At 43.7% G+C, this 288,358-nt stretch overlaps 5 protein-coding genes and 1 long non-coding RNA gene across 11 annotated transcripts; 4 read left to right on the forward strand and 2 right to left on the reverse strand.

Moving 5' to 3' along the window:
* Positions 1 to 13,185: 13,185 nt before the first annotated feature.
* On the reverse strand, positions 13,186 to 26,699 carry CD3E (CD3 epsilon subunit of T-cell receptor complex). 2 transcript variants are annotated; one of them, XM_083163134.1, is made up of 6 exons: positions 26,452 to 26,699; positions 23,256 to 23,276; positions 22,246 to 22,452; positions 16,522 to 16,686; positions 16,274 to 16,317; positions 13,186 to 13,524 (listed from the first exon to the last, which is right to left on the reverse strand). In XM_083163134.1, exons 1-6 carry the CDS (start codon positions 26,498 to 26,500, stop codon positions 13,468 to 13,470), a joined length of 543 nt encoding a protein of 180 aa, XP_083019260.1. In that variant the 5' UTR covers positions 26,501 to 26,699; the 3' UTR covers positions 13,186 to 13,467. The 2 variants fall into 2 exon arrangements, with proteins under 2 accessions (XP_083019260.1, XP_083019259.1); XM_083163133.1 differs by having other exon boundaries at positions 13,188 to 13,524; positions 16,274 to 16,320; positions 26,452 to 26,698.
* A 12,391-nt stretch (positions 26,700 to 39,090) lies between these two features.
* LOC146042862 (myelin protein zero-like protein 2) lies at positions 39,091 to 72,052 on the forward strand. Its single transcript, XM_083163132.1, has 6 exons — positions 39,091 to 39,233; positions 44,908 to 45,062; positions 53,814 to 54,024; positions 55,500 to 55,641; positions 69,874 to 69,963; positions 71,216 to 72,052. The coding sequence occupies exons 1-5, from the start codon at positions 39,179 to 39,181 to the stop codon at positions 69,920 to 69,922; spliced, it is 612 nt and encodes a 203-aa protein (XP_083019258.1). The 5' UTR covers positions 39,091 to 39,178; the 3' UTR covers positions 69,923 to 69,963; positions 71,216 to 72,052.
* On the reverse strand, positions 68,123 to 174,867 carry LOC146042865 (uncharacterized). The gene is made up of 3 exons (XR_014464042.1): positions 174,593 to 174,867; positions 69,599 to 69,805; positions 68,123 to 68,988 (listed from the first exon to the last, which is right to left on the reverse strand). It is a non-coding gene; the product is annotated as an uncharacterized LOC146042865 (long non-coding RNA).
* On the forward strand, positions 84,694 to 99,823 carry LOC146042859 (myelin protein zero-like protein 3). 2 transcript variants are annotated; one of them, XM_083163126.1, is made up of 7 exons: positions 84,694 to 84,862; positions 85,157 to 85,248; positions 90,911 to 91,077; positions 92,701 to 92,914; positions 93,751 to 93,913; positions 96,102 to 96,201; positions 97,197 to 99,823. In XM_083163126.1, exons 2-7 carry the CDS (start codon positions 85,191 to 85,193, stop codon positions 97,212 to 97,214), a joined length of 720 nt encoding a protein of 239 aa, XP_083019252.1. In that variant the 5' UTR covers positions 84,694 to 84,862; positions 85,157 to 85,190; the 3' UTR covers positions 97,215 to 99,823. The 2 variants fall into 2 exon arrangements, with proteins under 2 accessions (XP_083019252.1, XP_083019251.1); XM_083163125.1 differs by lacking the exon at positions 84,694 to 84,862 and having other exon boundaries at positions 84,883 to 85,248.
* SCN2B (sodium voltage-gated channel beta subunit 2) lies at positions 129,032 to 167,031 on the forward strand. Of its 2 annotated transcripts, none has more exons than XM_083163128.1 (5): positions 129,032 to 129,252; positions 134,832 to 134,995; positions 146,970 to 147,180; positions 150,937 to 151,173; positions 164,798 to 167,031. In XM_083163128.1, exons 1-4 carry the CDS (start codon positions 129,186 to 129,188, stop codon positions 151,146 to 151,148), a joined length of 654 nt encoding a protein of 217 aa, XP_083019254.1. In that variant the 5' UTR covers positions 129,032 to 129,185; the 3' UTR covers positions 151,149 to 151,173; positions 164,798 to 167,031. The 2 variants fall into 2 exon arrangements, with proteins under 2 accessions (XP_083019254.1, XP_083019253.1); XM_083163127.1 differs by having other exon boundaries at positions 129,034 to 129,252; positions 150,937 to 151,133.
* Positions 174,776 to 227,430, forward strand: SCN4B (sodium voltage-gated channel beta subunit 4). 3 transcript variants are annotated; one of them, XM_083163130.1, is made up of 6 exons: positions 174,776 to 174,918; positions 175,578 to 175,728; positions 214,894 to 215,075; positions 220,663 to 220,906; positions 222,227 to 222,356; positions 226,696 to 227,430. In XM_083163130.1, the coding sequence occupies exons 2-6, from the start codon at positions 175,638 to 175,640 to the stop codon at positions 226,778 to 226,780; spliced, it is 732 nt and encodes a 243-aa protein (XP_083019256.1). In that variant the 5' UTR covers positions 174,776 to 174,918; positions 175,578 to 175,637; the 3' UTR covers positions 226,781 to 227,430. The 3 variants fall into 3 exon arrangements, with proteins under 3 accessions (XP_083019256.1, XP_083019257.1, XP_083019255.1); XM_083163131.1 differs by lacking the exon at positions 174,776 to 174,918 and adding an exon at positions 175,286 to 175,503; XM_083163129.1 differs by lacking the exon at positions 174,776 to 174,918 and adding an exon at positions 175,290 to 175,475 and having other exon boundaries at positions 226,696 to 227,429.
* Positions 227,431 to 288,358: the final 60,928 nt, after the last annotated feature.

Here is a 288,358-nt window from a genome sequence, read left to right on the forward strand (position 1 = left end):
TGTCACAGGCACCCCCTGGACCCAACACTACAAGATCTGGAATTACACAGTTTGAGGACTTGAGCCTGTCAGGCCCGGCATTCTGGGGTCTGCTCCGGTTCCAGGTTTTACCCATTCCCCCCCAAATGGCTGTGGCACAACCTTAATATATACATTAGAAACAAATGTAAAACCTGTTTGGTTTCTCCATCAGACTCACCGACAATTGAATGCCATAGTACGACCAAGTCGCAGATCTGTACTGCATATGAGCAATATGGATCCGACACATGCGCAAGGTACCAAACATCTGTACCTTGCTACATGCATCACTACAACGTCAGGGCAGGAATCAGGCCCAGTATGCTGAGTCCCAAACACACTAGAGCAGGGGTGGCCAAACCAGTCCTCGAGATCTACCAACGGTCCATGTTTTCCAGGTTACCTGGCTGGTGCACAGCTGTAGTCATTACTACTGTAACTGTCACATTTTAAAACCTGCTGCATTCATTCCTACTATAGACCCACAGGTTGCCTGGTAAACATGCACCGTTGGTAGATCTTGAGGACAGGTCTGGCCACCACTGCACTAGACGATAGCGATATCATCTGTGGGTCCCGATATTCAGTGCCAGATTAAGGTCTAAATGGGCCTGCAGCTGAAAATGATCAAGGGCCTATTATGCGCAATAATAGGGGTTGTGGCCAGCACCAAATAATGTGGGGGGCGTGACCAGTGTTCTGGTTGGGTGGTCTGCTCATGGGTGTGTCTCTAGTTGTATATATATACATGTGTGTGTGTGTGTGTGTGTGTGTGTGTGTGTGTGTGTGCTGGAAAAGGCAGGGGGCTGGCATTGGAAATATGAAAAGGGTTTAGTATAGGGTGGAAAATGGCAAAGAGGTTGGCATGTGCAAGGGCCTGGCACAGAAAATAGGGAATATAGAAGCTGCAGATATACTTACCTTCCAGTGGCGGCTGCAGACTTTGAGCTTCAGTGCCGACCATGTATCGCCAGCACTGAGGGCATCGGACGATAAATATATGCATACTCCCTCCAGCCAAAGAATGCAATTGCATATAATATATATATACATATATATATATATATATATATATATACTGTATTTCACTATGGGGCTGATTCGGAGCTGGAGCCTTTGCGTCACATTTTGCAGCTGTAACGCTTTATCTAAATCAACACATTTGCTGGCATATGCAAATTAGCAACACTTGCTGGATGTGTGTAGGTGTGCGACTAGCAGCGCGTGAGCCAGGGTTGTGTCACACACACATCACACACACACACATGTTCTGTTATTATACAGGGTTTTATTGTACATTGGTTATAAATAGATTGATACTGATATCTATCTAATAGATAGATAGAAAGATAGATATGTACAATATTTACAATATTTACAAATATACAAATATACACGTATACATATATACAGAAATGTACAAAGCCGTCCTCCTCACACTACCGGCCTGCAGTAGTGGAGATGTGCAGCCAGATTACAATATAGGCTACAATACAGGACAGCATAGAAAAGTCATTGGGGTAAATGTCCGGGGACTCTGACTCCCAGTCTTCATGCCGAGTGCCAGCCGCTACTCAGACAATGCAGGACAGCATATAAAAGTCATTGGGGTAAATGTCCGGGGACTCCGACTCCCAGTCTTCATGCCGAGTGCCAGCCGCTACTCAGACAATGCAGGACAGCATATAAAAGTCATTGGGGTAAATGTCCGGGGACTCCGACTCCCAGTCTTCATGCCGAGTGCCAGGCGCTACTCAGACAATGCAGGACAGCATATAAAAGTCATTGGGGTCAATGTCCGGGGACTCCGACTCCCAGTCTTCATGTCGAGTGCCAGGCGCTACTCAGACAGTGCAGGACAGCATATAAAAGTCATTGGGATAAATGTCCGGGGACTCCAACTCCCAGTCTTCATGCCGAGTGCCAGGCGCTACTCAGACAATACGCAATAGCATATAAAAGTCATTGGGGTAAATGGCAGCGGACTCCGACTCCCAGTCTTCATGCCCAGTGCCATGCACTATTCCGCCACTCCTTGGGCCAATACAATCTCCTCCTCCTCCTCAGCCACAACCTCCTCAGCAGATTCCTCAGGCTCCTCCTCTTCATCAATGGGGGACAGAATAGGTGTAAACCCATAAGCCTTGAGCCTTCGGTTTCGTCTGCGGCTAAATGCCGGTCGGGACAAAAGGACCTCCAGAACAAATGCTGCCTGATCGTTGTCAAGCAGATTCCGGGCACTCGCAGGTTTAGCGCTCTGCACGTCTCGGTCACAACATTTGCCTAAGCAGCAGCCCATCTTCACAGAGAACGTCTTCCACCATCCAGTTCTCAGGAAGCATTGAGCCTCAAGCCAAACAGCTCAGATCATGTGACCAGTAATGCGCTGTGACATCATCCCTCTGTGACATCATCAGCATCTATTATATGCAGTGGGTGGCTCCAGAGGTGATGGCTGCAGCACAGTCTAATGTCTAACTAGGGAAACCTCACCAACTGCCACCAACCTTCCTTCCTACACTGACTCACTGGCAGTTGGTGTGGCTCCCCTCCATGTATCTTGGACTGTGCTGCAGCCCCTCCTCTGGGGCCATCACTGGTTATATGTGATCTGGCTTGATACCCAGAGATTGTAATAAAAATAACTGTCCCCCAATAGTTATCGCCCAGCAATGACCAGTGACAGGATCAGCACCATTACTCAGTGTTAACTTGTCTACAATCACTTATCAATCTGCCCCCCTTGTATCGAAGTAACTAACACACGCCAAATCCCACAGCGATGCTAAACGTATCCACGTGGTACGGTAAAAATATTAAACATATAAACATTGTATTTTAGGCAATCTGATTTATCGAAGAAAAAACAAGAAAACAACATCAGCAACAAGTAGAATAAAAGACAGAACCGGTCACACGTGCAGGAAAGCGAGACCTGAGTAATTCAGGGGGAATTGGCTGGTAGCACGCAATAACCACTGCTTTACCTAATACAATTGGCAGGGCCGGATTTGTGCCTAGGCCTGTGAGGCACCGGCCTCAGGGTGGCACCAATTAAGGGCGGCGTGCAGGCTGACATTCTGTTAAATGGCAGAGCGGGTGGGCAGCGGCGAGTGACGAGCTCAGCCGCCCCAGACATGAATTATCATATGTCGGCGGCAGCGCCGCTCGTCACCCGCCACTGCCCACCCACTCTGCCATGCACATTACATCACCGCTTAGTGGCTGGATCAGACGGTCCCCCTGCGCGTTCAGAAATGGCTCAGGCTCACTGCTGCCGGCTCCCGCCCATTGGCTACTCTACACACACACACACAGTCTATTGGCTGCTGTGTATCCAGCAGCTGAGCTGAGCAGCGCGCAGATCCTCCCTGCGCTCAGTTAGTCACAGTGTGTGAGCCGGAGAGAGACTGACGAAGACACTGTGCTAATCACTGTACTAATAAGTGCCTCCCTCCCTCCGGGTCCTCCGTACAGTGAACAGTCCAGAGTGCTTAAAAAAATATTAAGGTGGGCTACAGTTACATTTTAATGAAATATATAAATAACAATGTATATACATATATGATTACATTAAAATAGGGGGGGGGGGAAGGGGCACAAAAATGTTGTGCCTAGGGGCGGCCTGACCCATAAATTCGCCCCTGACAATTGGGATGTAGCAACAGCATTTACGGATGTATATAACACATAGTAAGAGTGGGAAGTTAGGCAGGGAAAGAAGATGGAATAGGGATAGGGGGAAGGGAGTTATGGTTGCCCCATATTTACTAAGACGGATTAGGGGGAGTGATGCAGAGTGTTAAGCATACTCCGATGTGTCCTTGTATCCCAGCCGGTCACGCCAAGTTGTGCTAAAGGCTGAAGATGCCAGGTTGGAAGTGGATGTAACGTCTTCCATGATCACACAGAGGTCCGTCCTCTGGAAGCACTGTGAGATACGGTGTTTGGCACATGTCAGCGGATCCCCGCACCCGCTGCATTCAGGAGGTGTTGGAGTAAGGACTTATTAAAATGTCAGATGGGCGCATCCATTAAATTGAGAATCTAGGACATAAACATAACTTTTTATTGAAACAATAAATATGACAAAATATAAGACACAAAATGACAATGAGAAAAACATCAGGGATAAATAACAGCGTGATATTGCTTAGAAATGCACAAGTGTAATAGGACAGGAGAATTACGCACAATGAAATCACTTGGACGGAATCGGTACATCTGTCAGGACGGAATCGGTACATCTGTCAAACCACACTTAGGTCTACAGTCATTAGGTCGACCCCACTAGGTCGACTGGCAGGAAGGTCGACCTAACTTAAGGTCGACATTGGCCAAGGTCGACATGACTTAAGGTCGACTTTGCATAAAGGTCGACATGAGGAAGGTCGACTGGTCATAAGGTCGACATGTGTTTTTCACTGTTTTTTTACCCGAATGTCGACACAGTCGACATGGACACAGTTGGCAATGAGAATCGGACCCTCGCATCGCTCGCTTCGCTCACAATGCTTTGGGCACGGTGGCTCGCTTCGCTCGCCACAGCTTTAATAACCTCCTCCACGCCCTAGTGGATGGTAGGGCATGAAATACCGCCTGTCGGCACATGTCGGCTCAAAAAACAGTGAAAAACCCATGTCGACCTTATGACCAGTCGACCTTCCTCATGTCGACCTTTATGCAAATTCGACCTTAAGTCATGTCGACCTTGGCCAATGCCGACCTTAAGTCAGGTTGACCTTCCTGCCAGTCGACCTAGTGGGGTCGACCTAATGACTGTAGACCTAAGTTAATTCTAATAGATGACCGCTTCCCCTCAGGACATGGGATCAGTATAGGGTACTTGTGTATTTTGGCGGCGCCCCCGATGTCCGTCGTACGACGAACAGATCGCATCGCATCGTATGCCATGCACCCGATGGCATGCGATGCGATGCGACGCGATTTTGACCCCCTATACGACCAAAAATCGTATAAGCACCCTAAAGGGTGCTTTTGAGCACCCAAATGGGTGCTAACAATGTTAAATGCACCCCCACGCCACCCCCCACTATAAACGTGAACCCGAAGCGTGGCGAGCGTAGCGAGCCCGCGAGGGGCGGCGGTACGCGTCCTACGACCTTTTCATACCCCACTATCCACGTCGGCGTGGAGTTGAGAATAGAATAGTGTGGCGAGCGCAGCGAGCCACCGAGCCCGAAGCGTGGCGAGCGCAGCGAGCCCCGCGAGGGGACGCGGATACCTTCACAGTTATACGCGTCCCCTCGCGGGCTTCACAGGTGTCCGTGGCGACGCGTTTACCTGTGAAGCCCGCGAGGGGACGCGTTTACCTGTGAAGGTATCCGCGTCCCCTCGCGGGGCTCGGTGGCTCGGTGGCTCGCTGCGCTCGCCACACTATTCTATTCTCAACTCCACGCCGACGTGGATAGTGGGGGTATGAAAAGGTCGTAGGACGCGTACCGCCGCCCCTCGCGGGCTCGCTGCGCTCGCCACGCTTCGGGTTCACGTTTATAGTGGGGGGTGGCGTGGGGGTGCATTTAACATTGTAAGCACCCATTTGGGTGCTTAACATAGTATAAGCACCCATTAGGGTGCTTATACAATGTTTAATCGCATCGCATCGCATCCTATGGCATCGTATGCCATGTACAATGGCATACAATTTCAAAATTGTATGCCATCGTGCACTATCGTACGATATCGCGTCGCATCGCATACCATCGTATGTGTTATGGTATGCGATGCGATGGGCGCCGCCAAAATACACAAGTACCCAGTATAGTTCCTGTTCCTCCATCTGCTACTAGAGCGGGTGCGGAATATGGCAGATCCGGGTGGCCTGGTGCTCATATGCCAAGACTGAGATCACTGTGTGATACATGACGTACAAGCTATTTTCTGTGACCATTGTGTAGCTGTTGTGCTGTTATCCAGACCTTCCCTTCCCTTCCCTTACTGCTTTTTCAAATGTACTAAGTCCTGGACGCCAGGGTTCCAAAATGGAGGGTAATGCCAGCATAAGCTGGCAACACCCTATAGAAGAATATGGGATTCTTTCCTAGCTGATCTGGGCATCTGTCCCCCCTGGGCGCACAGTCCACAGCTCCAGCTCACTGGAGCCGGGACCACTGGCCCAGCAGAGGCAGGGAGAGAACTGATGTTGACATCGGGCCCATTAACTCCTTGGGCCCAGGTGCACTGCACCGGCTGCACTGGCAGTAGTTCCGCCCCTGTGTCCCCCCACTCTATGTACAGTATTTGTCCCCCCTCCTCTCTGTGCCCAGCATCTGTCCCCCTTTCTCTATGCCTAGCATCTGTCTTCCTCCTCCTCTATGCCCAGCATCTGTGTCCCCCTCTCAATGCCCAGCATCTGTCCCCCCTCCTCTCTATGCCCAGCATGTGTCCCCCTCTCTATGCCCAGCATCTGTCCCCCCTCCTCTCTATGCCCAGTATCTGTCGCATACCTCCCAACTTTGGCCGGTAAGAAGGCGGGACGCTACTGCTGCGCGCCGAAGGTGCGCCAAAATTTTCATTAGTAAATGTTGACCTTTTCCATGTCAACATATTGCCTGTCGATCTTTAAACTCTGTCGACCATTTCCATGTCAACCTTTAAACCCTGTCGACCTTTTGACTGTCGACCATATGACTGTCTATCATGAGTCAGTCTATGATCAGTCCGGATACAGTCTGATAGCCATGGAGCTGTGTGCTACTGCGTCACCTACTTGCAGCGCCACCTACTTGCAGCGCCACCTACTTGCAGCTCTGCAGCATGTCATTCACTCCCTGCGTTCTCTTCAGTGGAGGCAAAAAAAAAATACCTGTCAGTTGGCTCGATTGATCTCCAGGTAAGAGGGCCTTTTCAGAGAGGTGGGCCTGGGTATACGTACCCCCAGAATCATCCCCCACCCCTTAATCCGGCTCTGATGTCACATTGTCAGAATCACAATATTAGGGTTGGCAAGGATATTGGCGGGATTGAACCCGACAGGGAAAAAATCATAATAATAGCCTCAATAGGAAGAGACACAAACACACTGGCCTCATACTGCTTCCCTCGCACTCTCCCTTCACCTTGCACACTTCCTTGCCCTGTGCTCTATCACACTGACACACTCCCTCCCCCTGCTGCCTGCGCTCTATCACATTGACGCACTCTATTACCCTGCGCTCTATCACACTAACACACTTCCTCCCCCTGCAGCCTGCGCTCTATCACATTGACGCCCTACCTCACCCTGCAGCCTGCGCTCTATCACACTGACGCACTCCCTCCCCCTGCAGCCTGCGCTCTATCACACTGATGCCCTACCTCACCCAGCAGCCAGCGCTCTATCACACTGATGCCCTACCTCACCCTGCAGCCTGTGCTCTATCACATTGACGCACTCCCTCATTCTGCTCTCTATCACACTGGCGCACTCCCTCCTCCTGCAACCTGCCTTCCAGCTTTGCCCGGTGGTATCTCTGGTTCCTGGGGGGGGGCTAGCAACGCGGGGCTGGGCTCGTTGGAAAGCTCCAGTCCTCATCTACAAAATGGGCAGATTAGGAGAGTGGTCCTGGAGCTGCAGCTCCATTAGGCCCATTGTTAGTCCGGCCCGGCCGATATTGTGCATACCCACTGAATCATATCGTATAGAATATCATTATGTGATGTCACCGGGACCCACTGAACATGAGGGTGGTTTGGCTATGTAGCAGAACATCGTCAAACATTGTTAACATGGCGCAGGAGCTTACATCATTAACAACATTCATAGAGTACACACTAGACGATATTGTGAAAGATATCACATAGAAGCCACTTTCATAGCAATATCTCACACAGTATCCTGTAGTGTGTATGTTGTATGGAGTCTGTGAGTATGTCCGCCCCACACCGCAGGATGGTGGGGGAAAGTAGGAGATATAGAAGTTGGCTGAGTGCTGATGGAATTGCACAGAGAGGTGGGATAGTAGGGAAGGGTGCCGGACGGGGTCCCGACAGGCATTGACCCAACGTCGGGATCCCGACTGTCAAAACACTGACAGCAGCGTTCCCGACGGCCGTCGGCTATTTTCCCTCGGGGGGGGACCACGACCCCCCATAGAGGGAGAATAGAATTGGTGGCTCACATAGCGAGCCACTGTGCCCGCCGCGTAGCGAGCACAGCGAGCCCGCAAGGGGCTTTGTTGCGCTCGCCATGCTGTCTGGGTCCGGCCAGTCAGGATCCCGATGTCGAGATAATGACTGTCGGGATCCTGACTGTCGGGCCCCTATACCACACCCAGTAAGGAATGCAGAGAACAGGAGAAGGAAATGGTGGCTGCAGGGCAGGACAGATGACACATGATTCTGCAACTTCATCCTCTGTAGCAAAGTGAGCTGGGAATCCGCAGATGTCTGTCACCTGGCCATAGGATGATTGTTCATTCCGCTGATCTCTACCAACCTGGCCGGAAGATTGCTGCCTCCGTGAACTGAAAATCCTCATCCTGTCCATTGATCTCCATCATCGTGGCTGGGAGGTTCTGCCCGCTGATCTCTAGCACCATGGCCGACAGTGTCTGTGAGTCTCCGAAACACTGCTATCTGCTGGCAGAGAGTGAAACTACTGTACATCTCTTTCTCACACATGCACAAACACAGAAGGTAGCAGACTAGCTTACTAGTGGGCGTACTAATATATATATATATATATATATATATATATATATATATATATACAGATGGAGCGCTGGCAGTGGATTCAGCAGCCGTCAGCCCCCGCCATCCGCTGGAAGGGGACGCGCGTGCACAAGGCGTGCATGCGTCCCCTTACAACGGAGCTCCCCGCCGGTCCCCACTGCCCGATCCCACCTCCCCGCCCCCCCCCCCCAACCCTGCCCGTCTCCCTGAAGCGGAAATGGGCTGGGTTCGCGTCCCCTGCCGAAACAAAACTGGGATGCGTGTCAGATGGATGAAATCCTCTGTATGAAAATCCACGGCATGAAATGGATTCGGTATGAAATCCCGACGGTTGAAATCCTGGCAGGGTCAAAATCCCGAATGGGTCATAATACCGACAAGGACAAAATCCCGACATTTAAAATCCCGACAGGGTCAAAATACCGACATATAGAATGTACAGGTGAAACAGTCAACATGACTTTCCGTCGACAGGTCGCGACACAGTCAACATGGACACAGTTGGAAGTGAACCGCAGCCCCTCGCATAACTCGCTTCACTCGCAATGCTTCGGGCACGGTGCCTCACTGCGCTCGGCACACTGTTTTATTCTCCCACCACACCCTAGTCGATGGTAGGGCATGAAATACCACCTGTCGGCACATGTCGGGTCAAAAAACAGTGAAAAAACCCATGTCGACCTTGCGACCTGTCGACGGGAAGTCATGTTGACTGTTTCACCTGTACATTCTATATGTCGGTATTTTGACCCTGTCGGGATTTTAAATGTCGGGATTTTGTCCTTATCGGGATTTTAAATGTCGGGATTTTGTCCTTGTCGGATTATGACCCATTCGGGATTTTGACCCTGTCGGGATTTTGACCATCGGGATTTTGACTGCATCCCTATGAAATCCTCGGTCCCTTCGGGTGCAAACAGGAATCTATAAGAAAAGTCATAGTGGGTGCTTCATAGTTGAAGGGAATATAGAGTGTAAGCTCCACTGGGGCAGGGACTGATGTGAGTGTTCATATATTCTCTGTATAGCTCTGGGGAATATGTGTGTGCTGTATATAAATAACTGGTAATAATAATAAATAAATAATAATAATAATAATAATAATGGTGCAGAAACGTTATTTTCTTAAAAATAACATGTCAACTTTCAGCAGCTGCATAAGATGAGACCTGTACCCAGTTATCCAGCGCTGTGGGCTAGTACCATAGTTGCCTACCCTCCTGCATTCTGCAGGAGACTCCCTGAAATACCAGCAATCTCCCTCTCTCCCTCATTAGTCTAGCAATCTCCCTCATGTCACCTAGCCCACATTACACTGTTACATTTTGGGGGGAAAAAGGAATGAGAGATAGATTCATTTACATCAAATCATCAGCACCATTTCCCAGCACTTTACCAAGTATAGTAGCTCTTACTAACTGCTTTGGGGCTCATCTACATTTGGATCTAAGTCATGTTACAAGATTCCTCTCAGATGTAGCAGTACACACCCATGCTTCTAACTGCCACCACGATCACAATCTCTTTTCACAATCTCTCCATATATTGAACTAGACACATGACATGTCTCCTCAATGGGACGCCTTGCAAATTCTACTACCAACTATAATCTCCCTGAAACTCGTTTTCAAATGTAGGCAAGTATGACTAGAACCACATGATATACAAATATACAGCATAAATTACCTGCTAATTACAGCTGTACCATCAGTATGCAGAAGACCATGGGACCTCACACCGTGACACTGGCCCCAAACTGCCGCCACCCATCGGGACACACTGTGATCCAGAGGTAGTAAGCCGGGTCAAACAATTGCACAAAGCAAGCCACGCCCTATGCATCAGACTTCACCCCAATAAACGTAGGGTCATTTATGCTATATATCATGTGATTCTAGCCCACAGTGCTGGATTTTATGTGGCTGTTGAAGATGACTAGTTTTTAAGAATAAACATTTCTTCACTATCGAGCACCTTTTCTGCCTTTTCATCTAGACATACAGAGGCGGAACTAGGGGCCAACTGCTGCCCTTGTCACCCTCTTACATACCTGACAACTTTTTGAAGGGGGAGATCGGGACTCCCACGCGGCGAAGCCGTGCGCGCTCCCGGAAAAAGGTGTGTGACCTTTTTAAAAGGGGGCGTGGCCTCACGGGATGACACGTCCTCTGGCTGCAACCCCGTTTTCCGCCGCTGAATAGACGCTGTGCGCATGCGCACAGCGTCTATTCTTGCAAGGCTGGGGGGACTCCCAACTGCCCCCCCCCCCCACTGCGGGACAATGACGGAATATCAGGACGTTCCCGTGGTAAGCGGAACAGTTGGGAGGTATGCTCTTCCTGTCACCCTCTTCCAGTTTTCCCCTGTCACCAACGGCCTGATTAGAAATTGTTCCATGTTGTGATCACATTTTATTTTATACTGCTTTCACATTGCAGAAATGGGTAATGACACGGTATTCTTAAATGGGACTTTAAAACGGGTCTGAGCCTTGAGACCTTTCACATTGCAGGTGAAAACCCTTTTAAAAATAATTTAATACCATTCAAACATTCAACCCGTTTAACCCCCAAGGGACACGTTTCAAGCCATTGAAATAGAGCTGTTCAAACTGCCAAAAAACGGCTTTAAAACGTGTAGGACTCTGCTTTTTAACCGTGTTGAAATACCGGTTAACTTTAACCGGTAAATCAACTCTGGCACTTTCACATTGCAGCCTTAAACGTTTTAAAATAGAAAAAAAACGTCAATATACCGTTTTAAAAGTGCGATGTGAAAGGGGTATTATATTGCTGGACGGAACAATATTATTGTTATTTATATGTTGCCACAAGGGATCATTAGCCCCCAATTACCGTATGAATAAGCAAAAGAGGAAACAGTTACTTACTCTGTGGAGCCATGATGACACAAGTATGAGGCCCTGTCCTCCCCACCCGGCCCTCCTTCACATTTGGCCATGCCTCCTAGCTCCCTGCAGCAATGTAGAGAAGACAAAGCAAGTTTGATCACCACCAGGTGATAAAGGCGCTAGGGGGGTGGGTTGTTTTGTGGGCTGCTCACACAGAGGGGAGGTTCAATCCCCCGGTATAGTGATTAAAGAAAAAAAGAGAAGGAGGATGTGTGGAGCGCTCAAAAACATTTTTTGCCAAATTAATTGTATTAAAAATTAATAAATAAATTTGATCAATTGGGTATAACAAAATATAAATTCATTTAATTATCACAACCGATAAAGATAATAATAATAAAAAGCATAATAAAAACAATTAATGCACATAAAAGTATTACATATAGCATAGTTATATTGCACTTATGAGAGATCTTCTAGGGCATACAGTAAAACACTTGTTGGTAATAACTGGGTAATGGATACTTAAGTGAGTCCCGCTTGTTCCAAGGTGTCGCTCTCCTCTTGTTGAGGGTTTGTAGTCCCCACGTAGGAAGGTGATATGGGGGAGGGAGGGTGGATGGGTGGGTGAGAGGGGTCCGGATTCAGCTGGTACTTGTGGGTGTCCAATTTGTTCCTGCTGGAGACCTTGATCTTTAATTCCACTGGTGGGCAAGATGGAAATACCTCACTTCACGGAAAAGGCTCCAGAAATTAGCAGGTGGTGGGTTACCCGTTTTTGTACATCCAGTTTGGGGGTGCCGGCAGTAATATTGGTGGGTCCGTGGGGGGACAAGAGGAGTAGCTGGTTCAAGGTGAGTAGTAGAGGGGTATCCAGAGTCCAAACAAGGGTTAAACCAGACGCGTTTCGTTGTACTGGGACAACTTTCTCAAAGGTAAGTACAACGAAACTATGATCTTTCTGCATGCAGGAAAGATCATAGGCCATCGTTAATGATTCGCGGGTACGCGCATCGTTAACGATGCATGGAACGATTTGATTGATTGGTCGTTCCAATCGATCGGAAACGCCCACATTGGGCTTCAAATTGTTCCATGTGTACCCAGCTTTAGACAATACCATCAGTAACACCATGGAAATATACACCACCAGCCATATGGCAGGAGCACATGTTTGATCTGAGTATGGCCTCCAAAGTGAACAACTGAATAGGGATAACCGTTGACATGGGAAGATAAACTGATTCGGGGAGGGGCCAGTGATGTCTGGAGGTGGAACCAGAGTCTCTACTTCGACTCCACTGCTCCCATGTGCAGTGCAAACAGCTCCAACCTGGGAATAATCAGTGCCACAGTGGAAAAGCATCAGCTCTGGGCTTGACCTGGTTTGGAATTGTGTACAGCTTATGATGCAATTCCCTTCTTGGGCATCCCCTATGTTGACCATTGTATACAGATATGTGTGTGATTTCAGAGAGGATCAGCCTTCCACTAAAAAGACATTAAACATAGAAACATAGAATTTGACGGCAGATAAGAACCACTTGGCCCAGCTAGTCTGCCCCTTTTTTAAACATGTTACCTCAAACCATATTAAATTAACTTTCATTCTGCTAACCTCACTAAAGATAGATTCATTTTCTATCCTGCTGTCGGAATCTTTTACACGATTGCTTGTATTAGATCCTTGGGCTTCAGATCCTTAAACCATGACACAGCTTTATTACAGTGACAAATGACAATTGTCCTTCATTCTACATAAGAGCCTTGAATACAAACATTTATTTAACTGTTTATATAATACAGCTCGGTAACACACAGTCTATGAAATACATTTTTAATAATATAGACTTTAGCTGCTCTTTAAACACCTTCATTGGTGTAATTATATATATAGACTTAGTAAATGTGGGTCCAGTTGGTTATTTAAACGTTTGGTTCAATCCATCGTACAATTCCCTTCTTCCTCTCTGAATTGGCTGTAACGAAAATCACAACAAAACAAACAATAATTAATGTCAGCTGTATGTTATACATGATTCGTTATAATTACTGGTCTAGTTGTCATCAATCGTGGCTATAAATTCTGGGCCACAACTAAAAGGTTAGAAGCATAAATTATCGGGATAAGGGTATAAGGTCGACTGAAGGTCAACAACTGAAATAGGTCGACATGGGTAAGTTCGACAGGGTCGGAAGATCGATGCGAGGGGACGCAGTATACTTAGACAGTGTCCATGTTGACTATTTCGACATTTGGGACAAAAAATGATAATCAAAACTCATGTCGACATTTTGACTGTCGACCTTCCCATTATCCACCTAATGCTTTTGTCAACCTTCCAACACTGTCGACCTTACCCATGTTGACCTATTTCAGGTGTCGACCTTCAGTGGTTGAACTAAATTGGGTCATCCCAATGACCCATACCCAAATCACCAGTGTAATTGGCAAAACCTGTGGCACCGTAATCTTAGCTGCCCACCATAAAGCTCCTATCTTCTCTCATTCTCATTTATGTAAAAAAATATATATATTTTTTAATATGACCAATGTCATGTCCATATTTGCCTATTCACGTAGAATGGCCGTGTGTTGCGCTCCGACCCGCCCAGAAAAATGGGTAAATGTTCCGGAACCTGCCGCCACCTGCCTGCCTGCAACCGCTCCACTTTCAAGCGCTGACACAATTTGTGCTGAATCACATTATTGTGTTGCCACCCTTTTTCACAGTGCCAGTAATTACATTAGAGGGGGATTACCATTGTACAGTATGTCCCTAATGACCCAACAAGAGAAGCAGACAGCACCCTAACAACAGCAGCAATCCTGTGCAGCTCTCTGGTTATTTTTTTGGTGAACGTTTATTTTGATAAACAATTAAAATGTTCCAACAATGAGACAATGAGCCTTATTAACAGTCAGGATGAAATGCAATTTTGGGGGGTCTCAAGTTGCTACGGTTGATGTGTATAAAGTAAATATTTTTTTTATTTTTTATAAAAACCGGTGTCCTTGTATTCTTTATCTTAAATTTGTTGGAGTATTTCTGATAATAGATTAATATTTTTCAGGGAATTGTATTGTCGGATTCTCCAACCTTGTATTGAGTGATTTTTAATAAAAATAAAATCTATTATCAGAAATACTCCAACAAATTTAAGACAAAGAATACAAGGACACCGTTTTTTATTAAAAATTTAATTGTTTTATTTACTTTATACACATCATTGAGATATTTCACATACTTGACAGTTTTTAATAATACTCAATAAAATTTTTGAAATTTTAACACAAATTAATAAACATAATTTTTTCACTTCCCTCTGTGCGCCAATAAAAAAGACATTCTTTTCTGTCCTCCCTATTTTGTATCCTTCTCATCGCTGACCACACTACCCTGCCAGCAGTGCAGTCTGCAGTGCCCTCGAGGGGGAGGGGGGCAGCTACTTTTTACCCGGGCCCAGGTCTGATGGAGGAGCCAGGGTCCTGGCCCCATCCCCCACTGCAGAGAGCTGGGCAGCGGGAGTAGAGATGACAGGCTGCCACAGCACAGCCTCTCTCCCCAGCTCAGCACATGCTGCTCAGTGTCGCGTGCTGAGCGGAAGAGAGAGACACCTGCTGCAGCAGCAGCCTGTCCACTCTCTCTCCCTGCGCGGGTGTCCCTGGAGGTCGGCTGCCCGCACATGGCCTGCACTCCTCGCAATTTTTTTAAAATTTTTACAGGGGTGTGGCCTCCCATTTGCCACGGCCCTCCTTTTGGCCACACACCTTTTACCCGGGGCCTGGCGGTGTTTTCAGCGGCCCTGTCGGTCTGTAGCCAATAGGCTACAATGGGCTACCGCCATCTCAGAATGTCGGTACCCCTGGGACATGATGTAATGCTGCCCGATATTTTTATTTGGCTGTGAGCAGTGCAGGAGGGATCAGATTCCCACTGGGGTCCCTCCTAGATACATTTGGGGATACTTCATATTTGCGACTAACCCCCGCAAAATGGGTGTTTTCGGGCAATTAGACACAATTATTATATGATAACTTGGCCCCATAGCTGCCTGAAGGGACCTGACCCTGGTGTAAGGGTTAGGGTGGTAGTGATGACTGTAAATTGGTTAAAGGTAAAAAAAACCTCCCATTTAATCAAATGCATGAAACTGTAGGAGCAGCGATTAAACAGACACTTTTCATGGCAAGGAACCCTCATTTCCATATATACATAAATTATAATTAAGGCTCAGATGGGTGTAGGAGAAGCCTGCATTTATATTTGCAGATGAGACTGACTGAAAATGGGTCACAAAGATGCGACTTTAAAAAAAATACCAATTGCACTCGCGCTACCTTCTCACCAAATAAGGTCAAATGTGTCCATAAAACTCCCTAGGTCAGTAGTAGCCAACCCTAGCCCTCGAGAGCTACCAACAGTTCACATTTTCCAGACAACCTAGCTGCTGCACAGCTGCACTCATTAATCACGGACACATTTTAAAAGATACACAGATGGAGCTAATTAGCTCTCTTGTGATTCTGTGAGGAGACCTGCAAAACATGCACTGTTGGTAGCTCTCGAGGACTAGGGTTGGCTACCCCAGCCCTAGGTCATGGCGGCTGTTTGACATACGGTATGTTTGGACGTCACTTAATATGTTACATTATGTTATTGTACAGATATAGCCTCGCTCTCTTACTGGCTTTGTAACAGAACACCCTCAGAAAACTATTATTACCTCATAATCGGGATTAGGAACAGGTGGCGGAACTTCTTTTTTGCCTGTTGAAGAAAAAAAAGATGGTTGAAAGCGGCAAGGCATCAGTTGTGGATGTGCCTATCCCATCTTCTCAGAAATGACATTAGCCAGGATTAGTCATGTAAGCTTAAGCGCTTGTGCAGTATATCTCATGTTTTCCCAGCTAGCATGTCCCCTTGTCTTTATAGATTAGACTTTATGCGTGCTAGGCCTTTTCCCCATGCTACCTTTTTTTTTATGTCCTCCGTTTCCAAATCCCACTTCTCTGGAGCGTCCAGATCGTCTCCTGCAGCCATAGTAGATGATGAAAGACACACCAATTGTGACCAGGCAGTCAACAATAAGGACAATGGCCACCATAGTAAAAGAGACGTCTGTGCAGGTTTCACACACTGTAGGATACAGCAGAAGGGAACTCAACTGAGGTTACACAAAAAGGGTTAATTTCTTCAGTGATAATCAGTTACAAGGAATAAGGGCCCCACTACGGGTCGTGATAACTAGGCCCCACTACCGGCAGTGATAACTAGGCACAACTACCGGCAGTAATAACTAGGCCCCACTACCGGCAATGATATCTAGACCCCACTACTGGCAGTGATAACTAGGCCTAACTACCAGCAGTGATAACTAGACCCCACTACCGGTAGTGATAACTAGGCCCCACGACCGGCAAAGATAACTAGGCCCCACTACCGGCAGTGATAACTAGGCCCTACTACTGGCAGTGATAACTAGGGCCCACTACCGGCAGTGATAACTAGTCCCCACTACCGGCAATGATAACTAGGCCCCACTGCCGGCAATGATAACTAGGCCCCACTGTCGGCAATGATAACTAGGCCCCACTACCGGCAGTGATAACTAGTCCCCACTACCGGCAATGATAACTAGGCCCCACTACCGGCAATGATAACTAGGCCCCACTACCGGCAGTGATAACTAGGCCCCACTACCGGCAATGATAACTGGGCCCCACTACTGGCAGTGATAACTAGGCCCCACTACAGGCAATGATAACTGGACCCCACTACCGGCAGTGATAACTAGACCCCACTACCGGCAGTGATAGCTAGGCCCCACTACCGGCAGTGATAACTAGGCCCAACTACTGGCAGTGATAACTAGGCCCCACTACAGGCAATGATAACTAGACCCCACTACTGGCCGTGATAACTAGACCCCACTTCCGGCAGTGATAGCTAGGCCCCACTACCGGCAGTGATAACTAGGCCCAACTACTGGCAGTGATATCTAGGCCCCACTACCCGCAGTGATAACTAGGCCCAACTACCAGCAGTGATAACTAGACCCCACTACCGGTAGTGATAACTAGGCCCCACTACCGGCAAAGATAACTAGGCCCCACTACCGGCAGTGATAACTAGGCCCTACTACTGGCAGTGATAACTAGTCCCCACTACCGGCAAAGATAACTAGGCCCCACTACCGGCAGTGATAACTGGGCCCAACTACCGGCAGTGATAACTAGGCCCCTCTACCGGAAATGATAACTAGACCCCACTACCGGCAGTAATAACTGGGCCCAACTACTGGCAGTGATAACTGGGCCCAACTACTGGCAGTAATAACTGGGCCCAACTACTGGCAGTGATAACTGGGCCCAACTACTGGCAGTAATAACTGGGCCCAACTACTGGCAGTGATAACTGGGCCCAACTACCGGCAGTGATAACTAGGCCCCTCTACCGGAAATGATAACTAGACCCCACTACTGGCAGTGATAACTGGGCCCAACTACTGGCAGTGATAACTGGGCCCAACTACAGGCAATGATAACTAGACCCCACTACCGGCAGTGATAACTAGGCCCCACTACCGGCAGTGATAACTAGGCCCAACTACCGGCAGTGATAACTAGGCCCCACTACCGGCAGTGATAACTAGTCCCCACTACCGGCAATGATAACTAGGCCCCACTACCGGCAATGATAACTAGGCCCCACTACCGGCAGTGATAACTAGGCCCTACTACTGGCAGTGATAACTGGGCCCAACTACTGGCAGTGATAACTGGGCCCAACTACTGGCAGTGATAACTAGGCCCCACTACAGGCAATGATAACTAGACCCCACTACTGGCCGTGATAACTAGTCCCCACTTCCGGCAGTGATAGCTAGGCCCCACTACCGGCAGTGATAACTAGGCCCAACTACTGGCAGTGATAACTAGGCCCCACTACCCGCAGTGATAACTAGGCCCCACTACCGGCAGTGATAACTAGGCCCCACTACCGGCAGTGATAACTAGTCCCCACTACCGGCAATGATAACTAGGCCCCACTACCGGCAATAATAACTAGGCCCCACTACCGGCAATGATAACTAGGCCCCACTACCGGCAGTGATAACTAGGCCCCACTACAGGCAATGATAACTAGACCCCACTACTGGCCGTGATAACTAGACCCCACTACTGGCCGTGATAACTAGACCCCACTTCCGGCAGTGATAGCTAGGCCCCACTACCGGCAGTGATAACTAGGCCCAACTACTGGCAGTGATATCTAGGCCCCACTACCCGCAGTGATAACTAGGCCCCACTACCGGCAATGATAACTAGGCCCAACTACCAGCAGTGATAACTAGACCCCACTACCGGTAGTGATAACTAGGCCCCACTACCGGCAGAGATAACTAGGCCCCACTACCGGCAGTGATAACTAGGCCCTACTACTGGCAGTGATAACTAGTCCCCACTACCGGCAAAGATAACTAGGCCCCACTACCGGCAATGATAACTAGGCCCCACTACCGGCAGTGATAACTGGGCCCAACTACCGGCAGTGATAACTAGGCCCCTCTACCGGAAATGATAACTAGACCCCACTACCGGCAGTAATAACTGGGCCCAACTACTGGCAGTGATAACTGGGCCCAACTACTGGCAGTGATAACTGGGCCCAACTACTGGCAGTGATAACTAGTCCCCACTACCGGCAATGATAACTAGGCCCCACTACCGGCAGTGATAACTGGGCCCAACTACCGGCAGTGATAACTAGGCCCCTCTACCGGAAATGATAACTAGGCCCCACTACCGGTAGTGATAACTAGGCCCCACTACCGGCAAAGATAACTAGGCCCCACTACCGGCAGTGATAACTAGGCCCTACTACTGGCAGTGATAACTAGTCCCCACTACCGGCAATGATAACTAGGCCCCACTACCGGCAATGATAACTAGGCCCCACTACCGGCAGTGATAACTGGGCCCAACTACCGGCAGTGATAACTAGGCCCCTCTACCGGAAATGATAACTAGACCCCACTACCGGCAGTAATAACTAGGCCCTACTACTGGCAGTGATAACTGGGCCCAACTACTGGCAGTGATAACTAGGCCCCTCTACCGGAAATGATAACTAGACCCCACTACCGGCAATGATAACTCGGCCCCACTACCGGCAGTGATAACTAGGCCCCTTTCACTAGGAATAATGGGGCCAATTAATTTGATACATTTGCTGCTAAAACTGTTCACATTCTCCATAAGTTTCCATAAACTTCCCACAGGGTCATTTTCCCTTCACAAATAATAGGATCTGCTCCCTGGTCTGTTGGGAAATGATCCATTCACTTATATAAACATCATACTATTTTTTTTATTTAATCTTTGTTTTAATTTGTTTTATTTTTAATATAAATAAAAAAGGTATTTCTTTACTACTATTATAATTTATGTTTTGTTTTGGGGAGTCGGGTGGGGTGGCGGGTGGGGGGTTGGTGGTTAACAATTAGCCATTTGAGGGGTACTGTAAATAGATTATAGAGCTTCTGTACTTATGAAGCCTAAAACCAAAAACATGATATTACATGAGGGTTACAGGCACACCACTGATTTAGTAGCAACTTTTTTGATCCGGACACAAAGGTGTCGGCAAAGTTAGGCGGGGGGATGGTTTAGAGAGGCAGTGGTAGGCGAGAAACAGGCTGAAGGGGGAGATGGGCTGTATGGGGTGAGACAGGTTCGGGGGCAGTTGCGCTGTGGAGGTGAGACCAAGTACGGGCGGGGAGAGGGTGTCGCACTGCGGAGGGATACCACCGATAGCCTGGCAAAATGCGTAGTACGGTTTACTTGTGGAACTAAGGATTATCTGTGATGTACCTGTATTAGGCATCTGATTCCTGAAAACACCATTTCATTCAAGATTTTAAGCAGTAGAAATCAGAGGTGTACTGGAAATCTGTGATCTTGCGGAATGGAGGTCCTTTCTACAGTAAGTATGATTAAAATATTGGTTGTTCTGACTTTTTGCAGTAGACTCTACAGATGCTTTGAGAAATTTAATTGAAATAAGTTCTAGTAACAGGGCTGTTGAGAGTGGCACGAGGTGGGACCCATTACTAGGGATGGCCATCGATGATTTGAAATCATCGATGGTTTATGGCCGATGTCGAATACTTTTGCCATCGATGGGGGAGAACCAGATGGTTTCCCTCCATCGATGGAACAGCAAATCAATGTTTAGCTGTTTTTTTTTTTAAGTGCCGGGACACGGAGCATAGCTCCGCCCCCTGACACCCGCAAAGCCCCGCCCCCGTGTTTTTATTGGCCCACAGGCCAATCAATCAAACACAATGGATGACCATCGATATGTAAAAATATCAATGGTCATCCATTACATAGTTTAGCACTATCGATGGCCTGTTGTAGAATTGCCATTGATGGCAACCATCGATGGCAATAGCAACGATGGCCATCCCTACCAATTACTAGATTGGAGGCATGGTCAAATGCGGAGTCATGGCCACACTGCATAGAATTCTCTCTTGGCGAGATGTACTAAGCCAGTTGTAGCCAACCCTAGCCCTCGAGAGCTACCAAAAGGTCACATTTTCCAGACAACCTAGCTGCTGCACAGCTGCACTCATTAATCACTGACACATTTTTAAAGATACACAGATGGAGCTAATTAGCTCCACGTGATTCTGTGAGGAGACCTGCAAAACATGCACTTTTGGAAGCTCTCGAGGACTAGGGTTGGCTACCCCAGTACTAAGCCTTGAAAAGTGATAAAATAGGGAATGATAAACCAACAACCAATGAGCTCCTCATATTTCAAACACAGCCTGTGACATGGCAGGTAGGAGCTGATTGGCTGGTGGTTTATCACTCTCCATTTTGTCACTTTTCAAGCTTAGTACATCTTGCCCAGAAACACCAAACAGTGACTTTTGCTCCACCTCTCAAGATGACTTGGGCCCCCAGATAAGCCCAGGCACATATAATCTGTATCTACCCCACCCCTGACTAGTATTAGCTGTATGCATTGATAAAAAGTATTCAGCCTAATATTGGGGCAGATGTATCAACCAGCGTTAAGTGCAAAAAGGCACTTAACGTCGGTTAACTGGGGGGGGATTACGTTTATCCTAATGTAATACTAGCGCACCTAACGTGCGCTAGTGACAGCCCGCCGAGTTACGCTCGGCGGGGCTCTCCCAGCAATCCCCCCCAGGGATTAACGGCCGGGGCGATGTATTAACAGCCTTCAAGGCGTTAATTCGCCCCGGCCGCTTAGCCAGCTCAGGGCTAGCGTTGTCCTATCCCCCACTATGGGGACAACGCTAGCCCTGCATCTGGCTTGGGCTGCGCTGGAGATCTCGCGGTTTTAGCGAGATCTCGCACATGCCCAGAAAGCCGGCCGGGAAGGGGGGGGGACGGCGAGTGCTCATGTGCGGGGCGGCGAGGGAGATGATAAGGAGAGCCGTTCATGCTGGGGATAACGGCTCTCCTTATCAGCTGGGATGGGGTTAATACATCTGCCTATAACGTTTGCCTGCTTCTCCACGTTATGCTGGCGAAGCGGGACTCGTTATTTGCCAAACGTTATAGGCAGATTAATACATCTGCCCCATTGTGAGTTAAAGGACTCTTACTCAATTATATAAATGGCAGACTAATAGGTTCTCTTGCTGCTCCTTACCATAGGCATGCAGGTAGAAGTATGTATTATTACAGCTATATAATCCATTATTTGATGAAGAATAAGAATTCAGGGCATGTTCTTCTTGCAGTTCACTTATCGCTAGATCTCCTTTTTTCAGAGTTGTCTTTCCTTCTTTAGGACAGGTGATCACGACTGATAGTCCGGAGATATGAACCTTGTATTTGTAATCCTGATATGACTGTACTATAACACAAGGAGAAGGGGAGAGTGGTCATAAAGGCAGAGAGAAGAGAGGTACATATCACAGAGTGGGAAGGGCATTTAGCAAGATTACCCTAATCAATTTTGAGTGCGACATTTGTACATCTGTGTGTGATTAAGGGGGTGATTCTTTACTGATCGGAAGGGGGTGGCTTCGGCCCAGATCCAATGGTTGGGGGTTACCAGCACACTCGCCGGCCCCTCATTGCAGGGAGGGACGGCCGGGCAGGCCGATGGCTGCCGGAGGCGGGCAGCTGATGTCACAGGACGTCAGCACCCGCCCCCTCTTCGGTGGACACCGAAGGAAATCAAAGTAATTTCAGACTGATTTTATTTCCGAAGGCAGGAGAAATCATTCAATGGTCGGCGACAAGTGGAGGGGATGTGTTAGCGAAGTGTTAACTACGGAGGGTTACTATGCTGACGTAACCCCACAGAAGCCTATGGGCTCCTCTACTCAGCGCTGCTGTGTGAGGGATCCGGCACGGATCCTCACACCATGCCCCACAGCTGCCAGTGTCTCTGCGCATTCACAGAGGGACTTCCAGGTAAGAAACCCTGAAGTCCAGGCAGCGGTGGGGATCGCAAAGGGCAGCTCTAATTGGGAGAGCTGCCTTTTGCGGTGCTCATAGCATATGTCAGTACATCGTGATGATGGGCAGCGAGATGTACCGCCAGTGCTTGGTACATCTTGCGTACTGTATATAAGTGCACCTTATTGACAAATTAATAGGAAATGGAAAAGAAACTCTGAGATTGGGAGAAATTCATCATGGAAGACTTACCTGTCTCTGCAGATAACAGATCTGGAAAAAAAAAAAGACAAAAGACGTAAAATTTCTAACTACATTCAATGACGCAATAACAGCTGAAAGGACCTGGAGATGTGAACGGCAATACTGTGATTGTGTCATTCTATGAATAAAGCATTTCTCAAAATCTTGAACTAAGGCCTAAGTACATAAGGTAATAGACTGTGAGTGTGCAAATAACAAGTCACCTACCACTCATACGCCCACAGACAGAGTGTGAAAGCGCTCATGAACGGATCAGGCCTTCCATTAAATTGGAGTTTATAGGAGGCAATGGGACGCGCCATGTTAACACAGGGATCTTATGCATCATGTTGGAAAGTCATGAGAGTGTCATGGGCATGTAGGCCACATGAAGTGCATGTAGACATTTTGCATCTGGCGCGGAGTCCGTGTAAGTAGGCGCATGAACACAGAAGGATCAAGCGGTATGTAAAACATTTCTATTTATTTATGTCCAGAATAATTTTGAGTTTTTTCTGACATCTGTTTATATCAGTGTTTTTCAACTACTGTGCCGTGGCACACTAGTGTGCCTTGAGCTGTTCTCAAGTGTACCCCCAGATCTAGAGATGCCCAAACCAGTTTACAACCACCACCAGTTCAACTGTTATTTACTGGTCTCTTCTTTTCATGTAAAGGGCCAATGTATTTTATTTTTGTTACCTGTGAGGACCAGTGTGATTGTTTTTTATATGGGGCCAATAAGTTTTTTTTTTTCCTGTGGGGTCAGTATGTTTTGTCCTGTGGGGATCTCATGGTGTGCCTTCACAATTTTGAAATCTTATTTAGTGTGGCACAAGGTAAAAAGGTTGAAAAGCACTGGTCTATATACTCATGTGTTAGCATTGGATCAGTCAAGTATATTTGTATCAAAATGTACTAATAACATTGCCATTCTTATACAAGCAGATATATATATATGAAAGGGAATGGTTCAGGTGGGAAAAAAATACCAAGCTACAACTCTGAAATGTCTCTCCTGTTATTAAGAGACACACAAGAAAACTCAAGAACAAAGGGAAGATCAGAGTGCGCTCAAATCGTACCACCTAGCATTCATAAACATAAAAGATGATCAAACAATCATCGATTTTCAGTGGTGAGTTTGTGAAGTTCAGCAATAAGACGAAGACTTCGTTCAAACAGGTATTTTCTTTATTAAAAGAAGCCCAACGCGTTTCGTCAACACAACTTCATCAGGGGCCATGCAAAGTAGAGATTCAGATATAAGGATTTACAATCAAGGGGTATTCTTTATACCAAACCTATGTGTTGGAGTTCACTAACGGGTGGTGAGGACAGACTCACTGAGGTGAGGCTAACTTCACTCCGAACGAGTGAATAAAGGCCGTACTAATAAGGTTCACGCTTAAATGTAGAACCACCCTATTGAGAAGCCGCTTTGGATATGAATTCCAGCAGAATGTTGGAGTAACCCATAAATACAAGATATATGCTCATGTGCAGAACTACACCATTCAGTGGTTTCAAAGATTTTCTAACCCAGCGATACAAGCAGGGGGAAGATCACCCACAATCAAGATCAGACAGCTCTCTCCTTGAAGGTAGAAATATATTTGTTTGTAATAAATATTTTGATTTAACATTATTTATGCAGATATTTGAATTGTTCCTCCTGGAAAGGCCCTAGCACCCCTACATGTGTGTTTTAATATCACTGACCTTTTTTTAAAGTTACAATACAAAATTTAAGTAAGTAAACTCTGAAATACTGTCATTTACATGCCCAAAAAGCCAACATCCGCCAGGGAAACATTCATTAAAAAGGGCAGATGAGTTCAAACTAATTTTATCATTTATTTTACTCCTCTTCTTATTTTGCAAAAAATTGGTTATGGATGATGCTCTGTGACCCCACAAATGAGATTAATTAATAGGCGCTAATGCTAAAAAATTATATATGTACAAGTTATAATACCACGATGATGCAAAATAGTTAATAATATTTGGATTATTGCAGTGATTCCCAATAGGTTTTTTTTCCGTATCATGGCTCCCTAGAGTATCAGAACATTTTTGATGGAACCCCGAGGTCAAAAGTTTCTTATTGAGTACTTTAGAAAAAATATTAAATTAAGTAAATTGTGTATATATGTCATCCTTAGGGTTAGTTATGTGATAAGGGACAGAATTTGCATCTGTTTGTCCACATATTTTATGACTGGAAGTCACAAGCACTAGTTTTGCCTATTACAGTGGCCATAGATAATTTTAATAAATATAAATCATACTGTACTTTATGTATTGCTGATAGTTAATATTATGTCACTAATATAGGCCTTTTAAGTTTATGAGTCATTGGACCATCATCATAGTGTCCGTGAGTCTCTGAAAAACTGCCATCTGCTGGCAGAGATTGAAACTACATCTCTTTCTCACACATGCACAAACACAGAAGGTAGCAGACTAGCTTTCGAAGCTTTTGCTTCGAGCAGGCTTACTAGTATTGAAATATTTGTCTGATCAATATTCTGTAACAAAATCCTTTATCATACACATTTGTAAATGTTCCTGTTCTAAAATGATATTTTGTTCTGAAATGACTGGATCCCAACTGTTATTTTTGTTTATTTAAATTAGTGTTTAAGTATCTGTTGATTAATTAGAAACAGTTCTAGTTAACCTTTCATTATCGCGGGATTGTGCAAAGTAGTCCAGAGTTTTTTTTTTATTCTATGCAAAAGAAAAATATATTTCTTATAGAAGCTGCGGATGTTAAATTCAGTTTTATAACTTCTAATGAGATGGTATATTAAATATTACTATGCTATATATGCGTATTATCCTGGCAGTAAGAAAACTACAAACTACATTTGTATATACAAATACAGCACTCACTACAACAAACTAACTCACCTTAACATTTAAATAATCAATTAAATAGATAATGGGGTTTTAGTTCATGAATTGATCAATGCATTTAAGCATGCCCATCGCCAAGGGACCCCATTTCACACACATATATATATATATATATATATCACAAAAGATGCCACTAAACTGATCGCCTGTCTTACACATTTAAATTGGGTCTATTACATGTACACATCTGTGTCTATGACATATATAAATATTGACAACGTAGTTATGTATTCTAGACCTCGACAAGTCACTCCATGTTATATACTCAATGTTATATACTCACCAAAAAGCTGCCCAGCCACCAGAAAAGACAGCAGGATCTGTGGCTTCATTGTCTACAAGCAAAAATGTTGTCCTAACAAAACTTTTTTTTCCAACCTATAGTAATAATTTCTTTGGTCCTATATCTTCTGTACAAGTCGCTGTTAATTTCTCATCATTTTCTACTTTCTGTTTGATCAACTGAATCTGTTTGATGTGTCTGCCTCCTTGTCTCCTACTTTCCTTTCTAACTTTTCTCTTTCTCTCTCACCCCCCCAGCCCCCTCTCGATCTGTCGCTGCATAAGTTACATTGCCAGGGGGTGTCACCTGCTTTTCACAACAGCGACAAAGTTCTCACAAGTGCGCAGAAGTAAACCACACAGTTCCAACCACATTTTCCGATCTCATTTTTGAAAATAGGTCTTTCCGATCAGAAAGAAACATGAACGCTGCATAAACAACTTCAATAATGCTTTAAGGGATTTTTGCCTTTACTTGTTCAATTATCTCACTATGGGGCCTAGTTAGCAACACCCCTCGGTAATGTTGTTTTCTGTTACTATCACAAAAATCTTCTTTGCTATAAAAAAAAACCTGTCACGGCTCAATTAAGGGTCCGATAGGCCTGGGGGAAATGATCCCGTGCTTATTGTCAAGGGTACAGCTGTTTGTGGACACCGACGAGGCTAGAGTACAGGCAGTGGCATGACTATTAATTGGGCAGCCCCCTCAAGTAAAATAAAGCTCACCGCCCCGTAAAATAAAGCCGCCACCCTCCTACTCCAACCCCCAACCCTGCCTTACCCCGCTGTTTACCCCTCTGCTCACGGCACCGCCGGGACCCGCAGATCTAGTTGTCTGTGGTCCCGGCTCTCCTCCTGGCTGGTTCCTGCTAATGAAAATGATCCTCACAAAATGGCTGCCCCTAACAGCAGACCATTTTTGAGGATGCTAGAGGAGGCCGCCTCCTCCTCTAGCGTCCTCAAAAAGTGTTTGCTGTAAGGGGGCGGACATTTTGTGTGGGCTATTTTTGATTAACAGGAGCCTGCCAGGAGGAGAGTCGGGCCGCAGACAAGTAGATCTGTGGGTCCTGGTGGCGGCAAGCAGAGGAGTAAGGTTGGTCCCGAGCCCTGGCAGCAGTGCAGCGCATCGATAGCCCCACAGGCCCCCATCGCCCACACTTACTCACTTACTTACTGCGGGGTCAACGGGGCTATTGTTACACCACTGAGTACAGGGCCCTGACTAAAGACAACAAAGATAAATGTAGTAGGTTTAATAACAGGTTTATTCATACAACAAATCAGTAATAAACATACTGTAGGTGGAACAGTCAATTAGACCACTTTAATAATGCAATAACAATACACTTGGGAGGATTCAGGCCAGACACCAAGTGCTCTTTAACAATGGTGGTGTCTGAGAGAATGCAGGTCAGCCACTTCATACATAAAGAGTACCTTGTATAATGCAGCGAAGACTGAAACTGTTATGCAGAGAAGGACACCATGATTGACCGATGAGCAGCGCTGGAGAAACCAGGACACCGGGATTGACGATGAGCAAAGCTGGAGACACCAGGACACCGTGATTGACCGATGAGCAGAGCTGGAGACACCAGGACACCGGGATTGACCGATGAGCAGAGCTGGAGACACCAGGACACCGGGATTGACCGATGAGCAGAGCTGTAGACAGCAAGACACCAGGATTGACCGATGAGCAGAGTTGGAGACACCAGGACACCGGGATGGACCAAAGAGCAGAGCTGGAGTCAACAGGACACCAGGATTGACCGATGAGAAGAGCTGGAGACAGCAGGACACCGGCATTGACCTATGAGCAGAACTGGAGATAGCAGGACACCGGGATTGACCTATGAGCAGAGCTAGAGATAGCAGGACACCGGGATTTACCAATGAGCAGAGCTGGAGATAGCAGGACACCGGGATTAATCGAAGAGCAACTCAGAATAGCCAGGGAAGCCAAATGGTGCAAAATACCAGGGCTGAACCAGACCTGGTTACACCGGAATGATCCATTCATTAGCAGCAGGACAGCTACTCCGGATAGCCAGGGAAGCCAGGCAGTGCTACAGCTGGAATAAGGAGTCTTTGGTAACCAGGAGCAGGTTTAGCAGACTGCTAGCTGGGTTGGTACAACAAAGCACTGGCAATTCCATAGTGCTTGGAAACTGAATCTAGCACTATAGAATCGCCAGTGCTTTGTTGGCAATTAGATGATTGGCCATGGTGATTGGTTAACAGTGGAGTGGGTTTGGAATGGATTGGATCCAAAGCAGTCAGCTGTTCCAAACTAACATGACTGCGCCCAGTGTTAGTAATGAAGGGAAACACCAGAGTGTGCAAACATGAGGATGCTGTAATGAGACACTGGAGACACAGAAAAAGATGACATGCGCCACCACGCCCGGCGCAGATAGGTGAGAGCCCTGTTTTGTGACAACTATTATAAGATGCAGAGAAGCTGTAAGCATTGTTGTGTGGGTGTGGCAAGTAATATGTGGGTGTGGCCAGTGACATGCAGGTGTGGCCAGTGTCACATGGGCGTGTTTACCCCTACTATCAGCCGGTGTTTACATAAAAGTAGAACATTTTTATAATTTGGTGAGGAAAACAGATAAACATCTAAATACTTACAGATTTTGACAGTCAGTGTGGCCAGGTGGGCATCACCATGCTGATTTATGTGGCTACATTACCACAATAGTTTTACTGAAGACAGCCTACAGATTACTCTCTTTGCCCGCTTGTCCAAACCTGGAAGTAAAGTGATAGTGTTGGCATCCTATCAGAGCCAGTATCGCTGCCTACCTATCAGAGCCCATATCCCTGCCATCCTATCAGAACCAGTATCTCTGCCATCCTATCAGATCCTGTATCCCTGCCATCCTATCAGAGCCTGTATCCCTTCCATCTTATCAGAGCCCGTATCCTTGCAAAAAAAATTGATACATTGCCCTGATGAATATGAATTGATACCAAATGAAACTTATTAGCAGAGGCTGAAAGGTGGAGCCACAATGTCTAGAGCAAATGTATGCCAAATATCAGTTTTACACCCCCTCCCACCATGGACAGCAGCATGACCCACCTGGAAGCTCTCCTGGAGGGATAAAAGTAAAAATAAGTTAGCCAGTAAGTGATGAGTCACTATAAAATCACCCTGTAAATTGATTAATTTGTTTTGTTTCCAAGGACTAATACAGACAGACAGACAGAGGGCGCTGCTGCACCTGGAATAAACACTGGTCCTCTCCAGAGGTTCCTAACTCCAGTCCTCAAATACCTTCAGCAGGTCATGTTTTGTAGACATCTTTAATTGTGCACAAGTGAGCTAATTTATTTTTCTGGGTCAGTAAAGGTGTCCATACACTTAAGCAAGGTATCGCATGACTCCCTTGCAGCAGAATCGCATGCAATATTTTGTATGCAATCCTTTTGCATAGGATATAACACATGCACGGGCTGCAGGATCCGCCAAATCCTTAGTGCAGCTGGTACTTGTTTCCTAGCACGGCCACCCCGATTTGCATCGGGGTGGTCGTGTCGGAAAAATTGCGTCGGTCGCATCGCATGCGACCAAATCGCATGCGATGCGACCGACGCGATCGACCCGATTTGTACATTGAATCAAATGTGAATAGGGTCCCTGGGACCCTATTTTACATTGGATTCAATGTAAAATATTCCCGAGACCCCCAATTTTACACCCTCAATGCCACCCCACGATTGACGCCAACCCGAAGCGTGGCGAGCGCAGCGAGCCCGCGAGGGGCGGCGGTGCGCGTCCTCTGACCTTTTTATACCCCTACTATCCACGTCGGCGTGGAGTTGAGAATATAAAGTGTGGCGAGCGCGAGCCACCGAGCCCGAAGCGTGGCGAGCGGACGCGTATAACTTCACATGTATACGCGTCCCCTCGCGGGGCTCGCCACACTTTATATTCTCAACTCCACGCCGACGTGGATAGTAGGGGTATGAAAAGGTCGGAGGACGCGGGCTCGCTGCGCTCGCCACGCTTCGGGTTGGCGTCAATCGTGGAGTGACGACGGGGCCATATACAATGTGAAATGGGTCATATTGGCCCATTTCACATTGTTTCCTATGTGAGATGGACTTAATCAAGTCCAACTCATCTTGTGCCATTATAATGGCACAAGACCGACGCGATGCTCCCGATTTCAATGTTATAAATATTTTAACATTGAAGCCTATGGCAAAATCGTGGGCATCGCGTCGGTCGCTTTGGGGGGCCATGTTAATGCACGCGACCGACGCGATGCCCCCGATTTTGCCTTTGCCGGCAAAATGGACCTGATTTCAATGGAAATCGGGTCCATCGCGGGCATCGTGTACCTTAACTTTAAGGTACACGATGCCCGCTATTGTGGTGGTTCTAGGAAACAAGTACCGTGCAGCTCATGCGCTCTTCATCTCCGATACGTTGCACAATGGACTGAGCATCGGGTCAGAATAGAAGGTTAGGCACATGCGATCCATCACACTAATGTATGGGCACCTTATGGTTTTCTTGGCAGAAATCTTTGGTAAACTATATAATTCATGCAAGTCCGACCTCCGATTTGGACCCTCCTCCCGTCGGCAGGGAACAGGGGTCACATGCGATACATTACAAATGAAAAGACCGCATGTATACCTTCCTACCTTCCCGAGTGGATCGCTTGGGATCGGATGGCCATACACTGCTGAGATACATCGCAGTAGTGTATGGCCAGCTTAAGGAGGTCATTCAGTACATCCTCATCTTTGCACCACCACTTACACTAAGGAATCATTGATCATTCGCCACGCTTCAGGCTTGGTGGCTTGCGCCGATCCGCTTTACTAAAGGTAATAGATGGTGGCGTGGACACAGGAGGGTAGCATGGACTCAGTTTCCTCGCCGGAACTCCTTATGTAGTGTGGGACAATGGGAAATATAGCGGCTAACGCAACTGGCGTAGCGGTGGCCGCAAAGATGAGGAAGCAATGGTCATTCCGATCAGCAAACTAAACCATACATTCGCACGGGGGTTCGATACTTGCATAGTCTCCGTGGCACTTGCAAAGAGGGGGCACCTGGCTTCCGGGGGACAGTGGCTGACATAACCAGACGTCAGCTGCCCGCCCAGTTCTCGGAGCAGAACTCCGCAGATCTAAATCAGCAGAGACTGACTTAGATTTGCGAGCACTATAAAAATCATTTGATGGTTGGCAACCATAGAATGATTTTGGCCCGCACGCTAGCCTGCGAATGGATGTTTATGCAAAACATCCATTTGCAGTGCAGCAGGGGCGGGCATTCACACACCCGACAGGTGGCGTTACAAGGCTCGCTAAGCGGCAAACTAACGCTGCTTAGCAAGCCTATGAGAATGACCTCCTAAGTGTATGGGGCCTTAAAGTGATCAAATTAGTGATCCCATAGGTACCATGCGAGGGGATGTATGAGAACACATGCCCTTGCATATGGGAGAGAAATCATTCAATGGTCTCCGACAGGGGGTCTGCACATGGGCAAATATGCGCATGCACTGACCCCCCCCCCCCCCCCACCACCATCGGAACAGGGCTGAATTCTGCCATGTGATCAGAGATATACCCTGTGTTCCCCTATAAATACATTATAAGCAGCACAGTTGGGGTAATGGTTAGCATCACTGCCTCACAGTACTGAGTTCTGGGGTTGTATTCTGACCATGGCCCTGTGTGGAGTTTGTATATTCTCCCCATAATTGCCTGGGTTTCCTCTGAGTACTCTAGAGAGCGATGGTGTGTGTGTGAGAAAAAAGTGCTGCAGAATGCGCGCACTATATAAATAAGATAATAAATAATTATTAATAAATATTAGCAAGCTTAACAGTCGTGACCCCAGATTGAATACCCCCCTTGTGTGTACTGCACCCATAGTATACTATCAGAAGGTACGTGTGTGATTGTTCGGCCTCCATGCAGCGTTATACAAGCTGCGCATTAAAAAAAATAAAATAAAAAGTGTTGCTCTTTTTTATTGTTTGTTTGCACACCAATCCACCATACCAGGGGCGGATTGGGAATTAAAACCAGCCCGGGAAATATCTTGAGGCAGCCTTAATGGGGGGGGGGGGGGGGGGGGGGGGGGTTGTTGCGCGCCTGACGCGCGCCCAGTTTTTGGGGGCGTGGTCTATCAATATGGGGGTGTGGCCTATTTCAACGAGGTCACACCCAATTTTTGCCGCTGTGAGGGCATGGCTAGTGGCTCTCTGAGCTGCTGGCTATGTCCCCAGCCCCTCAGGCTGCAGAATAGGCGCATGCGTACAGTGTTTATTCTGCAGCCTGTAGGGCTGGGGAGACAGAGACAGGGGGGGGGGGGGGTTTGACAGGGGGTCTCCCAGCACAGTAGAGTGGCAGGGTGGAAGAGGATGCAGGGAGGGAGGGGGGGGGGGATGGAGGGTGGCGTAGAATGCTGGGAGGGGAGATGCAGAATGGCTGAGAACGAAGGGAGTGAGGACTTACACAGGTTGGCACAGGACGCAGAGTGTGAGGGGGGCATGGTGGCACAGGATGAAGGGTAGAAGGGGGAATGCAGAGTGGCAGGGGATGCAGGGAGGGGAGTCACAAAGTGGTGGAGGATGCAGGAAGGGGAGATAGTGATGCCCATTATACATATGCCACACACCGTGATGCCCATTATACATATGCCACACACCGGGGTGCCCATTATACATATGCCAAACACCCTGATGCCCATTATACATATGCCACACACTGTGATGTCCATTATACATATGCCAAACACCCTGATGCCCATTATACATATGCCACACACTGTGATGTCCATTATACATATGCCACACACCTGATGCCCATTACACGTATGACGCACACCGTGATGCCATTATACATATGCCGCACACCGTAATGCTCATTATACATATACCACACACACCATGATACCCATTACAGATATGCCACACACTGAGATGCCCATTACATATTATGGCACATAAGTGCTGTACAGAGAATATTATTACCAGTTATTTATATAGCGCACACATATTCCACAGCGCTGTACAGAGACTATTATTACCAGGTATTATATAGCGAACACATATTCCGCAGAGCTGTACAGAGAATATTATTACCAGCTACTATATAGTGCACACATATTCCACAGCGCTGTACAGAGACTATTATTACCAGGTATTATATATCGAACACATATTCCGCAGCGCTGTACAGAGAATATTATTACCAGCTATTATATAGCGCACACATATTCCACAGCGCTGTACAGAGACTATTATTACCAGGTATTATATAGCGAACACATATTCCGCAGCGCTGTACAGAGAATATTATTACCAGCTATTATATAGCGCACACATATTCCACAGCGCTGTACAGAGACTATTACTACTAGTTATTATATAGCGCACACATATTCCGCAGTGCTGTACAGAGAATATTATTACCAGCTATTATATAGCGAACACATATTCCGCAGCGCTGTACAGAGACTATTACTACTAGTTATTATATAGCGCACACATATTCCGCAGCGCTGTACAGAGAATATTATTACCAGCTATTATATAGCGAACACATATTCCGCAGCGCTGTACAGAGAATATTATTACCAGCTATTATATAGCGCACACATATTCCACAGCGCTGTACAGAGACTATTATTACCAGGTATTATATAGCGAACACATATTCCGCAGCGCTGTACAGAGAATATTATTACCAGCTAAGGTACTTATGTAATATCTGGGCTCCCGTTTTTCTTATGAGACCGCATCCCCTCGCTGCGCTCGCCACGCTTCGGGCACGGTGGCTCGCTGTGCTCGCCACACTATATAAAATCAACTCCATGCATGGGCCTTATTTTGGTTCATTCTTTCTGACAAAATCCTTCTTAGATGGGCAAAACCATGTGCATTGCAGGTGGGGCAGATGTAACATGTGCAGAGAGAATTAGATTTGGGTGGGGTTTTTACTTCAAAGTGAGATCTATATTGCAGTGTAAAAATAAAGCAGTCAGTATTTTCCCTGCACAGAAACAAAATTACTCACCCAAATCTAATTCTCTCTGCACGTTTTACATCTGCCCCCCTGCAGTGCACATGGTTTTGTCCATCTAAGAAGGATTTTGTCAGAAAGAATGAACCAAAATAAGGCCCATGGTTGGATAGTAGGGGTATGAAAAAATGGGGTGCATTTAACATGGGAGCCCAGATAATACATAAGTACCCCAGCTATTATATAGCGCACACATATTCCGCAGCGCTGTACAGAGACTATTATTACCAGCTATTATATAGCGCACACATATTCCACAGCGCTGTACAGAGACTATTATTACCAGCTACTATATAGCGCACACATATTCCACAGCGCTGTACAGAGACTATTATTACCAGCTACTATATAGCGCACACATATTCCACAGCACTGTACAGAGACTATTATTACCAGCTACTATATAGCGCACACATATTCCACAGCGCTGTACAGAGACTATTATTACCAGGTATTATATAGCGAACACATATTCCGCAGCGCTGTACAGAGAATATTATTACCAGCTATTATATAGCGCACACATATTCCGCAGCGCTGTACAGAGAATATTATTACCAGCTATTATATAGCGCACACATATTCCGCAGCGCTGTACAGAGAATATTATTACCAGCTATTATATAGCGCACACATTTTCCGCAGTGCTGTACAGATAATGAGCCTTATTTTAGTTCACTCTTTCTGACAAAATCCTTCTTTGATGGACTAAACCATGTGCACTGCAGGGGGGGCAGATGTAACATGTGCAGAGAGAATTAGATTTGGGTGAGTTATTTTGTTTCTGTGCAGGGTAAATACTGACTGCTTTATTTTTACACTGCAATATAGATCTCACTTTGAAGTAAAACCCCACCCACATCTAATTCTTTCTGCACATTTTACATCTGCCCCCTGCAGTGCACATGGTTTTGTCCATCTACGAAGGATTTTGTCAGAAAGAGTGAACTAGAATAAGGTCCAATATTTGGTCACTAAAATCAGTCCCTGCCCCAGTGGAGCTTACAATCTATATTCCCTACCACACATATACACAGACAATCTAGGGTTAATTTATTGGGAGCCAATTAACCTACCAGTATATTTTTGGAGTGTGGGAGGAAACCAGAGTACACAGAGTAAACCCACGCAAGCACAGGGAGAACATACAAACTCCACACAGTTAGGGCCATGGTGGGAATGGAACCCATGACCTCAGCACTGTGGGGCAGTAATGCTAACCATAACACCGTTTGTGTATTCTGAAATCTGCCAGCATAAAGCAATAATCCCAGAAATGGCAGAATGTCCTGAATTGTTCAGCAGGGGGTGAGGAAGCAGAATGCTGGGGAAAACCTGCCCCCAATGTATTGTGCGAGGTGTCAGGAAGGGCCGTTAGGATTTAAATCACAATGTAGGGTTTCCCAGAACAGCCCCTCCCCCCCAGCAATGCGCAGTATCCATGGGACATGTTACAGTGACCCATGGTGCCTTTCATCCATCTCCGTATAAACTCCCAGCAGTCGGGCACACAGTTACTGTTTCTTTGTCACTTACACTTTTGTTTTCGTTATCAATATCCATAAAATCGGGAACATGTGGCACAACCTGCCCTGCGAAACGCTCCTCCTAATGCCCGTCCGTTTGTCCTTTTGACAGCAGCAGCCGCTAAGCGGGAAGCACCAGGACTGCTGCCTGAAATAGGAAGGAGGAGTAGAGGCCGACGGAGCGGTGAGCTGTCACTCTCAAGCTCCGCAAAGGGTCTTGGGAGGAGCTGCGCACGGTCGCGCATGTGCAGCAGCCCTCCCGTCGCCACAGGGGGGAGAGCAGCCAATTTTAATATGTTAGGGTCCGGCTCACCGGGAAATGGCCCGGTTTCCCGGTGGGCCAATCCGCCCCTGTTGGCTATCCCTGGTATAATGGATAGCAGTACTGCCTTGCTGAAGTCGTTGGTTTAATTCCCATCTTTACTGTTTGGAGTTTGTATATGCTCCCTGTGCTTGTGGGTACCCCGGTTTCCTCCCACAATCCACAAATGCATACCTCTCAACTGTTCCCGTGGACTGTACAGTTTTTTTGGGATGACCCTGTGTCCTGCGGTGGTGGAGGGGGGGGGGGGGGGGGCAGTTGGGAGTCCCTCCTGCCTGGCTCTGAGTACCGAAGAATAGCTCCTGTGCACAACGTCTATTCACAGAGATAGAGTGCTGGGGGCATGGCCAGCAGCAATCCCCCTTGCCACTATGTCACGCCTACGGCACACACAATGTCCCTCTTTTCATGCTTCGTTGGTAGGTATGCAAATATACTTGTAGGTTAATTGGCTCCCAACAAAAAAATTAACCCTGGTGTTCATGTTCAAATTTTATTTTTAGGGCAGACCAGTTGGTCCAAGTGCTACATTTCTATGCAATTTCCAGCCTACCAAATGCTTGGTGAAAGCTGGGGGAGGCCCTATCACTGGCACCAGGACAGACTATTCCAAAGTCATTACAAGGACCCCCATGCACTATGCAATACAGAATTATTAAATGCCTTACCAGCCTAATGTATCTAGAATAGTGTGGACCACTGTGATCACACATGTGTACCATGCACTTGTACCACATGACATGGAAGTGCATAACCAGCACACACAATATATATAAAATTAAATACAGCCAGAAAGGTGTTGTGAGACCATATGTGCTTGCTGACTGGGTAGAAGCAGCTACTCCTGGGCATATTCCACAGTCTGTTTTGACACTGCACAGACAAGCTCAATATAATGTCATGCTATCTGTAGTGAGAGTCATATGAAAGGGTTGGGGAGAAGGAGGGAAACAGAGAATAGGCGGAGAGAGATGGAAGGATGGAGATGGGAAGTTTGGACAGTAAAACCCCTTTAATCTCAGAAACAACAGTTAGCTACAAAATACTAAGTGACCAATAAAATAGTAACATAGAAACATAGTAAGATTACTTGATCTGTAAGCAGGGGTGTAGCGAGTGGTTTCAGTAGAAATAAGCTCCAGGCAACGAAAACTTCAGAAGGCGCCGTGCAGGCAGTGGCCAGGACCCTTACAGCCACTTTGTAGCCTGGCAAGACCAGAGCTAGGCTCTTACCAGATGCGTCCTACAGTTGGTGGTGCGGTAGAGTGACATCACAGGTCACATTGCCACACATAGCCCACCTCATCTGCACTGAAGCAGGCTGAGATGGATGATGATGGGGCTGCTCAAACTCCGCAAAGGGTCTTGGGAGGAGCTGCGCACGGTCGCGCATGTGCAGTGCAGCAGCCCTACCGTGGCCATATTGGATTAGGGCAAAAACACTGTGGTCGCGGCCGCGAACAGCTGAGATTGCGTTTGTGCGGTCCGCGGCCCTCACAGGGGGGAGAGCAGCCTATTTCAATATGTTAGGGTCCGGCCCACCGGGATATGGCCCGGTTTCCCGGTGGGCCAATCCGCCCCTGCACCATACTGATACTGTCAGAAGTTCTGTGTGTTAATAACCAGCCAGCTTGCTGCAGACCTTGACCTAATGTGAATGAAAACAACATTGTGAGCTGTAAAGTGGTCAAAATTGTCTGGAAAGGGCTGGAAATTAATGTGATTGAGGTTAATATTACTATATGGGCAAAAACACAAAAATTACGCTATTTGGGCGTTTTTTGACCATTTTTGAAAAAATTCTGAATTCATATCCAAAGCCTTTCACAGCTGTTTGACAAAGCCAAATCCAAATCCCAGCCACGAATCCAAATCCAAATCTTCGGCCCCGGCTTAAAACTAGGGTCCGGAGGGGTAACGTTCCCCAACAATAAAATGTCCAGGAATAGGTAGCAAGCAGCATTGTATAACGCCACCAATCCGGACTCTTGTCTTAATTAGGGATGGCCATCAGTGCAGTCGCTATCGATGGCGATACTGCAACCAGCCATGGATAGTAACAAAGTTTTACTTATCGAAAGTCATACATTTTCTTTGACTGACTGTCCCGTGGGCCAATCAGAACATGGGGGTGTGGCTTAAGGGTTGTTGGGGGCGAAGTTATGCTCCGTATCCCAACACCTTCAAAAAACAAAAAAACAAAACATTGGTTTTGCTGTGCCATCGATGGAGGGAAACCACCTGGCTCTCCCCCATCGATCGCAAAAGTATTAAACATCAATCATAAACCATCGATGATTTTGAATCATTGATTATTCGATGGCCATCCCTAGTCTTAATTACCGGACTGTCTGGAGTAATCCCGGAAGGGTAGGGATAACCTGCAAATTCGTTGTTATAAATATGCCCGGTAGTCTGGTCTGTGTAAAGCACACAGTGGAGGAAACAGTGTCCATCTTTGGATGACTGAAATATTACAACAGTCCCATAAACAGAGATTGTACATTAGCAATAATGACTTGAAATATAATTATTGCTTCCTAGATGCTATGTGACTGTAACCCAGCTGAGATCTATATAACGTGGATTATATCGTTACCATTTACAATATGACAGAAACATATTCCACATACTGTTCAGTATTAAATGGGACAGTCACACCTGTCTGTAGCTGGCTGTAACAGATTCAATGGAAATGCCTGGAAACTCCACCCCGTGTAACCAGAGCTGCAGATACAGGTGGGAACACCACTCCCCACACAACCTGTACAGACACTTCTCCGGAGAGAGGCTCCAGAGCACACTGGGGAATCATGACTGCCCACAGATACTTCCGTCTGGCCGTGCACATATCCCTGTTTGTCTCAGGTAAGTGGTTACAGGCTACCAAAACCCCAGGGTATTCACAGAGGGAGTGGCCACACACTGAGTCCTGGCTGGGGAAGTACTGATCTGGGATCTATAGGCAGCAGCTGGGACACTAATTAGTAATCCAGTTGTTGCCCCTTTATGCTCAGCTGATGATGGGACTACTGCACATCTTGTATTTACTCCTCTGCATTTTACTGGCCACAAACATGTATGTCCCAAGAGCTGGAGTTCAAGAAGTTAAGTCACGTCCACAGCTCGTGGATCTCAGGCCTTATAGTAATCCAGAGTTACACAATAACCACACACCGCGGCTTGAGGTTGAGCTCTGACAAACAGTGAAAGGCTGGGAAGTTAATTGGTTAATTTGTGACTCAACTCGATGGAACTGCTAATTAGGCATTGTAGATATGACTTACCAGTCATTAACATTGTTGCTAGTGTCAGGCTAAAGCATGTACACATGGGGTGATTGTTATTAATGCTGGATATAAATCGGTCAGGGGAACATTGGCCCTGACAGATCGCTCAGCACACATCGTTAAGACACCGTTGTGTACTGAGCGATCATGCTGAGGTGTTCTAGCATCGCTTGTAGCCCTTCAGCATCACCATGTGGAAGATCCCCCTCCCTGTGATGTGTTAAGGCCCCCACACACTAGAACGATTTTTTGGCCGATTGTCCGATATACTGATCACTGTGATCATTTCACTTCTATATCAGGAGCCTGTAGGATGGGTACTGGGCATTGGCGGTATGACTGCGCATGTGGACAGTACGGATGGTGTAATGGGTAACATTACAGCCTCACAGCACTGATGTTGTGGGTCCAGTGTGGCCCTCACTGTGTGGAGTTTGTATATTCTCCCCATGATTGCATTCGTTTCCTCCGGGTACTCTGGGTTCCTCCCAGAAATATATACTGGTAGATTTATTGGCTCCCAATAAAAACGAACCATATTGTGGAAGTGTGTACGTGTATTTAGGGCAGACTAGATGGGCCAAGTGCTTTTTATCTGCCATACGTTCTATGGCCATTGCCGGGGAAGCCTTTCCTGGTCATTTCTGCAGTAAGTAGCCCATACACAGCAGCTAATGTCATCTGGAGATAGCTTGCATTGTGGAGCTTGGTAATTCCAAAAGCTTAGAAGCCCCCAGAGAGAGCTATGGAGGCTGCTTCTGCTGTTGGAAATGCAGTGATCACGGTAGATATCAGATATTTGCTGCGGCCACTATGGTACAGTGGATTCTTAGTGTTTGTGGCTAAGGGTATTGGTCATTGGGTCGACCACTGAAAGTTGACACAGACAAAAGGTTGACATGCCTAAGGTCGACAAGGTCAAAAGGTCGACACACACATTAGGTTGACATTAGGAAGGTCGACAGTCAAAAGGTCAATATGGGTTTTTCTAACTGTCACATTCCCCGGATCACCTAGCTGGTGCGCAGGTGTAGTCATTACTAACTGTCACATTCCCCAGACCACCTAGCTGGTGCACCGCTGTAGTCATTACTAACTGTCACATTCCCCAGACCACCTAGCTGGTGCACCGCTGTAGTCATTACTAACTGTCACATTCCCCGGATCACCTAGCTGGTGCACAGCTGTAGTCATTACTAACTGTCACATTCCCCAGACCACTTGGCTGGTGCACAGCTGTAGTCATTACTAACTGTCACATTCCCCGGATCACCTATCTGGTGCACAGCTGTAGTCATTACTAACTGTCACATTCCCCGGATCACCTAGCTGGTGCACCGCTGTAGTCATTACTAACTGTCACATTCCCCGGATCACCTAGCTGGTGCACAGCTGTAGTCATTACTAACTGTCACATTCCCCGGATCACCTAGCTGGTGCACAGCTGTAGTCATTACTAACTGTCACATTCCCCGGATCACCTAGCTGGTGCACAGCTGTAGTCATTACTAACTGTCACATTTTCATACATGCTGCATTCATTCCAACTATAGACCCACAGGTTACCTGAGACACATGAACTGTTGGTAGAACTTGAGGACATGTTTAGCCACCCCTGCACTAGTGGATGGTAGGGCATGAAATACTGCCTGACAGCACCTTTGAAAAAGCTGTCAGAGGACAGCGAAACATGTCAGGGAGCACCTGCTGATTTTATTGGGTTTACTGGCTGCATTCTGGATACCCTGCCTTGGAGCATTAGCTTGATTTACACCTTGATCATCCACTGGGCAAAAATTCAAATCTACTTCAAACTTGGGACACCACCACCTGCACAATAAGGATTAAAAAGGCGCAGATTACATCGTTGAGGACACCCATAATCTATCGGGTTTACCATCTCCCTCCAGCGCTTTTCCATCCGGCAAGGTTTATGGACCCCCCAATAATTCAGCCTTAGGATGCTAAAATCCAGCCTTCACAAGCACCTCCAAACAAGGACAATATCATGGGAATCCATGCCATAAGTAGAACCCCAATTCTTTTATTATATGTACCTTTACAACATTTTTTATTTCTAAACCTTTTTGTATTTTGCTCAAGTATGTTTATATGTATTATTACTGTGTAAAATATTTTATACCTATCAAGTGGCTTTGAATCCACATATTATTGTGCAATAAGCAAATAAAACTACATATATACTTTGTAATACCATATTGATCCAATCTTTAGCGCTCCACCTTTCTTCTTTTTCTCTGCCAGCACATGTCGGCTCAAAATAAAATGTGAAAAACCCATGACGACCTTTTGACTGTCGACCTACCCAATGTCTACCTAATGCTTGTGTTGACCTTTTGACCTAAGGCCTGTTGACCTTCACAAAGTATGTTGACCTCAATAGTGTCGACCTAACAACTGAATAACGGGGCTAATCCTTGAAAACACCTGCAAATATAAATAGGCTCCTTAGAACATTGGGTATAATGGTTTACAGCAGTGGTTCTCAACCTCGGTCCTCAAGGACCCCCAACAGTACACATAGGTGCCGATTCTGTGGGTGCTTGAGGGCCCGATCACCCACGGAAATTGATGAGCACCCACCCGCTCAGTAGCAGCCCACTCGCCCGTATCCCACTGCACTCCCCCTCCCTCGTCGCTGGCACAGGTACTGTGTGGGTATTTATGTACCTGCACTGTGGGGGCATTTATGTATTGGGCACTGTGGGGGGGGATTTTTGGACCTGCACTGTGTTGGCATTTATGTATTTGGCACTGTGGGGGCATTTATGTATTTGGAACTGTTGGTGGGGGGGGGGGGCGGTATTTCTGTACCTGCACTGTGGGGGCATTTATGTATTTGGAACTGTTGGTGGGGGGGGGGGGGCGGTATTTCTGTACCTGCACTGTGGGGGCATTTATGTATTTGGCACTGTTGCCATAATTTGAATATTGGAGACAACTGTGCTGCGTAATATAAATCAGTAATATTTCGTGACCACGCCCCTTTCCCATGAAGCCACCCACCAGCAAAAACATAAATCGGCACCTATGACAGTACATGTTTTCCAGGTCACCCTGCAGGTGAACAGGTGCACTCGTTATTCACTGACACATTTTAAAAGATCCACAGGTGGAGATAATTACTTCACTTGGGATTCTGTGTGGCGACCTGGAAAATGTGAGCTGTTGGGGGCCCTTGAGGACCAAGGTTGAGAACCACTGGGTTACAGCATCTGTGCACTGTACCTGAGCATGTACTGTACACCTGTGCGCAATTCAGTCATATGCCAGTCAGTCCGATCTCCACTATCAGCTGAAGGGCTGACACTCAGGACTTTATTTACTAAAATCGGAATTCTATTGAAGATGGGATGTTGCTATAGTCAACCAATCAGAATTTGTGGGTTACTTTATAGAGGGTATGTGAATGCTGTGTATATACAGATTTGTGCGTTCAAGATCTATCTGTTCCCAGCAAGGATATGGAGTGTGCAAGTCTGCAGTGATAATGATGACAGTCATGAAACCAAACATAGGAATATGATGGGATTTAGGGCTAGTGTTCCCACTAAGACAGCCTGTACTCCTCCTTGCTGGGGCAGCATGGCTATGCGCATGGCATCTATTAAAGTGAGAGCTTGGGGTAAGCCCAGCACACCCCCACCAGTGACGCAGAAGAAGGCACACCCCAGTAGTGATGCAGAGGGGACTGGACATCCCCCAATAGCGCCACTGGCAGGATCTCACCCCCTCATCTCCACACAATGCAGCGTCCCTGCGCCCTGCCATCCAGCATACTAGCGGGAACAAAACAGCCAATGCGATCTGAAACATGGCAGCTCACCGACTAGCTTTGTGGCCAGGGGGCTGCCCTGAATATGCAAGCGCTTTGTTATATAGGGAAGAGCTCCCAAATTAGTGATGCAATTGCAAAGATGTGCAATCACCTTGTGGGCCCACCACTCCAGGCCAATATCGCTGCTTCGGCAATATTGGCCTGGAGTGGTTAATTTAATGCTTCGCCAGGCCAGTTACTGCAGATACCCTGTTTTATATTAAAAAAATAAAGAGAATAAAAAGTTTTAAAAATGAAAAAACTTTAAAAACCTGTCTATTAATTACAAAATGATTTACACAAACACTATAGTTTGAAGTATGAAACATATGACATTTTATTTTAAATATTTTAATTGTTGTATAACAATGTGTATATAGTTTTTCACTGATGTCTTTAACGGGGATGCAGTCAAAATCCCGGTGGTCGGAATCCCGACTGCCGCAATGCTGGCACTTTGTCCATCTATGGGAGCGAGCCCACAAGAAGGGGGGGGGGGGTCCACGGCCCCCCCTTGTCGGCATTGCGGCGGTCGGGATTCCGGCATCGGTATTTCGACCGTCAGGATTTCATATTGATCCCCTTTAACGAATTCATGTCTTAGAGCTGGATTTATAGGCTTTTTATTTACCTCATGGTTATTGTTCTTGCTTTTCAATTTATGACCTTAAATACAGCTGCCTTCTTATACGAATCGCCCTGCTTTAGAAATCCTCTGTGAAACCTGTTTCCAGGCCCAAAGCCTAGAGGATTATGGGCTCCACCCTAGCTAGTTATCAGTAATAATATACTACCTACAGTGTGCAATTTAAGAGGATGGATTGGTGACATTTATAGTTGGGTCTGCTTCTACAACATCCACCAGGACTGGTGCCCAACATGATTGGGTGATGCATCGTAACCTAGTAACAAAGACTAAAGGGCTGCTTTTGGCCCTATAAACCAGGATTGGGGATATCTGCTTTTTACCCTAAAAACGCAGAATATGAGGATGTTTTTTTTACCCACATCACTGGAATCAGATTTTTATCCTGGAAAATGGGATTGGACGTCTGCTTTTTTTTTTTTTAAGTGTTGACCAGAACTGGACATCTGCCTTTAAAAGTATACACAAGGATTGGGGTCTGGTTTTTACCCCAGACACCAGTTTTGTGTGCTTGCTTTCCACCTCTGAAACCAGAGTGCAGAATGGCCCCTGCGCAATCCCCCCCCCCGCCGTTGTTTGTCGCTATCGGCATTGCCAAGTGTGTATGCCCCCCGCTGGTTCCCCACCATGCCGATATAGCTGGGTACACACATTGCTTCAGTGCATTGGGGCTGTAATGACAAAGAACACAACTCGTCTGGCGCCGGCGGTAAGGGATCACTGTGTCTGCATGTTTCTTGTAACATCTTTTTCTACTATTTATTCTAGTCTCATCGATGGACATATATACCCCAAAGGAGATCCAGGCTCAGAATGGAACAGACACCCGGCTAAAGTGTACATTTAGCTCTTCATCTTCCTTGAGCGAAGATCTATCTGTGTCCTGGACATTCCGTCCTATGTCAGGGGGAAATGGAAAAACTGTAAGTAAAAGACAAATATTGTTGAAGGTGGCTGTTTGTCTTTCCTCCATGTTCTAGATTGTATCGCTCATTCAGTGACAAAGGAGAGGTTTTGGGGCCTTATTGTGATTCACTCGCAAAGGCAAATTCCTTCTCAAATGGACAAAACAATGTGCACTGCGGGGGGGGGGGGGGTGTTGTAACTTATGCAGGGAGATAGATTTGGGTGGGGCATTACTTCAAATTGATATCTATAGTGCAGTGTAAAAAAAAAGCAGTCAGTATTTACCCTGCACAGAAACATAATAACTCACTCAAATCTAAATGACTCTGCACATGTTACATCTGCCCCACCTGCAGTGCACATGGTTTTGTCTATTTGAGAAGGAATAATCCCCTTGGGGCCTACATATGTAGCAATGTTTGCCTATTTTTTAAGCAATTTGACTAGTTTGTGTGTGTGCGGTCCCCTGCGTCGCTATCGTCTGACTAGATTTATACGCATTCTTGAAATATCTAGCCATCGCCAGTGTTCTCTCTATTGAGAACAAGAGGTCAGGAGGAGCTGCAAAAATAGGAAGCCAGCAGGCAAGCAGGATTGGCCGGGTAAACAGAGGTGATGGCCAGCTGGGCAGCAGAGATCATCTTGCTGCTCTCCATTTCTATAGGAAGAATACACATAGCGCCATATAGAGAAGTCACATTTTTGTTTATTAAATAAACCCCAGTATCTTTACTATGTCTCCACACACATTACCACACCTCCCATGTCCCAGGGTTCTGTGTGGCATGTGCACTGCTGCAACATCCTAATAACTCTGCTGTAGTTGCTTGCTACATCCTAGCGGGCTAAAGGACCTTTGAGGACCACGTGACTTACTCATACTTGCCTACTTTTGGAAACTAGTTTCAGGGAGATTATAGTTGGTAGTAGAATTTTGCACAGCGTCCCATTGTGGGGGCGTGTCATGCTCCACCCAACGGGTGTGGCTAGTTCCATATATGGAGACATTGTGAAAAGAGTTTGTGATTTTGGCACCTGGGTGTGTACTGCAATAGCTGAGAGGAATATTTGAAATTACATATATCCAAATGTAGATGAACCCCAAAGAAGTTAGTAAGCGCTACTATACTTGCTAAAGTGCTGGGAAATGGTGCTGATTATTCAATGTATCTGTATTTCTCATCCCCTTTTTCCCAAAAAAATGTAACAGTGTAATGTGGGCTAGGTGACATGAGGAAGATTGCTAGACTAATGAGGGAGAGAGGGAGATTGCTGCTATTTCAGGGAGTCTCCTGCAGAATGCAGAAGGGTAGGCAAGTATGGACTTACAATACCAGAGGAAGGAGCAAGGTTGGTGGCATACCAATGTCACTATTCATGTCACCCACCATCTATTGCCTTTAGTAACCAGGAAGCATGGCGTTGGTACAACTGGGCTCCCATGTTTGGACCTTGCTCCTCCCCCTCTTGTTCCATGTCACATACTTGTGACGTTGGGGGTCCTTAAGACCACTAGGATTTAGACCTAGCTTTTACTCTGCACACTATAAAAATCTCTTGGATAGTGAAGTAGGAACAAGTTAGCTTTCAATAAATTTTAAAAAATGATGACATTTTGACCTAAAAGCTGTCAACCTTTTGTATGTGTTGACCTGTGACCAATAGCTGTCGGCCTATTGCCTGTTGACCAATCGACCAGATCCGTTTTGCATTGCAATATGGTTTGTCCAGGAGTAAAATTTCTGCCCCTTTTATCCTGTTTTCTTTAACTGCCGGTGTGTAAAATGCTGAATTGTATGAAATCCAGTTACGGACAAAGGCAACACTGTTGCTCTGTGTGTCTACTCGCAGATATCATTACAAGGCTGTATGAGAGCCGACAAGGAAAGTTATTGTCTATGCAGAAATTAAGGCTTCTGATCCGGTTACAGAGCACCTGATACACTGTCCCATTGCTGGTCAGCGGAACACAATTGCTAAACACTCTTTCAGATTTGGGGATATTGTCATGGCAACTGTGCATTACAATGAGGCTAGCACTGATTTTACTGGTGACCAGTAAAGATCCGTTATTAGTCGGGTATCATTATTTGCATTTTTATGTAGCAAACATAAACTCACCATCGGGTATCCCCCTGGCCCACCTGTCTGTTGATACACTTAAATACAACTTACTTAAACCTTATCTAAACTTAACCTAAAATAAAGACACGACACAAAGTGCTGGCGTTTCAAAACAGAATGTCAAATTTATTTGACAGTTAAACTAAGGCTATGAATGGTGGCGGCACCAAAGAACGGTCATTATAGGAAAGGTGGGGTTAAAGATCACTTAATCATACATACAACGCTGGATGACCACTCTCCCTGGTCAGCCACCAGGCCTGGTGGTGACGGCCATCCCCCGGGCAGAAGCGTGGCCCATGACAATCGTTGTCGAGGGAGAGTGCACCCCCACTACCTACACACATACAGAGTTCTTAAAGAATGACCGTTCTTTACCGCCGCCGAAGAGGAAAAGAAACAGGGAAGGGTGGGTGGGGCTTCTTGGACAGGGGGTGATCACTCTAAACTCGTGATCATTCCTACCCTGCATAGACCCTCCCCCTGCTCTGATAGGCCTTGTGCCCATCCTCATTAGCATAGCATGTGATCAACAGCAGAGTGTACCCTGTGAGAACCCTCAGTGGTTTATGTCACCTCAGGCTTAGTCAGCCTTCTGTGTTTCTTACTAGCAGTGTTTCAGTGTGTATTAAGGGAGTGATTCAGCTTAATTTGCTTTTGGCTGAATTTGGTACCATTCCGAAGTTTTGGGGACTGCGCAATTATGCACATGTGCAGCCACCCTGTGTGAACGCCGTCGGCGACTTGAATTGACATTTCTGGATTTTCCAACTAGCCGAACAATCCGGACAAGATTAAATACCCTCCATAGAAACTGATTCTGAAGTGAGAAAAAGCATATGATACAAACCATGTTATGATGCAAGGGGTGCAAATAAATTTACTTTTTTACATGCAAAGTAAATACAAGCTGCTTTTGCATGTAGCTTACAAATACTGGACAGCAACTTACACCTGCAAATCACATAATGTATTTGGTATAGCTTGTGGGTGCGACTTTGCTCATGCCCATTCGTGGACACCCTAATCGCTAAAAATTGGTCGCACCCATGAATACTCTCAAGGACCTATATGTAGATGCCAGTTCTGCCCCACTCAAATCTGCATCTCTGCTCACGTTGCATCTGCCCCACCTGCAGTGAAAGATGTTTTTTTCCAGGTGCAGAGTGAAGTTTTTTGGTACTCTTTACCTAGAACGGCGCCCATCGCGGTGATCGCGGCATCGCGGGCAGTACATAAACGGCCGCGACGCGATGCCCGCGATCACCGCGATTTTCCCATAGGAAAACAATGTTAAAAAGCCTGATTGACCGCGATTTTGCATTCAATGCCTCAATGCCCGCGATTTTCCCATAGGAATCAATGTTAAATGGGCTACAGAGCCCAAATAGGCACAATTAACCCTTAAATGTCCCCCCAATTTTTGTACGCCACCCCACGATCCACGCCAACCCGAAGCGTGGCGAGCGCAGCGAGCCCGCGAGGGGCGGCGGTACGCGTCCTCCGACCTTTTCATGCCCTACTATCCACGTCGGCGTGGAGTTGAGAATAGAATAGTGTGGCGAGCGTAGCGAGCCACCGAGCCCGAAGCGTGGCGAGCGCAGCGAGCCCCGCGAGGGGACGCGGATACCTTCACAGGTAAACGCGTCCCCTCGCGGGCTTCACAGGTGTCCGCTTTTCGCCACGGATACCTGTGAAGCCCGCGAGGGGACGCGTATAACTGTGAAGGTATCCGCGTCCCCTCGCGGGGCTCGCTGCGCTCGCCACGCTTCGGGCTCGGTGGCTCGCTGCGCTCGCCACACTATTCTATTCTTAACTCCACGCCGACGTGGATAGTAGGGCATGAAAAGGTCGGAGGACGCATACCGCCGCCCCTCGCGGGCTCGCTGCGCTCGCCACGCTTCGGGTTGGCGTGGATCGTGGGGTGGCGTACAAAAATTGGGGTGACATTTAAGGGTTAATTCTGCCTATTTGGGCTCTGTAGCCCATTTAACATTGATTCCTATGTGAAAATCGCGGGCATTGAGGCATTTTAAAGTAAAATCGCGGTCAATCAGGCTTTTTAACATTGTTCCCTATGGGAAAATCGCGGTCATCGCGGGTACACGATTTTTATGTACCCGCGATTTACCCGCGATGCCCGCGATGACCGCGATTTTTTACCCCCGACGCCCGCGATTCTAATCGCGGGCGCCGTTCTAGGTAAAGAGTACCAGGTTTTTTTTGGTTTTCTTTAAATGAAGGAAACTACACACTTTTCCATGTTTTATGTTGTTCTAATTATTATGCACCTCGAAACGCCCCAGTGGAATAATTTGGGAAAAATGGGTCAAATGATTGAGAATGCCAATAGACTAAATGATATTGGGAGATTGAGGGCAAGATTTTCTATCTTAGCCGACTGACCCCATAATCAAAAAAACTTTGTTCATGATTTCTCCAGGATTGATCAGCTAACTGCCAAAATGATTATTCATAATCACTAATACAACAAAACCGCCAGCCTCTTGCAGGGGTGCCTTGGGTTGGTGACCAAGGACAAAATCAAATTACTTATCATCATAGCGATAGGCAAAACATGTGCTAGGGGCTGCCTGTCATAACACATGTGGACATTTACTTAATATTTTATTTTAAATTTATAGAGTGCTGTGATTCAATAAAGTTTAGGAACAACTGTACCAAGCATGAGAGCGTGAGCTAAAGTATCAACCAATCAGCTCCTGTAACATGGCAGTTAGGAACTGATTGACTGGTACAGTTTAAGTCTCACAGAACTCGGAGTCTAAAAATATATATATATATATATTTCAGGCATGACATGACCTGACATCAACTAGTGTCAATAGCAAATGATTGGTAGTGTGGGTATGCGATTGCCATTCCCACCTTTTCCTCTGCAGAAACTGCTTATCCATCTCCCTGGACCAACACCCCACCCCGTGTGACACCCATCAGACACCCCAGCAACACCCATCGGACCCATATCAAAGGTTGATCTGCCATTAAACAAGGTCTGAAGCAGATAGAAGAAAAGTAATGATTCCCCCCCCCAATTCCAATAAAACTAACAATAGTGTATTTGTGTTTTTTGGAAAAATAGATTATAAGGTTACAGTATCCGGCAGAGGCTGGTGTGAATGTTAATTATGCTCTATAAAGACCGCTGTAGTTAGGATGACCAACTCATCCCTTTCATCCGGGACACATATTAATTACACAGGTTCTGTGGCAGTTTAAAACCAGGTGAAATGGAGTATTGAGGTGTGGCAGTTTAAAACCAGGTGAAAGCCAGCCACAGAACCTGTGTAATTAATATGTGTCCCGGATTAAAGGGATGAGTTGGTCACCCTAGCTGTAGTGGTTCGGTGAAAATTCCAATATAACATTTTGTAAATCCATTAATATCTGTACCGATAATTATATTGCTACTAAATGATTGCTGCTGTCTCAGCTGTAATGCCCTGCAGGCCGCCTAGGACGGTTCCGCTCTTGCTTCTGTAAAAATGATCCTACTCCACCCCTTATCTCTGGAACACCCATGTCTCTCTGACTCAGTATTTGGCAAATACCCTCCTATCTCCACATCCACACCTTTAGAACTCAATGACACTGATCTTACCTAGACTTTATTCATTATACTGTAACTTTCATTATTATCCTCAATTTACAACGTTACGATACATGTTTATCATTAAACTGGAGATTAATTACTTGTTCCCGTATGAACGCAGAAACATTTTATATCCAGTGTCTTTAACCCTTTGCCTAGTGAATTTGTCAAAATTGGTGTGAAAATTGGCAAGCAAACATTTGTATACGTCATAAAGACCTGCAATACTGTAATATTTACCTGCAATACTGTATTTTTTTTTTTTACACAACTTTTTTTATTTGAATTTATATAACAAATGTGAGCGTAGCTTGTATTTTTAACCAATATTTTGCACGTCTCTCACAGAGATGTTGGCACTCAAATGGTTAAATGTCTTTTTTGCAAGTTTATGTGGGACAAGGGTTACAACAATAACTCTGAAAGTGCCTCTAACCATGTTTTTAGGACTTTTGTCTGTGGAAACAGGTGGAATACTTACTCACAACACAAAATAGATGATCTCACCTGTGCATTTTTAAATAGGTCCTGAAAACATGATCTGTTGATAGACATTGAAGATTGGTTCTGGGATACTCCCATATCTTGGGAGAGCAGATCACCTTTCCTATACTAGATTCTCAGCCAATCATGTCATTACGTACTTCCCACCCATTTGCTGCTGCCACGATTGGTTGCATCGCTCTGTGATGAGCCCCCACCAACAGTGGTCAGCTGTACTGAATGCAGTAGTAGGGGCTCATGCTTAAGGGACTGGATCAGATAAAAGTCTTGGGGCCAGATTCTCTAAGCTTCAAAAGTGATAAAATGGAGAGTGATAAACAGCCAATCTGCTCCTGTCTGACATTTTTCAAACACAGTCTGTGACATGGCAGGTAGGAGCTGATTGGCTGGCTGTTTGTCACTCTCCAGTTTATCACTTTTGAAGTTTAGAGTATCTAGCCCTTGGTCTTTATTTTCACAGCAGGTAAACAGCAAACCACATAATCAGCATAGTGATGATGAAGTACAGCATTTGCGGCATACAGGTCACAGCATAATATATATACCTAAATCTGCAATGATCCCGGATCAGAACGCTCGTGGTCTCGATCATTTCAGATAAGGGATAGTCAACCTGGATAACATTCAGAAATGGATGTGAAAACTGATTTCCTATCACTGCAGTAATGGCTGACAGAATCATAGTGTCATTACTAGAGACAGGATTATATGCATTTGCATATTTGCATATGCATTTGCATATTTTGCCCATTCTCACTGGTTATTGCATATTTAACCTAAAATCTAGTGATGGTGCATATTTTAGGCCCCGTCCCCTTTCCACCCGCGAGTCACAGCACTGCTTTGCCCTGCTGCTGCTGGCCAGGTAGTGGTAGAGTGTGCAGGCTGGGGCAATATGTGCGCAGTGTGGGGAACCTTGGATGTACGCTATGTCTGACAATGCTCTAGGCTGCCAATCCATGTTGATAAAAGTCAGTCAGGGCGGATGCCATTACGAAGCTCCTGAACCTTTGCCTGCCCCTGGCCTGGGACTTTACACCAAGAGACAGACTTCTGCAGCAGAGGAGTCGGGCGGACGGGTTGTGACATCACGCGGCGTGGAGGAAATGCAACACACAGTGAGTATGCGGTGCAGGGAGGAAGCCTTCCACTGCGCCGCCCTCACACGCTAAGTTGACATTTGAACCATCGGCGCTGGAGATGAGGGTCCGTGTAGTTGATGCAAGAAGAGCTTTGGACACTGCAGTATGCTATAGCAGCCAGGAAGAAAAAAAATCCTGTGTACAGCACTAGACATCTGCAGATGTTGTGGGCCTATTTTTGAGGTTTATTTGCAACTAATTGTATGCTGATTTTTAAGTAAATAAGTTAAAAAGTACTTTTTTTTATTATTTAATGTAGCATATTTTAACACTTTTCATGCATATTTTAAGTATTTTTCATGCATATTTGCATGCATATTTCAAGATTTTTATGTTGCATATAATCCTGTCTCTAGTCATTACATAACATGGGGATGATCACCTATCACATGCAGACCTGCCTTCACAAACCAATCACGAGGGGGGATATAGATTGAATACATTGAGGTTCTTACCCTCTTATCAAAAGTATTGAAAAAATATTTATTCACATCATGTAGACAAAGGCGCTAATATTGCAGGTCTGTCAGGCGGAAGGTTTAATAATTAGTAGAGACAGGATTATATGCAACATAAAAAGCTTGAAATATGCATGCAAATATGCATGAAAAATACTTAAAATATGCATGAAAAGTGTTAAAATATGCTACATTAAATAATAAAAAAAGTAATTTTTAACTTATTAATTTAGAAATCAGCATAAAATTAGTTACAAATAAACCCCAAAAATAGGCCCACACCATCGGCAGATGTCTAGTGCTGTACACGGGATTTTTTTTCTTCCTGGCTGCTACAACAGAGTGCAGTGTCCAAAGCTCTTCTTGCATCAACTACACGGACCCTCATCTCCAGCGCCGATGGATCAAATGTCAGCATAGCGTGTAAGGGCGGCGCAGTGGAAGGCTTCCTTCCTGCGCCGCATACTCACTATGACACAGCATTTCCTCCACGCTGCGTGATGTCACAACCCTTCTGCCTGCCTCCTCTGCTGCAGAAGTCTGTCTCTTGGTGTAAAGTCCCAGACCAGGGGCAGGCAAAGGTTCAGGAGCTTCGTAATGGCATCCGCCCCGACAGACTTTTATCAACATGGAATGGCAGCCTAGAGCAGTGTCAGACATCGTACATCCAAGGTTCCCCACACTGCACACATATTGCCCCAGCCTGCACACTCTACCACTACCTGGCCAGCAGCAGCAGGGCAAAGCAGTGCTGTGACTCATGGTTGGGAAGGGGGCAGGGCCTAAAATATGCACCATCACTAGATTTTAGGTAAAATATGCAATAACCAGTGAGAATGGGCAAAATATGCAAATATGCAAATGCATATAATCCTGTCTCTAATAATTAGCAATGTGAATTATTAATCATGTTTTGCTTTCCACTAGGTGTTCACTTACCATAAAGGACCCTTATCACCAAAAGATGGCCAATTTGGAGGTCGTATCAGGTGGGATGGGGATATCAATCGTGGGGATGTATCCATTATTATCCGGAATATCCAACCAAAAGATAATGGCACCTACCTATGTCAGGTTCTAAACAAACCTGATGTCCATGGGGAGGTGGGAGAGATTTTTGTTGAAGTGGTGGACAAATGTAAGTAGTTATTAAAACATTCTATGTGTACTTTAATAGGACCTATTGGCTTTGAAATCGTTATTTTACTGCTAAATAGACTGTTTAAAAATATATCCCCACCCTGTATTTCCAAAGGAAAATGACATACAGTATAGAAAAAGCAACAGCTACTATGAACATGGTAAACATGCTTTGTCCCTCCAACACCAGCCCTCTTCTCATTGGTATGAAGCACAAAGATACCAGCAGCTGTGATAAGCATGCTATCCGGCCTTATTAGCATGCTATCCGGCCTTATTAGCATGCTATACAGCCTCATTAGCATGCCACTCAGCCTCATTAGCATGCTATCTGGCCTTATTAGCATGCCATTCAGCCTCATTAGCATGCTATACAGCCTCATTAGCATGCCATTCAGCCTCATTAGCATGCCATTCAGCCTCATTAGCATGCTATACAGCCTCATTAGGATGTTATACAGCCTCATTAGCATGCTATACAGCCTCATTAGCATGCCATTCAGCCTCATTAGCATGCTATACAGCCTCACTAGCATGCTTTACAGCCTCATTAGCATTCTATACAACTTCAATAGCATGCTATACTGCCTTATTAGCATGATATATAGCCTTATTAGCATGCCATATAGCCTCATTAGCATGCTATATAGCCTCATTGGCATTCTATATAGCCTCATTAGCATGCTATACAGCCTCATTAGCATGCCATTCAGCCTCATTAGCATGCTATACAGCCTCACTAGCATGCTTTACAGCCTCATTAGCATTCTATACAACTTCAATAGCATGCTATACTGCCTTATTAGCATGATATATAGCCTTATTAGCATGCCATATAGCCTCATTAGCATGCTATATAGCCTCATTGGCATTCTATATAGCCTCATTAGCATGCTATATAGCCTCATTAGCATTCTATACAGCTTAATTAGCATGCTATACAGCCTCATTTGCATTCTATACAGCCTTATTAGCATGCTATACAGCCTCATTAGCATGCTACACAGCTCTATTAGCATGCTATATAGCTTCATTAGCATGTTATACAGCCTCATTAGCATGCCAAACAGCCTAATTGACATGCCACACAGCTTCATTAGCATGCTATACGGCCTCATTAGCAGAGATGTGCAGGTTCAGATTTACCCAGATTAGCCTCACTATACAGCCTCGTTAGCATGCTATACAGCCTCGTTAGCATGCTATACAGCCTCATTGGCAGAGATGTGCAGGTTCAGATTTACCCGGATTAGCCTCATTAGCATGTTATACAGCATCAATAGCATATTATACAGCCTCATTAGCATGTTGACCTCCAAAGTGAAGTTTTTATTTTATTTACTGTGCCGCAGACAATTTTTTTTGTACTGATAGTAGCAATTGTATACTCCTGGAATAACTTGTAGTTTTCTCTCCATTGATGCTAGCTTGAATTGTTAATGTTTATGTGCACTGTGCTCTGTCTTCTCACAGTGAAGTTCTCAGAGATGATGGTGCTGTTACTGGTGATTGGACTTGGCAGTTTTTTAATAATTCTGCTGATCATATCTGTGGTTTTGTATCGATACTGTCGCAAGCAGAGGACCCACAGTACTGCCGTGTCAGTGATGGAATGGTGAGCGCCCAATTCTGGGAATTATTTAGATGGTCTAAATAGGTGAGCAGTCAGCATTAGTATTAGTGGTACCAGGACATCAGCATGATGAGAACAGATACGGCTGGTGGGCCCAAAAAAATAATGGAAGTTAATCATTTGTGATTAAATGAAGAATGAAGATAGAAATTAATTGAAATAGTGGTGGGGAAAGGAAGTCTTACATATAGGTGGGTAATGGTCAGAAGACAGACAGCAGCATCCCATTGATGAGAATACCGACAGGGGCTGAATTAGTATATTTACTGTATCCCCCTACCTCCCTAAATTTAACCCTCCCTGGTTAACCCTAAAACTCCACCCTTTATGTGTAACACTAACCCACCTTTATAAGTGTCTAACTCTTAAAGCCCCAATACGCCCTTGAGCCGCCCAGGAGCTTCCCGGACAGCAGGACGTGCAAGCAGGTCTGATGTCCGACACCAATCTAATGGACACAGGAACGCGCAACGAATCGGATATAATGTCATACACATGCGATTTGGCCACTTTTCACCCGACTTCTCCGCCCTATACGTTGGAATATACGAGTGAAAAGTGGCCAAAATGCACTAGTGTATTGGCAGCATAATCCTTCTTTCTTCAAGACTATGGCCCTTATTCTGATCTGTGCGGAAATTCCCGCATTCTTACGGAGCGGTCCGCACGCCACGGTGTTTTGCCGCATGCGGCCATCGTCCGTAGAAACGCCCACGTGTCCTCCGCATTCGGACGGACTCACTCTTTAAGAACAGGGCGTGTTTACGGACGACATACAAATCATGCGTGTGCGGGAGAAACACTCCGATTCGGCACGGTATTACAGAGTATTACAGAGTATGCTCGGGAATACCGCATCCGAACGGGAGCCAAGCGGTGCTACCGCACGTAAGCGGAGGATTTACGCCAAACAACCCACTATGAAGTATCTTCTGCAATACATCACATGACCCACTTATTCAATTACCTATCCTCATAAAAAACTGCTTATTTGGAATTGGAATCAATTAGATGCCAATATATCCTTACAAGCATGCCTAACACATGCATTGCACACATTAACCCTTACAGCAATGTAAGTGCAATGGTTTCAATTAAAGCACTGACAAGCGGCCTATTAGTGAGTAATGAGTAAAGGAGTAGATTCTATTGGGTTCAGGTGTTAATGGTTGTAGTCATTAGGCGTACGTTCGCCTACCGCATGAACGAGTGGTGTCCGCAAAGCAATAGTACACTTGTGGACACCGCACATTTCTGCCCTTTTTGATCGCGTGCATTCGGAGTGGTTTCCGAATGTACGCCCCCCAACATAAGTGTACTCCCCCGTGTCCGCCCATGTTTCCGCCCCGTTTTGCCCACTTTGAAACTACGCCCATGTGTCATTCCGCATGACGCCCATAATACGCCCCTATTTCCCGAATGATAGCGGTGAACAGTTCTGGACGGTCTTTGTCCGAACTGGTACCGAGTCAAGGCGTGGCACATGCGCGTTGCGTTCTCTACGCATGCGCAGACGCCGTAAAGACGCAATCCGTAAGAACGCGGTAAAGTCCGCATCAATCAGAATAAGGGCCTATGTGATCGCAATAAACGAGAGGGTAGACCAGGATCAGTTAAAACAGCATATCAGATCTTTATTGTCATGCGCACATGGGTGACAGTCGGCAGGACCAAAGGGACAACTTCTGCTCGACCGGACACAGCTTAAATAGTATTGGTACAACCTACAAATGGCACAGCTGCAACCTGAATTAATTGCACGTGACATCATATATAATGACTTATAGCTAAAACCAGTGCCAGATTAAGCCTTCGGGGGGCCCGGGGTACTTTAGACAGGGAGGCCCCCTTGCACTTGTCATTACTGGCCGCAAACCGCATGGGAGAATATTACACTGTCAAGACACAGAGTAAAGGCAGAATAAACTTGGTCAATGGGTAACTGCAGGGGATATATATATATATATATATATATATATATATATATATATATATACAATTATGTGGTAAATGTTAAAGAATCTTTCAGACCAATGCCATCTTAAGTGGAATATTTATTATTTTATATATTTTTAACAGATTTCAAAGTAACAACACAAACTTTGCAGACTATTCAACAGCTGCTAAACAAAACCAAGTATAAATATAAAGTGCAAATAAAACATGTCCAAAGACTGTGCAAAATCTTAGCTGAAATAAGTAACCTGACATTCTATTGTGATTTATGCTGGCAGGTTATAACATTGGGCTGCATTTTAACACAAATGCAACAACCGTGGGATAACATTTATATCAAAACTTCTGTTTTCTTGCTTTTAAAGTGGCAAAGTTTTCAATAATGGTTTCAAAGCAGGTGCCTCGCATTAGTTCACTTTCAGTACACAGAAGAGTTAATGCATTTAGGCGCTCATCCCGCATTGTCGATCTCAGTTTATTTTTTATAAGAGATAATTTGCTAAATGACCGTTCTCCTGAGCAGTTTGTGACCATAAAGCACAGGTACATTCTTAGAGAAACAGCTACATTTGGAAAAGTATCCTCAATATTTTGTTCATACAATAGCTTTGCTTGTGATGATGGTGTCTGACAGCTCCTCCCTTTGGCAAACTGCACAAACTGGACCATTTCTTGAGGAAATACTTCTTTGTCTAGGTCTTGGGGATAATGTTCAGCCAGTTTGGTAGCCTCTGCAATTATTTCTCCTTCCGCCATTTTGGAAGAGCTTAGCACAACATTGAAATGATCATTTACCACAGAGTAAGCAACAATTCTATCATTCAATGCCATTTTTAGGCAATCAATTATGCGCAAGTATGTCTCCACACGAAACTTCTCTCTTGCAGAAAATATGGTTTCTTCAGACTCCACACTACCCACATTCCTTTTTCTCTTTCTTGCTCGAGTTTCTGTATAGTCTGATATACCACATGCTGCTTGTGCCTCCTTCTCCAAGTTATCAAAACTTCCGCGCAGTGAATCTAAATAAAGAACAAGAGATTCTAGTAAGTCTACAGCAACTTTGAGATCAATAGTTGTGGATTGCAGTGCTTTGCTTGTTGCATTAAATCTGGACAGAATGGTGTTCCAAAAGTGACAGAGGAATGCGAGTTCCAGTAAATCCATAGCCTCAGACAAGGCATCAGCTTCGTTTCTTGTAGCTGCAGTTTGATTTACATCATCATTAATTTCATCAAAGGCATCTTGAATGTTTTTGTATCCTTTGGCTAAGGCAGAAGTTGCATCTGCACGAGCAGACCATCTTGTTTCCGAAAGACTCTTCACAGTGAGTCCCTTCTTTCCCAGATGTTTCATTAATACAGACCAACGTGGGGGGGAACCAGAAAAGAACTGGTAAACACTTGAGAGGAAACAAAAGAACTTTACAGCTTGTGTACAGCAATCAGCCGCATTTGATCCAACAAGGTTTAAGGAATGTGCTGTGCATGGCACAAACACAGCCAGAGGATTAACTACCTTCACCCTTGCTTGCATACCAGAATATTTTCCAGCCATGTTGCTTGCATTGTCATAGGTCTGTCCACGGCAATCCATGATATCAATATTTTCAGACTTCAAATATTTCAGCAAGTTTTCTGTGAGGTCTGCAGCCTTATGACTATGTATCCTTAAAAATGTGAGAAAACGTTCAATAGGTACGCCATTCAACACATAACGCACAGTAATACTGAGCTGATCAGCATGGGTTACATCTGGTGTTGAATCAACTGACACTGAGAAATACTTAGATAGTGAAATCTCATTCACAATTTGACCCCTCACCTGCTTTGCTATAAGTTTGATAAACTCTTCAACAATTGTTGATGATAGATAGCCTGTCCTGCCACGTCCACTATTTCCAAAGTCTTGGATATGTTTTGTAAGAAAGGGGTCAAATATTCCTATTGCTTCTATGATCCCAAGAAAGTTACCATTATGCTTTGAGCCAATAGTCTCATCACTCCCGCGAAAAGCTAACCCTCTCTCTGCTAACAGTTTTACAACTACGACAACTCTGCGTAGTACTTCAAACCAGTATTGCTTTCTTTCCAAGAACTGTCTTTCCATATAGCTGTCAATATGACCTGACTTTTCACTACGATCACGGACTTGTAAAATGCAGTTCCGATGTGCTTCACTTTCTTCGTGGATTTTTATTTTCTCTTGTGCTTTTTTCCAGTAAGAGAATCCATCAGGAAGTGAGAATTTGTCTTTTCTACTTTCCATCAGCGTACAATAAGTACAGTAAACTGATCCCTTTGACGCACTATATGACATCCATTTTCTGTGATGGGCTACACCATTAGGCCAGCATCCATAAAACATGGTGTTATTAAAGAAACGATGATATCCTTTTGGTTTGGACTGAAAAGGTTTATAGTAGCGTGAGGATTTGGGATATTCGTCAGACTCACATTTGTTTTGACAGGTCTCTAATCCTTGTTTTAGCCAATAATCAACTACTTCAGATTTAACTGGAAACCACGTTGCAGGATCTGTAGATTGGTATTCACGCATTCTAGTGAGGGCATGACATTGGTCTTCAGTACTTTTACTAGTTGAAGGTTCATCAAGTTCTGTCAATTGTTGAGTTTCATTATCCATGCCTTCAGAAGGACTTGGCCCAATTTCTACGCTTTCATCCACAGATTCTGAAATAGTTGACTCTGTTCTTCCTATCTGATTAGGGGGGTCATTTGTTTCAGTTGATTGTCTGCTGTGACTACTTTCATGTACACTGTCTTCACATTCTTCATCAAAAGATATTGCAATATTTGACTCTGTACACCTCAAATTATGTTGTTCGGTTATTTCTGTTGATTGCCTGATGGGAAGATCTGAAGTGCTTGGACTGGTAGTTGAGGTACTTGGTTGAAAGAAATAATTTAACTTAGGCATTTTAGCCAAAACTGCATCACTGCTTCGCTTTTTCTCTCTTGCATGTTTGCGCTTCTGAGCTCCTGAAGCTAAAAGTCTTTTTGGCATTTTAAAGGCCTGAAAAAAAATATATAGATAAGACAGACATATATGGATCATCTATATATGTCTAGTGACCATTTGCATGTCTCAGAAACACTGCCATCTATTGATAGCAAGTGAAACTACATCTCTTTCTCTCTCACATATGCACAAACACAGAGTCACAAGGTAGCAGTCTAGCTTTGGAAGCACTTGCGTCGAGTGGGCTTACTAGGAGAGAGAGAGAGAGAGAGAGAGAGAGCGAGAGAGAGAGAGAGAGCAATATTGCATAGCAGTTTAAGATTTTTTTTATGAATTTTCTGCTAATAAAGATATTGGTTTATTACAACACTGTGTGCTGATCTTGTGGCTGACACGGTTTGTTGTTTAATATCTGGATTTTCCCTACAACATCAACATGGATTTGCCTTCACTGCCAACATGTGTGTAGTTATAGCGGGTTCAAGAGGTACCATTGCTATTGGGCCAAAGGCTTAAGGAGCCCTGGATCTGGTTTTATGGTTAGAATTTTCCAGGTGTACCTGTAAGCAATTGGGTCTGACTCATTCTCCAGTTTGAATGAGTAGTATGTAGTGGTTGCTATAAAGATAAAGGGGTACAGTAATGTGGCATAATATGAACTGGGCATACTATGTGGCAAAATGTAAAGTGACAGCTCTACAATAATACATAATATAAACTGAGGCACTAAGATGGTTCATAAAATAATATATGTGGCATCAGATTAACTAACGTACGTCCATTAAATTATAGGCCAGAAAATGAATAACAGCTGTCTCTAGCACTGGGACCGGTGCTCTGCTCTGGGACCCAACAAAGTTCTGGCTATGTCCCTGCATACAAACTGCTGTATATGGGAAGTACAGATGGTGTAATGGTTTGCATTACTGCCTCACAGCGCTGAAGTCATGGATTCAATACCATGTCCCTAACTGTGCAGAGTTTGTATATTCTCCCTGGGTTTACTCTGGTTTCCTCCCACAATCCAAAAATATACTGGTAGGTTAATTGGCGTCCAACAAAAAATAACCCAGAATTAATGTGTGTGCAAGTACATGTGGTAGGGAATATAGATTGTAAGCTCCACTTACATCAGGGACTGATGTGAGTGTTCAAATATTTTTTGTACAGCGCTGCGGAATCTGTGTGCGCCATATAAATAAGTGTTAATATAAAAATATACAATTTGCCATTGATTTATAAGACTAATAAATACTAATTATTATACATGAATATATATTATAACATATAATCATATAATTATGTAACATGCCCATACACAGTACATTTTGTACCATGCTAGGCGATACACGCTCCCGCGCATTGCACAGTGCAAAAGTATGTGCTGCACATACTTTTTGAACTAGAGTGAATCGTATCTAGTTCAAAATGCACGCTGCTACAGCACATCAGATGCGTTTTTGAACTAGATATGATGCAATCTAGTTCAAAACGCCTGGTGCCTATCGTACCGTGTATGGGCACCTTTAGACTGTGAACACAGCGGTACATAAAAATACGTAAACCAATATCTGTCATTTTGGTTTTATTTAATAAATAACTGGTAGCCTGGCTTCCACCCATTACAATAAATTAGGTGTTTATTGAACACCCCAGAATCATGCTTGCTTCTGTTACTCCGTCTGAGTGCAGCTAATTATCTGCATATACTATATTTTATGCACTGCACCTCAGTGCTGGCTTTAAAAAATATATACATATACATCACTGTACACCTTGACAAAGAGGGTCAAACCCCAAACATTTGGACCTTATTTGATGTGAAAGTACACATCAATTTCTAGGACTCATGAGTGCAGCTGTCTGTCTTCTGTCGCCTCTCTAAATAAAAAAAATAAAAAAATATATATAGCGCGAGTAGGAAACAATGGCGGCACTCGAAGACTTTGTAGAAAAAAGCTTTTATGTAGTCATTAAAAGGGTGCAAAAATAACATTATTATTGCACCCTTTTAATGACTACATATATATATATATATATATATATATATATATATATATATATATATATATATATATATATATATATAACATCCAGGAGGGCAGCACACTCGCAATTTGTAGCATACATTTCCAGGTGTCTCAGGAGGAACACCAAATATAGAAGCTTCGGAAAGGAGCGGCACTCAGAAAGTAGACACAGTAAAATACAGTAGCTTACTGCAACATTTCAAAGTTATTGTCAGGAAAATACTTGCCTGACGACGATGTGATTAAACTTTGAAATGTTGCAGTAAGCTGTTTCACTGTGTCTACTTTCTGAGTACCGCTCCTTCCCGATGATTATATATATATATATATATATATATATATATATATATATATATATATATATATATATGAAGAAAACAAGATACCCAGCGCAAAAGTCCTCAGAAGGAAATATGTCCACAGTATCAGTCAATGTGTGCAATCTTCTTCCAAAGGATCGTACCAAGATCCGAGTAGTACACTTGCAAAAAACCAGAGAAGAGACGCAACCATGAGCATATAATTCAAGACAAATTTACTGCACAATAAGGCTCACGTACATTGAAAGTTTAAATGAATATGCTTGCCAGCCTAGTAGAAGCCTAATCTCGGTGGACCTCCTCGAATTGTGCCAAAGCACCGCCACTCAGCCGCAGACCCAGGGATCCTTGAACCAAGCCTCAGGACTTCGCCGCACACGATCGGGAGCACCGGGACCACAGGTGGAAGACAGGACGTCACTCCGTCAGCAAGAATAAGCCATAGGGCGTGGCTTATTCTTGCTGACGGAGTGACGTCCTGTCTTCCACCTGTGGTCCCGGTGCTCCCGATCGTGTGCGGCGAAGTCCTGAGGCTTGGTTCAAGGATCCCTGGGTCTGCGGCTGATTGGCGGTGCTTTGGCACAATTCGAGGAGGTCCACCGAGATTAGGCTTCTACTAGGCTGGCAAGCATATTCATTTAAACTTTCAATGTACGTGAGCCTTATTGTGCAGTAAATTTGTCTTGAATTATATGCTCATGGTTGCGTCTCTTCTCTGGTTTTTTGCATATATATATATATATATATATATATATATAATCCTCGAATAAGCGGCACTCTGAAGACTTCTCTTTGCAAGTGAAAAAACTTTATTCAAGAAGTCACTTTTTTCACTTGCAAAGAGAAGTCTTCAGAGTGCCGCTTATTCGAGGATTCTATACAAGGTCATAACACCTGAGAGGGCACCGGAGCAGTTCACCTGCAAAACAGTAAGGAGTGCCGGGTTCTGCGCTGTATATATATATATATATATATATATTTTGGAAATACTCCCGTCTTCAGGACACTTCTTCAGGACAGGAGTATTCCCGAAACGGCGTAGGCACGCTATATTAAAGATTTTCTCACAAAGTCCCCGAGTGACGCCTTCCTTCCAATTGGCATATACTCTACATAGGGGATTAACACTCCCCAGGCTGGCACGCGGGCCAAGTACTAAAGCCACCCCCTGTTGGCATAGGAGTGCCAGGCTTCTGCATCACTATATATATATATATTACATAAAGTAAGGCGACACTCATCAGACTTCCATGCTGTGAAAAAAGTTAGCGTTTATTCCAATGAAATAAACGCTAACTTTTTTCACTGCAAGGAAGTTTGATGAGTGCCGCCTTACATAGAAACATAGAATGTGACGGCAGATAAGAACCACTTGGCCCATCTAGTCTGCCCCTTTTTTAAACATGTTACCTCAAACCATATTTCATCCTTATTTCTTTGTAAGGATATTAATATGCCTATTCCTATTTCACGTATTACATGGAACTCTGGTTCATGGAGGGCACTGGAGCTCATTACTGGTATAACAACTTTACTAGTGCCGGGGCATATGCTGCTATGTATATGTGTATCTATCTATCTATCTAGCTATCCGCATTCCAATCCAGAATAGTCCACAGCAGGGAGGTCCTCCATTTAAAGTAACACACTAGGTGTAACAAATATATAGTCCGTGTGCAGACAAATGAATATTCACATACAGAGCACACTCCAGACTTCAAAAAGCAATCCATATAAGATTTATTGATACATCACCAAAGAAATAGTCAATGTTTTGGACCAAACATGGCCCTTTGTCAAGACAGCATCAAATACAACCGTACAGCAGAGCAGTGGGCAGCATAGTGTGCTATGCCTGGGTGCCCCTTTTAAAGGTCAAAGAACAAACATGGTGTCAAAACACCTGTAATCACTAAATTAAAGTGGCCTTAAAGTAGCCAACTCTCCATAGTAATCGCCATGCCACCGCAACCACCATCAGTGTGTGTTCAAATTGGCGCCCTTCACTACAGGGGAATCAGCGCCTCCAGACCCAGAAGTGACGCGGATGCATTCCACGGGTCGTTGCTGTCATGGCCGTGCATTCCGCGGCAGCCGGGGATGCCGTACCTGGAGCGCACACTCAACAAACATGGCTGTGCACTCCACAGCGGTCGGGATAGGTAATGTCAAAAGTGCCAGCATAGATGGATAGCCAATTGCCTTCCACCTATCACCATTGTAGGCGAGGCCACATCGGGTATTATTAACATACATGTCAATCAAGAAGCAGCCTATATCTGGATTCCGACCCTGCGCCCAACACTCATATCTGTCAGTGTGGCACACGGCGAAATAGTGATAACTATGTGTTCAACCTATCATAATACAGGAGGAAGATTCTCCTTACATGAATAAACATATTAGGCACATGTTTATATATAGATATATATCTATATATCTATATATAGATTATATATAGATTATCTATCTATCTATAGATATATATAGATATATATATATATATATATATGGATAGATATCGATATATATCTATATATAGATATATATGTATATACTCCAGACTACAGCAGCTACAGTACCTTGATATGATAATGTGCCTGGTGAGCGTTGGGCTGCCCCTGCCTGTTTCACTTGCGTTTCTCCGGCGGCTCCTCTGTCTGAGGCCGGACCAGAAACACGCCTCTGCAGCCTCTGCTTCATTGCAGCCTGCGTGCTCAGCCAATCCCTGAGCCGCAGGCTGCATCTACTAAAACCATTGGACAGCTGAGCCGTCGCTCAGCTGTCCTGTACGTGCGGACACCGGGCTCCGGCGGCTGTCAATCATTTACGGCAGCCGCCGCTGCTGGGCAACCGCACTGTGTGGTGTGCGCATCAACACCAGCCCTGAGGCGGGCCCCGGAGCGCAGCAGATCGGAGCTCCGATCTGTTGCTCTAGACAGCGGTGGATTGCTCATTGCTGGTAAGAGCAATCCGGGCGGGGAACGGGGGGCCCCATCAGAAAGGGGGGCCCAGGGGCACTGACCCCTTGTGCCCCCGCTATAATCCGGCTCTGGCTAAAACCCTAGACACGGCAAGATTCATAATTATAACCATGGAAATCTTACTTGGTCATGTAGGGGCCACATGTCAGAGAGAATCCACCATCCATCACTCTACATGTTCCTGACCTCTATATGACCATTCTATTCAAAGATACATTTGTTAAAACACATGCAGGACTGGGAAAGATAATACCTTTAACCTAGGGGAAAGCATATATTCTGGGCTATAGTTAATTCTAACAGTGTTAACCCTTAATACATTCAGCTCCATGTGAGGGATCCATATTTCTATGACATTCCTCCCTCTGACAATTCCATTGTCACAACTTACAACCCACTTTCTCATACGTTTCTGCTGGGTCGGTATCAGTGATAGGCTTAAAGGTTACCGCAGATAGGGCAAACATTGTGGTAGGGTCCTGCGGTAGGAAACTATGATGGGGGGGCTACTATTCCTCGATACATTGGAACATAGTCAGAGGATGGAAAAGTCAAAGAAGAAGGGAGCTCCTCGTTTTTAACCTTTGTCTGACATATTGCATCAATTACCTTTTGGTATACACTTCACTCCTATATATATATATATATATATATATATATATATATATATATATATATATATATATATATATAAACAATAATATCACACCTAAAAACACACTGTACTGTATTATCCCTCCTATCAAGGTGGATACTTGTCTTCCTGGGAATCCAAAGGGATCCCACCCTTCTCCTCCTATTTTGGATATCTCCATCTGCATCTTTCCACCTCTTTAATGTGTCCCTCTATCATATCCTCATTATCTGAGATAAATGTGCAGCATTCTTGTCCTATAAGAGCACAGGTTCCTCCCTCTGAGGCCAACACCTGATCTAAAGCAAATCTGTTCTGCAGAGCTACCTTCCGTACCTGGGCTAATTCCTCATTTATGTCTCGCATGGCATGGCTTGTTTCATTCACTATCTTGTCCATGTATTGCGTGTATTCTTCCAATCTTTCTGATAGTATGCCTACCCCTACTTGTTGGAAAAGAGAGTAAAAGAACTGTTCCCACCTATTCTTGTACTCTACACCTTGGACTACTCTGTAAAACACTTGTCTCTCATCGATGTTTTGTGGGATCCCGTGGAGATCCTGAGTAATTCTCACCATGGGGGCTATTTTTGCTAAAACACAATTACCTATTCCTCCTATTGCCAACCAGGAATATGCATTGTTCCCACAGAACCAGTAAAAGCCTCTAGGGAGGGCCAATCCTCACGCTCTTATACTTATGAGTAGTGTGGATAGGAATGAATGTGTATTGTTACCTTCCGCACTATATGGATTGCGACCATGGACGTTTAAATTATTTTCCATAATTCTTAACACTGAACCATTTACCATTTACATTCCCATAACGATCTTGGAAGGAAAACAACATACCCTGTTTCCCATTTAGGATTAGGAGCCCTTGCGGGCAATCAGTATTACCCATCTGTTGTCTGTAATGCCCCTTTCAGACTTTGTAAACGGTATATTGCCGTTTTTTTACCGTTTTAAAACAGTAATCTGTGCGGTCTGAAAGGTGCAGGACCCCTTAACCGTTTTACAAAAGCCGATTTTGTAAAACGGTTAAAATGGAGGGTCCTTCTCGTTTCAGACCCGGTATTTTTGCATCAAAATCGGGTCTGAAACGGTATTTAGGACCCAGCCAAAGAGCTGGGTCCTAAATTCAGATCAGTGAATATTTAATGAGCACTCATTAAATATTTGCAGCACTGGAGCTGCCCCCCACCCCCCCCCCCGCGCGTGTCTCCCCCCCGCACATGTGTCGACACCCGCCGTGCAGCCTGTACCTTCGTTGTGGATCCCGGCAGTGAAGTATGGTCGGGGAAGCACTTATGAAAAAAAAGCGTCTTTCAGAAAATGGCTGCCCCATAGGAAAGACAGTTTTTTAAAACTGGTTTTCCTATGGGGCAGCCATTTTCTGAAAGACGCTTTTTTTCATAAGTGCTTCCCCGACCAACTGCAGTGCCGGATCACGCAACGGAGGTACCGGCTGCACGGGGGGGGGGGGGGGGGGTGTTTGTTAGACCTGGGGTGGGGGGGATTTGGGGCGTTAACACCCGGGGGAGGGGGTGCGGGGGCGGCGCGCGCTGAAGACTGGCTTTGACCCTGTTTTTGGAAAGTTTCCAAAAACGGGTCTGCCAGTGTAAAAAAAAACGCACTTAAACGGTAATATACCGTTTAAGAGATGCGGTGTGAAAGGGGTTTTACCTGGCAGACCCGTTTTTGGAAACGTTTCCAAATACAGGGTCAAAGCCAGTTTTGCGGTCTGAAAGCAGCATAAGATGTTCAGATGGCTTTTCCCTTTTTATCTTGGCTAACGTCTACAAATGGGGTGCTACTCGGGCCACTACTGCTAATGGGGGTGAGTTGCGTGCTCCCTCTTTGCTAATTTTGTCATATTTCCCAGCTAGATAGATGTTCTGTTCCCAGTTTCTCCAATCATATCTCAACGCTTCTTCCCAAGTCACTGGAATGGCCACTAAGGGTATCCCTGATTCCGCTGTCATAGGCAGATGTGTACACACCCAACAATCAGTTTTGTTATTGACCCCAGCAACAGCTTTATGTATAGTCAGAATGGCATTTCTTTCCTTAATTTCATTTCCATAGTCCGTAATTTGTGTGTCCAATATGACTGGTGCAATCAGCATCCACAGCATCCAAATCTTCATCATTTCTTCACGGGTAGAGGAGAGTTTTACTCCTTTCCAACTTAGGTGGCAACACACCGGAGGCTTTATTATGTCCTTCCTGGTGGTCACAGTCCTGTAAGCAAAACAGGTGAGGTGGTCAACAGGATGTCCTCAGGTTGATCTTTGGGCGGGTCCGAGCGAACCTTTTTGTAATGGGAAGCGTGTATCCAAGTGGACTTCTCTCCGACATTTACTTCTGTAGGAGCCGTCAGCAACACCTGGCAAGGTCCTTCCCACCGATCTGACAAGGAGCTGGAACGCAAAAAGTTTTTAATCATCACAAAGTCACCAGGTGCTAAATCATGGCATGTCTCAGGGTGACTGGGCTGTTGGGAAATAACAGCATTGTGTATTTGCATGATCTGTTTACTCATGTTGATTAAGTACTTGACAGTCACATCATGTGCTGTGGAAACCTTGGGGGCAGGGGTCATCATCAGATTTGGCAGTCTTCCAAAAAGGATTTCATAGGGGGAAAGACGTAAAGGTCCAGTTGGGGTGGTGCGGATTGAATGCAAAACAAGTGGCAGGGCCTCAGGCCATGCAAGTCCAGTTTGTTTAATACATTTTTGTTGTTTGGTTTTTATAGTCTGATTAACTCTTTCAATACGGCCACTAGATTTGGGATGATACGGCACATGAAGGTTTTGTTTAATGCCAATCATTTCACACATTTCTCGGAATACCCTTCCAGTGAAGTGAGTACCTTGGTCAGAGGAGATTACCTGGGGAAGCCCATACCTAAAAACTAACTCCTGCACTACCTTCTTATGCTAGCAGTTGCTGTGGCAACAGCAGGCCATGCCTCTACCCATCCACTAAATAAGCATACACATGTCAGAACGTATTGCAGTTGTCTTACCTTAGGGAGCTGAATGTAATCAATTTGTACCACCTGAAATGGTCCTTCTGTGGCAGGAAGGTGTGATGGAATCATGGGCACTGCTCTTCCTGGATTGTTTCTCAGCATACTTGATTGGAATGCCCGCTGTCTGGATTCCCAGCATCTGCATTTCTAGTGATGTTGTTGGGGTTGTGGCCTCCCGGCCCGGCATGGTGAACGCATCGCCTTAATAGAGAGGAAAAATATCAATATACAGACAATGTGAGGATGATTCTTCTGCTCTCTCTTCTTAGTACAGAAAAGTTAAATGAGAAACAGGATCTAGCGGATGTCAATGCATGACAGGAGATGCCATTCAAAAGTTCAGTGTCTGCCGTTCAAAGGTCAGTATAGTTGCATTCCTGTAATAACTGTCCCAGCTTTGAATGGATGCTTGTGCAGAGTGTATCATGAGCAGGGCTAAGGCATGTCTTGTACATGGGAATACCCAGCCTATGCATGAGTTTCTCTCCCCCCCCCCCCCCCCCGGTATGCTGGGTCATTGAGACATGACCCATTCGAGAAGGGACAAATTTCTCTGTTTCTGGATTTCCCTCTTAATTTATGAGTGCTATCGCCTGTTTTAAACAGGTTAATTGCTCAGAAAGGTGTTTCACCACAGGTGATGGCTATCATTAATTAAGAGGAAAACCCAGGAAGAGAGCATTATGTTCCTCCTGGAGAGGATCATGTTGGGAGGTATGCTACCATTTGTATCGACCATTGTCATGACAACCTATTAAATCTGTACTAACCTAATGCAGGTAGAGTATATGGTTCCATAGGGTGGGAGGGTGAGGAAGTCCAGTAGGAAACCCTGTATAGGCAATTATGCTAAAGTGGAGACCACATAAGCATAAAAAAGCAGCGCTAGACAATAATTTATTAAACAATGTTTAATAAAATTACATATACAACAATGAGTAAACTTTACTTAGAATGGACCTGAGGTGCTTATATCCACATTGATCTGCAGTTAGCTTCGGGGGTGTAGATAGTATCCGTGATTTAGGTGTTACTACAGACCCGAGGATTGCTTTATGGGGACACGCTTTTGATACTTTCCATCCAAGGAGGACGCTTATTTACAAGTAAGGAGGACATTCTCTCTTAGAGGACTTGCACATAACCTGGAAGCTGATTGCTGAATGGAGATAGGGGACTGCTTTCCTATTCAGGATAACCACAACTCCATTTGGGGCGACCAGCCTGGTAAATATAAATCACCTCCGGCGATACCCCTTACACCTCCATTTTAATAACTGGTAAATTAAGGATACTATCTACACCCCGAAGCTAACTGCAGATCAATATGGATATAAGCACCTCAGGTCCATACTAATCGAAGTGCCCTTTTAACGCTATATTATATATTTTATTTAGTTTATGAATTGTTGTATATGTATTTTTATTAAACATTGTTCCTTTTCTGACTTATTGTCTAGCGCTGCTTTTTTTATGCTTATGTGATGCAGATAAACAACTCATTAAGTATTGCTCATGCAACCGTACCAATATACAAGCCAATACACAACATATCAAAATATAATTTATTCTTCAAGTTTTGCTAAAAGTCACCGTTTCTCTCTTATACAGAATTCCAGTGACTCTGGCCCATTGCCTGTGACAACTACAAGGATTGGCACATGACCTGTGACGACAGCCCCATGACTGGAGAACACGCCCACAGCCTATTCCTTAAGGAGTGCGAAGGCATCTTTCTCTCGTCCATTGTACCTCTGCGTTTATGGTTCTGCGGCACCAGATGCACCGTACTTCCAGTATTTCAAAGATGATATTAAACCGGCATGGATTTATGGGTCACTTGGCAACATGAGGGATTGTGGTCTTCTGCCAGAGGCTTCCTACTGCCTGACGGACTCCCTCCCATGGGCTGTGAGCTCGGACTACGTACAACACTGCTAGAACTCTTTTATACAGTATGACTGTAACTCTGCCGGCTTACGTATTATACAGCCACAACACACTGAGGCTACCCGCTTCAGCTATAGTCTGTATTGAAATTTCAATTTATACTGCGCAATAACTTTTTAGGAACCTTTGTAGTGGCTACAAGTTTTCCTCTGCCGTCATCCTCTCCTGAGTCAGTGGAACACGGGGTATAATTCACTTGCACTATTTAGCACATTGCCAGATACTGCATATACAGTATTGAACAAAGAGGGCCTCATTCTGCTTCGCTGCAAGGCTGTCTAGTCTGCGGATGGAACTCAGGATTTTTAGTCCTACAAATCTCCGTTTTATCTACACTTGTAGCTGGGTGGAACACGGGGGCTGTAAGTGTGCTGTGGGCATGTTGGCAGAATTTCAGAGTTCTAGGCATAGGCCCCTCTGATTTCAGAAAGATCTCTTGCACCAAGGGCTGGTCCAGTTGCCCGGAGGCAAAATATATATTGGTGCCCCCCCCCCCCACACACACACACACACACAATCTTATATAAAATATATATTTCTGTTCAGAAATATAGATAGAGATAATATTTCAGAACTCAGCCACAGAAGCAATATCGTTGGCTTTTAAATAACTAATTTTAAATTCCAGGGGGGGGGGAGGGGAGGAGAGGTGCCCCCTTGGGAGCAGGAGCCCGGCGGCAGATGACTCCATTGCCTCCATTGCCTCTGGGTGGCACTGCACTGCAGCGTGGCTGGCTGGGGGGCTGTACCATCGGAACACCATTGATTGTTTACAAGTCGATGGGAGCAAACCTTGGAATGCCGTCAATGAATGTTAAAACCACTACCTTCAAAACAAAAACATGGTAGTGAAACATTGCGATGCGATATCCATCCCTAATTTGCAGTTCCAGACACCCAGCAAGCCAGATGTAGGGGCCATGGATCAACAATGGTGCTGGACACCCCTTGTTAATCATGAGTAGACACATAGGCCAGGGACATAATCCGAAATGTCTGAGACAAAGAGAAATATTATGACTCATAGCCAAATGCACCAAAGTACCTGTTACATTCCCAGTCAGCATCCAATAGGTCAGAGTACTAATTGCTGCTTTTCTACTTTTTTCCCCACTGAGACAGAGCCCCCTGTGCTGCTATATTTACGCTGATGTACATAGCAATCATTACACTTTAGAGAATATATTACTAATGAAAAGTTTTTATATATTTTTTTTATACATAAAAGCAGGTATTTTTGGTAGATCATGTACCTTACATAGCTTATGTACAGCATTTGCTTTATATGTGGCAGACGGGGCTTCCTAGCGTGGATGGAGAAATGTGGCATGCTGTATGTGTGGCAGGTATGCTGTATGTGTGGCAGGTATCCTGTATGTGTGGCAGGTATCCTGTATGTGTGGCAGGTATGCTGTATGTGTGGCAGGTATGCTGTATGTGTGGCAGGCATGCTGTATGTGTGGCAGGCATGCTGTATGTGCCGGGTATGCTGTATGTGTGGCAGGTATGCTGTATGTGTGGCAGGTATCCTGTATGTGCGGGGTATCCTGTATGTGTGGCAGGTATGCTGTATGTGTGGCAGGTATGCTGTATGAGTGACGTGCTGTATGTGTGGCATGTATCCTGTGTGTGTGGCAGGCAGTGTTTCCTAGCATGGATGGGAAAATGCCGCTTGCTGTATGTGTGGCAGGGTAGATGTGTAATGGAGTCCTGTATGCTTTATATGACACAATATTTAGCAACTACCAGGAATGTTTGTATAAAAAACAAATAAATTCATCTTATGTCTACCAAATAATAAACATAAAAAAGTGTTTTTCTTTGTTCTCCAACCTTCCTTACTTCCCAATTGATATATATATAGATGGGTATCCATGGGTACAACAGGGTCTACCACTCAGAATGGCGGTAGCCCAAGGATGGTACTGTACATAGGGCAGCATCACATCCCCCATATAAACTTATTGGAGATGCGGCTGGCAGCGAGGCAGAAGGGATTGCAGCAGGGATTAGAGATGCCTGCTGCGATCTTTCCGTGATACATGCGGGGGGAGTGGGGCAGGGCTTGTCGGTCCACTCGCTCCAGGAGGGGCGGGAAGGGGGTGCAAGCAGGGGGAACGCTCATTGTTTCATGCCCATGTCAATTCCTGTTTAAGGCAGGCAAATTCGGAGGACCACGTGCAAACAGAGGAAAAAATAATTTGATGGTGAGTGATTTTTCCTTTGCGCGGCCGCTTGGTTATATACATATCCACACGCAACTTTTGGGGCGTTCGTCGAGGTGGTGGGTGGTGTTTACCTGCTTGCTATCTAGTGTATATACGCTACCTAGCAAACAGGTGTAAATCAGGCCCTTTGTATTTGTAAAGCAGCGACCAATTCAAGGCTGGTTTTGACCTCTAATTTAATTGCTGCTTTAAAAACCTGGGTAGACTCGCACAGCCGGCAACTTCAGTCATACCGGGGGGAAATGTACCAAACCTTGGAGAGAGACAAATGATAGCGAAAGACAGGGCCGGCGCTACCCGCTCAGCAGCTCCTGCAAAGTAGGGAGGCGCCATGCTGAAAAGGCGCTGTCTCCTCCCTGCTCTGTGCTGCCTCAGCCCTCACTGTCACTGCCTCCTGCACGCTGCCCGCAGCGCCTGTCTGACAGCGGGCAGGTGGCAGTATAAACACCTGCTCCCTGCACGCCGCCCGCAATGCCTGTCTGACAGCGGACGGCAGTATGGAGAGGCTGAGCAGCTCCCTGCACCACGCACACACTGTCCTCCTCCTGCGACCTGCCCCCCTCTTCCTCAAGGACACTTACGCTATTGCATTTAGCGCTGTCTGTGAATGCCTGGATGACATGTCATGTCCGGATCCGCCCCCTACCCATTGCTCCCTGCGACTGTCAGCTGTCAATCAAATGACGAACAGGCAGCAGCGCCGACTCCCCTTCCTTCCCTCTTCTCAGTGTGCTCTGCCAGTGCCACTGCCAGTCCTCAACACTCCGCCCCCTCTATCTCCTCCCCTCATCTTCCATCTCCTCCTTCTCTCCCCTCCTTTTCCCCCCAGTCACGAGAGGGGTGTAATGGCGTCCTCAGCGTCCTGCCTACGCAGATAGAAGAGGAGGGACTGCACAAGAGTTAAACAGCAAAAGAACAGTGAGTCTTTTATTATACATGTTAATAACACATTTTTTAATAATTGTAGATATTTTTTTATTAATTTAGACACTTTTTAAATAATGGGCTGTTATGTGGGGGGTTATGTGCCTAAAGGTGGCTATACATGCTGCAATAGCAGCGTGCGATGCATTGTGCGCTCCTGCGGGCATCGCATCGCACAGTACAAAAAGTATGTGCTGCACATAGTTTTTGTACTGCTTTCGGATCGCATTGCACACACATTGCATGCATGCAGTGCGATGCGATGTAGCCCATAAGGTATGCGATTCTCACAGTGTGTATGGACACATTTTGCTGACACAGCACTGAGATGGTGTATGCATACATGTACATGCACCTGAGATCCTCCATAGGATCGCATGTTGCATACGCTCCCACAATCGGGCTGCAGCTTGTTGCAATGGCAATGTGAAAGGGCGCAAAATGTATGGTTTGCAGGAGGGCGCCGGACACCCTAGCACCGGCCCTGGCGAAAGAACCAAGTGATCAGTTTCCGCCATTATTCTGGGTGTGTTATAATAACATGAGGTAAGAAGCTGATTGGTTGGTGTTTTCTCTCCCCAGGGTATTTATTTTCCTTTATAATAATAATTCCTCATTTTTACTTTAGGAAACAAAATTTGTTTTCATCCAGCGATTTTCACAATCAAAGAGTTAACGGCAGATTCCGGGGGCAATTTATAGAGCTTGCAAGATGTTTATGCAATTCCAAATTGTAATTGTTTTTCCCCTATTCCCTCCAGGGCATATGGTCGCTTGGTCGAAACTATGAAGGTCGGCATACATCAGGTCGACATGGCTAGTGTGTACAAAGGACCTTATTCTGGTTGACTTGCAAGGCACCTGCATAAGCATCCATTTGCAGCTTGCTTGCGGGGATGAAATCAGTCGACGGTCGCCGACTATCAAATGATTTCTACAGCGTTTGCAGACCTAGGACACCTCTATGGTGTCTTAGGACTGTGGGTGCCCTGTGAGGTAAGCTGACGTCAGCGCCCGCCCCCGCACCATCAGGGAATTACCATGGGAACGTCCAGCATTTTCATGAGCAACTCCCTTTGAACCGGCCACTGGGAGCGCTAAATTTCCCACCAGCCCTTGCACCTGCCCAGTAGCCCCCTTCCCATTGGTAAGATGGAGGGGAGACCACCTTGAGTGCAGGAGAGGTATTGCTTTATTAGATCTTTTACACCATACAGGCTTTTTAAAACTGATAACTGACCATTTTTTTTAAATGGGATACCATAGGTATGCATGCCAGCGGTAAGGGCACATATCACCCTTTGCAAACCTAAGGATTGACCCCTAAGTGTAATGACTATGATCTAGAAAATACCCCTACATTGCTCTGTGTGTAGGGGCTATAGCGATAGCAATGCGTGGCTCGACTGCACGTCACTATTGCCCGGCAATTAACAACCCGGCATGTTGGATAATAATTGGTCTGGGACAGTGGGCCTTATTCTAGTTCACTCTTTCTGACAAAATCCTTCTTAGATGGACAAAACCATGTGCACTGCAGGGGGGCAGATGTAAAATGTGCAGAGAAAATTAGATTTGGGTGAGTTATTTTGTTTTTGTGCAGGGTAAATACTGGCTGCTTTATTTTTACACTGCAATATAGATCTCACTTTGAAGTAAAACCCCACCCAAATCTAATTATCTCTGCACAAGTAACATCAGGGTTGCCGACTTGCACAAAATCCTCTCCGGAAGAAGCCCGGAGAGGAATCTCATTATGAGTTTGGGGGCGGGGCTTAACGGTGACTTCATTAAGCCCCGCCCCCATTATGACAAATAGCCAAAATAACTGATCTCCATGGAGGGGCCGGGGCTAAAATGACACGATTGGGCCATTTTAGCTCTGCCCCCTCCTCTGAGACCCACGGATTTTCGGGAGACTCCCGGCAACCCTGAGTAACATCTGCCCCACCTGCAGTGCACATGGGCCCTTATTCAGATCGGTGCGGCCGGAGCCGCATACGGGGCTCCGGCCGCACCAACCAATCCCCGCCTACTATACGGATCGCCACGGCCGTCCGTACACGGACGGCTGGCGATCCGCATGAAAATGGTGGGGCGTACGCCTCCACCATGGTGGGAGCTGCCCCCTGCATTCGATGGTCGGCGACCATCGAAGGCAGGGCCGCACGCCCCACCAGCTCCCGCAAGCTGAGACCACACGGACAATCGTCAGTGTGAAAGCTTGTTTGGGGGCTGAGAGCTGACATCCGGCGATGTCAGCTTTCCGCCCCCATCACTGGCGTCATAGCCTCATTACCATGCATACGCCCCGCGTTTGCATGGGAACGCCCATGAAACGCGGGGCGTATGCATAGGGAAATGAGGGTATGAAGCCCCTCACGCCCCTATACGCCCCCTTTGCGGCGTAGAAACTTTATGTGCGGCGATTTCGCCTGCACATGCGCAGATTGACCTCTGCGCATGTGCAGAGTGAAAACATCGGCGGTACGGCCGCACGCGGGCCGTACCGCTCACTTCAGAATAAGGGCCATGGTTTTGTACATCTAAGAAGGATTTTGTCAGAAATAGTGAACTAGAATAAGGCCCAGTGTTCTCACCGGAGAACACTGGCTCTGACAGATCGCTCAGCACAAAGCACTGGCACATCGTGTGCTGAGCGATCATGCATCACTCGGAATGCTCAGCAAATCGCTACGTGTGTAGGCCCCTTTACCCTTTACCTTGTTCACTTCTTTCTTAAGATTACAGAGAGTCAATATTAGCTGAATGTGTAAGCCGAGTTCCTTACATGTTACTCAGCGGTGTGTGAGGACTGGGAGACGACACACAACAATAGCCAGTTTCACTGCAGCCTTAGCTAAATGCATTGAAAGGGCGGAGTAGTCGCTTAAACAATAGCAACTACTAAATGTTTGCTATGCATAGGCGAGAGCGGAGTAGTCCCAGTAGTGTTGGGCACGGCAATACCATTGTTTCATTAAAACAATGGGGAAGTTTTATCAAAGCTTGGAAACAGATAAAAAATAACAACCAATCAGCTCCTACCTGTCATTTTTCAAATACAGCCTGTAACAGCAGTTAGGAGCCAAGTAGTTGGTGCTTTATCTCTCTCCAAACTTTGATAATCACCCTCAATGTCACATTGTAGAACAGCTTCTGGTGTGTTGAGGTGATAGGTAGTGTTTGGTGTGTACTAGTGTTTGGTGTGTACTAGAGAAGAAAATGTATATGTGCCAGCGCTGGCTGTATGATTTACAAGACGGTAAATTAAAAAAAATGTATGATTGTGTCGGATCACCCCGGCATCCGCCAGATCGCATACCACACCGCCGGACGCCGAGTATGGCTCCCATCTCCTCTCTTCACCGACATCCAATAACTCCAGCAACACACATTCTATCTGTGGATTGGTAACAATTTATTATTCACCCAGTTGGAATTTTGTGATTTATTACATATTAACAGCAATTCAACCCTAGCTGAGGTCATACAGTATATGCTGTGGTATTTTCATATGCACACTGTGGCATTTTTTATATATTGTGTATGTTTAATGTGTTTTATGTTTAGTTATTAAAATCATACATTTTTTTCATTTACCGTCTTGTAAATCATTCAGCCAGTGCTGGCACATATACATTTTCGGTACTTATGTATTATCTGGGCGCCTGATTTTTTCATTGCATCGCATGCAATATAGCGGCATACAATGCAATGCAATGCGATTTTTCATTGTAAAGACCCAATTTTTAATTGGGTGATTTCATACCCCCACTATCCAACTATGCATGGAGTTGATTTTATATAGTGTGGTGAGCGCAGCGAGCCACCGAGCCCGAAGCGTGGCGAGCGGACGCAGAATACATGTAAAGTTATCCACGTGCGCTCGCCACGCTTCGGGCACGGTGGCTTGCTGCGCTCGCCACACTATATAAAATCAACTCCATGAGTAGTTGGATAGTGGGGGTATGAAATCACCCATGGGTCACTATACAATTTAAAATCAGGTATTTACAATGAAAAATAGCATTGCATGCCTTAAGTAGTGGCATGCAATGAAAAAAATCGGGAGCCCAGATAATACATAAGTACCACATTTTCTTCTCTAGTAGCTTCATCACTTGGGGAGTGGCTAACCCTGTGCCAGCTGCTGATAACTGCGCAACACACAATTCTCTACCTCACAGTGGAAATGTGGACCGTTCTCTATACACTGGACCGCTGCCTACCGGGAGTGAACACCCGCCACCGCCGACCGAATGTCCGTGCCGACATGTGAATGGATGCATATGCTGACATCCATGCACATGCGGGCGTACCAGCGAAAAAAATCATTTGACGGTCGCTGACCATCAAATTATTTTATCCCCGTTTGCAAATATCATACTTGCCTACTTTTGAGAACTAGTTTCATGGAGATTATAGTTGGTAGTAGAATTGTGCACAGTCCCCCATTGAGGGGGGGTGTCATGCTCCACCCAAAGGGCGTGTCTAGTTCCATATATGGAGAGATTGTGAACGTGGCACCTAGAAGCGTGGGTGTGCACTGCTACATCCGAGAGGAATCTTTTTAAATGACTTATATCCAAATGTAGATGAGCCCCAACATAGTTAGTAAGAGCTACTATACTTGGTAAGTGCTGGGGAATGGTGCTGATGATTCAATGTATCTTTTATTCCTCCCCCCCCCCCCCCCCCCCCCAAAATGTAACAGCTACATAATGTGGGCTAGGTGAAATGAGGGAGATTGCTAGACTAATGAGGGAGAGAGGGAGATTGCTGCTATTTCAGGGAGTCTCCTGCAGAATGCAGAAGGGTAGGCAACTATGAATACTGGCGGAACATGAGACGTCAGGCGCCCGCCCCATGCAGACTTCGACATGCCTACATTCTCATGGGGATGCCCAGTGTTTTTCTGGCCCTAATTAGAGCAAGACTACAAGTCCCATAGTCCTTTGCGTGTATCGCAAAGGACTTCACGCAAAGGACTATGGGACTTGTAGTCTTGCCCTAATTAGAGTCCAGCGTGATGGCGGGAACTCTGTTCCATATCGATCTGGTAATTACCATTGTCTCCCTTTATGTGGATATCTGTCACTTTGCACTGTGCACTTTAAAAGGCAAAGCATCCTGGGATGTGTAGTTGCTCAACATCTGGAGGGCCGCAATTACCCAGCCCTGCTCTATGTGGATATCTGTCACTTTGCACTTTAAAGAAGTGTTGTGTATTTTTAGACATTTTTTAACATTGTATCATTTGATTGTCATCATAGGCGTGCGCAGCCCATTTTATTAGTAGGTGCACAATTGGAGGGGCATTTCTATCACCGCCCACTGGGCGTGTCTATCACCACCCACTGGGCGTGTCTATCACCGCCCACTGGGCATCAATGCAAACTATATTAAATACAGTGTTGGCAGGAACTCACACAGATGATTTATTTGTATATAACAAAGCAGTAACATTGGTCACAATATCGCTCAGAAAGGGCTTTCTGAGCGATATTGTGACCAATATCGCCTAGTGTGTACACTGTACATCAGTGGTATCAAACTCATGGCCCTCCAGCTATTGTGGAACTACACGCCCCAGCATGCCCTCCCACAGTTTTAGCAATGCATTATATAAAATCTGTGGCAGGGCATGCTGGGACGTGTAGTTCCACAACAGCTTCCTAATATCTGTGATGTGTTTTGCTGGGGCAGGACAAACCTGCCCAGGTTTGTCCTGCCCCAGCAAAACCAAAAACCCAGGGGGTTAATTGTTAATATTTCACTTATGAATAAAAACCTAACCTAGCTTGCTTCCTCCTAGGAGGAACACTACAGGCAGCCAGGTCACTCACGCTGGCTGTCTCCTACTCGGAGTCGTGGTGGATCAATCATTCACTGCAGTGCCTCTGCTGCCAGCCCAGGGCGCGTGCTGCTGCTGGGCTTGCTCTCTCAGGCAGCAGGAGGACGGCGGGAGCGTGGGCAGGAGCGCGGCCAGGAAGACGCAGGGAGCGCGGCCAGGACGACGTCACCACGTCTGTGTGTGACGTTATTAGAGGCGGGGCCGGGTGCTAATGTGAATGGAGCTCACGGAGCTCACTGAGCTGCACAGCCCACGTCCCGGCCAGCGCTTCCAGGCTGGAGAACGGCTGCGGGCAGCGGCCGTGACTGGCAAGTGAAACTGCTGCATTGGAAACATTTTGCGTGCAATCGCGTGGGGGGTGCCGACGGGCATTAGGAGGTGCCTGTGCACCCCCGGCACCCCCCGTGCGCACGCCTATGATTGTCATTAAATTGTATGCGTAAAAACGTACTTCACTATGATGATTCATTTTTTTTTCATGTATGACATTCCTGAGGAAGGATTGTAACAACCTTGAGGACCAAGGAACGCTGGATAGGTGTAGTTCCAAATTTAGTTTTGTGGTGATTTGGTGAATGTTGGAGGGAACCTTTTGGAGGAACTTAAACCTATAGGCAGCTCTGTTGCGCTTCGGACAGACTCATTACCTGCTGTATAAATTCCCAGGAAATACTGGGTGTTCACATAGGACAGTCCCCCTGCCCACCTGACCCCGCTCTGTGCGAACGCCTCTGTGAATGTGATAGCCGAAGGTGTTTGCACAGTGGGTCTGCACATGCCAATACGCAGGTGCGGACCAGCAACATCAGTCCCTGGAGCGAATTCAGGGGGAAAAAAATGAGCAAGCCTGAATTAGGGCCACTATGCAAAGGAATGGAATATCACGTGACTACTCGCAACAGGAGTAACCTATAAGATGCAACAGCAATATAAGCAGCAGTGGTGTCACATAATGGCAAAGAGGTCTCTCTCCTTTCCTTTGGCCTAATATTGACAAGTCTTTGTTGCAATGTAACCATGAACCCTTGTTATTTAATGCTATACCATTTACGTTAATTGCCTTAGAGCCTTCAAATCCAAATTGCATTGTATGGTTCATCATTATCTTGTTACTTGTCCTTTATATTGTAAGAGAGTGGGAGGGATCCAGCCAGGAGATCTACTGAATACAGTAATTATAGGGGCTTCCTGAGTTTACCCCTGGTGGACAGTCATTCTAGCTCTCTGGTCAAAGGCAGCTTGGGTGGGAGGAGCTGTGTACAAATAAAGGGCCTAATTCAGACCCTCATCGCTGGGCAGCTTACACTCGCCGACTAGCGAGCAGCTAGGCACCGCCCGCCGCACCGTCGATCTATAGATGCTACACCTCAGAACCCCCGAGTAAGGCTTCCATTGAAAAACAAGAAAAAGCAAGGGTTGGTTGCGCAAATAAATGTCCGGTGTGCATGTCATTGAAAATGATGACATTTATTAAAATAAAATGATATGGTTAATAGACCGTAATTAAAATAACATTTAAGAAATATTGGCTGCTGTGTGTTTCCAATGGTTTTTATAGTCACCCACATAGGCCTCAGGCTAAGAGATCTTCCAGTGGCCCTTCCTATGTGGCCCTGTGTAGAAATATCCAGTAGCAGGATAGGGTTGATACTCCTGTGGTTTTTGGCTGGATGTGGAGAATGACCTCCCCAAAACGGTGGTGTTGTAAATATACCCGTGGTGGTCCTGCTTCTTTTTATAGAGGTGGTGTTCCTCCACAATAGTGTTCTGCCATGGCCAGACGGGAGATCCAGTGGATATAGGTACCGATATTTAGGTCCAAGATGTTTCACAAAGTGGGCAGGTTGGGTCACTTGTTGACCTAACCAGTGATAAAATAAAATGGGTAGAAACAAACAGAAATAGAGGTAGGAGGGCCCTGCTCGCAAGCTTACAATCTATATGCACTAAGGATGTGCACCGGCCACTTTTCGTGTTTTGGGTTCTGATTACCTTCAGGTTTTGGGCTCTAATGGGTTTTGCCAAAACAGCCCCTAAACTTTTATTCTTTTAATTAAAGAAAATTAAAAAGAGCAGCACACCTGGAATTATACGGCACTCTTAATAAATAAATAAAAAGAGTGGGTGGAAAAATGGAAAATGAGGTTCAATGTTGATAAATGTAAGGTTTTGCATCTTGGGAGACATAAACAGTGTGTTCACTACAAACTAAATGGTGTATAATTGGGTAAATCAGAATTGAAAAAGGAATCTAGGAGTGCAGATTGGCAACACACTGGGGTGCAGTGCTCAGTGCCATGGAGCACCCATTAAGGCCAACAGGATACTAGCCTGTATAAAAAGGGGCATGGAAGGTGGAGATGGCAGTGTAGTTATGCCACTGCACAGTGAAGTTGGAGGGCAATTATGGGATCCACACTACAAAATATAATATAATATAATATAACTGGAAAAAGTCACGAGAAGAACAACCAAGCTAATAAAAGGGTTGGAGTCTACAATGAGTCGGGCTGAGTTCATCGGATCCCGAAGGATTGGGCCGAGAAATCAGAAGTGTGTGACATCCCAGCCGACCCGACGCGCGCTCCTGTGCGCATCGGGTCAAACTCTACATATTGAACTTGCTGCAGGTTCAATCTATCGGATCCATCAACGGCACATCGCGGGTGCTTTTTAACACCTATGTGCAGGGGCACTTTTGAAGCTTAGAGAATCTGGCCCGCATAATCATAAGCAGCAACCAGTTGGGCTATGGCAGAAAAAGTGGTGCAACCAAAGAGTACATACAAACTGGGAGCGGCCAGCTGATCATATTGCTCTGCAGTACATCGCCTGTGCTCTTTGCACCACTTAAATGCTCAGCAATCTATGATATGCTGCTATACATTGTTCTCGTCAAACCAGTTTCTAATAAAAAGCTGCTGCTTGTGCTACAGGTTGTAATTTGCAGTCAAGTGATCAGCAGTTGTTCAACTTGTAATGCTCGGAAATCATAATCATACCCACGTAATCGCTGATTACATTTTCCTCGGAATCCCATGCTGTGTGTCACACTTTCACCGAGCTGGAGGAAGAGAGAGAAGGCGGCGGGCAGGCGATGAAGGCGCGTGACTCTTACCTGTTCGATGGCAGCGAGTATATGCAGCTTAGTGAACAGATCTGAATGAGGCCCTTAGTGGGTAGCATTGTGACGGCTACAAGGCTTGGGGGTCATTACTGTATACGCAGACGCAGTAAATATGGGGCAGAATCTTGTTAAATTGTCAAAATACATTTTTTGCCAGTTTATTTATTATTAAAATGACATAGTATGTAGTGATTAGAATCTTGCGATAGTCATCTGTAATGTGCGTTACATAATAATTAGGTGGTGCACTTTGCCGACCGAAACGTACACAGGAACTCTGGGCCTGAATCGGGCCAAGGATGGACATCAGAAACTGCCTTAGCAACCATTGAAATTATCAATATGATTGAGTTTTTTCTTTTACCCATTATTAATTGGGTTGGAGAGGGTGTGCCAGCATCGAATCCTGGTTTCCAATGGCTCATTCTTCCCATTTAACTGTGAACACCCAGTTCCACTGCACAATGCACATGTGTACAACACTGGCTCTGACTGCACATGGTTTTACCATGAATGGTTAAACCTAGGCTTACTATGGTATCCCTTGAAAGTAGGACACTCAGGAATGACCCAAGTTCTATATCTGGCTGACTTCACACCTGCATTTCACCTGGTTTTTTTTTTTTTAAGAGATGTGCAGGTTCTGATTAACTCTGATTTCAAAGCAGGATCTTATTGGCTATCCCAAATCACATGACAGTCGTTGACCGTTGATAATTAATCAGACTTATAACCTGTGCAGTCCATGAGTGTCCCAGTTTAAAGGGACAGTATGGTAAGCCTCGTTAAACCTTGGATTGGGTATAAATATGTCAAGGCTAGTTGCAATGACATCATCACTGCCATTTGCGCTAATCATCATAAACACAAGCATTCGCTCTCTGAGCCTATATAATAAAAGGCGTACACTGCTCCTCAGCACAATGGGGGGGATGTAAGTGTTTTGCTCGCTGACATCACTGTTCTGTTGTTCCGTCAGGACTAGTGGCGTAAGCTGCCCATATAATATTCTTGCTTCTAATTGGATGCTCATTGGGTTATCCAGCTGTAAGGATGTGGTTTCAGTTTGCACCATAGAGTGAAGTGGAAAGACCTGTTTGCTGTGTACATTGTGCAGTAATTAGGAGTGGGAGGACAGGGCGGAGAGCACTGTGTGATGTAACAGCAGCTCGGTAAATAATCTGTTAATAGGTTACCTGTTAATGCAAAGATTAGTAAATACAAACCAAATAATCTCTTTAACAAGGTGCTGGACACAGAAGGCTCAGAAGCACAGGCAGAGTCACTGCAGGCTCACAATAACCAGCACTGTGTGATATCCTGGGGAGAGCTGCTATTGTATTCTTAGTGAGTGGAGGCAGGACACTCTGGGCAGTGGGGGCAGGCCAGGTAGTGACTCACCTGTGCACAGGCCTGGTGTCACCTGCATCACATCCGCTTACACACCTGTCTCACCTGTCGGACAGGTCTGCAGAGACAGGGGAACAGAAACACCGGATCATGGAGCTGCGATGGGGGAGAGAGCTCTGGGGACAGCTCTTGGTGCTGCTTATAGTGGGTGAGTGACTTCTCTTTCTCCATTTATATTTGTAGTATTTAAAGTCACAGGCACCTCCAGTATACACCTGGAAGTTCCTCATACTTTTATAAACCCCTGTACGTACAGTGTTGTCTAAGGCCACCGGTCCTAGTGACTCCCAAATCCCATCCTCAAGTACTCCCTGTATCCAGGCATTCTTCTGTCTGGCTGCAAGCTATGACATGGCCCACAGAGGAGCAAGGTACGCTTCCATGGCGCATTGTGTACTGTACCCTATCCGTGGTGCGCGTCCATGTTACCCTTACCTGCCATGTACATGTTACCCTTCCATGGTGGGCGCATTGTGTACTATACCCTATTCCTGTTGCACATCCATGTTACCTTTCCATGGTGCGTTGTGCATATATGTTGCCCTTCCCTGGCATGATGCGTACATGTTACTGTTCCTTGGTGTACATACATGTTGCCCTTCCCTGGCACGATGCGTACATGTTACTTTTCCTTGGTGTACATACATGTTGCCCTTCCCTGGCACGATGCATACATGTTACTGTTCCTTGGTGTACATACATGTTCCCTTCCCTGGCACGATGCATACATGTTACTGTTCCTTGGTGTGCATATATGTTGCCCTTCCCGGGCATGTTGTGTGCATCTTAGCATCCTGGAGTATTATGTACATGTTTGTTATCCTTCCGAGGTGCGTTGTGTACACGTAACCCTTCCCTGATGTGTTACTTTTCACTGTGGTGCTGCATACATGTTACACTTCTATGTCCATTTGTGTACATGTTACCCTTCCCTGGGGCAGATGTATTAAGCCTTAACAAGAGATAAATGCAAGGGTGATAAGGAGAGATAAACGTCCAGCCAATCAGCTCCTTACTGACTTTTTTCAAAGACAGGCTGTAACATGGCAGTTAGCAGTTGATTGGCTGGATGTTTATCTCTCCTTATCACCCTTGAATTTATCTCTTGTTAAAGCTTAATACATCTGCCCCCCTGTGCTTTGTGTACATGTTACATTTTTCCTGGCATGGTGCGTACATGTCAAACTTTCCTGGTGTATTGTATACATGGATGCGTAGTAGTGTACCTGCGCACTGAGTGAGTAGTGTTTTGGACTAGCTACAAAGCACTAGGGGGATGCTCTAACATCCGTGCTCCCTTACCACCGCCCATTGCTGGCTACCACAAACAAAATTATCGCATATGCTCTTACATATGCCATAATTATGGCAAAGGACAGCTCTTACGTGAAGAGCTGTCCTTTGCGGTGGGAGACAGCGGCTCCTCCCTCCCTTACCCGGCGCTGCTGCTGCTGCGCCGGGCTCTCCTCCTCCTGCACCCGGAAGAGGATCATAATGCAGGGAGGAGGAGGTCACAGGTCCGGGCAGCACAACTCTGTGCTGCCCGGACACAGGTGAGGGGGGGCTGTGTGGGGCGGCGGGGGGGAGGGGGGACGACTCGTTAGAAACCCATAGGCTTCTATGGGGCATCGCCAGATTTTTCTGGCGATGACCCCTGTCGCGATAACCCAGCGGGGGGATGCTTAGAGCATCCCAAAATGCGGTAAAAACCCAGATAAAAGGGTTTTTACGGCATTTTTAGTTTAGAGAATCTCCCCCTAGGTCTGGTCTGACTTCACCGTCCTAATGAATAGATATACGCAAAAAGTGGGGTTTTGTGCTGTAACAGGCACCTGTAACTGTATATTGTTACTACCTTTTTTTTTTATTTCTTTCGTTGTTCTTTTACCAAGTAAAGTATTTTTGCTACTTACAAACTCTCACATATCCAGTTAATTACTTGTATTGTATACATGTTGCTCTCCTCTTATACATTGTGTACATGCTTTATTTTTATTTTTTTACCCTTTTGTGCGCATGTTACCTTCCCTAGTACATTGCTTACATGTTTGTTATGGTCACAAGTAACAGAAGCTTGCTGTAAGGTGTAATCCCTACCAGAGACTGCACCATGTGGGAAGGGGGCGGGAGGTACTTGCTGAGAGGGTGGAGCCAAAGTGCTGAGTAAAAATGCGCCAATTCCATGTCATATACTGTACTAGGTGATTCATCGCGCCCTACGGGCGCTCTTCACACCGGCGTAAGGGGCTACGCCCCTTAATTTGTGAACATTTGTATTGTGAGAAGTATGGTTAGAATTGTATGAAAGATGCCCTGTATTGCAGCTTCTGGCAGTGGGTGAGGGTCCAGCGTGGCAGCACAGGAGTACCGGACGGTGGCCCTGAGTCAGTGTCTCCTCCTACTGGGTGGGAGTTAGGGTGCATGAGAGCAGGAGGCTGGGATATGAGGCATGATAGGGGTATGTGGGCAACACAGCGTCAGCGATTACCCAGTGGTGGAAGTTATGGTTCAGGAGAGCAGGAAGCTGGGTAGTGATAGGGGTGTGTGGGCATACGGGGGACTAAAGAGGGTGGTGGACACTGTGCAGCTTCTGCCAGTGGGTGAGGGTCCAGCGTGGCAGCACAGAAGTACAGGACGGTGGCCCTGAGTCAGTGTCTCCTCCGACTGGGTGGGAGTTAGGGTGCATGAGAGCAGGAGGCTGGGCGGTAAAGCATGATAGGGGAATGTGGGCAACACAGGGTGAGCGGGTCTCCACTGGCGGAAGTTACGGGGCAGGAGAACAGGAGGCAGGGCAGTGTCCTCCCACATTGATGGCAAAAGTATTTAACATCGGCCATAAACCATCGATTATTTGAAAATCATTGATGGTCGATGGGCATCCCTAGAACTGGAGGAGGGTGGGGGACAGTATGCAGCTCCCGGCAGTGGGTGAGCGTCTCCTCCCACTGGGAGGGAGTGAGCGTGCATGAGAGCAGGAGGCTGTATAATAGTGGTATGTGGGCAAGACATTGATAAAAGTTGTGGCGCTGGTGCAGAGGGCAGTGGGGAAACCTGCAGTGCGGCAGCCAGGGCCGGATTTCCCACCTAGGGGCGGTACCTGCTTGTGGTGGTACAGGATCCCCCATTGTCACGGGGTTACGTGAAATGCGGGAGCGGGGGCCGCGGTGGTCCGCTGGGGGGTGGAATTGCCGGAAGGGGGTCTGCAAATTGCGGGAGGGGGGGTGGTGTGTGGGGATCCGCGGTTAGCGGGAGGGGGCGGGGGTCCGCAAATCGTGGGCGGGGGCGCGGGGGGGCTTGAATCGTGTGAAGGGGGGTCCGCAAATTGTGGGAGGGGGGTTGTCGGGGTTAGTGAATTGCGGGAGGGGGGGTTGCGGAGGTCCGTGAATTGCGGGAGGGGCGTGTGGGGTGCCGTGAGTCAAGGGGGGGTGGTGCGGGGGTCCGTGAATCACGGGAGGGGTCATGAATCGCAGGAGGGGGGGGTCGTGGGGGGGCTGCGAATCGCAGGAGGGGGGGTGTGGGGGGTTGCCGTGAATTGCATGAGGGGGGCGTGAATCAAGGGAGGGTGGGCGCAGGGGGGTGGTGCGGGGGTCCGTGAATCGCGGGAGGGGGCATGAATCGCGGGAGGGGGGGTCGTGGGGGGTTCCAAATCGCAGGAAGGGGGGTATGGGGGGTGCCGTGAATTGCGTGAGGGGGGCATGGGCCCTTTTAATGCCTGGAGGGGGGGTCGCAGGGGTCCCGCGAATCGCGGGAGGGGAGGATGCAGGGGTCCTGCGAATCGCGGGAGGGGTCTCGCGGGAGGTAGGGGTCGCTGGGGTCCCGCGATTTGCGGGAGGGTCGCGGGGGTCCCGCGTTTCGCGGGAGGGGGTGGTCGCGGAGGTCCAGCATATCGCGGGAGGGGGTGGTCGGGTCTGGGACGGATATTAGACAGCACTTACATCGACAGCCATTACATCGACACCATTAGTTCGACAGCTCAATAGGTCGACATGGTTTTAGGTCGACATGTCATTATGTCGACAGCTCATTAGGTCGACATGTTTTTAGGTCGACACTGCCATTAGGTCGACAGAGTCTATGTCGACAGTCAAAAGGTCGACATGGGTTTTTTCACTGTTTTTTTTTGGCCGAAATGTCGACACAGTCGACATGAACACAGTTTGACGTGTACCGCAGCCGCTCGCTATGCTTCGGGCACGGTGCCTCGCTGCGCTCGGCACACTATTTTATTCTCCCACCACGCCCTAGTGGATAGTAGGGCATGAAATACCGCCTGTCGGCACGTCGGCTCAATAAACAGTGAAAAAACCCATGTCGACCTTTTGACTGTCGACATAGACACTGTCGACCTAATGGCAGTGTCGACCTAAAAACATGTCGACCTAATGAGCTGTCGACCTAATGAGCTGTCGACATAATGACATGTCGACCTAATGGTATGTCGACCTAAAACCATGTCGACCTATTGAGCTGTTGAACTAATGGTGTCGATGTAATGGCTGTCGATGTAAGTGCTGTCTAACAATAGTCCGGATACCGGGGTGGTCGCGGGGGTCCCGCGAATCGCGGGAGGGGGGTCGCGGGGGTCCCGCGAATCGCGGGAGTTCGCGGGGGTCCCGCGAATCACGGGAGGGGGGGTCGCGGGGTTCCCGCGACTCGCGGGAGGGTGGAAAGCGGGGGTCCCGCGAATCGCGGGAGGGGGGGTGCAGGGTCCCGCGAATGGCGGGAGGGGGGGTCACGGGGGTTCCGCAAATCGCGGGAGGGGGGGTCGCGGGGGTCCCGCGAATCGCGGGAGGGGGGGTCGCGGGGGTCCCGCGATTCGCGGGAGGGGGGGCGGGGGTCCCGCGATTCGCGGGAGGGGGGGTCGCGGGGGTCCCGCGATTCGCGGGAGGGGGGGTCGCGGGGGGTCCCGCGAATCGCGGGAGGGGGGGTCGCGGGGGGGTCCCGCAAATCGCGGGAGGGGGGGTCGCGGGGGGTCCCGCAAATCGCGGGGGGGGGGTCGCGGGGGGTCCCGCGAATGGCGGGAGGGGGGGTCGCGGGGGTCCTGGCAGAGGGTAGGGATGTGCAGGAGTAATGGTGGATGGTGGCTGTGGAGTAATGGTGGATGGTGGGCGTGTACTGTAGCCCTGGCTGGGCGGGGGGAGGTGATGTCAAGGGGGTGGAACGTCAGACACATGAAAGTGAAACTGTTTTACACAGGAACGTTCTCCACAAGGGTTGAGTGACAGATGATGCTGTGGTGGGAATTCTGGTAAATTATTTGGCAAATTGCTTCAGTTCTGACATAAAAGTTTTAAATGCTATTATATTGGCTGATGACCCGTAATGGCTGCAGGGGACAGGCATAGATAATGCATCACAAGAGACATGGGAAAATGTCAGATCTGTAACTCTCTGCTTTAGGCTACAACGTGAGGTGTTTAGCATATGAGCTATAAAACCCATTATCCTTTTTATTCAACTCCTACTTTTCCCATAGTCCATAAAATTATAATCACCATCCAGGGAGCACTTATCATTTCTATACCTGAAGACTGAGCTGCTGGAACATAACGCTGGTGGGACGTGACTTTTTCTACTGCAAAATACCGCTTGTGAATTCTATTAACGATGTATATAACTCTTTAAGTACCAATTGAATTTGTCAAAATAGGTGTGAAAACTTCCAAGCAAACTTTTTTTATTCCTCATAATGACCTGTAATGTTTACCTTATATCATAAATATAATTTGACATTGGTACTGTTAGGGTTAATGTGTACATATAATTGTTCATTTTTATGTGAATGTAATGGTTGCTTTGTCTGTGTCTAGGTGTCCGGAGCGTGCGCCCCATAAATGTCAATGCAGACACCGCAGTATATGGGGTGGTAGGAGAGTCTGTTAGGTTGTGGTGTACCTTCTCCTCCAGTTACCCCATATCTGACTCTGTAGCTATAACCTGGACCTACCGTCCTGAAAAAGGAGGTTCCACCATCACTGTGAGTAAGACTAAAGGTTGTCAGAAATATTCTATCTAATAGAACTGTATGAGTTTCATAAATAAGGCTTGTTCCTATGTGAGAAAAGCTTTTTATGTCAAGTGTAAGTATCAAGAACATTAATGCTGTCACCAGAGTCGACTCTACAATTAGGCAACTATCTAGGTCAGGCATGTCCAAACTATGGCTCTCCAGCTGTTGTGAAACTACACATCCCAGCATGCCTTGCCATAGTTCTAGCATTCCCTAATAGCAAAACTGTGGCAAGGCATAATGGGACTTGTAGTTTCAACAATATAGTTTGGACATGCTGGATCTAGGAGGTCTAAAATCTGGGGGGTGCCTCTAAGCCTATCCCAATTAAAAATGACCCTGAGGGGTATCCTTGTTGAACTGCTAAGACACCATCTCCACACTTTCACCTGAGCTTCTGGAAAGTCAGTATTGGTGTCAGTGGCGTAATGATAGATTTTTCTCCCCCCAGCCAAAATATTTTCTGGCGCCCCCATTCCCCACCTCCTGAATCCACACATGAGCATTCATGCAAGTTGGGAGTGCAGAAGATTTACGCTGGCTGCAGGGACAGAGGAGAGGACAGCTCTGAACTTACGCAGGACAAGTGCTGCTGGACAGGGTGGGACACTGTTTGTCTCTGCTCCCTCCTGCTGGTTTTCCGGTTCCTCTGTCTGGCCTCTCCAGCGTGTGATGTGATGATGTCACACGCATAGGAGAAGCTGAAGCTGAGCCAGAGAGACCAGCAGACACTGCTGCTTCCCCTGTCTCTGACACTCCATCCCAGGCCACGCCCCTGACCGTCCACCTGCCCTTCCATTCGACAGACCACCCATCCTCCCATTCGACAGCCCACCCGCCAGTCAAGTAAGGGATTTTTTGTCTTGACTGTCTGTGACAGACAGGAGCTGGTTGGTTAGTTGGTACGTATGGAGTGCCTCTCATTCAGCGCCGGGGATCGCCAGAATGCCCCTGCCGATGATCGCCAGCAGAGATGTGCTCCATCTGATTTGGACTCGCATGCACGCGCGGCCCAGTTTTTTGGCGGCGCGGAGGACGGAAGCCTTGCTTGTCTCCGCTTCAGGGCAGGGTTGTGGGGGGGGGGGGGGCTGTAGGCACTGACGGAGGAGCATCGTAGAGGCGGTGGCGGTCTCTGTCGGTAGGAGATGCACGAGCACTTCCCCCTTCCGGCGGCTGGTGATCCGACCACCAGACTCCCGCTAGACAAGGCCGGCTAAAAGCAAAGCAATTAGACCAGTAAAGATGTTGCCATAGTCCCATAGTGAACAATTTGTTTTGAGTTGACATTTATCAACTACATTCCATAAAATGATAGGTAAAGGCTAATTGGTTGCTATGGGCAACTTTTTCACTGTTTACTTACCCTCTTTTTCATTGCTTGATACACCAACCGCTCTGCAGTTACACCACTGACTAAATACTTCATGTGATTGTGGTTTATCCAGATGTCTGTCTATTAAATGTATTGTAAAGCACGCTTTTAATAAAGTTGCTAGAAATTTGTATTCAAATGAGTTACCCTGTTATTTGTTAGTACATACCATGATGCCTCTGAGTCTAAAACATGTTCTGTATTCCCCACCATTGCAGCTCATGCACTACCAGACAGAGGCTTACCCGTTTCCGAATGAACCCTTCACGGATCGTGTAAAGTTTGATGGGGATGCCAAACGTGGAGATGCCTCCATTGTGCTAGAGAACCTGAGGCTGACAGATAATGGCACACTATCCTGTCAAGTAAAGAACCTGCCCGTCGATGTCCATGGCAACGTTCCTCAGACAAAACTAACAGTCACTCTAGAAAGTAAGAACTGGTCTCCTTCTTCTGAGGCAGTGTGAAGAAGCCTGCGCCCTAGACAGGTCATGGAATGGCACAGTGGGAGTAGTGGGGAGTACTGGTGTAGTTCTAATTGTTAGTAAGAATATCTATTTCCTTTTACCTAGTATGGTTCCGCTTTCCTTTTAGTACTGAGTGGCTGTTTAAGCCACAGTAGGGATGCCAATCACTGGGCTTTTTTTAAAATCCCTGGATATGGGATTGAATAAGGCTCAATTGGCATCCCTAATTTATAAAGAATAATGCGCATGCCCCCCAACCGAGCCATTTACACAATTATTTTCCAGGATCGGTCAGGTGGGCGGTGCTGCCAGGGGGCAGGCGGTGTGGGAGTGCTGGTCTGAGTGGGCAGACATGCGGCAACGGAGCGAGCAGGATACCTGTGTGGGGGGTGTGGCCTATGCAGCATGACCCCTAACCTTATGTCACGCTGTGCGTGACGCTGCCCGGGTACAGCCGGGCAGCGTCTGACCAAAATGCTCAGATGTTGCCCGGCATTAGACCGTCTAAGAACAAAAACCTAGGATTGAAACCCCGGCAATTTTGGGGCCAAGTCCTGTGATCCTGGTATTGGCCACCCTAGGCCTGCTATGAAAGCTGTATAGCTAGCTTGCCAAGAACAATATCTGCAGGCTAATGATTGTTTGTTACAGAGATAAAGTATATTGAAACAGTGGTTTAACATGAATTATTTGCCTAAGCATATGAACCCATCAGCCCTAAGTGCTCATGGTGTCACATCAGGGACACTGCTTGGGAAGGATCATTGTCCTGGTGTAACTCCAATGTTTTTTTCCGATTAGGTCTCTCTTTTAAATTCAACACAGTCCTCTTGCTGTCAGCTCTGGTGTTCATCCCGTCGGCTTTGGTCTCCCTGATACTACTGATCAGGATGAGGAGGGCGATCAAGAGGGACAGACTACGACACCAGAAGCTGCAGAAGTCTCCTATTGAAGATTCCCAAGAGTGAGTGTAACTTACATATCCTATTGTTCCTGATTTGTCTGTGTAGTATTACTCCTTGGGATTTTTTTCTCGGCACTGTCCAAGTGTACCGCGTGCTTCTGGCATTATTCTATTCTCCCTCCACATGCTAGGGGATGGTAGGGCATGAAATACCACCTGTCGGCTAAAAGAAACCGTGAAAAACTCATCTCGACCATTTGACTGTCGACCTTGCCACTGTCAATCTTCCAATCCTGTCGACCCAATACATGTTGACCTTAATAGGGTCGAGCTAATGAACTTATAACTACTCCGTTTGGCTGCCTCTATAGTAAAAGTTCATGTTTCGGACCCATTCACACTGAAACAGTCGTTCTATATTTCAAAATATGGCAAACAAAGGCAATGGTACATTTTATTTCTGTTCTGTCTACTGTAGTGGTTTAGAAGGGCAAACTGTTTGTGTTTATTGAGGCAAGGCGGTTACTACATTTAGTCAACTTATTGAGGTATATTCAATTGATGTCAAAACTGACGTCTTGCCGAAAAGACTGCAGTCTTCGACATGAATAGATCGGAAAGGGTTCCGATCTTTTCAATGCTAGCTGCGGAAAACCAGGTGGATTGAGGGAATAGCCTCTAATCCACCTGCTTTTGACGGAAACAGGTTTCCGGCAATCTCAATCCGACATGAAAAGATGCGGGATTGAGGCAGGGAGGACAGCACCGGGTGAGCAGCAGCAGCTTCCACTGCACCGCCCTCCTGTCAGCCGCCTCCCATACCCACTCACCTGTCCTGCCGCCAGGCTGGGTGAGGACAGCTCACCCGGCCCCGTTCTGGCTCCCGCTGCAATCGTTCCGCCTTCAGCCGCTGCACTCACCTGGTCCCCACACCATTCAGGTGAGCATCAATCAGCCGCCAAATCCGACAACCAGATTTGGCCGCTGCATTGAATAATGGATGCCAGATCCATGTTGTCAAAATAATTTTGGAAAGTATCCAGCATCAATTGAATATATACCATAGTGTACAAGAGTACCCATTTAAGTCACAATTTGTTTGACTTTGCTCACTTATGACCTGACCATACTGTTTAGAATTTGCTGTATATCGGGTCAGTTATAATGTATCTGGTGCCAATGGACGTCCAAGTTGGAATTCTTCAATTAAGCGTTCAACAAGTTGCCATAAACATATTGCTCAATATATGTGGAAATTTAAATGGGGGGAATTCAACTGAGGGTGAATCCATTTGCCCTCCTGAATACAGTACTGTATGTGCGGCATCCATTGCGCCTTATGGCAGCGGGATCTGGCACTGCAGTCACATAGTGCACAGGTAACCTGCAAGGAAAATAAAGGGCACTGCAGCAGTAATGTGTAAATGAACCCTAAAATAAAACCAATCTCATTATACCCCCCCCCCCCCCCCCTCTAAGCAAAACCACTTGTTCTTCTGTCATAGCTGAATGGATAAGACTTATCGGGAAGGGAAGAGATCTCTCCAGGCGTGCTGGCTGGGTTGGGACATGGGGAAATATTTAAAGTAGCCTCATTTAAAATGCATTTGTATAGGCCAGGGCTTATCAGACAGCGTACTCTGATAAGCTGTATGATAATTCAGTGTTTTCCTTTCTTTTTACAGCTTTTAACATTAATATTTAATACACGTTTTCCCACCAGGGATTTATACCCAGCTTCAACGCAGGTGTGACTCGAGTTTAGATTGGTGGCCTTATCTGTCTTATTGCTGGGATGGTGATGTCCAGGGCCGCCTGGTGACATCCAGGGCTGTGCCCTAGCACTATGAGGGGGCGCGTGGCCAATGTGGCTAGGTGTGGCCAGGCTCCCTCTGTGCCAAAATGTAAGCCACCATGTGTTGGGCTTGGCAGAGAGGCTGTTGTAGCAGCAGTCACTTATTTCTACCTATACAAAGTACTGTGTCATTGCCTTTTATGTGAGTGGGAGGCATCATGCTGGGCCCCACCTACAGTCCTGGGCCCAGTTAAAGAGTACCCCCCCCCCCCTCTCTGCACCACTGGTGACATTACCAGCTGCCATCCGCTCCTGTACCTTTTACAGTATTTAAACTAGTTAAAATATATAGTTTATTATGCATGTGGTGCTTGTTCCCTGTTATGAATATCTTCTTACAGTACGTCATGTTTGTGTTATGACTTTTATAATGTGGTGCTTTTGTTCTTGCAGTTGTATTTATGATGAGAACATGACTATTTCTCTTCACCGCGATTCATCTGTGCAGAAGAACCATGGTTGTATGATTCGTCTGTGCATGAAATGTGTAGATGTAAGTTACCTAAATATGATATTTGCTTAAAATTTAATATTTCTAATATTGCTGTGTGCTGAGCGATCTAGCATCACCCAGATCGCTGGCACACATCGCTAGATGTTTAGGCCCCATAACAGTCGGAAGTATGCACCATGTAGCAGACTCCCATTTATCTCTCTTGGCTGCCTGCCAGCTGGGCCAGGTATTAAGTTGGTCCCTTTGACTAGTGCTGTTTTTCAAGAGGCATCTAAAGGTCCATACATATTAGTCGGACCTTATTTCCGCGGGTGCTCCCCGGGAGGGCTCTGAGAAGATTTAGCACTTGATGTGCTAAGTTCTGCATACAAATCGCATGCAATTTATCATATGCAACTTTCAGGGAGATGGACAGCGGGATGGGGGGGCAGGGGGGGATGAAGAGTTGTGGTCAGGGGACTCAAAGAGGTGGTGAGTGGACGCAGGCAGGAGGAGCCAGAGGGCGGTGTTCTCAGAGAGCCAGGCAGGGGAGCCGGGAGATGAGCTGCTGAAAAAAAAATACCCATATAACTTAATGGGAGGCTGCCTGTGTGGCCTCCCATTCATTTGTATGGTTTTTTTTTATCCTAGTCTTCCAGCTCTCCTGCATGGGTCTCCGAGAACCCCCTGTCTGTGTCCACTCACCGCCTCTTCATCCTCCCTGCGCCCCCCTCCACTGGGCCAAAAGGAATGTCTTGTCAATGAATATACAGATGGTTTTGCTCTCAATTAGAGCGGCTCCCGGCGTGACTATCGCCATTCTCGGCAATGGGATGCACGAGAGAGTGAGGCAATCGCGCGTCCTCCGGCCCGCTTTCCGCCAGAGCTCACCAGCTAGTAAAATCTGGTGGAATGGCAGAGAACGGCTCAATCTGTTCAATATTCAAGGCAACAATATCATTAAATGCTTTGAAAAATGACACTTTTTTTTTTTGTTGTTCTTACATTGCCGTATTTATTGGCCCCGTTATAACCTTTACCCTTTTTGGTTTTAGGATTCGGATGATTACTGAGGAAATACTTTGGGAATCTTGGGCCAATATGGGCTTACAATGAAGGCAATGGACAAAATGGAGAGGGGACTTGCATTTTACTTGGTCTTTTTTTAATCCTAAATTTTAGAATAGGCACTTTCTAAGCAAGGTTTTTTTATTTTATTTTAACACAATGATAGGAAAATGTTAGTGTGGGCTCTTAACGTAAGATCATAACGTGATGTGTCGAATAACACCATGATCTACACCTGCTTCTCCGTGTATACGAAGAATATATTCTACTGGACTGCTCACATGTACTTTATAAGGCTATTCACATGAGTTTTTCACGTTTTTTGTCCCGAATGTCGACATAGTTGATAGGGACCCCGTCAAAGTGTACCTCGTATGGCTCGATGCGCTCGACACACTATTCTTTTCTCCTTCCACACCCTAGTGCAGGCATGTCCAACGTTGGCCCTCCAGATGTTTTGAAACTACACATCCCAGCATGCTTTGCAATAGTTTTAGCATTCTCTAATAGCAAAACTGTGGCAAAGCATGCTGGGCTGTGTAGTTTCACAACATCTGGAGGGCCAACGTTGGACATGCCTGCCCTAGTGGATGGTAGGGCATGAAATACCGCCTGTCTGCTCAAAAAAAAAAAAAGTGAAAAACTCTTGATGACATTTTGACAGTTGACCATGCCATCGTCGACCTAATGCTTGTGTAGCCCTTCCAACACTGCCAACCTTAGACATGCTGACCTATTACAAGTATCAACCTAAAGCTTAGTGGTCAACTTAATGCATGTCAACCTGATGACCGTATCTTATTTATAAAGTGCCTCCTGCAACCCCTCTCTAAAGCCATGTGAACCCCAAGTAATGCCAGATGTAGCCTCTGTTCTGGGAAAGTATTACATCACTCGTAAGGGTGTAATAGATCTTGTTTTAGTGAGGTTGAGCCCTACATTTAAATTGGCTTTGCTCTTAGTAGGAAACATGGGGCAATATGAGCGGGAAGGTCTTCCAGTATGACTGTATTTTTTTTTTTTTAAAGTAGCAGTCATTTACAGTAGCAGTCGTTTACATAGGGTGTTTCATTTTGTAAGGCAATAAATAAAATGGTACATTTTTGCAGACTTAGCTTACACCGCAAGTCTTAGTGATGTAAAAGATATATATGCCAAATTTCAAGAAGATTGGATAATATTTAGAGGTTGCACACTTTGACCAGTTTTGTAAAAGTAGGCAAAAAATAAGATTTTTCAATTTTCATTACTTTTATTGGGAAAACTAGAAATCAGAAACTTAGTAATAGTAGTAAAATAGTACTAAAATTAGACACTAAAAGATGTATTCAATGCTTTTTTTCACCTGGTGCAGCAAATCCTGTTTCGGATTCTCTGTACAATCGCTGGGTTCTGGAGCATTCGCTGCCAGCCCTCCCGCTCCCTCTATTCAACGCCTCAGGGGCTCGCTGCCCCTGACAGCAAGGCAGGGAGATGGAAGCCTGTGCCGGACACTGTGGGGGAGAAGGAGGGCTCCTGGGGACACAGGCAGCAGAAGCTACCCCCCAGGAGAGCTGGCAGGTGATGTGAATGTGTAAGGAGCGGCTCCCCCTGCTGACGTCATGTGTAAAATAAAATAAAAAAAAATTAATTCATTCTCATCCTGAGTAATACACTCATCCAAAAAAGCCAATCCTACGTTTTGATTCTGACAGATAATAAAGGTGTCTCTTAGCATCTGTGAGAACACTGTGTTTGACGTTTGCATCTGTATAAGTGCTCCTAAGCTGTAGCATATCCAAATCATTCTTTGGAGCCCATCGACTTACAATTGCCTTGTGCCAACTGATAAAATATGAGATAAAAGTGATCAATGTGTGCAACCCCTAAATATTATCCAATCTTCTTGAAATTTGGCATATAAATGTTTTACATCACTGAGAAACGGGGCATATGCAAAGTCATATGAAAATCACATCTTTGGAAAAATGAAACACCCTAGTTTACAAGGCGAAACCGACCTAGTTTTGCCTTGTAAACGACTGTCGCTTTAAAAATACAGTCATACTGTAAGAACTTCCCACATAAACTGCACTTTGCAGGCAAGTACACATTGCCCATCGGGTGTTCTACTATTAAAAGCAATGCCCTTTTAAACATCAGACTTAAACAAGCCACTATAATTCCCTAGATCAATCCCTTTAACTGTGTTAAGTGTAAATAATAATTTCTGTTTACTGATGCTATTACTTTGAAATGTGAAAAATAAAAAAAATATGTCAGAATCCAAAAGAAATACTGTGGGGCACTCACCAATAGGTAGCAAAATGTGTATTTAATTAAGGTATAACATATTTTTTCGACCACTAACGGTCTTTTTCAAGACAAATCCAAAAGGGCATCCAAGCAGCAAATCAAGCCAACTGACTAGGGAGGCCAATCCCGAACCGGAAAAACTGTCAATCCCGGTATTGGCCTCCTGATATGCCCAATGACGAATATATTACCTCTAACCATGCGGTGGAGGAGCTGTGTGGCGGCGTGCGGTGGAGGAGGCGAGTTGACTCAGCTGGCCAGGGAGGAGGTGGGTAACTCGGTGTCCAGGCAGACGCGACGGCGTGGGAAACAGTGTGTGGCTGCGCAGCGTGATGTTAAAGGTCACGCTGCGCAACCACACAGTGTTCCCACGCCGTCACGTCTGCCCAGACTCAGTTACCAGCCTCCTCCCCATACCCGCTCAGTGCTACAAGGGAGAAAGGGATCAAATGCGCATGCGCATATCGATCCCGTAATCCCGGGATTGGAGCCTCCAGTCTCGGGATTCAAAAATGCCCTAAATCCCAGGATCCCGCCGATTCCGATCCTGGGATTGGCATCCCTACACCTGACTTGCTTGCTGCTTGGATGCCATTTTGGATTTGTCTTGAAAAAGACCCTTAGTGGTCAAAACTACAACGGAGTGTTTTACCTTGATTAAATACAAATGTTGCTATCTATTTGTAAACGCCCTCTACCGTATTTTTTTATGTATGCTGACTATAATTATTGGAGTTCCTATCCGGGACCTCTTTATGGAGCACCCCTCTTTTCTCACTGTCTGGATGTGAGTGCGGACATTATCGTTCTATCTATCTACCATCAACCCCTCCTTTGCAGAATGGTTGGTGTTCCCCATGGTTAGGCAGGGCTATAAGGAGGTCTACACATTTATCGATTTCAGGCCATTTTCGAAGCAATGTTACTTAAAGTACATGTGTGTGTGTGTGTGTGTGTGTGTGTGTAGGGGTCATAGTCATAGCGATGCGCGGCACACCATTGCTATCTCCCAGTGATTAATATCCATCATGCTGGATAAATCTAGTTAATTGCCGCGGTCAGGGCCAGTGTTCTCATCGGACTCGCAGGTCCCCTCACCATTGCTGTGCAGCGCTGTGTGCTGAGCGATCTAGCATCACTCAGGAGTTGTATCGCTATGTACGTGTGTAGGACCCTTAAGGAAGCATGTGCTACCATCTATATAATATCTATCCAGAGGAGGGTCCGGCACCCAGGACGTAGAATGAGTCCAGGAAGGTAACTTGCCCTGGTGCCACCCTAGGGGCCTCACAGCCCGTGTAGATAAAGACAGTGGAAGAAGGGCACTCAGGGACTAGAGATGCTGGTGAACGTAGGACAATTTTTATTGCCTGGTAGTCTACGTTTCAGGGTCTCCCCCATCGTCAGGACAAAACAATAGTGACACTATTGTTTTGTCCTGACGACGGGGGAGACCCCGAAACGTAGACTACCAGGCAATAAAAATTGTCCTACGTTCACCAGCATCTCTAGTCCCTGAGTGCCCTTCTTCCATATGTCTATATATATTTATTTGTTTTACTATATAAAGATGCAATTTGACCTACCTATTGTGCTGCTTGGGGGTATGTCATACCCCATGGCAGTGTCTCCAGTATGAAGTTATCTTTATTAAAATATAAAGAAATTTTTTTTCGGACAATAGTTAAATGAAGAATTAATTATTATTTTTTTTTTCTATTTAAAACCGTACTGATACATGTAATTGTTAATGTACATATATAAAATATGTTCTTTGTGTTCATTTTGCTACATTGAAGAATATGCTCTAAATTATATTTTTAATAAAACTTATTTCTTGAAAGAAAGACATTTTATATTGACCCTGATTTTCTTGTGTATATGACACTTTAGTTACATTATTGTGTATAAAGAGGTTAACACAACTTAAGCATTTACAACTAAAGCCCCATACACACTGGGCCAATTGTCGGCTGGAAAGCCATCCAGTGTGTATGGGGCAGTGATGTGTGCTCCCGCATCATCGCTGCTGGCTGCCGCACATCTGCTGGTATAACCAGCAGATGAGTGAGGAAGTGGACAGCTTTCCATAGTGTCCTGCTGTGGAAAGTAGTCCACCTGGGGAAAATAGCTGGGAAGGGCAAAAACGCTCAGGCTTACGATATGCTGCCGCTCCCAGAACCCCACTCCATCACCGATCCCTCGAACCCCTGCTTCCAGCCGCACCATGTGAGTATATATGGGGTGCCCAGTTTGTTGGGGGGGGGGCATATTTTTTAATTAGGGTGGCCGAGGCCAATCCCAGGAATCCTAGGATTCAGCTTTTTATGAATCCGGGGATTGAAAAAATGCCCCACGATTGGCATCCCTACCCAGGCGGTTTGAGGGTCAGTGATATCACTAGTTCCTAATTGATATATGAGCTGCAGAAACTCCCCATCACCAGATGAATGTCTTCCTCCCAGTATATGGTAAAACCTATAACCTTAATTAAATAATAAGGGGAACATCAGCTTTATTTATTTTAATTTTAAAGAAACCAATAGAAAAAATAATCCACTAACTGATAGAAGGAGGAGGAGGAGGAGGAGGAGGAGGAGGGAAACAAAGTATGTTGGTACCAGTAGCGCCCCCCCCCCTCCGCTGCCGCTGTTGTCCCCGACCGCTGCTGCCATCCCCGGAAGCCGCGCATGCGCACCCCGGTCCCCTGAATGGGGCCAGCGCATGCGCAGTCATTTCAGAGATACTGTGCATGCACTGGCCCAAGCCTCCGGGGGCTGCCTTTGCAGCAGCCCCTGGAGGCTTGACCGGGTTCCGGCGCATGCGCTGTATGGTCCGCGGTACTGCGCATTCGCAGAACCCGTTTTGGGGGCTGCCGCGCATTTGCGCAGAGAGAGGCATCCCGGAGGGAGGGAACACCTCCTGATGGGATGCCTTGAGTGACTGGCAGGTCAGACTTCCAATACGAAGTCACTGCCAGTCAGTGAAGCCAGTGCAGTCTCACAGACTGCATCTGGCTTCACTTTAGGCAGAGAGTGGCGGATTTTACCTGGGGGGGCTGGTTGGTACTATAAGAAAGACCCCACTATCGGGGACAGTGTACAAAAGGATGTCTTCCTCATAGATATCTTTAGTTGTGCTGGGCAGACTTGGGGCACACCCTCCAGATCCTGGCTCTCTAGGCAGCAGCCTAATTGTAGATCTGGGCTGACCGCAATGCAAGATGCCACTCACATACCCTCCAACATGACCTATTCCGTTAGGTACAAAATGTTCTGTTCCTGGACTTGCGTCTTACTGTATGATTGCCGACACCTGTGGTGAAGCACCTTTCTCATAGGCGATAGAGCAGCAGCTCCAGGCCTCCACATAAAAATTGGTCCATCATCATGTCGGCATGATGATCACCTGACTGTGACCTGCTGGGCATATGGTTGGCCATAAATCATAAGTAATAAAATTGTATTTCTGTTTTACAACTTTTGTACTTTTATATACTTAGGAAGACACTGGGGCGTATAGTGTATCGGTCATACTACATGGCCTTGGCCTCACCTCCTCCACTTCTTATGATAGGCCCTTGAACGTATCCAACTCCAGGCCCACAAGGCCCTAAATCCTACCCTGCTGCTGACCCCAGTACGGAAGCGTCAGCCCAAGCTACATATTGGAGGGAAGAGCACCTCAAGCGCCACAGAAATATAGGTATATTAGATCTGCAATGCCTAGGTCTACAGTCATATGGTTGACCACTAATGGTCAAAAGGTTAATAGGTCAACAGCCAAAAGGTTGACATGATTTTTTCATGGTATTTGTTGTCTATGTCAACATAGGTCGACATGGACACTGTCTAAGTGTACTGCATCCCCTCGAATGGCTTGCTATTCTCACCATGCTCGGGCACTATTATATTCTCCCTCCACGCCGTAGTGGATGGTAGGGCATAAAATACCGCCTGTCGGCACATATCTCAAAATTTTGTAAAAAATGCATGTCGACCTGTCGACCTTTTCACTGTCGACCTTTGGACCCTGTCAACATTTTGATTGTCGACCTTTAGACCCTGTCGACCTAGAGTCAACCTATGATCAGTCTGGATACCGAAAGATGGTGACTGCAGCCATTATTTAGTGCCACTACAAAAGCTGACAGCAAGCAATTAAATGAAGCGGGAATAGGGGAGGTGTCTTAAAATCCCACCCACTACTACCTGTAGGCTAAACCCCACCCCCACACCCCATAACACTACCTCATAACCTTAACCTCAACCCTTCCATGCACAAAGTCCTACACTCCCTGGCCCAGGTGTTTAGTTTAAAAAATGCACTCAATTCTAAATTCTCTTTAATATTGGTTTGGCCCACAAAATGGTGACCTTCATGGTGCATAGCTGACTGGTTCGTGTAAAGGACTACAGGGGAAATTTATAACTGAGGTGTTGGAGCCACATTTTGAATTTGGCATCAGTGGTAAGACAATCTTGGCTCACACACAAGCAGCCAATTGGAAAGGGCGGCTCACCACATCATAGCCCTGCCCCCCAACACTGGCTTATACTGGCCAGCACCAGGAGCGAGGGCTCAGTTCGTTGGATGGGAAGGAGCAATAAAACCTATTAGGAATAATGGATGTCACATGTATATAAATTGTTTACAAGACAGAAAATGACTTCTATAATTAGTAGTTGCGAACTTTAACAGTGAAAGAAATGTTTAGCAATGTAAAGAAATCTGAAGCCAAGCGTGTTACGGCCCGCTGCATTGTGTGCAATAGCCGCTTGTTCTAACATGACTGGCACCAGACAGACACAGTAGTATAATTCTCATATAGCATATGATCCTGCAATGCCCATTTGACTGATCTACAGTGTACACACCAGCATGTTGCGTACTGGAGATGGTATCGCACCTGTGTAGAAGAGTTTATTAAAGCACTCCTTAGTCTAAAATATTGGGGGTTATTCAGAACTGATCGTTGCTGTGTGAATTCACATTTTTATGCTACTGGTTAGGGTCCATGAAGGACCGAGTTGGGCGCCCCTGGCCTTTAGTTTCAAGGAGCAGTAGGGTTACCACCCATCCAGAATTCTACGGACAGCCCGGAAGCCACAAGATTTGTCCGAAGGCTTAACAATTCCGAAAAGGGATGAGGGGACCTGCGCTAACAATAGTCTGTAGATGGTATTGTGCTAATGTGATGCTTAACAATTAACAATTCCGGATGGCAGTGATTGGAAATCACAGCCTTCCCTCCTCCATTGTCGAGGGAGGGCAGACATGCATAAAATAAGTCTCAGCATGTGCTTCTTAAAGCCCCTCCATCAGACCTGTGCCTGGGTAGTTAGTAATTAGTATCCCATCCCCCCTCTTTTGGCAGCACTTCAATCTGCTACAGTCATAGCTGTGGGGGCACATTACCTGGGGACCCAATAGAAGCCTACGGGCACCACAAGGCAGGGGGAGTTGTTCTGAAGCACCTGTAAATTTCCTTTTTTATATCTTATCCACAAGTTCCTCCACTTTAATCCCCAGCATCACCATCAGCCACATACTCCTATATTTAAGGCACACATTTCAAAATACTGTACTGTCATACAAATAGAGGAGCAAATAGTTCCATGAGTAAGGTGTATCACTGCAGTATGGCAGGTCATAGGTTTGAATCCAGGTATGACAGGTTTTTGAAATTTGCTTTAATTAAAAGAGGATGTGACTGGAGGTCCAGGGCATGACTGCTAAGAATGTGCGATATAAAATGAAGCATTATGTAACTAAATGAAGAGCTCTCAAATCAGCATAGAGAGGGGTATGTTAGGGGTCAGAGCCAGGAAGTAAGCCTTTTTTGAGTCTGGATCCCCACCCTCCCTACCCTTTTCCTCTGTGCTACCTGGCCTAAGGCCATCCACCAAATTTGGACATTGATTCTTATCTTTAGTTAACAATCGGCGAGGAGATGCTCTCGACCAGCAGTCAGGTCAGGTGGTCTCTGTGCGGTATTGCCCCCCCTTTGCCAAGAAGGCGGGCGAGTCCCCATGCTCCGGCTGGGGGCGTTGGACACTTCATGGAAGGTCCGCGCCATGCAATAGAAGGGGCGGTATGTCCGTCACAACACGGGCTGTACCCCACAAGAAGGGGTGTTGTCAGATTGGGGTGCTCCGGTCGCTACCATGGCAACACCCGTGACTGGTGCTGGTCTCAAGTGCTTCCTGTGCCATCCCTTATACAAATAGGGGTCATACCATTTCAATAAATAATTATGAACTTTTTAAACTTACGCAGTTGGTGTCCGTGTCGTTATTTTTAGATAAGGTGTTTGTGTCAGTTATTTCTAGGCATAAGAGTTAAGAAATGGTATAGGGCGGCCAACAACATAATTCATTAGGCGCCTTAAAAATAATACTTGTGCTGCGTGGGACTGTAAAAAATAATTCCACGCTGCTGGTGCACTGACGTGTGCCACTGCCAAGCAGTACCTAATAATAAAATTAATTGTTATAAATTCTGCTGGTGCACATATACTAGTATTGCTGACGTATCTACCTGTCTTGTGCATAGTTATCCAGCTACCTCGGTGCAACCTTTTGCCCTAAAAACAATATTGTGAGGTGTGAGGTGTTCAGAATAGACTGAAAATGAGTGGAAATGAATGTTATTGAGGTTAATATAGCGTAGGAGCAAAAAAATAAATAAAATAAAAAATCTGCGATTTTAGCTGTTTTTATGCCTTTTTAACAAAAAAATCCGAACCCAAAACCCCAAAAATCCAAACACAAAACACTTAGGAGGTGTTTTGCCAAAACCCATTAGAACCCAAAACCTCAAGGTAATCAGAACCCAAAACCCGAAAAGTGGCCGGTGCACATCCCTATTAAAAATGAACTATTACTTTGCTGGATGGTTATGATGACTGAAACAACAACGTGCTTTGTTGTTCTAAAATCTGCACTGCCACCTACTGACATAAAAGGGGAGCAGCAATAATAGAAATTGTTCTAAAAATGTAGACATCCTTTGAAGCTCAGTCAGAATCCATTGGATTTGCTTCCTTAGAAACAGCAGTGATAGCACTGTATGGTAAGGCAGCTGCTGTAGTGATATGGTGGCCAGGAACATCAGAACGTTTTTTTGTTGGGGGTCAAAATAAAATCTCAATTTGGCACCCCTAACTTCTGGCTTACGCCAGGTAGCGTCGCCTCTACACATTGAGCCAGGAAGGGCCGCTTGTACACATCAGTGGTGTAGCGAGGTGCCACGGTGCCTGGAGCAAGGGCATGTTTCATGCCCCCTCCCTCCCCCTGTGCCTGCTCCTTACCCCCATGCCCCCCATGCCTGATGCCTAATCGGAGTTCCCTGTGCCTGCTCCTTACCCTGTGTCACCTGTGCCTGCTCCTTACCCCATGCCCCCTGTGCCTGCTCCTTACACTGTGCCTGATGCCTATGCTGTGTCCCCTGTGCCTGCTCCTTACCATGTGCCCCCTGTGTCTGTGCCCTATGTGCTTCCTACTTACCCTGTGCCCCCTGTGCCTGATGCCTACCCTGCCTATTTACAACCCCGGTTGCCTGCTCCTTTCTTCATGCCTCCCCCCTTGTTGGCTCCCCCCCCCCCCATGCCTGCTCCTTACCCTGTGCTCCAGGGATACAGCCAGCGGGCCACGAGGAGGGTGGATGGCAGCAGCAGGAATCAGAGGAGCCAATCCAGCAGCAGAGGCAGTGGGGGAGCCAGGAGGAGAACCAGCGAAGCCACAGCCAATCAGCAGAGGGGAGAGGAGGGGACCAGCAGCGCACATCGTCCATAGTAGCGCTGCACCTCCTCACCCCACCCCACAGTTTTTTGTGAACTCTGACCCTCAGCACAGCGGAGAGCGGGCGGGGGAGCAGGTATCCGCGAGCGGGCAGGGGAGCATGCAGGGCTGGCGGTGCAGGGCTGGAGGGTGAGCTGGCGGTGCAGGCACGGCTCCGGTGCCCTCTGATCTTCCAGTGCCCGGAGCTCTTGATCCGCCGGCTCCGCCCCTGGTACACATTACATCTGGTAGAGCCTGTTACAAACATAGGGGCAGATGTATTAAGCCTTAACAAGAGATAAATCCAACAGTGATAAGGAGAGATAAACGCCAGCCAATCACCTGCTAACTGCCATGCTACAGGCTGTGTTTGAAAAAAGTCAGTAAGGAGCTGATTGGCTGGACGTTTATCTCTCCTTATCACCCTTGCATTTATCTCTTGTTAGGGCTTAATACATCTGCCCCATTATGCCAGGTAGAGCCCATAACACACATTGGGCCAGATGTATTAAGCCTGGCGAAGAGATAAATTGGAGATAAAGTGAAAGGAGATAACGCATCAGCCAATCAGCTGTGTTTGAAATATGACAGTTGGGAGTTGATTGGCTGGTGCATTATCTCCTTCCACTTTATCTCAACTTTATCTCCAGTTTATCTCTTCGCCAGGCTTAATACATCTGCCCCACTATGTCTACAGTAGTAGTGCTGCTTATATGCCCACAGCAGTAGTGCCTGTTACACATAATGCCCACAGTAGTAGTGTTGAGTACTATTTTTCTGGAAAAATAGGAACTCTGGGAGGTATTTACAAAAACTTATATCGGTACTTGTTTCCTATCTGGGCGCCCAGGTTTTCTACGTACGGCACCGTAATGAAATCAGATCGCATCGCATCGTACACATACACAATATTGAACGATGCGATGCGATACGATTCGATTTCCCATAGGAAACAATGTGAAATGGCTCAATTTAGCCAAATTATCATAGGAACAATAGTAAATGGGCCAAAAACACCCCTGAACATTGAAATGTCCCCCCAAAAGTAGTTGACGCCACCCCGCCATCAACGTGAACCCGAAGCGTGGCGAGCGCAGCGAGCCCGCGAGGGGCGGCGGTACGCGTCCTCCGACCTTTTCATGCCCTACTATCCACTAGGGCGTGGAGTGAGAATAGAATAGTGTGGCGAGCGCAGCGAGCCACCGAGCCCGAAGCGTGGCGAGCGCAGCGCGCCCCGCGAGGGGACGCGGATACCTTCACAGTTATACGCGTCCCCTCGCGGGCTTCCCAGGTGTCCATGGCGACGCGGACACCTGGGAAGCCCGCGAAGGGACGCGTTTACCTGTGAAGGTATCCGCGTCCCCTCGCGGGGCTCGCTGCGCTCGCCACGCTTCGGGCTCGGTGGCTCGCTGCGCTCGCCACACTATTCTATTCTCACTCCACGCCCTAGTGGATAGTAGGGCATGAAAAGGTCGGAGGACGCGTACCGCCGCCCCTCGCGGGCTCGCTGCGCTCGCCACGCTTCGGGTTCACGTTGATGGCGGGGTGGCGTCAACTACTTTTGGGGGGACATTCCACTGCTCTGTGGGTTTTTTGGGGTTTCTGGCCCATGTACCATTCTTCCCTATGCTGATTTGGGTAAATTGATCCATTTAACATTGTTTCCTATGGGAAATCGAATCGGATCGCATCGCATCGCATCGTTCAATATCGTGTATGTGTACGATGCGATGCGATCAGATTTCTCTACGGAGAATAGCATGGTGCGCAATTAACTTAGAGGGCGCCCAGATAGGAAACAAGTACCCTTATATCGATTATATAGATAGAAGAAAAAAATATATATATATACTGTCTGTGATACAGGTACCGAATGGAGGAAATTGGAGGGAGGAGAGGGGTTTTTCCAAAACATCAATCACAAAATAAAGGAAAACTAGTGAGTCTGTCGGTGACAGTGTTGTCACGTTAGTGGGCGTGTCTTCAAGATAACGGGGTGGTGACTGGTGAGACAGACTGAAGTAGTGACACTGACACACAGACAGCCACTAAAAAACACACAGATGCAAACAGTCGCTTACACACACACAAATGCTGAAAGATTGTCCCTATAGATTGTAAACTTGCAGGAGGGCCCTTCTCCCTCCAAGTCTGTCTGTTGTTACCCAGTTTATTTTATCACTGTCAGAACCAGTCCTGGACTTGAACCAAAGGCTTGTGGATACCCCAAAAGAACCATTTGAGGTTACCTCTGCATGAAAGCTGATTCCGCCACAGCTCCCCACTGCGATGACAGTTCTATAGGAGGGGGAACGCCACCCCATCAGCCACTGCCTGCCATTACAGTGGACACTTGGGACCACATAAGACCCAGGATTATCACTTTGAGGAACCCCACCACCAGGACATTATAGGAATGGGCACTCACTGAAAACTGGACTTAGGGCCAGATGTACTAAGCTTGAAAAGTGATGAAATGGAGAGTGATAAACCACCAGCCAATCAGCTACTAACTGTCATGTCACAGACTGTGTTTGAAAAATGACAGGTACAGATGGGGCAGGTCCCATCCTGGCTGGCGGATCGCCAGAACGTCTGCACTGGCGACCCGCCAGCAGCCGCGCCAGCGAATACACTGAGACGCGCGTGCGTCTCACGCGCACGTGCGTCTCAGTCTCCGTCGCCAGCGCGACGGAAACCCTGTCCGTCTCCGCCTCAATGAGATGGACAGGGTTAGGGGGGGTTAGGGGGGGATGCGGGTAGGCGGCGGGGACACCGGGTTACCGCCGGCAAGAACGGATGGAAGCGCCGTCGGAAGGGGACGCGCGCGCCTCTCGTGCGCGCGCGTCCCCTTCTCACCATCGCCATGGCGCTGGCGGGGGATGGCGGCTGGCGACGCCAGCGCCATCCCCTGCCAAGATGGGACCTGCCCCATCTTAGGAGCTGATACACTGCATTTTATCACTTTTCAAGGCGTAGTACCTCTTGCCCTATGTCTCGGGTGACTATATCATGTTTTTTCCCCTCTATTTTGCTTTCTTAATTCCAATTTAATTTTATTTGTTATTTTAATGTACTATTAATTCAACTGACACCGTGGTTCAGCGCAGTCACTTCATTTGTTTTTCTTTGGTATTCACCAGACAAGCCTCGCTTGACACTACTATATGCAGGTCATTCTGGTTGACATGCAAAGCTGCGAAATTCACCAGCCATCAAATGGTTTTCCCAGTCTGTGCATACAGTGGTGTAAGTTCGCCCCAGTTGCCCGGAGGCAAGATAAATATTGGTGCCCCCCCCCCCACACACACACAGCACTATATATAAATATATGTATGCATGTGTGTAATTATGTATGTATGTTATGAATGTTATGTTTAAAATAAAGAGAGTGTGATGTCTATGGTCCTACAAGGAGGGGTAGTCAGCAGCAGAAGCGATATTGAAGGCTTTCAATGGACTGATTTACATTGGCAGGGGAGGAGAGGTGCCCCCTTGGTAGCAGCAGCCCAGCGGCAGATGACTCCATTGCCTCCCAGAGTTATACTTCTGTGTGTATATGTAAGTCTGACCCTTCCACAACTCTGCGACAGAGTGAACGAGGCCAGAACTGACATCACAGACCTTCCCTAAAAACAACCCCTGGACACGCCTGCTTTTTTCTGACACTCCCAGAAAATGCCTGGTTACCACCTCCAAACACTGATTTCCTGTCAGTCAGATTGTGATGAGATCCATGAGCTATTTTTGTCGATATTTTGGCTCGCACGCTAGGATATGAACGCATGAGCAGTCGTTCAATCATCAAACGGATTGTGAATTCGCACAGGAGCAATCAACTCTGAATCAGGCCCAAAGTTAGCTGTGGTCTATTGGAAACATACTGCATGGTAATACATTGTAAGTCCAGTAGGTGGCTCTGTTCCATACCTTGAAAATATTCTCTGTCATCAGATCAAACGGTGCATTTGTATACTGCAGTACTGAAAAATGAATCCTTGTAAATGACATAAAGGGGCAGACTACAAAATAGAACGAGAGCTGCATAGGCTCAAGTGCATTTAAGAGCCTGGGAATTTGTAGGTGACTAATAAAGTTGTTGAAGAAGCAAGGTGCTGTGAGAAAAATGCAAGTCATGGGACTTTGGGCTAGTCAGCAGTGGCGTAACTATAGCACCGCAACCCCCGCAGTCGCGGGGGGGGGGGAGCGCTGTGCATATGGGGCACCGGGGGGGGCTGCGGTGCTATAATAATCCCCCTGCCCCCCATCCCCCGCATGCTTACCTGTGCGCGCGTCCCGGCTCCCCTCCTGGCTTCAATCAATGCTATGGAGACGACCACAATAAAATGGCCGCCCCATAAAGCAGACTGTTCTCTGAAGCTGTCTGCGGTATGGGGGTGGCCATTTTATCGTGGTCCGTCTGCATATAATTTATTGAATCCAGGAGGGGAGCCGGGACGCGCGGACAGGTAAGCATGCGGCAATGGGGGGAGGGGGCACAGGGGGCACGGGGGGCCGGCCGCTTGGATGGGCGGGGGGGGGGGCATTAACGGCGGGGGGGGGGGCGCCCCAAACAAAGCTACCCCGCTGCCAGTCACGTAGCTTTGAGGAGGCAGCTGGAGGAGGGGTATATAAGGGATAGTTTGAGGGGTAGCACTTCCTCTTGGAGTCCGGATCCCCACCCTCTCTTTCTTTCCACTTTTGTGCTACCTTGCCTGCGGGCTGTCCAAACAATTTATTAACAAATTTTAATACTTAAAATCAGCGAGAAGGCACTCTCGACCAGCAGTCGGGTGAGGTGCCAGGACGGTGGGCGAGTCCCCAATTGGGCGGGGACGGTGGACACTTCTTGGAAGTGTCTGCGCCATACCTAGAAGGGGGCGGTAAGCCGTCACGGTGCAGGCTGTACCTCACGTAAGGGGTGTTTTGTTAGATTGTCAGATTGGAGCGTCGTAGTCGCTACCATTGGCATACACCTCTGACTGGTGCTGGTCTCAAGTGCTTTTCTTGGCCATCCATTTTTGATAGACAAATAAGGGTCATACCACCTCAATAAATAATGTGACCAGTTTAAACTTATGCCATGGTTGTCCGAGTCGTTATTCTAGTTAAGGTGTCCTGTGTGATTTATTTCTAGGCACTTAAGTTTAAGATAAGGTATAGGCCAACCAACATAATTCCTTAGGCAACTTATAACTTGTCATCCGTTAGTAGTTATGCGGCTCCTGATACATTATTGTACGACAGCTCATGGCCCTAAAATTTAGTCCATGTTTTTAATAACAATCCAATCTTCATTACGCAGGCTGATGAAAGCAGGATATCTGCCGGTGGTGGATATTGGTTTGGAGCAGTGGCAGTTTTTACCTATGGACTGCAGGACTGCAGCACCCCCAGGTAAAATCCACTGTGACTGTCAGTGACTTCCTATTGCAGCTGACGCAGCCCATAGAAGCCAGCCTTTTGCACCTGCTGGTGCTGCACATGAGCCGGGCCTGGCACCTGACAACCATATAGTACATGTGCCGGCACCTTGGCAGCAGAGTCTAACAGAAATCAGGTGACGGGGAATGGCGGTGGTCCGGCGGTGGAGACCGGCACAGACCCAACAGCCGCAGCCAGTGACATCACCCCTGCTACTTCCAGGTAGTTGCTGAAACTGGTCAGGATGGTGATGACCATTGCAGTGGTGGACCCCAACGATGCAGGTAAAGATCAGGTAGGAAGATAGGAAGATCATGTCAAACATATCTTATTGACTTTTTTGACTGGGTGACTAAAGTAATAGATCAAGATGGGGCTGTAGATGTAGCTTATCTAGACTTTAGGAAGGCTTGGGATTGGATTCTAAGATAGTTGAATGGATAAGATCTTGGTTGCAGGACAGAAAACAGAGAGTTGTAGTAAACGGAGTACAGTCACAGGAGGGAAAGGTTACCAGTGTGCTTGGACCGGTGATTTTTAAATATCTTTATTGGAGACATTGCAAATGGTATTGAGGGTAAAATGTGCCTTTTTTGCAGATGACACAAAGGTATGCAACAGGGTAGACTCACCTGGAGGGCTACAACAAATGATTGATGATCTAGAACTGGTAGATTAGATGAATGGTCAAGAGCATGGTAAATACAGTTTAATGCCAAAAAATGCAAAATCATGCACTTGCGTCTCAAAAATCCAAAGACTAAATATAGTATAAATGGCGCTATAATGGAAACTACTGAGGAAGAGATGGATCTAGGTGTCACTATTTCAGGAGACTTAAAGGCAGGTAGGTAATGTAACAAAGCAATGAATAAAGTCAGATGCTTGGTTGCATAGGGAGAGGAATCAGCAGTAGCAAGTAAGAAGTAATAATGCCACTGTATAGGTCATTGGTACGTCCTCACCTAGAGTATTGTGTTCAGTTCTGGAGGCCATATCTCCAGAAGGATATAAATACATTAGAGACTGTACAACTAAAATGGTGAATGGCCTACAATACAAAACATACCCGGAGAGACTTAAAGATCTTAATATGTATAGTTTAGAGCAGAGAAGGGAAAGGTTGGACATGATAGAAACTTTCAAATATATCAAGGGCTTTAACAAGGTATAGATGGGAGACATTCTTCACAGGAAGAGGAGCAACAGAACACGAGGACATGCACTGACACTAGAGGGAGGAAGATTCAGAGGAAGATTTACTTCACAGAAAGGGTAGTGGCTAAGTGGAATAACCTTCCATCAGAGGTGGTAGAGGCAAATACAATAGTACAATTTAAACATGCCTGGGATCAGAACTATTTTAACAGCCGCAAAGGCCCCATGGCAAAACAATTCAAAGGACCCCTCCCAGCTGTGCTGCTGCTGACCCAGCTCACGCTGCTGGAGGCCAGATGTGTACACACAGTACATGTACAGCCCCTGCTACCTGTTACGTTGCCCTGGCCTGGGCGCAGGAGACAACAACGGGTTCCAGAAGGCGAGGAAATCAGGTGTGAGCCCGCAGCCGGGACCGCCGGTTAGGACGGCCACAGCGGGTCCTACTCTCTCTCTGTTGAGTCCCCGAGGCAGATAGCGAACCCCTGCGGAGCTAGGCTTCACCTGTGGCCGCCGCGTCCGAAGGAGCAAGTTAGGCCCGCTCCGACCCCGATGCAGCCAGGTCTTATGTGATGACAAGGGGTAAGTGATCGCCACGGGATATCTCAAGAGGATAAGATGACTAATGGACCTAACTGGAAAAAGGCCCCTAACTGCCGGCACCAGGCCAAGACAGGGAGTGCGACCAAGTCGCAGACACCAGCGGATGTAAGGGAGTCCCCAATAACACACCAGAGGGATCGTGACTCCCAAAGCAGGGATCTGGATGAAGAAGCGACACTCCTGCCTAAACAGAATACTAATGACAGACTGGGGCAAGGGAACATATACCGAAAGACGGGGATATGAGGCTAAAGAGAGATAACCAAAGATAATCCCACGGAGGGGCTCAGCCATGGAGGGCCAGGGAACCAAAGAAGGAAAAGACCAGGGCTCCACTGGAGCACTTACGTGACCCACGGAAGATGGAGACTGTGGGTCCGATGCAGGCTCGCAGGCTGAGGATGGAATTCAGCAGAGGAGTCCAGGGAAAAGCAGGAACAGTAATATCCACAGGAGGACACAAGCTGGCAGGATGGAATTCAGCAGAGGAGTCCAGGGAAAAGCAGGAACAATAATATCCACAGGAGGACACAAGCTGGCAGGCTGGGAGACCAGGAGGGCTGCAGCGGAGAACCACAGCAGGGGAATCCAGGACCAAGGACCTAGAGGACCGGAGGGAACAGCAGTAAAGCTGGGGAGCAGTAAAGCTATAACCGGCGTCTGTGCCCAGCAGACGCCGGCTATTTATTCAAACTTCGCGCCGCGCGCGTTCCTGGCCGCCGGGCGGAAGTTCGGGGATGTTGCCTAGCAACGCCCCGACTCTTAGCCTCAGAGTGAGGCTTGGGACGCTGCCCGGCAACGTCCCCCACCGCGTCAGATAAAGCTGCATCTGCCGCGTCAGATGACGCTGCACTCGCCGTTCGTCCGGGAGCAGGGATTCCCGGACGGCGGCGTGCAACAGTACTCCCCCCTTGAGGAAGGGTTAACAACCCTTTCCCACCAGGTTTATCTGGGAATTGTTGAAAAAAGGCCCTTCTCAGGTTGGGCGAATGCAAATCTCCATCGGAAACCCAGGACCGCTCTTCGGGACCAAATCCCCTCCAGTGTACCAGAAACTGCAAGGAACCTCTCACTAGTCTGAAATCGAGGATTTTTTCCACACGGAACGCCTGTTGCCCCTGCACCATCACTGGGGCTGAGCCATTCCTCAGTCTGTGAGGAAATCTCTGTGAAAAAAACCACTGGCTTAAGAAGCGAAGCATGGAAGGTACTCGAAATCCTGAGGGACTTAGGTAGAGCAAGACGGAATGCTACCAGATTAACCCTGCTGACAATCCGAAAAGGCCCAATGAACCGAGGCCCTAATCTTGCTGATGGTTGGTGAAGCTTTATATTACGGGTGGATAGCCACACCCAGTCACCAACCTTAAAAGGGCAAGGCCGTCTGGACTTGTCAGAGAATACCTTCTCTCTGAAAGAGGCTTCTTTAAGGGCCAAGTGGACTTTCCTCCATATGACTCTGAGTCGAGAGGCAGCTGCTGAGGAAGACCCAGGGGCATCAGGTCCCAAAGAATTAGCCCATGGATGGAATCCGTAGACTGCAAAAAAGGGCGACGTCTTAGAGGCCGAATGATGTGCGTTATTATACGCAAATTCGGCTAACGGCAGGAAACTGACCCAGTCATTTTGCAGTTTGGAAACAAAAACCCTCAAATACTGTTTAAGAGACTGATTAAGACGCTCTGTTTGTCCATTGGCCTGTGGATGAAATGCGGAAGTGAGGCTGATCTTAACCTTCAAGGCAGCACAGAACATTCTCCAAAACTGAGCCACGAACTGTGGACCCCGGTCGGACACGATATCACTGGGAAATACGTGTAAACGAAAAATGTGCTGAAGGAATAGCATGGCTAGTTCTTTAGCCGAGGGTAACTGCCTTAAAGCCACGAAGTGTGCCATCTTAGAAAATCTATCGACGACGACCCAAATGACTTGACAGTGAGATGAGACTGGAAGACCCACAATAAAATCCATGGCCAAATGAGACCGAGGCCTGCCTGGAACGGACAAGGGCAACAACTCACCCAACGGTCGAGAACGTGGAACCTTATGTCGGGCACACTCCGGACAAGACAACACAAAGTCCTTGTTGTCCCTGGCCACCAGACCACACGGGATAACAAGGCAAGAGTCTTATATACTCCTGGGTGACCAGAAATCTTAGTATCATGGCATTCCGCCAAAACTTTACGTCTCAATGAAGGAGGAACAAACAATCTATTCTCCGGAGTTTGGGCTGGAGCTTGCCCTTGAGCTTGCCGGAGAAGACCCTCCAAGGTCTGACTCACTCCGGCATGAATACAGGAAGAAGGAATGATGGACCCTGACTTGATCTCCTGTTGAGGAATGAAACATCTGGAAAGGGCGTCTGCCCTGATGTTTTTTGATCCAGGAATATAAGAAATAATGAAATTAAACCTCATAAAGAAGAGAGCCCACCGGGCTTGGCGAGCGTTCAGTCTTTTAGCTGACTCAATGTATTGTAGGTTCTTATGATCCGTTAAGACAAGGATCTGATGAACAGCTCCCTCCAGCCACTGTCGCCATTTGTCAAAGGCCCACTTGATGGCGAGCAACTCCCTGTTGCCCACATCATAATTAGACTCTGCCTGAGAAAATTTTCTGGACATGTAGGCACAGGGGTGGAATTGTAAAGACTCCGGATCTCTCTGAGAGAGAACCGCCCCGGCCCTTACTTTGGAGGCGTCGACTTCCACCACGAATGGCAGCTCAGGGTTGGGGTGTCTAAGAATTGGAGCCGAAATGAAGGCCTGCTTCAGGGTCTTAAAAGCCTGTTTTACCTGAGGAGTCCATGCTGATGGATCCGCCCCTTTCTTGGTCAGAGCCACCAAGGGTGCCACGATAGAAGAGAAGGCATAAATGAATCGCCTATAATAATTGGCGAACCCAAGGAATCGCGGAACTGCTTTTAAATTGGTGGGTCGAACCCAATCCAAAACAGCCTGTAATTTCTTGGGGTCCATTTGGAACCCTTGCGAAGAAATTATATATCCCAAGAAAGATACCTGGGCCACCTCAAATTCGCATTTTTCTAGTTTAGCGAATAACTGGTTTTCCCGCAATTTTTGTAGCACCTGACGCACTTGTGCCCTATGCGAGTCCAAGTCTTGGGAAAAAATTAAAATATTGTCTAAATAGACAACCACGAACTTGCCCAAAAATTCCCGAAGGACATCGTTAATAAAATCCTGAAACACGGCTGGGGCATTGGAGAGACCGAACGGCATTACCAGGTACTCATAGTGCCCCGTCTGAGTACTGAACGCCGTTTTCCACTCGTCCCCTTCCTGGATTCTTATGAGGTTATAAGCCCCCCTAAGGTCAATTTTAGAAAAAATGGTAGCGGAACGTAGTTGATCGAACAGAACCGTAATCAAAGGAAGGGGATAGGTGTTTTTTACCGTAATTTTATTAAGGGCACGGAAGTCTATGCACGGCCTCAAGGAACCATCTTTTTTTTCTACAAAAAAAAAAGCCGGCACTGAGCGGAGATTTAGAGGGCCGAATAAACCCTTTGGACAGACTTTCTTAGATGTACTCATCTGTCACAACTGAAGGGCTGGATGAAGTCGTGTGGTGTGTAGCAACCGGAGGCGGACCAGAGGAGGAAGGATTAAATCGTGCAGGTTTAATAATAGAATTCATCAATGGAAACAATACACACTTGAATACTTTCTTTAAGTGGCAGTTAATGGTAAATAATACTTGAGCCAGCAAGGCACTTTTAGAAGAAAAAAGTTAATTTGAATAATGACAGTTCAATAGCACAGGACGACAGGCAGGGGTCTTGAAGAATAAGAGGATCCGGAAAGAGAATGTACTTGATGGTAAATGAAGGATCCTTGAAGACTGGAAGAAGATGAATGATGAAGTGAAGATTGCAGAATTGCTTGGAAGCAGGAGACTTGAAAAGCGAGGCCAGGAAGCTCAGGGATACAGGCAGAGGCCAGACTGTGGAGAGAACTGGCAGCGATGGGGTTAAGCAGTAGCCTAGACCAGCACAGAGCACGAGCAAGGCACCAAGGTCAGGAGAGGTGAGTCAGAGAGCCGGAGTCAGCTGGGAGCTGTGAACGCCTCGGGAGACTCTTTGTACTGACACTGAACAGCCCTAGGCAGATCCCCTATATCCCAAGAGGGCGGCTGCCATTGGCTGTCAGGTCAGTATGGGCGGAAACCTCAGACCTGGGCCAATCTGCTATTTGCCCTTAACCAAGATGGCGGCGCCGGCCTCCCGGCGCCATTACAGCACACACTGCTACACCTGTCGGCGTCCCACGCTGCCTGCTGCCCACCAGACTGCCGCTGCCCGCTGCCGCTGACCCGGAGACCACTACACGCTAGCCGGCGGCGGGCGCGAACGGGTGAGTAATATGCCCGCCGCGCACCGCCGCGGCTGCGTGTGACACTCATCCATAGCCTTTGTCTCCGGGAGAGACAATGCATAAAGTCTACATTTGGGCAATGGCGCGTTGGGGACTAATTGGATGGCACAGTCGTATGGCCGATGTGGGGGCAGACTGTCGGCCTTACCCTTTGAAAAAACGTCTGAGAAATCCCGATAAGGAATGGGAACCCCTGCTAAAGAGGTGGACTTCACAGGGAGTGAAATATGAAGGCATTTCTGTTGACAATTGGGATTCCACTGGGTAATCTCCCCAAGGCGCCAATCAATGATGGGATTGTGTTTTTTCAACCAGGGGAAACCCAATACGATGGGCACCGAAGGACATGAAGTTAACAGGAAAGTGATCTCCTCCTGGTGAAAAAGACCAATGGTCAACTGTACGGGCGGAGTCTGAAATGTGACGGCCCCATTGGACAGCACCCCACCATCTAAGCCCCGTAAGGTAATGGGGATAGGAAGCTGGAGTTGAGGTATCCCTAAACTCTGGGCGAGGGAAGAATCCAGGAAATTACTGGCCGCGCCACTGTCAATAAACACTGACCCAGAAAAATTACCTCCTTGAAAAGAAATGTGCCCCGGGATTAATAATGAATCTAGAGAGGAAAACAGCTGGAGGCCAAAGTGAACCCTCTCTTCGTTCACTTGGCCCGGCCTTTTACTGGCCTATTGGGACAATTTCTCAAGATGTGACCCTTACAGCCACAGTATAAACACAGACCTGAGCTCAATCGACGAGCCCTTTCTTCCGGGGAAATGCGAGCTGCCCCAAGTTGCATGGGCTCCTCGCTTTTCTCAGGGGGTCACCAAAACATAGGGAACCACCCGAGTGAGCGAGCCCCGTTCCGACCTCCGCTCACGGAGGCGACGGTCAATTTTAATGGCTAATTCCATTAATTTGTCCAGTGTTTTAGGTGCCGGGTATTGAATGAGGCAATCTTTGATCTCATCAGTAAGACCGCAACGAAATTGACTGCGTAATGCAGGGTCGTTCCACCCGCAATAATTCGCCCATCGGTGGAACTCGGTACAATAAACCTCAGCTGGTTCTTTCCCTTGCCTAAGGGCCCTAAGATGAGTCTCAGCTGAGGCTTCACGGTCAGGATCATCATACAACAACCCGAGTGAACTAAAGAAACTGTCTAAGGAGGACAGAGTTGGGCTGTCCGAAGGCAGTCCAAAGGCCCAGGTCTGGGGGTCACCCTGGAGCAAAGAAATAACAAGTCCAATACGCTGGGCCTCGGACGAGAAGGAGCGTGGTTTGAGCCGAAAGTACAACTTGCAGCTCTCTCGAAAATTAAAAAAGGTTTTGCGATCCCCAGAGAACCGATCAGGCAAGTTCATTTTGGGATCTGAACCCCCTGAGTCTGGAGGCCGCATCCTCTGCTCTTGGGAAGCTACCTTCAAGGACAATTCCCGGACCATCTGAGTAAGCCCTTGAAGCTGATTAGAAAAAGTCTGGGGAGTGGTACTCATAACAGCAGATGACACAATTAACTACCCCACAAGGTATCTGACAGAGGAAATCTGTCTTATTCTGGCCGGTTATAATGTTACGTTGCCCTGGCCTGGGTGCAGGAGACAACAACGGGTTCCAGAAGGCGAGGAAATCAGGCGTGAGCCCGCAGCCGGGACCGCCGGTTAGGACGGCCACAGCGGGTCCTACTCTCTCTCTGTTGAGTCCCCGAGGCAGATGGCGAACCCCTGCGGAGCTTGGCTTCACCTGTGGCCGCCGCGTCCGAAGGAGCGAGTTAGACCCGCTCCGACCCCGATGCAGCCAGGTCTTATGTGATGACAAGGGGTAAGTGATCGCCATGGGATATTTCAAGAGGATAAGCTGACTAATGGACCTAACTGGAAAAAGGCCCCTAACTGCTGGCACCAGGCCAAGACAGGGAGTGCGACCAAGTCGCAGACACCAGCGGATGTAAGGGAGTCCCCAATAACACACCAGAGGGATCGTGACTCCCAAAGCAGGGATCTGGATGAAGAAGCGACACTCCTGCCTAAACAGAATACTAATGACAGACTGGGGCAAGGGAACATATACCGAAAGACGGGGATATGAGGCTAAAGAGAGATAACCAAAGATAATCCCACGGAGGGGCTCAGCCACGGAGGGCCAGGGAACCAAAGAAGGAAAAGACCAGGGCTCCACTGCAGCACTTACGTGACCCACGGAAGATGGAGACTGTGGGTCCGATGCAGGCTCGCAGGCTGAGAATGGAATTCAGCAGAGGAGTCCAGGGAAAAGCAGGAACAGTAGTATCCACAGGAGGACACAAGCTGGCAGGATGGAATTCAGCAGAGGAGTCCAGGGAAAAGCAGGAACAATAATATCCACAGGAGGACACAAGCTGGCAGGCTGGGAGACCAGGAGGGCTGCAGCGGAGAACCACAGCAGGGGAATCCAGGACCAAGGACCTAGAGGACCGGAGGGAACAGCAGTAAAGCTGGGGAGCAGTAAAGCTATAACCGGCGTCTGTGCCCAGCAGACGCCGGCTATTTATTCAAACTTTGCACCGCCATGACTGACGTCAGGCGCGCGCGTTCCTGGTCGCCGGGCGGAAGTTCGGGGACGTTGCCTAGCAATGCCCCGACGCTTAGCCTCAGAGTGAGGCTTGGGACGCTGCCCGGCAACTTCCCCCGCCGCGTCAGATGACGCTGCATCTGCCACGTCAGATGACGCTGCACTCGCCGTCCGTCCAGGAGCAGGGATTCCCGGACGGCGGCGTGCAACACTACCAGTAACCAGCAGCGGCGCACCAGGCTTGGAGCTGCTGCTCCCACTCCGGGGGGTCACACACAGCTGTCCGAGGGCAGTGGGGAGGATGAGAGGCACTATAGCGGAGATGAGGGGGGCAGGGCTGATGTAGCAAAAGTACTGGCGAGGACAGAGAGCCACAGGGGTCTCCATTACCTGGTTGCTGCTGCCCACTGTGGGACTGAGTATTGTACTCCACGCTTACAGGTGCCAAGTGGTTCTTATCTGCCGTCAAATTCTATGTTTCTATGATGCAGCACTGCAGGGTGGGGGAGTTTAGAGGATAATGGGTGGGATGTTCAAACCTCGGCTGCCCATCTCCACAGGCTTCCGCATTCACACTAATCGCATATGCATATGTCTTTCCCTCCTCGTTGCTAACGACCCAGGGACTGTGTAACTCGCCGAGGCTGTTCACGGTTGGAGATTGCACATGCACAGAAATGCGCATGAGCAAACCTCGACTTTCAGGGAAGGGGCCGAATTGGGATCACTACGAGTGATCCAGAATCCTCCTTCCACAGCAGCTTGAGTACCTGACATTGCCCTGGGCAGTAGAGATCGTGGCCAGGCAGGCCCAGGTATTTTTCAAGGGGCGTGGCCTAATCATGAGAGACGTGGCTATGCACCCTTAGAATAAAATACAATAAAAATAGTACTTTAAGCCAGGGTTGCCTACTTTTAAAGTCTTCTCTCCAGCAGAAGCCCAGAGAGGAGACTGTCAGCAGCGCCTGATGTAGACATCAAGCCCTGCCCCCTGTACTGTAAATCCCGCAATTTGCAGGTGTTCGTGGAGGAGCCGGGGCCCCCCACCCTTCACCCCCCTCTCCCCCCTGTAATCCAAATCCAGCGGGCCTGCGGCAGGAGAGACCCGGCGGCACACACAACACAAGTGAGTCGGCCGGACAGAGCCAGCCCAGCACAGACACTACACTGCCGCGGCCCGGGCCGCAGCAACGGGGGTGACACAGACGGGCCCTGGGGCCCTTCAGATTGCTGGGGCCCGTCACACATGTCCCCCTTGACCCCTCCTGTCGCCGGCCCTGCCCACAGGTGCATACTCACCCTCCCAAGCCAGCACGTTCCACTCTGCTGCGTCTGTTGCTCTTCCCGGCCAGGCCACACAGCCCGGCGGAATGCCCCGCCTCCGGCTGACTGCATTGCTCCACTGTGTGGAGCATATAAACTCACCATTGGGTATCTCCAGGCCCACACTTTAAAACTTACAAAATCAACCATAACTTAACCTTAACTTATCTAATAACTTACCCTAAAATAAAGACACAGACACAAGTGCTGACAATTAACTATATAACTATAAATGGTGGCGGCACCAAAGAACAGTCAATATAGGAAAGTGGGGGTTAAATATCAGCATGCATACAGTTCGCTGGTGATCACTCTCCCTACACAAACACCCAGGCAGATGGTGTGGCTATCCCCCGTGCAGAAGCATGGCCCATGACAATCGATATCAAGGGAGAGTGCACCCACTATCTACATACACACAGATCTATTAGAGATGACCGTTCTTTACCACCACCGAAGAAGAAAAATAGGGAAGGGTGGGTGGGGCTTGTGGAAAATGAAATTGTATCTCTACGCCATTAAGGTATTACGACCGTCCCCTACGCAACTTCAGTACGCCATTTGCGTCTCAGCAGCTTAAACATAACGACCAAGGACGGACGTGAAACATTAATGGTTAAATCTTAATGATATGTCCCCTCTTATTCCAAGTATTGGAATATGAAAATCTATACTTTTTTTTTGTTAAGCCTTGTTACTATTACCGTCACAGTTGCAAGGTCAGTATGGTGATTGTAATATGATCACAATACATGACCTTAGAGATACCTGGACAATGGTATCTCATGAACCAATGGGGGACATTTACTAAAATGGATTCGTAGAAAAAAGGTGTATTCGTAGGGAGAAATACACCTTTTTTTTACGAATTTGTATTTTCGGGATTTACAATCCCAAAAATACAACAATTCGTAGTCCTAAAGATGGAACATTCGTATTTGTATTTACAAATACAAATGTCCTACACCATCGATAGGATACGACAGAAATCACCATTCAAAAGAATGGTGATTCCTGATGTACTAAGCAGCCGTACTGACAATACGGCTGCTAAAAGGTGTGAAACACCCACGCAAATACGACAGGAAAATAGAACACCATTTTCCTGTTCTATTTGCGTTTTAGCCTGCACGGATCAGTCAGATCCGTGCAGGCTGCAAGGTGTAAAAAAAATAGAAAAATAAATAAATAAAAAAAAAAAACCAGCGTGGGGTCCCCCCCACAGCTGTAACCAGCACCAGGCTGAAGGAGCCGGGGCCGGTAATTAAAAATCAGGGAACCCGACAAATAGGGGTTCCCCGATTTTTAACAACCAGCCCCAGGCTCCAGGTTTGGGGCTGGTTCCCAAAATACGGGGGACAAAATGACTAGGGGTCCCCCGTATTTCAAGAACCAGTCCCAGGCACAACCAGCCAGCAGGGTAATGTCACAGCCGGGGGGAGACCTTTTATACAAGTCCCCCCCGGCCAAAACATTAACCCCCTGACTGGTCAGCCTGGCCAGGGGCCCTGGGGGAGTGGGGACCCCCCCCAATGAAGGGGTCCCCTCCCTCCAGGACTTACCTGACCAGGCTGAAGCCGGTCAGGGGGTTAATGTTTTGGCCGGGGGGGACTTGTATAAAAAGTCTCCCCCCGGCTGTGACATTACCCTGCTGGCTGGTTGTGCCTGGGACTGGTTCTTGAAATACGGGGGACCCCTAGTCATTTTGTCCCACGTATTTTGGGAACCAGCCCCAAACCTGGAGCCTGGGGCTGGTTGTTAAAAATCGGGGAACCCCTATTTGTCGGGTTCCCTGATTTTTAATTACCGGCCCCGGCTCCTTCAGCCTGGTGCTGGTTACAGCTGTGGGGGGGACCCCACGCTGTTTTTTTTTTTTTTTTATTTATTTTTCTATTTTTTTTACACCTTGCAGCCTGCACGGATCTGACTGATCCGTGCAGACTGCTAGAAATAATTCGTATTAGCGGCCGTATATATGTGCCGCTAATACGAATCATTACACCATCGGAGGGTTACAAAGCAGTCGTATCTGACTGCTTTGTAATTTCCCCTCCGGAACACGACTTTGCATACGACTCAAACAGTCGTATGCAGCCGTAGGGGAAATACCAATACGAAAAACTAGGTTTTTCATATTGGTAAATTTCCCCCAATATGTGAGCAAGAGACAATGGACTATAATTCTAGTTAGAACAAGTTCTCAGTTTCTCCCCCCATCTCGAGAACAAAGAACAGCATGCTCGGACGAAACTCTCATGAACAGGAAGTCGTACCAGTGATGTGGAGAACCAATAAAGAGAGGCCCAGTCCCTTTAGTAGTAGTACGTTTATTTATAAGGCGCCACAAAGTGTCCGCAGCGCCGTACATAGCAAACAAAAAAAAAAAAAATTACAAGGTAACGTACAGGGTGTGTAGAAAGATACAGTATAAATAGGGGTATAGCTGGTAGAACTAAAATCAGCATCAGTTCAGAAGTAGGTGTCAAAATAGTCAAGGAGACCGAAGATGAAGTAGAGGAAGGGAAGAACAGGACAGGAGCACAGGTGAGGTAATGAGGTAGGGTGAGTACGTGAGGAAGGAGGGCCCTGCTCATAAGAGTTTATCCAATGACAATCCAGTTTGTCCCCACACCCCCTTGCTTTATAAGCCTAATCCCGGGATCGCTGCAACCAGATGTGATCTAATAGAACACATGCCCCGGATTTTGGGGGAAACTTATCCGATCGTGGTCTCTGCTTCTTTTGACGGTGATTGTTATCCTTATATGTGTTAGGTGTTTCATGTTAGCTGTACCTGCATTTGTACCCTTTGTAGTTATGCTTCTTGTTTCATGTATAAGCTGCATAAGTCTATAGTTTATATTGTTTTTTACATTGTAATCACCTGTGTCCACTACGGACTTCAATATATTGGGACACGGGGTCAGATCTGTGATCTCCATTTAATAGTGTTGTTATGTGTATTATTTCTTTATAATCATAACCGCGTCTCAGGCGCAGTATCAGCTTTAATCGTTATCAGTGTGTATGACGATTTATATGATTGGTGAGTTGTTGGTAATCCTAAGGTTAAAAAGATATGTTCATTGCATAAAATATTATTGAGCGTCTCATACGCGTATGCGTCTGAGTCCCACGCTTAAATATACGTGCGGCTGCATCTTACATTACATATCAGGTAGCAGTTGCCAGAGGTAACTGTATATTGGTTAGAAGGTAACGGATACAGTGTAACTACCTCATTATCCACTGGTTTATCAAAATAAGGATTTTAATAGGCTTCTCGGGACAGAGGCAGATCACTTTAGCATGTGATCACTCCTAAACATTCTAATCCCCCCCCATCCTGCTCTGATAGGCCTTATGCCCACCTCCATTACCATAACACATGACTAGCTACTAAAGTGCAGCCTGCAAGAACCCTTCAGTGGTTTATGTCTACCTCACTGCTTAATCAGCATTCGGTGTTTCTTACACGCCACTGGCCACCAATGTGATTTTGAAGCCAGTAATATATAGATTGCTGGCACATGCTGAAACAGGCAGCGTGCTAAAGTGCATTCCATACTCCAGTACAGCAGCTAAAGTGCTTGCTAATTCAGCAATGCAGAAGTGACTGCTCGCAAGAGGGCTGTTACTGCATCCACTGATTAGTCTCCAGAGGGTCTGGAAACCTACATGCTGTCGTCTCCATGGAGGACATGAGATTTCATAGCCTTCTCTCCAGAGTTGTTCTTTGGTTTGTGTTATTGTTATAACCTGTTGTCGTTGGTTGGTATCCATTGGAGCTTTTTTTCCCAAGGTTGGAGCTTGTTAGGCCATTTAAAAGATGTTTTAAAATTCGGAAGTTGTAATGTGCACATGTTTCTCCTAACCAGTCTGCTACAGTCTCTCTACCTCTGTAACATATATTTGCCCCAGGACATTGCACTAAAGCACCGCTGCTGGTAATTGTTTCAGTTTTACCACGCAAGGATTGCCTCAGTGCACAGCACATAATTGCTCACTGCTATGTTGCGATGTTAATATCATTGGGAATTTTATGTTACATTGTATTTTAAATTCTTTAAAGATTGTTCCGGGGAAATTTATTAAGAATACGAATACGAAAAATCGTATTCGTATTCTTAATATGAATGAATATGAATGACTATGACTGGTGTAGTCGTATTTTCATTCGTATTCCGGAGGATAATTTACTAATCAGTCGTATTTTACTGATTCGTATTATCCAATGGCATATTGATTTGTATATTTTCCGATACAAATTCATATTTTCAATACAAAGTCCCAAGGGCTGGTCCCCCGTATTTGAAGAACCAGCACCAGGCCCAACCAACCAGCAGGGTAATGCCATGGCCGGGGGGAGACTTTTTATACAAGTCCCCCCGGCCAAAGTATTCACCCCCTGACCTGTCAGCCTGGGCAGGGGTCCTGGGGAAGTGGGGACTGCCCCAAAGAAGGGATACCCCCCCTCCAGAACTTACCTGCCCATGCTGAAGCCTGGGGCTGTACTCAATGTCCCTGGGCGGTTGGCATACAACTGATTAAATGTGTAATAATAGAGAAAATGTTACTTGTGTTTTATCTGGGCACCAACGATGTACATCGTAGGGCATTATGGTCGCATCGCATCGATCATATCCCATGCGATGCAACACAATTTTAGCTGGAGAGGGGAGCAAAGTGCTCCCACCCAAGGCCCTGTGCGGTGTGCGCTCAGCTCATATGCTTCTTCATCGGGACCCCCTTGATCTGCCCGCTTGTGCTCTGCAAGTGGGTCGGCCAAGAGGGGAAGGCAGGGTTCGGGACACTTGCCCAACTTTCCATCGGGCTCGGAGGGCTACCCAATTTTCTGGAGCCTCCTGGCCATTCCTGGAAGGTAGGCAAGCATGTATCATAATAGCTATAATTCTCCATCAGTCAGGATAAGAGTACCTAAGAAGAGTGGTCTGTATAAGGCAATAGTGAGAACGATCTGGCTTGATAGCAAATGTGAGACTACAAGTCCCAGCATGCTCTGCCACAAATAGCCGTAGATTTATAGCTTGCTCGAGCCTCCTATAACGGATATGCATATTTGCAAATACATGTTGACCAGACTGTTTCATAAATGCATTACAGGTTAGAGTGCTGTGCTTGCAGTTTAGAGCTACAGAATTAATATTTCATAAACTGGAAAAAGATAATTGTTCCCTAGTCAGAGATTAGACAATTATAATGTGAACAAAAGAAAAATCAGGTAACACACACATAAATGCCTGCACATCAATATGAAGAGCAGACTGATCTTGCTGGATCATTTTTACAGATGAGCACAGCATCAACCCTTTGAGCGCCAAGTGAATTTGTCAAAATTGGTGTGAATATTGCCAAGCAAACATTTGTATTCATCAAAATTGTTTACCTCACATAGGAAATTTAATATTTTTTTTACACAGCATTTTTTATTTGAATTTATATAACAAATGTGAGCAACGCTGGCATTTTTAGCGGATATCTCAAAGAGATGTTGGCACTCAAACGGTTAAATATCTATTTATTATCAGTTATTTACATAGCGCACACATATTCTACAGCGCTTTACAGATAATATTTGAACATTCACATCAGTCCCTGCCCCAGTTGAGCTTACAATCTATGTTTCCTACCACATGTACACGCACACACAGACATTCTTGGGTTAATTTTTTTTTAAAACCTACCAGTATATTTTTGGATTGTGGGAGGACACTGGAATACCCAGAGCAAGCATGGGCAGAACATACAAACTCCGTACAGTAGGGCCATGGTGGGAATGGAACCCGTGACCTCATTGCTGTGAGACAGTAATGCTAACCGTTACACCATCCGTGCAGCCTTTGTAAGAACTTACTAGGCATTTCACTGTGTACTTTTAGGTTTATATTATTTATAATATAGCTTAATGTATGCCTTCAAATGTTTATTTATTTACAGTTTCTTATATAGCGCAGGTTAATAAGAAAAGACTCAAGAAGCAGAAACCGTGATGTAAAACGCAAACCTATTGATCATACAATATAAAAAATATAAGCATCATGTTACAAAAAATTGCTTATTTTATTGGAAACAAATGCTTGCTGTGTGATTAACAAAAGGCACAAGTGAGACTAGTTACATATCTCTTTAAAATGACATCAGTTGTACAACAAAAACATTAACAAAATTATAGATAAAATCAGGACTTTGCAAAAAAAAACCCACCCTCCCGCATCATTCTAGAAAATCCACTAACCATAAAACTAAGTGCTCCCACCACCCACCAACCCAACCCTCCTGCATCTCTGCTGCAGCCAGAGAACCGGCCATATTGAGTTTACAGTTTTCCCAGAGCTGCACCATCGAAGGAAAAAATTACATTATATAAATAGATATATTCCAGGACAGGAGCCGGAGACCCCCTTAGCCCACCCAGGCCATGGGCAGGAGAAAGCGCCCAGCACCCCCTGGGCTAAGCTTGGTAACACTGGCACTCAGCCTCCTGGGTAAGTTGTACGGCCAGTTCTGCATGCACAGCTGGATGTACATCTGCCGCAATGCTCTTCCACCCCTCGCACACTCCATGCTAACCCTTTAACTGCCAGCTGGGGCAAAATGTTATCCCACTATGATATATAAAACATGATCCAATATTTTTTATATAATATTAGATATTTGTATGTATATATTTATATATATATATATCTTTAAATGACCAATATTAAATAGTGTTTACGGTCAAAATTAACGAGGAAATGATTCAAATGAAGATATCGATATTGGCATATATGCCTAAAATGTATCCGATTGATCTTTGTGTTTCTGTTATGCTGCTAATGGCTCTATGACGGACGGGTCACAGATATGTGGCTGACCTAGAGCTGTAGCAATGATTTATAATTGTTTAAGAAAATGATGGACAAGTAGGAGGAGTCTAAGGGAGGATTTATACGGACTGGCACTAAAGGGAGGGCTAGGAGGAAACATTTAGGATATTTGGGGGGGGGGGGGGGTAGAAATCCTGAGGCTCGGCCAAAGCTTATGTAGAGCAGTAGGCGGAGCTTCAGGAAATGCTTTATCATGCAATTCACCTGCAGAGATCGCAGTAGTTTGCTCATATACTTATGGAGTGATCAGGGCAGGATTAAGACTGGGACCCGGGCCACATAAAACAGGGGGCCCCGTTAAAGAGAGGAGGGGGGTTTATTTGTAGTAGAACGAAGAAACATCTTAAACAATACACATAGAATAATAAAATCTATCTTGTCACATACAAGAATAGCAGCAGCCTCTGTACTACTAACACACTGGGACAGGTATCAGGAGAGCTAGTGATGTCACTCTGGTCGGGGGCGGGGTGTGTGGCGGACAGTGGGGGAAGGGGCTTAATCTGGCTATGGCTATATGGTCACTAGGTTGACCACAGGAAAGTTGGGATTCAGTATTGAATCCCGGCGGTCGGGATCCCGGCGTTCAGAATCCCGACGCCGGAATCCCGACAGCCGAAATGCCGACAAGGGGGGGGCGTGGATCGCCCCCCCTTGCGGGCTCGCTGTGCTCGCCACGCAGCGGGCCCGGTGCCTCGCTACGCTCGGCACACTAATTTATTCTCCCTCCAGGGGTGTCGTGGACACCCCAGGAGGGAGAATGTGTCGGCATTTCGGCGGTCGGGATTCCGGCGTCGGAATACTGAACGCCGGGATCCCGACCGCCGGGATTTTAACTGCATCCTGAAAGTTGATGTGCCTTAGGTTGACCACTGAAGGTCGACTGGCCTTAGGTCGTCACAATCTAAAGGTCGACATGGCTTTAGGTCGACAGGGTCATTAGGTCGACACAAGCATTAGGTCGGCATGTGGAAGGTCGACAGTCAAAAAGTCAACATGGGTTTTTCACTTTTTTTAGCCATGTGCCGACAGGCGTTATTTCATGCCCTACCATCCACTACGGCCTTGATGGCTAACCTTGGCACTCTAGCTGTTGTTGAACTACACATCCCAGCATGCTCTGCATCAGATTTAGCATGGCCAAATAGCAAAACTGAGCAGAGCATGCTGGGATGTGTAGTTCAACAACAGCTAGAGTGTCAAGGTTAGCCATCAATGCACTAGGGCGCGGAGGGAGAATAGAATAGTGTGCCCGAAGCATGGCGAGCGCAGCGAGCCATGTAAGAGGACACGATACACTAATACGTGTCCCTGTCAACTGTGTCGACATTCGGGACAAAAACAGTGAAAAACACATGTCGACCTTTTGACCGTTGACCTTCCCCATGTCGACCTAATGACCCGTCGACCTAAAGACATGTCAACCTTTTGTGTGTGTCGACCTAAGGCCTGTCGACCTTCAGTGGTTGATCTAATGCACGGGTCTTCAAACTGTGGCCCTCCAGATGTTGTGAAACTACAAATCCCAGCATGCCTTGCTACAGTTTTGCTATAAGGGAGTGTTAAAACTGTGGCAAGGCATGCTGGGATTTGTAGTTTTACAACATCTAGAGGGCCACACTTTGAAGACCCATGATCTAATGCATGTCAACCCATGGGAGTGTTGGGATTTTCTTTATGGACTGACAGAATGTGCTGGAAGCAATGGAACAGGTTGACCTTGTTTCCTAGATCACGGTCAATACATCCCAACCATGATGCTGCAGTATCAGGGCTTTCCACCTCCATCACTGATACATAGTCCCACACCTGCGTAGTAAACCATATGTCATAACCTTAACGAACTGGTATATATATGAACCAACGGGAAAAGCCTTTGGAATGCAAGAAAGGATCTGCATAGCTGTGATCTGCAGGGGAAATACATGACACTGCATCAGAAAATGACATGTCCCCTTTTGCTGCATACACTAAAACTGTCCCCCCCCCCCCCTTCCTTCAGCCTTGATGCAGTAACTTGACTCAGCAGAGAGCAGCAGATATTGATCATTGAATAATGGTGTCTGTGCAGTTCCCCTTCCCAGCCTGGAGCACTGTGCAGGAGGGGAACCAATATCATAGGTCTCCACTAGAGGCCGGTTAACCCCTTTTACACCAAACACTCTGCAATGTGACCCACACGGTGCATCATCACACACACGCCAAGTCCTGAATATACCCGCAGTGCAGCAAGCATAGACTATAGTACAGTGGCTGGGAGGGGGGATAGCAGAGGAGAGAGTAGTAACCACTTATTAGACATGCATAAGGAGGGGGAACTGGCAAGATAGTTAACCCTTCCTTGCGTCCTGGAAGGGAACATCATAGAGATGATAAGCTCAGGGCACCGCACAATGCAGCAGAGTTAAAGAGCTAAGTCACATGACATAGCACATGTGAAACTTTGGTCAGGATTACTATGGGCTTCCTTTTAAATTTGCTTTTGAAGCGAGTCTGATGTTAAGAGCTTTCCGTGTATAGTCAGCACTTTACAGAATATTATATTTGTTATTTTAAGCGATAACAAGGGCAGAGCTGATGTAATATTTTACACATTGGAAAAGAGGAGTCCGTGCAGTATTAGTACATCGTAGATCAGTGATTTTCAACCTTTTTACCTTGCGGCACTAAATAAGATTTTAAAACTGCAAAGGCACACCATGAGATCCCCACAGGGCAAAATACATTGGCCCCCACAGGAAAAAAACAAAACCGTTTGGCCCCCATATAAAAAAACAATCATACTGGCCCCCACAGGTAACAAAAATAAAATACATTGGCCCTTTACATGAAAAGAAGAGACCAGTAAATAACAGTTGAACTGATTGTAGCTCTAAACTGGTTTGGGCATCTCTAGATCTGGGGGCACACTTCAGAACAGCTCAATGCACACTAGTGTGCCACGGCTCAGTGGTTGAAAAACACTGTCCTAGATGTTATTGCATGTGCGGGATTCGGGAAGGTCACACTGATGGAAAGCTGACATGAAGGGCGAGGCTGTAGAAGATTTAGTTATAGGTACAACCACAATAGCCAGTGAGCGTACAGGCTGGAGGATTAGGGATAGTTACATACAGTTGCTTTACGTGTGTATATTTGTCAGTTTTTTGAGGATATCTCACAGCAACATTGGCAGTGAAAGGGTTAATAAGTAAAAAAAAAAAAAAGGTTTGCTTGGCAATGTTCACACCTATTTCGACAAACTTCCTTGGCACTCAAAGGGTTAATGGCACTAAATAAATTAGAGACGCATTCTGTTTATTTGAACAGATGATATAGCTGTATTTCGAGATTCACTGTAATGCTGTCCTAAGGAAAACGCAGCCACTATTGTGGATTAGGGTGCAGACTGAGCTCATTGTTACTTACAGTCCCGGTGATGATGCCTTGTCATTTTTCTGCTTGTACTGTAGCATGTCGGAAAATCAGGGTACACACATGATCATATTTCCCCCTCCTGAAAATAAAACAAACTCTGCAATTCCCTTTACAGGTGAAACTATTACAAATGTAAAAGCAGGTTTATAAAACAACAGTAAACAAACACTGGGGCCCCCTTCCTCTTCTTGAACCCCTGGCGTGCCTGGTGAGACCTCCGGTGTCCTCAGTACTGAACACACTACTGAACTTCGTTATTACTTGAAGGAAAATGTGAACTTTGTTTATGACAAATGATGCTAGATAGACTCCAGTCCTGGGCCCCCTGTCTGTGCTGGCCCAGTACTAGAGTCTTGGCAATCTCCCCCCTGATGGCAACCCTGGACCAAGGTTGCCTTCTTTTAAAGTCTCCTCTCTGGGAGAAGACCGGAGTGTCAGCAGTACAGGGGGGCGGGCCTGATGTAGATGTCATCAAGCCCTGCCCCCAGTACCGCAAATCTCAGAATTTGCGGGTCTTCAAGGAGGGGTGGGGCTAAATGGCACAATTTGCATCTTTAGCCCCCCTACCCCCACCGACCCCACCAGTTAGTTTTACGCACTAACGGACAGATGTATCAAGCTTCAAAAAGTGATAAAATGGAGAGTGATAAACAAGCAGCCAATAAGCTCCTAAATGACTTGTTACAGGTTGGGTTTGAAAGTTGAAAGGTAGGAGCTGATTGGCTGCTTGTTTATCAATCATCTTATCACGTTTTGAAGCTTGATACATCCGGCCCATTATCTTAAACTTTATCAATCATACAGTTAAAATGTACATTTCAGTTTCCCAAACTCTTCCATTACAGTCCAAATTTTATCCATGTTTGGGTCCAGATTGACAGATGATTATGAAAACCCAAAAAACATGACTCGTTGTGTGAACTGAGGGGGTTATTCAGACCTGATCCTGCTGTGTGAATTTGTACTGCCACTGATTATCGAAAGACTGCACATGCATACGGATTGTAGCGAGCATGTGTGAGACCTAACAGCGTAAATAATCAGATTACTCTATTCGCAAGCCGTTAATAGACAGGAAGCCGCCATTTGTGGGTGGAGGAGTGTCAGGGAAATGCCAAGCGCTTTGAGAGAAGGCGCGAGACGTCAGCTCCGGACTCGATCAGCCCGTTTCTATCACACAAGTACAGGAGGTTCTGGATTACACACAGATTGGTGAGGCGGTGGATAATTGATCGCAGGGCTGTGGAAAATCGCCCATCAGTGATCAGCTCTGAGTAACCCCCTTAAGCCCTTCTATCTGAAATTCTATGGATAAGAATTAAACACAAAGCGCTAAGATTTAGGAGTAAGAAAGAAAAAAAAAGACAAACACAAGTGAGGAAATGAAAAATAACGATAAAATAAATAAAAAGAATATAATACGCAAATTTTATTATTTTTATTTATTTTATCGTTATTTTTAATTTCCTCGCTTGTCTTTATCTTTTTTTTTTCTTTCCTTCTTACTCCTAAATCTTAGCACTTTGTGTTTAATCCTTATAAATCCCCAACAGAGCTGCTGTACACCTCATAGGCGCAGGTAACAATCTATCCCCAAATGAAATTCTATGGAAATGCAATCTACTGTAGTATTGCAAATCTGCAAAGCAAACACCTTGGCCATTTATGAGCCATAAACTTGTATATGAACTTTCTGTACGGGACTATTGTTAAATAAGTTGCAGATACACACTGTATGAATATACTTTATATTTATTCCACTAATGGTTGTATGTGCTCAGTTTGTGCATCCGGGATGGAGATCACCGTACCTGCAGTTATTTATGCCCTGAATGGATCCGACATACGACTTCCATGCAACTTCAACTCATGTTACAGGATGGACAACAAACAGTTCTCCATGAACTGGACATACAGGGGCTGTGACAACTGTACAGAAGAGAAGGTGAGAGATGGTGTGGATCACTGTGTATTTACTGGTCACCTGTATGTCATGCATCTGTGCCGAATCAGAGTCTTCCAGTATGCCATCCACAATGTATCACTCAAATGTATTCCATCACGCACATCTATGTTTCCAGAAAGTGCAGACCATTTGTGACAATTTTTTTCCCTGGTTTCCTTTTATTTCATGATCACAGAGCAAATATTTTCATTGTAACAAAATGAGGCAATCTATACAATAAAACTGAACGCTGCTAAAAATGATATAATCAAAATGACAGTTGGTATAACCTCTGACTCCTCCCACCAATGTCAGGAACACACAGGAGAGGGCAGGCGGTAATAGAGAAAGCAGGGGGCAGAGAATGATTGGTGGGGAGAAAGAGTTGGGGAAAAGAAAAGAGAAAAAAATGGAGGCAGAGAGGAGAGGTGGGAAGAAAGTGTCAGAGGAAGAGATTGGGAGATGAGAAGAAAGTTGGGAGGAGGAGAGGCAGAGGGACAATAATCATTAAAAGCCAGTGAATGCCAGCCTTTTTACAGCTAGTAGACTACAATTACAGTATACTATCATTAATATTATTATTATTTGCAGTGACTAATAGGGTGAGATTTAATAGGATGAGAGATTCAGAAAGTGAGAGATTTGGTAAGAAATCTCCAGTTTTTTTAAATGGCAATCATTTAGGGCGGGATGTATTAATATACATCGCCGGCTGTCCGCCACGATGCCAGCGCATATGTACTAACATATGCGGCTGGCATCGCGGTGCGGTAACGGAGACCCCCCGCGATACCTGTACTGTGGTCTGGGGGGGTGGTCTCCGTTTCCTCCCTGCCGGCTCCTGATGCCTACACGCCGGGGACAGCTAAGCAGGCTGTCCCCATCACCTCCTTCTCCCCCCTGCAGCCGGAAGGACGTCCGGCTGCATTGATAGGGGGAGGAAGGGCTTACCTTCCGGGGTCCAGGAGGACCTGCAAGAAGGTAAGCCCAAGGGAGGGGGAAAGGGGGGGTCGGCGAGGCGGCGGGGTTGCGGCGACGCGGCGGGCGGCGAAAAGACGCCCATAGGCTTCTATAGGGTATCGCCACCCAAAGGTGGCGATACCCTGCCCTGCGATATCGCTGCGGACGGGTTTTAGTACATAGGAAAATTTAGTACATCCCGCCCTTACTCTTCAAAATCAAACTGGTTTTGCAGTGTAAATGATTAATGCTTTAAAAAACTGGATATTTCTTACCAAATCTCTCACTTTCTGAATCTCTCATCCTATTAAATTTCCCCTTTAGTACGTGACCACACCATTTAAATAATGTCATACATGCTCAGCACTCATCTAATTATACTCCAAACCGTATTTCGGTTAAATTCAGTGAATATATTCCGTGATCTGGCAACACATTGTTCAACCAGCATATCCGTTAATGGGCACCTGGTGATTTAACAGATAAGAATTGGCTTTCACAGGAAAAGTGCAGTGCAAGAGAAAATATGACCTCAAAATGTGTGTGTTTGTGTGTCGCTTTTTAAACACCAGAGCATTGCCCTACAAACACCACAGCATTGCACTACAAACACCACAGCATTGCACTACAAACACCACAGCATTGCCCTAAAAACACCACAGCACTGGGAACGAGAGTCAGTAAAAGTGCTCATGGGGGAAATTTACTGAGACGGGAGTTCTAATTTACATGGGATTTTGCAATGGACCACCAATCAGAATCTCCAGCTTCTAGAAGATAATAGATAGTATCTGATTGGTTGCCTATAGCAACATTCGGTCTGAAACAGAACTCCCATCTTAGTAAATTTCCCCCTATGTGTGGCAAAAGATTAAACTTCATTTTGCAGTATGTCCACTATGCTGGCCTACAAACTCCATCATTCTTTCCCCATCCCTTCCCAATAGATATAAACAAATTGCGGTCATAAGCCACGAGGGGGTGGGAAAACAATTATATGATTGTAATGTTCTAATGGAATCGCATTGTTCTGGTTGTGTGGTGAATTGTGGGGCACTGATCATATGCACATGGCAATTATCAACAAAACAAAAAAGGATTTCTGGGTACTCAGAAACCCCTCCTGAGTGCGCCACTGCCAACCCTTTAAGGAGCAGTACTTCGTTAACAACTCTGCTACCCTATGGCAAAATACAGTAGGTCCAGTGGCGTAACTAGCTTCTGGGCGTCCCCCCCGCCGTTAAAGGGAGGGCAAACGCACCCCGCCGCACCAACCCCCACCCGCACCGCCGCATCCAAACAGTTTCAGAAAACTGTCTGCTACATTGGGGCGGACATTTTGTTGTGGTCCTCACAGCAGAAGAAGGGAGCCGGGACCAGCGCGTACTGAAGAAGACACTGACAGGTAAAGACTGCGGGGGATGGCGGCGGGGCAGCGGGGTGTAACTATAGCACTGCAGCCCCCGGCGCCCGCACATGCACAGTCGCGGGGGCTGCGGTGCTATAGTTACGCCCCTGAGTAGGTCCTTTTATACATAGGAACATTCTGAATGTCATTTGTCACTTGCTTGATTTAAATCATGGTTTCTCTAGTCATATGGAGGGAGAGGTGATGCAGATTATTCAGCAGCTCTTCCATCTCCCTGTAGTGTATAATTGCCCTGTAGTGGAAGCTAATTACTCTTTGTTTCTACCTGTATTCCCTATATGGCTTATCAAGGAAGTTCCTGATTTTTTTAAACCCTCAGTATCATTGCTGTGCACAGACACGTTGGCGGCTATTCTGATCTTGATCTATTCTCAGTTATCTTCACTGCTACCCGTCCCTGACCTCTGTCTTGTCTTCTGTTCTGATTTTTCTGGTTAGTTAATGAGCAGCCCTGTGATAACTCTGACCACAGCTTGATAAAGGCAGTATGACATGCTCCTGCATCCCTTCAGGGGGTATCACCAGCAGAGCGGGGCTGGGGAGAAGCAATGTATATGGCTGCCATGTCTCTGTAGCATAACGCAGCAATTTGCGGCATGATGTCATAATGCCACGATGATGCGATTTGTATCTGTATACAACAGGGACCTTATTCAGGTCGCTTCACAGCAGGGCTGCGTTCGCAAAGGGAGCGATGTTGTGTTAGTGCGCAGGGTGCGTGCACCCATGGCGAACATTCTGTTTGCCGAATGCACACACTCAACACAGCGGGCGGGGGTGGAGAGGGGCGTGGAGCACCGGCCAGCCCCATTAGCATATGGGAACGGCCAGTGTTTCATGGGCGTTTCCATGAGAACTCTGGGCGTTCTCATGCTAATGCGGGCATGACGGACAGGTGGGGGGCGGGCAGCGTGCATAAAGCAACATGGCCCCCACTCCAGCGACATTAGCTTCCCTGCCGTGTCCCTTCCAGTCCAAGATATGGGGCCTCCCCACGTTCGCACAGGGAAGCCATGTTTCGCGACTGCGCATGTGCAGAAACATTTATGCGCATGTACAGCCGCATTGTGCGAGCGGTCACTGTGATTTGATTATTTTCCGGCCGCTCACACACAGCACTGCGGGTGGGGGGCACCTAGCGTTTCATAGGCGTCCCCATGAAAACATTGGGCGTTCCCATGGAAATTCAGCGATACCGCGGGGGCCGGCTGCTGACGTCAGAGGATGTCAGCTGCTCGCCTGCTTCCCGTACAGGCACTCGCAGATCTAAGACACCTCTGCGAGTGCATGCGTGCGGGGATATTCGGCAAAACCCTTCACTAGCACGCGAGGGGATGTGTACTCAAACACGTACCCTCGCAAGCGGCCGAAGGGGGTGATTAATCATTTGATGGTTGCTGACCATCGAATGCTTTTTCTCCCCTTTGTAAAAGTAATTCTAAGCTGACTTTTATTTCCGCCGCTGATCGACGAATACGGGACGGGCGCTGACATCATGTGACATCAACCACCCGCCCCCACCGGAGCGAACGGCCAGGCAAGTGTGAATCTCGCCAAAGCTGTTCGCTCCCGAGGTTTGCACATGTGCAAACCCAAAACAACGGGGAAGGGGCTGAATTTGGCCCGCTATGAGCAGGTTTGAATGGGCCTCAATAGTTAATGAAGCATTTATACATTTTTCCAACTGGTCCATCTTATGGACTGCCAGTGCGCATGGTATCTGCATAAAACAGGCACCAGTGCCCCCAAGCCATTGCTTGGTCTGCGGTGCTATTGCTACGCCACTGCGTGAAGGTTAATTTTCAAACTTCAGTAAAGGGCAAACGCGGGTAAATGTGGCTCATGCACAACAACAATAAGAATAAACATACCTGTTATACAGCATATCTCCTGCAGCCAGCAAAGGGCACGTCAAGGACACACTGGCATAGGAAAACCTAGGAAAAAGACTGGCAGTAAAACAGATGATAGTAAAGCAGGATCAGATGAATCTCGCCCAAAGCAGGAAATAATTTACTAGGCAGTGGCACACGCAGGGGTTTTTTCTGAGTACCCAGAAACCCCCCCAGGAGTCTAAGGGCCCCAGTCTGAAAGCTGAGGGTCCCCTCTTTCCATGGGTACAAGAATTTTAAAAATAGGCCCTTGGAAACCGGAGATATCTGACTTCAAAGCAGTGATCCCCATCCAAGCCTGTTAATTGCTCTTCCCAGTCAGATATTTCAGGTTCTGTCTGACTTAGAGTTTTTCTGAGGGTATATTCCAAAAGCTGGGACTCTGCCACTAGTATCTTGTCTCTACTGTTCCCAGAACCAGAGATATCAGCCTTCCAGCAGCTGGTTACTGCTCCAGCTCCACACACCTGGTATGTAGTTTTATATACATAGATTGCTCTGCCTCCTGAACTCTGATCCCCTAGTCCCCAAAACTATTTGGTAGGTGGGATTTTCTAGTCTTTAATTCCATTAAAAGCTAATAAATATTTGCGGGAACTGGAGATATCTGCAGTCAAGCAAGCTGTCCTCCCACCAGAAAATACTGAATAATAAGCCCACTCCACTAAACACCCCTTCTCTGTATATAAAACATCCTCTACCACCCTGGAAGTTATGTATCAGGACCCCTTCATATGGCCAATGCCCCCTTCTCCCACCCCATCTCCTGCCATCTGTGCAGTAAAGGGCTAATTAGTGGAAATGACTGATCCAGGCCCTACATGCTGAGCGTTTGATATAATACCCCCTACCACCCGCGGGACATCAAAGCTTACCCCACCCCTACTGCTGGAGGATCGGTAGGGGCCCCAATGCATTGCTATACCCAGGGGTCTACACTGCTGTAGACGCCCCTGTATGTATATATATATATATATATATATATATGTGTGTGTGTATATATATATATATATATGTATGTATATATATATATATATATATATATATATATATATATATCCATCTCCGTGCTTTGCTCCGCTCCTCTGAAAACCCCCTTCTGAAAATCCTGCTTTTGCCCCTGCTAGATGCTACTTCATTTATGTGTTTGCAGCCAAAATGTGAAGGTTCACCCATTAAATCTTTGCTATTTTTGTTTTGGCTTCATCATTCCACAGAATGCTGCCACGCTGCACTGTATTTGTCAGTTTGCATTGTCTGGTTTGCTACATCTACAGTATTCGCTGCTGTACTTCGGTATATATCTTGTTTTCCCCATGACCATGTTGTGTGGCTGAGCATCATACAGTAGTAGGTGACATTTCAGCCGCAAGTCGAGAGTCAAACTTGGACCTTTCTAAAACCGGTAAGCAATAGTTAAAACTATTGTTGTAGAGGTAGCTGATTCAATTCTTTGGGGTCAATTTAATTAGACGTGATGATGGAGAGTTGCTGTTGTAATGGTGTGGAAACATGCCAATGGCCCTGGAGCTCACCTCCCTTGGGTCCCAATCTTGCCCTGGAGTGGCGGTTTAATGGTTACAGAACCTACGGGTCTGCAAACAAAGACCCACAAGTCTGGCGGTATCTTACATGTCTACAACCACCCTTGCTTGCAGGCAATCCATGGTCATGCCTAATTAAACTGAGCCCTAAGGGGTGTATTTACAGTGTGGGTTTATAGAAGTAGAATTGTTACCCATAGTAACCAGTAAGAATCTGGTTGCTATGGGAAACAAAACCCCACTTTATTAAATATACACCATGCTTGTCTGCCTTTTTTTTTCTCCACTCTGGGAGAAGTCAAAAGAGAGGTTGCTGGGTACCTCAGGGGTGGGGCAAGGCTCTGATGGCATCAAGCCCCACCCCCACTCTGGAAAATGCAGTGATTCACAGGTGAGGGGCTAAAATAAAGCGATTTGCATCATTTTAGCACCTCTCCACAGACCCACAATTGCCGGCAATTAACTCTCCATCCTGCCCGCTTCACTAGGATGTGGGTGGGATGCGGGAGATCTGTCTGATCTTTTGGGGTTGCGGTGGAACTACCCAAAAAATTGTGTGTGAGTCTCACAAAACTACCGGCAGAGTAGGCAAGTAGAATATGCCCCTTAGCATCTGTTGCTACTGTGAATATCCTAAGCACCGTATGCAGTCTTGCCCCTTCTCATTTTTGACTCTGGGGTGATAAGGTTGCTTCATTTTCCTCTTAAATGTTGATAATAAAGAGCAAAGTAAATATTCTATTCAGGACGCTTTGGAATTGTGCAGATTACTGCCTACATTATTCGCCTTAGCAGCTACAATGGACGCTTCGCAAAAAAATATTAATATAACTTTAGTCACGCTTGCCTCGATTAGACAATGAGAAAATAGTTTTAAGTGTGTTCTTGTGTATTTTTAAGAAAAGGGAACTGAAGTGGTTTAATGCAAGAGGGCAGGGGCTAATGGAAATGTAACAATTCAGTCAGCGAGTAGGACTCCCCATGCTATTGATGTGGGCTACAACGTCGTGCAGAGAGTGTATAAGAGAGTGGGAAGATACGGAATAGAAACCTAGCATGGCGTCTACAACAGAAAAGAAGCCGTGTGTATGGAATTAGTAAGTTAACGAGCCTGGCATATAAGTCTACACCTTGGAACACCAGGGATGGATGTGTATTGCTGCCAGCGAACGTGAAGTATGTGGGTGAGATAGCCTCCTTGGGTAATCGGTGCAAAAGCGCAGGTAGCAGGTGCGGGAATGACGTTAGGGCTGGAGCTCAAAGAGAAAATACAGATACAGAACAGCTGATAACTGTTTTTTCGAAAAATAATAATTCAATAGAAGGATATTCCTGGTGTACAATAGGATAAAAATAGGGAATGGTGCATCCAGATTTGAAGACGGTGAAAGGACGAGCGTGCACTGGAAGGGACTTTGGGCTGGTTGTTTATCACTCTCCATTTTGTCACTTTTTGAAGCTTGATACATCTAGCCCATTAAGCTTTAGCTAGCAGTGGTATGTCTACACAGACTATGGGGCGAGATGCAAAAAAAAAAATGCAGTAAAAACCCTGTTTTCTGGGTTTTTACAACATTTTTCATATGCAGCAAAGCCCCACCGCCGGGCGTAACTTCCCTTCACGTCTCCCCTCGATCCGCGCTGCCCCGCCTCACCTGTATCCAGGGATCCTCCTGCTGTGCTGCCCGCACCGGTGACCTCCTCCTCCATTCCGGGTGCAGGGAGGAGGAAGCGGAGCCCTGTAAGGCCAGGTAAGGGTCCAGGAAGGGAGGGGGGACCCGCTGCACATGGTCGGCCACAAAAGCTGTCCTTTGCGTTAATAATCTCATATGTTAGTGCATATGCGATTATTAACAATGCGAATGCCGGCGACGTGTGGCGGAGGATGTTAGAAAATCCCGCTCTTTAAGGATTATTAATAAACACTTACCTGAGAATCAAAAACTGTAACATTTCAACTATAATTTTAACCAACTGCAAGACTATAAATGATTCTCTTTAAAAGATACATTATAATAATGTATTATATTATTAAACCCTTCACATGTGAAGTCTGCAGACTATTAAAGAGACAACACAAATATCATATAAATACATTTATTTTATTGAGAATAAAACAATATGACAGAGACTGGTTTTGGCTGCATCACTAATATTTAGTTTAACTTCAATAAAGGAAATTGCTGTCATAAATTTGAATACTATAATTACAGTGCCTACAATTACATTCAATCATACATTTTTTTTAGTTAACATCTTCTGTGGGAATTATTTTCTTTTCTTTTATTTATTCAAGTGCAGCAACACAGTGTGCAAAGACAAGCGCCAGGACTTGGGGTGGGGGCTTAGGCCAATGGGGAGCAAGTCAGTGTTGTGGGGTGCAGTGTGTTGGGGGAACCAATACCATTTGGATGTCTGCATTTCCACAATTGCAGTGCTGCTGACTTGGGCGGTGGTATGGCCATCTTAAAATCTAGAACATTGAAGCATAGAATTTGACAACAGATAAGAACCACTTAAACCATGTAGTCTGCCCTAAATACTGGCTGCTCAGATACACTCCATGTGTCCCATGATGAACACCAGAAACATTGGCCACCGGACCTCTGGGCTGTCGGCAGCCTTGCAACTGCAGACTAAGATGCAATCTTTGGCTTCAAACCCCCTCCCCAAGATGGACCTGACACTCCTGTTCTTTAATTACCAATCTCCATCACCAGGGCAGCCACTAGGAATTTTCAGGCCGGGACTGATTTCCAGTCCAGGCCCCTCCAGCCCTCCCATCTCCCCCCACCTCCCTTCACTTGCTGCCTGACTCCTGCTCCCTCATCCTCTGCAGGTCCAGAAGCACAGGCTTCTTCAGTGCAGGACGCCGGCGGCCAATTCAAATGCAGCACCGGCTGGTGAGCCAATCAGAGCTCGTGTACTGGCAGCTGCTCTGATTGGCTAATGGTACATGAGTTCTAATTGGCTCAAAATCCGGTGCAGCACTTTAATTGGCCGCCGGCGTCCTGCATTAAAGAAGCCTTGCTTTGTTTAATGCACAGAGTGCAGTGCAGAGGAGAACGTCTTGACGGGGGGGGGGGGGGGGGTGTTTGCGGTGGGCAAAATAAGCTGCCCGGGCCCTTGTTGGTGGCCCTGTCCATCACTACCACAACCAAATAGTTGGTAACTGCAGAGGTGACACTAGGCTGGGGTCCGGACCACACCCAGAGATGACCAAAATGCTGGCTCCTCCTCAGTGACTTACCACCGGGTGCTGCACTTTGTCTATGGGGGGCCGCCCTGACTCTCCAGGAATGCTGGGCACACCACCAGAGTGATTAAAACAAGGATGTGCCAAAAAGCTATGTCCCCTTCCCTTAATTCCACACAGTTTACGATTGCTCCCTTGCAGTACTAGATGTCACCAGAATCAGATACACTAACATCTACCGCCCCACTTTGCCAGCTACTGCATTGATAATAATCATCGCATAGGCACTAACATATGCAATTATTATCGCAAAAGGCTGCTTGTGTTAAGAGACGGTCTTTGCGAAGCAGTCGGCGACCCGTCAGCTGGTCCCCGGCAGCACTCCCCCTCCTCCTTTGTCTGTGCCCGACTGCTGCTGCAGGGACTCCACTGGCTCCTCCTCCCTACTCCCGGAATGGAAAGTACGGTGTTAGGGAGGGGAGGAGGTCACTTGTCCTGGCAGCACAATAGGAGGCTGCCCGGACATCAGGTGAGGAAAAAACGGCACAGAAAAATCCCATAGGCTTCTATGGGGTATCGCCAGGCGTGCGGGTTTTAATTCATAGGAAAATGTGGTAATGAGCCCAATAACGGGGTTTTTACCTCATTTTTGCTTTAGCGCATCCCCCCTCAAGCTGGCCATACATCAGGACGACAGGACGACCTGCATATGACGTATGCAGGTCGTGGAGCAGTCGAACGAGCGATCATATGTGCTTTTTAAGCTGAATACAACTGCAATGAAAGCCAACGGATCAGACGTGCAGCACGTCGGATCGGGGGTGGATCGTATTGTTGAGACCACTTAGGTTGACAGTCATTAGGTCGACACCATTGGGTCGACAGGTGGCAAGGTCGACATGGTGAATGTCGACAGGTGGCAAGGTCGACATGGGTTTAGGTCAACACAGCGTTAGGTCGGCACGGGTTAGGTCGACAAGTTGACATGTTTTTTTTTAACCGAATGTCGACACAGTTGGCATGGACACAGTTGGAAGTCAACTGCAGCCCCTCGCATTGCTCGCATTGCTTCGGGCACGGTGCCTCGCTGCGCTCGGCACACTATTTTATTCTCCCACCACGCCCTAGTGGATGGTAGGGCATGAAATACCTCAAAAAACAGTAAAAAAAACGTTGACCTTCCGACCTGTCGACCTAACGCTGTGTTGATCTAAAACCATGTCGACCTTGACACATGTCGACCTTCACCCATGTCGACCTAGACACCTGTCGACCCAACGGTGTCGACCTAAGTGGTGTCGACAATATGACCGTATCCTGCCTGATCTGAGGGCCGACATCTTGACATACGGGACTGCGCATCGTAACGACATTAAGCACGATGTGCACATCCGTTTCATGACCCATCCAGATTGTATGTTTGGGTCCATTATCGTTCTGGTGTATGGGGGCTTTCAGGGTAAGGTACTGGGTAGCTGTCAATAAATCTGCATGTAAATCCACACTACATTACAGGACATGTCCGCTGCTCCAACACATGCGCAGACCACAAAACATTAGTCCGAAGCTAAACTGCACGTAATTCCGAATCAGGCCCAATTTCAGCTCAAACGACTTGTAATCTGTAATCTGCATTTAGCTGCAATGTTTTATTCCAACTAAAGGATTTATCTAAAAATGTTCAGCTTTAAGGCTCATACACACAGGGAGATCTAGTCTAGTCCGATCTCTCCGCACACGGGGCTTGCTCAATCGCCCACACACACGTAGCGATGTGTGTATGGGCGATCTGTGCTCACCAGTGTTCTCTGGTTAGAACACTGGCGATTTGACTAGATCCTGACTACATGTAGTCAGGATCTAGTCAGGCGATGGCATCGGCGGGGGAATACACACGGAGCTATCATTTTCATTTCTAAGCGATGTAGACAGATCACTAAAAAAATGTGCTAAAATCACCCCACGTGTATGCCCCTCAAGAGCCAATTCAGCCAACTTGTGCGCTAGACAGTTTGAAACAAATACGAGGATCTCTAATGATACTGGTTGTTTCTCTTTACTGACCGCAATTGTACAGTTGTGCCAGGGGCAGATTCTACGGGTTTACACCTATGGATGTGTCAGGAGAATACGGGAACGTAACTCTATCTCAGACTAATGTGGGGTACACACCAGGACGACCAGCTCACGATGCACATCATGAGCAGGTCGTCAGTGTTTCTTCCGACCTGCTCATGATGACGCGGGGGGCACGACCCGCTCACGATGTGCACCGTGAGCGGGTCCGATCCGATGGCGACCCGCACCCAGGAGTATGGTAATTTCCAGATCCTACCTGCTGCAGGTAGGATCTGAATAACGACCGACACGCGGGACCACGCATCGGATCGGTATTGGTCCACACCAGGACAAAAAAGGGCCCAATCACCACACGATCTACATCCAATCGGTCGGAACTGGATCTAGATTGAGATTGGGATCGGACCCTTCTCGTCCTGGTGTGTACTCAGCATAAGGGTACAGCTAACCATTTGTAGGATGGTTCAGGTGCTATAATGCAGACCTCTTACAACTAAAAGAAAGTCATTTTGTTTTATTTATAATTTATGTTTAGAATGAATTATCTTTATTATAATCTATTGATATCAACTCTTGTTATTGATGCTTCCATTGAATTAAATATAGAATTTTCAAGTAGCCTGATTATCGGGGCGATTCAGACCTTCAGATGTGTCCAGCTTTCAGGAGGAGCAGCGCTTGTTGGACATTCATTGTTTAGTCCAATGACATTTCACACTCCATGGTACCACCACCTCAGCAGTGTATGTACCACCACCCGCCATTCTCTAAGCCACATACTTCCTCTTTGTGTACACCTGTGTCTACGCCTCATCATATTGATTGTCATCGGCTACCTTTTGGCTTTGACTGTCCTATATTTTTGCACTCACAGTTCATTCAATACGATAAGAAGATTATTCACCAACGTCTTGAGCGTTTTCAGAATCGGGTGGAGTTTACAGGGAACCCAAGCAAAAATGATTTGGCTGTGACAATACATGACGTACAACTGCAAGATGGTGGAGAATATCATTGTTATGTGTTAAATCCCCCCGACCGGAACAAGGGCACAGGGAAAATTCGCTTGGAGGTTCTAACGGAGGGTATGTGAATCTACATAAATGTAAATCAATAGTGTGCAGGGTACAAATTCAATATAAGGGATATTTACATCCATATACTTCAGTAAGGGCCAAACACTATGGGGTTTATGTATCAAGCAGTGAAAAGAGTGGATAAGTGGACCAGTTGCCCATAACCAATCAGCTTCTACCAATCATTTTTGTAGAATGTGCTTCATAAATGCTATCTAAAAGCTGATTGGTTGCAAAAGACAACTTCTCCACTGGTCCACTTCTAGACTCTTTTCACTGCTTAATACATCAATCTTAATAGTGGGGATCCAATTAGCTGCTGGGTTTGCTGTGCAGAGAAATGCACTGTGGGGTGATTCAGACTCGCTCATAGCAGTCCGAATTCGGTCCTCTGGTCTGCACATGTGCGAATATGCACATTTGCACATGCAAATTCCTCTGAGTGAAAGGGCTTTGTTTCACACTCACCGGGGCATTGACTCCATAGTGGGAGGAATGGTGGCGGACAGGAAGAGGAAGCAGTGGAATGACCAGTATTTTATGGATGCGCCCATAGGAAAGCTAGGCGTTCCCCTGTGAATACAGTCATGTTGATGCCTGCTTGGGGTGGGCGGCTGACGTCACATTACATCAGCGCCCGCACCGAAAAGTCTAGACTGACTTTTATCTACAAGCTGAAGAAAAATCATTTGATGGTGAGTGACTATCGAATTATTATTTTTTTGTCCGTGAGGCCCCATGCGAGTGGATGTTTAATGTGGGGATTCATGCGGTGGGGGGCGGCAGGCGCCGCTTACCTTCTCTCTAGGCTGCGAGCATGCGCAGCCTAGCGAACAGGTCGGAATGATGCTGTGTTTAACACCCAGAGCTGGTCCATAAAACTTCCCCACGTGGTAAACCCTGCCTTAACCCACCGATTTCAAGCAAAGGGCGGGATGTACTAACATCCGCCGACCCCCTCCGCCAGCTACCACATTCTTACTAATCGCATATGCAGTGCACTAACATATGCGATTAGTAACGCAAGGATGTCCCTTGTGATGTCCCTTGTGATGCAGCTCTGGTGCAGGGCATGCTGGGAGGGATCCAAGACGGATTCCTCACTTAGCACTACGGAGAGATGCCCATAGCCTTCTATAGGGTATCGCCAGCAAAAGCTGGTGATACCCTCCTCAGCGCTGCATCAGCGGAGGGGGGTTAGAGCATACGAAAATGAAGTAAAAAAATTATTTTCGTGTTAGTGCATCCCGCCCAAAATGCGGAAACAGTTGGTTTGCCCATGCATTACACCCCAAAGGCTGCCTTTTCCTCACAGCTTCCGAAACTGTCCACCTCTTGGTCTAATCGCCAGTTGTAAATCCTGGTTATTGGATTGGCCGGCTCATATAATTAGCTGTGGGGTAAACCCTGCAGCTAATTGGTTTCCCTCTAATGGCCCCCATACACTAATACAAGGTATCGCATGCAGCCTCACATGCGATACCTCAGCAACTCCCCGACGAATAGCCACTAGGCTCCAGGGCACCTAGGATCGCATATGATACATCGTATGTGGTTATTTGGCATACGATGCATCGTACATGATGCCATTCACTGCCTCAAGGTACGATATATACTTGTGGCAGCCATGACAATCTCCGGACCGCACATCGGATCGGAATCGGAAGTAAATGACATACGATATGACACTTTTCACACGATTTATTGGCCCATTGGAAAAAGGACCATATCGTACTAGTGTATGGGGGCCTATAGTGTTGTTAGGTTCGGGGGTCTACTGAGATTAGTACATTGTGAACCTCGATAGACAACACAATATTAGTTCAAATTCCCGGATTTCCTACTGACTCAAACAAAATCTCTGCTTCTACAGACTAACAACTGTCCACAGTAAACACTTTTTATAATGAATGTGAGCAGCTACACATATATCATGTTCCAATAGTTGTCAAGCAGATAACATTTACAAGAGGGTTTATCTGCTCTGTGTCCTATCTACAGAGTGTTTCCATTAGTTGACATTGAGAGAGTTTATCTGTCCTGTGCTCTATACAGAACACAGCAGCCCCATTACTCTGAGAGAGCTCATGGTCTCTCCACTCTGCCCCAAAACAAGTGGTTCCATAAATTGACAGGGTAACATGAATTGAGAGATATTATGTTCTGTTGGGTTGTGGTCAGCATTCAGTATACCAATGCCAGCATCCCATTAGAAGACCGGCACAGGAACATGCTGACGCTGGTATCCCGATCTGTGAGTATACGGGTCAGGCCGGGGAAGGTTGTTACGTTTAGTTACTAGTGGGGGCGGTGTAATTTTAAGAGAGGAGGAGGCCAATGTACAGCTTCCCACTTACAGACCCCCTCCTCTCTGCAGAGGAGTACCGGTGCTTAGTAGAATCGGAGCACTAGAGCAATCTTGATAAAGGGTGCGTCGGCCATCTATCTGGTGATTTCCGCAGCGATGTTGAGACTAAGCTCTAGAGTGCTCAGACTCCACTGCTCATGCATTGATCTCCACAAAAATGGTGCAGCCGTGCAGCGGCCATTTTTCCAGAGATTTCCGCAGCACTGTTTCCACCATTGCTCAACTCTGGAGGGTAAGTTAAAAAAAAAGGGTGCAGCGTGTGCGGTGTGGGCACCCCTGGGACTTAGGGGGTCATCTGCACCAAATATAAATACTTCCAGTGTGGATGAGATGTAGGGTTAGGCTGCAGGGAGGGAAAAGTTAGGGTTGCGCTGCAGGGAGGGGGTAAGGTTTAGGCATCTACAATTGGGGAATATGGAAGAGAGATGGTGAAACAGAAAATGTCTCAGCGCTTATGGTCAGCAAGTGGGGATACTAGCAAGTGGTGACCCCTCACCACAGAAAAACACAAATGCAAAGAAAAATGTGTATAGAACACATATAATTTGTAGTATTCCCTCCTGCGAGCCAGTTATGTCATAAGGCGGAAAGGGACGTTCCTTCCTTACTAGGGACGGTCCTCTTCTCCGCTATATGGGATAGTGCAACTCACGTCCAAATGGATACGTCTAACACCTTCCCCTCACCAAGATTCTTCATATAAGAAAAAAGGTACCATACGTCCCTTATAGGGAGTGGCGTCTCCTCTTCTCCGAATATGTAAATTTCTCAAACACATCAAAGGCACCAGTACACTCCTTTCCTCCACAAAACTTCAACGGGTCTCAGAGGTATATATGGAGACACAATGGAACCGCATATGGTGTAACACAGTTTTATTTACAGAACAGCATATGGGTGAAAATGGGTAGGAAGATATAATATAAAACATACACAAAGTTTAAAAGATGATTTGCCACATAGGAGTAAAAGTCAGAACATATTCGGAGAAGAGGAGACGCCACTCCCTATAAGGGACGTATGGTACCTTTTTTCTTATATGAAGAATCTTGGTGAGGGGAAGGTGTTAGACGTATCCATTTGGACGTGAGTTGCACTATCCCATATAGCGGAGAAAAGAACCGTCCCTAGTAAGGAAGGAACGTCCCTTTCCGCCTTATGACATAACTGGCTCGCAGGAGGGAATACTACAAATTATATGTGTTCTATACCCATTTTTCTTTGCATCTACAATTGGGGGTTAGGCGTATGTGGCAGGAGATTAGGTTTCGAAAGGGGGGTGTGGGGGTTAGGTTTAGGGATTATCGGGGAGGGTTAGGGTCAGGCTGTGAGGAGGGTCTGTCCTGCCTGCTGTACCAGCATGGTGAGTTTTCACCTTCTTTGTCCTCTCCACTTAGTTCCTCCCGAGAGGGATTCCACAGTTGCCGTTCTGGTTGGAGCTTCGGTTGGAGGTTTCTTGGCCGTTGTGATCCTCTTCCTGGTCATCCTAAAATGTGTCAGAAGAAAGAAAATGCAAAATCTTAACTCAGAGGATCAGAAAACAGAGGAAGAAGTGAAGACTGATGGAGAGGGGAACCCCGAAGGAGAACTGAAAGTATGTGAGCAATGAAGAGTTTGGGGAGAGGAGGGAGAGGGTGAGTAAGTAGTGGGAGATATCTCGTTAGTCATTGAGATAATGGACCTGATTCAGTGTTGCACACAAGTTTGTTTAGTGGAAAGATCTTGCGTTTTTTTCTGAACTGAGCAAGCATGTGCCAAAGCTGATTTCAGACAGATAATTTGCACCATGGATGGGGATGGTGCAAAGGTGCCAAGATCGTTATAGTATCTACAAGTGGTATATATTATATATGGACTGCAGCCTTCACCCCCCCTGTAAAATGTGCCGCCCCTCTCAGTGTCAGTGAAGCCAGATGTAGTTCATGAAACTGCACTAGCTTCACTCTGACTGTCAGGGACTTCCTATTGGTTGTCCTACCTGCCAGTCACCTGCAGTAAGGCAGTATCATTGAGAGGTGTTCCCTCACGCCAGGATTGCCAAAATCAGGCTGCGATAAGCAGAGAGCTGGTTTCCTATTGGTATCCACTTCCTGCCTTATTGTGCAGCCCTAGCTGGCTTCTAAGGGCTGCAGCGATCACCGCTACTGCACATGCGCTGGGCCTGGCGCCTGTCAACTGCATTGTACAACAGGGACAAGGAGGTGGCTCCAGGGCTTAAAGTGGTTCTGGAGAGGTGGTGGAATGCATGTTCTCTGACCCGACCCCCCCATGAGATTAAGCCTGAGTGAGTGCCAGGGTTTTAGGCCCCCACAGCAAACTATAAATGTGTGCCCTACCTCCCATACTTTATAAAATGATAGTGGTACCACAAGGAAGGGGCGTGGTCACACAATAATAACTACAATTAAAATGACGTCACACAGTATACAATCATATTCACATTACACCACATGCAGTGACCCTGATTCATATTGCACCACATAGTAGTGCCCCTTATTCCCACAGTAGTGCCCCTTATTCAAGTTAGGCTACACAGTAGTACTCCTTACACATAATTCCCACAGTAATGCCCTTTATATAAATAATGTCCACATTAGTGTCCCTTATACGCACATGTGTCTCTGTCACTCCAGCAGCTCCATGCACTGTGTCCCTCCATCCCGCTCTCACCTTGTCTTCAGCATGCACAGAGCTTGCTGCTCTTAGTGGCTCTTCCTCATTTGAACCATGACATAACTTACGTTGTACCGGAAAAGAAAACCACTGGGAAGGGCTTTTCTGTTGAAATTACTGTGCAGGGCCAGGGTAGTGGTGGAATTTAATTCCACCCAGTTCCCCCCAGCATTTATTCTATAGCCAGCCAGGGCCGGCAACAGAAATCTTGGGGCCCTGTACACTGATATTTCTGGGCCCCCCCATGTAATCCCAAACCCATACAACCATCTTCTGCATGTACCAATAAATGTATAGATGTAGTGATATGGATGATGCAGATAGGAAGTGATGGGTGACGCAGGTGTGTAGTGATATGGGTGACGCAGGTGTGTAGTGATATGGGTGACGCAGGTGTGTAGTGATATGAGTGACGCAGGTGTGTAGTGATATGTATGACACATGTATGTAGTGATATGGGTGACGCAGGTATGTAGTGATATGGGTGACGCAGGTATGTAGTGATATGGGTGACGCAGGTGTGTAGTGATATGGGTGACGCAGGTATAGAGTGATATGGGAGAGAGAGAGTGAGAACGAACATAGCAGCATATGATGGTACAGAAGAAGATGGGGGTGGGTGCTTACCTTCCCCAGGTCTGCCAACAACAGTGTACACCTTCCTTCCTCTACTTTATGCCTTGGCTCAGAGCAGTGGCAACAGCAGCACCTCCTCCTTTCAGGTATCGTCTACTCTTCCCGATTTTCCCCACCACATCGGAGCGGCTCTGGGCAGCAGCAGGGGGTCCTTTCCACCTCCTCCAACAAGCAACATGGGCGGCATGTTGCTGCCCCCTGCCCACCCTACACGGATCGGCTCCAGTAGTGCATCCACGCTCTTTCCCCCTCCACAGAGCAGCTAGGGAGGGAGAGAGAATGCGCAGCAGGTCCCGTCACTGACTGCACAGAGTGGCTCCGTGGCAGTATAGGGGCCTCTCCTCCCCAGCACCATGGAGCATCTTCATGCAGCACTGCGTCTGGTCCTCCCACAGTGCCGTCATCAGTGAGTGCCTCCATTCAGCCGCAGCGCCAGCGGCTCCTCTCTCCGTCTCTCTTTCTCCAGCAGCGCTTCCCAGCCCCTGCTTCCGTACCTTCACCACACACTGAAGGGTAGATTTATGAAGCAGTGATAAGGGAGGAGAAGTGATAAATGCCTGGTACTTCATCACTGGCCAATCAGCTTCTGAGTGTTAAGTTACAGGCTGGGTTTAAATAGGAGCCGATTGGCCGGTGATAAATTACCAGGCACTGTATCACTTCTCCTCCCTTATCACTGCTTCATAAATCTACCCCTAAGGGCGGGATGTATTAAAATACATCGCCGCCCTTCGCCGCCCCCCCGCCGCGATGCTGCCGCATATGTACTAACATATGCGGCTGGCATCGCGGTGCGGTGACGGAGGCCCTCCGCGATACCTGGAATGTGGTGTGCGGGGGGGCTCCATCACCTCCCTGCCGCCATGCTCTCCTCCTCCCCCCTGCAGCCGGAAGGATGTCCGGCTGCTTCACTAGGGGGAGGCAGGGCTTACATTCCGGGGTCCAGGAGGACCCTTCAGGAAGGTAAGCCAGAGGGGGGGTCGGTGAGGCGGCGGGTTTGCGTCAGCGGCGGCGAAAAGAAGCCCATAGGCTTCTATAGGGTATCGCCACCCAAAGGTGGCGATACCCTTCAGTGCGGTATCATTTTTGATACATTGGAAAATGCGGTAAAACCGGGGTTTGACCGCATTTTCCATTTGATACATCTCGCCCTAACGCTGGCTCCATTACAGTTCTAAAGGGTGCAGGATACAGTAATAACAATTGCTGATGCGCTGCTACTATCGCGGCGGCCTCAACCCGGATCCTTCATTCACAGCGTCTGCTGTGTTTTAAAAAAAAGTGTCAGTAACGACAGGGGGGGGGGGGGGCACAGGGGGAGACCCGGCGCGGCGGGCGGCTGCACACAGACACGGGGCGGGGGCAGCACGCAATGACTGCAGTGCACAGAAGACAGCTGGGGGGGGGGGGGGGGCAACAGCTTATAGACGGGCCCTGGCCGAGGCCAGGCTCTGGGGCCCTTCAGATCGCATCATGATCCCCCTTGACCCCCCCTGTCGCCGGCCCTGTAGCCAGCTTGTGTGCAACTCTGAATCAGGCCCACCGGGAGTATCAGGGAAGTAACAGAGCAACATTAACAATAGAAAATATGCACCTCCTGCAATCAGCGAGGTAGAACAGGGACGGGAAAGGGGGGGACAAGCCACTTAAAAAGCTCAAATGAGTATGAGTGCAGTCCATGGCACATGGTTTCGCTATCGACATTGAGAGGGAGCAGTATGGCAGGATCCTGATGCATAGCACAAGGCAACCTGGAAAATCATCAGAAGCGGTAAGAGAACATGTTATTTATCTTCTTATTCTATTGCTGAGTTACTGCTGGATGTCGGCTGTATAATGGCAGCACCTAAAAGGGGTTGGGACCTCAAGTGAATGGGGCGGGGTCTCACGACACATCCTCCGTTACTGTGATTTTTGTGGTGCGCCCAGCACTTCTGAGTAGCTAAGCAGCCCCCTGGCCCAACCCCTCGCACTATTCATTGACCACTGGCTGCTTGCAGTGAGAGCAGCGATGTTCAAAGGGAGGGGAAGCGGTCATCTATTAGAATGAACTTAGGTCTACAGTCATTAGGTCGACCCCACTAGGTCGACTGGCAGGAAGGTCGACCTGACTTAAGGTCGACATGGGCCAAGGTCGACATGACTTAAGGTCGAATTTGCATAAAGGTCAACATGAGGAAGGTCGACTGGTCATAAGGTCGACATGGGTTTTTCACTGTTTTTTGAGCCGACATGTGCCGACAGGCGGTATTTCATGCCCTACCATCCACTAGGGCGTGGTGGGAGAATAAAATAGTGTGCCGAGCGCAGCGAGGCACCGTGCCCGAAGCATTGCGAGCGAAGCAAGGGATGCGAGGGTCCGATTCTCATTGCCAACTGTGTCCATGTCAACTGTGTCGACATTCGGATAAAAAAAACAGTGAAAAACCCATGTCGACCTTATGACCAGTCGACCTTCCTCATGTCGACCTTTATGCAAATTCGACCTTAAGTCATGTCGACCTTGGCCCATGTCGACCTTAAGTCAGGTCGACCTTCCTGCCAGTCTACCTAGTGGGGTCGACCTAATGACTGTAGACCTAAGTTCATTCTGACAGATGTCCCGATTCCAAAGGGAGAGATGTACTAAGCCTAGAGTGATAAATCACCAATCAATCAGCCCTTAACTGACATTTTTTTCAAACACAGCCTGTAACATGACAGTTAGAATCTGATTGGCTGGTTGTTTATCATTCTCCATTTTATCACTTTTCAAGCCCCGCGGGACACTGCGGCCCATGGATCAGACACTGAAATAGTGTCCAAATAGCGGGATTGTCCTGCTGTAATCGGGACAGTTGGAAGGTACAGATAGGTCCGCCATCCGCCAAGAATGAGGCGCGTGTGCACAAGACGCTCGCATGCCCCATTCTCGGCAATGGGACGATTGAGTGTGTGAGACACTTGCGCGTCCCCGTCTCCGTCGTACGCCAGCTCCACCAGATTTTCCAATATGGCGAGCTGGCGGACTGAACGAGAGCGGCTCCATCTTTTGCTATGTACATAATAAGTGTATTTATAGGTACATACGTTTAGTACTGTGCTATGTGCTAAGGGCAGGGGGGACCGGCATTGTGTTAGAAGTAAAGAGACCGCTGATGCGATCACTTCTCCTATTGGAACGGAGAGCACGACTGCACATATACAAGAGATGTGTAATCATAAATAATGTATGGCGGTATATTAGAATATATCAAGTTTCCTTAGGGTGCCTCTATGAAAACGATGAGCTGGTGTTCCCTAGTAGCACTCAATAAAGGTGCCCATACACTATGAGACATCTCGCCTGGGAGAAGTCGCATCCAATCCGGCTCCTTCTGCAAGCGATGAATCAGCCATTCTGGACAGTTGTTTTAACAAAATTACACCCCCGACTAGGGCCAACTTAAGAAAAATCATAATAACCTTCCGCTCTTAAGGTAAGGTCAACATCGATGGCCACCATCAATGTTGATAATGGAAATGGCCTTCGATGGTCGCATACTATGAGGCAGATGACCGTTGATGATTTTACCTTTTTGTTGTTATCCCTTTTCTTTGACTGACTGGCTCATGGGTCAATCAAATCCTTGGGGTGGGGCTTCACAAGTGTCAGGGACGGAACTATGCTCCGTTTACCGGGGCCTTGCAGGGAAAAAAAAACAACTGTTCGGTTCTGCTGTGTTCTCCCCCATCAGTGGCAAAACTATTCTACATCGGCTTCAAACCACTGTTTATTATGAATCATCGCTGGTTGATGGCCATCACTATACTGCACCTTCTCTTCACATGGTCCCACACAGTTAGACATTCATTGTATTATTGCTGACAAGTAGTGAATGCGGCCTGGTTACGCTGACTGTGTGTGATTCACAATCAGGGTGACTGGACAGCATTCTCTGCCTGACTTCCAAAAGAATCTCCAGATACACCAGCCCACCCCTTCTCAAAGGCCCTTAAAATGATGTGTCCCTGGGCAGCTGCCCAGTGTGCCTATACATTCATATGGCTGTGTCAATGGCATTCTGGACATACCATAATCCACAAAACCATGCAGCATTGCAGGTGAGGCAGATGTAACATGTGCAGAGTTAGATTTGGGGGAGTTATTGTTTCTGTGCAGAGTAAATACTGGCTGCTTTATTCGTACACTGTAATTTAGAACTCAGTTTGAACCCCCCCCCCCCCCAAAAAAAAAGAATTTTTTTTTTTAAATATAACTCTCTCTGCACATTTTTGTTTTGTCCATCTGCAAAATTTGAAGCCTTGGTGTAAGGTCTGAATCAGGCCCATTGCACCAAGAGGTCCCCGGCCAAGCTTCTCTGCAATAGGTATACTTATGCTTTATCTATATATTGTAAATAGTATGAACGGGAACACAAAATACATACAGAAGCCGGAAACAACATGTCACGGTACACAGAGATGTCTATTAATGTAAACACTACATGGCCAGTTATTCACATATGAACAAGGTCAGCAGTCCATTTCAGCAGCACGCCAGGGAGATGCTGCTTTATCAGCATATTGGGTTACAGAGTGTTCCAGAATGGAAAGTCAATCTCAGGGCTAAGAATGCCGGAGTGTGTGTTTCACAGATTGTATAAAAGCTGCGCTACCGTAGTCTACACCTTCGGGGAACCAAGCTACTGGCCAAGGGGGAGATTTATCAAATCTTGGAGAGTGATACTGAGCCTGTTTCAGACTTGCGGACAGATGCACTAAGCTTCAAAAGTGATCAAACGGAGAGTGATAAACAGCCAACCAATCAGCTCCTACCTGTCATGTCACAGACTGTGTTTGAAAAATGTCAGACAGGAGCTGATTGGTTGGTTGTTTAATCACTCTCCATTTTATCACGTTTGAAGCTTAGTGCATCTGGCCCTTGACCAACCTGAATTATTCCCAGGGTTACTTATAATCCTTATACAGAGTCTAGTGAGACTCTGGCTACATATCGAGTTGTACCATACCTCCCAACTTTTGAAGTCCCGAAAAGGGGCGTGGCCTCACGGGGTGACACGAACTCCGGCCACGCCCCCGTTTTCGCCACTCGTCGGCGCTGAATAGACGCTGTGCGCATGCGCACAGCGTCTATTCTCGGCAAGCTGGGGGGGCTCCCAACTGCCCGGGGCCGCGGGACAATGGCGGCCCCGGGCGGGACGCGGGAACGTCCCCGAATATCGGGACATTCCCGCGGAAAGCGTGACAGTTGGGAGGTATGTTGTACTGGTGCTCTTCTGAGCAATTAATTTACTTTGTTTGCAGTAATAGGCAGGAAGAGATATGGGCATAGGGAAAACATTTAAATAATTCCCTATTTTTGTGGAATTCAATCCCCACTTGCAGGGCAGCAGATCCGTCTGTCCAAAGTGCAGACCGTTTTGCTGCTTGTTGATCCAATTTACATAATGATAGCCCTGCCTCCTGCTGCCACCAATCACAGCATTGTACTGAGGGCTCACAATAGAACAATTTGCTTGACCATAGGGATGTCTATCGGTGTGGTTAGTGGTAACCATTGATGGGGATATATGGAAGTGGGCACTGCGCTAAAACGAAGGAAAGCAGCTCAATGAGATTTACAGAACAATAAGGTGTGGGATGAGCGCTAAAAGAATAGATAGAAGAATAGTGCAGATAAAAGTTGGAAAAAAACACCTGAAAAAAAATTTGTCTTTTGTCTTAATAAATGTACAATCTATCTTGACGATATCACACTATTATGTATATTTTATTTTTCATATATCTCCACCATATCAATTATTGGAGAGCCTCTAGTTAGGCGAAGAATCCAAGGATAAGGAGAGTATATTTCTTGTGTATATCTATTGTTCTGACCCTTGGATCAATTTTCTCACTTATCACTTTTTTCCTAGAAGAGTGTCAGCGCACAGAAACACTTATTTTCTGTTTACAACCATAATGTCCAGTACACGTTATACCAAACACCGTAATGCCTATTACATATTATGCCACATAAGTGCGGCTGACCTACATGGTCATTGCTATGGGTTTCTTGCTCGATGCCAGGGGTTTCATGCTCAAAGCCAGGGGTTACATGCTTGATGCCAGGGATTGCATGCTCTTTGCCAGCAGGGGCCAGGGGGGGCAACTTAGGGCTCCTCAGACAGCCACTGCCAGTCTGCCATACAGCGGCAGCCACAGGGGGGCTGAAGCCTGGAGCACAGCACTTACTGGCAGTGGTAGGCAGTGGAGGCACACTAGAACTGGCCTGTTACCAGCCAAGCCAACCTTATAATTATTAAATGGCATCGGGTTCAGCCCACCCCAAGCGTCTTTGAGGAGCTTGTGGGCATGAAAGAGTGTGTGTGGCCCGGGCCGCAACTGCTGAGGAAGCAGTGACTTTAAACAGCATGCTGCGCGCAGGCACAGCACACCCATGCCAGCTCCAGAAGGCTGCGTGTCGCCGTCCTTGCAGCAACCTCACTGTTTGAGTCAGCGCCACCACTGCTGTGCCGGGGTCAGTGTGTGTGCCCGGTTTCCGGACATTTAATAGTCTGAGAATGCCACCCGTCCGGACTCCAGCCACCTGCCTTAATTACCGGACTTTTTCTTGAAAAAGTGCTGCAAGAGCACGAAACGCGTTGAAGACTACACCGTGGTTCCTCCCTGCATGCCTCCTCCTCTATAAGGATTTCCAAGCTGTCACGGCACCCGCCGCTCGTTACGGCGTTAAGTGACGTCACCCGGCAGACGGAGACGGAGAAGACGGCTTCTTAACATCCAGCCGCACTGATTCCAATCTCCCACCCGCTCCCCGGGCTTAGAGGTAGGGTTAGCATAGCAGCCTCCACGGACCTTTCAGCAACTTTTCAAAAGAGCTGTTTACATTCATTTAACCCAAAATTTTTTTCAGGTGTTTTTTTCCAACTTTTATCTGCACTATTCTTCTATCTATTCTTTTAGCGCTCATCCCACACCTTATTGATGGGGATATGGCAATTGACCATTGATGGCTGTCAACTGTCCAGTTGATGACCATTGATAATTTCCACAACCTATAGTCATCCCTGATCTTTCACTGACTGGCTTGTGGGCCAATCAGTATACAGAGGTAGGGCTACACGGTGTCAGGCTCAGAGATGTGCTCCATGTCCTGACACCTTGTTTAAAAAAAATCACAAAACAACATGAGAACCATCCAGCTCTCTCCCATCGATGAAAGTATTTTACATCAACCATAAACCATTGAATATTATGAATTATCCATTGTCAATGGCTATCCTTACTTCCCCATGCAACATCCAACACCTTCCACTTCATATTACACAACACAGTGCTCCCAGACCATATTATGTCACACAGGGCTTAGTGGGCATTTCTGGGACCTTGATTGAATTTTATGACTTGGGTGCAGTTGTGTTAAGTGCAAGTGGCGGGCCCCCTAAGCCTCTGTGCCCCACAACAATGGCACTCCTGCACCCATTATACTTATGCCCATGTATATAGTCTAGCACCACAGAAGCACTACGCATTCCCTCTTGTGGTGTTGTCCTACCCACTAACATTGAACGTTATGTTTTCTGCTATTTAACTATCTGGGAGGAGTGTTAGTATGTTCGCCAAAGGTGTAGATAATACACACTTGTAGGTTCCAATGTGTGTATCAGATGGGGGGAAGTATAGAGAGGGGGCTGCAGCACAGATCAAAATTCTAATTGGTGTGCCACAACAATTGCAATTACTCCGGTAATTAAGGCAGGTGGCTGGAGTCCGGACGGGTGGCATTCTCAGACTATTAAATGTCCGGAAACCGGGCACACACACTGACCCCGGCACAGCAGTGGTGGCGCTGACTCAAACAGTGAGGTTGCTGCAAGGACGGCGACACGCAGCCTTCTGGAGCTGGCATGGGTGTGCTGTGCCTGCGCGCAGCATGCTGTTTAAAGTCACTGCTTCCTCAGCAGTTGCGGCCCGGGCCACACACACTCTTTCATGCCCACAAGCTCCTCAAAGACGCTTGGGGTGGGCTGAACCCGATGCCATTTAATAATTATAAGGTTGGCTTGGCTGGTAACAGGCCAGTTCTAGTGTGCCTCCACTGCCTACCACTGCCAGTAAGTGCTGTGCTCCAGGCTTCAGCCCCCCTGTGGCTGCCGCTGTATGGCAGACTGGCAGTGGCTGTCTGAGGAGCCCTAAGTTGCCCCCCCTGGCCCCTGCTGGCAAAGAGCATGCAATCCCTGGCATCAAGCATGTAACCCCTGGCTTTGAGCATGAAACCCCTGGCATCGAGCAAGAAACCCATAGCAATGACCATGTAGGTCAGCCGCACTTATGTGGCATAATATGTAATAGGCATTACGGTGTTTGGTATAACGTGTACTGGACATTATGGTTGTAAACAGAAAATAAGTGTTTCTGTGCGCTGACACTCTTCCAGGAAAAAAGTGATAAGTGAGAAAATTGATCCAAGGGTCAGAACAATAGATATACACAAGAAATATACTCTCCTTATCCTTGGATTCTTCGCCTAACTAGAGGCTCTCCAATAATTGATATGGTGGAGATATATGAAAAATAAAATATACATAATAGTGTGATATCGTCAAGATAGATTGTACATTTATTAAGACAAACGACATATGATAAAACCACACACTTGAATATTGAAAAAATGCTGCTGTTCCTAAAACACAGCTAAAAGTTGGAGGTTTACCAGAAAATGGTGTTTCAAGCGCCTGTAGATAGGTCTTTCAAATCTGGAAAGCCTCTGGTCCTCCGGAGAACCAAAGACCTCAGGTGCTTCAAACAAAACCAGTCCCGGTAAAAAGCCTCCTATAGTGACTCACTCCAAGCTGCTGCAACGCGTATCCGGATCAGAATCTCCCTTCGTCAGGCAGTGTCATGGAGAGTGAGCCACTTCCTCTATTTATTTACATCCCCTCTTTTACCTCCGGGTCAAGAGGTCAAAACATAAAATCTACTTTTCCTTTTGTTTAAAGTGTTAAAAACTAAACCAATATACCTTACAAAGTGAAACCGCTATCTTGCGCTATGAAAAAACTATTTAAATGTCCTATGTACAGTTTAGCAAGGTCTTGTGCGCTCCTTGGAACGCACTGCCTCTTTCTGAATGGAACGCATATTTCCGGGTGACGAAACCGGAAGTTCAAGCTTACTTGGTGGAACGCATTCAGTCGGAACGCATGACTACGTTCCAGAAGGTCTCAGCGGTGTTTCGTGCGCTCCTAGATGCGCTCCCCAGGATATATTGTGGTATACTCGGAACTAGGTATTATGTCCGGCAAAAACTGGCGCTGCTATTGAGTTCCTTAATGTTTGAAACGCATCTTCATCTTTAGCTGTGATGATTCCGTATGCCAGTGGAACGCACGGCCATTTTGTTTCCTCTTATCAGTTTTATTCAACTCAAATGTATACTTTAAATCTCCGGATTAATTCATTTTAGTTCTCTATCCGAATGAGCCTTTGGTATAGGATCATTAGGGACTAAGAACTGAGAAATGGATACATTTAGAATTAATATGATCTTATCACTGAAAACACTCATATATCAACATCATAAATTTTACAGTACTCATTCAAAGTGCATTGTGCTGATTGAGAAGATAGGAAATAAAGGGTGGTGGATAAAGTGCATATAGGTTTAAAACATTTAAATATTTTAAAATGTAAAACATTTGTTTTATAAAAATAGTTGCACTATCCACTAAAAACTCATAAAAAACATTTTATTTCGAAGTCAGCATTGAGACCTTTAGGCATTAAATTTTTTAATTTAAAAATCCATCTCATTTCTGCCTTTGCGAGCATGGCGTCTTCATTTCTGTTTCTCCACGTATTTTTAACCAATTCTATGGCCATGAAGTTGGTAATCTCGCTTATTCGGCAGTTATGTTTTTCTTTAAAATGGTTTTTGATATTTCTTAGATGTTCACTCATTCTTGTTTTCAGTGCTCTACTGGTTCTCCCAATGTATACCAGGTTGCAACTACATTCTATCAGGTATACCACATTGGTTGTGTGGCAGGTCATGAACTGATTAATGGTGTATTTCTGTCCGCACGAAACACCACTGAGACCTTCTGGAACGTAGTCATGCGTTCCGACTGCATGCGTTCCACCAAGTAAGCTTGAACTTCCGGTTTCGTCACCCAGAAATATGCGCTCCATTCAGAAAGAGGCAGTGCGTTCCACGGAGCGCACGAGACCTTGCTAAACTGTACATAGGACATTTTAATAGTTTTTTCATAGCGCAAGATAGCGGTTTCACTTTGTAAGGTATATTGGTTTAGTTTTTAACACTTTAAACAAAAGGAAAAGTAGATTTTATGTTTTGACCTCTTGACCCGGAGGTAAAAGAGGGGATGTAAATAAATAGAGGAAGTGGCTCACTCTCCATGACACTGCCTGACGAAGGGAGATTCTGATCCCAGGTTGAACTAGATGGACCCAGGTTGAACTAGATGGACGCAAGTCTTTTTTCAGCCTTACCTACTATGTAACTATGTAACTATGATCCCGATACGCGTTGCAGCAGCTTGGAGTGAGTCACTATAGGAGGCTTTTTACCGGGACTGGTTTCGTTTGAAGCACCTGAGGTCTTTGGTTCTCCGGAGGACCAGAGGCTTTCTAGATTTGAAAGACCTATCTACAGGCGCTTTTTCTGGTAAACCTCCAACTTTTAGCTGTGTTTTAGGAACAGCAGCATTTTTTCAATATTCAAGTGTGTGGTTTTATCATATGTCTTTTGTCTTAATAAATGTACAATCTATCTTGACGATATCACACTATTATGTAAATTTTATTTTTCATATATCTCCACCATATCAATTATTGGAGAGCCTCTAGTTAGGCGAAGAATCCAAGGATAAGGAGAGTATATTTCTTGTGTATATCTATTGTTCTGACCCTTGGATCAATTTTCTCACTTATCACTTTTTTCCTGGAAGAGTGTCAGCGCACATAACACTTATTTTCTGTTTACAAATATATCCATTGTTACTAAGGGAGTGACTTTAAGTGTTGAGTGCAGCAGACATTAAATTCAGCGCATAGCGTATAGACTCAAATACACCAAAACAAAATTACTGGGCATTATGGTGTTTGGTATAACATGTAATGAGCATTACAGTGTTTGGTATAATGTGTAATAGGCAATACAGTGTGTGGTATAATATGTAATGCACATTACAATGTGTGGCATAACGTGTAACGGGTATTATGGCATGTGGTATAATATGCAAAGGGTGTGTGATGTGCACTGTCCCTATTTTTAGTTTGTCTGGCTCCTACACTTTCATCCTGGCTTCTAGGAGCCCTGGCATAGTGTGCAATGGGCAGCACGGTGTGTGGTGTAACGTGCAGTGGGCATCATGGCATGTGGTGTAACGTGTAATGGGCAGTACGGTGTTTGGCGTAACATGCAATGTGCATTATGGTGTGTGGCGTAACGTGCAATGGGCATCACACTGTATGGCATAATGTGCAATGGGCATCATGGTGTGATGTAAAGTGTAATGGGCATTACAGTGTGGGGCATTATGGTGTGCAAAATCAAGAGTAGCATTGAAGCAAAGGTTAAAAAAGAGCCATGATAATGCGGGTAAAGGGTCGGGGCTGGGGACTGGTCAATGGGTGGGCTGTGCTTGGGTCAAGGGGCGGGCCACTGTCTGGGAATCTCTCAACAAAAAGGTGGTAACCCTACATTCCAAACTGACTCACTCGCAGTGGGTGTGGCTCCCCTATTTGAATTTTGTCCTGTGCTGCAGCCCCACCTCTGGAGCCGCCACTGGTGGTAGAGAATTCACACTGTAAGCGATACCGGGACAGTCTCATAGCATGCATACTATGCTGGTGCGAGTCATTGTAAATAATATAACTGCTAATAATGGTCTTTCTGTCTATCTTTCTGTTTTCCCATCATTTCCACTGTCCTCCCTACAGTCATCCATCCCTGAGGTCCTATGACTTGTCCCCATGCACATATACAGAGTGAAGCAGATCCCCTGGAAGAAGATGATGATATTGTTCATAGAAAATATTAATAATACTCTGACATTCATTTGAACATTGCTCAGCTTCGGGACATGAATATGTGACACCCACTGTTTATGATTCTAACAGACTGTGGGAACCCTTCTCCTGTGTATGATCCTTGCTGACCTCTTGACATAAGCACTTCTGCTGACACCTGCACTGCACCCAGTCTGACACCATGCCAGGTGATCTATGTTCTGGTGTGAGAGTGGGAAATCGTACACTCTGATCATGTCAGGCTGCGGTACTATACTAAGTGGTCCTGACAGATTGAAGCATTTCTACCCCTGTCTGTAAATTCCATGGGTGTTAATCTGACAGTGAATGATGTCTCTTTCATTTAAAGATCATTGACACAATGCAGGAACCTCTCTAGCGCTGCCCAGTTGATGCTCATAGTGCCTAAATTCTTCTCTCTTTTACAAGCAGCGATGGGCAACAGGTGACAGTGGTCTTAGTGTCACACGGGGCCCTAGTGTAACACGTGGCCCTATTATTCTTCACTTGCAGACCCCAGCTTGTTCCTGCTGTAGTGGATCACAAATGTATGCATTAAGGTATCTTCTTATACCAGACGCCTCCTGCTGCATTACCATACTAGTGCAGTGCTGCTGCTTCCATGTAAGCAACAGTCATGTCTGCCTTTGTGAAGGAGAGAGGGCCTCCCAGTGTGGCCATGATGTGTATCAGGTTGCCTATCACTGCTTTATACAGGGGTGGTTGCCAAAATATCAGTAGTTAGGATGTCGCCAGGTCCCAATACCAATACCAACACCGGCATCCCCACTGCCATAAACTAACCCTAATTTTACCCTACCCCTTCCTGCAGCCTAAACCTTACCATCCCCTCTCGCAGCCTATCCCTAACCCTCCCTGGCATAATAACAGTCGGTATTCGAGCTGTTGGGATTCGCCAACATTCCATCTGTCGGAATGCCAACTGCATCCCTTTAAATGGGCTCTGCAATGCATGGTGGTACATTCTAATTGTGCGTCCAGGTTAGAAACACTTGTGCTGTGAGTGGCAATATGCAACATGGATGTTGCCAATATGATTGGCCTTATTTAGGACACGTGTGTTTGCAAAGAGTGAACGACACAATTTCTGTACAATATTTCCATAACAAACTGAATGTGCAGACTGCTATTTTGTTCACCTTCAATTTTCTAAGAACCAAAAGGTATTAGCTTTATATACAAACGATAAAGCAATTTACGTTTACGCTTTCTGTATAAGAGGCGGAGAGAACCTGTAGAGGATAAACTTGGGACCCAAATATTAATTTTACAAAAATAATATGTTTACAATCCGCATGATTTCCACGGAATCCAGCACAGCAAACACACTGCCAACATTTAAAGATTATTTCCAGGGAAACGGCTGCTGAACACGGTTAAGTCTGTCATAAATGGCCGTTAGTATGCGGACCTTGGTGCTCTGCAAGCCCATACAGTACTAATAGGTTTAATTCATTTAATGGAAAGGCTTATATTTTTGCTTTGGTAATGCTCCTTAAGAAAATAAATATAGGTAGTGAGAATTGCATCCAGTATGGAGAATATAAAAAAATGTTCAATACTTAAAAACTAGGACAGTTTTAGGGAAAAATGTTTAAAATCTTGATCTGACGCTGGGAATCAGACAGTCCACAATTTCGTAACAATTACATCAATACAGCGATATGGTTTTTAATTTATTTTTGTTTCCATACAATAGACCTTGCCAGTAAAGAAACGCCTCTTCTAAGTGCAATACTAATCGATGATGCCAGTACGTTCCGTTACTATATATGTACTATTATAAGATAATGGAACTGACTTCCGTCCAATGCTGGGTGGTTTGAGCCATGATTAAGCATTATACACAACAGAAGGGTCTGTCTACATAACACATTTCTATCATGTCTTTACAGTAGGTACTGCATGCCTATGTTAGCGGTTAACACAAATCTACGCTGTGTATTCATTCTAAAGCCACAGGGATAAATTTGGATGGCTGCTGACTTATAGGACATATGAAAAAAAGGTGACACATTAAAATATGTTCTCTTTGGTTCTGAGTTCAGTACTGTTTGACACAGTATTCAACTATTCACATTGTCCATTATTATTTCAGGGATAATAAAGTATATAAGATTCAATCTGTTTCCCTGTGTGTCTATATATTCACACAATATGACCATCAAATACTTTGCATGTTGTTATACTCTTACAAATAAAGGGTGAAATTTAATAGGATGAGAGATTCAGAAAGTGAGAGATTTGGTAAGAAATCTCCAGGTTTTTTTTAAAGCGGCAATCATTTACACTGCAAAACCAGTTTGATTTTGCAGTGTTAATGATTGCCGCTTTAAAAAACCCTGGAGATTTCTTACCTAATCTCTCATTTTCTGAATCTCTCATCCTATTAAATTTCACCCATAGTATCAATGACAGGATTTACTGGACCACATGCACACAGGGGAAATTTCCAGAGGGCCCAGCTGTTTAAGGGACCCATCCCCTTCTCGGGGGATCAGTAGCTTGATGGTGCAGGATCTTGGATGAACTTTGGTGAACATCAATAGCTGAAATATAAACAGACTATTTGCTGTAGATATCAATCAATGCCTGTACAAAACCTGTCAGGGTCAGATTAACAATGGTATCTATCTATCTATCTATCTATCTATCTATCTATCTATACTTTATAGATATATCTATATATCTATATACACACTAAATAAAAGCCAGCCAAATAACCAGCAAGTTTGAAACAGATCATTTTGCTTTCCCTTTCTGTTAAGGATTAATCTGGTCCATCGAGTGGCCTCTAGTGGTCACTGATGGTACTTCACCTCAGAGGTGAGGAGTATTCAGCCTTTTGTAAAAGTGTATTTTCTACTGTATGTTTCTACTTAAAAAAATTTTTGGGTAGCATTGGGTTTGATAGTGTAGTGCTACATTCCCACTCAGCATTGGCCACACCCACATGACACTGGTCACACCCATGCAGAGCTGGCCACACCCATGCAGAGCTGGCCACATCCTCGCAATAAGTTTATGATAGTTGTCAGTTGTCAGCCCCAGGCCCCTGTGGCCTTTAATCAAGCTCTGAAACCCATAAATGACTTATTATTATGTCTTATTATGACATAGTATACTATATACTGTAATATACTGCAGTTATACATTCAGATATGCTTTAAAAATTATAAATGAAAAGAAAAGATGTGCATAAATCGCTATGCATACAGAACAGAAATTTAATACATACATATTATTACAAAATAAGCAGGGGCTGCCTTATAACTTAAGCTGGTAACACACTAAAACGATGTATATGCAGCCGCTACAGGACCTGGGTACACGTAAGGCAATGGTTATGAAAGACTCAATGATCACTGTTCCATTTTTCATTAACATGCATGGCGACACTAGCTGCACATCAAACCTAGCGCCATTGCAAGAGAGTGCATATCTCGCCTACACACTGAGCAATATGCCAGTACAATCCGAACAACCGGATACAGATGTATCCAACCCAATAAGGCAGATGTATTAAGCCTGAAGAAGCGATAAAGTGGAGATAAAGTGAAAGGAGATAAAGCACCAGCCAATGAACTTTGGGGTAGATTTATTAAGCTCGGTGAAGTGATAAACTGTCTGGTTTTTATCACCGGCCAATCAGCTCCTACCTGTGAAGTTACAGGCTTGGTTTGAAACATGATAGGTAGGAGCTAATTGGCTGGTGATAAAAACCAGACACTTTATCACTTCACCGAGCTTAATAAATCTACCTGTGTTTGCAAATGACAGTTGGGAGTTGATTGGCTGATGCTTTATCTCCTTTCACTTTATCTCCAGTTTATCTCCAATTTATCTCTTCTCCAGGCTTAATACATCTGCCCCAATGCGCCCTCAGCTTTACTTGAAAAAATTAAATATTGACTATTTCATTTGAAAATGCCATTGGCTGCAAATACATTAGACTAGACCGGTGCTATAGAGGGTGGGAATGGGCAAACAGGGCAATCACATGGGGTTTGAAGAAATCTACTTGGGACAATGCAGGATGAATTTCCCATTCAGGAGCAAATGCAGGATTTGCAGGAGGGGTTATCCAAAGAGGGGTGGACCTAAGCGTGGGGTGGAGGCGACCCATTATATGTTGGGTTCATTTTAACTAATGTCGATTGATAGACCTACATGCAATGATAGATAAATAGAAAGACAAAACGTGTTTTAGAAGATCATAAGCCGGGTACACACTTTCCAATGCTGACAGGGAGGGAACGAGATGGGGAGCTCCATCTCCATTGAAAAAAATCACCGCTGTATAGAAATATGACAATGCCGGATGCTAATCCTTGAAGGGTGTGGTTGACCATTATTAGTCGTTAGGCAAAAGTGGACACATCGAAAAAGGGTGACTTATGTATTATCTGGGCTTCCATGTTAAATGCACCCCATTTTTCCATACCCCTACTATCCAACTACGCATGGAGTTGACTTTATATAGTGTGGCGAGCGCAGCGAGCCACCGTGCCCGAAGCGTGGCGAGCGCAGCGAGCCCCGCGAGGGGACGCGGTCTCATAAGAAAAACGGGAGCCCAGATATTACATAAGTACCGGATATTGATATGTATTGACATACATGTGCCAGCAGAGTTAGGCATATGTATGTTGGGTTTCAACAGGAGACCTGCGGAGGTGATGGCAGCCTGGGAGTGATATAAACTCTTCTGTTCAGACGTTTTTGGTGTTTGCAGTTTTCCAGAAATCCACAGAAATACAGGACTCATTTATTAACTATAAAGGCAAGAAACAGGCAACTGGTCTCCCTGTATTTTTCTGAAAAAACCACGTCAAATTATTTTTATCTTATATTATGTCAATATTACTCAGATAAATATGTTGCCAAATACAAATGAACAGTTCTAATATATTTAGGTGCCCATGCGAGTGCTCATCTTGAAAAGAACGGGTTACGTTGTTGTTCTCGCATCTGTATTACGTGACCTCTAAGTGCTGTATTACTGACCATCTCAGTGACCAGCTGGCACTGCTTATACCCCTCCAGGTGCCCACATAAGGCTTTGCTGGGGGAATAGCATGTGTCTTGGCACAATTCCCAGACTGTCACCTACACAGGATACTGTCACTTCCTCGCGCTGGGATACACATTGCACACAGGAAGCTTGGTAGCCTTAATATAATCCAGAGTGGGTATCACTAGAACAGGCAGAACTAATAGGATGGGAAGAAAGTCAGTATTACACAGTAGGGGATAGGCAAGCACTGGATAGAGATAAGGTGGAGACATTGTGCACAGAGTATACATTCGTTGGGTCGACACACCAAATGTCGACATGCATTGGGTCAGCCACTGAATGCCGACAAGGCTTAGGTCGGCATCTCACATAGGTTGACATGCTTAAGGTCGACAATGTCCAGGTTCACAGTCAAAAGGTCAATATGGGTTTTTCACTTTTTCTTTGAGCCGACGAGTGCCGACACAGGCGGTATGTCATGCCCTACCACCCACTAGGGCGTGGAGGGAGGATACAAAAGTGTGCCCGAAGAATGTCGACATTCAGGACAAAAAAAGTGAAAAACCCAAGTCGACCTTTTGGCTGTTGACCTAGACAATGTTGACCTTCCATCCATGTCGACCTTTAGCATATCAACCTTTTTCAGGTGTCGTCCTAAGCCATGTCGACCTTTGGTTGATCAACCCAATGACCCATACCCTTAGATGGCATCCAATCAGCTACTAATGTTGGCATACACAGTCAGATACCGTAAAACATACACTTTGGGGGTTATTCTGATTCACTCGGCAAGGCACAATCTCTCTCTAATGGACAAAACAATGTGCACTGCAGGTGGGGCAGATGTAACATGTGCAGAGAGAGTTAGATTTGGGTGGTGTGTTTACTTCAAAGTGAGATCTATATTGCAGTGTAAAAATAAAGCAGCCAGTATTTACCCTGCACAGAAACAAAATACCTCACCCAAATCTAATTCTCTCTGCACATGTTACATCAGCCCCACCTGCAGTGCATATGGGTTTTGTCCATTAGAGAGTGATTGTTCCTTTCCGAGTGAATCAGAATAACCCCCTTTATCTGACAACCTAAAATACAACGTGAGATAGGTCGCAGTTGGGGCATTTATAATGGATCCCATAATGCTGGGCGGGATCTTCCCGACTAGGATCGCATTGCAATATGTGATCCTATCGGCGGCATATACGGATCTGCAGATGCACGGACAGGGGATCTGAAAGAAGCCCGTCCTTACGATATTCTTTGCCGGGGGTGTGTGTGTCTGTGTGTCTGCACATACACGGTCAGCTAGACAGCGCTGCACATAGGCAACTTCCGGGAAGGGTTCTCTTCGCACTCTGGATATTGGTAGATTGGGCAGTATTGCATCCCCCATAGAAACCTGTGGGAGATGTGGCTGCATGTGGCAATGGAGGGAACTCAGATACCCACAGCAGTTCCTCCTTCATACATACGGGGGGTACTTAATATTTGCGACTACCACACGAAAATGGGTGTTGATATCCATTGTACGTTGGTTGCACCGCCTAACCTCTCAGTAACCCAATGTCCACCAGAATTGATCCGCAGGGGCCAACTGAAGCGCGTGCACAGATGCAGTTTCTGGCTGCAGTAATGGTGCCTCTGAATATCCAATCCTTGTCACCTCTTGCAAATGAACAGTGACTGCGTCCTCACTGTGACGGTCGGAGACAGACAAAGGCTCAGTACAAAAAGAATTGATCAACTCTGCTGAGATCACCTTTGTGTTCACATGGGTGTCAGGCCCTTAGGGTGAAAGTTACTTAAAGTTCTAAAAATGAAAAGAAGTGTTGTTGCCCATAGCAACCAACCATATTCTGTCTATTATTTCATCAAAATCTGATTGGTTTATGTAAGCACCACTTTTCATTTTTAGAACATTAAGTTAATTTACCTCTAGCTATCATTTCATAGATAGAGTATGTTTGGTTGCTATGGGCAACCCCAAACTTTACACTTTTAGAAGTTTTAGGAAATGAACCCTTTTCTTGTTTTGCTATTATTTGTATGTGGGTGCTAAGAAATAACAACAGGTAACAAAGTTAAATAACAGTGGCCCAATAGAGATCCCAAATAAACCAGACTTTGATATACTGTATGTAGCTTAATTGGTGTCAATAATAAATACCTAGTGTAATTAGATTCTCCAGAATTATCCATTGTAAAACTTGTTTTAAAATTGCTATAATCTTTTATATTTGACAAATAATACAATATATTTGACTTGACCTACAAACATGCCCTTCATATAAATACTCCTTAATCAGCATTATTCTTGTGCGAATCTTTCCCAATTTATGTTACGTGTAGTAATATGACAATATACTTATTGTTGTATTTTTCACGTTGACACAATTTGCAGAACATTGTGCAGCTGTCACAGTCCTAGAAAGATGCATGTTATATAAGTCTGTATTTTACATTGCGTCATTAGATACAGCAATGTACTAAAAACAGACTTTATTGGATGGATTCTAGGTATTACCAGGTGAATGTTGATCCTAATGAACTGCTTGCACGTTGGCTATTAAATGTTAAGTACAGGATACTTGCCTATATAATATGGGGTGCACCATATGCTGTGCATTCATGCATATATTGGCTAATATTCCAAAGTATCCTGATCACATTTCCTGACACAAAAGAATCATCCTGTAAACAATGTTACTTGGTTTTATGAGACAATTATATTTTTATGTCTGAGAACATGCATTTACCGTCAAGACTTTTACTGTGTTTTATTAACAGCAGTTGATTTTGGGTCCATAATTAATCCACCTAACCCTAATCTTATGGCCCCCATACATCAGCAATTATGCCCCTTTCAGACCGCACTTTTTAAGTTATTTTGCCGTTTTTTTACCGTTTTAAAACGGTAATTTGTGCAGTCTGAAAGGTGCAGAGTGAATTTACCGGTTCTATTGAACTGGTATTTCTAAACGGTAATAAAGAAGGGTCCTGCCCATTTCATACCCACTTTTTTTTCATCCACTGTTTTCTATGGGTTAAAATGGGTTCAGTGTTGTGAAGGAACAAAATCTGCATTGAAATAGCATTTATGGACAAAAACTGCACTGAAAAACCGTTTAAAGACATGTAGGGGGAAATTTACTAAAGGAAATTTGTAAAAAATAGGTGTATTTGTATCCAGAAATACACTTATTTTTGACATTTACTATCCCGAAAATACGGAAATTCGTATTCATATTGATAGCACATCAATATGACTACAAATCGCCGTATTTTTGGGATAGTAAATGTCAAAAATAAGTGTATTTCTGGATACAAATACACCTATTTTTTTACAAATTTCCTTTAGTTAATTTCCCCGTAGTGTGAAAGGGGTTTTAGCTGGCAGACTTGTTTTTAGAAACGATTTGAAATACCTGGTCAAAGCCAGTTTTGCGGTCTGAAAGCCGCATTAGTAGCCGCAATGTCCCATTCCCTCGATGGCTGGGAAGAGGTATCAGAAATACTAAACTTGGTCAAAAATCACAATTTCCCAATCAGGAAATTTGGTCAGGATTGGGGAATTGGACATTTTTAACGTGTTTAATTTCCCAGATTTCCCGACAGATCAACAATTAGCTCTGGCTGTCAATCCACAGTGATGGAGGGTCGTGGAATTGTGGCTGCTGATGTACTGTATGGGGCCATTACTGCTTGCTCTCAATGCATTTGAAAATGTAGAAGTTTGATACAATGAACATGAAGTTGACGTTGTCTTCATGGGGGGGGGGGAATAAGGCCTAATTTATTCAATGCTGTTGGCGCACATACACGTGTGTTTAGCAGAATTAAAAGTGTGGTTTAGCCTAGGGCAACCTTTATTCAGGCCCTGGCTGTTAACATTTGTAATGCTGACACCAGATGTTGACAGTTATATTAACATGGTTAAAATGTCATCATCTGGCATGTCCACTTCTGGAAAATGCTGACATCGCTATTATAAAATAAAACATTTGCAAACCCCCTTCAAGGGGGTTAGGATTAGGCATTTTACATTAATAACAAATTGGCGACACTGTAACCATGTCAACATTTTATCAAAGTTGACATGTCTGTTGACATTATAACCAAGTTGACATTCTCATGTTAATATAATAGTTACATGGTCACTCAACAAAATTTACCAAACCCCACAGCACAAACTCATTAGCTGTATCCCATCAGTAGGTCTAGAGAGCCACAATTAGCAAGAAACCCATTAACCTGCTGTGTGCTGAGATCAGCAGATACATATATGATATAGATACATACAGATATGTATACAATTAGTATAATGTCTAGAGGGAAGGGTACAGTAAATGGGACTGACAGAACGCAGCCAGTGCACTTTATTCAGTCCTGATACAGTCATTAATGGAGAAAACTTAAACAGCCTTTGGCAGTAATGGGTGTAAGTGATGTCACACAATGAAAGGATGAAAAATAACGTATATGATGTATGATAATATAACTTCATGAGGGACACTCAAAGTGCAGAGTTGACCTAACTCATACTGTAGGCAAACATACAAAATTAATTAAATAATAATAATATTAATAAAATAAGCTGAAAGTGTCAGATCTGGAATAGATTACACCTGGACATTAGTGATGTATAATACAGTATATTAGTTAGTACTTACCCAGTGGTCACTACTGTGCATGGCCAATACTCCAGACGGACTGTGCCCTTATCATACTTCTATCTCCCTGTTACCAGTTACTCTGTAGCATTGCCATCCTGCCTGGCACAGAGTGCTCCTGTCCCCCAGTGTCACTGTCACCACCACTACTACTGTACTTGCTGTCTCACTTCTTCCCAAATCCAGGACTCCTGTGCAGCCTGCCCTACGCCTCCTTCCTCCTGTCCCATGTCCCAGCAGCCCCCTCCCCTATATGTGACTGCACCCTCACTGTGCTGTAGCCTGAGTCTGCACATCACTGATGAGACTGCCAAGCCTAGTATACAGTAAGTTAGCACGTTGCACTAGCTGATGCTATGGGTGTATATATGTATACAGTATATAGATATATGTCAGTGATGAGCTGTCATTGCAGTGGGTGGGTATTATTTCACACGCACACACAGGTATATATTTATACTTAGGATATAGCAGATGATAAGGGGAGAAGAAGCAATCTAGCATCAGCTGTGGCAGAATAAGGAGTGGAGGCATTGGCTCAGGGATGGATGACAGCGGGTATACTTCATGCAATGGGCGCTGTGTGTGTGGGCATACTTCATGCAATGGGCGCAGTGCACCGTGCATGTGTGCCGGCTGCAACCAGCCCACTGCGCTGTAGAGTGGTGCAGAGTACCAGGCTCCGTACAGAGGAGACGCTGCAGACAGGGGGACAGGGGCCGGGCTTGTGTCTGCCTCCTCCCCCATTAAAACTGCAGAGAGGACGGGAGAAGTGAGTGAGCAGCAGTGGAGAGTAACCTGCACATGGGAAGCTGCCCAGGGACAGGGAGATAGAGGGCACAGGGTGGCACAGGCACAGAGGAGATTCCCCCGAGCCAGGCAGGTAAGGAGACACTGTGCCCCCCGGGTAGGTAGGTATCAGGGTCACACTGTGAGTGGGAGGGGTAGACAAGATACAGGGTGACCCGTCTGTCTCCTTCCCCAGGATCATCACGGCACTCTCCGGGCGTCTAGTTACTCAATTTCCCTCCTTCCCTGATAGAAAATGCCCGTGGGACCCCCGTGGGATCGGGAGCTACCCCCCCATGAGCCTGGGCCGCTGGGGCATCGCCAGGCATGGCTCATCCTGACCCTGGGTAAGTGACAATATTGCATTGTAGAAGAGGTTACCCTACTGTGTGCCTGCCCTCCCTGGCATCATCTGCCCAGCTCATACAGTGGCATGGCAAAGTTGCTTCATACAGGGAACTGGTAGCTCAGTACAGCACTGGGTATGTGTATATAGATAAGGGGCTGCCAGGGTATATACTGGGGGCTGTCATACAGTAGCATGGCAGAGTTACTTCATACAGGGAACTGGCACAGCTCAGTACAGCACTGGGTATGTGTATATAGATACGGGGCTGCAAGGGTATATACTGGGGGCTGTCATACAGTAGCATGGCAGAGTTACTTCATACAGGGAACTGGTAGCTCAGTACAGCACTGGGTATGTGTATAGATAAGGGGCTGCCAGGGTATATACTGGGAGCTGTCATACAGTAGCATGGCAGAGTTAGTTCATGCAGGGAACTGGTAGCTCAGTACAGCACTGGGTATGTGTATATAAATAAGGGGCTGCCAGGGTATATACTGGGGGCTGTCATACAGTAGCATGGCAGAGTTACTTCATGCAGGGAACTGGCAGCTCAGTACAGCACTGGGCATGTGTATATAGATAAGGGGCTGCCAGGGTATATACTGGGGGCTGTCATACAGGGGCATGGCAGAGTTACTTCATACAGGGAACTGGTAGCTCAGTACAGCACTGGGTATATGTGTATATAGATAAGGGGCTGCCAGGGTATATACTGGGGGCTGTCATACAGTGGCATGGCAGAGTTACTTCATACAGGGAACTGGTAGCTCAGTACAGCACTGGGTATATGTGTATATAGATACGGGGCTGCCAGGGTATATACTGGGGGCTGTCATACAGTGGCATGGCAGAGTTACTTCATACAGGGAACTGGTAGCTCAGTACAGCACTGGGCATGTGTATATAGATACGGGGCTGCCAGGATATATACTGGGGGCTGTCATACAGTAGCATGGCAGAGTTACTTCATACAGGGAACTGGCACAGCTCAGTACAGCACTGGGTATGTGTATATAGATAAGGGGCTGCCAGGGTATATACTGGGGGCTGTCATACAGTAGCATGGCAGAGTTACTTCATGCAGGGAACTGGCACAGCTCAGTACAGCACTGGGTATGTGTGTATAGATAAGGGGCTGCCAGGGTACATACTGGGAGCTGTCATACAGTAGCATGGCAGAGTTACTTCATACGGAGAAACTGGTAGCTCAGTACAGCACTGGGCATGTGTATATAGATAAGGGGCTGCCAGGGTATACTGGGGGCTGTCATACAGTAGCATGGCACAGTTACTTCATGCAGTGAACTGGCACAGCTCAGTACAGCACTGGGCATGTGTATAAATGAGGGGCTGTCAGGTTATAATGGGGGCTGTCATACAGTAGCATGGCAGCGTAGGGAACTGGCAGCTCAGTACAGCACTGGGCATATGTGCGAGTGGGGGCTGCCAGGGTGTGCTGCTGGGGGGCTGTCTTCAACACTTATCTCTGAATCCAGATGTCTGTCTAAATGTAAACAAATATGTCAATAACTAAACCCACACACACACACACACACACAAACACACACACCACATTCATTGAATACAGTTTTTGTAAATCAAAATTTAGGCAAATGTGACAATAGTATTCCTCACACACACATACACTCGCCACACCACACAATTTTTGAAAATCTGTGTTTGTATATAGTAGGCACACCATGATACATACACTCGCACACCAAAGCACATAGATACACACATACACAGACCATAGCACATACAGTAGATACACAACATCATATAAACATACACAGATCATAGCACATGGATACATACCATCATACATGCATACACATTTACACATACCATAGCGCATAGATACACACCATCATAAATACACACACACACACACACACACACACACAATGGTACACATACTGTATACACACACATCATGGCACATAGATACACCCTCATACCCTCATACACACACACGCACAATACCACATAGATACATACCATCACACACACACACACACACACACACACACACACTATAGCACATAGATACCCACAATCATACACTCATGCACACACAAAACCTAGCACATACAGTAGATACACACCATCATATGCACATACACAGACCATAGCACATAGATATATACATACCATCACACACACACACACACACACACACCATAGCGCATTGATACACACCATCACACACACACACACACACACACACACACACACACCATAACGCATTGATACACACCATCATACATAAATACATACATATACACACACGCACAATGATACACATACACACATCATGGCACATAGATACACCATCGTACCCTCACACACACAGACACCATACCACTTAGATACACACCATAACACACACACACACACCATAGAGCATTGATACACACCATCGTGTGTGTGTGTGTATATGTAAATACATACACACACACACACACACGGGCACAATGATACACACACATCATGGCACATAGATACACCATCATAACCTCAAACACGCACACACACACACAATGACACACACACATCATACATAGACACACACACCATGGCACAAAGATACAGCATCATACCCTCATAGAGACATACACACACATACATACACACCATACCACATAGATATACACACACAAGGACACACACAATGCTAGGCAGTTGCTGCAGTAGGACTGCAGGGATAAGAGGTGTGGTGCACGATTTGGAATGTGTGGAGATGATTTAGATCTGACATTGTTGCCCACACAGCGCAATTCTGTAGAAATCTGGGATGTTATAGGACAAGACACATTGCCAGCTGAACATATAATTTATGTCCCCTGTCAGTGACTCAGCACTAAGCCCCTGAATCTGCAGGCTGACTAAGCAACAGGCAACCTCTAGCACTTGTCATAGGGGTGCGCTACCTGTCTCAGCAGCCCACAGGCTCTACAGCAGTGATTTTCAACCTTTTTACCTTGCGGCACACTAAATAAGATTTAAAAATTGCCAAGGCACACCATGAGATCCCCACATGGCAAAACACATTGGCCCCCACAGGAAAAAAACAAACCTATTGCCCCCATATAAAAAACAATCACACTGGTCCCCACAGGTAACACAAATAAAATACATTGGCTCTTTAAATGAAAAGAAGAGACTAGTAAATAACAATTGAACGGTGGTGGCTGTAAACTAGTTTGGGCATCTCTAGATCTGGGGGCACACTTGAGAACAGCTCAAGGCACACTAGTGTGCCACGGCACAGTCGTTGAAAAACACTGCTCTACAGCTTCTCATTTACATATTGGGGATTCCTTATAGGGATACAGGTCACACTCAGATTGCATATTATTGGGGAAGCACATGCAATATTCTGCTGACAGGTGCTCTATAATCCTCACAGACGTCATCACCGGCACGTCATTATATCTGTACTATATACTGTCGTCCAAAAGTTGTACTTTGTGCCATCACCAATAAAAATGATTTATTGGCACCTGCCTTATAATTTCCATATTATTCCTTTACCCATAATCTCCATAGTGCTCTCATATGATCATTTTTGCTTTATGGCTTTAGGCTGCTGCAAAATATGGCTCCTGTCCTATCACGTTGATCTAATATTATTTAGATTTCCTGGTGGCTTTTATTTAAAATTGGATTCGAAAATCCGGCAACCGTTCTGATTGGAATTACAGCTTTGTCTGCTATGAATGAATACATTGAGGGGGAAATTCTCTGAAGCAGAAATGCGGTAAAACCCCGTTATTGGGGTATTTTACTGCATTTCTGTATGCTCCAATGGCCCTCCGCAGTGGCAGCAAAAGCTGGCGATTCCATGTTGAAGCCTATGGGCTTTTACTGCAGCACTACTGTGAGGGATCCGTCACAGATGCCTCCCAGCATGCCCCCCGCCGCCCCCGTCACTCAGATGGATTGCCGGGTCTCTGCTCATCACGGGGCGATAGCGACACCTGGGGCCGTGCATTGATATTGCTATGACCCTTACACACGGAGCGATATAGGGCATTTTCTAGCGATCTAGTCAAATTAAGTCAGAATGTCCTGAAATCGCCCCGTGTGTAGGGATCATTAGTTATGTTCACTGGATTTGACCTTCAGCATAATTTATGTGTCTCTAGGCTTCTTCAAATGTTGTACTCTGTGGATAACAAAGGGCAGACAGCTGCTTTCAGTGCTTGCACATGACTTGCATTATGGGGGTGATTCAGTTTGGTTTGCAAATTCAAACTCCTATAATAGACAAAACCATGTGCACTGCAGGTGATGCAGATTTAAAATGTTCAGAGAGAGTTAGGGAGGGAGTTATTTTGTTTCTGTGCAGAGTAAATGCTGGCTGCTTTATTTTTACACTGCAATTTAGATTTCACCCACTAGATTTCAACTCTCTCTGCACATGTTACATCTGCCCGCCTGCAGTGCAGCATGGTTTTGGCCATTAGAGAGATTTTGCTTTTGAGAACCAACCTGAATTAGGCCCTATATGCCCTGTCCCAAAATGTGGTGCAAACACTCCCACGTGTACATTAAACAATATATAGAAAACCTATATTGGTGGACCTGTGAATCCTTGGCATGGCTTGCTAGTTATGCATACAAATCAGAGAAGGGGTTCAGTTTGATTTGTGAATAATAAAATAATTAAAAAGAAATGTTAACAATATAAAAAACAAAATGTGTCTAGGACATTCAAATAGAGGGGTAAATGTAGATGGATGGATGTAGAGTTCTGTTGGAGATGGGATGTAGCCGATTCTGGGCCAGATGCACTAAGGGCCTTATTCTGGTTCACTCTTTCTGACAAAATCCTTCTTAGATGGACAAAACCATGTGCACTGCAGGGGGGCAGATGTAACATGTGCAAAGAGAATTAGATTTGGGTGAGTTATTTTGTTTCTGTGCAGGGAACATACTGACTGCTTTATTTTTACACTGCAATATAGATCTCACTTTAAAGTAAAACCCCACCCAAATCTAATTCTCTCTGCACAAGGTTTTGTCCATCTGCCAAGCAGAGAAGTGAGTGCTTTTATCTTTGTTTGTATTGTGCTTATTGGACTATCTGTTTGTGGCTATTGGCCAATTGGCCACATTTCAGTTGTACCAGTAATAAATTATTTTATTGAGACCGGTCCTCCTCCTCTCTTTGTATATACTGTACACCCCTGGGATGGGGCTGATGAGAATCTGAGAGACCAGGCCACATTTAAAGAAACCGTTATATGGTTATTCTACCTACATGCACAGTGAGTATGGTAGGCACCTATTTTGATATCTGGATATTTCGCATTTTGTGTCAGCAAAAGAAACCTTTATAGGCGTCAAGCTCCTGTACATACAGTGAGTACGGTACGCCATTTAGGACACTGTTCAACTACCTTGGTATTCAATCCATTTCTATCTACACGGGTGGACCCTCTAAAAATATACCTTTACACACTTGCATCACACCCTTAACCAGTGAGTTTGGGTACGAATCCCCCCAAAAAGTGTTTTTTCTGCAAACACCTTCATTTATTCCTTCGAAAATTCTTATACGTTTTTTTCATATACTTATTTGCCCTACATCACGAGCAACACATATTTCGAGGGATATGCAAGTTCAGCACCATCGAGACCTTCTTACGTTCCAAAGTACCTGCCAGTGAGGAGTTCCTAGTGTTCCTCCATTTGGGTCGGTGGCTGCAAGGACGGATAGCGCCTTGGGACTTTTCTACACTTTTTGTTTAATGTGATATTTATTCTGGCAGGGTCTGGCTGTCACTTATATGAGTTTGATATGATTGCCGTGTTATGCAAGTCCCGATCTGCACTACATAGTCTTGGCTGCCCTCTCTATCTGGATTTGATTTGCATGCAATATGGCTTCCGATGTTGACTATATCATCAACATCAGAAGCCATATCGGCCTGTGTGTACACACCATTAGACTAATGTCCAGCTTTGCTTAATCTCTAGTACTGTGCTATGAACCTTCTTCTAGTTGGTTTCCTATTTGGATTTGAGTTTGTTAGATAACAATAAACCAGCTGGTTCAGCCATGTCTGTAATATGTCCATTGTCACTCATTGTAGGATAAATTAGACGTGAACACCAAATAAAGTGATGGTTTACAGTCATTGCATTAGAATATGTTCAGCCTTGGGGCACGCGGAATGGGATATTTTTTCAAAACAAGGCCAGATACACTAAAGGCCCCCATACACTATACGATTTTGGGCCGATAACCGGATGAAATCGCCCCAAAATCGCAGGTGTGTGCTGTATGATCCAATCCGATGCGCGGTCCCGTGCGCATCGGACCGGATCAGGGAGGTCGGACGGTCAGCACATAAGATCATCCGACCTCCCTGTATGCTATGCATATGCATGCCCACCTGTCAGGCATATGCATGCAGACACCGGGGGGCGGGGGAGCACGGCGGGCAGACACACTGACACACTGACCTGGCTGGGCAGCTGTGATCACAAATAGCAGCGCTGCCGCTGCGGGACGGGACGGGACGCACAGTAGCGGCTATTAGATTTTTAAAATCCCTGTCAAATGACCGGCCGTTCTGTGATTGGCTGAGAGCTCTCTCAGCCAATCACAGAACGGCCGGTCATTTGACAGGTATTTTGAAAATCTAATAGCCGCCACTGTGCGTCCCGTCCCATCCCGCAGCGGCAGCGCTGCTATTTGTGATCACAGCTGCCCGGCCAGGTCAGCATCACTCGCCGCCGCCCGCCCCCACTACTGCCGCCGCCCGCCCCCACTACTGCCGCCGCCCGCCCCCACTACTGCCGCCGCCCGCCCCCACTGCTCCTCACCGCCCTGCAGCTCCCCATTTGTTTTACATGTGATAAATCGCAAGCGATTTATCACATGTAAAAACTGGCTCATCAAGTGCCAAATTGTATGTGAGCCTCCCGGGGAGCTGTCGGGCGGCTCACAGGAGAATTGGGTCCGACTTGTCCTAAGGACAAGTCGGCCTAATGTATGGGGGCCTTAAGCTTCAAAAGTGATAAAATGGAGAGTGATAAGCAACCAACCAATCAGCTCCTGCCTGACATTTTTTCAAACACAATCTGGGCATACACAAGGACAATGTCTCTCCCTCAGTGAAGTCACCCCCACTTCCTTCCTTGAGCCGCCAGGGAACTTTGAACCCAGCAATACGATCCCATCCAAGCCTGCACAGCTCGGAGCAATACAACAGATTGCTTTTGCAGTCGGTGTGACTCGCAGGCTCCGGTGCGATACGCCCGGTATCAGGCATCGCATCAGACCAGCTGTCAATTCCATGCAATTTGGATGCTTTTCATGTGATTGATCCCCATCCCGCCCAGTATCTAACCCAACTCAGCCACATCCATTCATGTCTCACATCACTTTTCCCCCACATGCAGAATTTGCTAGGGATGGCCATCATTTACATTGCCATCGATGGCAATTCTGCAACTGGCCAATCAAAACACAGGGGCGGGACTTCATGGGTGTTGGGGGCGGAGCTATGCTCCGTGTCCCAGCACTTTGAGAAAAAAAAAAGCAAAACATCTTTTTGCTGTTCTATCGATGGAGGGAAACCATCTGGTTCTCCGCCATCGATGGCAAAAGTATTGATTTTGAATCATCGATGGTCGATGGCCATCCCTAGAATGTACCTTCTGTATCTCTCCCTCTCCCATTATCGGTTTCCCCTCCTTGCTTGTCTACACCCCTGAATCTTCCCTCTCCCACCTCACTTACAAAGCATCCTCTCGTGTCCTCTTTCTTATCCAGCTCCTTCCCATGGATGCTGGTGACATCTCACTACACCCTGCGCTATACACAGTCCCCGCTGTCTGCACCACCTGATCATGTCCCATCCACCTTGAGCCTCCAGTCCTCCATTATGCTTTGCCCACTTTTCTTGGGCACTTTAGAATGTAAGCGCCGTCTATAACACTATAGCATACAGTACATCCATGATACTCGCCTACCGTCCCGGAATGTGCGGGAGAATCCTGGATATTGGGGAAAAGCCATCTAGATCTTGCCAATTTCAAAATAAGTGGGTAGTGCTGAGGCATGAGGCACGGAACTGGTGAGGCCACAATGACACATTTCATGGCACCATGCTCCCCACACCTCTCATCCCACCCGGAATTTTGGCAATGATGTATTAATTTCAATATCCCTAAAAATTTTTTCCAAAACATAAACCTGACTATTGACACTGTGGTATCCGGATGGCTGACAGACAATGGGGTACTGTATATTCAATGCAGCTGGCGAAGGGGTTTGTATGGCGAGGACGGCTTGTTTTCCTCGCCGGCCGGGTTTTCCTTAATGCACCTTTTAAGTTGCACCCTTGGTACCATCCCTCTTCTGTTCTGTTGCAGTCATTTGTCTGTTCCCTTCACTAATCCTGCACATTGCTGTCATTTATGACCCCACCCCCGAGGTCCAGCCTCCCATTCCTTGACATCTTTGCTCCCTGAGCCACATATTTATTCTCCTCACTTATGATTCGATTACACATCCCCATTTACAACCCACTCATTTTGCTTACTGTGGACTCCCACAGTGGAATTCACTGTGATGAACTCTTACTTCAGAGTTTCCTCTGTACTACTCTCTCAGTAGTCTCCAAATTGACCTCCCTGCTTTCTGAGCAGAACCTGCTTTACTGCAGGCTTACATTAGCACATGTCCTTTGTTCTTGTAGCAGCTGGCTGCTTATGTCTACAAATAACTGCACTCTTGCTATAGCTCTAGACAGGTCAGCAGTAGCCACCTCAGACACTTTCAGATGTTCCAGCGTTATCTTACTAAATAGACCCACTGCCTGTGAATTGCTTCCGCTAAGCAGCGCTAAAGGTAATAGTGCTCATCGGCTTACAACTATGCCATCTCACCCACAACTCGTGCCCTCAATCTTTGACCCTCTCAGCTGTATTACTCCCTCTTCAATAACACAAACCCACTATTAACTCATCACTTCAACTTCTTTCTCAAGTGAGACTTCCGGGTCCATCTTGAAACATACAGTATGATGACCTTGCCAGAAGAAGCCATCTCTAAACTCCTCCTGTCTTAAATTCCCCAGGTCCCCCAAAGGCTTAATCTTGTGCTACACTCTGCTGGGCCCCTTCTAGCAGCAGTGGGTGGAGTTGTTTGGGTACTAATATGCAAATACCAGTTTCTACCTTCCCCTGTGAGCTAGCATGAGCCGCCCATTTACTGCCCCCTGTACTCAGTAGTACCGCCAGTGGTTCTAGACCTTCATAATTACCATTGGCCCTTACACCAGCCTATGGCAGGTGCAGTGTCTCCGTCTTGGAATCGGTACATCTGTCAGAATGAACTTAGGTCTACAGTCATTAGGTCGACCCCACTAGGTCGACTGGCAGGAAGGTCGACCTGACTTAAGGTCGACATGGGCCAAGGTCGACATGACTTAAGGTCGGATTTGCATAAAGGTCGACATGAGAAAGGTCGACTGGTCATAAGGTCGACATGGGGTTTTCACTGTTTTTTTTATCCGAATGTCGACACAGTCGACATGGACACAGTTGGCAATGAGAATCGTACCCTCGCATCGCTCGCTTCGCTCGCAATGCATCGGGCACGGTGGCTCGCTTCGCTCGCCACAGCTTTAATAACCTCCTCCACACCCTAGAGGATGGTAGGGCATGAAATACCGCCTGTCGGCACATGTCGGCTCAAAAAACAGTGAAAAACCCCATGTCGACCTTATGACCAGTTGACCTTCCTCATGTCGACCTTTATGCAAATTCAACCTTAAGTCATGTCGACCTTGGCCCATGTCGACCTTAAGTCAGGTCTACCTTCCTTCCAGTCGACCTAGTGGGGTTGACCTAATGACTGTAGCCCTAAGTTCATTCTAATAGATGAACGCTTCCCCTCCATCTGAACATGGGCTCTATGGAAGTGGCTATGCTTCTGATAGCGCACCCCATATGGCTGTGGGACTATGCGCCTGAGAATATAGCCCGCTTTCACCGAACGCTTGACTACTCCACTTTTTATACCAGCAGTCCTGTATAGGACGATGCCAAAAGGTCAATACAACGTGAACACTGGAAAAAGGTTGACACAAGCAAACGGTCAACTCATAAGAGCTTTTCACATTTTTTTGTGTCAATGTAAACACTTGACCACGCTGACCCCTAATTAGGTTACCATATCTCCTCACATGGCTATGGATGAGGTATAAAAAGTAAAAAAAAATAATAATAATCCCAAGAAACTCGTGTTCACTTTTTCTTGTGTTGACCTAGGCATCGAATATCAACCATCCAGATACCCTCAAGTTGGTTGGTTAAATATCAACATACAGTAGAGCATATTTCTATTCTTACCTGACCTAGTACCCTATATAATATAGGTGTATAATGTAATTTCTCTGCTTTCAGATGAGAACATTTTTCTCACCGGAAAGAATCTATAAATATCCCCATTTATGTGTCAGGGGAAATAACCAATTACAAAGCAGCAGAGTATCACCTGACGCCGAGAGTGTATCCCTCGTCTGTATAGCCAGTTGCTATGACCTCTATGTCTCTGTAGAGTTTTCTGTAAGAGATATTATTATTGGAGGCTTTAAGGACTGGAGAAAAATGAGGGCAAACATTGCGGTTCCTCTGATGGCACAGGGGGACCCATCTGATTTGTGTAAGGGTTAACATACGCCTGTGATTAGGGTTTATGGTCATAGTATTTTCTAATTGTTTAAATCACCTGTCCATCTTTTGCCAAACTCAGACCTGCCAATTTAAAAAAAATATTATTACTGGACCCCAGCAACTTACTGCAGAATGGACACCACATTTAATATTTAAGGCTATAGGAGTCTATTTGCAAGACCTTAACACTAGGCACCATCCTACAATTGCTTTATTTGTTTCTGTTATCCCTTTTCTAACAGAGGATTGTGTAGATTGTGTCAGGAAGCCCTTATTCAGTTTATTTAGAATCAGAGGTTCTGTTTATATATCATTAATATGAGGATGGCAGGGAGGCAGCGGGTGACAGGGGGGGGGGGGGCAGAGTATGGCAGGAAGAGGCAGTGGGACGATGGCGGCAGTGAATGACATGGAGAGGCAGTGGGAATGGTTGATGCAGTGGCTGACAGGTGGATATAGACAGTAGCAGGGAGAGGCAGAGGTTGACTGGGGAGAGGCAGTGGGTGACAGGGGCAGGCAGGTGGATGCAGAGTGTAGCAGGTAGAGGCAGAGGTTGACTAAGGAGAAGCAGTGGGTGACAGGGGGAGGCAGTGGCTGGCAGGTGGAGGCAGAGGTTGACTAAAGAGAAGCAGTGGGTGACAGGGGGAGACAGAGGATAGCTGAAAGCCTGCCTGATGGCTCTTAAGATCTCTAAGCCAGTGATTCGAGTCTAAAGTTACAAACAATTCAATTGATTTTTCAGACTCCTTGGATCACTGATGACTGAGAAGTCAACAGCCTCACAGTCAGCAACATGAAGTCGGGACCCCATTCTGAGATGGTCCGGGCCCATTTTAGGGTCAGGATTCACAGGTTTAGAACTGTTGGAATAGGCTAGTAGCAGTTGCCTTTAGCAGCCAATCAGATCAATCTATTACTAAAATGATAGAAGCTGATTTGTTGCTAAGGGCAACTTACCTGCAACTTGAATAGCGAAAAGGTTAGAGAAAATCATACTCACATCAAAAATAACAATGAGTAACATTTACTAACAGCTTGGATAGCCTTTAATTTCTTTTTTCTGAGTACTGACAAACTTGGAGAGGATGAAAGTGTTTTTGTAAACTGCATGTGTGGGCATTGGGTAATACTGTAACAGTTTGTGTCCCCCTGGTGAACGCAGGCTGTGGGGATTACCCGGAGTGTATTTACGATGGCTCAAGTTTCCAGTCTCAAAAACAAGTGCACATGGAGTATAAAATGAAATTAAGTTATTTATTACAGGAAATAACTTCTATTTTAATTGCATACAGATTGTATTTAGAATATCACTGGTTTATTTACACCACTTCCTGGGATGGTACTGAAAGGAATATGAGATTGTTAGTAATACATTTGGGACTTTCAATGATAATAGGACACCGGGAGCTACTGTAACCTTGCTGCGGTCCGATTCTTATGCCCAAGGTGACACGATGGTGTAACGGTAATATCAAAGGGAATTAGGAACTGTAAACACATGCTTGTTAAAGGGGAATTCAAGGGATGTCAAAGCTGGCGGCCAGTCCTTGGAATAACATTGAGAAGAAAGGATTTTCATTGGTGGTCAATGTTTAAGTGGTGTGCCCAAAGAAAGCCGTGATTGATGACTAAGAGTGACTTCGCTGGGGGCTGTAAGACAGGATATTCGCTTTGCAATTTTAGATAACACACAAATGCTCAACACAACAGGAATGCGTACGAAGGGTCAGTGTAAAAATAGAAGAGAGAGAGAGGGGGAGAGATTGCGTAAGAGAGAGGTTGCATTGAATTTTAATTGCTGGAATACCCTGAATTAATTTTATGACAGTGAAAACATTATGGAGAAGGGAAAATGTCCTCAATAATTGTCAATCCTCACAAATAGTTTTGCATTCAATTACTGCAATTTTTTTAAATCCAATTTTGTAAACTCACAATATAATTTTTTTTTAAATTTAAGTGTTGAATTTGTTGTATTTTGCTAGCATGCAGAACAGGGCAGGATTAAGGTTTGTAGGCACCCCGGGGCAACTAAATTGTGGGGCTTCTGCAGTAAAATGACCCCCCCCCCCTCCCCCCACTGAATATGGCCACAGTGCTTCCTCGTGTGTGCCATACAGTGCACCCCCTGGTGGCCCCTCCCCCATGCCCCCAAAGTACTTACTTCACAGCCAGTTTGCAAAGTAGAGGTTCTCTCGAGTCCACCAATCAGTTGCATAGAAGTGATGTGTCACATGATGCGTCACGTTACACTGATGAGGAAGCGGCTGTGCGCTGCACTCAGTCTTGTCTGCAGCAGCCCTCGTCTGGGAACGGCACCTGTTCTTGGTGATTGCAGGGTTAAGATCCCCAAACACTAATACGACTTCTCTGGGGAGAAGTCACATACAATCCCCTTGATCTGGCCGGCAGGATTGCAAACGATATATCGCATGAGAACCCAGCAAGGTCTGACAACTTCTTAGTGCAGGCCTTGCAATCTCCGCCTATGATGCGCGCGGGACCGCGTTTGACATACGATTTCACACTTTTCACCCGATTTCTTGGCCTGACCCATCGAAATTGTGTGAAAAAGCCCCAAATCATAAATTAGACTGACCCAGTATGAAGGCCACTCTGCATGTGGGCGGCTCCATGGCGGCCTCTCTTGACTCCCGCCCTTAATACAGCCCTAAAACTGAATAATAGGGGTTCAGTTTATGGTGAAGAAAGCAAGGACTAATCTTTGGTAGTTCTTATTGCCAGATTATCAGGAAGGGGGCACTAGAACATTATTGGGCCTGTTTCTGAGTTGTGCACCGATATTCATTCAAATTGCAAACCTATTTCAACTGTGCTTAGAAAGTCACACAGTGCATGCACCCCATGGGGTTGTATGGCCAGAGGTGCAGTTACACTCGAGATGCACAGTAGCAGAAACGTATTGGAAGTGTTCTGGTTGTTCCAGGGCCATGACTGGTATATGCTATTCAGAAGCACAGAGATGCACTGTCTTATGAGTTAAGGGAGTGTGGCGGAAGTGTCACTAAACAGGCTGGGGTGCCGGACGGGGTCCTGACAGTCGGGATCCCAACAGGCATTAACCCTACGTCGGGATCTTGACTGTCAAAACACAGACAGACGGGTTCCCTCGTGTCCTTGCACATTCTGAGGCATGGAGTATTTATAATAGTACAATGTGTTCAGTGCCTATATACTTGTGTGTATAACCCCCCCCCCCACCACCACACACACACTCTTGCCTTCTTCACCAGTAAAATCCTGCTTTTGACCATGCAGGCAACAACAGGGTCAACTGTTGCCAGAGCAGAGATGCCAAGAGCATAGTTGCCAGGAGACTCCCTGAAATAGCAGCAATCTCCCTCTCCCTCATTAGTCTAGCAATCTCCCTCATGTCACCTAGCCCACATTACACTGTTACATTTTGGGGGGGAAAAGGAATGAGAGATAGATATATTTACATTGAATCATCAGCACAACACTTTAGCAAGTATAGTATCTCTTACTAACTGCTTTGGGGCTCATCTACATTTGTACATAAGTCATTTTAAAAGATTCCTCTCAGATGTAGGTGCCACGTTCCCAATCTCCATATATGGAACTAGACACGCCCTTTGGGTGGAGCGTGACACGCCCCCTCAACGGGGCGCTGTGCAAAATTCTACCATCTATAATCTCCCTGAATCTAGTTTTCAAAAGTAGGCAAATATGGCCAAGAGGCAGCTCATATGCTGGACTCAGAAAGCATATGTATCAAAGCTTGGAGAGAGAAAAAGTGGAGAGAGATAGCGTGCTAACAATCAGCTCATGTGTTCGAAAAATGTCAGACGGGAGCTGATTGGCTGGTTGTTTATTCACTCTCCATTTTACCACTTTTGAAGCTTAGTGCTTCTGGCCCACAGCTTGTTACATGTCAGTTGGGAGCAGTTTTGGTACATAAGCCCCTTTTGTTTCTTCTTTGAGTCTTCTATTGCTTCAGTTAAAGCTGAATAAAGCAGAGTGGTCACAAAAGCCATCACTGTTATAATTACAGCAGTCCATCTTTTAATTGGTTGCAACAAATGTTCAAACCAGCCAATCAAAGAGATTACCAGTTGTAGTGAAAAATGTCACAACTGAAAGCACCGTTTTACTGAACAAAAACCTTACGTTAGCAGAGACATGTAACATCGCTGCAGGTGTGGTTGCACAGTGGTTAGCATTACCGCCTCACAGCCCAGGGTTAATCCTGCTCGGTGCCTAGCTGTGTGGATTTTGTATGTTTTTGCTTTTTTTTGGTGTGGATTTCCTCCCACACTCCAAAAACATACTGGTTACTTAATTGGCTTCAGATCACATTAACTCTGTGACAGGGACTGATGATGAAGGATTACATGTTGTCTGTAAAGCAGTGTGTCAGCTATATAAATAACTGGCAATAAATCCGTGCAGTCAGAGTGCTGCCCCACATACCGACAAAGATGTACAACATTGGCATAAATGGAGCTTACTGTAATGATGCATATCTACCAACCTTCCCAAATTTAATGGAACTGTCCCATTGAGTTCACCCCATGCCAGCAGGTTGAAAGATATTTCCATTAATACACCTTAGAAGAGGTGTTTCTATATTAACCCTTTGAGTGGCAAGTGAATTTGTCAAAATAGGTGTGAAAATTGCCAAGCCCACATTTGACCTGTAATGTTACCTTATATAGGAAATATTTATTTGAATTTATATAACAAATGTGAACGACGCTGGTATTTTTAGCGGACATTTTTAACACCTCTTGCAGAGCTTTTGGCACTCAAAGGGTTAAAAACAATGGGGCACGCCCCAGTGGCACCCCACATGTGCAATAGTCATGCATCACATCCCGATTTATCATTGGTCAGCATAATAACTTCACAACAGAATTGATTTAGAATGTATTATGTCATACAATATCAATTCTGTAATGCCAACGCATCTATTCCTGGCCACCAGTATTATTACAAACCGCGAACACCCTTTGCGTGAAGGACTTTTATAAAGACTGTCATCACAAGCTGCTGTTTTGTATAAATGTGGTGAGTTTTTCTACCGCTGCAGTTTTTGGAGTAGAATTACTTATGCACCAGCTTTTTGTCAATGCTTCCCTGCTTTCCCCCCCTCCCCAGGGAATAGCAGTCTGGTGCACTGTGTGATGCAGTGTGTTTAATGTAGTGGGCTTTGTGCAGAGGTATGCTGCTTCAGTGCTTACATGGACAGATCAATATTACAGATGGCCTAACAGGAAAACCTCTCTCGTGTCAGATACCCTTATTCCGGGAAAATTCACAGCAGCGACATGATCATAGGGGATACTGAGTGTACAATATATTCAGGAGGCACCACAAAATGGCCCAGTGTACATGAAAGCACTGCTCGCCGCCCCACCAAACGCAACCCCCCCCCCCCCACCCCGGCACACAACCTCTCGCGTGCAGCCGAAGGGGAGAGAAATAATTGTTCTCCCCTTCGATAGTAAAAGTCGGGATGGACATCGCATCTCGATGTTTCACTGCCATGGATTATTTTTTTTTGCGATGGTGGTTCAATGTTTGCCGCCAATGGGGCAGATGTATTAAGCCTTAACGAGATAAATGCAAGGGTGATAAAAAGAGATAAATGTCCAGCCAATCAGCTCCTTACTGACTTTTTTCAAACACAGCCTGTAACATGGCAGTTAGCAGGTGATTGGCTGGACGTTCATCTCTCCTTATCACCCTTGCATTTATCTCTTGTTAAGGCTTAATACATCTGCCCCATTGAATGGTAAACATTCAATATTGTTCCGATGGTCCCGCCCCCCAGCCAGCCACGCTGCAGTGCTTCTGCAGATGCGAGACTGCGCTGAAGATGGTTGCGCATGTTAAAAAAAGAAGGAATTCGATGGCGGAAGCCCAGCCATCATTTGATGGTGAGCTTCTGATGTTCATACCTAGTCTATTTCTGCTGCGGATCGGGGGAATATGGGGAGCAGGGAATGGCCAGCATTTTTATTGGAATGCCCAGTGTTTTACTGGGAATTCCCTTGTCCAAGCCCCCTGACCCCTCTTGAGCGAACGGACGGGCGGCTCCAGAGGGGAATGCTGGGGACTTCTCTAAGAGGAGAAGTCACCCTAATGTATGCCCAGCTTTATTAATCTGTAACGGCTTTACCCACTTATGATTTTGTTTTCAAGGCATGGAAAGGCAAAAGATAATAATAATATTAACACACCATTGTTAATGAACAAAAAAAATATGTTTACTATGCTGCATTACTGTTAACCCTGTGTTATCCTGATACCGGTTTCTACCTTATTAATAAACCAATTACCGGACTAAGGGGCAGATTTATTAAGCTTGGAGAGGAGATAAACTGGAGATAAAGCGGAGAAAAGGTAAAAGGAGATAAAGCACCAGCCAATCAACTCCCAACTGTCTTTTTCAAACACAGCTGATTGGCTGGTGCTTTATCTCCTTTTACCTGTTCTCCGCTTTATCTCCAGTTTATCTCTTCTCAAAGCTTAATAAATCTGCCCCTATGGCCCTAGTTCACTCGCAGAGGCAAATTCCTTCTCAAATGGACAAAACCATGTGCACTGCAGGTGGGGCAGATGTAACATGTGCAGAGAGAGTAATGCTGCTTTCAGACCGCATAACTGGCTTTGACCCTGTATTTGGAAACGTTTCCAAAAACGGGTCTGCCAGATAAAACCCCTTTCACACCGCAGCACTTAAACGGTATATTACCGTTTAAGTGCCGATTTTTTGACACTGGCAGACCCGTTTTTGGAAACTTTCCAAATACAGGGTCAAAGCCAGTGCAGCCTTCAGCCCTCCCCTCCGTGCAGCTCCCCCCCCCCCCCCTCGCGTGTCGACCGAGAGCATGTCGACGCCCCCCCCCGCGCATGTCGACGCCCCCGCGCATGTCGACGCCCCCCCCCCCCCCCCCCCCCCCGCGTGTCGGCGCCCCCCCCCCCCCGTGCCGGTACCTCCGTTGTGGACTGCAGCTCAGTATGCTCGGAAAGCACTTATGAAAAAAGTGTCTTCCAGAAAATGGCTGCCCCATAGGAAACCCTGTTTAAAAAAACTGTCTTCCGTATGGGGGGCAGCCATTTTCTGAAAGACACTTTTTTCATAAGTGCTTTCCGAGCATACTGAGCTGCAGTGCCGGGAACCACAACGGAGATACCGGCACGGGGTAAGTCGACACGGGGGGGGGGGGGGGGGGGCGCCGACACGCTCGGGTGGGAGTCGACACGCGGGGGGGGCGTCGACACGCGCGGGGGCGTCGACACGCGCGCGGGGGGTGTCGACACGCGCGGGGGGGGCTCCAGTGCTGTGAATACTTAATGAGCGCTCATTAAGTATTCACTGTGCTGAATTTAGGACCCAGCTCATTGGCTGGGTCCTAAATACCGTTTCTGAGCCGATTTTTGCGCTAAAATACCGGTTCAGAAACGGGTAGGACCCTGCATTTTAACCGGTTAGAAAAAACGGCATTTTCTAACCGGTTAAGTGGGACTGGACCTTTCAGACCGCACACGGCAATTTACCGTTTTAAAAGTGCGGTCTGAAAGGGGCATTAGATTTGGGTGGGGTTTTACTTTAAAGTGAGATCTATATTGCAGTGTAAAATTAAAGCTGTCAGTATTTTCAATGCAAAGAAACAAAATAACACCCAAATCTAACTCTCTCTGCACAAGTTACATCTGCCCCCCTGCAGTGCACATGGTTCTGCCCATTTGAGAAGGAATTTGCCTCTGAGAGTGAACTAGAATAAGGGTTTTAGCAATCTGTGGACTAAACTCCATTTGCACACAGCCAACACCTACCACTGTAGTGTCTGACAATTATATGCAGCTCCGTGTATTTTCTAAGGGCTGGACCAGTGGGGGCACTTCTGACGACAAATGGGGCTGGATAGACGATGAATAGGAGCTGGATGCACAAGTGGGGGTGTCCCAGGCAGGAGGAGTGGGGAGGCTGGCCTCTCTGTCTTACATTCCATGAGTTCCCCGAAGGCTTAATTTGACCCTGGATATGGGAAAGGGAGACATACAACAGCTATGGTGCCTAGGCAGATTGCATTGTCTGACATATTTAGCTCACAAAATTGTATGCAGTCAGCATAAACATGGCAGTATTCTCTGGAGCTCAGGACCATTAGTAAATAAATAAGAGGAAGTGCTTCAAATACTCAGCCCTGATGTACTCTATTCCAAGTCCTCGTCCACTCTCAAAGAGATCCAACACTTTCATCAATTTAAGATGCAAAGAACATATACAGTGAATCTGTATTTTTTAGATTTCTCTTTTGTCCAGTCCGGTGACACAGCTCCACGATGGGCTGTAGTAGGGTCCGCCAGGAGCCAGGCACCTATGCTTCAATTCTTTGGGAGCAGGCTCCTCCCTCTGCATCCCACAATGCTCCAGTTTCGTTTTAGGTGCCCACATGAGTGGGTGCAATGCTGAGTGGCTGGGTTGCAGCCACACTTTTTTCTTTGGATTTTTATTAGTTAGACTAGGTTTTTATTGTTTTTTTAACATTAGACTTAGTAGCAGGTTTTGCCAGCGTGTGACTTCTGGCTGAAGTCAATACACGCTGAGAGCGCAGCAGAACACTGACAGAAACGCGTCCTGTCGGTGTTCTGTGTGCAGAGGAATGCATTCGGCGGAGGAATGCACACTATGCACAGCGCTTACCTCCGCTCAAACGGAGGTTTGTCCTGGGCTCCGGGGGACCCCATCCAGCGCCTTGCCTAGAAGGGGATCTTGGGGACGGGTCTCTCAGCGATGGCGGCCGCCATCTTTAAGAGTTTGGAAACTGAAATCCCCCAGGGGAGTTGAGGTTTCTTACAGGACGCCCAGCGTTTCTGGGCAACTCCAAGTGGTCCCTAGAGGGGGAGTTACTGGAGGGGAGAGACACAGTTGGGAGTGCCTGTGAGAGAGGTTTGGCACCAAAAGACGCCAGCTACCCTTACTGGAAGGGAGACTTGGTCTCTTCCATGATTCACTGGCGCCATTTCTGTGCTTGCTGCGGAGCTGAAAGACAGAGATCCTGCTCAGCAGTCTCTCCTGACAAGCGCTTCCCCCGCTGATCGCTGGCAACAGAACACACAGATAAGTACACTGGTGCATTACTCTGTGACTTAGCCTGAATGTTTAGCAGTGTTTTATTCTGATATTAACATGGCTGACGAGTGCAGTTCTGTTGCTGGGGAGGGAACGATTGAGATGTTTTACCATTGCAAGAGATGTAATGTAAATTTATCATGTGGACCAGGGGGAATTGTGCCCTTCCTGTGAAGCTGTGCCCTGTGGGTCACGGACCCAGAGTCCTGAAGGAGCTGAGCCAGCGTGGGCTGTGGCTTTGGGACGGTCTGTTAAGGCTTTAACAGAGGCTTTAAATAGGCAAAAGGATCTCCGGGACCTATTCCCTCATCTCAGGGCTCTCTTACCCCTGCACAGGGAGACCCTATCTTGCTACAGGCTATGCAGGACACTGCACAGGGTGTGCATAAGATGTCTTCTCTTTTGGAGCAATTTACCAAGGTATCAGATGATGTCATGTTTAGACAAGGGTCTTCCATGGCCCCCCCATTGACTACTGACACAGATGATGGTGGGGTAGATGAGGATGATTGGTGTTGGTCACAGGGAGAGGAAACAGATTCTTCAGCCTCTGGTATTGAGGATTTGATTTTGGCTGTAATGCAGGCTCTGGATTTGCCTCCTGAGGAAAAGGCTGCTGCGCAGTGTGTGTTTAAAAGGAGTCGTAAGGATCCAGTGTCCTTTCCCTTGGATAAAGGCATGGTTGCTTTATTAGGAGAGGCTGGCAAGTCTCCAGAAAAGAGACTGTTAATGTCTAAAAAATATGCAAACATGTACCCCATGCCTGAGGATCATGTTAGGGTATGGGAGAAAGTTCCTCTGGTGGATTCTTCTGTGGCCAGATTATCCAAGGCCACAGCGCTGCCAGTGCAGGGTGGCGCGGCCTTTAAAGATCAGGTTGATAAAAAAGTTGAAGGCTGTCTGGAGGCAGTCTTTGAAGGGGTTGGTTTCACTATGCGTCCCATTATTGCTTCGGCCTGGGTGGCAAAAGCCATGATCAAATGGGCAGAGAGTTTAAGAAGTCATCTCCAACATGATGCAGAAGCTTTTCCTGTGGCAGAAAAGTTGAGGTGTGCTGCGAAATATATATGTGAAGCTAGCGAGGAGGGTGCCAACATGGTGTCCAAAGTATCCGTCACTTCTTTTACTGCCAGGAGAGCTCTCTGGTTAAAGGCCTGGGAGGCGGATAGTGAATCTAAAAAGTCACTGGAAACTATTCCGTTTAAAAGGTGAGCTTTTATTTGGGTCAGAATTGGATGAGATCATCAAGCCGGCTACTGGGGGTAAGAGTACTTTTCTTCCCACCACCTCTAAATCCTCTGGCTCTAAATTCAGAGTCTTTAAACCGTCCTTTCGTCCTTCCTTTCGAGGGGGAGCGGCTGGCAGAGGTCAGTTAGGGCGTGGAAGATTCCAAGCCGGCAGAGGTAGAGCGACAAAGTCAAAGTTTGGCGCCTTTACAAAGAAGCATGCAGCCAAAGGGGAAGACAAGCCCTCTGCATGACGGGGCAGGGAATCCCTGTTCTGGGATCAGAGTAGGGGGTCGCCTCCTGCAATTTCAGGACAGTTGGAAGGTAGCCACAGAAGATCCGTGGGTACTCTCCATTGTTTCAGAAGGATATTAGATAAATCTCAGGGGTCCTCCCCCTCGCAGATTTCTTCCCACTCCTTTACCAAGGACCGTGTCTCTCAGATCTTCTCTTCTGGGAGCTGCCTTATCTCTCGAGAAGAAGGGGGTAGTTATACCGGTTCCTCGAGAGGAGAGAAGAAAAGGTTTTTATTCAATACTTTTCTTAGTTCCCAAACCAGACGGGTCATTCAGGCCCATTCTAAATTTAAAATCTTTGAATGTTCATCTTTGGGTGGATCACTTCCGCATGGAATCCCTGAGGATGGTGCTGTTGAGCATAGAGCCAGGGGAGTTTTTGGCATCAGTGGACATTCAGGATGCTTATCTCCATGTCCCGAACCACAAAGAATTCCAGTCTTTACTCCGGTTTGCAATCGGGGGAAGACATTGGCAGTTCCAAGCACTCCCGTTTGGTCTTGCCACGGCCCCGAGAGTGTTCACCAAAGTGATGTCCACCATGGCTGCAGCTCTCAGACTGCAGGGGATAATTATTATCCCTTACCTGGACGATCTGCTTTTCAAAGCAGAATCCGCAGAGATGTTACAGGTTCACCTGGAGGTGGCAACACAGTTTTTGAAAATTCAGGCCTGGATCTTGAATTTGCCCAAGTCCCATTTGACACCAAACTTTGACGTTTTTGGGGGTAATCATAGACACACACCTTCACAGGGTTTTTCTCCCAGAATCCAAGGCTGTGGAGATTCGGCAGATGGTGTTAGAGATCCTACAAGCACCGGCTCCATCGGTGTGGCAAGGAGTAAGGTTGCTACGAAAGATGGTGGCAACCTTCGAAACTCTCCAGTTCGCCAGATCCCATTCGAGGAGTTTCCAATGGAACATCCTGTCCTGTTGGTCCGGAAATGTCAAGACGATGAAACAGGAAGTTTTATCCCTGTCACTGGAGTCCAGTGAGTCCCTCCTATGGTGGACGGATGTGGAAAATTTGCAGCTGGGGAGATCTCTCAGGCCCTGGGATTGGCTGGTCATAACGACCGACGCCAGTTTGAGGGGCTGGGGGGCGGTAGTCCTTCACCTGAGGCTTCAGGGCCTTTGGTCAAAGGAAAAGTCCAAACTGCCAATAAACATTCTGGAGCTTTGGGCAGTTTTGAACGCATTCATTCAGGCGGGGAGGATTTTCTGAGGAGATCCCCGCTGAAGATACAATTGGACACAGTGGCTTATTTGAACCATCAAGGCGGGACACGCAGCAAGAAGGCGATGGTGGAAGTTTCCAAAATCTTCAGTTGGGCAGAGACAAACGTTCCAGCATTGTCTGCGATTTTTATTCCGGCAATCAGGAATGTGGAGGCAGACTTCCTCAGCAGGGAGTTGCTTCTGGAAGGAGAATGGACTCTCCATCAAGAGGTTTTTCAGGAGATTGTGATTTGATGGGGTCTGCCAGACATAGACCTAATGGCGACGAGAAAGAACTGTCAGGTACCAAGGTTCTGCTCGCGTGTGAGGGATCCTGCAGCCTGGGCAGTAGACGCCATGACAGTCCCGTGGGATTTTAAGATGGTGTACATCTTCCCTCCATTTCCCATGTTGCCGAGGGTATTGAAGAAAATAAAGAATCAGGGAGTACAGGCAATTCTAATTGCACCAGACTGGCCCAGGAGGTCATGGTACTCCGATGTACTGAGGTTGTCGAAGGAGTCCTGGAGACTTCCTTATCGGCAGGACCTGTTAGGCCAAGGGCCGTTTCTTCACAAGGACCCAGGTCGTCTCAATTTGATGTCGTGGCTTTTGAAACCTCCTTATTGAAGAAAAAGGGGTTTTCTGATGAGGTTATCCAGGTCTGGAAGATATACATTAGATGGTGTGAGCGACAGAAGCTTCACACATCCAGATTCAAATTATCAAGGCTTTTAAATTTCTTGCAGGATGGTTTTTCATCAGGACTTAGTCTGCAATCCTTAAAAGTGCAACTTTTGGCCTTATCTATATTCTTTCAAAAGAGAGTAGCTTTGTTACCTGAAGTTCAAACCTTTTTACAAGGGGTTGCTAGACTTAAACCACCTTATAGGCAGCCGGTGGCGCCTTAGGATTTATCTTTGGTCTTGTCCATGTTACAGAATCCTCCTTTTGAGCCGCTAAGATCTGCGGAGCTAAAGTATGTGACGTGGAAGCTCACTTTTTTTGTTGGCAATTGCCTCAGCCAGACGAGTGTCTGAGTTAGGTGCCTTGTCTTGCAAGTCACCGTTTTTGATTTTTCATGATGACAGAGCTATGCTGCGAACAGTGCCAAAATTCCTACCTAAGGTAGTGTCATCTTTTCATTTAAACCAAGACATTGTACTTCCAGTGTTTTCTCCCCCAGAAGGGGTTAAAAATAGGGACAAACTGAAGAAATTGGATGTAGTTCGCGCCTTGCGAATCTACATTGAGAGGGTAAAGGACATTCGAAAATCGGATTTACGCTTGGTGCTATATGATGTGCATAAGGTTGGGTAGCCTGCTTCTAAGCAGACCATCGCTCGCTGGTTGAGATCTACTATTGCCTTTGCCTACTGTAAAGCAGGTAGACCGGTTCCATCTCGGATAAATGCACATACCACCAGGTCGGTTGCTTCCTCCTGGGCGGTGCGCCATGGGGCTACGGCGGAGCAGTTGTGTAGGGCTGCCACCTGGTCCTCTGTTCACACCTTTACCAAATTTTACAGATTTCATGAGTTTGCGACGGAGGACGCTTCATTCGGACAGGCAGTGATGAGAACTGTTGGTCTGAGCGTACCCTCCTAATTAGTGTGGCCAATCCCGGGATCGGGATCGGCGGGATCCCGGGATTTGGCCTAAAAAAGTCCGGGATTTCAATCCCGGGATTGGAGAATCCAATCCCGGGATTTCGGGATTAGACTGCGCATGCGCAGTCTAATGCTGGGCAGCGTCTGAGCACTCGCTCAGACGCTGCCCGGCTGTTCCCGTAAACTGACCCGGCGTGCGGCCTGCGTAGCGTGACAGTAGAGGTCACGCTGAGCAGGCCACACGTCACCAGTGACCGCCCGCCTACCCGCCGGCCTGCCTCCGCCTGCCCGCCTCTTCTCCGCCGCCCGCCTGCACGCCAGCCTGCCTCCGCCCTTCTGCCTGCTGTCTTCGATGGAGGTGCACTTGCCGGAAGGCACCGTGCACCTCCAAACCCACTCCCGGCCGCCCACCCGCTCCCTTATGTAAGTAGATGTGCGGGTCGGCCGGGGTGGGTCCAATGCTAATAATGGGCTTTTTGGTTTGGATGCCAATCCCGGGAATCCCGGGATTGAGCATTTTTCAATCCCGGATCCCGGGTTTGAAAAAATGCCCCGGGATTGGCATCCCTACTCCAAATGGACCGGCTCGTGAACGTCCCATCGTGGAGCTGTGTCACCGGACTGGACGAAAGAGAAAGGGGGATTTTTGTAAGAACTTACCATTCAAACCCCTTTCTCTGAGTCCAGTCCGGTGACACAGCGATCCCTCCCTTACGCTCAGTTAAGTGTACCGTTCATGTGTTGTCATGTTATGGTTCTGTTATGTTACATATAAAGTGTTCAGGCATTGTTCTGAGTTATGTATCCTAGTGTGCTCTTGAAGTTGAACTGAAGCATTGTGGGATGCAGAGGAAGGAGCCTGCTCCCAAAGAATTGAAGCATAGGTGCCTGGCTCCTGGCGGACCCTACTACATCCCATCGTGGAGCTGTGTCACCGGACTGGACTCAGAGAAAGGGGTTCGAACAGTAAGTTCTTACAAAACCCAATCGCGGATGCGAGGGGGGCAGGCGCGGCCATGCGGGTGGCATCTGGGGGACTTGCAAGACTGCGAATTTTGCAGACTTGCGAGTCAACCAGAATACGGGGCCAATATGTGTGCACATTTATTGTATTTCTTAACATGTGAAAAGGCCTTTTTGAGTAATTTCTTAAAAACTATTCAAGTTGTTTCACTGGTCCCAAATATTGCAAGAACGGGTGTGGTATAGGGGTCCGACAGTCGGGATCCCGACAGTCATTAGCGTGACGTTGGGATCCCAACTGGCCGGACTCAGACATCATGGTGAGCGCCCCTTGCAGGCTCGCTGCGTTTGCCACCTATTTTATTCTCTCTCTATGGGGGTTGTGGACCCCCACAAGGGAAAATAGCAGGTGGCCGTCGGGAACCAAGCTGTCAGTGTTTTGACAGTCGGAATCCCGACGTCGGGTAAATGCCTGTCGGGACCCTGTCCGGCACCCGCAAGAACTTGCAGGACTTATTCACGTACAACTAATCACCCAGGTTTATGGACTGTGACATTTATTATGGTTGTGATTTATCCTAGTTTTTATAACAAAATTGTGTAAGGAGACGAGGAGCGGTATTCAATGCCGCCGGCGAGGGTGTTTGTACGGCGAGGATGGCTTTTCCTCCCCGAAAAGGAAATGGCTTTTCCTTGCTATCAAACCCCCTCACCCTATTCAATATAAAGGCCGAATCCTCGCCGTGAGAGGCCGGCAAGGATCCCCTTAAACAGTGAGGTTCGCCGCAAATGTAGCGAGTCCACCACATTTTGTGGTGAGCCTCACCATTTTAATGGCCACACTCTCTGTTTCCCCCTCGCCTCAGGGAACAGGCGAGGAGGCAAACGCAGAGTGAACCAGATTCGTTAAATACCCTGACAGTGAGCTTTCGGCACTTCTATGTGCTCAATATATTATTATTATTGTTTATATGGCGCCACAAGGGTTCCGCAACGCCTGCCAATACATAGATGTGATGAATGTGCAGATCATTTTATTTTTAGGTTAGTCTAATTAATTAAATATTTATTTGATATTCTCTCCAATTGTGATCACTTTTTAAAGAAAGTCCTTTTCATTATATACCCCATTCTTATTTCTTGACATTATTGGTATCGCCATTCTGCAACACTGTGTACGTTAAGTATTTAGCACTTGGGGATCACTGGGATCAATCCTGAATGTTGCCAGGCGACAGCAACCTTTTGAAGCACCCAAATTCTCCACCCTTCTATTTTTCATATGAATAAGAAGATGCCTATATACAGTACACCTCATTCGCAGCACGGATGGTGTAGCATTACCACCTCACAGCACTGAGGTCAAGGGTTCAATTCCCACCATGGCCCTAACTGTGCTGAGTTTGTATATTCTCCCTGTGCTTACATGGGTTTCCTCTGGGTACTCCGGTTTTCTCCCACACTCCAAAAATATACTGGTAGGTCAATTGGCTCCCAAAAAAATTAACCCAAGAATGTCTGTGTGTGCATGTACATGTGGTAGCGAATATAGATTGTAAGCTCCACTGGGGCAGGGATTGATGTGAATGGTCAAATATTCTCTGTAGAGCGCTATGGAATATGTGTGCACTATATAAATAACTGGTAATACATTAATTCCCTCAATTCAGCCAACCCACAAGCATTGCCTTGAAGAAGGTTTTGACTCTTCCAAAGTTGAAAGGATAAGTTGCTGGGATTCTACCAAAGCACCACAGTCCACCACAGGCCTGGTACTGAGTACAGACACCACAGTGAAGTATCATGGTGCAAACACCAAACACCATGTAACTAACAGGTATGAGAGGATCCACCGAATAGCCCAGTGTTTGATACAGGTGTGATGTGGTTGAGGGGATTATGGTGTCAGGACAGTGTAGATAAATTTGGTGCCAAGCTGTCTCGTCAAAACAAGAATGATGTTACATAGCATGCAGTTGCATACACACAGTGGCGTAACTAAGTATTGGGCGCCCCCCCAATCCCCCGCCGCTGCCCCGCCAAGCACCCCCAATCCCCCGCCGCCCATGAAACCCCCCCCCCCCCAATCCCCTGCAGCCTTACCTATCGCGCTGGTCCCGGCGGCTCTGTTCTTCTTCTGCTGAGGACCACCACAAAATGGCCGTCCCCATACAGCAGACAGTTTCAGAGGACTGTGTGCTATATGGGGGCGGCCATTTTGTGGTGGTCCTCAGCAGAAGAACGGAGCCGCCGGGACCAGCGAGATAGGTAAGTCTGCGGGGGATTGGGGGGGGGGTGTAACTATAGCACCGCAGCTCCCGGCGCCCCCACTTGCACAGTGCCCCCCCGCGGTGGCGGGGGCTGCGGTGCTATAGTTACGCCGCTGCATACACACCACCTCACAGATCAGTGGCTGAACGTGTGGGTAGTGTACCCAGCCACAAAAATATAATTTGGGCCCTCTACTCCACCCCAACCCAAGTTCACAATATGCTACACTGCAGTGGGTGACAGTGAGAGGCGGGGGAGGCAGTGAGAGGCGGGGGAGGCAGAGTGCGACAGTAAAAAACAGCAGGTGACAGGAACAGGTGTCAAGTGCAGTAGTGGGCTCCGGCGCACCAATGGTAATTCCGCCTCTGTCCCAGGTACAGCTCCCTATGAAGACATAACCATTTCTACATGTCACATGAGCCTGTACATCAGACACATGTTGCGATTTGGACAATTCCAGCCAGGTACCATGTACATCGTGTTGTGATTTGGAGAACACTGTTTATTTGCAGCTGTCAGAGTTCCCAGAAATGAATGCAACTCTAATCAGATCACATTGAGAATGTGACAGTGTGGTAAGGAAGAAGCCAAAACCTGAATTAAGTCCATTAGTGCCTGGTCCTAATTCTGCTGCTCCTGCATCTGGCTCCATCTTCACTTAATGCACTGACTGATACAAGTCAAGTTTTGTTATTGCTTATTGAGTTTCCTGAGCACTATACTGTATGTACATAAGTAATACTACTCATGGTCTGTATGAGTGGTGCAGTCCTGTTACATCTTGCTGCTTCTGTCCTTGTTAGAGATAGTATTGATTCTTTAATGGGTTTCATACTTTTGCCTGTTCTCTCAGTTGTCCTTTATTCCTACTCCCTTTTCTCATGGGCTTTAAAAGACATTGGCCCTTATTCTGATTGACGCGGACTTTACCGCGTACTTTCGGATCGCGTCTTTACGGCGTCTGCACATGCGTGGAGAACGCCACGCGCATGTGCCACGCATTGACTCGGTACCAGTTCGGCCAAATCCCGTCCAGAACTGTTCACCGCTATCATTCGGGAAATAGGGGCGTATTATGGGCGTCATGCGGAATGACACATGGGCGTAGTTTCAAAGTGGGCAAAACGGGGCGGAAACATGGGCGGACACGGGGGAGTACACTTATGTTGGGGGGCGTACATTCGGAAACCACTCCGAATGCACGCGATCAAAAAGGGCAGAAATGTGCGGTGTCCACAAGTGTACTATTGCTTTGCGGACACCACTCGTTCATGCGGTAGGCGAACGTACGCCTAATGACTACAACCATTAACACCTGAACCCAATAGAATCTACTCCTTTACTCATTACTCACTAATAGGACGCTTGTCAGTGCTTTAATTGAAACCATTGCTGCTTCAAGGAAACCTTAGTAATCCCCCACATATGCTGTACTTGTCCCACACTTAAAAACTGCTAACAATGGACATGACTGAATATTAATACTATCAATACACATGTGTATTCGACATGTACTCATGAAACCACACATTTTGGGTAAAGTAAACACATTTATTTATATTCATGTCACACTCAATGCCAGTGTGATGCAAAGACCATAAAATAATACATACAAACAATAAACAACATGGCAGGAATGCTGCAAAATAAATAATAATACAAAACATATATAATTGCACACAGATGGACTCCAGCACCTCCTATGTGCCACTGCACATGCAGCCAGTGGGAAATGAGGAGGCTGCTGGCCCTTCTACAGCAGGGCAAGCTGCACCTGACCATTCAACAGCAGGGCACCCTACACCTGGCCCTTCTGCAGCAGGCCAACCTGCAGCTGGCTCATATGCACCATCAGCAGAATCATTTGGAACACAACCGGGGACTTCACAAGATAGTACCATGGCCATCACTTCAAGTACAGCTGACAGTAATGGCAGGCAAAAGAGGGCAACAGGGGAACCACTAAGGACATATGAAGCAAGGGCTCATCTGGTTACCCTGAGCACGTGATTGGACACAAGAAGCTGACACACACAGCACAATGGAAGATTTGGGAACACATAACGGCGGAGATTAATGCAGCCACAAGTTCATTTCCGACCACGTTTGGCCTTGGTAGGCTCCTTGGCCTGTGCAGCAGCTCTTCGGGGACGGCCAGATGCTGGGGCAGGTGGAGCAGATGATGTGGAGGGGTTGGCTGGTCTACCCCTCCTGCCAGCAGGGAGTGTTTCCGGTGGTAATGCACCAGAAACGGATGACATTAGGACCCTGTTGCTGGTAATCAGCTCCACCATAAGCTCATTATGGTGGAGGAGGAGATCATTTTGGCGGGTGGCTTGCTCGGCCAGCACCTGAGCACTTGCAGCCATGGCCTGCATGCTCGCAGCCATGGACTGCTGGGTGCTGACCAAGCTCGCCAGGATCTCCTCGGTCCTACGCACCCGTTCTGATGCCAAGTCTCCCTGCTGGTTGATGTCCCCAAGCACCTGGGCCAAGGCGGCCAAATCGGCTTGGCCCGATGCCTGCTGCTGCACAGGCCTACCTCTGGGGCCAGGTGGCACGGACTCCTCCACCTCCTGAGCAGAGTCCTCACCAAGCGGTGGGGTGTCTGTGGGAAAAGATAAACACAATTAGGAGACATTCTACGATAATTACTTGCACAAGTTTATGGCATGACCAATATTTACCTTCCAGAAAAGACGCAAACACTTCAGCTGGGGCCTCGCTATCCATCGTGCTCACCCCCCTGATCTCCTCAACTGCTATACAGCTCTCGGCCATCACCTCCAGGGGGGTGAGCTCTAGCCCTGATGGCATGGGCCCGGCCCCAGATGTCTGGCTGTGTTCCCACCGCTTGGTCATCTTCCTCTTCAGGTTGGTTTTGAAGTCCTGCCACCTGCAATGTAAGTTGACATATTAATACATGTCACTCCCAATGTTAGCTGTTGCAGCCATTGCTCTGTGCTACATATTACAACATGTGATTAATGTCCCATATATAATATTACATGCAACTATGATATCAACCGTTACAATACACATTCACAATCACCCTACTCTAACTCTCAACCAAATAACATGGCAATAATGTATGTGTATCGTAACAACCTCACGGCCCATTTGCTAAATGCATCTAAGCATCAATTCAACCATTACTTGGCTCTTACTGGCCACATGTATCACAAAACAACTTGCCTCTTCTTCACATGGTCCGTCTCACGAACTTGTGGCGCTACTTCATTAATCTCTGCCGTTATCTGTTCCCAAATCTTCCATCTGCGTGTGTGTGTCAGCTTCTCCGATGGACACTCAATCCAATCACGTGCTCGGGGAACCAGGATGGCAAGCTCCTGTGCTTCATATGCCTTATTTCTTGTAGTTGGTTCCTCTGTTGCCCTGGCTCGCCCCTTGCCACGTCCCTGGCCACGCCCCCTGGCACCAGTCGCTGCACTTGAAGTGCTGGCCATGGTACTACCTTGTGAAGTCCCCGGTTGTGTTCCAACCAATTCTGCTGATGGTGCATATGAGCCAGCTGCAGGTTGGGCTGCTGCAGAAGGGCCAGGTGTAGGTTGCCCTGCTGTAGAATGGTCAGGTGCAGCTTGCCCTGCTGTAGAAGGGCCAGCAGCCTCCTCATTACCCACTGCCCGCATGTGCAGTGGCACATAGGTGGTGCTGGAGTCCATCTGGTCAAATAGTTGCTGCAGATCTGGGTCCACCTCTGGTTGTGATCCAGACATGTTAGCAACAACATTGTCACCTTCTAATACACCTTTATATACTGTTTGTGTATCCTGTTTGGCGGACATCAGCGGCAGCTGCGTTCCGTGCGTGTGCGTACGTCGCTGTTTTTTCGCGCCGCATACGGTGGCGGAAATTCCATTGTGTAAAACCTGGCGAAAGTTCGACATGAAATACTGGTCACCAATGCTAACATTGCATAGAATCTTCTGATAAACCTGTGACTATTGCACACTACACATGCTATTTGCTAGCATGACATGACATTTGAATTATGACTACTGTGGTATTGTGGCGTTTTATTGCAAGCTAAAAGTAGCCCAATCCCTTAGATAATCCAGGCCACAAATCATGCAATACTCATCTCTACTGTTATAGACCACACATGTGAGAGCCCTATAAATAGTGAGTTGCTGCTAGAATCATTTGTCTCCAGATCTGGACTTGTCAGGGTCTAAGGTAAGCTCTTCCATGCTCCTTGTAGATATGATATCCATTAACAATGTAAGTGTATGAATGTATGCACCATTGCCTCACTGACTACAGATTGTTGGGCCAGCAAAGTGCGTGTATCATTATTGCAACATGTCACATGTTCACTATTTCACTCACAGGTCTTAAACATGTGTGGGTTCATCTATTGCAGGACAACATGTCCCAGCAATAGATGAAATGTCTCATAGTACATGATGTCGGCAAAAAATGCTGACACCTTTATCTGTGTGTTTTGGACGGTGTGTATTGAGTTCATATTATTGTGTCATCATTAGAGAGTCAAATGGATCTGCAGGATTACACGGGGCGGCCATCTATTGTACGTATTGAAGGCTACAAATCAATTTGGCCATTATGTGCATAGGTGCCTCAGTATTTATGTTCATTTCTTTATAGGTTGCAGAAGCTATTCTGCGCTACATGGAGAGGAGGCTAAGGGCACTTGCGGCTCTCCCCACTCGTCGCCCAAGGAGGCCAGGACGTGCTAGAATCTATCGCACACGGGTGACTCTGTTTGCTATGCCCGATGATGAGGTACTTACTAGGTACCGGTTACCCCCACATGTAATTCTGGATCTGCTCACCCTAATTCAGAGTGATTTGGAACCTCTACACGGGATCACGACAGCAATTCCGCCTCACACACAGCTGCTGGCGGTGTTGCATTTCTGCGCCTCAGGATCATTCCAACAAGTAGTGGCAGTACTTGCTGGAATATCTCAGCCGGCCTTCTGCCGAATCCTGAGGCGTGTGACGTCGGCCATGTTCAGGCGCAAGGGGCACTTCATGGCCATGACATTTGCCACCGAGACCCTGCGCAGAAGCCAGCAGGCCTTCCATCAAATTGCTGGCTTCCCTAATGTGATAGGGGCTGTGGATGGCACCCATGTACCATTTGTGCCTCCATCTCGAAGTGAGAAGATATATAGGAACCGCAAATTGTTCCACTCACTGAACGTGATGGTGGTATGTGGCCCATCCATGGAGATTCTCGCCTTCAACTCGAAGTTTCCCGGAAGTGCCCATGACTCTCATGTCATCCGACAAACCGGGATATGGCAAAGACTACAAGAGCTGGAAGGCCGTGATGCGTGGGTTCTGGGTGACTCCGGTTACCCATGTACGCCCTGGCTACTTACGCCGTACAGCTACCCAGCACCGGGCCCACAGGAGGCATTCAATCGGGCGCATGTTGCCACCAGGCAAGTGGTGGAGCGCTCAATTGGCCTTTTAAAAGGTCGATTTAGAGTGCTCCACCGCACTGGTGGTGACTTACAATATGCGCCTGAAATGGTGTCGAGGATCGTGGGCCTGTGTATATTTTTCCACAACATTGCTGTGCGGCGTGAGATACCCTTTGATGAGTGGGAGGTACCATCTGAGCCGCAAGATCCGCCCATGCGCCCATCCCGCGCCCCTGAATGCCGGAGGGGATACCAGCTGCGGGACTCTGTGGCGCAAAGATACTTCAGGTACATGTTATCGAGTTCACAGAACACACCAATTATTGTACAAATCACCCCTGCAAATAAGTACAGTGTGTTAGTTGTCAGTGTTACAACACGAAAATTAGCCAGCCTGCCCTCCTAATGGCAAAGAAATAGGATATATTTATCATATGTGCTTAGTTTTGGGGGAAGTTAAATATTGTTGCCAATTATTATACCTTGTTCAAGGGATCTTATGTGTTTGTTATATCTTCATTATTGTAGTTGATACTATCCCTGATGACTGGTGAGTACATTGATTTATTCTGTAATGTGTTTGGGATTTTTTCATGTGTTGATGTCTGATTTGTTTGCAGATATATATATATATATATATATATGATATTAGAATTTATTCACATGTTTCGACATTTCAAGGAGCAGGCAGCCAGGCAGGCAGGCAGGCAGGGCTGTTGTATAATGGTGGTCTCAGGATACCTGCAAGTGTGTGTATGTGTCTTTTACACATAAATGTACGCATACACATAGATGCATAGAGTAAATAATGCTAAGTACAGCTATGCGTTGCTAAGCTATAGCACGCGTTGCTTGGCGGAGCGAGGCGTCATTGGATTTGCTAAGTGCATACACACTGTGTTTTATATATATCAGATTTGTTCATTGCCATACATCAACACTACTGTTTGGAAGGCAAGCGAATTTGTCACCATTTGTGTTTGCGCAGAGACGCTGTTCATGTAAAGATGAACAATAAAGTTATTAACACAAATAACTGTGATCAACCAATGCCACCAGCTGATTGGTTGATAGATGCCATTGTCAACATGGCGGAGACACGAAGGGCAGAACCCTTCACACATGCGGAGCTGCGGGTTCTTGTCTCCGTCATGGAGACAAGGCTGGGCCGTGCAGGGCCCTTTATAACCAACAGACATAAGCGGAGGGCCTATGCTGCGGCAGGGCGCCGAATTTACGCCCGCACTCGGGTGCGGAGGTCCCTCGGGCAGCTGGAGAGGCGGTGGTCGGACCTCCGCAGGCGCCAGCCCCAGCTGCTTCAGCAACTCAGGGGCGAAATAGCTGAGTGTGAGTATTTTAGCTATGAAATTTCGCACTTACAACATAGCATATATAAACAATAAAATGTGTCTCATGATAAGTGGGTGTCCATGGGTTTAAAAGTCCATAGACTGTTATGTGTGCTTCTTCCTGGTTAACATGCAGTCATGTGGCTTTTATATGTAATGCCATAGCATTGAGGATTATGATGCATACAATGTGCCAGATCTAATATGTGTTACACATTGATAAATGCCTGGGTTGTAATGTGTGAACAAATTACTACCAATCACATACTAATTTAAATGTCACTATTTGGAATCCATTAACAGTAAGGAGCTACTTTCCTGCATCGTTTGCCATCATTATCACCCTTCCATTTATGTCTTGTTATGGATTAATACATGTGCCCCAATGACCCCACATTGACCATGATGTTTTTTTCTAACACACAGCACGAGCCCAAGCACAACAGGCCCGGGAAGAGGCGGAGGCAGCCCTGGCACATGAGGAGGCCCAAGACCCGGAGGAGGAGGTGTCGGAAATGGTGGAGGAGGAGGAAGTGGAGGAGGAGGAGATGGTGGTGGAGGAGGAGGAGTTGCGTGAGGAGGTGGTGGAGGAGGATGTGGAAGCGGAGTTGGTTGCGGAGGAGGAGGTGTTGGTGGCGGAGGAGGAGGTGGAGGAGGTGGTGGTGGTGGAGGAGGAGGAGGAGGAGGAGTTGGAGGAGGAGGAGTTGGAGGAGGAGGAGTTGGAGGAGGAGGTTGTTGGTGGAGAGGAGCTTGCGGAGGAGGGGTCTGAGGAGGCCACGGTTGCCCCGGAGGAGTCGGATGACGATGGGGAGGAGGCGTGCCAGGCCCCGGAATATGAGCAGATTGGTATGTTAACATAATGCATCATTCATGAAGTAGTTGTACTGGTATTTGTTATGTAGCACTGTTGGTAAAAAAAATTTTTCCCATACTATTCATATAGACCCCAAAGTGGGTAGCTACAGATACAGGTACGGGTTAGATGGGGTGTCCAAGGCATCCCTTTCATCCAGGACACCTCTGAATTACACCGGTTTGTGGGATGGGTTGGAGCTCCATTTTGACTGCCACATAACCGTTGTAGTTAAACAGGATCCTGGAGTAAAGGGATGAGTGGATCATTTGTGGCTTAAATTCACCTGCTGCAAGCGTGGATTATGACCCATCAAATAGTGGAATCTATATTGTTGGTGAATGTTATTTATAAACTCTAGGATGTATGCTATAAATGGAGTATGGCCCGGCCTACCTTGGAATGGAGTCAGAAGTTGCCAGTGTCCCAGGAGCCTCCTCTACCTAAACACCCCCTGTACTTCAGTTTTTTTTTTTGCCCTCACAGAATTGTAGGTTGGTTTAGACAGAATTATGATTTTGAGGATGTGTACTGTGCATTCCGTACATTTGCATAACTCCCATGCCACGAACCATCACTGAACTTAGACTGAGCAGATTGTGACAAGTTCTTATTGACGGAGGCCATGACCTGCTTGTCATTGGTTAGTCATGGGTGGGTTGTGACTGAGAAGAAACAATATGACTGTTATGTCTTCTGCAGAGTAAAGGGTATAGGGCAAAAAATACAGTATGTAGTAAATAAGTTAGCATGTATGTATATATGTATGTGTCATATCTATTTATCTATGTGTGTCTCTATCTCTCTACATCATGGGTCCTCAAACTGCGGCCCTCCAGATGTTGTGAAACTACAAATCCCGCCATGCCTTGCCACAGTTTTAACACTTCCTTATAGCAAAACTGTGGCAAGGCATGCTGGGATTTGTAGTTTCACAACATCTGGAGGGCCGCAGTTTGAGGACCCATGCTCTACATAGATATATATATATATATATACACACATGTCACCTAGCATTTGTGCAATTTATGTCGCAGTATGTGAAATGTATGCAAGAATAACATGACTAATTGTTGCCCCTTTGACATGCCCACAGATGACACCACACCGGCAGATGAGGGTGTGCGTGGGGCCCTCCGGCGACTGGAGCACCATCTGCGGCTGGCTCAAGCAGACCTGCAGGACCTGAAAGACCTTCTTCTTTAATTTATAATTTTATATTTTTTTATTTCTGTTAATTGTGTAGTTCATTAAATTCTTTATGCAAGTTCACAGTTGTTGGTTTTATTTGCACTTTAAATAGTATATGTGTAGATTGTTTATAATCTTTTACACAGGGTGTAATACAAAGCATTGCACTTACATTGCTGTAAGGGTTAATGTGTGCAATGCATGTGTTAGGCATGCTTGTAAGGATATATTGGAATCTAATTGATTCCAATTCCAAATAAGCAGTTTTTTATGAGGATAGGTAATTGAATAAGTGGGTCATGTGATGTATTGCAGAAGATACTTCATAGTGGGTTGTTTGGCGTAAATACTCCGCTTACGTGCGGTAGCACCGCTTGGCTCCCGTTCGGATGCGGTATTCCCGAGCATACTCTGTAATACTCTGTAATACCGTGCCGAATCGGAGTGTTTCTCCCGCACACGCATGCTTTGTATGTCGTCCGTAAACACGCCCTGTTCTTAAAGAGTGAGTCCGTCCGAATGCGGAGGACACGTGGGCGTTTCTACGGACGATGGCCGCATGCGGCAAAACACCGTGGCGTGCGGACCGCTCCGTAAGAATGCGGGAATTTCCGCACAGATCAGAATAAGGGCCATTGAGTGATGGTTCCTGGAAGGAGCTGACTATAAGGTAGATATAAATAGCCCCCGTTATATACCTCCATATGATAAGGACAGGATCTTTTGTAATAATGAATAGAACTAATTTGGCCACAAGCAGCCTGGTTATTATAGGATTGTGATTATAAAGGAACAACAAATAGCATAAACCTAAGTTTTGGGAACACAATAATATAGGGATACCTATTAGGTTTATGTTATGGTCAGTTCTTAGATGGGTTTGAAAAACATAGGATCATATATAAAGGACAACTGAGAGAACAGGCAAAAGTATGAAACCCATTAAAGAATCAAATTATTCTGAAAGCACTACTGGGGACATCTGTAACTGGCACTACTGGGGATATATGTAACTAGCACTACTGGGGACATCTGTAACTAGCACTACTGAGGATATCTGAAACTAGCACTACTGGGAATATCTCTAACTAGCACTACTGGGGACATCTGTAACTAGCACTACTGGGGATATCTGTAACTGGCACTACTGGGGACATCTGTAGCTAGCACTACTAGGGATATCTGTAACTAGCACTACTGGGGACAACTGTAACTAGCACTACTGAGGATATCTGTAACTATCACTACTGGGAATATCTGTAACTTGCACTACTGGGGATATCTGTAACTGGCACTACTGGGGACATCTGTAACTGGCACTACTGGGGACATCTGTAACTTGCACTACGGGAGACATCTCTAACTAGCACTACCTGGAACATCTGTAACTGGCACTACCGGGGACATCTGTAACTGGCACTACTGGGGACATCTGTAACTGGCACTACTGGGGACATCTGTAACTGGCACTACTGGGGATATCTGTAACTGGCACTACTGGGGGCATCTGTAACTGGCACTACTGAAGACATCTGTAACTAGCACTACCGGGGACATCTGTAACTGGCACTACCGGGGACATCTGTTACTGGCACTACCGGGGACATCTGTAACTGGCACTACTGGGGACTTCAATAACTAGCACTACTGGGGATATCAGTAACTAGCACTACTGGGGACATCTGTAACTCGCACTACCGGGGACATCTGTAACTGGCACTACTGGGGACATCTGTAACTGACACTACTGGGGACAACTGTAACTCGCACTACCGGGGACATAGGTAACTGGCACTAACAGGGACATCTGTAACTGGCACTACTGGGGACATCTGTAACTGGCACTACCGGGGACATCTGCAACTAGCACTAAATATGTACAAGAAAATAATTGCTTATCATTCTATTCAGTGCCTGAGATAGGACACAAACTTTGGGCATGATTTAGCTTGGTTCACTAAGCATCGGCCTTTCGCTACTAAGTTAGTGGTCTAACGCCGCCCTCTGGGTTCCAGGTGCCTAGGGCACCTTGAACCTTTAATCAAGCCCTGTTTATAGGGGTGAGCTAGTTGCTATTAAAGACATTGGCTGCCTCCTATAAAGGAGCTGTGTCTTGTCCCTCTTTCTACTCCAGATACACATTTAAAAAGCTGTCAGAATGATTCATTGCACATGAACCACCAGTCATGAGCCCCTCTGAGGAAATAAAAGTTCCCACCATGGCCCTAAACTGTGTGGAGTTTGTATATTCTCCCCTGTGCTTGCGTGGGTTTCCTCCGGGTACTCCGGTTTCCTCCCGCATTCCAAAAATATACTAATAGGTTAATTGACTCCCAACAAATGTAACCCTAGAATGTCTGTGCGTGTACATGTGGTAGGTAATACAGATTGTAAGCTCCTCTGGGGCAGGGACTGATGTATATGTTCAGATATCTCTGTAAAGCGCTGCGGAATATGGCCCTGATTCTGATCACTTTGCCTCCCCTAAACTTTTATGCGCATGTTCAGCTTTGTTCGAGTGCAGCATATTGATTATTCGCGTGGGGGGGGGGGGGGGGGGGCTGCAGTGAGAGTATTCCCATGCCAATGCGTGGAATACCCTCACTAATATGTGGGTGTCTCCATCGGAGCACCACTGGCGCACTACCTTAGGGGTCCCCCCTTCAGTCAGGGGAGGGGGGGGGGGGGGGGGGGAACGCCTTCCAGCTGTCTGTGGTGGGTTTTGCTGGGGCAGGATAAACCTGCCCTGGTAGGTTTGTCCTGCCCCAGCAAAACCCACCACTCAAGGGGTTAAAAATTATTGCCCCAGACAAAATGATCTATGATATTATAATGCAGGTGTGAAATACTGTATAACATGCTATTTCCATTGCAGAAACCAGTACCATAAATGATTATGTATTACATGTAAATGTGATGATTAACACTTATATCTACCCCCAGCCATGTTACTCGCCCATACGTGCTGCACCCTAGAAGTATCCGTAGGCAAGGCCCCTCATATCAAAGCCCGGAATGGAACAAACGTCTCCCTGCCCTGTATATTCTCCACCTGCATCGGCTTTGAGGACGTGACCTTCTCCTGGGAGTACAGGACGCTCAACGAAACATCAAAGCCAGAAGAAGTGAGCATTTTAAAATAGGAGAGACGTTCCCTCGTCATCTGATGCCATTTGTATTCCCAATGTACTGTAGTCCTAATGTAAAACAGGGATTTACATATTATTAATATAATTTTCATTCAGTATTGTAAAAAGCCCCTAAAATGCTATTCACAAGGGCCTGATTCAGACCTGATCGCTATATTCGCTGCCGGGTAAATGCAGAAAGGATGCCCACCCCAAGGATATGGGCGTGCCTTCGTTTGCAGGGGTACGCCTGGCGATTCCATGGGCGCCTCGTGCCCCTGAGCGATCAGGTTGGTTTCCTTTAAATATCTTGTCCCGCAAACACAGGCTAGTGTCTGCATGTGGATGTAATATAAGGCTCTGACTACAAATCAATGGCAGCGACTTTGTCATGTGTAAACTCCAGTCACAATGGGGCCAAAACACAGCTGAATGCAGGTTGGACTTAAGTGCCCACATATTGGGCCCAGGGCCGGCTCTACCATTAGGCAGCTGCCTAGGGCACCAGGATCTGGTCTGCCTATGAAAAAATGAAGAATGCAAGAAAAGATTCCTTATACTAAGTACAGGAAACAGAGAGCGCTTAATTCATGGGTGCTTGTCTTAAAAGCAGCTGCTGGGTAGGAGAGGGTCAGTCCCATATTGGCAATAAACAGAAAAACACACAAATAGTAGCGCTTAAATGATAAAAATGGGTAAATCAATAAAAGTAATATTTTAATGAACAATTACTAGGCTCAATGACATACAGAAATAAAATTAAATTAAAAACAGCATATTCCAGATTGTAATGGATTGTACATTACCCACAATGGGGTTGGAATGTAACCTGCACTGTTATGGTGATAGAGTCCACACAGCGTTTTATCCTGAGATGTTGTGTGAGGGAGTCCCTTTTAGATGGTTTAGTTGGGACTACAACCTCTCAACAATTTGTATCCAATTAAGCCAGGTGTAACTTAGCCAAAGACATCCAAACTTGCAGGGACCTGGTGGTCAGAGAAATCAGCAGGTAGGTCCAACTTTACTGGAGGGTCCAACAATACTAGTTTTGGAAAGCACCAACGCGTTTCACTGGACTCAATGCCAGCTTTATCAAGGTGGCGTTGAGTCCAGTGAAACGCGTGAAAGTTGGACCTACCTGCTGATTTCTCTCTAGCACATACAAACTCCATTTAGTGGCTTTGTCCATATTGTGCAGCTCGGCGAGGCAGTATTCTAACTATTCTAATATCCTACAATAAATCTTCCTTCTACACCCCCCAAATTATTATTATGCTGTCAAGGCTGATCATTCACTTGACAATTGCAAGTAGATTTAAATGTAAAAATCGAGTGAAAACATTGGACCTTATTCTGATTGGCTCATCAGATACCACCCGCCGGCCGCCCCCACCTCGCACACGTGACCCCCTTGCATGCCTGTGAATGGATGATTTACATCCATTGAATGATTTCTACAGCGCTCTCAGTTCAGAGACACCTATATGGTGTATCTAAACTGCGGGCGCCCCGTGCAAGGACAGAGCGGGCAGCTGACATCCGCTGCCCGCCCCTGCGTTACGGCCTCATTAGCATGAGAACGCCCGTCCTTCCCCCCCCCCACCCGCTGTGTAGGGTGCGTGTACCCATCAAACAGAATGCATCTGCACACATGCACTGATGCACACCATCGGTCCCCCATGCAAACGCACAGGGGACCAAAGCGATTGGAATAAGGTCCACGAAATGTAAGAAAATAATGAGCCTGGGGGGACAGTTTTACAAGGGAAGGCTACTTAAAAACTGTTTTATTTGCTTTTTCCTCCCAGCTAGCAAAACCACATGATTTACTAAAAGCAAACCACAAGAAAACCACAGGAAAATTGCTGCTTTATTAAGCACCGTTTTAAAATTTCCCAAGAAAAATGTAAACTGTAAAAAAATCTAATCAATCTGCAGCTTGCAAAACAACCACAAATCCCCCTGCTGTGCTGCTGGTTATGGGACAATGCCGTGTGCTCGCCTCTCATGTTAATAATTACCCAGTTAACCCCTGTATTCAGTGACAAGAAAAAGATCATGTGGGAAATATATCACCAAATCGCATCTTTTGGGCATATTTATCAACACTTTCATAAAAAAAAAAAAAAAACAGATGAAAAAAAGCCATACTAGAAAAACGTGTTATGAAAGTAACGGAACTCAGGGGTAGATTTAGCTCAGTGAAGTGAGAAAGTGTCTTGTTTTAATCACTAGCCAATCAGCTCCTAACTGTATTTTTTCAAACCAAGCCTGTAACTTCACAGTTAGGAGCTGATTGGCCGGTGATAAAAAACAGATACTTTATCACTTCACTGAGCTTAATAAATCTGCCCCTCAGTGCCTGACTCAGACCTGATCGTTGGGCTGTGAGATTTCGGAGCCCAGCGCAATCAGGTAAACGCTGCGCCGATCGCATTCCCCCCACCCATGTGCACGGCTGCAAATGCGGTCACAGCCGTTCACATGAGTGGAAGACCATTCAAATTCACTCACCATCAATGATTTTGCCCTCTCATCGCAGTGCAGAGTAAGGGAGCGCTAGCAGAAAATGCTGCGTTACCGCCCGCAAACGCCAGCAGGGTGTCAATCACCCTGCGATGGCTAGTCATCGCAAGCTCCCTTCGCACGAGTGGCCTGCTCATGCACACAGCGTACCATGTGCATGCACAGTCCTGCGTTATGACCTAAATCGGCCCTCAGACCGTAGCTATCTTCTATATAGAGAATGTGCAACAGTCTTAGGGCCTTATTCAGATCTGCGTGCATTCGCACGCAGTTCCGATGTTGGCCGTCTGCGCATGCGCAGGCGGGTATCTGCGCATGTGCAGGTGTATGGTGCGTGCACCCACGTGGCTCCCGAATGGCGGGAGATTCAAACAGCCTCGAGCTGCGCTTTGGATTGGCGGCCGCAGCGGCGCCAGATTCAAAGCACCGCTCGGTTTGCCGCCGCTTCCATCCCCGCTGCACCTGTTCTGTGGGTGCTTGGATCATACAGCTGATCCCCATGCCCGGCTCCCCTCCATTAACCCTGCGCATCCTGCCAGTGTACCCGGCATATAAGACGACCCCCCCACTTGGAGGCATGTTTTTCAGGGGAAAAAAATCTTCTTATATGCCGGCAAATACGGTATTATACTATATAATTGGCCAGGTGGTACCGAGTCTAGCGCACTCCGATAACCCCCATTTTTTTCCACATTATTGTATCTAGACTCTCACTAGCAGGAGAGTCTTATCGGAGTATCGGCTTGTCAGTTTAAAGCATTAACGCATAACGGAGGCCATACTATTTGTTGTTTGACTCGTATTTGTATTTAGCGGCCATATATATGGCCGCTTAATACAAATATGAGTCAGCCAGAATACGACTGGCTACGCCATCAGCCAAATACGAATGTCTGGGCTTGAAAAATGACAGGTATGAGCTGATTGGCTGGTTGCTTTTTTCTTTATCACTTTTTGAAGTTGGATACACACTAGCCGATATATCAGCTGTTCAGTTGAATTCAAATTTACTATTTGGTCTCTTATATTTTTGTGGTTTTTATTTTATCCATGTCCAATCTTCTTTGTCAGGAACAAGAAAAAATTAGATCTTGTAAGGCTACCACAATAACGCACTTTCTGCATTAGAACTGGTTCCAATGGAATAGCCCAACATATTGAAGTTAAGATTGGACCCCAGCCCCCACGTGATATGCAACCCTGAAAAAGGGGTGTGGATTAGCTGGAATGACCTCAAAGTATGCCCACATTTCCATGACGCCCCTATTTTTCCTACCTACGAACATTGGGTCTATCCCCAAAAAGTAAGACTGTCCTGCCCAAAGCAGTACAGTTGGAGGGTCTAGAATAGACATTTCGTAATGTAGCAGAGAAGAAGGCGTTGCAGCGGATAGAGAGGGGCGTGGTCAGACAGAGCGGGGGCTGAGGGGGATTGAACTGACCCTTTACTAGTTTATATTGATGGAACAGTAAGCTCAGGCTTTATACGGATCCCCATCTGCAGAGTCTAGTCCTAAGCCACTATTGGGGGTGATTCAGCATCACTCGATCCCCAACGTATTCGCACCGGGGACCGATGGTTTGGCTCTGTGCATGCATGGGCGTTTATAGGGAGGGGGGGGGGTCAGGGGGCTGGCACATGGGGACCCCCAGCGTTTCCTAGCCATGCTTACAAAAACAGTGGGTGCACCCAGAAAAAAGCTGAGCGTCCCCATTCGACGCAGGGGTGGCGAAGCCTGCATGGGGCTGGCAGCTGGCGTAATATGACGCCTATGCCCGCCCCCTGTTCGGCCATCTCCAGCCCAGATAAAAGTCAGATCAAACTGACTTTTATCTGTGAGTGGGCGAAAAATCATTTGATGGTCGGGAACCATTGAAGGATATTTAACCTCTAACGGCCGCATCCCAGTGGATGGGCCATCAAACACATCCATCCGCATGTAACTGACAACAATTAGTGGGCGAACAAGGGGGGGGGGGGAGTTTCTGCGAATCGACCCCTATGTCCAGAGTAGCCAGGGCTGATATTCTTTTGGTAGATTACAGGTATGAGGGAATTTTTCTATTGCTGCAAGTATGGGGCATATTCGTTAATAAACCCCTCTGGTCCAGTTCTGCCGTCCCTGGATTTCACAGTGGATTGGACATCATCCAATATAAAACTGACCTCTGGATTTAATCGATTGAGAGCGCTAAATGGCAGCTAAGTAGATCAAAAGGATCACGAGGGAGTACTGATGTCATCTCGATCCAATACAGATGAATAGAAAATTCTGCAGTCACTAGATAATATTACATGGGCGCTATAACCAATACTGATGGCGGTAGCGGTGTTCTTGAGGAACAGTGTCGTTAGATATTCTGTATCTACTGTAAATCTATGTATGTCCCTGTGACTAAGAAGATAAGTAGTCCACCTTATAGGTTCAGCGCCATAATGGGCTGCTCTAATCATAGATGGATTATTGTATATAGAACAAAAAAGTGTCCATTGCCACCCTACATTAGTGCTAATGGTGTATGTGCCCAATATACCATACAGCTGGTCCCACCCCCTAAACCAGTGACATCACACCCAGGGCCGAGATCAGCGGCTGAGTTGAGCACTGTACAGGCGGAGTACAGCGCTGCCGGCTGCAGGGTCCTGTCCCAGGCACCCTGTAAGCCAAATGCCGGTGCTGTGTGCTAAAGCGAGGGGGCTGACCCTAGATATCTGCTCCCCGTGTGACAGATTTATTAAGCCTGGAGAAGTGATAAAGTGGGCGGTGATAACACAGCAGCCAATTAGCCCCTAACTGGCATTTTTCGAACATGGACTGTAACTTGACAGTAAGGAGCTGGTTGGTTGCTGCATTACTACCAGACACTATCACTTCAACAGGCTGAATAAATCTCTCCACTCACACAGCCCTAGTTGCGTGCCGTTATATCGTACATCACTGCCATTTGATCCTCCGTGTTTGTATCTCTGCACTGTGCTTGTATTTGTCACCTTCTTCTCCCTTACTAGAAGTCCTCCGCTCTAACTGCCACCTTTTCCCTGTTCTGTTACCAGCTTTACAAGGGATTCCTCAAGAACAAAAAGTCCAGCCCTAAAGCCATAGAAATTAAGGACAGAAGTTGGAGGCATGATCGTGTTTTCCTGGTACCTAGCAATGAGACCAAGGACTACAACCTGACATTGGTGCTGAGAGATGTGGAGTTTGAGGACGCAGGACGGTACATATGTATTGTGAAAAACATGAAGGAAAAAGGCACAACAAGCAACAACACAATCTACCTCACCGTGGTGGACAAGAGTGAGTGCCACTACTTCTTCTGCTATGGGGATACTAGTGATATAGGCATTCAGAAGATATGGAAAATGAGTCAGTATGGGTCCTAGTACACTATATTAGGCCACAATGTTGCCATGATAAACCCTGAATCCTGGGCAAATGCAATATTATGACCTAGTTGTCCCACGTTGCCTCATAATGATCCTGTTGGTTATTATTGGGTATTTTGGCTGGTAGCTGGCTGCCATTAGCTGTGTCAACTTCAAACCATTGTAGCACTTTGCTCCAGTCCTTAATGACTGGATCATATCTAACTTGGCCACCCACATAGGTAGCACATCTGACCAGTTATGTGGACTCTCTGCAGGGTTTTATTATCCATGAGGCTGACTAGGCTGAAGCGTAGGGTTTCCGTAGGGGCTAGGGGAAGAGCGGTCATTGTGGTGGATGGTGACTCCCAGGAGTGGCGCGCATACCCTACACAGCTCTTGTGACATCACTGCTCTGAGCTATAGCAAGGCACACTCATAGCCAGCTGAGGTGTTTTGAGACAATGTAGGGGGAGGGGAGACAGCAGACCAGTAACGCACTAGCACGATTGCACAGTGAGAAAAGATATCAGAAGACTTTATTTCAACTGTGTATCGGCGTCAGTGTACATCCTGAAGGTGAATGAGCTGTTCGCTGCTTACCGAGAGGCTAATTGGGTAAGTGCGATGTCCCCTCAGGTCCTGTGCATGGTCCCACGTGCATTGGACCTAAGTCGAAGGTCAGACCAGCAGCATGCTGGTCTGACCTCCGTCCCTCGTCCCGGTGGTGGCGAACAGTTGTCGTATGCGATCCATCACATGTAGGTCCTGGGCAGCTCGCGGGGCATTGGCTGCCCATACACTGCTGTGTGAGATCGCAGTAGTGTATGGCCAGCTTAACTATGAGCACTGGTATAATGCCAAAGGTTGTCACTATGTACTGCTACAGAACCGTTCTGCAAATCCCACCTATACCCAGGGAAAGCCATCTATACATGTCAGGCTGATAGGCTAATGTACAATGTTTAAATTGATATGTGTTATATCTACAGTACATCTAATTGCCTTCTTTCACCATTAGATCACCCCCATTCTCTATATTACCACACACAGAATGAAGCCAGACTAGCCACATGGCATTGTTTTACTTCAGGAGCCCCCACCGGAGTTGGTGATAGCCTTTAGTATGACAATCTTTTGAGATCCGGCACCGTATTTTTTGCAGAAGATCGATAGATAGATAAATAGATAGATAGATAGATACTGTAGATAGATATGCTCTCTCTTACACTGACACATTCTGTCTCCACAGTTGAGGTTGAGGATAAAACGTTGACTCTCATTATTGCGTCAGTAGTCGGAGGGGTGATTGGGCTGCTTATATTAATCTTTATAATAAAGAAGATAGTTGGAGTCATCCTCAAGCGAAACAGTGACAAAAAGTGAGTATTTTCTGTGTGAGGGTGCTGTGAGACTTGTGTGAGTTTGATGTGAGACGTGTGTGAGGGTGCTGTGAGACTTGTGTGAATGTGCTGAGACGTGTGTGAGAGTGCTGGGAGATGTGTGTGAGGGTGCTGTGAGGTGTGTGCGAATGTGCTGTGAGATGTGTTTGAGGGTGCTGTGAGGGTGCTGTGAGATGTGTTTGTGGGTGCTGTGAGGCATGTGTGAGGGTGCTGTGAGACGTGCGTGAGAGTTCTGTGAGAAGTGTGTGAGGGTGCTGTGAGACTTATGTGATGGTGATGTGAAAAGTGTGTAAGGGGGCTGTGAGAAGTGCGTGAGGGTGCTGTGGGACTTATGTTAGGGTGCTATGAGATGTGTGTGAGGGTACTGTGAGAATTGTGTATGGGTGCTGTGAAAAGTGTGTAAGGGGGCTGTGAGAAGTGTAACGGTGCTGTGAGAAGTGTGTGAGGGTGCTGTGAGATGTGTGTGATGGTGCTGTGAGATGAGTGTGAGGGTACAGTGAGAAGTGTGTGAAGGTGCTGTGAGATGTACAGTATGTGAGGGTGCTGTGAGGGGGGTTGTGAGATGTATGTGAGGGTGCTCTGAGACATGTGAAAGGGTGGTGGGAGAAGTGTGTGAGGGTGCTGTGAGACTTGTGCGTGAGGGTGCTGTGAGAGACATGCAAGGGTGCTGTGTGAGGGTGCTGTGAGTTGTGTGTGAGGGTGCCGTGAGACTTATGTGAGTGCTGTGAGGTGCTGTGAGACTTATGTGAGATGTGTGTGAGGGTGCCATGACACTTATGTGAGAGTGCTGTGAGGCATGTGTGATGGTGCTGTGAGAAGTGTGTGAGGGTGCTGTGAGACTTATGTGATGGTGATGTGAAAAGTGTGTAAGGGGTCTGTGAGAAGTGTGTGAGGGTGCTGTGAGACTTATGTGATGGTGATGTGAAAAGTGTGTAAGGGGGCTGTGAGAAGTGGGTGAGGGTGCTGTGGGACTTATGTTTGGGTGCCATGAGATATGTGTGAGGGTACTGTGAGAATTGAGTATGGGTGCTGTGAAAAGTGTGTAAGGGGACTTTGAGAAGTATAAAGGTGCTGTGAGACATGTGTGAGGGTGCTGTGAGACATGTGTGAACGTGCTGTGAGACTTATGTGAGGGTGCTGTGAGACTTGTGTGAGGGTGCTGTGAGAAGTGTGTGAGGGTGCTGTGAGATGTATGTGAGGGTGCTGTGAGAAGTCCATGAGGGGGTTGTGAGATGTATGTGAGGGTGCTCTGAGACATGTGAAAGGGTGGTGTGAGAAGTGCGTGAGAGGCATGCGAGGGTGCTGTGAGACGTGTGTGAGGGTGCCGTGAGACTTATGTGAGTGCTGTGAGATGTGTGTTAGGTGCTGTGAGACTTATGTGTGGGTGCTGTGAGACGTGTGTGAGGGTGCCATGACACTTATGTGAGAGTGCTGTGAGGCATGTGTGAGGGTGCTGTGAGAAGTGTGTGAGGGTGCTGTGAGACTTATGTGATGGTGATGTGAAAAGTGTGTAAGGGGGCTGTGAGAAGTGCGTGAGGGTGCTGTGGGACTTATGTTAGGGTGCTATGAGATGTGTGTGAGGGTACTGTGAAAATTGTGTATGGGTGCTGTGAAAAGTGTAAAGGTGCTGTGAGAAGTGTGTGAGGGTGCTGTGAGATGTGTGTGATGGTGCTATGAGATGTGTGTGAGGGTACAGTTAGAAGTGTGTGAAGGTGCTGTGAGATGTACAGTATGTGAGGGTGCTGTGAGAAGTCTGTGAGGGGGGTTGTGAGATGTATGTGAGGGTGCTCTGAGACATGTGAAAGGGTGGTGTGAGAAGTGCATGAGGGTGCTGTGAGACGTGTGCGAGGGTGCTGTGAGAGACATGTGATGGTGCTGTGTGAGGGTGCTGTGAGACGTGTGTGAGTGTGCCGTGAGACTTATGTGAGTGCTGTCAGGTGCTGTGAGACTTATGTGAGAGACATGTGATGGTGCTGTGTGAGGGTGCTGTGAGACGTGTGTGAGTGTGCCGTGAGACTTATGTGAGTGCTGTGAGGTGCTGTGAGACTTATGTGAGATGTGTGTGAGGGTGCTGTGAGAAGTGTGTGAGGGTGCTGTGAGACTTATGTGATGGTGATGTGAAAGGTGTGTGAGGGTGCTGTGAGAAGTGTGTGAGGGTGCTGTGAGACTTATGTGATGGTGATGTGAAAAGTGTGTAAGGGGGCTGTGAGAAGTGTGTGAGGTTGCTGTGAGACTTATGTGATGGTGATGTGAAAAGTGTGTAAGGGGGCTGTGAGAAGTGGGTGAGGGTGCTGTGGGACTTATGTTAGGGTGCTATGAGATATGTGTGAGGGTACTGTGAGAATTGAGTATGGGTGCTGTGAAAAGTGTGTAAGGGGGCTGTGAGAAGTATAAAGGTGCTGTGAGACATGTGTGAGGGTGCTGTGAGACGTGTGTGAGGGTGCTGTGAGACTTATGTGAGGGTGCTGTGAGACTTGTGTGAGGGTGCTGCGAGAAGTGTGTGAGGGTTCTGTGAAAAGTGTGTGAAGGTGCTGTGAGATGTATGTGAGGGTGCTGTGAGACATGTGAAAGGGTGGTGTGAGAAGGGCGTGAGTGTGCTGTGAGACTTATGTGAGGGCGCTGTGAGACGTGTGTGAGGGTGCTGTGAGACTTATGTGAGGGCACTGTGAGACGTGTGTGAGGGTGCTGGGAGACTTATGTGAGTGCTGTGAGATGTGTGTGAGGGTGCTGTGAGACTTATGTGAGAGTGCTGTGAGACATGTGTGAGGGTGCTGTGAGACTTATGTGAGGGTGCTGTGAGAAGTCCGTGAGGGGGTTGTGAGATGTATGTGAGGGTGCTCTGAGACATGTGAAAGGGTGGTGTGAGAAGTGCGTGAGGGTGCGTGAGAGGCATGCGAGGGTGCTGTGTGAGGGTGCTGTGAGATGTGTGTGAGGGTGCCGTGAGACTTATGTGAGTGCTGTGAGACTTATGTGTGGGTGCTGTGAGACGTGTGTGAGGGTGCCATGACACTTATGTGAGAGTGCTGTGAGGCATGTGTGAGGGTGCTGTGAGACTTATGTGATGGTGATGTGAAAAGTGTGTAAGGGGGCTGTGAGAAGTGCGTGAGGGTGCTGTGGGACTTATGTAAGGGTGCTATGAGATGTGTGTGAGGGTACTGTGAGAATTGTGTATGGGTGCTGTGAAAAGTGTGTAAGGGGGCTGTGAGAAGTGTAAAGGTGCTGTGAGATGTGTGTGTGGGTACAGTGAGAAGTGTGTGAAGGTGCTGTGAGATGTACAGTATGTGAGGGTGCTGTGAGAAGTCTGTGAGGGGGGTTGTGAGATGTATGTGAGGGTGCTCTGAGACATGTGAAAGGGTGGTGTGAGAAGTGCGTGAGGGTGCTGTGAGACGTGTGCAAGGGTGCTGTGAGAGGCATGCGAGGGTGCTGTGAGACGTGTGTAAGGGTGCCGTGAGACTTATGTGAGTGCTGTGAGATGTGTGTGAGGTGCTGTGAGACTTATGTGAGGGTGCTGTGCGACATGTGTGAGGGTGCCATGACACTTATGTGAGAGTGCTCTGAGGCATGTGTGAGGGTGCTGTGAGAAGTGTGTAAGGGTGCTGTGATACTTATGTGATGGTAATGTGAAAAGTGTGTAAGGGGGCTGTGAGAAGTGGGTGAGGATGCTGTGGGACTTATGTTAGGGTGCCATGAGAAATATGTGAGGGTACTGTGAGAATTGAGTGGGTGCTGTGAAAAGTGTGTAAGGGGGCTGTGAGACGTGTGTGAGGGTGCTGTGAGACTTATGTGAGGGTGCTGTGAGACTTGTGTGAGGGTGCTGTGAGAAGTGTGTGAGGGTTCTGTGAAAAGTGTGTGAAGGTGCTGTGAGATGTATGTGAGGGTGCTGTGAGACATGTGAAAGGGTGGTGTGAGAAGTGCGTGAGGGTGCTGTGAGACTTATGTGAGGGCGCTGTGAGACGTGTGTGAGGGTGCTGGGAGACTTATGTGAGTGCTGTGAGATGTGTGTGAGGGTGCTGGGAGACTTATGTGAGTGCTGTGAGATGTGTGTGAGGGTGCTGTGAGACTTATGTAAGAGTGCTGTGAGACATGTGTGAGGGTGCTGTGAGACTTATGTGAGGGTGCCATTAGACTTATCTGAGAGTGCTGTAAGTCGTGTGTGAGGGTGCTATGAGATTTATTTGAGGGTGCTGTGTGAAGTGTGTAAGTGTGCTGTGAGAAGTGTATTATTGTGCTGTGAGAGAGACAGGCGAATGAGAGCAGGTGCAGGCAATATAATGTGATACCAATAAAACGTGCTCTCATGCCTTTCCCTTGTCCTCAGGAAAGACTGCCTTGTGAGTTCATCGGTCAATGATAACACAGACAATGCCTCAAAACCCGAAATCAAGGCCAAACTAAAGGCATGATAGAGAGACTGGACTGTGGAGCTTATAGCACAAAGCCCTGGTATCACTGGAACCCATGTGAAGGAGAGAGAGCACTTTCTCCACTACATACTCAACGTAATTTACTGCACAGTAGTAATACTGCCTCCTCTTGTGCCCTCTGGTTTAGGTATCGTACATTACTCCTCTATGATGCCCTATGAGTCACCATGTGTGAATGTGCTGCTCCTCAGAGGAACGAGCACCTCCTTTAGTTGTACCTAAGCAGAAGGCCCAGCCGGTTACGTGATGGAGGAGGACCATCGGTCACCTCTTTTTCTATGCATGATAAGGATCACTGCCACTGAGTGTCAGTGAGTGTAAATATCTATGTACATTTCTAGAATTACTGTATATTATACATATAATTGCACAAAGTCACTGAAAGGAGGAAGCACCAGATGCTTTTCTGGTTACACAGGACTGCGGCATTTCTATATCTGCTCGAACCATAATGTGTCCTAGGATATTTCTCCATGTAATAGAAGGCCCTCTAAGACTGCCTTGGCCTTTATGATATAAACAGATGGCCACACATATATCATGTCTGCCAGTCTCCAATGCAGTCTCTGCCTGGGCATTGTTGCTGCTTATTCTATGAATGTAATAAAGAAAAGTGTAATCTTTAATAATAGTGGCTGTGGCTATGTTGATTGCACGTGTTTCGCCACTTCAGGAATGGAATCACGCAACTGCAGCTACATGTCCAGTGTCTGTTAGATCTCTGTGATGTGGAGTCTGATTGGGTTCTTCATTACTACGGTAGTGATACAAGCTCTGGGGGGTTGTCACACCAAAGGGCGACTGTCCATTTATATATCTATTATACAAATGGGCGGCCAAAATGTAATAGGTTACAGTGTTTCTCTGAGAAATACCAGATCATTTACAACCCAAACAAATCAGCCAATACCCAAAGGGTACTGAGAAATCAAAGTAAATCAAAGGCTTAGTGCCTTATTCTGTTTCACTCTCAGAGGCAAATTCCTTCTCAAATGGACAAAACCATGTGCCCTGCAGGTGGGGCAGATGTAACATGTGCAGAGAGAATTAGATATGGGTGAGTTATTTTGTTTCTGTGCAGGGAAAATACTGACTGCTTTATTTCTACACTGAAATATACTGTAGATCTCACTTTGAAGAAAAAAAACCACCAAAATCTAATTATATCTGCACATGTTACATCTGCCCCCCTGCAGTGCACATGGTTTTGTCCATTTGAGAAGGAATTTGCCTCTGAGAGTGAACCAGAATAAGGCCCTCTGTCTCTGCAGTATATTCACTTAATAGGTTCAACAGCTGCTAAAAGGGGTAAATAGCATCAGGGTTTAAAACAGAATAAGTGGCCCCACAGCAGTTGTGAATCTCAGGACCCAATTCTGAGTTACAGGCAGTAGTGCACGCAGCATCGGCTGTTGGTGGTCTTGTGTCCACGATTTCAAGTGAATACCGCTACAAGCTCCTGATCTTATGCCCTACATTTCAAGCTATAAACCTTGGGTTACCAAGGTTTATAGTTTGCTGCTTGTTCTCAGCTTCCTGACATCCTCACTCCAACCTATCCCTCACTTTTCCTCTCTCTCATTCTTCTAGACTTCTCCATGGCCCTTATTCAGATCTGATTGCAGTACACATTTGTTCTCAAAATGGGCAAAACCATGTGCACTGCAGGTGGGGCAGATGTAACATGTGCAGAGAGCGTTAGATTTGGGTGAGTTATTTTGTTTCTGTGCAGGGTAAATACTGGCTGCATTATTTTTACACTGCAATTTAGATTTCAGTTTCAACACACCCCGCCCAAATTTAACTCCCTCTGCACGTGTTACATCTGCCCCATCTGCAGTGCACATGGTTTTGCCCATTTTGAGAACAAATTTGTACTGCAATCAGATCTGAATAGGGGCCCATCTCCTACAAGGTCCCTCCTTGAGGTGTTACCACCAACCTGAGAAAGTTAGAGATCACTGCCAATAAATTCATGAAATCAACTGAGGATAAACTGTGGATAGTTTCAGTAAATACAACAGGTCTGGATAGGAAAGAGAGGAGAGTATTGCATTATACAGTAGGTCATCCACACTGACAGATTAGACATTCCATTGCTTCAGGAAATCCACTTAAAGCACCCTATGTGGGCACTTCTGCTGCTGAAACATATTTTCTAGTAACAATATCATGGGTAAAATTAATGCAGTGGTTCTCAAACTCGGTCCTCAGGACCCCCACACAGTGCACGGTTTCCATGTCTCCTTACAGAAGCGCAAGTGAGATCATTAGCTCCGCCTGTGGATCTTTAAAATGTGTCAATGAGAGTAATGAGTGCACCAGTGCACCTGCTGGGTGACCTAGAAACCGTGAACTGTGTGGGGGTCTTGAGGACCGATTTTGAGAATCAATGGATTAAAGCATGACAATACTTTTTGCTAGACAACAACCACTGATGGATGTAGATATTGGTTGGTGATTTATAGGAGCTGCAGTGGACATTATTAGCATTTTAATAAAATATTATGGACCAGGTAGATTTGCTATAGGAAGTTATAACAGTGGTTGGAGGAGATCTCCATTGGGTGCTGGGATGCTTGACCCTAACCAACCTTATCCCTTTGGTTCTATAACATTCAGGAATGGAATGCTAAAAATTAAGACAAAGAGTATGACCCAGATGGGGAGACGGTCACACGTCGGACTTGTAAAGGTGCTGCCATTTCATTGCAGGACATCATTCACCTTAAGTGTCAAGACATGTTCCAAGCCATAAAATAGATGTTACTGTATTTTCCTCATGGGGACCACCAGCTGCTGCTCAACCAATCTGAGTCCAGATCTCCTGCACATGACTCCAGAGTCTTATCAGCAGCCAAGGCGCCCTATATAAATCTCTCCCTGACTCATGACTCATGTCATGTACAGCTTCTTCTGTATTCTGCCTGATAATAAGCCAGGAGGGAGGGGGCACTCCACAGGGACCCCATCCAGGGCTGACCAGCCATAGTGATAATGTTTTATTTGGGGGACCCTGTATAAAAAGTGTCCCCCCCGGCTGGGACATTACACCGCTGGCTGTTGGAGCCCGGTGCTGGTTCCAAGATATTGGGGACACCTAGACTTCTTGTCCCCCATATTTTTGGAACCAGGACCGGTCCAAGAGCCCGGGGCTGGTTATGCTCTGGGGAGGATGCCACGCCGTTTAACATATTATTTGGGACCAAACCATTTGCGGTGAACTGCGCATGGTTCTGTGAATCTCGCCTGCCAGAAGCAGGTCTATTTTTCTTGCGTTTTTTTGATCATGTTTAGGGTGTGATTTGAAGAATCGCACCCAATGACATTTGCAATTTTGGAGTTTTCAATGAGAAAACATCTGTATGTGATTTTTGAAGGGCTATTTTTTGGTCACGGCAAAACTATTTTACCCAAAATCGCACACTATTACATGTGCACTTTTTGGTAAGCATGCAATTTTAATCACCCTATTACATCTCGCCCTAAAAGTACCGTGTTACACAATATACAGCGAATAATAAGCGATTTGTTTGTGCTGCAGCGATAAATCGCCAGGTGCACGCTCCCGTGTTCAGCCTCTTAATGGTCGCTGGTCGCAGGAGCTTGCTCCTACGATCAGCTGTTTCCCTCTGTGGCTCCCCCCATCTCTGGTCGCTGTTGAAAAGGAGACACTGAGCGATATATTGCAGCGTTTGTACACAGCTTTACACTGCAATTTGGATTTCAGTTTGAACACAACCCACCCAATCTGCACTTGTTACATCAGCCCAACCTGCTGTGCCCATGGTTTTGTCCATTAAAGAAGGAGTTTGTTTTTCAAACCAACCTGAATCACCCCCATAATTGTAAACTCTAATATTCTCTCTAAAGGGCTGCGGAATATGTGTGCGTTATATATAAATAACAGATAATATAATAATATCTGTGTAACCATACAAAAAGCAATGTTTTTTCAAGAAAGGGGTTTAAGCTGCTGGAAGTCCTATTTGTACTGTTCTGCTGCCCCCATGTGGTCATAGCAGGATATAACATGCCAAGCAAAGGTTTAGCCATACTGAGTGTAGTGCCTTATGTAAGAAGAAATGTAGATGTTGCATCAGGCTTGCCTACCCTCCCGGAATGGCCGGGAGCCTCCCGGATATCGTATCCGCCTCCCGGCCCCCCGGAAGGTGGGCAAGTCTCCCGCATTCTGGTAATTTTCCCCGCTCCCCCCTTGCCCGCTGGTTTAATTACCTGAAATCGCAGGACCGCAGCGAGGGGGCGGGGCTAAAATGACACGATCGCTGCATTTTGCGTAATTTAAGCTCCACCCGCTCTCCGCGGCCCAAGAATCACAGAGTTTTCCGGCATGGGGGTCGGGGTCAAGTGATGTCAGCCTTGCTCCCTCCCCCCTGACGTGTTGCCTCTCCGGGCTTCTCCCGGAGAGGTGAAATTGAAGTAGGCAAGTATGTGTTGCATCTGCTGTCTTGTGTTCAGAAACACCTGCCGCCAGGTCTGAAATTCACCACTTGCATACAACGACACATCATTGGCAACATATGACGCATATCAGTTGCATCATCAAAGAATGACCTTTGGAAGTTAGAAACCGGGTTCAGTTCACTTCCTTTGAGAATGCAGCTGCTGGCTGCTTTATACGTCCAAATGGTCATAACACATCTCCTTTGCTACCTGTCCCTAACGTTCGCTACCTTTCACTTAATCTACACCCACCACACTATGAGTGCCATATTTTTTTTTTTCGTGGCACATGCGCAGTAGAAAAAAACATTGGTTGTTTGCAAAAACATCGTCATTGCATCCTCCTTAGAATCAGGCCCATAGAGGGATAATTCATGTACATGTCACACTGCCTACTCTTCTGTCATCGCCATACCTGATGCACTTGCTACAAAAGGCTAATGGCGGGATGCACGAACGCGGAAATGCGGTAAAAACATGATATTGGGGTTCTTACCGCATTTTCGTATTTTCTAACCCCCCTCCACCGTTGCAGCGGTGCAGAGGATTGATACCCTGGCGGGCTGTCACTTTGCACATGCGCAGAGGGGCTCCCGGGTCTCAGAAGACCCGGAAGGACAGCTCTTATCGCAAGAGCTGTCCCTTATGTTACTAATCGCATATGTTAGAGCAGGGATGTCAAACACAAGGCCCGCGGGCCAAATCCGGCCCGCCAGACCTCTTCATGTGGCCTGCGCAGCCGCCACCAGCCTTCACCTTTTATTCTCTATTTTTTTTTTAAACAAGAAAGCCGCCTCTTCAGCGCATGCGCGGCAGCCTACAAGACAGAGAACGTCTGCCCTCTAGCGCAGTGTTGCCGGTCGTCAATCCCTCCTCCGCTCCCACCTGCTGTATAGGAGCCAGAGAGAGGAAAGAGCAGGTGAATGGTGCTGCTGCTGCTGTGCGCTCCAGGTCACTTACTGCTGAGTGTGCACTGCACAGTGACCGGGAGCACGCTGCCCCCCACTCCTGGATAGATAGTGCGAGGAGCGCTACTCACAGGAGGGAGGGGGAAATGCACCTGTGTGAGAGCGCAGCTGTGTCCTTGGTGGTGGAGCAGCACAGACTGGAGTGGACGCATCAGAGCAGGTAAGTGTCAAACTCTCTGCCTATGTGTGTGTATGTGCACTGGCACATTGCAGCCCATCATTAATTGCTGTGTCCCATGATAATATGTCCTAAGACTGAGTGCTGCCCCCCTGTGCAGGCAGTGTGTGCCCTAATGCACTTCAGTTCACAGCAATAGCAGGAGGGAAATGCTACTGCTGAGTTACAGTGGTATTATTTTGGACATACTTGTATGAAGGACACTATTATGATAATAAAGAGTGGGCACATAGTCGTACAGATACAACCGGCCCTTTGAGGGTGACCAAACTGCTGATGCGGCCCCCGATGAATTTGAGTTTGACACCCCTGCTCTAACAATCAACATTCAAATCCTGTAACATTCAAAATTCAAATTCTCTAACAGTCAACATTCAAATCCTGTAACAGTCAACATTCAAATCCTCTAACAGTCAACATTCAATTCCTCTAACAGTCAACATTCAAATTCTCTAACCGTCAACATTTAAAATCTATAACAGCCAACATTCAAATCCTCTAACAGTCAACATTCAAATCCTCTAACAGTCAATATTCATATTCTGAAAACAATCAATATTCAAAATCTGTAACAGTCAACATTCAAATCCTCAAACAGTCAACATTCAAATCCTCTAACAGTCAAAAATCAAATCCTCTAACAGTCAACATTCAATTCTCTAACAGTCAACATTCAAATTCTCTAACAGTCAACATTCAAATCCTGTAACATTCAAAATGCAAATTCTCTAACGGTCAACATTCAAATTCTCTAACAGTCAACATTCAAATCCTGTAACATTCAAATTTCAAATTCTCTAACAGTCAACATTCAAATCCTCTAACAGTCAACATTCAAATCCTGTAAAAATTCTAAATTCAAATCCTCTAACCTGTCAACATTCATATCCTCTAACAGTCAACATTCAAATTATCTAACAGTCATCATTCAAAAACTGTAACATTCAACATTCAAAATCTGTAACATTCAACATTCAAATCCTGTAACAGTCAACATTCAAATCCTGTAACAGTAAAAATTCAAATCCTGTAACAGACAACATTCAAATCCTGTAACAGTCAAAATTCAAATCATCTAACAGTCAACATTCAAATTATCTAACAATCATCATTCAAAATCTGTAACATCCAACATTCAAATCCTGTAACAGTCAAAATTCAAATCCTCTAACAGTCAACATTCAAATTCTGAAACAGTCAACATTCAAAATCTGTAACAGTCAACATTTAAATTCTATAACAGTCAACATTCAAATTCTGAAACATTCAACATGCAAAATCTGTAACAATCAACATGTAAATCCTATAACAGTCAACATTCAAATCCTCTAACAGTCAACATTCAAATCCTCTAACAGTCAACATTCAAATCCTCTAACAGTCAACATTCAAATTCTGAAGTAATCAATATTCAAAATCTGTAACAGTCAACATTCAAATCCTCTAACAGTCAACATTCAAATCCTCTAACAGTCAACATTCAAATTATCTAACAGTCATCATTCAAAATCTGTAACAGTCATCATTCAAATCCTCTAACAGTCAAAATTCAAATCCTCTAACAGTCAACATTCAAATCCTCTAACAGTCAACATTCAAATCCTCTAACAGTCAATATTCAAATTCTGAAGTAATCAATATTCAAAATCTGTAACAGTCAACATTCAAATCCTCTAACAGTCAACATTCAAATCCTCTAACAGTCAACATTCAAATGATCTAACAGTCATCATTCAAAATCTTTAACAGTCATCATTCAAATCCTCTAACAGTCAACATTCAAATCCTCTAACAGTCAACATTCAAAATCTGTAACAGACAACATTCAAATTCTGTAACAGTCAACATTCAAATCCTCTAACGGTCAACATTTAAATTCTCTAACAGTCAACATTCAAATCCTCTAACAGTCAACATTCAAATCCTCTAACAGTAAACATTCAAATCCTCTAACAGTCAACATTCAAATTATCTAACAGTCATCATTCAAAATCTGTAACATTCAACATTCAAATCCTGTAACAGTCAAAATTCAAATCCTCTAACAGTCAACATTCAAAATCTGTAGCAGTCAACATTTAAATCCTGTAACAGTCAAAATTCAAATCCTCTAACAGTCAACATTCAAATCCTCCAACAGTCAACATTCAAATCATCTAACAGTCAACATTCAAATCCTCTAACAGTCAACATTCAAATTATCTAAAGGTGCATATACACGGTACAATTATTGTATACAATATTGTATACAATATCGCATCTCATCGCATCTCGGTTTTGCGATGAGATGAGATCTAGTACAAAAAGTATGTGCAGCACATACTTTGTGTACTAGATCTCATCTCATCTGATCTCATCGCAAAACCGAGATGAGATGCGATATTGTATACAATATTGTATACAATAATTGTACCGTGTATGGGCACCTTAACAGTCATCATTCAAAATCTGTAACATTCAAAATTCAAATCCTGTAACAGTCAAAATTCAAATCCTCTAACAGTCAACATTCAAATTCTCTAACAGTCAACATTCATATCCTGTAACATTCAAATTTCAAATTCTCTAACAGTCAACATTCATATCCTCTAACAGTCAACATTCAAATCCTTTAACAGTCAACATTCAAATTATCTAACAGTCAACATTCAAAATCTGTAACATTCAAAATTCAAATCCTGTAACAGTCAAAATTCAAATCATCTAACAGTCAACATTCAAATCCTGTAACATTCAAATTTCAAATTCTCTAACAGTCAACATTCAAATCCTCTAACAGTCAACATTCAAATCCTGTAACATTCAAAATTCAAATCCTCTAACAGTCAACATTCATATCCTCTAACAGTCAACATTCAAATTATCTAACAGTCATCATTCAAAATCTGTAACATTCAACATTCAAAATCTGTAACATTCAACATTCAAATCCTGTAACAGTCAAAATTCAAATCCTCTAACAGTCACCATTCAAATTCTGAAACAGTCAACATTCAAAATCTGTAACAGTCAACATTTAAATTCTATAACAGTCAACATTCAAATTCTGAAACAATCAACATTCAAAATCTGTAACAGTCAACATTTAATTCCTCGAACAGTCAACATTCAAATCCTCTAACAGTCAATATTTAAATTCTGAAACAATCAACATTCAAAATCTGTAACAGTCAACATTCAAATCCTCTAACAGTCAACATTCAAATTATCTAACAGTCATCATTCAAAATCTGTAACATTCAACATTCAAATCCTGTAACAGTCAACATTCAAATCCTCTAACAGTCAACATTCAAATCCTGTAACATTCAAATTTCAAATTCTCTAACAGTCAACATTCAAATCCTCTGTCAACATTCAAATCCTGTAACATTCAAAATTCAAATCCTTTATCAGTCAACATTTATATCTTCTAACAGTCAACATTCAAATTATCTAACAGTCATCATTCAAAATCTGTAACATTCAACATTCAAATCCTGTAGCAGTCAAAATTCAAATCCTCTAACAGCCAACATTCAAATCCTGTAACAGTTCATTTTTTTTTTAATTAAGTCTTTATTTATTGTTTTTTTTTTTTTTTAAACTGGCTGACAGTAGCCATACATAACTCACATTGTTCACCTCAATATCAAAAAATAGTTATGAACACATTCCAAAAGTTACATTACAAATAACATATAGATACCAATACAAATACCCCTCCTCCCCCCACCCCACCACACATACCCCAAACCTAGCCTGTCCTCTCTAGCCCTTCTTTCAAGATTTTCCTTTCCCTTTCCTCCTTATTGGATTATATTAAATCAAAAAATACAGTTTATTCGTTATCTGGTGCATCCCCTCGAGACTTCCCCTACCCACCAGTTTGTTATTTGTTTTTGTTTTTTTTCCTTTTTTTCTATTACTCTTCTCTCCTTCTTTATTTATATGAGAGCCAGGTTCATCCCATATTTACTAGGTATCATTTGCCCTTGGTTCATTCCTTCAGTACGTTAACGGTAGCAAGCAACGGGACAAAAAAAAAAAAAAGAATTTCCCAACCTAAAATGTGCAAACTGTGCAATTCTTACTCACAAATCATACCCACAAAGAAAAAAAATGAAAAAATGTGGGCATCACTCCTGTTAGGACTTGTTTCTTCATTGTATGTTTGTTTGTGAGACCCCCTAACCCATGGCCCTCCCCCTTGGCCCCCTTTCTTTTACTAAGCACCTTATAGTCTGAATTAAATTTGTCCTGTAACAGTTCATATTCAAATTCGGAAACAGTCAACATTCAAATCCTGTAACAATCAACATTCAAATCCTGTAACAGACAACATTCAAATCCTGTAACAGTCAAAATTCAAATCATCCAACAGTCAACATTCAAATTCTCTAACAGTCAACATTCAACTTCTCTAACAGTCAACATTCAAATTCTGTAACAGTCAACATTCAAATCCTGTAACAGTCAACATTCAAATCCTCTAACAGTCAACATTCAAATCCTCTAACAGTCAACATTCAAATTCTGAAAGTCAACATTCAAATTCTGAAACAGTCAACATTCAAATTCTGAAACAGTCAACATTCAAAATCTGTAACAGTCAACATTCAAAATCTGTAACAGTCAACATTGAAATCCTGTAACAGTCAAAATTCAAATCCTCTAACAGTCAACATTCAAATTCTCTAACAGTCAACATTCAAATTCTCTAACAGTCAACATTCAAATCCTGTAACATTCAAAATTCAAATCCTGTAACAGTCAACATTCAAATCCTGTAACAGTCAACATTCAAATCCTGTAACAGTCAACATTCAAATCCTGTAACAGTCAACATTCAAATCCTGTAACAGTCAACATTTAAATTATATAACAGTCAACATTCAAATTCTGAAACAGTCAACATTCAAAATCTGTAACAGTCAACATTTAAATCCTGTAACAGTCAAAATTCAAATCCTCTAACAGTCAACATTCAAATCCTCTAACAGTCAACATTCAAATCCTATAACAGTCAATATTCAAATTCTGAAACAATCAACAATCAAAATCTGTAACAGTCAACATTCAAATCCTCTAACAGTCAACATTCAAATCCTCTAACAGTCAACATTCAAATCCTCTAACAGTCAACATTCAAATTCTCTAACAGTCAACATTCAAATCCTATAACAGTCAATATTCAAATTCTGAAACAATCAACATTCAAATTCTCTAACAGTCAACATTCAAATCCTGTAACAGTCAAAATTCAAATCCTCTAACAGTCAACATTCAAATCCTCTAACAGTCAACATTCAAATCATATAACAGTCAATATTCAAATTCTGAAACAATCAACATTCAAATTCTCTAACAGTCAACATTCAAATCAGTCAACATTCAAATCCTCTAACAATCAACATTCAAATCCTATAACAGTCAATATTCAAATTCTGAAACAATCAACATTCAAATTATCTAACAGTCATCATTCAAAATCTGTCACATTCAACATTCAAATCCTCTAACAGTCAACATTCAAATCCTGTAACAGTGAAAATTCAAATTCTGAAACAGTCAACATTCAAATCCTGTAACATTCAACATTCAAATCCTGTAACAGACAACATTCAAATCCTGTAACAGTCAAAATTCAAATCATCTAACAGTCAACATTCAAATTCTCTAACAGTCAACATTCAACTTCTCTAACAGTCAACATTCAAATTCTCTAACAGTCAACATTCAAAATCTGTAACAGTCAACATTCAAATCCTGTAATAGTCAAAATTCAAATCCTCTAACACTCAACATTCAAATTCTGAAACAGTCAACATTCAAATTCTGAAACAGTCAACATTCAAAATCTGTAACAGTCAACATTCAAATCCTGTGACAGTCAAAATTCAAATCCTCTAACAGTCAACATTCAAATCCTCTAACAGTCAACATTCAAATTCTCTAACAGTCAACATTCAACTTCTCTAACAGTCAACATTCAAATTCTGTAACAGTCAACATTCAAATCCTCTAACAGTCAACATTCAAATCCTCTAACAGTCAACATTCAAATTCTGAAAGTCAACATTCAAATTCTGAAACAGTCAACATTCAAAATCTGTAACAGTCAACATTCAAAACATTGAAATCCTGTAACAGTCAAAATTCAAATCCTCTAACAGTCAACATTCAAATCCTCTAACAGTCAACATTCAAATTCTCTAACAGTCAACATTCAAATCCTGTAACATTCAAAATTCAAATCCTGTAACAGTCAACATTTAAATCCTGTAACAGTCAACATTCAAATCCTGTAACAGTCAACATTTAAATTATATAACAGTCAACATTCAAATTCTGAAACAGTCAACATTCAAAATCTGAAACAGTCAACATTTAAATCCTGTAACAGTCAAAATTCAAATCCTCTAACAGTCAACATTCAAATCCTCTAACAGTCAACATTCAAATCCTCTAACAGTCAGCATTCAAATCCTATAACAGTCAATATTCAAATTCTGAAACAATCAACAATCAAAATCTATAACAGTCAACATTCAAATCCTGTAACAGTCAACATTCAAATCCTCTAACAGTCAACATTCAAATCCTCTAACAGTCAACACTCAAATCCTCTAACAGTCAACATTCAAATCCTATAACAGTCAACATTCAAATTCTGAAACAATCAACAATCAAAATCTGTAACAGTCAACATTCAAATCCTGTAACAGTCAACATTCAAATCCTCTAACAGTCAACATTCAAATCCTCTAACAGTCAACACTCAAATCCTCTAACAGTCAACATTCAAATCCTATAACAGTCAATATTCAAATTCTGAAACAATCAACATTCAAAATCTGTAACAGTCAACATTTAAATCCTGTAACAGTCACAATTCAAATCCTCTAACATTCAACATTTAAATACTCTAACAGTCATCATTCAAAATCTGTAACATCCAACATTCAAATCCTCTAACAGTCCAAAATTCAAATCCTCTAACAGTCAACATTCAAAATCTGTAACATCCAACATTCAAATCCTCTAACAGTCCAAAATTCAAATCCTCTAACAGTCAACATTCAAATTCTGAAACAGTCAACATTCAAAACTGCAACAGTCAACATTTAAATTCTATAACAGTCAACATTCTAATTCTGAAACAGTCAACATTTAAATCCTGTAACAGTCACAATTCAAATCCTCTAACAGTCAACATTTAAATCCTCTAACAGTCAACATCCAAATCCTCTAACAGTCAACATTTAAATCCTGTAACATTCAAAATTTAAATCCTCTAACAGTCAACATTCAAATTCTCTAACAGTTAACATTCAAATCCTGTAACATTCAAATTCTATAACAGTCAACATTCAAATCCTCTAACAGTCAACATTCAAATCCTGTAACATTCAAAATTCAAATCCTCTAACAGTCAACATTCAAATCCTGTAACATTCAAAATTCAAATCCTGTAACAATGAAAATTCAAATTCTGAAACAGTGAAAATTCAAATTCTGAAACAGTCAACATTCAAATCCTGTAACAGTCAACATTCAAATCCTGTAACAGTCAACATTTAAATCCTGTAACAGACAACATTCAAATCCTGTAACAGTCAAAATTCAAATCATCTAACAGTCAACATTCAAATTATCTAACAGTCATCATTCAAAATCTGTAACATTCAACATTCAAATCCTGTAACAGTCAAAATTCAAATCCTCTAACAGTCAACATTCAAATTCAGAAACAGTCAACATTCAAAATCTGTAACAGTCAACATTTAATTTCTATAAATCAACATTCAAAATCTGAAACAGTCAACATTCAAAATCTGTAACAGTCAACATTTAAATCCTGTAACAGTCAAAATTCAAATCCTCTAACAGTAAACATTCAAATCCTCTAACAGTCAATATTCAAATTCTGAAACAATCAATATTCAAAATCTGTAACAGTCAATATTCAAATCCTCTAACAGTCAACATTCAAATCATCTAACAGTCAACATTCAAATCCTCTAACAGTCAACATTCAAATTATCTAACAGTCATCATTCAAAATCTGTAACATTCAAAATTCAAATCCTGTTACAGTCAAAATTCAAATCCTCTAACAGTCAACATTCAAATTCTCTAACAGTCAACATTCATATCCTGTAACATTCAAATTTCAAATTCTCTAACAGTCAACATTCAAATCCTCTAACAGTCAACATTCAAATCCTCTAACAGTCAACATTCAAATTATCTAACAGTCATCATTCAAATTCTGTAACATTCAAAATTCAAATCCTATAACAGTCAACATTCAAATTCTCTAACAGTCAACATTCAAATCCTGTAACATTCAAATTTCAAATTCTCTAGCAGTCAACATTCAAATCCTCTAACAGTCAACATTCAAATCCTGTAACATTCAAAATTCAAATCCTCTAACAGTCAACATTCAAATTTTTTAACAGTCAACATTCAAATCCTGTAACATTCAAATTTCAAATTCTCTAAGAGTGAACATTCAAATCCTCTAACAGTCAACATTCAAATCCTGTAACATTCAAAATTCAAATCCTCTAACAGTCAACATTCATATCCTCTAACAGTCAACATTCAAATTATCTAACAGTTATCATTCAAAATCTGTAACATTCAACATTCAAAATCTGTAACATTCAACATTCAAATCCTGTAACAGTCAACATTCAAATCCTGTAACAGTGGAAATTCAAATCCTGAAACAGTCAACCAGCCAGGGGTATCTCCAGGTAAGCTGGCTCTCAGATGTTGTAAGCCATTATCATGTGGCCTTACACTGGGCTATTAGGCCCATAAATTTGTTATTGTGCATGGGATGGGTTTGGGAGTGTGATTCCCCCTTTGTTGGTATGGCTGGTCTGCTCCAGGGTAGCACACCCTAACACTTTATTAACATTTATGTTTTTTCACTATTGTATGTATTATTTTAATCACACCTTCACCTCCCTACATAGCACTTATGTGCTTCTTATTTAACACCTACTAACTTTCATTTGTGTGCTGCCCTGGAGTAGTCAGCCTGTGTCGGCATGTTGGGGGCCCACACCCCAGACCCATACCCAGTGTTAGGGACCCCCAGTGACAGAGACGCCTTGACGTACGGCCTGGGGGCTTAACCCTATATCTGCAGATATATGCAACCAAGATCTCTGTATTATCTGATTATTATATGCATATTTCTCATTCAGTGTGCAATAGGGATACAAACTGTTTTTCTTTCCTAACCAGATTTACCCCTCCCTGTTGGCACCTGAATGACAGACCTCTGATTGAGCAGCTTACCAATAAAAGTGTTGTGCAGTTGAGAGGCATAGATGGGTCAGCAATAGGAGGGATTGCTGACACCTGAGTGCCATTGGAGAAGCCAGGGGTATCTCCAGGTAAGCTGGCTCTCAGATGTTGTAAGCCATTATCATGTGGCCTTACACTGGGCTATTAGGCCCATAAATTTGTTATTGTGCATGGGATGGGTTTGGGAGTGTGATTCCCCCTTTGTTGGTATGGCTGGTCTGCTCCAGGGTAGCACACCCTAACACTTTATTAACATTTATGTTTTTTCACTATTGTATGTATTATTTTAATCACACCTTCACCTCCCTACATAGCACTTATGTGCTTCTTATTTAACACCTACTAACTTTCATTTGTGTGCTGCCCTGGAGTAGTCAGCCTGTGTCGGCATGTTGGGGGCCCACACCCCAGACCCATACCCAGTGTTAGGGACCCCCAGTGACAGAGACGCCTTGACGTACGGCCTGGGGGCTTAACCCTATATCTGCAGATATATGCAACCAAGATCTCTGTATTATCTGATTATTATATGCATATTTCTCATTCAGTGTGCAATAGGGATACAAACTGTTTTTCTTTCCTAACCAGATTTACCCCTCCCTGTTGGCACCTGAATGACAGACCTCTGATTGAGCAGCTTACCAATAAAAGTGTTGTGCAGTTGAGAGGCATAGATGGGTCAGCAATAGGAGGGATTGCTGACACCTGAGTGCCATTGGAGAAGCCAGGGGTATCTCCAGGTAAGCTGGCTCTCAGATGTTGTAAGCCATTATCATGTGGCCTTACACTGGGCTATTAGGCCCATAAATTTGTTATTGTGCATGGGATGGGTTTGGGAGTGTGATTCCCCCTTTGTTGGTATGGCTGGTCTGCTCCAGGGTAGCACACCCTAACACTTTATTAACATTTATGTTTTTTCACTATTGTATGTATTATTTTAATCACACCTTCACCTCCCTACATAGCACTTATGTGCTTCTTATTTAACACCTACTAACTTTCATTTGTGTGCTGCCCTGGAGTAGTCAGCCTGTGTCGGCATGTTGGGGGCCCACACCCCAGACCCATACCCAGTGTTAGGGACCCCCAGTGACAGAGACGCCTTGACGTACGGCCTGGGGGCTTAACCCTATATCTGCAGATATATGCAACCAAGATCTCTGTATTATCTGATTATTATATGCATATTTCTCATTCAGTGTGCAATAGGGATACAAACTGTTTTTCTTTCCTAACCAGATTTACCCCTCCCTGTTGGCACCTGAATGACAGACCTCTGATTGAGCAGCTTACCAATAAAAGTGTTGTGCAGTTGAGAGGCATAGATGGGTCAGCAATAGGAGGGATTGCTGACACCTGAGTGCCATTGGAGAAGCCAGGGGTATCTCCAGGTAAGCTGGCTCTCAGATGTTGTAAGCCATTATCATGTGGCCTTACACTGGGCTATTAGGCCCATAAATTTGTTATTGTGCATGGGATGGGTTTGGGAGTGTGATTCCCCCTTTGTTGGTATGGCTGGTCTGCTCCAGGGTAGCACACCCTAACACTTTATTAACATTTATGTTTTTTCACTATTGTATGTATTATTTTAATCACACCTTCACCTCCCTACATAGCACTTATGTGCTTCTTATTTAACACCTACTAACTTTCATTTGTGTGCTGCCCTGGAGTAGTCAGCCTGTGTCGGCATGTTGGGGGCCCACACCCCAGACCCATACCCAGTGTTAGGGACCCCCAGTGACAGAGACGCCTTGACGTACGGCCTGGGGGCTTAACCCTATATCTGCAGATATATGCAACCAAGATCTCTGTATTATCTGATTATTATATGCATATTTCTCATTCAGTGTGCAATAGGGATACAAACTGTTTTTCTTTCCTAACATTCAAATCCTGTAACAGTCAACATTCAAATCCTGTAACAGTGAAAATTCAAATTCTGAAACAGTCAACATTCAAATCCTCTAACAGTCAACATTCAAATTCTGAAACAGTCAACATTCAAAATCTGAAACTTTCAACATGCAAAATCTGTAACAGTCAACATTTAAATCCTGTAACAGTCAATATTCAAATTCTGAAGCAATCAATATTCAAAATCTGTAACAGTAAACATTCAAATCCTCTAACAGTCAACATTCAAATCCTCTAACAGTCAACATTCAAATCCTCTAACAGTCAACATTCAAATCCTGTAACAGTCAATATTCAAATTCTGAAGCAATCAATATTCAAAATCTGTAACAGTAAACATTCAAATCCTCTAACAGTCAACATTCAAATCCGCTAACAGTCAACATTCAAATTATCTAACAGTCATCATTCAAAATCTGTAACATTCAACATTCAAATCCTGTAACAGTCAAAATTTAAATCCTCTAACAGTCAACATTCAAATTTTGTAACAGTCTACATTCAAATCCTGTAACATTCAAATTTCAAATTCTCTAACAGTTAACATTCAAATCCTCTAACAGACAACATTCAAATCCTGTAACATTCAAAATTAAAACCCTATAACAGTCAACATTCATATCCTCTAACAGTCATCATTCAAATCCTTTAACAGTCAATATTCAAATTCTGAAACAATCAATATTCAAAATCTGTAACAGTCATCATTCAAATCCTCTAACAGTCAACATTCACATCCTCTAACAGTCAACATTCAAATCCTCTAACATTCAACATTCAAATTCTCTAACAGTCAACATTCAAATCCTGTAACATTCAAAATTCAAATCCTCTAACAGTCAACATTCAAATCCTGTAACATTCAAATTCTGTAACAGTCAACATTCAAATCCTCTAACCGTCAACATTCAAATCCTGTAACATTCAAAAGTCAAATCCTCTAACAGTCAACATTCATATCCTCTTACAGTCAACATTCAAATTATCTAACAGTCAACATTCAAATCCTGTAACATTCAAAATTCAAATCCTATAACAGTGAAAATTAAAATTCTGAAACAGTCAACATTCAAATTATCTAACAGTCATCATTCAAAATCTGTAACATTCAACATTCAAAATCTGTAACATTCAACATTCAAAATCTGTAACATTCAACATTCAAATCCTGTAACAGTCAACATTCAAATCCTGTAACAGTGAAAATTAAAATTCTGAAACAGTCAACATTCAAATCCTGTAACAGTCAACATTCAAATCCTGTAACAGTGAAAATTCAAATTCTGAAACAGTCAACATTCAAATCCTGTAACAGTCAAAATTCAAATCCTGTAACAGACAACATTCAAATCCTCTGACAGTCAACATTCAAATCCTCTAACAGTCAACATTCAAATTCTGAAACAGTCAACATTCAAAATCTGAAACATTCAACATGCAAAATCTGTAACAGTCAACATTCAAATCCTCTAACAGTCAACATTCAAATCCTCTAACAGTCAACATTCATATCCTCTAACAGTCAACATTTAAATCCTGTAACAGTCAAAATTCAAATCCTCTAACAGTCAACTTTCAAATCCTTTAACAGTCAACATTCAAATTATCTAACAGTCATCATTCAAAATCTGTAACATCCAACATTCAAATCCTGTAACAGTCAAAATTCAAATCCTCTAACAGTCTACATTCAAATTCTGAAACAGTCAACATTCAAAATCTGAAACATTCAGCATGCAAAATCTGTAACAGTCAACATTCAAATCCTCTAACAGTCAACATTCAAATCCTGTAACAGTCAACATTCAAATCCTCTAACAGTCAATATTCAAATTCTGAAGCAATCAATATTCAAAATCTGTAACAGTCAACATGCAAATCCTCTAACAGTCAACATTCAAATCCTCTAACAGTCAACATTCAAATTATCTAACAGTCATCATTCAAAATCTGTAACATTCAACATTCAAATCCTGTAACAGTCAAAATTTAAATCCTCTAACAGTCAACATTCAAATTTTGTAACAGTCTACATTCAAATCCTGTAACATTCAAATTTCAAATTATCTAACATTTAACATTCAAATCCTGTAACAGTCAACATTCAAATCCTGTAACATTCAAAATTAAAATCCTCTAACAGTCAACATTCATATCCTCTAACAGTCATCATTCAAATCCTCTAACAGTCAATATTCAAATTCTGAAACAATCAATATTCAAAATCTGTAACAGTCAACATTCAAATCCTCTAACAGTCAATATTCAAATCCTCTAACAGTCAACATTCAAATCCTCTAACAGTCATCATTCAAAATCTGTAACATTCAACATTCAAAATCTGTAACATTCAACATTCAAAATCTGTAACATTCAACATTCAAATCCTGTAACAGTCAACATTCAAATCCTGTAACAGTGAAAATTAAAATTCTGAAACAGTCAACATTCAAATCCTGTAACAGTCAACATTCAAATCCTGTAACAGTGAAAATTCAAATTCTGAAACAGTCAACATTCAAATCCTGTAACAGTCAAAATTCAAATCCTGTAACAGACAACATTCAAATCCTCTGTCAGTCAACATTCAAATCCTCTAACAGTCAACATTCAAATTCTGAAACAGTCAACATTCAAAATCTGAAACATTCAACATGCAAAATCTGTAACAGTCAACATTCAAATCCTCTAACAGTCAACATTCAAATCCTCTAACAGTCAACATTCATATCCTCTAACAGTCAACATTTAAATCCTGTAACAGTCAAAATTCAAATCCTCTAACAGTCAACTTTCAAATCCTCTAACAGTCAACATTCAAATTATCTAACAGTCATCATTCAAAATCTGTAACATCCAACATTCAAATCCTGTAACAGTCAAAATTCAAATCCTCTAACAGTCTACATTCAAATTCTGAAACAGTCAACATTCAAAATCTGAAACATTCAGCATGCAAAATCTGTAACAGTCAACATTCAAATCCTCTAACAGTCAACATTCAAATCCTCTAACAGTCAACATTCAAATCCTCTAACAGTCAATATTCAAATTCTGAAGCAATCAATATTCAAAATCTGTAACAGTCAACATGCAAATCCTCTAACAGTCAACATTCAAATCCTCTAACAGTCAACATTCAAATTATCTAACAGTCATCATTAAAAATCTGTAACATTCAACATTCAAATCCTGTAACAGTCAAAATTTAAATCCTCTAACAGTCAACATTAAAATTTTGTAACAGTCTACATTCAAATCCTGTAACATTCAAATTTCAAATTATCTAACATTTAACATTCAAATCCTCTAACAGTCAACATTCAAATCCTGTAACATTCAAAATTAAAATCCTCTAACAGTCAACATTCATATCCTCTAACAGTCATCATTCAAATCCTCTAACAGTCAATATTCAAATTCTGAAACAATCAATATTCAAAATCTGTAACAGTCAACATTCAAATCCTCTAACAGTCAATATTCAAATCCTCTAACAGTCAACATTCAAATCCTCTAACAGGCATTATTCAAATCCTCTAACAGTCATCATTCAAATCCTCTAACAGTCAACATTCACATCCTCTAACAGTCAACATTCAAATCCTCTAACAGTTAACATTCAAATTCTCTAACAGTCAACATTCAAATCCTGTAACATTCAAAATTCAAATCCTCTAACAGTCAACATTCAAATTCTCTAACAGTCAACATTCAAATTCTGTAACATTCAAATTCTGTAACAGTCAACATTCAAATCCTGTAACATTCAAAATTCACATCCTCTAACAGTCAACATTCAAATTATCTAACAATCAACATTCAAATCCTGTAACATTCAAAATTCAAATCCTATAACAGTAAAAATTCTAATTCTGAAACAGTCAACATTCAAATCCTGTAACATTCAACATTCAAATCCTGTAATAGTCAACATTCAAATCCTGTAACAGACAACATTCAAATCCTGTAACAGTCAAAATTCAAATCATCTAACAGTCAACATTCAAATTATCTAACAGTCAACATTCTAAATCTGTAACATTCAACATTTAAATCCTGTAACAGTCAAAATTCAAATCCTTTAACAGTCAACATTCAAATTCGGAAACAGTCAACATTCAAAATCTGTAACAGTCAACATTTAAATTCTATAAATCAACATTCAAATTCTGAAACAGTCAACATTCAAAATCTGTAACAATCAACATTTAAATCCTCTAACAGTCAACATTCAAATCCTATAACAGTCAACATCCAAATCCTCTTACAGTCAATATTCAAATTCTGAAACAATCAATATTCAAAATCTGTAACAGTCAACATTCAAATCCTCTAACAGTCAACATTCAAATAATCTAACAGTCAACATTCAAATCCTCTAACAGTCAACATTCAAATTATCTAACAGTCATCATTCAAAATCTGTAACATTCAAAATTCAAATCCTGTAACAGTCAAAATTCAAATCCTCAGTCAACATTCAAATTCTCTAACAGTCAACATTCAAATCCTGTAACATTCAAAATTCAAATCCTCTAACAGTCAACATTCATATCCTCTAAAAGTCAACATTCAAAGGATCTAACAGTCATCATTCAAAATCTGTAACATTCAACATTCAAAATCTGTAACATTCAACATTCAAATCCTGTAACAGTCAACATTCAAATCCTGTAACAGTGAAAATTCAAAATCTGATACACTCAATATTCAAATCCTCTAACAGTCAACATTCAAATTCGGAAACAGTCAACATTCAAAATCTGTAACAGTCAACATTTAAATTCTATAAATCAACATTCAAATTCTGAAACAGTCAACATTCAAAATCTGTAACAATCAACATTTAAATCCTGAAACAGTCAAAATTCAAAACCTCTAACAGTCAACATTCAAATCCTCTAACAGTCAACATCCAAATCCTCTAACAGTCAATATTCAAATTCTGAAACAATCAATATTCAAAATCTGTAACAGTCAACATTCAAATCCTCTAACAGTCAACATTCAAATCATCTAACAGTCAACATTCAAATCCTCTAACAGTCAACATTCAAATTATCTAACAGTCATCATTCAAATTCTGTAACATTCAAAATTCAAATCCTGTAACAGTCAAAATTCAAATCCTCAGTCAAAATTCAAATTCTCTAACAGTCAACATTCAAATCCTGTAACATTCAAATTTCAAATTCTCTAACAGTCAACATTCAAATCCTCTAACAGTCAACATTCAAATCCTGTAACATTCAAAATTCAAATCCTCTAACAGTCAACATTCATATCCTCTACAAGTCAACATTCAAAGGATCTAACAGTCATCATTCAAAATCTGTAACATTCAACATTCAAAATCTGTAACATTCAACATTCAAATCCTGTAACAGTCAACATTCAAATCCTGTAACAGTGAAAATTCAAAATCTGATACAGTCAACATTCAAATCCTGTAACAGTCAACATTCAAATCCTGTAACTGTGAAAATTCAAATTCTGAATCAGTCAACATTCAAATCCTGTGACAATCAAAATTCAAATCCTGTAACAGACAACAGTCAAATCCTGTAACAGTCAAAATTTAAAACATCTAACAGTCAACATTCAAATACTCTAACAGTCAACATTCAAATTATCTAACAGTCATCATTCAAAATCTGTACCATCCAACATTCAAATCCTGTAACAGTCAAAATTCAAATCCTCTAACAGTCAACATTCAAATTCTGAAACAGTCAACATTCAAAATCTGAAACATTCAACATTTAAATCTGTAACAGTCAACATTTAAATCCTGTAACAGTCACAATTCAAATCCTCTAACAGTCAACATTCCAATCCTCTAACAGTCAACATTCAAATCCTCTAACAGTCAACATTCAAATCCTCTAACAGTCAATATTCAAATTCTGAAGCAATCAATATTCAAAATCTGTAACAGTCAACATTCAAATCCTCTAACAGTCAACATTCAAATCCTCTAACAGTCGACATTCAAATTATCTAACAGTCATCATTCAAAATCTGTAACATTCAACATTCAAATCCTGTAACAGTCAAAATTAAAATCCTCTAACAGTCAACATTCAAATCCTGTAACATTCAAAATTAAAATCCTCTAACAGGCAACATTCAAATCCTCTAACAGTCATCATTCAAATCCTCTAACAGTCAAAATTCAAATCCTCTAACAGTCAACATTCAAATCCTCTAACAGTCAACATTCAAATTCTCTAACAGTCAACATTCAAATCCTGAAACATTAAAAATTCAAATCCTCTAACAGTCAACATTCAAATTCTCTAACAGTCAACATTCAAATCCTGTAACATTCAAATTCTGTAACAGTCCACATTCAAATCCTCTAACAGTCAACATTCAAATCCTGTAACAGTGAAAATTTCAAATCCTCTAACAGTCAACATTCATATCCTCTAACAGTCAACATTCAAATTATCTAACAGTCAACATTCAAATCCTGTAACATTCAAAATTCAAATCCTGTAACAGTGAAAATTCAAATTCTGAAACAGTCAACATTCAAATCCTGTAACAGTCAACATTCAAATCCTGTAACAGACAACATTCAAATCCTGTAACAGTCAAAATTCAAATCATCTAACAGTCAACATTCAAATTATTTAACAGTCATCATTCAAAATCTGTAACATCCAACATTCAAATCCTCTAACAGTCAAAATTCAAATCCTCTAACAGTCAACATTCAAATTCTGAAACAGTCAACATTCAAAATCTGTAACAGTCAACATTTAAATTCTATAACAATAAACATTCTAATTCTGAAACAGTCAACATTTAAATCCTGTAACAGTAACATTCAAAATTCAAATCCTGTAACAGTGAAAATTCAAATTCTGAAACAGTCAACATTCAAATCCTCTAACAGCCAACATCCAAATCCTCTAACAGTCAACATTCAAATCCTGTAACATTCAAAATTCAAATCCTCTAACAGTCAACATTCAAATTCTCTAACAGTCAACATTCAAATCCTGTAACATTCAAATTTCAAATTCTCTAACAGTCAACATTAAAATCCTCTAACAGTCAACATTCAAATCCTGTAACATTCAAAATTCAAATCCTCTAACAGTCAACATTCATATCCTCTAACAGTCAACATTCAAATTATCTAACAGTCATCATTCAAAATCTGTAACATTCAACATTCAAATCCTGTAACAGTCAAAATTTAAATCCTCTAACAGTCACCATTCAAATTCTGAAACAGTCAACATTCAAAATCTGTAACAGTAAACATTTAAATTCTATAACAGTCAACATTCAAATTCTGAAACAGTCAACATTCAAAATCTGTAACAGTCAACATTTAAATCCTGTAACAGTCACAATTCAAATCCTCTAACATTCAACATTCAAATACTCTAACAGTCAATATTCAAATCATCTAACAGTCATCATTCAAAATCTGTAACATCCAACATTCAAATCCTCTAACAGTCCAAAATTCAAATCCTCTAACAGTCAACATTCAAAATCTGTAACATCCAACATTCAAATCCTCTAACAGTCCAAAATTCAAATCCTCTAACAGTCAACATTCAAATTCTGAAACAGTCAACATTCAAAATCTGCAACAGTCAACATTTAAATTCTATAACAGTCAACATTCTAATTCTGAAACAGTCAACATTTAAATCCTGTAACAGTCACAATTCAAATCCTCTAACAGTCAACATTTAAATCCTCTAACAGTCAACATCCAAATCCTCTAACAGTCAACATTTAAATCCTGTAACATTCAAAATTTAAATCCTCTAACAGTCAACATTCAAATTCTCTAACAGTCAACATTCAAATCCTGTAACATTCAAATTTCAAATTCTCTAACAGTCAACATTCAAATCCTCTAACAGTCAACATTCAAATCCTCTAACAGTCAATATTCAAATTCTGAAACAATCAATATTCAAAATCTGTAACAGTCAACATTCAAATCCTCTAACAGTCAACATTCAAATCATCTAACAGTCAACATTCAAATCCTCTAACAGTCAACATTCAAATTATCTAACAGTCATCGTTCAAAATCTGTAACATTCAAAATTCAAATCCTGTAACAGTCAAAATTCAAATCCTCAGTCAACATTCAAATTCTCTAACAGTCAACATTCAAATCCTGTAACATTCAAATTTCAAATTCTCTAACAGTCAACATTCAAATCCTCTAACAGTCAACATTCAAATCCTGTAACATTCAAAATTCAAATCCTCTAACAGTCAACATTCTTATCCTCTAAAAGTCAACATTCAAAGGATCTAACAGTCATCATTCAAAATCTGTAACATTCAACATTCAAAATCTGTAACATTCAACATTCAAATCCTGTAACAGTCAACATTCAAATCCTGTAACAGTGAAAATTCAAAATCTGATACAGTCAACATTCAAATCCTGTAACAGTCAACATTCAAATCCTGTAACAGTGAAAATTCAAATTCTGAATCAGTCAACATTCAAATCCTGTGACATTCAAAATTCAAATCCTGTAACAGACAACATTCAAATCCTGTAACAGTCAAAATTTAAAACATCTAACAGTCAACATTCAAATACTCTAACAGTCAACATTCAAATTATCTAACAGTCATCATTCAAAATCTGAAACATTCAACATGCAAAATCTGTAACAGTCAACATTTAAATCCTGTAACAGTCACAATTCAAATCCTCTAACAGTCAACATTCAAATCCTCTAACAGTCAACATTCAAATACTCTAACAGTCAATATTCAAATTCTGAAGCAATCAATATTCAAAATCTGTAACAGTCAACATTCAAATCCTCTAACAGTCAACATTCAAATCCTCTAACAATCAACATTCAAATTATCTAACAGTCATCATTCAAAATCTGTAACATTCAACATTCAAATCCTGTAACAGTCAAAATTCAAATCCTCTAACAGTCAACATTCAAATCCTGTAACATTCAAAATTAAAATCCTCTAACAGTCAACATTCATATCCTCTAACAGTCAACATTCAAATTATCTAACAGTCATCATTCAAATCCTCTAACAGGCAATATTCAAATTCTGAAACAATCAATATTCAAAATCTGTAACAGTCAACATTCAAATCCTCTAACAGTCAACATTCAAATCCTCTAACAGGCAACATTCAAATCCTCTAACATTCATCATTCAAATCCTCTAACAGTCAAAATTCAAATCCTCTAACAGTCAACATTCAAATCCTCTAACAGTCAACATTCAAATTCTCTAACAGTCAACATTCAAATCCTGAAACATTCAAAATTCAAATCCTCTAACAGTCAACATTCAAATTCTCTAACAGTCAACATTCAAATCCTGTAACATTCAAATTCTGTAACAGTCCACATTCAAATCCTCTAACAGTCAACATTCAATTCCTGTAACATTAAAAATTCAAATCCTCTAACAGTCAACATTCATATCCTCTAACAGTCAACATTCAAATTATCTAACAGTCAACATTCAAATCCTGTAACATTCAAAATTCAAATCATGTAACAGTGAAAATTCAAATTCTGAAACAGTCAACATTCAAATCCTGTAACAGTCAACATTCAAATCCTGTAACAGACAACATTCAAATCCTGTAACAGTCAAAATTCAAATCATCTAACAGTCAACATTCAAATTCTGAAACAGTCAACATTCAAATTATCTAACAGTCATCATTCAAAATCTGTAACATCCAACATTCAAATCCTCTAACAGTCAAAATTCAAATCCTCTAACAGTCAACATTTAAATTCGGAAACAGTCAACATTCAAAATCTGTAACAGCCAACAGTTAAATTCTATAAATCAACATTCAAATTCTGAAACAGTCAACATTCAAAATCTGTAACAGTCAACATTTAAATCCTGTAACAGTCAAAATTCAAAAACTCCAACAGTCAACATTCAAATCCTCTAACAGTCAACATTCAAATCCTCTAACAGTCAATATTCAAATTCTGAAACAATCAATATTCAAAATCCGTAACAGTCAATATTCAAATCCTCTAACAGTCAACATTCAAATCATCTAACAGTCAACATTCAAATCCTCTAACAGTCAACATTCAAATTATCTAACAGTCATCATTCAAAATCTGTAACATTCAAAATTCAAATCCTGTAACAGTCAAAATTCAAATCCTCTAACAGTCAACATTCAAATTCTCTAACAGTCAACATTCATATCCTGTAACATTCAAATTTCAAATTCTCTAACAGTCAACATTCAAATCCTCTAACATTCAACATTCAAATCCTCTAACAGTCAACATTCAAATAATCTAACAGTCATCATTCAAATTCGGTAACATTCAAAATTCAAATCCTATAACAGTCAACATTCAAATTCTCTAACAGTCAACATTCAAATCCTGTAACATTCAAATTTCAAATTCTCTAACAGTCAACATTCAAATCCTCTAACAGTCAACATTCAAATCCTGTAACATTCAAAATTCAAATCCTCTAACAGTCAACATTCAAATTTTTAAACAGTCAACATTCAAATCCTGTAACATTCAAATTTCAAATTCTCTAAGAGTCAACATTCAAATCCTCTAACAGTCAACATTCAAATCCTGTAACATTCAAAATTCAAATCCTCTAACAGTCAACATTCATATCCTCTAACAGTCAACATTCAAATTATCTAACAGTCATCATTCAAAATCTGTAACATTCAACATTCAAAATCAGTAACATTCAACATTCAAATCCTGTAACAGTCAACATTCAAATCCTGTAACAGTGAAAATTCAAATCTTGAAACAGTCAACATTTAAATCCTGTAACAGTCAACATTCAAATCCTGTAACAGTGAAAATTCAAATTCTGAAACAGTCAACATTTAAATCCTGTAACAGTCAAAATTCAAATCCTGTAATGGACAACATTCAAATCCTGTAACAGTCAAATTTTAAAACATCTAACAGTCAACATTCAAATACTCTAACAGTCAACATTCAAATGATCTAACAGTCATCATTCAAAATCTGTAACATCCAACATTCAAATCCTGTAATAGTCAAAATTCAAATCCTCTAACAGTCAACATTCAAATTCTGAAACCGTCATCATTCAAAATCTGTAACATCCAACATTCAAATCCTCTAACAGTCAACATTCAAATCCTGTAACAGTCAAATTTTAAAACATCTAACAGTCAACATTTAAATACTCTAACAGTCAACATTCAAATTATCTAACAGTCATCATACAAAATCTGTAACATCCAACATTTAAATCCTGTAACAGTCAAAATACAAATCCTCTAACATTCAAATTCTGAAACAGTCAACATTCAAAATCTGAAACATTCAACATGCAAAATCTGTAATAGTCAACATTTAAATCCTGTAACAGTCACAATTCAAATCCCCTAACAGTCAACATTCAAATCCTCTAACAGTCAACATTCAAATCCTGTAACAGTCAATATTCAAATTCTGAAGCAATCAATATTCAAAATCTGTAACAGTCAACATTCAAATCCTCGAACAGTCAACATTCAAATCCTCTAACAGTCAACATTCAAATTATCTAACAGTCATCATTCAAAATCTGTAACATTCAACATTCAAATCCTTTAACAGTCAAAATTCAAATCCGCTAACAGTCAACATTCAAATTCTGTAACAGTCTACATTCAAATCCTGTAACATTCAAATTTCAAATTCTCTAACAGTTAACATTCAAATCCTCTAACAGTCAACATTCAAATCCTGTAACATTCAAAATTAAAATCCTCTTACAGTCAACATTCATTTCCTCTAACAGTCAACATTCAAATTATCTAACAGTCATCATTCAAATCCTCTAACAGTCAATATTCAAATTTTGAAACAATCAATATTCAAAATCTGTAACAGTCAACATTCAAATCCTCTAACAGTCAACATTCAAATCCTCTAACAGTCAACATTCAAATCCTCTAACAGGCAACATTCAAATCCTCTAACAGTCATCATTCAAATCCTCTAACAGTCAACATTCACATCCTCTAACATTCAACATTCAAAACCTCTAACAGTCAACATTCAAATCCTTTAACAGTCAACATTCAAATCCTGTAACATTCAAAATTCAAATCCTCTAACAGTCAACATTCAAATTCTCTAACAGTCAACATTCAAATCCTGTAACATTCAAATTCTGTAACAGTCAACATTCAAATCCTCTAACATTCAACATTCAAATCCTGTAACAGTCAAAATTCAAATCCTCTAACAGTCAACATTCAAATTCGGAAACAGTCATCATTCAAATTCTGTAACATTCAAAATTCAAATCCTATAACAGTCAACATTCAAATTCTCTAACAGTCAACATTCAAATCCTGTAACATTCAAATTTCAAATTCTCTAGCAGTCAACATTCAAATCCTCTAACAGTCAACATTCAAATCCTGTAACATTCAAAATTCAAATCCTCTAACAGTCAACATTCAAATTTTTTAACAGTCAACATTCAAATCCTGTAACATTCAAATTTCAAATTCTCTAAGAGTGAACATTCAAATTCTCTAACAGTCAACATTCAAATCCTGTAACATTCAAAATTCAAATCCTCTAACAGTCAACATTCATATCCTCTAAAGTCAACATTCAAATTATCTAACAGTTATCATTCAAAATCTGTAACATTCAACATTCAAAATCTGTAACATTCAACATTCAAATCCTGTAACAGTCAACATTCAAATCCTGTAACAGTGAAAATTCAAATCCTGAAACAGTCAACATTCAAATCCTGTAACAGTCAACATTCAAATCCTGTAACAGTGAAAATTCAAATTCTGAAACAGTCAACATTCAAATCCTCTAACAGTCAACATTCAAATTCTGAAACAGTCAACATTCAAAATCTGAAACTTTCAACATGCAAAATCTGTAACAGTCAACATTTAAATCCTGTAACAGTCAATATTCAAATTCTGAAGCAATCAATATATAAAATCTGTAACAGTAAACATTCAAATCCTCTAACAGTCAACATTCAAATCCTCTAACAGTCAACATTCAAATCCTCTAACAGTCAACATTCAAATCCTGTAACAGTCAATATTCAAATTCTGAAGCAATCAATATTCAAAATCTGTAACAGTAAACATTCAAATCCTCTAACAGTCAACATTCAAATCCGCTAACAGTCAACATTCAAATTATCTAACAGTCATCATTCAAAATCTGTAACATTCAACATTCAAATCCTGTAACAGTCAAAATTTAAATCCTCTAACAGTCAACATTCAAATTTTGTAACAGTCTACATTCAAATCCTGTAACATTCAAATTTCAAATTCTCTAACAGTTAACATTCAAATCCTCTAACAGACAACATTCAAATCCTGTAACATTCAAAATTAAAACCCTATAACAGTCAACATTCATATCCTCTAACAGTCATCATTCAAATCCTTTAACAGTCAATATTCAAATTCTGAAACAATCAATATTCAAAATCTGTAACAGTCATCATTCAAATCCTCTAACAGTCAACATTCACATCCTCTAACAGTCAACATTCAAATCCTCTAACAGTCAACATTCAAATTCTCTAACAGTCAACATTCAAATCCTGTAACATTCAAAATTCAAATCCTCTAACAGTCAACATTCAAATCCTGTAACATTCAAATTCTGTAACAGTCAACATTCAAATCCTCTAACCGTCAACATTCAAATCCTGTAACATTCAAAAGTCAAATCCTCTAACAGTCAACATTCATATCCTCTTACAGTCAACATTCAAATTATCTAACAGTCAACATTCAAATCCTGTAACATTCAAAATTCAAATCCTATAACAGTGAAAATTAAAATTCTGAAACAGTCAACATTCAAATTATCTAACAGTCATCATTCAAAATCTGTAACATTCAACATTCAAAATCTGTAACATTCAACATTCAAAATCTGTAACATTCAACATTCAAATCCTGTAACAGTCAACATTCAAATCCTGTAACAGTGAAAATTAAAATTCTGAAACAGTCAACATTCAAATCCTGTAACAGTCAACATTCAAATCCTGTAACAGTGAAAATTCAAATTCTGAAACAGTCAACATTCAAATCCTGTAACAGTCAAAATTCAAATCCTGTAACAGACAACATTCAAATCCTCTGACAGTCAACATTCAAATCCTCTAACAGTCAACATTCAAATTCTGAAACAGTCAACATTCAAAATCTGAAACATTCAACATGCAAAATCTGTAACAGTCAACATTCAAATCCTCTAACAGTCAACATTCAAATCCTCTAACAGTCAACATTCATATCCTCTAACAGTCAACATTTAAATCCTGTAACAGTCAAAATTCAAATCCTCTAACAGTCAACTTTCAAATCCTCTAACAGTCAACATTCAAATTATCTAACAGTCATCATTCAAAATCTGTAACATCCAACATTCAAATCCTGTAACAGTCAAAATTCAAATCCTCTAACAGTCTACATTCAAATTCTGAAACAGTCAACATTCAAAATCTGAAACATTCAGCATGCAAAATCTGTAACAGTCAACATTCAAATCCTCTAACAGTCAACATTCAAATCCTCTAACAGTCAACATTCAAATCCTCTAACAGTCAATATTCAAATTCTGAAGCAATCAATATTCAAAATCTGTAACAGTCAACATGCAAATCCTCTAACAGTCAACATTCAAATCCTCTAACAGTCAACATTCAAATTATCTAACAGTCATCATTCAAAATCTGTAACATTCAACATTCAAATCCTGTAACAGTCAAAATTTAAATCCTCTAACAGTCAACATTCAAATTTTGTAACAGTCTACATTCAAATCCTGTAACATTCAAATTTCAAATTATCTAACATTTAACATTCAAATCCTCTAACAGTCAACATTCAAATCCTGTAACATTCAAAATTAAAATCCTCTAACAGTCAACATTCATATCCTCTAACAGTCATTATTCAAATCCTCTAACAGTCAATATTCAAATTCTGAAACAATCAATATTCAAAATCTGTAACAGTCAACATTCAAATCCTCTAACAGTCAATATTCAAATCCTCTAACAGTCAACATTCAAATCCTCTAACAGGCATTATTCAAATCCTCTAACAGTCATCATTCAAATCCTCTAACAGTCAACATTCACATCCTCTAACAGTCAACATTCAAATCCTCTAACAGTTAACATTCAAATTCTCTAACAGTCAACATTCAAATCCTGTAACATTCAAAATTCAAATCCTCTAACAGTCAACATTCAAATTCTCTAACAGTCAACATTCAAATTCTGTAACATTCAAATTCTGTAACAGTCAACATTCAAATCCTGTAACATTCAAAATTCACATCCTCTAACAGTCAACATTCAAATTATCTAACAGTCAACATTCAAATCCTGTAACATTCAAAATTCAAATCCTATAACAGTAAAAATTCTAATTCTGAAACAGTCAACATTCAAATCCTGTAACATTCAACATTCAAATCCTGTAATAGTCAACATTCAAATCCTGTAACAGACAACATTCAAATCCTGTAACAGTCAAAATTCAAATCATCTAACAGTCAACATTCAAATTATCTAACAGTCAACATTCTAAATCTGTAACATTCAACATTTAAATCCTGTAACAGTCAAAATTCAAATCCTTTAACAGTCAACATTCAAATTCGGAAACAGTCAACATTCAAAATCTGTAACAGTCAACATTTAAATTCTATAAATCAACATTCAAATTCTGAAACAGTCAACATTCAAAATCTGTAACAATCAACATTTAAATCCTCTAACAGTCAACATTCAAATCCTATAACAGTCAACATCCAAATCCTCTTACAGTCAATATTCAAATTCTGAAACAATCAATATTCAAAATCTGTAACAGTCAACATTCAAATCCTCTAACAGTCAACATTCAAATCATCTAACAGTCAACATTCAAATCCTCTAACAGTCAACATTCAAATTATCTAACAGTCATCATTCAAAATCTGTAACATTCAAAATTCAAATCCTGTAACAGTCAAAATTCAAATCCTCAGTCAACATTCAAATTCTCTAACAGTCAACATTCAAATCCTGTAACATTCAAAATTCAAATCCTCTAACAGTCAACATTCATATCCTCTAAAAGTCAACATTCAAAGGATCTAACAGTCATCATTCAAATTCTGTAACATTCAAAATTCAAATCCTCAGTCAACATTCAAATTCTCTAACAGTCAACATTCAAATCCTGTAACATTCAAATTTCAAATTCTCTAACAGTCAACATTCAAATCCTCTAACAGTCAACATTCAAATCCTGTAACATTCAAAATTCAAATCCTCTAACAGTCAACATTCATATCCTCTAAAAGTCAACATTCAAAGGATCTAACAGTCATCATTCAAAATCTGTAACATTCAACATTCAAAATCTGTAACATTCAACATTCAAATCCTGTAACAGTCAACATTCAAATCCTGTAACAGTGAAAATTCAAAATCTGATACAGTCAACATTCAAATCCTGTAACAGTCAACATTCAAATCCTGTAACTGTGAAAATTCAAATTCTGAATCAGTCAACATTCAAATCCTGTGACATTCAAAATTCAAATCCTGTAACAGACAACAGTCAAATCCTGTAACAGTCAAAATTTAAAACATCTAACAGTCAACATTCAAATACTCTAACAGTCAACATTCAAATTATCTAACAGTCATCATTCAAAATCTGTACCATCCAACATTCAAATCCTGTAACAGTCAAAATTCAAATCCTCTAACAGTCAACATTCAAATTCTGAAACAGTCAACATTCAAAATCTGAAACATTCAACATTTAAATCTGTAACAGTCAACATTTAAATCCTGTAACAGTCACAATTCAAATCCTCTAACAGTCAACATTCCAATCCTCTAACAGTCAACATTCAAATCCTCTAACAGTCAACATTCAAATCCTCTAACAGTCAATATTCAAATTCTGAAGCAATCAATATTCAAAATCTGTAACAGTCAACATTCAAATCCTCTAACAGTCAACATTCAAATCCTCTAACAGTCGACATTCAAATTATCTAACAGTCATCATTCAAAATCTGTAACATTCAACATTCAAATCCTGTAACAGTCAAAATTAAAATCCTCTAACAGTCAACATTCAAATCCTGTAACATTCAAAATTAAAATCCTCTAACAGGCAACATTCAAATCCTCTAACAGTCATCATTCAAATCCTCTAACAGTCAAAATTCAAATCCTCTAACAGTCAACATTCAAATCCTCTAACAGTCAACATTCAAATTCTCTAACAGTCAACATTCAAATCCTGAAACATTAAAAATTCAAATCCTCTAACAGTCAACATTCAAATTCTCTAACAGTCAACATTCAAATCCTGTAACATTCAAATTCTGTAACAGTCCACATTCAAATCCTCTAACAGTCAACATTCAAATCCTGTAACAGTGAAAATTTCAAATCCTCTAACAGTCAACATTCATATCCTCTAACAGTCAACATTCAAATTATCTAACAGTCAACATTCAAATCCTGTAACATTCAAAATTCAAATCCTGTAACAGTGAAAATTCAAATTCTGAAACAGTCAACATTCAAATCCTGTAACAGTCAACATTCAAATCCTGTAACAGACAACATTCAAATCCTGTAACAGTCAAAATTCAAATCATCTAACAGTCAACATTCAAATTATCTAACAGTCATCATTCAAAATCTGTAACATCCAACATTCAAATCCTCTAACAGTCAAAATTCAAATCCTCTAACAGTCAACATTCAAATTCTGAAACAGTCAACATTCAAAATCTGTAACAGTCAACATTTAAATTCTATAACAATAAACATTCTAATTCTGAAACAGTCAACATTTAAATCCTGTAACAGTAACATTCAAAATTCAAATCCTGTAACAGTGAAAATTCAAATTCTGAAACAGTCAACATTCAAATCCTCTAACAGCCAACATCCAAATCCTCTAACAGTCAACATTCAAATCCTGTAACATTCAAAATTCAAATCCTCTAACAGTCAACATTCAAATTCTCTAACAGTCAACATTCAAATCCTGTAACATTCAAATTTCAAATTCTCTAACAGTCAACATTAAAATCCTCTAACAGTCAACATTCAAATCCTGTAACATTCAAAATTCAAATCCTCTAACAGTCAACATTCATATCCTCTAACAGTCAACATTCAAATTATCTAACAGTCATCATTCAAAATCTGTAACATTCAACATTCAAATCCTGTAACAGTCAAAATTTAAATCCTCTAACAGTCACCATTCAAATTCTGAAACAGTCAACATTCAAAATCTGTAACAGTCAACATTTAAATTCTATAACAGTCAACATTCAAATTCTGAAACAGTCAACATTCAAAATCTGTAACAGTCAACATTTAAATCCTGTAACAGTCACAATTCAAATCCTCTAACATTCAACATTCAAATACTCTAACAGTCAATATTCAAATCATCTAACAGTCATCATTCAAAATCTGTAACATCCAACATTCAAATCCTCTAACAGTCCAAAATTCAAATCCTCTAACAGTCAACATTCAAAATCTGTAACATCCAACATTCAAATCCTCTAACAGTCCAAAATTCAAATCCTCTAACAGTCAACATTCAAATTCTGAAACAGTCAACATTCAAAATCTGCAACAGTCAACATTTAAATTCTATAACAGTCAACATTCTAATTCTGAAACAGTCAACATTTAAATCCTGTAACAGTCACAATTCAAATCCTCTAACAGTCAACATTTAAATCCTCTAACAGTCAACATCCAAATCCTCTAACAGTCAACATTTAAATCCTGTAACATTCAAAATTTAAATCCTCTAACAGTCAACATTCAAATTCTCTAACAGTCAACATTCAAATCCTGTAACATTCAAATTTCAAATTCTCTAACAGTCAACATTCAAATCCTCCAACAGTCAACATTCAAATCCTCTAACAGTCAATATTCAAATTCTGAAACAATCAATATTCAAAATCTGTAACAGTCAACATTCAAATCCTCTAACAGTCAACATTCAAATCATCTAACAGTCAACATTCAAATCCTCTAACAGTCAACATTCAAATTATCTAACAGTCATCGTTCAAAATCTGTAACATTCAAAATTCAAATCCTGTAACAGTCAAAATTCAAATCCTCAGTGAACATTCAAATTCTCTAACAGTCAACATTCAAATCCTGTAACATTCAAATTTCAAATTCTCTAACAGTCAACATTCAAATCCTCTAACAGTCAACATTCAAATCCTGTAACATTCAAAATTCAAATCCTCTAACAGTCAACATTCTTATCCTCTAAAAGTCAACATTCAAAGGATCTAACAGTCATCATTCAAAATCTGTAACATTCAACATTCAAAATCTGTAACATTCAACATTCAAATCCTGTAACAGTCAACATTCAAATCCTGTAACAGTGAAAATTCAAAATCTGATACAGTCAACATTCAAATCCTGTAACAGTCAACATTCAAATCCTGTAACAGTGAAAATTCAAATTCTGAATCAGTCAACATTCAAATCCTGTGACATTCAAAATTCAAATCCTGTAACAGACAACATTCAAATCCTGTAACAGTCAAAATTTAAAACATCTAACAGTCAACATTCAAATACTCTAACAGTCAACATTCAAATTATCTAACAGTCATCATTCAAAATCTGTACCATCCAACATTCAAATCCTGTAACAGTCAAAATTCAAATCCTCTAACAGTCAACATTCAAATTCTGAAACAGTCAACATTCAAAATCTGAAACATTCAACATGCAAAATCTGTAACAGTCAACATTTAAATCCTGTAACAGTCACAATTCAAATCCTCTAACAGTCAACATTCAAATCCTCTAACAGTCAACATTCAAATACTCTAACAGTCAATATTCAAATTCTGAAGCAATCAATATTCAAAATCTGTAACAGTCAACATTCAAATCCTCTAACAGTCAACATTCAAATCCTCTAACAATCAACATTCAAATTATCTAACAGTCATCATTCAAAATCTGTAACATTCAACATTCAAATCCTGTAACAGTCAAAATTCAAATCCTCTAACAGTCAACATTCAAATCCTGTAACATTCAAAATTAAAATCCTCTAACAGTCAACATTCATATCCTCTAACAGTCAACATTCAAATTATCTAACAGTCATCATTCAAATCCTCTAACAGGCAATATTCAAATTCTGAAACAATCAATATTCAAAATCTGTAACAGTCAACATTCAAATCCTCTAACAGTCAACATTCAAATCCTCTAACAGGCAACATTCAAATCCTCTAACATTCATCATTCAAATCCTCTAACAGTCAAAATTCAAATCCTCTAACAGTCAACATTCAAATCCTCTAACAGTCAACATTCAAATTCTCTAACAGTCAACATTCAAATCCTGAAACATTCAAAATTCAAATCCTCTAACAGTCAACATTCAAATTCTCTAACAGTCAACATTCAAATCCTGTAACATTCAAATTCTGTAACAGTCCACATTCAAATCCTCTAACAGTCAACATTCAATTCCTGTAACATTAAAAATTCAAATCCTCTAACAGTCAACATTCATATCCTCTAACAGTCAACATTCAAATTATCTAACAGTCAACATTCAAATCCTGTAACATTCAAAATTCAAATCATGTAACAGTGAAAATTCAAATTCTGAAACAGTCAACATTCAAATCCTGTAACAGTCAACATTCAAATCCTGTAACAGACAACATTCAAATCCTGTAACAGTCAAAATTCAAATCATCTAACAGTCAACATTCAAATTCTGAAACAGTCAACATTCAAATTATCTAACAGTCATCATTCAAAATCTGTAACATCCAACATTCAAATCCTCTAACAGTCAAAATTCAAATCCTCTAACAGTCAACATTCAAATTCTGAAACAGTCAACATTCAAAATCTGTAACAGTCAACATTTAAATTCTATAACAATAAACATTCTAATTCTGAAACAGTCAACATTTAAATCCTGTAACAGTCAACATTCATATCCTCTAACAGTCAACATCCAAATCCTCTAACAGTCAACATTCAAATCCTGTAACAGTCAAAATTCAAATCCTCTAACAGTCAACATTCAAATTCTCTAACAGTCAATATTCAAATCCTGTAACATTCAAATTTCAAATTCTCTAACAGTCAACATTAAAATCCTCTAACAGTCAACATTCAAATCCTGTAACATTCAAAATTCAAATCCTCTAACAGTCAACATTTATATCCTCTAACAGTCAACATTCAAATTATCTAACAGTCATCATTCAAAATCTGTAACATTCAACATTCAAATCCTGTAACAGTCAAAATTCAAATCCTCTAACAGTCACCATTCAAATTCTGAAACAGTCAACATTCAAAATCTGTAACAATCAACATTTAAATTCTATAACAGTCAACATTCAAATTCTGAAAATGTCAACATTCAAAATCTGTAACAGTCAACATTTAAATCCTGTAACAGTCACAATTCAAATCCTCTAACATTCAACATTCAAATACTCTAACAGTCATCATTCAAAATCTGTAACATCCAACATTTAAATCCTCTAACAGTCCAAAATTCAAATCCTCTAACAGTCAACATTCAAAATCTGTAACATCCAACATTCAAATCCTCTAACATTCCAAAATTCAAATCCTCTAACAGTCAACATTCAAATTCTGAAACAGTCAACATACAAAATCTGCAACAGTCAACATTTAAATTCTATAACAGTCAACATTCTAATTCTGAAACAGTCAACATTTAAATCCTGTAACAGTCACAATTCAAATCCTCTAACAGTCAACATTTAAATCCTCTAACAGTCAACTTCCAAATCCTCTAACAGTTAACATTCAAATCCTGTAACATTCAAATTTCAAATTCTCTAACAGTCAACATTCAAATCCTCTAACAGTCAACATTCAAATCCTGTAACATTCAAAATTCAAATCCTCTAACAGTCAACATTCATATCCTCTAACAGTCAACATTCAAATCCTCTAACAGTCAACATTCAAAATTTGTAACATCCAACATTCAAATCCTCTAACAGTCCAAAATTCAAATCCTCTAACAGTCAACATTTAAATCCTCTAACAGTCAACATCCAAATCCTCTAACAGTCAACATTCAAATCCTGTAACATTCAAATTTCAAATTCTCTAACAGTCAACATTCAAATCCTCTAACAGTCAACATTCAAATCCTGTAACATTCAAAATTCAAATCCTCTAACAGTCAACATTCATATCCTCTAACAGTCAACATTCAAATTATCTAACAGTCATCATTCAAAATCTGTAACATTCAACATTCAAATCCTGTAACAGTCAAAATTCAAATCCTCTAACAGTCACCATTCAAATTCTGAAACAGTCAACATTCAAAATCTGTAACAGTCAACATTTAAATTCTATAACAGTCAACATTCAAATTCTGAAACAATCAACATTCAAAATCTGTAACAGTCAACATTTAATTCCTCGAACAGTCAACATTCAAATCCTCTAACAGTCAATATTTAAATTCTGAAACAATCAACATTCAAAATCTGTAACAGTCAACATTCAAATCCTCTAACAGTCAACATTCAAATTATCTAACAGTCATCATTCAAAATCTGTAACATTCAACATTCAAATCCTGTAACAGTCAACATTCAAATCCTGTAACATTCAAATTTCAAATTCTCTAACAGTCAACATTCAAATCCTCTGTCAACATTCAAATCCTGTAACATTCAAAATTCAAATCCTTTATCAGTCAACATTTATATCTTCTAACAGTCAACATTCAAATTATCTAACAGTCATCATTCAAAATCTGTAACATTCAACATTCAAATCCTGTAGCAGTCAAAATTCAAATCCTCTAACAGCCAACATTCAAATCCTGTAACAGTTCATTTTTTTTTTAATTAATTCTTTATTTATTGTTTTTTTTTTTTTTAAACTGGCTGACAGTAGCCATACATAACTCACATTGTTCACCTCAATATCAAAAAATAGTTATGAACACATTCCAAAAGTTACATTACAAATAACATATAGATACCAATACAAATACCCCTCCTCCCCCCACCCCACCACACATACCCCAAACCTAGCCTGTCCTCTCTAGCCCTTCTTTCAAGATTTTCCTTTCCCTTTCCTCCTTATTGGATTATATTAAATCAAAAAATACAGTTTATTCGTTATCTGGTGCATCCCCTCGAGACTTCCCCTACCCACCAGTTTGTTATTTGTTTTTGTTTTTTTTCCTTTTTTTCTATTACTCTTCTCTCCTTCTTTATTTATATGAGAGCCAGGTTCAGCCCATATTTACTAGGTATCATTTGCCCTTGGTTCATTCCTTCAGTACGTTAACGGTAGCAAGCAACGGGACAAAAAAAAAAAAAAAGAATTTCCCAACCTAAAATGTGCAAACTGTGCAATTCTTACTCACAAATCATACCCACAAAGAAAAAAAATGAAAAAATGTGGGCATCACTCCTGTTAGGACTTGTTTCTTCATTGTATGTTTGTTTGTGAGACCCCCTAACCCATGGCCCTCCCCCTTGGCCCCCTTTCTTTTACTAAGCACCTTATAGTCTGAATTAAATTTGTCCTGTAACAGTTCATATTCAAATTCGGAAACAGTCAACATTCAAATCCTGTAACAATCAACATTCAAATCCTGTAACAGACAACATTCAAATCCTGTAACAGTCAAAATTCAAATCATCCAACAGTCAACATTCAAATTCTCTAACAGTCAACATTCAACTTCTCTAACAGTCAACATTCAAATTCTGTAACAGTCAACATTCAAATCCTGTAACAGTCAACATTCAAATCCTCTAACAGTCAACATTCAAATCCTCTAACAGTCAACATTCAAATTCTGAAAGTCAACATTCAAATTCTGAAACAGTCAACATTCAAATTCTGAAACAGTCAACATTCAAAATCTGTAACAGTCAACATTCAAAATCTGTAACAGTCAACATTGAAATCCTGTAACAGTCAAAATTCAAATCCTCTAACAGTCAACATTCAAATTCTCTAACAGTCAACATTCAAATCCTGTAACATTCAAAATTCAAATCCTGTAACAGTCAACATTCAAATCCTGTAACAGTCAACATTCAAATCCTGTAACAGTCAACATTCAAATCCTGTAACAGTCAACATTCAAATCCTGTAACAGTCAACATTTAAATTATATAACAGTCAACATTCAAATTCTGAAACAGTCAACATTCAAAATCTGTAACAGTCAACATTTAAATCCTGTAACAGTCAAAATTCAAATCCTCTAACAGTCAACATTCAAATCCTCTAACAGTCAACATTCAAATCCTCTAACAGTCAACATTCAAATCCTATAACACTCAATATTCAAATTCTGAAACAATCAACAATCAAAATCTGTAACAGTCAACATTCAAATCCTGTAACAGTCAACATTCAAATCCTCTAACAGTCAACATTCAAATCCTCTAACAGTCAACATTCAAATTCTCTAACAGTCAACATTCAAATCCTATAACAGTCAATATTCAAATTCTGAAACAATCAACATTCAAATTCTCCAACAGTCAACATTCAAATCCTGTAACAGTCAAAATTCAAATCCTCTAACAGTCAACATTCAAATCCTCTAACAGTCAACATTCAAATCATATAACAGTCAATATTCAAATTCTGAAACAATCAACATTCAAATTCTCTAACAGTCAACATTCAAATCAGTCAACATTCAAATCCTCTAACAATCAACATTCAAATCCTATAACAGTCAATATTCAAATTCTGAAACAATCAACATTCAAATTATCTAACAGTCATCATTCAAAATCTGTCACATTCAACATTCAAATCCTCTAACAGTCAACATTCAAATCCTGTAACAGTGAAAATTCAAATTCTGAAACAGTCAACATTCAAATCCTGTAACATTCAACATTCAAATCCTGTAACAGACAACATTCAAATCCTGTAACAGTCAAAATTCAAATCATCTAACAGTCAACATTCAAATTCTCTAACAGTCAACATTCAACTTCTCTAACAGTCAACATTCAAATTCTCTAACAGTCAACATTCAAAATCTGTAACAGTCAACATTCAAATCCTGTAATAGTCAAAATTCAAATCCTCTAACACTCAACATTCAAATTCTGAAACAGTCAACATTCAAATTCTGAAACAGTCAACATTCAAAATCTGTAACAGTCAACATTCAAATCCTGTAACAGTCAAAATTCAAATCCTCTAACAGTCAACATTCAAATCCTCTAACAGTCAACATTCAAATTCTCTAACAGTCAACATTCAAATCCTGAAACATTAAAAATTCAAATCCTCTAACAGTCAACATTCAAATTCTCTAACAGTCAACATTCAAATCCTGTAACATTCAAATTCTGTAACAGTCCACATTCAAATCCTCTAACAGTCAACATTCAAATCCTGTAACAGTGAAAATTTCAAATCCTCTAACAGTCAACATTCATATCCTCTAACAGTCAACATTCAAATTATCTAACAGTCAACATTCAAATCCTGTAACATTCAAAATTCAAATCCTGTAACAGTGAAAATTCAAATTCTGAAACAGTCAACATTCAAATCCTGTAACAGTCAACATTCAAATCCTGTAACAGACAACATTCAAATCCTGTAACAGTCAAAATTCAAATCATCTAACAGTCAACATTCAAATTATCTAACAGTCATCATTCAAAATCTGTAACATCCAACATTCAAATCCTCTAACAGTCAAAATTCAAATCCTCTAACAGTCAACATTCAAATTCTGAAACAGTCAACATTCAAAATCTGTAACAGTCAACATTTAAATTCTATAACAATAAACATTCTAATTCTGAAACAGTCAACATTTAAATCCTGTAACAGTAACATTAAAAATTCAAATCCTGTAACAGTGAAAATTCAAATTCTGAAACAGTCAACATTCAAATCCTCTAACAGCCAACATCCAAATCCTCTAACAGTCAACATTCAAATCCTGTAACATTCAAAATTCAAATCCTCTAACAGTCAACATTCAAATTCTCTAACAGTCAACATTCAAATCCTGTAACATTCAAATTTCAAATTCTCTAACAGTCAACATTAAAATCCTCTAACAGTCAACATTCAAATCCTGTAACATTCAAAATTCAAATCCTCTAACAGTCAACATTCATATCCTCTAACAGTCAACATTCAAATTATCTAACAGTCATCATTCAAAATCTGTAACATTCAACATTCAAATCCTGTAACAGTCAAAATTTAAATCCTCTAACAGTCACCATTCAAATTCTGAAACAGTCAACATTCAAAATCTGTAACAGTCAACATTTAAATTCTATAACAGTCAACATTCAAATTCTGAAACAGTCAACATTCAAAATCTGTAACAGTCAACATTTAAATCCTGTAACAGTCACAATTCAAATCCTCTAACATTCAACATTCAAATACTCTAACAGTCAATATTCAAATCATCTAACAGTCATCATTCAAAATCTGTAACATCCAACATTCAAATCCTCTAACAGTCCAAAATTCAAATCCTCTAACAGTCAACATTCAAAATCTGTAACATCCAACATTCAAATCCTCTAACAGTCCAAAATTCAAATCCTCTAACAGTCAACATTCAAATTCTGAAACAGTCAACATTCAAAATCTGCAACAGTCAACATTTAAATTCTATAACAGTCAACATTCTAATTCTGAAACAGTCAACATTTAAATCCTGTAACAGTCACAATTCAAATCCTCTAACAGTCAACATTTAAATCCTCTAACAGTCAACATCCAAATCCTCTAACAGTCAACATTTAAATCCTGTAACATTCAAAATTTAAATCCTCTAACAGTCAACATTCAAATTCTCTAACAGTCAACATTCAAATCCTGTAACATTCAAATTTCAAATTCTCTAACAGTCAACATTCAAATCCTCCAACAGTCAACATTCAAATCCTCTAACAGTCAATATTCAAATTCTGAAACAATCAATATTCAAAATCTGTAACAGTCAACATTCAAATCCTCTAACAGTCAACATTCAAATCATCTAACAGTCAACATTCAAATCCTCTAACAGTCAACATTCAAATTATCTAACAGTCATCGTTCAAAATCTGTAACATTCAAAATTCAAATCCTGTAACAGTCAAAATTCAAATCCTCAGTGAACATTCAAATTCTCTAACAGTCAACATTCAAATCCTGTAACATTCAAATTTCAAATTCTCTAACAGTCAACATTCAAATCCTCTAACAGTCAACATTCAAATCCTGTAACATTCAAAATTCAAATCCTCTAACAGTCAACATTCTTATCCTCTAAAAGTCAACATTCAAAGGATCTAACAGTCATCATTCAAAATCTGTAACATTCAACATTCAAAATCTGTAACATTCAACATTCAAATCCTGTAACAGTCAACATTCAAATCCTGTAACAGTGAAAATTCAAAATCTGATACAGTCAACATTCAAATCCTGTAACAGTCAACATTCAAATCCTGTAACAGTGAAAATTCAAATTCTGAATCAGTCAACATTCAAATCCTGTGACATTCAAAATTCAAATCCTGTAACAGACAACATTCAAATCCTGTAACAGTCAAAATTTAAAACATCTAACAGTCAACATTCAAATACTCTAACAGTCAACATTCAAATTATCTAACAGTCATCATTCAAAATCTGTACCATCCAACATTCAAATCCTGTAACAGTCAAAATTCAAATCCTCTAACAGTCAACATTCAAATTCTGAAACAGTCAACATTCAAAATCTGAAACATTCAACATGCAAAATCTGTAACAGTCAACATTTAAATCCTGTAACAGTCACAATTCAAATCCTCTAACAGTCAACATTCAAATCCTCTAACAGTCAACATTCAAATACTCTAACAGTCAATATTCAAATTCTGAAGCAATCAATATTCAAAATCTGTAACAGTCAACATTCAAATCCTCTAACAGTCAACATTCAAATCCTCTAACAATCAACATTCAAATTATCTAACAGTCATCATTCAAAATCTGTAACATTCAACATTCAAATCCTGTAACAGTCAAAATTCAAATCCTCTAACAGTCAACATTCAAATCCTGTAACATTCAAAATTAAAATCCTCTAACAGTCAACATTCATATCCTCTAACAGTCAACATTCAAATTATCTAACAGTCATCATTCAAATCCTCTAACAGGCAATATTCAAATTCTGAAACAATCAATATTCAAAATCTGTAACAGTCAACATTCAAATCCTCTAACAGTCAACATTCAAATCCTCTAACAGGCAACATTCAAATCCTCTAACATTCATCATTCAAATCCTCTAACAGTCAAAATTCAAATCCTCTAACAGTCAACATTCAAATCCTCTAACAGTCAACATTCAAATTCTCTAACAGTCAACATTCAAATCCTGAAACATTCAAAATTCAAATCCTCTAACAGTCAACATTCAAATTCTCTAACAGTCAACATTCAAATCCTGTAACATTCAAATTCTGTAACAGTCCACATTCAAATCCTCTAACAGTCAACATTCAATTCCTGTAACATTAAAAATTCAAATCCTCTAACAGTCAACATTCATATCCTCTAACAGTCAACATTCAAATTATCTAACAGTCAACATTCAAATCCTGTAACATTCAAAATTCAAATCATGTAACAGTGAAAATTCAAATTCTGAAACAGTCAACATTCAAATCCTGTAACAGTCAACATTCAAATCCTGTAACAGACAACATTCAAATCCTGTAACAGTCAAAATTCAAATCATCTAACAGTCAACATTCAAATTCTGAAACAGTCAACATTCAAATTATCTAACAGTCATCATTCAAAATCTGTAACATCCAACATTCAAATCCTCTAACAGTCAAAATTCAAATCCTCTAACAGTCAACATTCAAATTCTGAAACAGTCAACATTCAAAATCTGTAACAGTCAACATTTAAATTCTATAACAATAAACATTCTAATTCTGAAACAGTCAACATTTAAATCCTGTAACAGTCAACATTCATATCCTCTAACAGTCAACATCCAAATCCTCTAACAGTCAACATTCAAATCCTGTAACATTCAAAATTCAAATCCTCTAACAGTCAACATTCAAATTCTCTAACAGTCAATATTCAAATCCTGTAACATTCAAATTTCAAATTCTCTAACAGTCAACATTAAAATCCTCTAACAGTCAACATTCAAATCCTGTAACATTCAAAATTCAAATCCTCTAACAGTCAACATTTATATCCTCTAACAGTCAACATTCAAATTATCTAACAGTCATCATTCAAAATCTGTAACATTCAACATTCAAATCCTGTAACAGTCAAAATTCAAATCCTCTAACAGTCACCATTCAAATTCTGAAACAGTCAACATTCAAAATCTGTAACAATCAACATTTAAATTCTATAACAGTCAACATTCAAATTCTGAAACAGTCAACATTCAAAATCTGTAACAGTCAACATTTAAATCCTGTAACAGTCACAATTCAAATCCTCTAACATTCAACATTCAAATACTCTAACAGTCATCATTCAAAATCTGTAACATCCAACATTTAAATCCTCTAACAGTCCAAAATTCAAATCCTCTAACAGTCAACATTCAAAATCTGTAACATCCAACATTCAAATCCTCTAACATTCCAAAATTCAAATCCTCTAACAGTCAACATTCAAATTCTGAAACAGTCAACATACAAAATCTGCAACAGTCAACATTTAAATTCTATAACAGTCAACATTCTAATTCTGAAACAGTCAACATTTAAATCCTGTAACAGTCACAATTCAAATCCTCTAACAGTCAACATTTAAATCCTCTAACAGTCAACTTCCAAATCCTCTAACAGTCAACATTTAAATCCTGTAACATTCAAAATTTAAATCCTCTAACAGTCAACATTCAAATTCTCTAACAGTTAACATTCAAATCCTGTAACATTCAAATTTCAAATTCTCTAACAGTCAACATTCAAATCCTCTAACAGTCAACATTCAAATCCTGTAACATTCAAAATTCAAATCCTCTAACAGTCAACATTCATATCCTCTAACAGTCAACATTCAAATCCTCTAACAGTCAACATTCAAAATTTGTAACATCCAACATTCAAATCCTCTAACAGTCCAAAATTCAAATCCTCTAACAGTCAACATTTAAATCCTCTAACAGTCAACATCCAAATCCTCTAACAGTCAACATTCAAATCCTGTAACATTCAAATTTCAAATTCTCTAACAGTCAACATTCAAATCCTCTAACAGTCAACATTCAAATCCTGTAACATTCAAAATTCAAATCCTCTAACAGTCAACATTCATATCCTCTAACAGTCAACATTCAAATTATCTAACAGTCATCATTCAAAATCTGTAACATTCAACATTCAAATCCTGTAACAGTCAAAATTCAAATCCTCTAACAGTCACCATTCAAATTCTGAAACAGTCAACATTCAAAATCTGTAACAGTCAACATTTAAATTCTATAACAGTCAACATTCAAATTCTGAAACAATCAACATTCAAAATCTGTAACAGTCAACATTTAATTCCTCGAACAGTCAACATTCAAATCCTCTAACAGTCAATATTTAAATTCTGAAACAATCAACATTCAAAATCTGTAACAGTCAACATTCAAATCCTCTAACAGTCAACATTCAAATTATCTAACAGTCATCATTCAAAATCTGTAACATTCAACATTCAAATCCTGTAACAGTCAACATTCAAATCCTGTAACATTCAAATTTCAAATTCTCTAACAGTCAACATTCAAATCCTCTGTCAACATTCAAATCCTGTAACATTCAAAATTCAAATCCTTTATCAGTCAACATTTATATCTTCTAACAGTCAACATTCAAATTATCTAACAGTCATCATTCAAAATCTGTAACATTCAACATTCAAATCCTGTAGCAGTCAAAATTCAAATCCTCTAACAGCCAACATTCAAATCCTGTAACAGTTCATTTTTTTTTTAATTAATTCTTTATTTATTGTTTTTTTTTTTTTAAACTGGCTGACAGTAGCCATACATAACTCACATTGTTCACCTCAATATCAAAAAATAGGGTACTCTTTACTTAGAAGGGCGCCCACGATTTTGATCGTGGGCATCGTTAGTAAAAAATCTCGGGCATCTCGGGGATTGAATGCACTAAAAAATCGGGTGAGATCAATCGACGAGATGCCCGAGATTTCCCATAGGGAACAATGTTAAATGTCTCAATTGACCCAATTTTCCTGTTCAATGCCTCAATTGACGCGATTTTTCCATAGGAAACAATGTTAAATGGGCCACAGAGGCCAAATAGGCACCCGATTTATAATGGCCACCCGAATTGTTAACGCCACCCCACGATCAACGTCAACCCGATGCGTGGCGAGCGCAGCGAGCCCGCGAGGGGCGGCGGTACGCGTCCTACGACCTTTTCATACCCCCACTATCCACGTCGGCGTGGAGTTGAGAATAGAAAGTGTGGCGAGCGCAGCGAGCCACCGAGCCCGAAGCGTGGCGAGCGCAGCGAGCCCCGCGAGGGTACGCGGACAGCTGTGAAGCCCGCGAGGGGACGCGGATACATGTGAAGGTATCCGCGTCCCCTCGCGGGGCTCGCTGCGCTCGCCACGCTTCGGGCTCGGTGGCTCGCTGCGCTCGCCACACTTTCTATTCTCAACTCCACGCCGACGTGGATAGTGGGGGTATGAAAAGGTCGTAGGACGCGTACCGCCGCCCCTCGCGGGCTCGCTGCGCTCGCCACGCTTCGGGTTGACGTTGATCGTGGGGTGGCGTTAACAATTATTCACTTCAGGGTGCCTATTTGGCCTCTGTGGCCCATTTAACATTGTTTCCTATGGAAAAATTGGGTCAATTGAGGCATTGAACAGGAAAATCGGGTCAATTGAGACATTTAACATTGTTCCCTATGGGAAATCTCGGGCATCTCGTCGGTTGATCGCACCCGATTTTTTAGTGCATTCAATCCCCGAGATGCCCGAGATGGGCGCCCTTCTAAGTAAAGAGTACCAAAAATAGTTATGAACACATTCCAAAAGTTACATTACAAATAACATATAGATACCAATACAAATACCCCTCCTCCCCCCACCCCACCACACATACCCCAAACCTAGCCTGTCCTCTCTAGCCCTTCTTTCAAGATTTTCCTTTCCCTTTCCTCCTTATTGGATTATATTAAATCAAAAAATACAGTTTATTCGTTATCTGGTGCATCCCCTCGAGACTTCCCCTACCCACCAGTTTGTTATTTGTTTTTGTTTTTTTTCCTTTTTTTCTATTACTCTTCTCTCCTTCTTTATTTATATGAGAGCCAGGTTCAGCCCATATTTACTAGGTATCATTTGCCCTTGGTTCATTCCTTCAGTACGTTAACGGTAGCAAGCAACGGGACAAAAAAAAAAAAAAAGAATTTCCCAACCTAAAATGTGCAAACTGTGCAATTCTTACTCACAAATCATACCCACAAAGAAAAAAAATGAAAAAATGTGGGCATCACTCCTGTTAGGACTTGTTTCTTCATTGTATGTTTGTTTGTGAGACCCCCTAACCCATGGCCCTCCCCCTTGGCCCCCTTTCTTTTACTAAGCACCTTATAGTCTGAATTAAATTTGTCCTGTAACAGTTCATATTCAAATTCGGAAACAGTCAACATTCAAATCCTGTAACAATCAACATTCAAATCCTGTAACAGACAACATTCAAATCCTGTAACAGTCAAAATTCAAATCATCCAACAGTCAACATTCAAATTCTCTAACAGTCAACATTCAACTTCTCTAACAGTCAACATTCAAATTCTGTAACAGTCAACATTCAAATCCTGTAACAGTCAACATTCAAATCCTCTAACAGTCAACATTCAAATCCTCTAACAGTCAACATTCAAATTCTGAAAGTCAACATTCAAATTCTGAAACAGTCAACATTCAAATTCTGAAACAGTCAACATTCAAAATCTGTAACAGTCAACATTCAAAATCTGTAACAGTCAACATTGAAATCCTGTAACAGTCAAAATTCAAATCCTCTAACAGTCAACATTCAAATTCTCTAACAGTCAACATTCAAATCCTGTAACATTCAAAATTCAAATCCTGTAACAGTCAACATTCAAATCCTGTAACAGTCAACATTCAAATCCTGTAACAGTCAACATTCAAATCCTGTAACAGTCAACATTCAAATCCTGTAACAGTCAACATTTAAATTATATAACAGTCAACATTCAAATTCTGAAACAGTCAACATTCAAAATCTGTAACAGTCAACATTTAAATCCTGTAACAGTCAAAATTCAAATCCTCTAACAGTCAACATTCAAATCCTCTAACAGTCAACATTCAAATCCTCTAACAGTCAACATTCAAATCCTATAACACTCAATATTCAAATTCTGAAACAATCAACAATCAAAATCTGTAACAGTCAACATTCAAATCCTGTAACAGTCAACATTCAAATCCTCTAACAGTCAACATTCAAATCCTCTAACAGTCAACATTCAAATTCTCTAACAGTCAACATTCAAATCCTATAACAGTCAATATTCAAATTCTGAAACAATCAACATTCAAATTCTCCAACAGTCAACATTCAAATCCTGTAACAGTCAAAATTCAAATCCTCTAACAGTCAACATTCAAATCCTCTAACAGTCAACATTCAAATCATATAACAGTCAATATTCAAATTCTGAAACAGTCAACATTCAAATCAGTCAACATTCAAATCCTCTAACAATCAACATTCAAATCCTATAACAGTCAATATTCAAATTCTGAAACAATCAACATTCAAATTATCTAACAGTCATCATTCAAAATCTGTCACATTCAACATTCAAATCCTCTAACAGTCAACATTCAAATCCTGTAACAGTGAAAATTCAAATTCTGAAACAGTCAACATTCAAATCCTGTAACATTCAACATTCAAATCCTGTAACAGACAACATTCAAATCCTGTAACAGTCAAAATTCAAATCATCTAACAGTCAACATTCAAATTCTCTAACAGTCAACATTCAACTTCTCTAACAGTCAACATTCAAATTCTCTAACAGTCAACATTCAAAATCTGTAACAGTCAACATTCAAATCCTGTAATAGTCAAAATTCAAATCCTCTAACACTCAACATTCAAATTCTGAAACAGTCAACATTCAAATTCTGAAACAGTCAACATTCAAAATCTGTAACAGTCAACATTCAAATCCTGTAACAGTCAAAATTCAAATCCTCTAACAGTCAACATTCAAATCCTCTAACAGTCAACATTCAAATTCTCTAACAGTCAACATTCAAATCCTGTAACATTCAAAATTCAAATCCTCTAACAGTCAATATTCAAATCATCTAACAGTCAACATTCAAATTCTCTAACAGTCAACATTCAACTTCTCTAACAGTCAACATTCAAATTCTGTAACAGTCAACATTCAAATCCTCTAACAGTCAACATTCAAATCCTCTAACAGTCAACATTCAAATTCTGAAAGTCAACATTCAAATTCTGAAACAGTCAACATTCAAAATCTGTAACAGTCAACATTCAAAACATTGAAATCCTGTAACAGTCAAAATTCAAATCCTCTAACAGTCAACATTCAAATCCTCTAACAGTCAACATTCAAATTCTCTAACAGTCAACATTCAAATCCTGTAACATTCAAAATTCAAATCCTGTAACAGTCAACATTTAAATCCTGTAACAGTCAACATTCAAATCCTGTAACAGTCAACATTTAAATTTTATAACAGTCAACATTCAAATTCTGAAACAGTCAACATTCAAAATCTGTAACAGTCAACATTTAAATCCTGTAACAGTCAAAATTCAAATCCTCTAACAGTCAACATTCAAATCCTCTAACAGTCAACATTCAAATCCTCTAACAGTCAGCATTCAAATCCTATAACAGTCAATATTCAAATTCTGAAACAATCAACAATCAAAATCTGTAACAGTCAACATTCAAATCCTGTAACAGTCAACATTCAAATCCTCTAACAGTCAACATTCAAATCCTCTAACAGTCAACACTCAAATCCTCTAACAGTCAACATTCAAATCCTATAACAGTCAACATTCAAATTCTGAAACAATCAACAATCAAAATCTGTAACAGTCAACATTCAAATCCTGTAACAGTCAACATTCAAATCCTCTAACAGTCAACATTCAAATCCTCTAACAGTCAACACTCAAATCCTCTAACAGTCAACATTCAAATCCTATAACAGTCAATATTCAAATTCTGAAACAATCAACATTCAAAATCTGTAACAGTCAACATTTAAATCCTGTAACAGTCACAATTCAAATCCTCTAACATTCAACATTCAAATACTCTAACAGTCATCATTCAAAATCTGTAACATCCAACATTCAAATCCTCTAACAGTCCAAAATTCAAATCCTCTAACAGTCAACATTCAAAATCTGTAACATCCAACATTCAAATCCTCTAACAGTCCAAAATTCAAATCCTCTAACAGTCAACATTCAAATTCTGAAACAGTCAACATTCAAAACTGCAACAGTCAACATTTAAATTCTATAACAGTCAACATTCTAATTCTGAAACAGTCAACATTTAAATCCTGTAACAGTCACAATTCAAATCCTCTAACAGTCAACATTTAAATCCTCTAACAGTCAACATCCAAATCCTCTAACAGTCAACATTTAAATCCTGTAACATTCAAAATTTAAATCCTCTAACAGTCAACATTCAAATTCTCTAACAGTTAACATTCAAATCCTGTAACATTCAAATTCTATAACAGTCAACATTCAAATCCTCTAACAGTCAACATTCAAATCCTGTAACATTCAAAATTCAAATCCTCTAACAGTCAACATTCAAATCCTGTAACATTCAAAATTCAAATCCTGTAACAGTGAAAATTCAAATTCTGAAACAGTGAAAATTCAAATTCTGAAACAGTCAACATTCAAATCCTGTAACAGTCAACATTCAAATCCTGTAACAGTCAACATTTAAATCCTGTAACAGACAACATTCAAATCCTGTAACAGTCAAAATTCAAATCATCTAACAGTCAACATTCAAATTATCTAACAGTCATCATTCAAAATCTGTAACATTCAACATTCAAATCCTGTAACAGTCAAAATTCAAATCCTCTAACAGTCAACATTCAAATTCGGAAACAGTCAACATTCAAAATCTGTAACAGTCAACATTTAATTTCTATAAATCAACATTCAAATTCTGAAACAGTCAACATTCAAAATCTGTAACAGTCAACATTTAAATCCTGTAACAGTCAAAATTCAAATCCTCTAACAGTAAACATTCAAATCCTCTAACAGTCAATATTCAAATTCTGAAACAATCAATATTCAAAATCTGTAACAGTCAATATTCAAATCCTCTAACAGTCAACATTCAAATCATCTAACAGTCAACATTCAAATCCTCTAACAGTCAACATTCAAATTATCTAACAGTCATCATTCAAAATCTGTAACATTCAAAATTCAAATCCTGTTACAGTCAAAATTCAAATCCTCTAACAGTCAACATTCAAATTCTCTAACAGTCAACATTCATATCCTGTAACATTCAAATTTCAAATTCTCTAACAGTCAACATTCAAATCCTCTAACAGTCAACATTCAAATCCTCTAACAGTCAACATTCAAATTATCTAACAGTCATCATTCAAATTCTGTAACATTCAAAATTCAAATCATATAACAGTCAACATTCAAATTCTCTAACAGTCAACATTCAAATCCTGTAACATTCAAATTTCAAATTCTCTAGCAGTCAACATTCAAATCCTCTAACAGTCAACATTCAAATCCTGTAACATTCAAAATTCAAATCCTCTAACAGTCAACATTCAAATTTTTTAACAGTCAACATTCAAATCCTGTAACATTCAAATTTCAAATTCTCTAAGAGTGAACATTCAAATCCTCTAACAGTCAACATTCAAATCCTGTAACATTCAAAATTCAAATCCTCTAACAGTCAACATTCATATCCTCTAACAGTCAACATTCAAATTATCTAACAGTTATCATTCAAAATCTGTAACATTCAACATTCAAAATCTGTAACATTCAACATTCAAATCCTGTAACAGTCAACATTCAAATCCTGTAACAGTGAAAATTCAAATCCTGAAACAGTCAACATTCAAATCCTATAACAGTCAACATTCAAATCCTGTAACAGTAAAAATTCAAATTCTGAAACAGTCAACATTCAAATCCTCTAACAGTCAACATTCAAATTCTGAAACAGTCAACATTCAAAATCTGAAACTTTCAACATGCAAAATCTGTAACAGTCAACATTTAAATCCTGTAACAGTCAATATTCAAATTCTGAAGCAATCAATATTCAAAATCTGTAACAGTAAACATTCAAATCCTCTAACAGTCAACATTCAAATCCTCTAACAGTCAACATTCAAATCCTCTAACAGTCAACATTCAAATCCTGTAACAGTCAATATTCAAATTCTGAAGCAATCAATATTCAAAATCTGTAACAGTAAACATTCAAATCCTCTAACAGTCAACATTCAAATCCGCTAACAGTCAACATTCAAATTATCTAACAGTCATCATTCAAAATCTGTAACATTCAACATTCAAATCCTGTAACAGTCAAAATTTAAATCCTCTAACAGTCAACATTCAAATTTTGTAACAGTCTACATTCAAATCCTGTAACATTCAAATTTCAAATTCTCTAACAGTTAACATTCAAATCCTCTAACAGACAACATTCAAATCCTGTAACATTCAAAATTAAAACCCTATAACAGTCAACATTCATATCCTCTAACAGTCATCATTCAAATCCTTTAACAGTCAATATTCAAATTCTGAAACAATCAATATTCAAAATCTGTAACAGTCATCATTCAAATCCTCTAACAGTCAACATTCACATCCTCTAACAGTCAACATTCAAATCCTCTAACATTCAACATTCAAATTCTCTAACAGTCAACATTCAAATCCTGTAACATTCAAAATTCAAATCCTCTAACAGTCAACATTCAAATCCTGTAACATTCAAATTCTGTAACAGTCAACATTCAAATCCTCTAACCGTCAACATTCAAATCCTGTAACATTCAAAAGTCAAATCCTCTAACAGTCAACATTCATATCCTTTTACAGTCAACATTCAAATTATCTAACAGTCAACATTCAAATCCTGTAACATTCAAAATTCAAATCCTATAACAGTGAAAATTAAAATTCTGAAACAGTCAACATTCAAATCCTCTAACAGTCATCATTCAAAATCTGTAACATTCAACATTCAAAATCTGTAACATTCAACATTCAAAATCTGTAACATTCAACATTCAAATCCTGTAACAGTCAACATTCAAATCCTGTAACAGTGAAAATTAAAATTCTGAAACAGTCAACATTCAAATCCTGTAACAGTCAACATTCAAATCCTGTAACAGTGAAAATTCAAATTCTGAAACAGTCAACATTCAAATCCTGTAACAGTCAAAATTCAAATCCTGTAACAGACAACATTCAAATCCTCTGACAGTCAACATTCAAATCCTCTAACAGTCAACATTCAAATTCTGAAACAGTCAACATTCAAAATCTGAAACATTCAACATGCAAAATCTGTAACAGTCAACATTCAAATCCTCTAACAGTCAACATTCAAATCCTCTAACAGTCAACATTCATATCCTCTAACAGTCAACATTTAAATCCTGTAACAGTCAAAATTCAAATCCTCTAACAGTCAACTTTCAAATCCTCTAACAGTCAACATTCAAATTATCTAACAGTCATCATTCAAAATCTGTAACATCCAACATTCAAATCCTGTAACAGTCAAAATTCAAATCCTCTAACAGTCTACATTCAAATTCTGAAACAGTCAACATTCAAAATCTGAAACATTCAGCATGCAAAATCTGTAACAGTCAACATTCAAATCCTCTAACAGTCAACATTCAAATCCTCTAACAGTCAACATTCAAATCCTCTAACAGTCAATATTCAAATTCTGAAGCAATCAATATTCAAAATCTGTAACAGTCAACATGCAAATCCTCTAACAGTCAACATTCAAATCCTCTAACAGTCAACATTCAAATTATCTAACAGTCATCATTCAAAATCTGTAACATTCAACATTCAAATCCTGTAACAGTCAAAATTTAAATCCTCTAACAGTCAACATTCAAATTTTGTAACAGTCTACATTTAAATCCTGTAACATTCAAATTTCAAATTATCTAACATTTAACATTCAAATCCTCTAACAGTCAACATTCAAATCCTGTAACATTCAAAATTAAAATCCTCTAACAGTCAACATTCATATCCTCTAACAGTCATCATTCAAATCCTCTAACAGTCAATATTCAAATTCTGAAACAATCAATATTCAAAATCTGTAACAGTCAACATTCAAATCCTCTAACAGTCAATATTCAAATCCTCTAACAGTCAACATTCAAATCCTCTAACAGTCATCATTCAAAATCTGTAACATTCAACATTCAAAATCTGTAACATTCAACATTCAAAATCTGTAACATTCAACATTCAAATCCTGTAACAGTCAACATTCAAATCCTGTAACAGTGAAAATTAAAATTCTGAAACAGTCAACATTCAAATCCTGTAACAGTCAACATTCAAATCCTGTAACAGTGAAAATTCAAATTCTGAAACAGTCAACATTCAAATCCTGTAACAGTCAAAATTCAAATCCTGTAACAGACAACATTCAAATCCTCTGACAGTCAACATTCAAATCCTCTAACAGTCAACATTCAAATTCTGAAACAGTCAACATTCAAAATCTGAAACATTCAACATGCAAAATCTGTAACAGTCAACATTCAAATCCTCTAACAGTCAACATTCAAATCCTCTAACAGTCAACATTCATATCCTCTAACAGTCAACATTTAAATCCTGTAACAGTCAAAATTCAAATCCTCTAACAGTCAACTTTCAAATCCTCTAACAGTCAACATTCAAATGATCTAACAGTCATCATTCAAAATCTGTAACATCCAACATTCAAATCCTGTAACAGTCAAAATTCAAATCCTCTAACAGTCTACATTCAAATTCTGAAACAGTCAACATTCAAAATCTGAAACATTCAGCATGCAAAATCTGTAACAGTCAACATTCAAATCCTCTAACAGTCAACATTCAAATCCTCTAACAGTCAACATTCAAATCCTCTAACAGTCAATATTCAAATTCTGAAGCAATCAATATTCAAAATCTGTAACAGTCAACATGCAAATCCTCTAACAGTCAACATTCAAATCCTCTAACAGTCAACATTCAAATTATCTAACAGTCATCATTAAAAATCTGTAACATTCAACATTCAAATCCTGTAACAGTCAAAATTTAAATCCTCTAACAGTCAACATTCAAATTTTGTAACAGTCTACATTCAAATCCTGTAACATTCAAATTTCAAATGATCTAACATTTAACATTCAAATCCTTTAACAGTCAACATTCAAATCCTGTAACATTCAAAATTAAAATCCTCTAACAGTCAACATTCATATCCTCTAACAGTCATCATTCAAATCCTCTAACAGTCAATATTCAAATTCTGAAACAATCAATATTCAAAATCTGTAACAGTCAACATTCAAATCCTCTAACAGTCAATATTCAAATCCTCTAACAGTCAACATTCAAATCCTCTAACAGGCATTATTCAAATCCTCTAACAGTCATCATTCAAATCCTCTAACAGTCAACATTCACATCCTCTAACAGTCAACATTCAAATCCTCTAACAGTTAACATTCAAATTCTCTAACAGTCAACATTCAAATCCTGTAACATTCAAAATTCAAATCCTCCAACAGTCAACATTCAAATTCTCTAACAGTCAACATTCAAATTCTGTAACATTCAAATTCTGTAACAGTCAACATTCAAATCCTGTAACATTCAAAATTCACATCCTCTAACAGTCAACATTCAAATTATCTAACAGTCAACATTCAAATCCTGTAACATTCAAAATTCAAATCCTATAACAGTAAAAATTCTAATTCTGAAACAGTCAACATTCAAATCCTGTAACATTCAACATTCAAATCCTGTAATAGTCAACATTCAAATCCTGTAACAGACAACATTCAAATCCTGTAACAGTCAAAATTCAAATCATCTAACAGTCAACATTCAAATTATCTAACAGTCAACATTCTAAATCTGTAACATTCAACATTTAAATCCTGTAACAGTCAAAATTCAAATCCTTTAACAGTCAACATTCAAATTCGGAAACAGTCAACATTCAAAATCTGTAACAGTCAACATTTAAATTCTATAAATCAACATTCAAATTCTGAAACAGTCAACATTCAAAATCTGTAACAATCAACATTTAAATCCTCTAACAGTCAACATTCAAATCCTATAACAGTCAACATCCAAATCCTCTTACAGTCAATATTCAAATTCTGAAACAATCAATATTCAAAATCTGTAACAGTCAACATTCAAATCCTCTAACAGTCAACATTCAAATCATCTAACAGTCAACATTCAAATCCTCTAACAGTCAACATTAAAATTATCTAACAGTCATCATTCAAAATCTGTAACATTCAAAATTCAAATCCTGTAACAGTCAAAATTCAAATCCTCAGTCAACATTCAAATTCTCTAACAGTCAACATTCAAATCCTGTAACATTCAAAATTCAAATCCTCTAACAGTCAACATTCATATCCTCTAAAAGTCAACATTCAAAGGATCTAACAGTCATCATTCAAAATCTGTAACATTCAACATTCAAAATCTGTAACATTCAACATTCAAATCCTGTAACAGTCAACATTCAAATCCTGTAACAGTGAAAATTCAAAATCTGATACACTCAAAATTCAAATCCTCTAACAGTCAACATTCAAATCCGGAAACAGTCAACATTCAAAATCTGTAACAGTCAACATTTAAATTCTATAAATCAACATTCAAATTCTGAAACAGTCAACATTCAAAATCTGTAACAATCAACATTTAAATCCTGTAACAGTCAAAATTCAAAACCTCTAACAGTAAACATTCAAATCCTCTAACAGTCAATATTCAAATTCTGAAACAATCAATATTCAAAATCTGTAACAGTCAATATTCAAATCCTCTAACAGTCAACATTCAAATCATCTAACAGTCAACATTCAAATCCTCTAACAGTCAACATTCAAATTATCTAACAGTCATCATTCAAAATCTGTAACATTCAAAATTCAAATCCTGTTACAGTCAAAATTCAAATCCTCTAACAGTCAACATTCAAATTCTCTAACAGTCAACATTCATATCCTGTAACATTCAAATTTCAAATTCTCTAACAGTCAACATTCAAATCCTCTAACAGTCAACATTCAAATCCTCTAACAGTCAACATTCAAATTATCTAACAGTCATCATTCAAATTCTGTAACATTCAAAATTCAAATCCTATAACAGTCAACATTCAAATTCTCTAACAGTCAACATTCAAATCCTGTAACATTCAAATTTCAAATTCTCTAGCAGTCAACATTCAAATCCTCTAACAGTCAACATTCAAATCCTGTAACATTCAAAATTCAAATCCTCTAACAGTCAACATTCAAATTTTTTAACAGTCAACATTCAAATCCTGTAACATTCAAATTTCAAATTCTCTAAGAGTGAACATTCAAATCCTCTAACAGTCAACATTCAAATCCTGTAACATTCAAAATTCAAATCCTCTAACAGTCAACATTCATATCCTCTAACAGTCAACATTCAAATTATCTAACAGTTATCATTCAAAATCTGTAACATTCAACATTCAAAATCTGTAACATTCAACATTCAAATCCTGTAACAGTCAACATTCAAATCCTGTAACAGTGAAAATTCAAATCCTGAAACAGTCAACATTCAAATCCTATAACAGTCAACATTCAAATCCTGTAACAGTAAAAATTCAAATTCTGAAACAGTCAACATTCAAATCCTCTAACAGTCAACATTCAAATTCTGAAACAGTCAACATTCAAAATCTGAAACTTTCAACATGCAAAATCTGTAACAGTCAACATTTAAATCCTGTAACAGTCAATATTCAAATTCTGAAGCAATCAATATTCAAAATCTGTAACAGTAAACATTCAAATCCTCTAACAGTCAACATTCAAATCCTCTAACAGTCAACATTCAAATCCTCTAACAGTCAACATTCAAATCCTGTAACAGTCAATATTCAAATTCTGAAGCAATCAATATTCAAAATCTGTAACAGTAAACATTCAAATCCTCTAACAGTCAACATTCAAATCCGCTAACAGTCAACATTCAAATTATCTAACAGTCATCATTCAAAATCTGTAACATTCAACATTCAAATCCTGTAACAGTCAAAATTTAAATCCTCTAACAGTCAACATTCAAATTTTGTAACAGTCTACATTCAAATCCTGTAACATTCAAATTTCAAATTCTCTAACAGTTAACATTCAAATCCTCTAACAGACAACATTCAAATCCTGTAACATTCAAAATTAAAACCCTATAACAGTCAACATTCATATCCTCTAACAGTCATCATTCAAATCCTTTAACAGTCAATATTCAAATTCTGAAACAATCAATATTCAAAATCTGTAACAGTCATCATTCAAATCCTCTAACAGTCAACATTCACATCCTCTAACAGTCAACATTCAAATCCTCTAACATTCAACATTCAAATTCTCTAACAGTCAACATTCAAATCCTGTAACATTCAAAATTCAAATCCTCTAACAGTCAACATTCAAATCCTGTAACATTCAAATTCTGTAACAGTCAACATTCAAATCCTCTAACCGTCAACATTCAAATCCTGTAACATTCAAAAGTCAAATCCTCTAACAGTCAACATTCATATCCTCTTACAGTCAACATTCAAATTATCTAACAGTCAACATTCAAATCCTGTAACATTCAAAATTCAAATCCTATAACAGTGAAAATTAAAATTCTGAAACAGTCAACATTCAAATTATCTAACAGTCATCATTCAAAATCTGTAACATTCAACATTCAAAATCTGTAACATTCAACATTCAAAATCTGTAACATTCAACATTCAAATCCTGTAACAGTCAACATTCAAATCCTGTAACAGTGAAAATTAAAATTCTGAAACAGTCAACATTCAAATCCTGTAACAGTCAACATTCAAATCCTGTAACAGTGAAAATTCAAATTCTGAAACAGTCAACATTCAAATCCTGTAACAGTCAAAATTCAAATCCTGTAACAGACAACATTCAAATCCTCTGACAGTCAACATTCAAATCCTCTAACAGTCAACATTCAAATTCTGAAACAGTCAACATTCAAAATCTGAAACATTCAACATGCAAAATCTGTAACAGTCAACATTCAAATCCTCTAACAGTCAACATTCAAATCCTCTAACAGTCAACATTCATATCCTCTAACAGTCAACATTTAAATCCTGTAACAGTCAAAATTCAAATCCTCTAACAGTCAACTTTCAAATCCTCTAACAGTCAACATTC

This window comes from Crinia signifera, chromosome 19, assembly GCF_055691185.1.
Source record: "Crinia signifera chromosome 19, ASM5569118v1, whole genome shotgun sequence".
In the NCBI taxonomy this organism is placed as follows: domain Eukaryota; kingdom Metazoa; phylum Chordata; class Amphibia; order Anura; family Myobatrachidae; genus Crinia; species Crinia signifera.

What these genes read in the sequence shown, in the direction of transcription:
- CD3E (XM_083163133.1), bottom strand. Translation starts at nt 26,500, where the DNA reads ATGAAGCCACAGATCCTGCTGTCTTTTCTGGTGGCTGGGCAGCTTTTT. An exon ending in GGTGGCTGGGCAGCTTTTTG is followed by an intron (nt 23,277 to 26,451) that starts GTGAGTATATAA and finishes TTTTTTTTCCAG; the next exon opens with ATCTGTTATCTGCAGAGACA. An exon ending in TTCCTAATCCCGATTATGAG is followed by an intron (nt 13,525 to 16,273) that starts GTAATAATAGTT and finishes TTTTCGTTACAG; the next exon opens with CCAATTCAGAGAGGAAGAAG.
- LOC146042862 (XM_083163132.1), top strand. Translation starts at nt 39,179, where the DNA reads ATGACTGCCCACAGATACTTCCGTCTGGCCGTGCACATATCCCTGTTT. An exon ending in CATATCCCTGTTTGTCTCAG is followed by an intron (nt 39,234 to 44,907) that starts GTAAGTGGTTAC and finishes TATTTATTCTAG; the next exon opens with TCTCATCGATGGACATATAT. An exon ending in GCCGTGTCAGTGATGGAATG is followed by an intron (nt 55,642 to 69,873) that starts GTGAGCGCCCAA and finishes CTCTCTTCTTAG; the next exon opens with TACAGAAAAGTTAAATGAGA.
- LOC146042859 (XM_083163126.1), top strand. Translation starts at nt 85,191, where the DNA reads ATGGAGCTGCGATGGGGGAGAGAGCTCTGGGGACAGCTCTTGGTGCTG. An exon ending in CTTGGTGCTGCTTATAGTGG is followed by an intron (nt 85,249 to 90,910) that starts GTGAGTGACTTC and finishes GTCTGTGTCTAG; the next exon opens with GTGTCCGGAGCGTGCGCCCC. An exon ending in ACTAACAGTCACTCTAGAAA is followed by an intron (nt 92,915 to 93,750) that starts GTAAGAACTGGT and finishes TTTTCCGATTAG; the next exon opens with GTCTCTCTTTTAAATTCAAC.
- SCN2B (XM_083163127.1), top strand. Translation starts at nt 129,186, where the DNA reads ATGGGCAGGAGAAAGCGCCCAGCACCCCCTGGGCTAAGCTTGGTAACA. An exon ending in ACTGGCACTCAGCCTCCTGG is followed by an intron (nt 129,253 to 134,831) that starts GTAAGTTGTACG and finishes GTATGTGCTCAG; the next exon opens with TTTGTGCATCCGGGATGGAG. An exon ending in CTTGGAGGTTCTAACGGAGG is followed by an intron (nt 147,181 to 150,936) that starts GTATGTGAATCT and finishes CTCTCCACTTAG; the next exon opens with TTCCTCCCGAGAGGGATTCC.
- SCN4B (XM_083163130.1), top strand. Translation starts at nt 175,638, where the DNA reads ATGCCCGTGGGACCCCCGTGGGATCGGGAGCTACCCCCCCATGAGCCT. An exon ending in ATGGCTCATCCTGACCCTGG is followed by an intron (nt 175,729 to 214,893) that starts GTAAGTGACAAT and finishes ATCTACCCCCAG; the next exon opens with CCATGTTACTCGCCCATACG. An exon ending in CCTCACCGTGGTGGACAAGA is followed by an intron (nt 220,907 to 222,226) that starts GTGAGTGCCACT and finishes CTGTCTCCACAG; the next exon opens with TTGAGGTTGAGGATAAAACG.